The sequence below is a fragment of the Oncorhynchus tshawytscha genome, linkage group LG07 (genome assembly GCF_018296145.1).
Source record: "Oncorhynchus tshawytscha isolate Ot180627B linkage group LG07, Otsh_v2.0, whole genome shotgun sequence".
Lineage (NCBI taxonomy): Eukaryota > Metazoa > Chordata > Actinopteri > Salmoniformes > Salmonidae > Oncorhynchus > Oncorhynchus tshawytscha.
Window position 1 is genome coordinate 23,320,511 of NC_056435.1, and position 276,131 is coordinate 23,596,641.

The 276,131-nt window shown below is 42.0% G+C and overlaps 4 protein-coding genes across 6 annotated transcripts; 2 read left to right on the plus strand and 2 right to left on the minus strand.

Moving 5' to 3' along the window:
* Positions 1–4,233: 4,233 nt before the first annotated feature.
* fam210b (family with sequence similarity 210 member B) lies at positions 4,234–21,853 on the minus strand. Of its 2 annotated transcripts, none has more exons than XM_024426430.2 (3): positions 21,104–21,853; positions 5,881–6,068; positions 4,234–5,324 (listed from the first exon to the last, which is right to left on the minus strand). In XM_024426430.2, the coding sequence occupies exons 1-3, from the start codon at positions 21,815–21,817 to the stop codon at positions 5,105–5,107; spliced, it is 1,122 nt and encodes a 373-aa protein (XP_024282198.1). In that variant the 5' UTR covers positions 21,818–21,853; the 3' UTR covers positions 4,234–5,104. The 2 variants fall into 2 exon arrangements, with proteins under 2 accessions (XP_024282198.1, XP_024282199.1); XM_024426431.2 differs by lacking the exon at positions 21,104–21,853 and adding an exon at positions 6,575–6,624.
* A 14,972-nt stretch (positions 21,854–36,825) lies between these two features.
* LOC112254151 (protein phosphatase 1, regulatory subunit 16B) lies at positions 36,826–157,179 on the minus strand. The gene is made up of 11 exons (XM_024426432.2): positions 156,947–157,179; positions 116,921–117,329; positions 80,817–80,887; positions 57,024–57,169; positions 56,679–56,782; positions 45,045–45,169; positions 40,055–40,180; positions 39,763–39,838; positions 39,386–39,515; positions 38,900–39,071; positions 36,826–38,655 (listed from the first exon to the last, which is right to left on the minus strand). The coding sequence occupies exons 2-11, from the start codon at positions 117,183–117,185 to the stop codon at positions 38,176–38,178; spliced, it is 1,695 nt and encodes a 564-aa protein (XP_024282200.1). The 5' UTR covers positions 117,186–117,329; positions 156,947–157,179; the 3' UTR covers positions 36,826–38,175.
* A 32,154-nt stretch (positions 157,180–189,333) lies between these two features.
* On the plus strand, positions 189,334–230,824 carry LOC112255229 (rho GTPase-activating protein 40). 2 transcript variants are annotated; one of them, XM_042324198.1, is made up of 15 exons: positions 189,334–189,502; positions 206,641–206,882; positions 207,279–207,553; positions 212,913–213,018; positions 213,984–214,141; positions 217,810–217,975; positions 218,125–218,216; positions 218,353–218,430; positions 218,749–218,908; positions 222,730–222,812; positions 224,695–224,910; positions 225,110–225,250; positions 225,499–225,635; positions 225,821–225,876; positions 229,555–230,824. In XM_042324198.1, exons 2-15 carry the CDS (start codon positions 206,660–206,662, stop codon positions 229,668–229,670), a joined length of 2,007 nt encoding a protein of 668 aa, XP_042180132.1. In that variant the 5' UTR covers positions 189,334–189,502; positions 206,641–206,659; the 3' UTR covers positions 229,671–230,824. The 2 variants fall into 2 exon arrangements, with proteins under 2 accessions (XP_042180132.1, XP_042180131.1); XM_042324197.1 differs by lacking the exon at positions 189,334–189,502 and adding an exon at positions 200,371–200,585.
* A 36,942-nt stretch (positions 230,825–267,766) lies between these two features.
* LOC112254152 (vesicular inhibitory amino acid transporter) lies at positions 267,767–272,694 on the plus strand. The gene is made up of 2 exons (XM_024426433.2): positions 267,767–268,732; positions 270,165–272,694. The coding sequence occupies exons 1-2, from the start codon at positions 268,313–268,315 to the stop codon at positions 271,350–271,352; spliced, it is 1,608 nt and encodes a 535-aa protein (XP_024282201.1). The 5' UTR covers positions 267,767–268,312; the 3' UTR covers positions 271,353–272,694.
* The last annotated feature ends 3,437 nt before the right edge of the window (positions 272,695–276,131 follow it).

Consider the following 276,131-nt stretch of genomic DNA (forward strand, 5'->3'; position numbering starts at 1 on the left):
CAATAAAAACCAAACATAGAAAAAAATAGTGCTCCAATCAATTCAAAAAAATATTTCACATATAATTCTATGGAAGGCTACAAATATCCCAGTAAATCCTTACTTCATATAGGACAAGAACTTGCATTGGACACAACAGTACTGCTTAGCTAATTACAAACTGGAACCCAAACTGGTTTGCTCAGTTTAACAGAGCATATGCATTTCCAGGCTAAATGACAAGGGGGAGAGTTAAGAGAAGGTAACCTAAATATTTCTGCTGATTCATTCACCTAGCACTAGGAACAGAAAAGAACATGGCTACTCAGCTAACAGTAAGACCAGTCAGTGGAGGTGAGTGATCAGCTTTTTTACAAACCTTCCCTGTCGAGAACCTTCACAGCACAAAGAGATGCTGACTGACCCGACCAACCTGTATCCACAACTCCTATTCCTAAAAAATATTTAGACCATTCATTAGAGCCTTCAGAACATTCTGAACTTCAAAGGTAGGGTTTAGAATAGATTCTAGTATCATTCAGTCAGTGATAATCAAACTTTATCTGGTGCCACTGGTTCAATATGATTGTAAATAAATATATCTAAGACAGATGACCCTTTTGTTGTCTTTCTTTTTATGGTCATGAGTGGATGAATTTCAACTCAATTTGTATTTATAAAATAAATGATAAACCTGTAACAGTGAATTCATATTTCTTTCTTTCATATTTTGTTCCAATAATTCAGACAGACATGGCGCTTTACTTACTTCTGTTACAAAAAAAGGAAGCAGGAGCTAAGGTGAAAAACAATGGCCTGAAAACACAATGACAACTGCATAGAATCTTAAAACATATATTGAGGACCAACTACTGTACTTTAGTTTGTAAAGGAAAACAAATATGGATATTTACAGCAGTGGAGGCTCCTCGGAGTAAGGGGAGGAGCATCCGCAAAGAATTTAATCAAAATAGAAATAATGAAACAAAGTTAACCGTTTTACATAAAACTATGCTAAATATATTTATGTCACCAAACAATTAATTAATACATAGTTTTGCAATGGTCTACAATACCCTCAGCAGCACTCTGTAGGGTGGCATCATGGTGTAGCCAGAGGACAGCTAGCATCTGTCCTTCTCTGGTTATATTGACTTCAATGCAAACCTAGGAGGCTCATGGTTCTCACCCCCTTCCATAGACTTACACAGTGATTATGACGACTTCCGGAAGGTGTCCTTCAACCTATCAGAGCTCTTGCAGCATGAACTGACATGTCCACCCAATCAAAGGATCAGAGAATAAATCTAGTACTGAAAGCATAAGCTACTGCAGTGCATAAAATGTGGTGAGTAGAGAAAGACAATAGTTGAACAGTTTTGAGCAAATTCAGATCTTAAAAAATGAAGAAGCAAGAGAGAGAAAGAGCTAGCTATATTTGGTTGTATTATTTTAAACATTCACTTAGCTAGATGAATGCAGCTAGCCAGTATAGCCTACTCAAACAGAAATGGATGCTACATTAGCTAGCTGGCTATCCAACACTGGAACTCTTCCAAGTTAAAGTAAGATTTTGGTTTTATTAATTTATTGCCACAGGGTCCCACCGGTGTAACTGCTAAACTGCTTTCTGACTAAACTGCGTGATTGTAGCTAGCGGGTTGAATAACACATTAGTTCTAGTAGGTAGGTTTACTATGACATGACAACAATGTAGGCTGTGTGTAGTGGTTAGCGGTCATGATATGAAGGTTTGGCAAGTTTTATTTTTTTGCCTGGTCACAGGCAGCTGTGTTGTGCACTGAAGTCCACACGCGAATGGAACAGGTGAGAGGAGGAGAGCGCATAGGTAGTTCGAGAAGGAATTATATACACACCGCATTCGGAAAGTATTCAGACCCCTTGACTTTTTACACATTTTGTTACATTACAGCCTTACATGCTCACCATAAATGTACACATACATGTTATACAATCATTGCATCCACACTGTCTACGAGCGTCTGCGTAGCCAGGCGTTGAAGTAGAACTTGGTTCTATTTGTGACGCTCACCACGCTGCAAGACCTGCCTCTCCCATCTCCTCATTGATTTTTAGGTGCATATACCCACGTGGGTGATGTCCAGAATCCAGTTGGTTGAGGTAATGCACCTTAAAGTTGGTTGCCAACTGCCATATAAAGTCCGAAGAAAAAGAAGACTGAAGGAAGGAGAGATGACTAGAAACAAATTTGGTTTACAGTTTAATCTGTGGATTCATTGTCGGAGTAGAGGACCTTGTGCATTTCAGGTAAAATAACAACCCAATGTTTATATCTCAGTACATATTTGCTAGCAACAGCAAAGTAGTTAGCTAAATTGCCATAAAATGTTAAATGCTTTTCGACCTGTCCCAAAATGTATATAATTGGTTCAGAGTTTAATTAGATATTTCAACCTGCGTGACCTGATTGCATCTGGTGTGGGTGGACAAAATCAATTAGTCTAGTCAGCATGTTATTCTAAAATTGATTAAATATATATTAATTTTCATCCATCTTCACACAATACCCCATAATGACAAAGCAAAAACAGTTTTTTAGAATGCATTTACATAAGTATTTAAAACACTTTGCTATGAGACTCAAAATTGAGCTCAAGTGCATCCTGATTCAATTGATCATCGTTGAGATGTTTATACATCTTGATTAGAGTCCACCTGTGGTAGTTTCAATTGATTGGACAAGATTTTGTCCCACATTTGACAGTGCACGTCAGAGCAAAAACCAAGACATTAGGTCAAAAGAAATTGTCCGTATAGCTCCGAGACAGGATTGTATCAAGGCACAGATCTGAGGAAGGGTACCAAACAGTTCTGCAGCATTGAAGGTCCCTAAGAACACAGCGGCCTCAATCATTATTAAATGGAAGAAGTTTGGAACCACCAAGACTCTTCATAGAGCTGGCTGCCCGGCCAAACAGAGCAATCGGGGGAGAAGGGCCTTGGTCAGAGAGGTGACCAAGAACCTCATGTTCACTCTGACAGAGCTCCAGAGGTCCCCTGTGGAGATGGGAGAACCTTCCAGAAGGACAACCATCTCTGCAGCACTCAGGCTTTTATGGTAGAGTGGCCAGACGGAAGCCACTCCTCAGTAAAAGGCACATGACAGCCCACTTGGAGTTAGGCAAAAGGCACCTAAAGGACTCTCAGACCATGAGAAACAAGATTCTCTGGTCTGATGAAACCAAGATTGAACTCTTTGGCATGAATGCTATGCACGTCTGAAGGAATGCACGTCAGAAGGAAATCTGGCACCATCCTTATGGTGAAGCACAGTGGTAGCAGCATCATGCTGTGGGGATGTTTTTCAGCGGCAGGTACTGGGAGACTAGTCAGGATCGAGCGAAAGATGAACAGAGCAAAGTACAGAGAGACCCTTGATGAAAACCTGCTCCAGAGCGCTCAGGACATATCATGGAGAAATGACAAGATTATGTTATAATACTGTTATTGCATCAAATGTTTTTATGCAACAGAATAGGGTTCTTAGAACTCTATCGTGTCTGTGTGAACTGAGAGGAGCTTCTGAAATTTAACTCTAGCAACTGATTTATGATGGTCTTGTCATGTCTCGGACTGAGTTGCTGTTTCTGTGCAGGGAGGTATCAGGGTGGAGAGGGCTCGGGTATGGATAATTATGAGAGGATCCTTGTTTTAGGGGCCAGAACCTGGTTTCCACACAATGAGCACATCTTTACAGCAGATATTTTTTTTATACAAATCCTAACCTTGTGACCCATTCCACACATCTGTTGTTTGTAATGTAGACTAAAGGAGGTATATATTTGTTATAAAAAGGTGTTTGTATTCTTTGTCTCAGGGCTCTCAACCCAACCCCCAAAGATCAGCCATCGTTATTGCTCTATATTTTCCCTATTAATACATTTTGAATAAAGTAATATCCTGATTGGTGATTGACCCGGTCTCTCCTCATTATTGATTAGAATTTCCACGACAGACGTCAGACTGGGGCGAAGGTTCACCTTCCAACAGGACAGTGACCCTAAGCACACAGCCAAGACAACGCAGGAGTGGCGTCAAGACAAGTCTCTGTCTGTCCTTGAGTGGTCCAGCCAGAAACCGGACTTAAACCCGATCGAACATCTCTGGAGACCTGAAAATAGTGGTCATACCCAAGAAGACTCGAGACGGTAATCTCTGCCAAAGGTGCTTCAACAAAGTACTGAGTAAAGAGTCTGAATACTTATGTAAATGTGATCAGTTTTTTTATTTTTAATAAATTTGCAAAAGAAAAATCTAAAAACCTGCTTTTGCTTTGTCATTATGGCGTAGTGTGTGTAGATTGATGAGGCAAAAAATAATTGATCCATTTCAGAAGGCTGTAACGTAACAAAATTAGGAAAAAGTCAAGGGGTGTGAAAACTTTCCGAATGCACAGTATACAATGAGCAAAGTGATCTTGCCGTTTTTATATGGCTGCTATGAAAGTGAATTGTGTTTGCGTGTGATCAGGGGTGTATTCATTCCACCGATTCTGTTGAAAAACATTTCTTAAATGGAATGGGGATAAACATACCTGAATTTGTCCAATAGAAACTCTCGTTTGCAACCGTTTGACTAATGATTACACCCTAGATCAGCTAGATGCAGGCACGAGAGTTCACGGCAGTATTGAATGTATTACAGTCTCACCTTGATTACTAAAAATTATCTTGATGAAAGTTCACAATGTAAACTTCTCATAAGATAGGTTGTAGTAATCTCATGATGGGTACAGGGACATTTTGAGTATATTGTAGTAGCCTAAACCCATCACTGTTACATTGAACTGGGTGAATGAAATATGAATGACAGTCATCCAAAATGCTGCAATAGAAATAAGGCCATGCTCATAAGAAATACATTTTTAAAATCATCCTCCCTCATCTTAAACAGCACAGACCGCCACTGATCTACAGGTGGGTTAAAAGTCAGCCTCGGTTGGTTCTGTTTTTATCTCCTGCATAAATTCTAGGGATGGTTGGAAGAATTTGTCACACTATTCCCTCTTGATTCCAGAAATGGTAATGGTCATTGTTGGAAAGTCTCAGTTATCGAAGCTTTTGGAGGTTGGGGTCTCAGCCACTCAGTGTGTAGGTGAGTTGGGTGTCTTGAAGAGGCCACTCTTTCGGAGGTATCGTACAAGAAGAGGCACTGATATGACAGTGATGCTGATACGGAGCGGAGCAAACAGCTTGTGGATGGCGTACGCCAGGACAAACGTACTGGTACCCGCCGCCAACTTGGACTGAACCAGAGATTCACTGAATCCTATCTTGTACAGGATAGCAGCCATGTCGATCCCACTGTGGAGAGGAACACACATACCAGAGGGAGCCATATAACTTTAGCATTCGACAGGATTTCAACATGGTCTTCAAAGCAATTGTAGGATCTTGCTAACTTGTACCTCAAAGACGCAGATAATTGAAAGGCTTCATGAAGACAAACTATTAAGTAATAAAATGTATCAAACCTGTTTCTAATGGTTCATCCCATTAGAATGCTGCTCTACACTTATCTTCTAACTACGTCTAAAATGGCTCCCTATTCCCTACATGGTGCACTGCAATGTACTAACAGAGCACTATAGGGAACATGGTGCCATTTCAGAATGTCCCCATGTCTCTCCCACAACAATTATGCGGTGTGTTAGTGAACTGTAGCACTGGGCGGGCCAGGAGGGCATTGAATCCAAGGGCCATTACAGCAATAAAGGGAGATCTGTGAGTTGGCTGATAATCTGGACTCAATCCCTCTGGTATTCAGCCTACTGTCAATCAAGCCATGTCAACTAGGAAGACAAATGTAATGTTTTTGTATATGTGACAAATACTACTGAAGTCTTGCAACATACAGTACCTGGACACAGCGAGGTAGAACATGCCCAGAGACATGAGGGACATACATATGTGGAAGGAGACTCCTACAGCTCCGTACTCCTTAAAGATCTTCTTCAGCTGCTGGGTCTTGCTCGGATTGTCCTCCTCAGGCTCCGGTACCTCGGGCTCCTCAAGGCCTTTGGCTGAGGCCTGCTTTGGAGTCTGGTCCTGGTCAGGTCAGAGAGAGATATAATTTTGTATTTATCCTTTAATTAAACTCAGGGAAGTCACATTGAGATTTACATGTTTTCAAGTGAGCCCTGGACAAGGAAGATCAATACTGGTAATACATATAAAAGTTCAATACAAAAAGTATTAATGAAATGTACAGTTGAAGTCAGAAGTTTACAAACACTTAGGTTGGAGTCATTAAAACTTGTTTTTCAACCACTCCACAAATTTCTTGTTAACACACTATAGTTTTGGCAAGTCGGATAGGACATCTACTTCGTGCATGACACAATACATTTTTCCAACAATTGTTTACAGACAGATTATTTCACTGTATCACAATTCCAGTGGGTCGGAAGTTTACATACATTAAGTTGGCTGTTTATTTAAACAGCTTGGAAAATTCCCAAAAATTATGTCATGGCATTAGAAGCTTCTGATAGGCTAATTGATATAATTTGAGTCAATTGGAGGTGTACCTGTGGATGTATTTCAAGGCCTACCTTCAAACTCAGAGCCTCTTTGCTTGACATCATGGGAAATTGTAGACCTCCAGAAGTTTGGTTCATCCTTGGGAGCAATTTCCAAATGCCTGAAGATACCACGTTCATCTGTACAAACAATAGTATGCAAGCATAAACACCATGGGACCACGCAACCGTCATAACACTCAGGAAGGAAACGCGTTCGGTCTCCTAGAGATGAACATACTTTGGTGCGAAAAGTGCAAATCAATCCCAGAACAACAGCAAAGGACCTTGTGAAGATGCTGGAGGAAAACGGTACAAAAGTATCTATATCCACAGTAAAACAAGCCCTATATCGACATTACCTGAAAGGCTGCTCAGCAAGGAAGAAGCCACTGCTCCAAAACCGCCATAAAAAAGCCAGACTACGGTTTGCAACTGGGGACAAAGATCGTACTTTTTGGAGAAATGTCCTCTGGTCTGATGAAACAGAAATAGAACTGTTTGGCCATAGGACGGACTGGTGCACTTCACAAAATAGCATCATGAGGGAGGAAAATTATGTGGATATATTGAAGAAACATCTCAAGACATCAGTCAGAATGTTCAAGCTTGGTCACAAATGGGTCTTCCCATGCTTGGAGTCATGGACAATGGCCCCAAGCATACTTCCAAAGTTGTGGCAAAATGGCTTAAGGACAAGAAAGTCAAGGTATTGGAGTGGCCATCACAAAGCCCCGACCTCAATCCTATATTACATTTGTGGGCAGAACTGAAAAAGCGTGTGCGAGCAAGGAGGCCTACAAACCTGACTCAGTTACACCAGCTGTCAGGAGGAATGGGCCATAATTCCCCCAACTTATTGTGGGAAGCTTGTGGAAGGCTACCAGAAACGTTTGACCCAAGTTAAACTATTTGAAGGCAATGCTACCAAATACGAATTGAGTGTATGTAAACTGCTGACCCATTGGGAATGTGATGAAAGAAAGAAAGGCTGAAATAAATCATTCTGTCAACTATTATTCTGATATTTCACATTCTTAAAATAAAGTGGTGATCCTAACTGACCTAAAACAGGGAATTTTTACTAGGATTAAATGTCAGGAATTATGAAAAGTTTAAATGTATTTGGCTAAGGTAGATGTAAACTTCAGACTACAACTGTATATGCATCATACATAGCCAATATGTTGAACAACAAACCACAACATCCTTCCCAACCATTCATTAAACCTGGGGGTCCTGACCGAGCCTGGATACACTACTCATTCAAGGGTACTGCAAACTATTGAATACTGAATCAGTGTACTACTGAGTCAGCTAATTAGATGGAGTCTGCCTGGAAAAGTGTTGTGTTATTCATGTAATCTACTGGGGGGGAAGAAAGAGAGAACGAGAGTGAGAGAGCGAGAGCTGGTGCTCCACTCAGGAGACATGACGCAGGGCTGTGATTACTCTTTGTCTGTGACCCCGGGCCACAGACACACTCAGATAAACAAGAGGGGAGATTAGACACATTATCTGTAGGATAATTACATGTACAGCGGCATGCAGGGCATGGGGAGAACACACACACACACTTACAAAGATTACATATAGTAGGGACAGTAGAGCGTCAATCTGTATTATTGGCATGGAATACAGAGGTATTATAGGATAGACATAGTGTCTGAAAAGAGCTTCTAAACATGAGAACTGGGATTGCTCACCTCAAACTGAACGAAGAGTTTTTCTTCAATGAGTCGGACGCGATTTACTGTTGACACCCGACCAGGCCACAATGCCCGTGATTCGCTGGAGAAGGAAACTTAAGATTTCGAGGCAAAAGATCATTGTGCCTTGTGAGGACCAGGGCAACCAGTGGCTAATCCCTGTTCAGGATGACTGTGTGATCACGCTCTCCGCAGCCGACATGAGTAAGACCTTTAAACAGGTCAACATTCACAAGGCCGCTGGGCCAGATGGATAACCAGGACATGTACTCCAAGCATGCGCTGACCAACTGGCAAGTGTCTTCACTGACATTTTCAAACTCTCCCTGTCTGAGTCTGTAATACCAACATGTTTCATAGTCCTTGTGCCCAAGAACACTAAGGTAACCTGCCTAAATGACTACCGACCCGTAGCACTCACACTCACATCTGTAGCCATGAAATTCTTTGAAAGGCTGGTCATGGCTCACATCAACACCATTATCCCAGAAACCAAGGCTTTATCGTTGGGTTTTTTACAGAAATGTTTGGCGATCGACTAGGAATTCCTTGGAGATCGACCAGTCGACGGTTGGTGAACTCAATCTCGTGCTTGTGGTGGTTAATTTCTGTATTATCAAATGAGGAGAGACAAACTTATCACACAAGTCAGAGTTATACTTAAACTGAATCTTTATTAGTGCGAGCACGGCAATAGCGATGGCTGGTCGACGAACCAACCTCAGATGGTTCGTTGAGGGCCATGACACAAAGGCTACTAAAATCTTTAATAGCAAAGATCACCACCCCCTAGTCAACATAACAAACAGATGTGTGGAACAGGTCACAAGGTGAGACTTGATAGATGAGAAAGGAATATCCCGCAGCAAGATAGCATTTGCTATAAATTCTGTTCTTATCATTCAGTTTGGCTCCTAATACGAGACTCCGATCTCATTCCTGGTACTTCACAGCACAAAAACAAACTCATTCTATGGCATGAATCCATTGTCAGTACCAGATACTCCCATCTCAAGTAAAACCCCTTCAGAGAGAGCGATGTTCCCTCCTGTCGTCTTCTCTTTCTGATATTCTTCATAGCACCAGGGACATTCTGCATAGCACCAGGGACAAATTAGGTTGGTCCCCGGACCAAATCTGTACCAATCATAGACTTGTTTCACAAGTTTGGACATCACACACAGTACAGCACAGTAAAGTAGAGCATGGCAGAGTTCAGGACAGTAAATTATACTGTACTATACTCTAGTCTGTTTTACTGTAATAAACTGTGTATTGTACTGACATATACTCTACTTTTCCTTTTCCTGTACTGTCCAAACTTGTGAAACAGACATCTATGATTGGACTCACCAAATTTTAACGTCCATGGACAGCGTCTGTGCTCAGTGGGTGAGAGGACTGGTTACAGTAAATGGAAAGAAAAGGGGCTCATTGGTAGATGTTGGTAAGAGCCGGGAGAGGTGACATTAACTGGGGGAAGAGAGAGAGCGCGAGAAGAGAGAGAGAGCGCGAGAGAGCGCGAGAAGAGAGAGAGCGCGAGAAGAGAGAGAGAGAGAGAAGAGAGAGAGAGAGAGCGAGCGAGAAGAGAGAGAGAGAGATATATTTAGCGCGAGATAGAGAGAAGAAGAGAGAGAGAAGCGAGAGCGCGAGAAGAGAGAGAGCATAAGAAGAGAGAGCGAGAAGATAGAGCGAGAAGAGAGAGCGAGCGAGAAGAGATAGAGAGAGCGCGAGAAGAGAGAGAGAGAGAGCAAGATAGAGAGAGAGGGCGAGAAGAGAGATATATAGGGCGAGAAGAGAGATATATATAGGGAGAGAGAATATAGAAGATAGAGATATATATATATAATATATATAGAGAGAGAGAGAGGGCGAGAAGAAGAGAGAAAGGGCGAGAAGAGAGAGAGAGAGAGAGGCGAGAAGAGAGAGAGAGAGAGGGCTATAAAGAGAGAGAGAGAGCGCGAGAAGAGAGAGAGAGAGCGAGAAGAGAGAGAGAGAGCGCGAGAAGAGAGAGAGAGAGCGAGAAGAGAGAGAGAGATATATATATAGAGAGGGACGAGAAGAGAGAGAGAGAAGAGAGAGAGAGAGCGAGAAGAGAGAGAGAGAGAGAGCGAGAAGAGAGAGAGAGCGAGAGAGAGAGAGAGAGCGCGAGAAGAGAGAGAGAGAGAGAAGAAAGGGCGAGAAGAGAGAGAGAGAGAGCGAGAAGAGAGAGAAGAGATATATATATATAAACGAGAAGAGAGAGATTTAGCGCGAGAAGAGAGAGAGAGAGAGCGAGAAGAGAGATATAGAGAGAGCGCGAGAAGAGAGAGAGAGAGAGCGAGAAGAGAGAGAGAGAGAGAGAGCGAGAAGAGAGAGAGAGAGAAGAGCGAGAAGAGAGAGAGAGAGAGAGCGCGAAGAAGAGAGAGAGAGAGCGAGAAGAGAGAGAGAGAGAGCGCGAGAAGAGAGAGAGAGAGAGAGCGAGAAGAGAGAGAGAGAGAGCGAGAAGAGAGAGAGAGAGAGCGAGAAGAGAGAGAGAGAGAGCGCGAGAAGAGAGAGAGAGAGCGAGAGAAGAGAGAGAGAGAGCGCGAGAAGAGAGAGAGAGAGAGAGAGAAGAGAGAGAGAGAGCGCGAGAAGAGAGAGAGAGAGAGAGAGAGAGAGAGAGAAGAGCAGAAGAGAGAGAGCGAGAAGAGAGAGAGAGAGAGCGAGAAGAGAGAGAGAGAGCGCGAGAAGAGAGAGAGAGAGAGCGAGAAGAGACGAGAGAGAGAGCGCGAGAAGAGAGAGAGAGAGAGCGAGAAGAGAAGAGAGAGAGCGAGAGAAGAGAGAGAGCGAGAGAGAGAAGAGAGAGAGAGAGCATACGAGAAGAGAGAGCGCGAGAAGAGAGAGCACGAGAAGAGAGAGCGCGAGAAGAGAGAGCGAGAAGAGAGAGCGCGAGAAGAGAGAGAGAGAGAGCGCGAGAAGAGAGAGAGAGCGCGAGAAGAGAGAGAGAGAAGAGAGAGAGCGAGAGAGCGAGAAGAGAGAGAGAGAGAGCGAGAAGAGAGAGAGAGAGAGAGCGAGAAGAGAGAGAAGAGAGAGCGAGAAGAGAGAGAGAGAGAGAAGAGAGAGCGAGAGAGAGAGAGAGCGAGAGAGAGAGAGAGAGAGCGAGAGAAGAGAGAGAGAGAGAGCGAGAAGAGAGAGAAGAGAGAGCGCGAGAAGAGAGAGAGAGAGAGAAGAGAGAGAGAGAGCGCGAGAAGAGAGAGAGAGAGAGAGAAGAGAGAGAGAGCGCGAGAAGAGAGAGAGAGAGCGCGAGAAGAGAGAGAGAGAGAGCGCGAGAAGAGAGAGAGAGAGAGCGAGAAGAGAGAGAGAGAGAGCGAGAAGAGAGAGAGAGAGAGCGAGAAGAGAGAGAGAGAGCGAGAAGAGAGAGAGAGAGCGCGAGAAGAGATATATATATTTAAAATATATATATATAAGATATATTAACCAGATATATATATATATTCGCATATATAGATATATTATTTTGGCAAGATATATATATATTTAGAAGAGATATATATAATAGCGAAATATAGATATATATTCTAGCATATAGAATATATATATATTCTAGAAATAGAGAGAGAGATAGCGAAAAGATATATATATATATAGCGAGAAGAGAGAGAAGGATAGAGAGAGCGAGAAGAGAAGAGAGAGAGCGCGAGAAGAGAGAGAGAGAGAGAGCGAGAAGAGAAGAGAGAGCGAGAAGAGATATAGAGAGAGAACACGAGAAGAGAGAGAGAGAGAGATAGAGAGATTTTAAGATATAGATATATTTTAGAGAGCGCGAGAAGAGAGAGAGAAGAGAGATATATTTCTAAAAATATAGAAGAGAGAGAGAGAGAGCGCGAGAAGAGAGAGAGAGAGCGCGAGAAGAGAGAGAGAGAGCGCGAGAAGAGAGAGAGAGAGAGAGCGAGAAGAGAGAGAGAGAGCGCGAGAAGAGAGAGAGAGAGCGCGAGAAGAGAGAGAGAGAGAGCGAGAAGAGAGAGAGAGAGAGCGAGAAGAGAGAGAGAGAGCGCGAGAAGAGAGAGAGAGAGCGCGAGAAGAGAGAGAGAGAGAGCGAGAAGAGAGAGAGAGAGAGCGAGAAGAGAGAGAGAGCGCGAGAGAGAGAGAGAGAGAGCGCGAGAAGAGAGAGAGAGAGCGCGAGAAGAGAGAGAGAGAGAGCGAGAAGAGAGAGAGAGAGAGCGCGAGAAGAGAGAGAGAGAGAGCGCGAGAAGAGAGAGAGAGAGAGCGCGAGAAGAGAGAGAGAGCGCGAGAAGAGAGAGAGAGCGAGAAGAGAGAGAGAGAGAGCGAGAAGAGAGAGAGAGAGAGCGCGAGAAGAGAGAGAGAGAGCGAGAAGAGAGAGAGAGAGAGAGCGAGAAGAGAGAGAGAGCGCGAGAAGAGAGAGAGAAGAGAGAAGAGAGAGAGCGCGAGAAGAGAGAGAGAGAGCAGAGAAGAGAGAGAGAGAGCGCGAGAAGAGAGAGAGAGAGAGCGCGAGAAGAGAGAGAGAGAGCGAGAAGAGAGAGAGAGAGAGAGAAGAGAGAGAGAGAGAGAGAGAAGAGAGAGAGAGAGAGCGAGAAGAGAGAGAGAGAAGAAAGAGATTTAGAAGATTTAGATATATATATATTGCGCGAGAAGATATATATTTAGAAGAGATATATATATATTTCAAATATATATATATATTTATAGAATATATATATATATAAGAGAATATATATATAGCGAGAAGAGAGAGAGATTATAGATATATAGAGATTTTATAGAAGAGATATAGTATATTTTATATATATATATATATATATTATAAACTAAGAGAGAGATTTATAAAGACGAGAAGAGAGATATATAAGAGAGAGCGAGAAGAGAAGAGAGAGAGAGAGCGAGAAGAGAGAGAGAGAGCGAAGAGAGAGAGAGAGAGCGCGAGAAGAGAGAGAAGAGAGAGAGAAAGAGAGAGAGCGCGAGAAGAGAGAGAGAGAGTTAAACATATAAGAGAAGAGATACATATAATAGAAGACAGATATATATATAGAGAGAGAGAAGAGAAGAGAGAGAGAGCGAGAAGAGAGAGAGATATATTAGAGCGAGATAAGATATATATTTGCGAGATATATATATTTTTAGAAGCATAAGATATATATTTATTAAAGAGATATATATATATATATAGAAGATATATATATATTCTGCGAGAATATATATATATATAGCAAAATATTATAAATATATAAAATATATATATATATAAATATATATATAGAGATATATATATATAGAAGAGAGAGAGAGATAGAGAGAAGAGAAGAGAGATAGAGAGCGAGAAGAGAGAGAGAGAGCGAGAAGAGAGAGAGAGAGCGAGAAGAGAGAGAGAGAGAGCGCGAGAAGAGAGAGAGAGAGAGCGAGAAGAGAGAGAGAGAGAGCGAGAAGAGAGAGAGAGCGAGAAGAGAGAGAGAGAGCGCGAGAAGAGAGAGAGAGAGAAGAGAGAGCGAGAAGAGAGAGAGAAGAGAGCGCGAGAAGAGAGAGAGAAGAGAGAGCGCGAGAAGAGAGAGAGAGAGAGCGAGAAGAGAGAGCGAGAAGAGAGAGCGCGAGAAAGAAGAGAGCGAGAAGAGAGCGCGAGAAGAGAGAGAGAGAGAGAGAGCGAGAGAGAGAGCGAGCGAGAAAGAGAGAGAGAGAGCGAGAAGAGAGAGAGAGAGCGAGAGAGAGAGCGAGAAGAGAGAGAGAGCGCGAGAAGAAAGAGAGAGCGCGAGAAGAGAGAGAGAGAGCGAGATAGAGAGAGAGAGAGCGCGAGAAGAAAGAGAGAGCGCAGAAGAGAGAGAGAGCGAGAAGAGAGAGAGAGAGAGCGAGAAGAAGAGAGAGAGAGAGAGCGCGAGAAGAGAGAGAGAGAGCGAGAAGAGAAGAGAGAGAGAGAGAAGCGCGAGAAGAGAGAAGAGAGAGGAAAGAGAGAGAGATTAGCAAAAGATTATTATAGAGAGAGAGCATGAGAAGAGAGAGAGATTTAAGCGAGAAGAGAGAGAGAGAGCGCGAGAAGAGAGAGAGAGAGAGAGCGCGAGAAGAGAGAGAGAGAGCGAGAAGAGAGATATATTTTATAGAAGATATATAGATAGAGAGAGCGCGAGAAGAGAGAGAGAGAGCGCGAGAAGAAAGAGAGAGAGAGAAGAGAGATATATATATATAGCGAGAATAGATATTTATAGATAGCGCGAGAAGAAGAGAGAGAGAGAGCGAGAAGATAGAGAGAGAGAGCGAGAAGAGAGAGAGAGCGAGAAGAGACATATAGAAGAGAGATAGAGAGCGCGAAGAGAGAGAGAGAGCATATACTAGAAGAGAGAGATATAGAAGAGAAGCCAGAAGAGCGAGAAGAGAGAGAGCGCGAGAAGAATATATATATAGAGAGATATATATATATATAATAGAAGAGATATTATTATAGCGCGAGATTATTATATATATATATATATAGATTATAATATATATATATATATTATAAAGATATATATATAAATATATTAGAAATATAGATAGCGCGATAAGATAGATAGAGCGCGAGAAGAGAGAGAGAGATATAGAATAGAAGAAGAGATATATAGAGAGAGAGCGCGAGAAGAGAGAGATATATATTTCTATAGAAGAGATATATTTAGAGCGCGAGAAGAGAGATTATAGAGAGCGAGAAGAGAGAGCGAGAAGAGAGAGAGAGAGAGCGCGAGAAGATATTATATAGCGAGAAGAGAGATATAGATATTTAGAAGATAGAGAGAGATATATTATAGAAGAGATATTAGATTTATTAGAAGAGAGAGAGAGCGAGAAGAGAGATAGAGCGAGATTAGATATATATAAGAGAGAAGAGAGAGAGAAGAGAGAGAGAGAGAGCGAGAAGAGAGAGAGAGCGCGAGAAGAGAGAGAGAGAGCGAGAGAGATAGAGAGAGAGAAGAGAAGAGAGAGAGAGAGCGCGAGAAGAGAGAGAGCGAGAAGAGAGAGAGAGAGAGAGCGCGAAGAAGAGAGAGAAGAGAGAGCGAAAGAAGAGAGAGAGAGAGAGCGAGAAGAGATATATATATATATTAAGATATATATAGCGAATAGAGCGAGAAGAGAGAAAGAGAGAAGAGCGCGAGAAGATATATATATTCTAGAAATAGAGATAGAGAGAGCGCGAGAAGAGAGAGAGAGCGCGAGAAGAGAGAGAGATATAGAAGAAGAGAGATAGAGCGAGAAGAGAGAGAGAGCGAGAAGATATAGAGAGAGCAGAAGAGAGAGAGAGAGCGCGAGAAGAGAGAGAGAGAGAGAGAGAGAGAGAGCGCAGAAGAGAGAGAGAGAGAAGAGAGAAGAGAGAGAGAGAGAGAGAGAAAGAGAAGAGAGAGATATATATAGAGAGCAGAAGAGAGAGAGAGAGCGCGCGAGAAGAGATAGATAGAGAGCGCGAGAAGAGAGAGAGAGAGCGCGAGAAGAGAGAGAGAGAGCATATATTTTAGAGAGAGAGAGATAGAGAGCGCGAGAAGAGAGAGAGAGAGAGCGCGAGAAGAGAGAGAGAGAGAAGAGCGAGAAGAGAGAGAGAGAGAGCGAGAAGAGAGAGAGAGAGAAGAGAGAGAGAGAGAGCGCGAGAAGAGAGAGAGAGAGCGCGAGAGAGAGAGAGAGAGAGCGAAGAAGAGAGAGAGAGAGAGCGAGAAGAGAGAGAGAGCGAGAAGAGAGAGAGAGAGAAGCGCGAGAAGAGAGAGAGAGAGAGCAGAAGAGAGAGAGAGAGAAGCGCGAGAAGAGAGAAGAGAGAGAGAGCGAGAAGAGAGAGAGAGAGCGAGAAGAGAGAGAGAGAGAGCGAGAAGAGAGAGAGAGAGAGCGCGAGAAGAGAGAGAGAGAGAGCGAGAAGAGAGAGAGAGAGAGAGAAGAGAGAGAGAGAAGAGAGAGAGAGAAGCGCGAGAAGAGAGAGAGAGAGCGAGAAGAGAGAGAGAGAGCGAGAAGAGAGAGAGAGAGAGAGAGCGCGAGAAGAGAGAGAGAGAGAGAGAATATAGAAGAGATAATAGAGATAGCGAGAAGAGAGAGAGAGCGCGAGAAGAGAGAGAGAGAGCGCAGAAGAGAGAGAGAGAGCGCGAGAAGAGAGAAGAGAGCGAGAAGAGAGAGCGAGAAGAGAGAGAGAGAGAGAGCGAGAAGAGAGATAGAGAAGAGAGAGAGCGAGAAGATAAGAGAGAGAGCAGAAGAGAGAGAGAGAGAGATATATATATATTTGAGAAGAGAGATATAGAGAGAGAGCGAGAAGAGAGATATAGATATAGATTTAGAGAGAGCGAGAAGAGAGAGAGAGAGAGAGAGAGAGATAGAGAGAGCGAGAAGAGAGAGAGAGAGCGCAGAAGAGAGAGAGAGAGAGCGAGAAGAGAGAGAGAGATATAGATAGAGAGAGAAGAGAGAAGAGAGAGCGAGAAGAGAAGAGAGATAGAGAGAGCGAGAAGAGAGATATAAGAGAGAAAAGAATATATAGAGAGAGAGAGCGCGAGAAGAGATATATATATAGATATTAGCGCGAGAAGAGATAGAGATAGAAGAGAGAGAAGCGAGATATATAGAGAAGATAACATAGAGATATAGAGAGAGAGAGAGAGAGAGAGAGAGAGCGAGAAGAGAGAGAGAGAGAGAGCGCGAGAAGAGAGAGAGAGAGCGCGAGAAGAGAGAGAGAGCGCGAGAAGAGAGAGAGAGAGAAGAGCGAGAAGAGAGAGAGAGCGAGAGAAGAGAGAGAGAGAGCGCGAGAAGAGAGAGAGAGAGCGAGAAGAGAGAGAGAGAGAGAGCGAGAAGAGAGAGAGAGAGAGCGCGAGAAGAGAGAAGAGAGAGCGAGAAGAGAGAGAGAGAGAGAGCGCGAGAGAGAGAGAGAGCGAGCGAGAAGAGAGAGAGAGAGAGAGAGCGAGAAGAAGAGAGAGAGCGCGAGAAAGAGAGAGAGCGAGAAGAGAGAGAGAGAGAGAGCGAGAAGAAGAGAGAGAGCACGAGAAGAGAGAGAGAGAGAGAGTGCGATATATATATATAGATATAGCGCGATAAAGATATATATAGAAGAGAGAGAGAGAGCATAATATATATATAGAGCACAGAAGAGATAGAAGAGATATAGAGCGCAGAAGAGAGAGAGAGAGCGAGAAGAGAGAGAGAGAGAAGCGCGAGAAGAGAGAGAGAGAGAAGCGCGAAGAGAGAGAGAGAGCGCGAGAAGAGAGAGAGAGAGCGCGAGAGAGAGAGAGAGAGAGAGAGAGCGAGAAGAAGAGAGAGAGAGAAGCAGAAGAGATATATAGAGAAGCGAGAAGAGATATAGAGCGAGAAGATATATATATATATATAGCGAGAAGATATATAGAGAGAGAGCGCGAGAAGAGAGAGATAGATATTTAGAAGAGAGAGATATAGAGAGCGCGAGAAGAGAGAGAGAGAGCGAGAAGAGAGAGAGAGAGAGCGAGAAGAGAGAGAGAGAGAGAAGAGAGAGAGAGAGAGAGAGCGAGAAGAGAGAGAGAGAGAGCGAGAAGAGAGAGAGAGAGCGAGAAGAGAGAGAGAGAGAGCGAGAAGAGAGAGAGAGAGAGAGAGCGAGAAGAGAGAGAGAGAGAGCGCGAGAAGAGAGAGAGAGAGCGCGAGAAGAGAGAGAGAGAGAGCGCGAGAAGAGAGAGAGAGAGCGCGAGAAGAGAGAGAGAGAGAGAGCGCGAGAAGAGAGAGAGAGAGAGAGAGAGAGAGAAGAGAGAGAGAGAGAAGAGAGAGAGAAGAGAGAGAGAGAGCGCGAGAAGAGAGAGATAGAGAGAGATAGAGATATATATATATAAGAAGAGAGAGAGAGAGAGCGCGAGAAGAGAGAGAGAGAGATTTAAGAAGAGAGATAGAGAGCGAGAAGAGAGAGATATAGAGAGAGAGCGAGAAGAGAGAGAGAGAGAAGAGAAGAGAGAGAGAGAGCGAGATAGAAGAGAGAGAGCGCGAGAGAGAGAGAGAGCGCGAGAAGAGAGAGAGAGAGAGAGAAGAGAGAGAGAGAGAGCGCGAGAAGAGAGAGAGAGAGAGAGAGAGAAGAGAGAGAGCGCGAGAGAGAGAGAGAGAGCGAGAAGAGAGAGAGAGAGCGAGAAGAGAGAGAGAGAGAGAGAGCGAGAAGAGAGAGAGAGAGAGAGAGAGAGAGAGAGAAGAGAAGAGAGAGAGAGAGAGAGCGCGAGAAGAGAGAGAGAGAGAGCGCGAGAAGAGAGAGAGAGAGAGCGCGAGAAGAGAGAGAGAGATATAGAAGAGAGAGAGAGATATAGAAGAGAGAGAGAGATAGATAGAAGAGAGAGAGAGAGCGAGAATATATAGAGAGAGAGAGCGCGAGAAGAGAGAGAGAGAGCGAGAAGAGAGAGAGAGAGAGAAGAGAAGAGAGAGAGAGAGCGAGAAGAGAGAGAGAGAAGCGAGAAGAGAGAGAGAGATAGAAGAGAGAGAGAGCGAGAAGAGAGAGAGAGAGATAAGAAGAGAGAGAGAGAGCGAGAAGAGAGAGAGAGAAGCGCAGAAGAGAGAGAGAGAGAGAGAGAGAGAGCGCGAGAAGAGAGAGAGAGAGCGAGAAGAGAGAGAGAGAGAGAAGCGCGAGATAGAGAGAGAGAGAGAGCGCGAGAAGAGAGAGAGCGCGAGAAGAGAGAGAGAGAGAAGAGAGAAGCGAGAAGAGAGAGAGAGAGAGAGCGAGAAGAGAGAGAGAGAGAGAGAGAGAGAGAGAGAGAGAGAGAAGAGAAGAGAGAGAGAGAGCGAGAGAGAGAGAGCGCGAGAAGAGAGAGAGAGCGATAGAGAGAGAGCGCGAAGAGAGAGAGAGAGAGAGAGCGAGAGAAGAGAGAGAGAGAGCGCGAGAAGAGAGAGCGAGAAGAGAGAGAGATATATAGAAGAGAGAGAGCGCGAGAAGAGAGAGAGAGCGAGAAGAGAGAGAGAGCGCGAGAAGAGAGCGCGAGAAGAGAGCCATACGCGAGAAGAGAGCGCGCAGCACGAGAAGAGAGAGCGCTAGCACGAGAAGAGAGAGCGCGAGCACGAGAAGAGAGAGCGCGAGCACGAGAAGAGAGAGCGCGAGCACGAGAAGAGAGAGCGCGAGCACGAGAAGAGAGAGCGCGAGCACGAGAAGAGAGAGCGCGAGCACGAGAAGAGAGAGCGCGAGCACGAGAAGAGAGAGCGCGAGCACGAGAAGAGAGAGCGCGAGCACGAGAAGAGAGAGCACGAGAAGAGAGAGCGAGAAGAGAGAGAGAGAGAGCGCGAGAAGAGAGAGAGCGCGGGGAAGAAGGGCCTTGGTCAGGGAGGTGACAAAGAATGTGATGGTCACTGATAGAACAATCCAGAAGGACAACCATCTCTGCAGCACTCCACCAAAATCAGGCCTTTATGGTAGAGTGGCTAGACAGAAGCCACTCCTCAGTAAAAGGCACATGACAGCCCACTTGGAGTTTCCAAAAGGCACCTAAAGACTGACCATGTGAAACAAGATTCTCTGGTCTATGGAAATCAAGATTGAACCCGTCTGGATGTCAAGCGTCACAACAAGAGGAAACCTGGCACCATCCCTACGGTGAAGCATGGTGGCAGCATCATGCTGTGGGAATGTTTTTTCAGCGGCAGGGGCTGGGAGACCAGAGAACAGAGCAAATTAGAGAGAGATCCTTGATGAAAACCTGCTCCAGAGCGCTCAAGACCTCAAACTGGGGGAAAGGTTCACCTTCCAACAGGACAACGACCCTTAGCACACAGCCAAGACAATGCTGGAGTGGCTTCGGGACAAGTCTCCGAATGTCCTTGAGTGGCCCAGACAGAGCCCAGACTTAAACCCAAAAATAGCTGTGCAGCAACGCTCCCCATCTAACATCTAACATGACAAGAGCTTGAGAGGATCTGCAGAGAAGAATGGGACAAACTCCCCAATACAGGTGTGCCAAGCTTGTAGTGTCATACCCAAAAGACTTGAGGCTGTAATCGCTGCCAAAGATGCTTCAACAACATACTGAGTAAAGTGTCTGAATACTTATTTAAATGTGATTTCAGTTTTTATTTTATTGTGCACATTTTATAAAAAAACTGTTTTTGCTTTGTCATTATGGCCTAGTGTGTAGATTGATGAGGAAAAAAACATTTAATACATTTTAGAATAAGGCTGTAATGTAACAAATTGAGAAAAAAGTCAAGGGACCTGAATACTTCCCGAAGGCACGGTATACTGTAGCAAGAAAGTAATACTAAGTGTATGTTGTGTAGTAAGCTGTTGGTATTCCAGCCTAATAATTTAGTCCCGTTACCACTCTTAATTTCACCTATTGTTCTGACTTTGCATTTCTGTAAAACAGGTTATAGGCTATCATTTAACATTGTAAGAACTTCCATTGTCTGCCTATATGCCCCCTTTATTTATCCTACGGTTCTGACTTGGTGTACAAGGGGAATACTGTAAGAATGGCCCATGTTCTGAATTCTGTTGCTGTACATTTCAAAAGTGTTTAACAAATAGTTATTGACAAAATGTCTTAACTGAAATTATCTGCTTGTCATCCCCTTATGCCATAGTTTGTACATGTCAATTGTAAGTAGAAATTACATTTGTTTAAGCAAGTCAGCCATATCAGCTATGTTATTTTTAAAGGCAGTAAATGAGGCTGAATGATCTGTTTCGCTGCAGACAAGGCTCCTCTGATAGCCAGGTGTAGTGGTGGTAAGGTGTTGGGACAGCTTTATGTAGGCCCTAACAGGTTGTGGGCACCGTTTTCACCATTGTAGTGCAACTAATGTATTGTTTAGTGTTGTGTAGTAGATTTGCAGGCATGCATCTCGCCCAAAAGAATGTTAGTACTTAGTACTTTACTACACTGGCATGATTGATGGTCAAACATTGTTCATTTAAATTCGATGTCACATGGGTTAAACAAATACCATTCAAAGTTTAATTTACCACTTTGTGATCTGCGGGCGCGTCCTCCACCAGTTTGGGAGCAACAGCAACCGAGGAAAAAGGTCTCATTTGCACAGTCATTGTGGGATATAATCGATGATTGCAGACATTGGCGCCAGACGTAAACACAGATTCAAGTGCATCTACGTATTGTTTCTTCTGCCAGCTTTGGCCTCCATTCGTCCGATAAAGAGTTGAGCTAGTGACGTTATGTGTACGGCTGAATAAGCTTTTACCATTACTTTTGTTGGAGAGATTTAAAGAAAAATAATTTACTCGAGTTAATTGTTGCTGATGCGCGATTATGAAACGAACAGAGTCCCGGTTCTTGACGGAAAACATATCCTTCTCCCTTTTTTCTCGCTTTCCATCAGGCGAAAGTGCCACAAAATATCCACAAAAAGCTCGGGAGCATTCGAATGCATGGATGTTACGTAATGGCAAAGTGCAGGTAACGTCAACTACCGTTAGTCTGTTCGTTTTAAATTGTGCCGCTGCCCCTGTCGTGGAGTTGAAACCCTGCTCCAAAGCCTTCGCCGACAGCCTCGCTCCTCGACACACAAACATGTCTCTCAAACTACAAACAAAGCACGGACTGTAAAACTGATTAATTAAAAATAAAACTAACGTTTGTTGAGGACGCTCATAAAATTCAATCTCAACTGCTGTCCATCTCGCGCTTCTGATCGCGCTCCACCAATAACGAGCCCGCATGTAGGTGAACGATGTAATAATAAGGGAGATATTTTACGCTGGAACGGGTTAAAAAGGCCCGGTCACGTTATCAGTCGAAAGCCGGGAGGGAGGAGTGCCCTTCTCAAACAGTGGCGGTTCTAGACCATTTCAACTGGCGGGGACAGTTACATTAGATGTTATTGTTGTCATATCGTTTTCTTCACTGCATTTCAGGCATTAGCAGGCAAAATACCATGTTCATAATCATCATCGTTGCCACTGTCTAATAACAGATGTAAAAAAGAAAGAAAGATTGAAATAATTTTTACATAGCTAATTTTTGCTTACTCTACATTTAAGGGGGCCACAAGGGGGTCCAAATTTGTTGTCACAGTCCCCCAGACCCGCTATTGTTCTCAAATTTAACAGTAATTTGCGCTGCTCGGTCATTTTGTCAGCAAGTGCATTGTCCATAAACATAGAACATCTCTTTTCCATGAAATATGTCATTGGGGAGGCAGATAAAGCGTTTTTTTTAGATATATCAAAAGCAATCACTTTTCCATGGGGAAATAGAATTCTAACAATTACTACGCATGCTTAATTAGTCTAGGTCACATTTGTTCAGACCTGAGTCAGACAGAGTGAGGCACCTCCTCTCACAAATGCAATCAACTTTCAGCCAGTGCAAAACATGCTACCTTATTGTATTGAATGTGGACACCTGCTCATTGAACGTCTCATTCCAAAATCATGGGGATTAATGTGGAGTTTGGTTTGTCCCCCCTTTGCTGCTATAATAACATCTACTCTTCTGGGAAGGCTTCCCAGTAGATATTGGAACATTGATGCAGGGACTTGCTTCCATTCAGCCACAAGAGCGTTAGCGAAGTCAGCCACTGATGTTGGCCGATTGGGCCTGGTTCGCAGTCGGCATTGCAATTAATCTCAAAGATATTTGATGATGTTGAGGTCAGGGCAATGTGCAGGCCAGTCAAGTTCTTCTACAGCCGATCTCGACAAACCATTTCTGTATGGACCTCACTTTGTGCACAGGGGTATTGTCATGCTGAAACAAGAAAGGGCCTTCCCCAAACTGTTGCCACAAAGTTGAAAGCACAGAATCATCTAGAATGTCATTGTATGCTGTAGCGTTAATATTTCCCTTCACTGGAACTAAGGGGCCTAGTCCAAACCATGAAAAACAGCCAGACCATTATTCCACCTCCACTAAACTTTACAGTTGGCACTAGCATTCGGGCAGGTAGCATCCTCCTGGCCTCCACCAAACCCAGATTTGTCGGTTGGACTGCTAGATGGTAAAGCGTGATTCCCCACTCCAGAGAACGCGTTTCCTCTGCTCCAGAGTCCAATGGCGGCAAGTTTTACACCACTCCAGCTGATGCTTGCGTTGAGTTGCGCATGGTGATCTTAGGCTTGTGTGTGACTGCTCGGCCATGGAAACCCATTTTATGAAGCTCCTGATTAACAGTTCTTGTGCTGACCTTGATTCCAGAGGCAGTGTGGAACTCAAATCAAATGTGCCCCTTAAGAGCCCCTAACCAACAATGCAGTTTTAAAAAATATGGATCTTTTTTTTTTTTAAGTAACAAGTAATTTAACGAGCAGCAGTAAAATAACAATAGAGAGACAATATACAGGGGGGTACCGGTACAGAGTTAATGTGTGGGTGCACCAGTTATTTGAGGTAATATATACATGTAGGTAGAATTAGTAGAATTTTTAATGCAAATAGTCTGGGTAGCCATTTGATTAGAGGTTCAGGAGTCTTATGGCTTGGGGGTGGAAGCTGTTTAGAAGCCTCTTGGACCTAGACTTGGCAGTTCCGGTACCGCTTGCCGTGTGGTAGCAGAGAGAACAGTCTATGACTAGGGTGGCTGGAGTCTTTGACAATTTTTAGGGCCTTCCTCTGATACCGCCTAGTATAGAGGTCCTGGATGGCAGGAAGCTTGGCCCCGGTGATTTACTGGCCCGTTTGCACTACCCTTTTGTAGATTAGGAATTCACCAGAGTGACTTTTAGTTCAGTCAACATCTATATTTGTGTGTAAATGTTTGGCGCCAATGAATGGGTCAAAAGTTCACAATTAGTGACCTCTATTAAAAACAAATGCTATATTTGACCCTGCATCTAATTTAACAACATCACTCTCTCTCTCTACCTATTTAGCAGAGTCTGACAGTATGTGTCTAACATCATTGAAGTATGTTAAGTATTTTCCCATGAGATGTGGCAGTAATATGAAGTTCCAGCCAGTTCGACTAATGATAGCCCTCTCTCCCGCCTTGGCCTAAAGGAAGTTAGATATTCAATAACCTTAAAGAGAGTGATGGGCTAGTCAACATTATAAATAACCACAGTTTATAACTTTCAATTTCTGAGAAAATAATAGTGGGCCTATGCTGTATATAGCTCGCCAGTTTGTAGTCCTAAAAACAGGAAATTAAACCTCCGGTTCGTTCAGCAATTCCAATGGGTGAAATTAATGGGGAAAGAAAGTGGTTTTGGGATAAATGCCAAAAATAAGGTCTCAGGTTAACACAGGCTTAGAAGACCTTATTTTCGGCATTTATCCAAAACCCTACAAAAAAAAACATTAATTTCCACATAGGCTTTGTCAAACGAGCCATGTCGGAGTTAGTCTTTGTTTAGTGCCTAGAAAAAGATCCCATTATTATTGTTCTCTATTCCATGAAAGACTGTCAAGCAATGTTACATATTGCATTCATAAAGTTGGTCTACAATTATCCCACTGGGCAAAAACTGGTTGAATCCACGTTGTTTCCACATCATTTCAACAGAAAAAAATACAATCTGATGACGTTGAATCAATGTGAAAAACAGATTGGATTTGCAAAAAGTCATCAAAGTAAGGGAATTTCCATTTTTTTAAACTCAAATTTTAACTTAAATCCAATGACATTGTTGGTTGATTTCATATTGAATTCACGTTAGTTGACAACTCAACCAAATGTAAATCAAAACTAGATGTTGAAATGATGTCTGTGCCCAGTGGGATGTCATGTTTCACACTATCATCATGTACATGTGGGGCTATATACCCAACTTCTTTTCAGATAATAATTTGCCCCATTGTGTCTGGGTACAGATAAGGTTATCCACATTCCGACTGGTATCGATAACTGAAGGCGTGCCTGATCAACTGTTTTTGCTGCCCATCGGTTTACGGTCTGTGTATTTGCTGTCTGTGGGTGTGTTTGTCCGTGTAGTTGTATTTCTGTGTTACATAGTGGGTTGAAGTTTGTGTACGTGCAATAGAACACTGTCTCTCTCGCTCTCTCTCAGGAAATGGTTAAACCACATGAAACAGGTCTGAAACACAATTTTGCTCCTCGCCTAGTTAGCTTCTGTAGCAGACTATGATTTGAATATGCAATTCTTTCTATAGCTGATTTCAAAACACACAATGTGCCTTTCTCTTCTTCGCTGACCTGTGACCAGTGTAGTAACTTTCTCAGGAATTAACACAGTCAGTGCGAGAGCTGGTAACCAGCAATTCAAAACAACCTACTGCTGGGGCTGAAACAGTACTCTCTACCCTCCTTACTACCTTACCACTACCAACAACATGACAGGTGGTTCATTGGTGTCTGTAAAAGTAGAGCCTTATCTATATCTATGTATTTAATTTCGCCTTATTTAAAATATACACCGAGTATACAAAACAGGTATATCCAGGTGAAAGCTATAACCCCTAGACGTCACTTATTAAATCCACTTCAATCAGTGTAGATGAAGGGGAGGAGACAGGTTAAAGAATGATTTTTAAGCATTGAGACATGAATTGTGTATGTGTGCCATTCAGAGAGTGAATGGGTAAGACAAACAATATACGTGTCTTTGAACGGGGTATGGTACTGTATTAGGTGCCAGGCGCACCGGTTTGTGTCAAGAACTACAATGCCGCTAGGATTTTCACGCTCAACAGTTTCCCATGTTTATAAAGAATGGTCCACCACCCAAAGGACATCCAGCCAACTTGAAATAACTGGAGTCAACATGGGCCAGCATCCCTGTGGAACCCTTTCGACACCTTGTAGAGTCCATGCCTCGACTAATTGAGGGTGTTCTAAGGGCAAAAGTGGTTCCTAATTAGGTGTTCCTAATGTTTGGTATACTCAGTGTATTTTTTTATGTGTTTTCAAATTAACATTTCATGAATGAACTCCGCTTTTATTGTAGACTTAAATTAAGTTCTGATGTTGTTGAATTTCTCATTTTTTAGAGGAAGTGAAATAGGATGCCAATACAGTTTGATGTTGTCGTGGGGAAATAGGATGTTGTTGGCTAATAAGTGAGAGGCCACAGCCAGTCAGTTTCCACAACCGCAACATGCTGACTCTGCACTCATAAACGTACTCAAAGAATGACTGGGCTATTGGGACTGACTGGTAGCTCATCGAGATGCATGTTTGTTCTCCATCATCAAGGCTATTGTTGCTGCACAGCAAGATGTAGTCTGGCTGCCATGTGTAACATAATGTCAATGATTGTAAATGTCTACTCTACATACAGTAGATGATAGAGAGCAAAACACATTGCTGTTTCTTGTTTGATACATGGGGCTCAGGTGAGAAACCAGAAAATCTGGTCATAGATACAGTAGATAGCTACAGTGTGTGAAGAGTCAACAATATTTCCCCATTCCAGTCGCTCCATTGACACCTATCCGTCTGATGTGCTAGTGAAAGTCACCAAATATGTTGTGTCCATGCACGGTGTTATTGACTAATGTCAATCCCTCAGCACAGCGGGTGTCCTGTTGCTGTGTGTTGTTTTGGTAGTGTAAAACCAGCTTCTCCATAGCAGTCCCATGCAGCTCCCCACCTGTGTTTGTGTGGCAGGCAGTCCAGGATTAACTGCTAAACTCTTTGCAGGCAGCTAAGGCAGGGTGTCCATCTAAGCAGAAAATATCCTTACAGCTCAAATCTCACCCTGTCACCCTGCGTTTTATTATACGGTCAATGTCTGGGCCCTGGTCCAAAGTAACGCACTATGTAGGGAATAGGGTGCCATTTCAGACTCAACCCGTGCCTGAACTGCCATGACAGCTCTCATGACCGTAGCTAAAACAAATACACCACCTCTGATCTTCAGAAACGTGTACAGTTGAAGTTGGAAGTTTACATACACATAGGTTGGAGTCATTAAAACACATTTTTCAACCACAAACTATAGATTTGGGAAGTCGGTTAGAACATCTACTTTGTGCATGACAAGTAATTTTTGCAACAAATGTTTGCAGACAGATTATTTCACTTATGATTCACTGTATCACAATTGCAGTGGGTCAGAAGTTTACATACACTAAATTGACTGTTTCTTTAAACAGCTTGGAAAATTCCCCAAAATTACATCATGGCATTAGAAGCTTCTGATATGCTAATTAACATAATTTGAGTCAATTGGAGGTGTACCTGTGGATGTATTTCCAGGCTTACCTTCAAACTCAGTGCCTCTTTGCTTGACATCATGGGAAAATCAAAAGAAATCAGCCAAGATCTCAGAAAATAAATTGTAGACCTCCAAAAGTCTGGTTCATCCTTGGGAGCAATTTCCAAACGCCTGAAGGTACCACGTTCATCTGTACAAACAATAGTATGCAAGTATAAACACCATGGGACCACGCAGCCGTCATAACGCTCAGGAAGGAGACATGTTCTGTCTCCTAGAGATGAACGTACTTTGGTGCAAAATTGCACATCAATCCCAGAAGAGCAGCAAAAGACCTTGTGAAGATGCTTGAGGAAACAGGTACAAAAGTATCTATATCCACAGTAAAACAAGCCCTATATCGACATAACCTGAAAGGCCGCTCAGCAAGGAAGAAGCCACTGCTCCAAAACCGCCATAAAAAAGCCAGACTACGGTTTGCAACTGCACATGGGGACGAAGATCGTACTTTTTGGAGAAATGTCCTCTGGTCTGATGAAACAAAAATAGAACTGTTTGGTTATAATGACCATCGTTATGTTTGGAGGAAAAAGGGGGAGGCTTGCAAGCCGAAGAATACCATCCCAAACATGAAGCACGGGGGTGGCAGCATCATGTGCTTTGCTGCAGGAGGGACTGGTGCACCTCACAGATAGATGTCAGTCAGGAAGTTAAAGCTTCGTCACAAATGGGTCTTCCAAATGGACAATGACCCCAAGCATACTTCCAAGGTTGTGGCAAAATGACTTAAGGACAACAAAGTCAAGGTATTGGAGTGGCCATCACAAAGCCCTGACCTCTAGCCTGTTGAAAATGTGTGTGCAGAACGGAAAAAGCGTGTGCGAGCAAGGAGGCCAACAAACCTGACTCAGTTACACTAGCTCTGTCAGGAGGAATGGGACAAAATTCACCCAACTTGTTGTGGGATGCTTGTGGAAGGCTACCCGAAATGTTTGACCCAAGTAAAACAATTTGAAGGCAATGCTACCAAATACTAATTGAGTGTATGTAAACTTCCGACCCACTGGGAACGTGATGAAATAATTAAAAGCGGAAATTTCACATTCTTAAAATAAAGTGGTGATCCTGACCTAAGACAGGGAATTTTTTACTAGGATTACATGTCAGGAATTGTGATAAACTGAGTTTAAATGTATCTGGCTAAGGTCTTATGTAAACTTCCGACTTCAAGTGTTTATCATGAAATTGGATTCTTCAAACAGTTTATTGATAACACCCCTTTATTGCTATTCTGCAGGCAGGCATAAAAAGTTATTTGTCACCAGAGCACCAGTTTTTTTTTAGCTCACGCACAATTTAAAAAAAATGTATGTAATACACTATATTTGGTTGCTTTCAGTTTGATCCTCTATATAAATATTATTTTATGCCCTGTAGAATATGGCAGACACATGTAAACTATACTGTAAAATAACTGTGACAACTGCTGATGTCAAAAGGGTAGTAGGCCTACGGTAGAATATTCATAATCTCGAAGCGATGTGTTGAGTGGCTAGCAGTGAGAGTTGAATGCACATACCAACACAATATCCATGTTGTCTCAATGAGACTAACCTGGTTAAATAAAAGGTTCAATTTTTAAAAAAGCTAATAGAGCCATGTCAACAGACCTTACACGTGATCTTTCTCACCCATTGTGTCTCATGAATGTAGCCCTTCTTCTTTGACTGAGGGGCACCATGCTGCAGACACAGATTGAAATGGAGACACTCGCTGCCTTATAGACAGAGCAGAGGGACAATGGAGCTAAATCACATGATACCGGCTCTGCCATAACCTCATCTCTTTGGCCTGTTATTCTCATTGTGGCTGTGTTGTCCTTTCGGCTGAGCTGGTTACATTCAGACTGGGCCAGCTGGCATTGACCCCAGTCCTCTCTATTCCTCTCTGGATAAGGAGGAGCTGGAACAGTGCCAGGACTCTGAGTTTCTCTCATATAATTTGAATTAGTTCCACTTTTAAAAACATTCTAATTCAGAGTTCTATTCCATCGAGAGTTCCACCCTGCTAATTCAGGTTACAGTGGCCTACTGGGGTCAGGGCCTCTCGCTGCCCTGTTCCCAGGATTCAGTGTGTATGGAGCACCATTATCCCACATACGTTAACCCATGTTAGCAGGGTAACATGCACTTAAACAGTCCTCCAATTCCCTCTCCTTAACAGATTGCTTTGAGATTGAGAATTAAAATACCGTATTACCAGATACTGTGTTACTTAACTAGAAGTGCAGAAACATTAGGAACACAGGCACAGAGTAACTACATAGCTATACAGAACAAAAATATTAAAACGCAACATGTAGGTATTAACGTAAAGTGTTGGTCCCCATGAGCGGAAATAAAATATCCCGGTTTCGACTGTACGGGGCAGAAGGCAGAGTGTGTATGGCGTTGTGTGGGCGAGCAGTTTACTGATGTCAACGTTGTGAACAGAGTACCATATGGTGGCGGTGGGGTTATGGTATGGGCAGGCATAAGCTTATGTCAACTATGGCAATTTATATGCCCAGAGATACCATGACAAGATCCTGAGGCCCATTGTCATCCGCCGCCATCACCCCATGTTTCAGCATGATAATTCACGGACCCATGTAGCAAGGATCTGTACACAATTCCTGGAAGCTGAAAATGTCCCAGTTCTTCCATGGCCTGCATACCCACTAGACATGTAACCCATTGAGCATGTTTGGGATGCTTTGGATCAACATGTACGACAGCGTGTTCCAGTTCCCGCTAATATCCAGCATCTTCGCACAGCCATTGAAGCGGAGTGGGACAACATTCCACAGGCCACAATCAACAGCCTGATCAACTCAATGCGAAGGAGATGTGTCACACTGTATGAGGCAAATGGCGGTCACATCAGATACTGACTGGTTTTCTGATCCACGCCCCAACCTTTTTTAAAGGTATCTGTGACCAAAAGATGCATATCTGTATTCCCAGTCACACTAAATCCATAGATTAGGGCCTAATTAATGTATTTCAATTGACTGATGTCCTTATATGAACTGTAACTCAGTGAAATCTTTGAAATTGTTGCATTTATATTTTTGTTCAGTGTGTGTAATAATATAATACTTTCTATGACGTGACCACGGAAAATAGGGCACTGTGGATGGATTCGTTCACTCCTCTCTTTCGCCATGCCAAGAGTTATGGCTGTGACTGATACTAGCATGCAGCCTGTAGAAGTGTGACTCCAGTAACCCCACAGTACAGCCAGTGAATGAGTATTTCTTCTGAGAGGAGCGAAGAGCCTCTGCTAACACCAAGCGCCTGACAGCTGCTTAACGGAGGGCAGAGGGCTGTTATCACATTGCCCGTCTCTCTCTCTGCACAGCCACACAAGGCTACCATAGAGGAGAGTAGAGGACAGCTACAATTTTTCTGTGAAAAAAATAGATTTTCACAATGCAACAGGAATGGCTTCTCATATACATTGAAGACAACGAAATGCACAAAATACACAATTTATTCAAAATGTTAATACAACCATCAGTATTTTCCAGTAATTACAAAATCAGTAGTTTTAATAGTTTCTTATTATTATTAACAACACGTCTTTATAAAATACACGCTGATCAACCATTTTCAGTTTGCACATCTGACAGACTTTGATACACAAGCACTGGCTACAACAATAGGAACAAACAGTCGAAAGATGGTTCTGTCACTTTAAATTTGGGTCATAGTAGTGGTCAGATAATACAGATATGAAACATTTGGACCCCTGGGAATTCCTACTTACATGTAGATACAATGGACACTATGAAAACAACCATCTGCCTGGCATGCTGACATAAACTCAGCAAAAAAAGAAACGTCCCTTTTTCAGGACCCTGTCTTTCAAACATAATTCGTAAAAATCCAAATAACTTCACAGATCTTCATTGTAAATGGTTTAAACTCTATTTCCCATGCTTAAACAATTAATGAACATGCACCTGTGGAACGGTCGTTAAGACACTAACAGCTTACAGACGGTAGGCAATTAAGGTCACAGTTATGAAAACTTAGGACACTAAAGAGGCCTTTCTACTGACTCTCAAAAACGCCAAAAGAAAGATGCCCAGAGTCCCTGCTCATCTGTGTGAAAGTGCCTTAGTCATGCTGCAAGGAGGAATGAGGACTGCAGATGTGGCCAGGGCAATAAATTGCAATGTCCGTACTGTGAGACGCCGATCGTCCACACAGTGGCAGACCATGTGTAGCACCTGCACAGGATCGGAACATCCGAACATCACACCTGCGGGACAGGTACAGGATGGCAACAACAACTACCCTAGTTACACAGGAATGCACAATCCCTCCATCAGTGCTCAGACTGTCCGCAATAGGGTGAGAGAGGCTGGACTGAGGGCTTGTAGGCCTGTTGTAAGGCAGGTCCTCATCAGACAATCACCGGCAACGTTGTCACCTATGGGCACAAACCCACCGTCGCTGGACCAGACAGGACAGGCAAAAAGTGCTCTTCACTGACAAGTCGCGGTATCGTCTCACCAGGGGTGATGGTCGGATTTGCGTTTATCGCCGAAGAAATTAGCGTTACACCGAGGCCTGTACTCTGGAGTGGGATCGATTTGGAGGTGGAAGGTCCGTCATGGTCTGGGGCGGTGTGTCACAGCATCATCGGACTGAGCTTGTTGTCATTGCAGGCAATCTCAACGCTGTGCATTACAGGGAAGACATCCTCCTCCATCATGTGGTGCCCTTCCTGCAGGCTCATCCTGACATGACCCTCCAGCATGACAATGCCACCAGCCATACTGCTCGTTCTGTGTGTGATTTCCTGCAAGACAGGAATGTCAGTGTTCTGCCAAGGCCAGCGAAGAGCCCGGATCTCAATCCCATTGAGCACGTCTGGGACCTGTTGGATCAGAGGGTGAGGGCTAGGGCCATTCCTCACAGAAATGTCCAGGAACTTGCAGGTGCCTTGGTGGAAGAGTGGGTTAACATCTCACAGCAAGAACGGGCAAATCTGGTGCAGTCCATGAAGAGATGCACTGCAGTACTTAATGCAGCTGGTGGCCACACCAGATACTGACTGTTACACACCCCCCCACATTATTCAATTTCTGTTAGTCACATGTCTGTGGAAATTGTTCAGTTTATGTCTCAGTTGTTGAATCTTTTTAGGTTCATACAAATATTTACACATGTTAAGTTTGCTGAAAATAAATGTAGTTGACAGTGAGAGGACGTTTATTTGTTTTGCTGAGTTTAGTTCATATTTTTGGTAACACAACCAGGGCTCTAAATTAACATGTTTCATTGGTAGCACTGGTGCTCCCAACTTTAAAGTTCAGAGCACAACAAATTGTAGGAGCACCAATTGAGATATTGCATAGCCTATATGAATTATATTTGACCTTTTTACTTAACTAGGGATGTCAGTTAAGAACAAATTCTTATTTTCAATGATGGCCTAGGAACAGTGGATTAACTGCCTTGTTCAGGGGCAGAACAACATATTTTTACCTTGTCAGCTCAGGGATTTGATCTTGCAACCTTTCAGTTACTTGTCCAACGCTCTAACCACTAGGCTACCTGCTTAGTTCTACTTCTGAAGCCTTGTAAATACATTTGTTAATTATAAAAAGGTGAAATGTGATACAAAGTCATTTGTGGAATATTAGGTTTTTCATTATTTAAAAGCACTATTTTCCTATTGAGATGCATTACATTGAAAATGATACATGGTCTCTTTAAGAGCGTCAAGTTCGTGATGACAACATGCAAGAGATCTGTCATTCATTGTTTGCTATGATCATGAAAGGAGCTATCCCTTTTCCTTTCTGTGCCACCAAATGTTTGGATATACTGGTAAAGTTAACAGGTTGTTAGCTCGGGTCTAGATAGAGGGTCTAAATATGGGTTCAGAAACAAGTAGTTTTAGCTGTAATAATGGTGCATGACACGAATGAATCTGCACTTGGGAAACAACAGGTACAGCGGAGCCTTATCATTACAACAATTATTAAAAAATTATAAAATATATATTCTCTCTCGCACTGGTGCTCCCAAAATAAAACAGCAATATATTTTGTTGCATATGTGACCAAATTGATGGCACTTTAGAGCCCTGAACACTTAAGTTGCCTTATAGAGTACCACAGTAGGTGTCATAATACCCATAAAACCTAACAGTCAAAGAAGGAATTGGTTCCATTAATTTTTCACCATTCATTTTTCCCATAGGGGATTTTAGAAAAATGTAAAATAAGGGCTGTGTTTTGTGTAGGCTTACCTTAGCGTGTAAATCTCTCAAGGACAAGGTGAATGTATCATCAATATATTTGCCTGCATTTTCAATGACTGCCTAGGAACAGTGGGTTAACTGCCTTGTTCAGGGGCAGAACAACAGATTTTTACCTTGTCAGCTAGCTCAGGCATTCGATCTAGCAACCTTTTGGTTACTGGCCCAACCACTAGGCTAGAGACATTTTTAATTAGCTGCTAATGTGGCCATCATAAAGAACTACAAATGCCATGATGATCTGGACGACATTGCTAAATCAAGACAAAGGTAAGAATCTCTGGATAAACTATCTAATCATAATTATCTAATGTTAGCTAAATTTAGTAATGAATAAAGTGGCTATATTTATTTAAACTGAAAGTTTTAAATTGACACAACACCTGTTAGCAAAGGTAGCGGGCAGGGGCAGCAGGTAGCCTAGTGGTTAGAGCGTTGGGCCAGTAACCAAAAGGTTGCTAGATCGAATGCCTGAGCTGACAAGGTACAAATCTGTCGTATTGCCCCTGAACAAGGCAGTTAACCCACTGTTCCTAGGCAGTCATTGAAAATAAGAATTTGTTCTTAACTGACTTGCCTAGTTAAATAAAGGTTAAATAAAAGGTTCAAAAAATAAATACATATTTTAAAAAGATGTCAGCTAGAGATGACATACAGGGATTTGTAGTTTTGTATTATGTCTACTTTGACACTAATTAGCATTTTAGAATCTGAAAGTAAATAGAGCCTAATATATTGACAAAATTCTCCTTGTCCGAGATAGTTATGAAAATGGTAAGCCCTACATGAAACACTGCCCTTATTTTAAATGTTTCTAAAATTCCCTAATGGAATAATGAATGGTGAAAAAATGATTGGAACCATTTCCCTGTTTGACCAATAGGTTTTACGGGTATTATGACACCTCCACTGTGGGGCACTATACCTGTAACTACATAGTTATAAGAGCAACTTAATGTAAAGTGTTACTAACTTGTGTTATCTTTGTCTCTATATGAATGGCTGGAGTACAATGTCACAACAACGACAACTTATTATGCAATTCTGGGAAAAGTTTACAATTTTAAACACTATACACAGGCAGGACAGGGCAGTTGGGATGGTGGTGGGTACAGGAGATAAGAGGACAACACTGATACAGGTGGGCCGCCTTCCCTGGTCCCCGTCCCCAGTCCATGTCCCCTCTCCTTTGGAAGACTACTTGGCACCCATAGGGGCACAATTGAGGGGGGCAGAGCTGAGGGTAGCTGGTACTACTATTGCTACTACACTGTAGTATTACTGTATTACTACAGTACTACTACAAATCTGAGGGTAGCAGACAATTGTCTACTACTACTTTATACTGTATGTATCCACAGGTTAAAGGACAATAACACAGATGAACCAGCCTCATTAACTACCTACAATCCTACTTTTCATTGTTAAGTAGGTAGGTGCTTCCAGTGTTGGAACTTGGAACACAGACACACATTCTAAAAAATAATACACAGTGGGCTACATCATGTCAGATACCATACATTTTCTGAGTTAATAATGCATGTAATGGTAATAAGCAAGTGTTATACTTTGCTTTGCCAAGTCTCTTAGTTTTCAAGCACTTTAACTGAGTCTGGGTGGAATATGACTAGACTCAGACATGTTTGTGCTCTTTCCTGCCAAATCCTATTTTATTGAGTTGGCAATACAGCACACACATAGATCTGGGACCAGGTTATACACAAGCTACATATGACTGGACAATAACCTTGTCTTGTCAACTCCAAAGGAACATTTCCATTCTAGAAGGTGCAGTGCTTCTAGCCTGGTTCCAGATCTGTTTGTACTGTTTTGCCTACTCCATGTCAATGGCAGCAATGAAGCTGGCAAGACATCACAAACAGATCTAGGATCAGTGCTTCACAGGAAAGGAAGATATACTGCATTCACTTTCCATAGCTATAAAAAGAAAATAAATACACTGTAGGAATTTGCAAACCATATCCTTTTCATAAAATTATTCTTCATAAATAAAAAGCTGGAAACGGTACATACGGTGCATTCGGAAAGTATTCAGACCCCTTTACCTTGTCCACATTGTTACGTTACAGACTTATTCTAAAACAAATTAAATAGTGTTTTTCCTTCATCAATCTACACACAATACCCCATAATAACAAAGAAAAAATATATATATATTTTTTTAAATTGCTAAAAAAAAAAAGAAATATCACATTTACATAAGTATTCAGACCCAGTACTTTGTTGAAGTACCTTCAGCAGCAATTACAGCCTCGAGTCTTCTTGGGTATGACGCTACAAGCTTGGCACACCTGTATTTGGAGAGTTTCTCCCATTCTTCTCTACAGATCCTCTCAAGCTCTGTCTTGTTGGATGGGGAGCGTCGCTGCACAGCTATTTTCAGGTCTGTCCAGAGATGTACGATCGGGTTCACGTCTGGGCTCTGGCTGGGCCACTCAAGGACATTTGAGACTTGTCCCGAAGCCACTCCAGCGTTGTCTTGGCTGTGTGTGCAGGATCGTTGTCCTGTTACAAGGTGAACCTTTGTCCCAGTCTGATGTCCGCTCTGGTGCAGGTTTTCATTAAGGATCTCGCTGTACTTTGCTCCGTTCATCTTTCCCTCGATCCTGACTAGTCTCCCAGTCCCTGAAAAACATCCAGGTTTCCTCCAGTCATAACGATTGGCATTCCAGCCAAAGAGTTCAATCTCTTTTGGCAAACTCCAAGCAGGCTGTCATGTGCCTTTTACAGAGCAGTGGCTTCCGTCTAGCCACTCTACCATAAAGGCCTGATTGGTGGAGTGCTGCAGAGATGGTTGTCCTTCTGGAAGGTTCTTCCATCTCCAGGGAAGAACTCTGGCGCTCTGTCAGAGTGACCATTTGGTTCTTGGTCACCTTTCTGACCAAGGCCCTTCTCCCCCGATTGCTCAGTTTGGCTGAGCGGCCAGCTCTAGAAAGAGTCTTGGGTAGTTCCAAACTGCTTCCATTTAAGAGTGATGGACGCCACTGTGTTCTTGGGGACTTTCAATGCTGCAGACATTTTTTTGGTACACTTCTCCAGATCTGTGCCTCGACACAATCCCGTCTCGGACAATTCCTTTGACCTCATGGCTTGGTTTTTGCTCTGACGTGCACTGTGAACTGTGGGACCTTATAGACAGGTGTCTGCCTTTCCAAATCATGTCCAATTGAATTTACCATAGGTGGACTCCAATCAAGTTGTAGAAACATCTCAAGGATGATCAATGGAAACATAAAAAAAAACTGTTTTCACTTTGTCATTATGGGGTATTGATGAGGATTTTTCATTTACTTAATACATTTTATAATAAGTCTGTAACGTAACAAAATGTGGAAAAAGTCAAGGGGTCTGAATACTTTCCTAATGCACTGTATTTTCAAGCAATTATTTTTGCTTAAATTACCTACAAATAAGCAAAAAGACATGGGCATATCAAACACCTTTTTACCACCTTTATCGATGCAAGTTCGGATCTGGACGGATGATGAGTTTAATGCTGCATTGTTTCAAATGTCTATAGTGCAGTGCTCCAATCCTCCTTCACAGGAGCAGATAGATTGTTGACTGTAATACTGTTCTGTTTTGTTATTTACATTTTAGTCATGTAGAAGACGCTTTTATCCAGAGCAACTTACAGGGGCAATTAGGGTTAAGTGCTTTGCCCAAGGGCACATCGAGAGATTTTTTTCACCTTGTTGGCTCGGGGATTCAAACCAGCAGCCTTTCAAGTTACTGGTCCAACGCGCTAGCCGCTAGGCTACCTGCCACCCAGGTATAAACCATTCCTTCCCTTTTCTGAAATAGTCAGCATTTGAACAAGAATACGTCTTAAGAAAGAGTATCCCTCTTTGTTTCAGTAATAACACAGAGAGTGTATTCTGATATGTTGGAGTATTTTTTTCCTCAAACAAGTTTCAGAAACAGTGGATAAAGTAAGAATGTGGTTTGAAAACAGTGATTCAGTCAAAAGTAAGACACCACATACACTTAACATGGGAGAGCACGCTGCCCAGGCATCCATCCCTTTATAGGGCACCAGAGTTCTCTCCTCATAGGGGATAAGGGCCATCTCATTCCACTTCATTGCCCTCTACATCAACCACAATCTACCACAGTGGCATGGGGGTAGGGGAATCCTCCATACTCTTATGGTCTATGGACCATCTCAGCCACCCACTCCATAGGGAGTTCAACAGTGTCCACTACATACATGCCCTGTCAATCAACCACAAGCTATCACCGTTTGGCTCTTCCCCAAGTCACCTTTTACTCGATTTCTCTAAGGTTATCCTATCCTCCATACTGGTGTGGCCAGGAGTTGAAACAGCAGTGGGTAGGAAAACTAGGGAGTAGGGGCAGGTAACCAATCACCTGGCTGAACCAGCTCCACTCCTATTGCATTCTTGGACCTTGGCTCTGCATTTTGGTGTCCCGCTGTGCAATCTCTTCCTGCTTCAGTCACATGACCATCCTGCTCTGGTACACACTATCCGGGAAGAAGTTACCCTTTGACACAGATCTACGATCAGTTTACCCTCCTCGAACCATAACCTTAATGCATTGGAGGAGAACTTAGTAAACCTGACCTTAAATCAGTGTCTTGGGGTGACCTCCACCCCTCCCTAGGAGACACAGCAGCAGCTGTGCCCATTTAGTTCCTCATCATCTATTGGCTGTTTCAGTTTGAGGATGGGTGGGTCCCCGCTGGCCGGGGTGTAGTAAACTGCGCTGCCATTGGAGGAGACCAGCGGCATGCGGGAGTCCACAGGGCTCTGGGGCTCGGCGGTTTCTGTGGAGCCGTTTCCAAGGTGACCGTTGAGGAGAGGGTGGTTGAGCAGCTTGGCTGCCGACCTCTGCTTTTTCAGTTCTGATAGTGTCTGAGCACGCTCCCTGGGCAAGGAGGAAGAGTCCTCGGGCAGCGGAATGGACGTCATACTCTTCGTGTCAGGGGATGGAGCCTCACCATTGGTGGCCGGCGACTGACTGGGAGCGGGCGTAGACGTCGTCGTGGAGATGATGCCGTTTTGTTTGATGATGCCACTAGGATCTTTAAGGATTTTCTGGAGCTTGGGCCTCTCCGCTGCTGGCTTCACCGGAATCACCTGGGAGACAGAGAACATTAAGATTACTGTTACTAACGGTTACTCAACACTGTTACCAACTACTGCTATCAATTACTATAACAAACCTTTACTCTGATTTCCTCCACAAATGAAATAGACGGCTAGTTGACTAACTAGACTAGAGGCTGGTCATTACTTTGTCAAATGATAAGCTGCATGGTCTTGTTTACACACACAAATATGATTTGCATTTGTGATAGGAGAAACATTCCTCCATACTAACCATAGTAACAGTCGTATTGATCAGATGGCTGTTCTCCTGGTCTGCCTCCTTCTCTTTCTCCTGCTCCTCCCTCGCTCCTTCCCTCCCACCTCTCCACACGATGGCCTCTGTCTCGTATTCCTTCACACGAAGGTTGTGTCTGTCAGACAGGCTGGCCCGCCGCACCACTTTCCTATACAGAGAGGAGGAGAAGGGGGTCCAGGAATTAGTTCAGAGGTCATGGTTTCTTTGTCCTAATCCTGGCACACTTTAGTTTTATCCCAGGCTAGTAACTGGGATTTCCAGCACTAATACACCTGATTCGGCTAATAAGAAAATGCAGCTATTAGTTCAATTGTGTGTTAGTGCTAGGCTGTAACAAAAACAGCCCATCCCTTGTGTTGTGGCTCGCCATTGAACAGCACCCACTGCAGAAGAAAATAGTGAGAGAAAAAAAAACAACTAGTGTGCAGTTTTCCTCTCTGTCCAGCAGGGGTCAGTACATACCCACGGCTGCCTGCGCTGGACGTCCTCCTACACAGGGAGGTCTTGTGTTTGAGCTGAGATTTCATGATAATATCGTGTTTGTGTTTCAGGTCCAGCAGGATGGCACGGAACTCCTCGTCCTCGCACAGGTCTACAGGTCACAGAAAGGTCAGCAGTCAGAGGTCACACATAAACGAAAACACAACAATCCACAACTTCTGCTCTGGGGTGGCCATGTGGGGTTCCTATTGGGTTTCAGACCCTAGTACAGTGATCACTTACACAGTATAGCATCATCGTTCTCATGATAAACAGCCGGTCGGGGCAGACCACAGAGATAGAACAACAGAGAGGTCATAAGGTTCTCTAAAGTTTTGATCTCTATAGGGCCGACTTACCAATGGGTGTCTCCTCTAGGTAGGTCTTGGCATTGAGACTGGCACCGTGAGAAACCAACAGCTCTGCTACATGCATCTGGAACAATGGAGAGTATCTATGAGTATTTACATGGCCATCCACAATCACGTTCAGAGAGTGTGTGTGTTTGTGTTCATTTGTATGCATCTGTGTGTGTCGCGTCTGCGTTTGCCCTTGTGTGCCTGAGCCTGTGTGTACGTGTGCCCGTGTACGTTTCTGTGCACTCCTCGTGTGTCCATGCTCCCCTGTGTGTGTGTGTGTTTGTTACCTCACCTGACCCCAGCAGGCTGCGGCGTGGAGCGGCTGCCATCCGTCAGTGTCTCTCAGGTCCATCCTGGCCCCTCCCTCCAGCAGCAGCTCTGCACCCTGGACGTAGCCATTAGCTGCTGCAATGTGGAGCTGCATGGGGTTACAGGAGAGGAGACCGATGGAATGTAGTCAGTTTAGAGTGTTCGCTACTTCAACACTTTTTTTTTTTAAGATTCCCTGCCTACTATTTTGATATACGGTATCTAATGTCCTCTTGGGATCCTTTTGTGTCACTCTTTCTGTCCTTTCTCAGAAATATATTAACCATCGATAGACTGGGACCGAAGTTGGAAGCTAACTCTGATAGGATTGTTACGGTGACCGTATTACCGGTATTACCACCACACCAGCATTCACGAGTCATGACGGCAGTCAAATTCCACGTTATGGTAATTAGGCTTCTCCAAGCTATGATGCTGCTTGATGGTCATTAGTAGCATATCAAACCTGCTGACTGCCTGGTACTCAGCACTCTATTGTCCCTCTAATCACTCTGACATCAACGCAAATGTGATCTAAAATCTAAATCAAACACTTCAGGAGTAACCATGAGCTGATGTTGCATAACATTTCTACTGGCTATGCAATTGCATGAGAAAACAGAGTTTTGATGGCCTCTATTAAAAATACTTTTCTATAGGCTAGGCCTACTATATTTACTTTATGAACTTTCCGAATATTAAGCACATTGCTTCACTTTACAACAGGAGTATAGCCTTACTGGCTGGTATGAAGATGAAACATGGTAAAAGCTTCTTCCATTCGTTATTTACAGTGCATTATAAAAGTATTCAGACCCCTCCACTTTGTTACGTTACAGCCTTATTCTAAAATGGATGAAATATTTTTTCCCCCTTATAATGACAAAGCGAAAACAGGTTTTTTGAAATGTTTGCAAATGTATGAATAATAAAAAACTGAAATACCTCATTTACATAAGTATTCAGACCCTTTGCTATGAGATTTGAAATTGAGCTCAGGTGCATCATGTTTCCATTGATCATCCTTGAGATGTTTCTATAACTTGGAGTCCACCTGTGGTAAATTCAATTGATTGGACATGATTTGGAAAGGTACACACCTGCCTATATCATGTCAGAGCAAGAACCAAGCCATGAGGTCAAAGGAATTGTCAGTAGACAGGATTGTGTCGAGGCACTGTGGGAACTCAAATCATGTCCAATCAATTACATTTACCTCAGGTGGAATCCAACATCTCAAGGATGATCAATTGAAACAGGATGCACCTGAGCTCAATGTCAAGTCTCATAGCAAAGGGTCTGAATACGTATGTAAATAATTTATTTTTGTTATTTTTCATACATTTGCTAAAATAAAATGAAAAACTGTTTTAACTTTGTCATTATGGGGTATTGTGTCCATTGATAAGTAAAAAAAACATTTAATCCATTTTAGGATAAGGCTGTAACGTAACAAAATGTTGAAAAATTCAAGGGGTCTGAATACTTTCCTAATGCACTATATTATTTAGTATATGTAAAGACAACATTAAATTAAGAATAGTCTGATTGGTGACAATATTAACCTATCACTTGTGAATGATGCCCAGCTTGTGCATTAAGGCATGAAACAGCGCATATCTTTATTTTTTGCGACTTTTCAAAATCATAGTCACACACCTCATGTATCCTAGCCCATAGACCTATATGTTTTGATAAGGTTAGTATCACACCTCATGTATCCTAGCCCATAGGCCTATATATTTTAATAAGGTTAGTATCACACCTCATGTATCCTAACCCATAGGCCTATATGTTTTAATAAGGTTAGTATCACACCATGTATCCTAACCCATTGGCCTATATGTTTTAATAAGGTTCGTATCACACCATGTATCCTAGCCCATAGGCCTATATGTTTTGATAAAGTTTGTGTCACAACTAAAGTGTCCAAATAACTTCTTAAAATTAAGCTTTCTAACCGGTGTCGAGTTTAACTGGCACACATAAGCTGCGCGGGATTTTCTACTTTGGGGGAGATCCATTTCCCCCATAAAAATGTACTTTTATAATAAAAGCATTACATGCATAATCGCATTTGCCGTCACTTTCGAGAGCAGTGTTTTCCAGCTCATTGATTACATTTTGGAACATTTGCACGTATAGCCTACTGCCGTGTGCACATTGCTGTGCTTATAATGTGAAGAAATTGCCTCATAGTTTATCAACATTTTAAGCTAAATGGTCAGCCTCATTGCTTTTTAACGTTTTTTTGATGCGAGTGGTTGTATTCATTTGGGATCTATCGCATCTCTCCAACTGTTCTAGCATAGGTTTGGAATATTTATTTATTGCACAGAAGGACAAGTTGACCAATAGAATAGGTCATTTTTTGTGCTATGGGAGATGGTAGATTGACATGGGCTAGTGATTTTGCTGTTGGCCTACTAATCTCGTTGGATGACAAAAAGAGAGGTGCTTCGGAGCACGGCAGCTGGAAAATTGAAATGACTATTAGCTTATTATATTCAGCCCAAGGGCACAACGGCCACAAAAGGTATGGATTTTTTAGGGTGCATTTACGGCCCCACAAGGAGGATGCCGCCGGGAAATTTAAGGCCTGGTGAGAATATTATCAAGTGCTTGTCAAATTGTGAATGAGAGAGTGATGAAGTGTGTGCAGCTTGCCACTTTTTTCAAATCATCATTAGAGTCCCATCACGCAGACTTAGAATGTATTAACCTTCAAAACATATAGCCCAAAGTTTGTATCACAACTAAAGTTGTATAAATAATTCTAAATTAAACATACAGGAGGACCAGTTTCTTTGTTAACCGCTCAACACAGAATAGCCGCATGTGCGCACTTCCTTTGAAATGGTTTGGAAAAAATATGTCCAATTGTGATCTTCATAATATAAAATTAAAATATGCCACAGAATCCGAAGCAAATCTTGTCTGCTAAATGAACTAGCGTGAAGAAATAGCAATCTTTTTTTAAATGGTCTGTTTGAGATACAAGTTTGAGGTGTTTTTTTTTTAAGTGTTCTTTCTCCAATTTATGCTTTATCCACAAATAGAAGTATAGTATGAGTCAATAACATTTGGGCATGAGTTCACAGAATATGAACTTTTAAAAAAGTGAGATTTTCACGAGACAGCTACTTTAAAGATTACCGCTGGTTGACAGTCAGCCAAAAGGATCATCCCTTGTCCTCGCCTGGCCTTTCACGCCTGCCTGTACATCTTTCTCTCTCTCCGACTCTCTCTCCGACTCTCTCTCCGACTCTCTCTCCGACTCTCTCTCCGACTCTCTCTCCGACTCTCTCTCCGACTCTCTCTCCGACTCTCTCTCCGACTCTCTCTCCGACTCTCTCTCCGACTCTCTCTCCGACTCTCTCTCCGACTCTCTCTCTCTCTCTGTGTGTGTCTCCCTCTATGTGTGTGTGTGTGTGTGTGTTTGAAAGGTTGACCTTTCCCAGTAAACTAGATGCATAAATACTAATCCATGTTATGTGGCCATTGACTGGTTACTGTATATGACCTTTGGCTCATTATTTTGGGATAGTATACTTTAATGTCCTCTTCCTGATTTGTTTTATTCAATTGTGTTTACTTTCGATTGAGACAAATCCTTTCATGCAGTGTTTTTATATTATAATCCTTAATCACAGCATGTGATCCTCACAGTAGGCTAGGCACTGGCATGACACATTCCTTTACAACCTAAACTACATTCTCATTGCCACAGCTACTCATTCGGATTCAGTTCCTTCAGTTCTTCAGTTCAAAGCACACAAAAAGTAAAAGCCCCACTGTACATTATCTCTTTATGCATATAGTACCAGTCAAAAGTTTGGACACACCTATTCATTCGAGGGATTCTCTTTATTTTTACTATTTTATACATTGTAGAATAATACGAAGACATCAAAACTATGAAGTAACACATATGGAATCATGTAGTAACTTAAAAAGTGTTCAAAATATCAAAATATCAAAATATATCAAAATATATTTTAGATTTTAGATTCTTCAAAATATAAACTACCATAACAAAGAAAGTCACACACTCCATGTGTAATCTCCCAGCAATTGAATGGGTATTTACCAATGTTTCGGCATCACTGTGCCTTCCTCAGGGTGCTTCCTCAGATTCTTCAAAATAGCCACCCTTTGCCTTGATGACAGCTTTGCACACTCTTGGCATTCTCTCAACCAGCTTCACCTGGAATGCTTTTCCAACAGTCTTGAAGTAGTTCCCACATATGCTGAGCACTTGTTGGCTGCTTCTCCTTTACTCTGCAGTCCAACTCATCCCAAACCATCTCAATTGGGTTGAGGTCGGGTGATCGTGGAGGCCAGGTCATCTGATGCAGCACTCCATAACTCCTTCTTGGTTAAATAGCCCTTACACAGCCTGGAGGTGTGTTGGGTCATTGTCCTGTTGAAAAACAAATTATAGTCCCACTAAGCGCAAACCAGATGGGATGGATTATCGCTGCAGAACGCTGTGGTAGCCATGCTGGTTAAGTGTGAATTGATTTTTTTTTTTAAATCACTGACGTGCCACCAGCAAAGCACCCCCACACATCACACCTCCTCCTCCATGCTTCATGGTGGGAACCACACATACGGAGATTATCTGTTCAGCTACTTTGCATTGTTGAGAGAATGCCAAGAGTGTGCAAAGCTGTCATCAAGGCAAAGGGTGGCTACTTTGAAGAATCTCAAATAGAAAACATGTTTTGATTTGTTACACTTTTTTTTTCATTTGGACCCCTATCTTTTATTTTAATTTGAATTACTTGTTAAACAAAATCTCTTTCTCTAAGCAATTGTACTTGAATGAAATAATATAATTGAAAAAAATAAAAATAAATGGTGCATACAATATAGCTCAGGATTTGTATTATTTATTTTATAGTCTTTTTTGCTCATCTTCATCAAGGGATCCAATACTTCCAGAAGTCTGGTTGTATATATCATCTCACCAGAGTAGCTCCTTGTGAGTCGTGGCGGTTGACGTCCTCTCCCGCAGTCAGCAGCTCCTGGATATCTCCCATCATTCTCCTCTCTACAGACGCCCGGGTCTCGTTGATCATCTCCTGGGTGATGCCTGTCAATCAAATACAGATAAGAAGTGATATAAGTCAGACAGACAGAAAGACAGATGACACCCTGTTCCGAACCACATCCCTTCCAGCATGGTACCAACAACTACAGTATATATGTTGGATGCGTAACCAGGCCAGTAGAGTGCATTCGGAAAGTATTCAGACCACTTGACTTTATCGACATTTTGTTACATTACAGCCTCATTCTAAAATGGATTAAATGCACATTTTTACTCAATCTACACACAATACCCCATAATGACAAAGCGAGAACAGTTTTGTGTGTGCAAATTAAAATAAAATAAAAACTGAAAACCCTTATTTACATAAGTATTCAGACCCTATGCGATGAGAAGTTGAGAAGCTGAAGTGCAGCAACTTACTGCCTTCCTGAAGACAAACAATGTATACGAAATGCTTCAGTCTGGGTTTAGACCCCATCATAGCACTGAGACGGCACTTGTGAAGGTGGTACATGACATTTTAATGGCATCGGACCGAGGCTCTGCATCTGTCCTCGTGCTCCTAGACCTTAGTACTGCTTTTGATACCATTGATCACCACATTCTTTTGGAGAGATTGGAAACCCAAATTGGTCTACACGGACAAGTTCTGGCCTGGTTTAGATCTTATCTGTCGGAAAGATATCTGTTTGTCTCTGTGAATGGTTTGTACTCTGACAAATCAACTGTAAATTTCGGTGTTCCTCAAGGTTCCGTTTTAGGACCACTATTGTTTTCACTATATTATTTTACCTCTTGGGGATGTTATTCGAAAACATAATGTTAACTTTCACTGCTATGCGGATGACAAACAGCTGTACATTTCAATGAAACATGGTGAAGCCCCAAAATTGCCCTTGCTAGAAGCATGTGTTTCAGACATAAGGAAGTGGATGGCTGCAAACTTTCTACTTTTAAACTCGGACAAAACAGAGATGCTTGTTCTAGGTCCCAAGAAACAAAGAGATCTTCTGTTGAATCTGACAATTAATCTTAATGGTTGTACAGTCGTCTCAAATAAAACTGTGAAGGACCTCGGCGTTACTCTGGACCCTGATCTCTCTTTTGAAGAACATATCAAGACCATTTCAAGGACAGCTTTTTTCCATCTACGTAACATTGCAAAAATCAGAAACTTTGTCCAAAAATGATGCAGAAAGTGGGTTGAGTGGGTTGATTCACTGATGTGGTCATTCTGTCTGGGTTGGCGCCCCCCCTTGGGTTGTGCCATAGCGGAGATCTTCGTGGGCTATACTCAGCCTTGTCTCAGGATGGTAAGTTGGTGGTTGAAGATATTCCTCTAGTGGTGTGGGGGCTGTGCTTTGGCAAAGTGGGTGGGGTTATATCCTTCCTGTTTGCCCCTGTCCGGGGGTGTCCTCGGATGGGGCCACAGTGTCTCCTGACCCCTCCTGTCTCAGCCTCCAGTATTTATGCTGCAGTAGTTTGTGTGTCGGGGGGCTAGGGTCAGTTTGTTATATCTGGAGTACTTCTCCTGTCCTATTCGGTGTCCTGTGTGAATCTAAGTGTGCGTTCTCTAATTCTCTCTTTCTTTCTCTCTCTCGGAGGACTGGAGCCCTAGGACTATGCCCCAGGACTACCTGACATGATGACTCCTTGCTGTCCCCAGTCCATCTGACCGTGCTGCTGCTCCAGTTTCAACTGTTCTGCCTTATTATTATACGACCATGCTGGTCATTTATGAACATTTGAACATCTTGGCCATGTTCTGTTATAATCTCCACCCGGCACAGCCAGAAGAGGACTGGCCACCCCACATAGCCTGGTTCCTCTCTAGGTTTCTTCCTAGGTTTTGGCCTTTCTAGGGAGTTTTTCCTAGCCACCATGCTTCTACACCTGCATTGCTTGCTTTTTGGGGTTTTAGGCTGGGTTTTTGCACTTTGAGATATCAGCTGATGTACGAAGGGCTATATAAATACATTTGATTTGATTTTGATTTGATTCATCCTGTTTCCATTGATCATTTTTGAGATGTTTCTACAACTTGATTGGAGTTCACATGTGGTAAATTCAATTGAAAGGACATACTTGGAAAGGCACACATCTGTCTATTTAAGGTCCCACAGTTGACAGCGCATGTCAGATCAAAAACCAAGCCATGAGTTTGAAGGAATTGTCTGTAGAGCTCAGACAGGATTGTGTCAAGGCACAGACCTAGGGAAGGGTACCAAAACATCCCCAAGAACACAGTGGCCTCCATTATTAAATGGAAGAAGTTTGGAACCACCAAGACTATTCCTAAAGTTGGCAGCATCAGACTGTTGGGATGTTTTTCAGTGGCCGGGACTGGGAGACTAGTCAGGATCGAGGGAAAGATGAACGGAGCAATGTACAGAGAGATCTTTGATGAAAACCTGCTCTAGAGTGCTCAGGCCCTCAGACTGAGACGAAGGTTCACCTTCCAACAGGACAACAACCCTAAGCACACAGCCAAGCCAACACAGGAGTGGCTTCGGGACAAGTCTCTGAATGTCCTTACGTGGCCCAGCCAGAGCCTGGATTTGAACGCAACACGTAAAGTGTTGGTCCCATGTTTCATGAGCTGAAATAAATATGCACAACATGCTTATTTCTCTCAATATCTTGTGCACACATTTGTTTCCATCTCTGTTAGTGAGCATTTCTCCTTTGCCCACATAATCCGTCCACCTGACTGGTGTGTCAAATCAAGTCACTGATTAAACAGCATGATCATTACACAGGTACATCTTGTGCTGGAGACAATAAAAGGCCACTGTAAAATGTGCAGTTTTGACACACAACACAATGCCACAGATGTCTCAAGTTGAGGGAGCGCGCAATTGGCATGCTGACTGAAGAAATGTTCACCTTGCGAGAGAATTTACTGTTAATTTTTCTACCATAAATCACCTCCAAAATCATTTTAGAGAATCTGTCAGTATGTCAAACTGGCCTCACAAGCGCAGACCACGTGTAACCACGTCAGCCTAGGACCTCCATGTCGGGCTTCTTTACCTGTGGGATCGTCTGAGACCAGCCACCCAGACAGCTGATGAAACTGTGGGTTTGCACAACCGAATAATTTCTGTGGAACCTGTCAGAAACCGTCTCATGGAAGTTGATCTGTGTGCTCGTCGTCCACACAAGTGTATTGACCCGACTGCAGTTCAGCGTCGTAACTGACTTCAGTGGGCAAATGCTCACCTTCGATGGCCAATGGCTTGCTGGAGAAGTGTGCTCTTCATGGATGAACCCCGGTTTCAACTGTACCGAGCAGATAGCATACACTGTATGGCGTTATGCTGCTGATGTCAACGTTGTGAACAGAGTACCCCAAAGGTGGCGTTGGGGTTATGGTATGGGCAGACATAAGCTATGGACAATGAACACTATTTAATTTTATTGATGGCAATTTGAATGCACAGAGATACCGTGACGAGATCCTGATGCCCATTGTTGTTCCATTTATCTACTGCCATCACCTCATGACACAAAGAGGGCGCCGTACTGGATGGCCACCGTTTTACAAGCTCTGACTCACCTTTGCTATTTTGTCATTTATTTTTACACTATTTTCACAAAATGTAACCTCTATAATTTCTTACAACTGACAAGAACTCTTGAACATCAGATCAGCAGTTAATTTACCCCAATTTCTACTTCGACTCATGGGCTCTCTCTGTAATTCCAACCCAATTTTCGGGCTACCCAAGATGAAACACTGGTGTTACAGAGGCAATATAGGAGAGATCCTGGAGAGAATATGGCAAAGGCAAAACCTGCCACCTCTCCCCTCCTGGCTAATGTACGACAGTTGACCTCCGATCGTGGATTTGCTACCAACGGGACTCTCGGAACTGCAATATTCTTTGCTCTTCAGAAACATTTCTCTTGGACAAGATACCCCCCATGGCTATCCAACTCGATGGATTCCCCAGACACAGCACATTGGAATAGAGGAAAATAAAATGGGGGGGTTGCCACTTGTCGACCACTTTTTACCAATCTTGGAAAACCTGATGGTCAAATGCCGACCCTTCTATCTCGAGGGAGTCTTCAGTTGTTATTGTGACTGCTGCATACATTCTATCTCAGGACAAAAAAAATAAGCTGGAGCTTAACGAACTGTACAAGGTTATTTACACGCAGGAAACCCTACAGCCAAAGGCTGCCTTTCTGGTTGCCAGCTATTTTAATTTGGTTGCCAGCTATTTTAATTTGGCGTCACTAAGACACGAGATACCAAACTTCCATCAACACGTCTCCAATGTCACTAGGGGTGATAAAGTGCTAGACCACTGCTATTCTACCAACAAACAAGCACACAAGGCCCACCCTCGTTCCACCATTTGGCAAATCAGATCATGACTCTGTACTGTTGCTTCCTGTTTACAAACAGAAGCTAAAACAGGAAGTACCTGCAATTTGCTTGGTTGAGAAATGGTCACCTGAAAGAGGTTATGCTACAGAACTGCTTTGCTATCGCTGGAATATGTTTTGAGAATCTGCCGATAACGTCGCCGAGCTAACCACCTCCATCATTTGATTTCACAGAAGTGTGATCGACTTGGAGTTACATTGTGTTGTTTAAGTGTTCCCTTTATTTTTTTGAGCAGTGTATATCCCCTTTATCTGTCAAGTTTCCATCCAATACGTTGTGCATGATCAATTAATATGAATCCCAGACTAGACCAGAACATCGCCAGGCTGCAGCTGCACATGTAAAGTGGTTCAAACTCTGACCATCAACACAAGGTGGAGTGAGGAGAAAACTCTCCTCTCGGACAATCACTGGTACAGCTTATTACCGGTCCTAAGCCAAATATCTAGAAAAGCGAATCTAAGTGGGACCATCCTACTACTCTTCTCAAATCACCATAGTATGCTACTCTCATCAGCAATGGGAACCGTCGACATGGCTGACTAACGACTTCCAAGGAGCATCTTCCAGAGTGAACAACAGTAGAAGACGGGAAAGGGGAGACCCCTTTTGGACAATTAGAGCCATACAAGCGTGCCGCTGAAAGGCCAACTAACTTCCTAATAAGGAGGGCTGGTTCCGACAGAGATAAACGGTGAACGAAGCCATTCACATGTAACGTTAAACACATTCATGATTTCTTATTCCAAACAGGTGGTGGTTCATGTGCAAAGTATATGATTACTGTGAAAATAGTTTCTAAAAAGGTATCAATGACAAGTGTCTCTTTTTCTCTCTCTCTCTCTCTCTCCCCCCCGCTTCTTGTTGTTGTGTAAAAAAAAAATCACCATATTGTGTCAGTCCGCTAGGGACCTTTTCCTCATGTATTAAGTGTGTATGTTTATTCTGTGTCATTTATTTATCTAGTAAATAAATAATTAAACCAATTTGTGTAGTACTGAATCACAAGTAAGGCTGGGGGTTTTGCAGATCCAAGAAAGTTATGACTGTTCAGAATGATGATATGATAAGAGGTATGATTTAATATGTTGACTGTTTTATGGATGTGATAAGTAAAGACCTTTCGAGATTAATTCGGGAGATGGTAACTCTTTAAGCAACGGCTCTCGTGGTGCCCCAAATTCCGAATGACTTAATTGTTACATGATTAGTTTAAATCGGGTAACAATTAAACATAGTTAGTGGATTCGATAAATAACAGTCATCAGATTAATAAAAGTAAAGTCACGACACCAACAATGCCTCTCTACCAGACAAACTTATTGTATTTTGTGCACGCTTTGACAACAGCAACATCGAGCCGGGTGAGGGCCATCACTGACCTAGAGGACTGGGTGATTTCACTCTCCAAAGCCGACGTGAGAAAGGTCTTTAATCAGGTCAACACCCGCAAGGCTGCGGGTCCCATTGGTATTCCAGAGCGCGTTCGTAGAGCATGCCCCGAACAGCTGGCAGGCATAATCACTGTCATTTTCAACCTCTTCTTGTCCCAGTCTGTAATCCCCACTTTTTAAAATGACCACAATCATTCCTGTTCCTAAGAACTCTAAGGCTTCATGCCACAATGATTACCGCCCTGTAGGACTCACTTCTGTAACTATGAAGGCTGGTTATAGCACACATTAACTCCATCATCCTAGCCACCCTAGACCTACTCCAATTTGCATACCACCCCAACAGATCCATAGACGACGCAATAAGAGGAATATCTACGTGAGAATGCTGTTCATTGCCTACAGCTCAGCGTTCAACACCATTATCCCCTCCAAGTTCGTCACCAGGCTTAGGACTCTGGGTCTGAACACCTCCCTCTGCAACTAGATCCTGGACTTCCTGATGGGCTGACCCAAGGTGGTGAGGGTAGGCAACATCACCTCCACCACGCTGACCCTTAACACAGGGATCTCACAGGCGTGTGCTTAGTCCCCTTCTGTACTCCCCTTTTATCCCAGGACTGGGTGGCCACGCACAACTCCAACACCATTATCAATTTGGCTGACGACATGACGGTGGTAGGCCTGATTACCGGCGACGATGAGCCTACAGGGAGTCCGGTGACCTGGCAGTGTGGTACCAGAACAACGTCTCCCTCAATGCCAGCAAGACCAAGGAGCTGATTGTGGACTTCATGAAACTGGGGGGGGTTCACTGTACTTGAGCATGTGACATTAAAACTAAGCATGACAATGCATGGCCCCATGTTGCAGGGATTAGTACACAATTCCTGGAAGCTGGAGATATCCCATTTCTTCCATGGCCTGCATGGATCGACAGCATGTTCCAGTTCCCACCAATATCCAGCAACTTCACACAGCCATTGAAGTGGAGTGGGACAACATTCCACAGGCCACAATCAACAGCCTGGTCAACTCTATGCAAAGGAGATGTGTCGAGCTGCATGAGGCAAATTGTGGTCACACCAGATACTGACTGGTTCTCTGAGCCAAGTCCCTGCCTTTTTTTAAGGTATCTGTGATCAACAGATGCATATCTGTATTCCCAGTCATGTTAAATCCATAGATTAGGGCCTAATGCTTTTATTTCAATTGACTGATTTCCTTATATGAACCATAACTCAGTAAAATCTTTGAAATTGTTGCATGTTGCGTTTATATTTTTGTTCAGTGTATATTCATAGGTCACCAAATACCTGATTAAAACACACTGTTTTGCAATAAAGGTCTACAGTAGTCTCAACAGCACCCTAGAGGGCAGTCTTCCCAACCTTTTTTTGAACCGTGGCACACCTTGATGGGATAAACATTTTTTTGCATCATACCAGAACTGTCCCTATTCATTTATTTTGTGATAATGACCTCCATCTCATCTGATCCATACTGCAAATCTATTTTGTGACAAATGTTTTTTTATAGATTAAAAAGGGTTAATTTTAACCAGTTTCATAGTTCCTTACCTATGATGATTAATTTGTGTTCCCCTATAAGAGCGTCCCACAATCCGCAGCTATAAAATAGGTATTTTGTTTCGAAAGGTTTGAGCTAGAGACTAGCCGTTTTCTGCATTGTAAAGGTGTAACTGCCGACACAAAGCCATGCGGTTTATTTCCATGGCAGAGGCTGTGGTACAGCTAAGCCTAATCAGACTTGCCTGTCCTATTGGTTCTCACAGGTGAAGTAAAATGAAAAATGACTTTGCTCGTGATGTGCGCCCCTCACATGATACAAATGTAAGAACAGCCTGAGCGCACTGGACATAAAACAACGATACAGATGTAACCAGGTCCCATTCAATGTATAATCTGAGCGGCACTGGTGCTCCCAGTGAAAATTACATGTGCATTCCACAGGTCACGTTTATAAGGGAGTGTTACTTTTTAAAATCAAGATTAGGAAAGGTTTCGCTCACACCTGAGAGTTACTCAAGGCACACCGGTTGGAAACCACTGCTCTAGGGCAGGATTTCCCAATCCTCTCTTTGGAGGACGTTTCTCATTTTTGTTTTAACCCTAAACTGGCACACCTGATTCAATTAGTCAACTAATCATCAAGCCTTTGACTAACTGAATCAGGTGTGTCAGTTTAGGGTTACAACAAAATCTGAAATCTCTGGAGGGGCCTCAAGGAGACAGTTGGGACTCTGTGTTCTAGGATAGTACCATTGTGTAGCCGGAGGACAGCTATTTTCCATCCTCCTCTGGCTACATTGACTTCAATACAAAACCTAGGAGGCCTGTACTTCTCACTCCCTTGCATAGACCTACAGTTGAAGCCAGAAGTTAACATACACCTTAGCAAAATACATTGAAACTCAGTTTTCACAATTCCTGATATCTAATCCTAGTAAAAATTCCCTGTCTTAGGTTAGTTAGGATCACAACTTTATTTTAAGAATGTGAAATAATCAGAAACAGAATAATTGTAGAGAATGATTTATTTCAGCTTTTATCACATTCCCAGTGGGTCAGCAGTTTACATACACTCAATTAGTATTTGGTTGCATTGTCTTCAAATTGGTTAACTTGGGTCAAACGTCTGGGGTAGCCTTCATCAAGCTTACCACAATAGGTTGGGTGAATTTTGGCCCATTTCTCCTAACAGAGCTGGTGTAACGGAGTCAGGTTGTAGGCCTCTTTGCGAGCACAGGCTTTTTCAGATCTGCCCACAAATGTTCTATGGGATTGAGGTCAGGGCTTTGTGATGGCCACTCCAATACCTTGACTTTGTTGTCCTTAAGTCATTTTGCCACAACTTTGGAAGTATGCTTGGGGTCATTGTCCATTTGGAAGACCCAAGCTTTAACTTCCTGAATGATGTCTTGAGATATTGCTTCAATATATACACAAAATTTTCCTGTTTCATGACGCCATCTATTTTGTGAAGTGCACCATTCCCTCCTGCAGCAAAGCACCCCCACAACATGATGCTGCACCCCCGTGCTTCACGGTTGGGATGGTGTTCTTCGGCTTGCAAGCGTCCCCCTTTTTTCCTCCAAACATAACGATGGTCATTATGGCCAAACAGTTCTATTTTTCTTTCATCAGACCAGAGGACATTTCTCCAAAAAGTACAATCTTTGTCCCCATGTGCAGTTGCAAACCGTAGTCTAGCTTTTTTTCCTTGCTGAGCGGCAGTTTCAGGTTATTTCGAAATTGGACTCGTTTTACTGTGGCTATAGATACTTTTGTACCGGTTTCCTCCAGCATCTTCACATGGTCCTTTGCTGTTGTTCTGGGATTGATTTGCACCTTTCGCACCAAAGTACGTTCATCTCTAGGAGACAGAAAGCATCTCCTTCCTGAGAGGTATGACGGCTATGTGGTCCCATGGTGTTTGTACTTGCGTACTATTGTTTGTATATATGAACGTGTACCTTCAGGCATTTGGAAATTGCTCCCAAGGATGACCCAGACTTGTGGAGGTCTAAAATTTTGGCTGATTTCTTTTGATTTTCCCATGATGTCCAGCAACGAGGCACTGAGTTTGAAGGTAGGCCTTGAAATACATCCACAGGTACACCTCCAATTGACTCAAATGTCAATTAGCCTATCAGAAGCTTCTAAAGCCATGACATTTTCTGGAATTTTCCAAGCTGTTTAAAGGCATAGTCAATTTAGTGTATGTAAACTTCTGACCCAAAATTGTGGGTCAGACCAAACATATTGTATTTTCAGCTGTTTGAAGCTGGTGTACAAAACTGAAAGAGAACTTAAAGGGAGACACAGAAATAGCACACATAGAACAGATCTACAGCTTCTTAGACATGCTTTCGATGAGAATGACCTATATGATCTATAACACACAATTCTATGTGAATTTGGTCAGGTCGCCCAAAAGGTTAAATATTGCAGCTTTAAGAGGGGATGACCACTCCATCAACAGTGTCAACTCTCTCCTGATATGAACTGAAGCCATGTCTCATGTGCCCTCTCATCCACTGGCACATGGAATATTTCCTCTCCAAGCACTGCTAATAGCTTATCAATTTTCTCTCATTACTGTATGTAGAGTCCATCACATACGCAAACATAATCACATTATTTCAAATCAATGTGACTTTAATCCTTGCTTTGATGAACTTATTAGCTCATTTGTCTAACTGCATTGTTTTATTGTTTTTTGTTTTCCAAGTCAAATCCTGTCCTCAATGGAAGAGTTGAGCACTTCAACACCATCCATCCATGGTGAGCCTGTCCTGCATTGAAGCCTAAGCCCCTGAACATCTCAACCTGTCCTGCACTGAAGTCAAGCCTCCGAAAACCTCAACTCATATTCTCTGCCTCAAACCCTATTACAGTGGCTAAGTCACTGGCTTACTGGTGCTCTTCCATGCCATCCCTAGGAGGGGTGCACCACTTGAGTGGGTTGAGTCGCTGATGTGATTTTCCTGTCCGGGTTGGCACCGCACCTTGGGCTGTTCCGTGGGGGAGATCTTCGTGGGCTATACCCAGCCTCGTCTCAGGATGGTAAGTTGGTGGTTGGAGATATCCCTCTAGTCGTGTGCGGGCTGTACTTTGGCAAAGTGGTTGGGGTTAAATCCTGCCTGTTTGGCCCCGTCCGGGTGTATCGTCGGATGGGGCCAGTGTCTCCCGACCCCTCCTTTCTCTGCCTCCAGTATTTATGCTGCAATAGTTTGTGTCGGGGGGTTAGGGCCAGTCTGTTATATCTGGAGTATTTCTCCCGTCTTATCCGGTGTTCTGTGAATTTTGACCCTGCTGGTCATCTCTCTCTCGGAGGACCTGTGCCCTAGGACCATGCCTCAGGACTACCTGGCCTGATGACTCCTTGCTGTCCCCAGTCCACCTGGTCGTGCTGCTTCTCCAGTTTCAACAGTTCTGCCTGCGGCTATGGAACAATGGCCTGTTCACCGGACATGCTACCTGTCCCAGACCTGCTGTTTTCAATTCTCTAGAGACAGCAGGAGCGGTAGAGATACTCTGAATGATCGGCTATGAGAATCCAACTGACATTTACTCCTGACGTGCTGACCTGTTGCACCTTCTACAACCACTGTGATTATTATTATTTGACCCTGCTGGTCATCTATGAACATTTGAATATCTGGGCCATGTTCTGTTATAATCTCCACCCGGGACAGCCAGAAGAGGACTGGCCACCACTCAGCCTGGTTCCTCTAGGTTTCTTCCTAGGTTCTGGCCTTTCTAGAGAGTTTTTCCTAGCCAATGTGCTTCTACACCTGCATTGCTTGCTGTTTGGGGTTTTAGGCTGGGTTTCTGTACAGCACGTTGTGACATCAGCTGATGTAAGAAGGGCTTTAAAAATACATTTGATTGATTGATAGATACACTCAATCAATCACTGCTGTGATCCCTTGCCAACACTGTGTTAGTAGCCCAATAATATTTTACTATAAATGTCTTTATTAAATGGTTTCAGGTTAAAAAAATAATAATTTAAAAAAAGATCATCTCTGAAACACGCTTTGTCGTCTCCGTGCAGTCCACGCCTATTCCGCGGGTCTCCCATCCTCCGACATTTTTCAAGTCACCAGCCTCCACTGCTCTACCGTTCAGCTATATTATTGATGATATCAGAGAACTGGGACTTCAGGTGCTACAGTGAAAGCCGACTGACATATCAAAACAGTATATATATTTTTTTATTCGCTCACCTCGATTGGCCATTGCGGTCTCGATGATGTCCAGGGTAGGGTCATCTTCACACAGGTCATAGGGCATGTTGCCGTCAGAGTTCACAGCTAACAGGTCTGCTCCACTGGGAAGGTGGAAAACCAATAAGAGATAAGTATGACTTAATTGGTTAGAGCATAGCGATAGCAATGCCAAGGTCATGGGTTTAATCTCCTCAGGGATCAAAAACATAGTAAAAATGTATGCTCTCACTGTACTGTAATAGTCTTGGACCAAATAAAATACAGATCTGACATTAATAAATACAAGACATATAGATGGAAAGCTGCAGTGTTATATGTAGTGTGACTAAGCCACTGTCTTACTGTTGTATGAGGACCTTGACCAGTCCTGCATGTCCACAGGTGGCAGCAGCATGTAGCGGGGTCCAAAGTTCATTGTCCTGGGCGTTTACACTGGCACTACGATTCAACAGGATCTTTACCATCTCCTCATAGTTATCAATACAGCACTGGGGGGAGAGAGAGAGGTAGCGAGAGAGAGAGAGGTAGCGAGAGAGGTAGCAAGAGAGGAAGCAATGGAATATTAGCTTCATTTAATGCAACAAACTAAATGCATTGATGTAACAAGACCCTTTAGAATCTGAGACAGAATCTCTAATGCTGTATAAATGTATTTTATAGAACTTTATAATTCCACTGAGACTTGTTAAGAATACATTAAGCATCACAAAGATGTTACTCTGACATCTCCACTGCTGTGTGGGTTGTGTGTGTTCTTAACAGCAGGAAGTGGGCTAAGACTAAAACAAACAAATTACCAGGGTGTGGAAAACAGCTGTTTTCTCCATCAGACATAATTGGAGCTAACTAATGCTCAGTGGTGGTAAAAGTACTCAATTGTCATACTTGAGTAAAAGTAAAGTCATCCCAGTCAAATACTACTTGAGTAATAGTATCTGGTATTAAATATAATTAAGTACAGTGGTTGAAAAAGTATCAGTTGTCATCTTTGAGTAAAAGTAAAAATAAAATGCTATATGCTCCTTACAAATTCCTTATATTATGCAAAACGGGCAGCATTTCTATTTATTTAAGGACAGCCAGGGGCACACTAACACTCAGCCATAATTTACAAACGCAGTATGTATGTTTAGTGAGTATGCCAGTTCAGAGGCAGTAGGGATGACAACACGTTATATTGATATGTGCGTGCATTGGACCATATTGCTGTCCTGACTGAACATTCAAATATGTAACAAGTACTTCTGGGTGTCAGGGAAAATGTATGGGAGTAAAAAAGTACATATTTTCCTTAGAAATGTAGTATAAAAGTAAAAGTTGCCAAAAATATAAATAGTAAAGTAAGATAGATACCCCCAAAAACAACTTAAGTACTTCAAAGTATTTTTACTTAGTTACTTTATACCACTGCTAATGCCATGGAGGTGTGTCACTGTGATAGGCTGTACAGAGAATGACAGAATGACAGAGACAAATGAAAGAAAACGAACATAGAGATCAGAGATACTGTATGGCAAACCTTGAAAGACAATGAACAAAGTTCTCTTTACAATTATTTGTTTTGATATCTCACAATGGGGATTCGCTAAGATCACCTACTCTTGGAATAACCAATCAAAAGAATCTGTTGGAGACAGACCGGTAGAGTGGCAAATGATGTGAGCCCATCACCTCCTTAAAATGAGGTACTCTCCAGACCTCTGGTTATTCTCGCTTCTCTTCCTCACAAAGAGAAGCTCTCCTCAGATTGACTGGATCCCGGTTTTCCTACTTAACTGCTCACAAGTGAACCTTAAAGGACATCGCTGCCAAGCATAGGTCTTCGGACCCTGTCGAGAAGTTGAGTACTGACCGAAAGAGTTTTGTTTTGTGTAAAAATTCCTTTCTACTTCTCAGTCTCCATTGGTAGCTTGCTTCATGGCCAGCTATTGCAACTCGATTATCCCACGCTGCAAAGCTTAGACTAACTTGGTAAGCTCGCTGAGAGGCACGCTAACCTCACTAGCATACCCTACCTGCAACACATTAGCATTGTTAGCTACCTTCTCTCGCACAATTTAACCTAAGTTCTCCCGTTAATTTTAACCAGAGCGACGGTCTCAGCCTCGTGGCTCATTCGGTCGCAGGAGCACACTATCTCTGCCCCCATACAGTTTTATTCAGACAGCACTGAGCTAGCCACGGCACCTTGACCATGAGGTAGCTGCTAGCTAGCTAATGCCCCACTAGCTTCGTGGCTATAGCGTTCTACTGTGCTCAGTATTGCTATCTGGTAGCCGCAAGGATTCTAACTAGCTAGCTAGCTTATTGCGCTGTTTACATGAGATATGATTTGCTAGCCACCAGCCCCCACGCTTCTAACTAGTTAGCCTAGGCCGTCTACATGTTGTCCTTACAACAAGCATTGCTTTGTCCCCCTAGCAAGCCTTGTTCTTCACAATGTTATTGTGAATGTTGTTTTTGGCCATCACTATATTATTGTCAATGTTAATTTTGGCCATCATTATAAGCCTGCCACACACATTATACGATACATTTAACATAAGAATGAGTGTGAGTTTTTGTCACAACCCGGCTTGTTCATATAGGACTAGGGCACAAATAATAATAATAATAATAATAAATCATCATCATCAATAATTGCTCTTTATTTAACCATCTTACATATAAAACCTTATTTGCTCATCGAAAAATGTGAATAACTCACCACAGGTTAATGAGAAGGGTGTGCTTGAAAGGATGCACAAAACTCTGCAATGTTGGGTTGTATTGGAGAGAGTCTTAGTCTTAAATAATTTTCCACACACAGTCTGTGCCTCGATTTAGTTCCTATGCTAGTGAGGGCCGAGAATCCACGCTCACATAGGTACGCGGTTGCAAAGGGTATCAGTGCCTTAAAACCTCTTAATAAGGAGGCTGCGAATTTTCGCAGCTTTTTGTTAAAAATTGCGCAACATTTCAGCGTCCTGCTACTCATGCCAGGAATATAGTATATGCATATGATAAGTGTGTGTGTATAGAAAACACCCTGAAGTCTCTAAAACTGGTTCAATCGTGTCTGTGGCTAGAACATAACTTGTTTAGGAGTCAAAATCCTTCGAAAAACTGCTCACCAAAAACACAAAAATAATATCCATCCGCCAGTCAATGTATTGTCTAAGGCTGAAGAAAATACATGTCAAGCCCCTGTAAACGCCTACAGCTTCCACACGATGTCGCCAATGCTGTCATTTAGGGGCTGCTTTATCCTTGGTTTGGAAACGTGACGCATTTCCTTTCTTTGGGCTCACCACAGGATGTTTTGAATGTGAAAACATGGACGATGATTTCAAGACTTGCTGCTATCGAATACAGATCGCCCCATGATCAATTTAATAGATTATTAACGTTTATTAATACCTAAAGTTGGTTTAGAAAAGTAATTTGAAGTGATTTGTAAAAGTATATAGGTAACTTTTGTAATTTTAAAAATTGACGTTGCGTCATGTTAAGTGACATTTTTCTGGATCAGACCGGTCTTCAGCAAATCACATTTTGGGTATACAATGACGGATTTAATCGGGAAAAAGACCCAATTGTGATGTTTATGTGACATATAGGAGTGCCAAGAAAGAAGCTCGTCAAAGGTAATGAATGTTTTATATTTTATTTCTGCGTTTTGGGTAGCGCCGGCTACCGCAAAATCTGTTGTTTTGTTGACGGTCTGGTATTCTGGGGGGTGCATGCTATCAGATAATAGCTTCTCATGCTTTTGCCGAAAAGCATTTTACAAATCTGACTTGGTGGCTAGATTCACAACGAGTGTAGCTTTAATTCACTACCTTGCATTTGTGTTTTAATGAAAGTTTGAGTTTTATCGAAAACAATAGGTGGCGCTCTAAAATATCCGCTGATTTGATCCCGCCACAGGAACATCCTCCCTAACAAGCTAACAGCGCGATTTGCCAAGGCAGGACACTCTGAGCGCAGCCCAATCCAGTAATCTGGCAGTGACTTCTGTTTAAATTCAATTTTCACAGAATCGCTTGTTGCAGTTACGATGAGGCTCTCTTGTTATGGACTGGAGAAAGGGCATGAAAGGGATAATGAATCCAGTTGTTTGTGTTATCCGTTTCGGAAAAGTACCTGCGTAATTGCGCACCCAACTCACTCAGGTGCTTCGCTATATCACATTTGACAATGATGGAAAGACCTGTGTGTTGTTCTTGTTAATGTAGACAGAGAAGAGCTCCAACTTCTTAATCATAGCCTCAATTTTGCCTCACACATTGAATATAGGTGCGGTGAGTCCCTGTAATCCTAGACTCAGATCATTCAGATGAGAAAAAACATCACCTATATAGGCCAGTCGTGTGAAAAACTTGTCATCATTCAAGCAGTCAGACAAGTGAAAATTATGGTCATTAAAGAAAACTTTAAGCTTGTTTCTCAATTTCAAAAAACGTGTCAATATCTTGCCTCTTGATAACCAGCGCACTTCTGTATGTTGTAAAAGCGTTACATGGTCGCTGTCCATATCATTGTATAGTGCAGAAGATACGAGAGTTCAGGGTCCTTGCTTTAACGATGTTAACCATTTTCTCTGTAGTGTCCAAAACGTCTTTCAAGCTGTCAGGCATTCCCTTGGCAGCAAGAGCCTCTCGGTGAATGCTGCAGTGTACCCAAGTGGCGTCAGGAGCAACTGCTTGCATGCGCGTTACCACTCCGCTATGTCTCCCTGTCATGGCTTTTGCGCCATCAGTACAGACACCAACACATCTTGACCACCAATGTCCATTTGATGTCACAAAGCTGTCCAGTATTTTAAAAATATTGTCCTGGTTTCCAGTGGTTTGCTGAAGAGGATGTCTTCCTTAATTGACCCCAATAAACATAACGGACACATACCAGGAGCTGTGCCAGGCCCGCCACGTCTGTTGATTCATCCAGCTGTAATGCATAGAATTCACTGGCTTGTATGCGAAACAGTAATTGTTTCAAAACATCTCCCGCCATGTCACTGATGCGTCGTGAAACAGTGTTGTTTGATGAATAGTTTTTTGGGTCTTTTCCCACAGCATTGTCCCAGCCATATCCGTGGCAACAGGAAGAATTAAGTCCTCCACAATAGTATGGGGCTTGCCTGTCCTAGCCACTCGGTAGCTCACCATATGACGCTTCTAGCCCCTTCTTATTAATGGTATCTGTTGCTTTTATACATATTACTATTCGAAAGTCATTCATTGTCACAAAAAACTCATGTGGCTTATTTTTCAAATGGGCATGTATTGTTTCTAAATGTCTGCGCAAGAGTGAAGGTTTCATTGAGTTGTGAGATAGTACTTTTGCACATATAACACACTGTGGCTGAGGAAAGGCACTACTCCCATTATAAATGAACCCCAAATCAATGTATTTCTCATCATATTTGCACCTCTTCGATAGTCCAACGTCCCTGTCTGTTCGGTGGTTCCCGGGTAAGGGGGCAGGTGCTCTTCGGCTGCATCAGATTCACAACTGTCAGTGTGCATGCTAGCAGGGCAAATGTAGAATTACTGATGCTAGCACTGGATGTGCTCATGGAAGCAGAACAACTTGTGTCGTCGACAGGTGCAGGTGTAGTACTGCTGGTAGTAGCAGTACTACCAGTAGAGCTGGTATGTATCTCTATGGACGCAGGCCTTACTTTTTTTCACCATTTATCCATTTTTGAGCAAACAGAATGAGCAGCAGCTACATTTGGCTACATATGGACAGTTAGTGGAATTCCCACAAGAGAGTAACGGTTAATGTGATTTGATGTTAATTATTTGACTATGCTGCCTGTATTTGTCACGAATATTACCGAAGGTGACTCCCCTTCTTGTTCGGGTGGCGCTCGGCGGTCGTCGTCGCCGGTCTACTAGCTGCCACCGATCCTTTGTTCTGTGTTCGTTTGGTTTTGTCTAATTGGGTTCACCTGTTCCTTGTTTGGTTGTTAGGGTGGGGTTATTTAAGTTCGTTCAGCCCGCTTCTGTTTGTGCGGGCTTGTTCATCTGTATGTGTTAGAGTGGTTAGTGTTTTCATTTGGGTTTCTCGCTGTCCTTGTATTTTCACGATAGGGTACTTTTGTTCTGTAGTTATACCTGGTTTGGTATACTATTTTTGTTCCTGTGATTATTTTCGGACATTAAAGCGTGTTTTCCCGCATCCTTTGCTCTCTGCGCCTGACTCTACACCTATTCACTCATTGAGCGTTACAGTATTTGACATTGTGTTGTCATTTGGCTTAACACTAGATGGTTTAATTTTATTTTTGGCAGTGAAACGAGGCTACTCAGTTAAGGAATAAATATATATTTTTTTTATCTTACCTGAGTGGCCTCGTTTCACTGCCAAAAATAAAATGATATATATACACACACACACATTATTATTATATATTTGTGTCTTTGAATCACATTTTTATTTTTCCGTACTCCCGACGGCATTGCACGTACCCCAATTTGGGAATACCTGCTATAGAGCATCTACGGATGGACTATCCAAATAAAGTGTTACCTTACCAGGCTCTAACCACTAGATGGTGTTCCCTCAATGTTAATTCAAAACTTAACCTTCAAATGATAATGATTTATAAAATGTAGAGGGAAGAGTTAAAGTTAGAACAATGGGTTTGTCCAGATGCATTCATATGAAATCAAAAAAACTGCCAAGAGGACTACTAATTCTTCATTTAGTCTTTCACTTTATTTTCTTGCTTCAGTGCATCTTCTATTGGAGTGATGTCGCTACATCCCAAATGATATTGGCGACCAGTTGCAGTGGTTGGTGCCTTAGGGGGGGAGATTGTGCTTGTTTTTGGTACATGACATATCCTCTCTGTTTGGCCAAGAAAATTACCTTGCTGGAAACTTGAATGCTTGAATTTCACCTTCACGGCCAAGTTTGAATCATCCACATCATCTGCAATTCCAATCCAATATTCATCATAGCAGAAAACTCGAAAATCAGAGGCTCGCACATTCACCATTGTATGCTCATCTATGGGTTTCCCAAAGACCAAGTCAAACTTAAAGGCATAATCTGGGCCAGCTTTCCCAAAAGCATGTTGAGGCTAAATCCAACCCTCGTAGGAGCATTGTTGAATCTCCGAGCTATCTCCCAAACCCACTGTTACTAAAGATGCACTTGAAAACACTCATAGAATACCAAAATCCATCATTAGATGTGTTTCCTCCTTACCACGTCACTTTATACACAGAAGATCTCCTTTAAACATAGATAAACATCTTGATTCTATCTCTCTGTGACCGCCGATAACTTCACAACGAAGTTGACTACGAATACAAAGTTGCCAATGTCTTTGCAGATGTTACAAACAAGTGATAGATAAAAAGATGCTTCAAATGAAAACCGAGATGACTGCATTAAAAGTTAATTACCGGTAGCCTACAGTATTAGGCTACATAGGCCTATTGAATTCAATTGTTCATTCATTATTAATTTGCTAATTGTAGGCCGTCTCATTTTTGCCACAACATATTTCACGATGAGTCGGCTAACAACATGTGCGCAATGATGTGCAAAATCTTGATTTAGTGCATAATTATAGGAGTAAGCAATCATTAGAATAAGCCACCTCAATATTTGAGGCCATAGGTGACAGTATCTTTCTAGAAGCTGATCTGTCGTCAGTAATTTGGAATTACTCTAAATGGTCAAATTTGAATGGCGAAAGGCTAATCCAAGGGCAGCGCTGCCTTCATTTAGATCCTATCAGTATCGACACATGCCTCAAAGACACACTTAGTGAACATGTTTTGTGAAACCACATTACATCTTCGGCCGTTGCAGTAAAGCTGGATTGTTAAAACACTCATTCCATCGCTATCGGGAAACCGGGCCCAGGGTAGTACCCAACTTCAGCTGTGGCCAATTAATATCTTGATTGGTCCTTTCTGATAGGGAGTTACTCCTTCCTCATTCTGAATCTAAACCATAATGGTGAATTTGTATTGCATGTGTAACTGGCAACCTCTAACTTGGCTACTCCCAAACTGGGGTTTGCAACGCCGTCGGGGGTACAGCAAAATAAAACATGTGATTCACATTTTCAAACAGTCCATTCAGATTTTCCAATGGGGCAATACATTTGGGTGATGTTTTTTTCTCGCCTGAGTAGCCTTGTTTCACTGCCAAAAATAAAACTAAACTATCCAGTGTTCAGCGAAATAACAACACAATGTCAAATACAGGTAGCCTAGTCAAATAATTAACATCCAATCACATTAACCTTTACTCTCTCGCGTGAAGCCTTCACTCTTGCGCAGACATTTAGAAACGAAACATGCCAATTTGAAAAAAAAGCCACAGGAGTTTTTTGAGTGACAATTAAGATGACTTTCGAGTAGTAAGATATGTAATAAAAGCAACCAATAACATTAATAAGGGGCTAGAAGCGTCTTTATATGGTGAGCTACCTAGTGGCTAGGACAGGCAAGACCCATACTATTGTGGAGGACTTCTTTCTGCTGCCACGGATATGGCTGGGAACAATGCCGTGGGAAATGGCCAAAAAAACTATACAGACAATGCCTTCATCAAACATCACTGTTTCACAACGCATCAGTAACATGGCAGGAGATGTTTTGAAACGATTACTGTTTTGCATACAAGCCAGTGAATTCTACGCATTACAGCTGGATGAGTCAACAGACGGGGCCTGGCACAGCTCCTGGTATGTGTCCGTTATGTTTATGGGGGTTCAATTATGGAAGACATCCTCTTCAGCAAACCACTGGAAACCAGGACAACAGGAGAGGATATTTTAAAGTACTGGACAGCTTTGTGACATCAAATGGACGTTGGTGGTCAAGATGTGTTATCTGTACTGATTGTGCAAAAGCCATGACAGAGAGACATAGTGGAGTGGTAACGCTCGTGCAAGCAGTTGCTCCCGATGCCACTTGGATATACTGCAGCATACACCAAGAGGCTCTTGCTACCAAGGGAATGCCTGACAGCTTGAAAGACATTTTGGACAGTACAGTGAAAATGGTTAACTTTCTTAACTTAAAACCTCAACTTCTTATGGTATAGGGGACGCTTGCGTCCCACTTGGGCAAAAGCCAGGGAAAATGCAGCGCGGAATATTCAAATAAAACGATATAAAAATCAAACTTTCATTAAATCACGCATGTAAGATACTAAATTAAAGCTACACTCGTTGTGAATCCAGCCAACATGTCAGATTTCAAAAAGGCTTTTCGGAGAAAGCATAAGAGGCTATTATCTGATGATAGCACAACAGTAAACAAAGAGGGTAGCATATTTCAACCCGGCAGGTGCTACACAAAACGCAGAAATAAAATATAAAACATGCCTTACCTTTGACAAGCTTATTTTGTTGGCAGTCCAATATGTCCATAAACATCACAATTCATCCTTTTGTTCGATTAATTCCGTCCATATATATCCAAAATGTCAATTTATTTGGAGCGTTTGATCCAGAAAAAAACCAATGAGAACCCATTGCCAATGAGAACCCACTGAACAGACAGAGACCTAAAAAAAAAAATCTGAACGGTTAGTCCTCTGGGTTTTGCCTGCTACATAAGTTCTGTTATACTCACAGACATGATTCAAACAGTTTTAGAAACTTCAGAGTGTTGTCTATCCAAATCTACTAATAATATGAATGAGTAGCAGGAAGTTGAAATTGGACACGCTATTTATCCAAAAGTGAAAATGCTGCCCCCTATACCTTAAGAAGTTAAGGATTGGACCCTTTTTTCAATTTTTCCTAAAATGACATACCCAAATCTAACTGCCTGTAGCTCAGGCATTGAAGCAAGAATATGCCTATTCTTGATACCATTTGAAAAGAAACACTTTGAAGTTTGTGAAAATGTGAAATGAATGTAAGAGAAAATAACATATTAGATCTGGTAAAAAAAATACAGAGGAAAAAAAAAATCTACCGTTTTTTTTGTACCATCATCTTTGAAATGCAAGAGAAAGGCCACAATGTATGATTCCATCCCAGGCAAAATTTAGATTTTAGCCAGTAGATGGCAGCAGTGTATGTGCAATGTTTTTGACTGATCCAATGAACCATTGCATTTATGTTCAAACCTTTGCATCAAGACTGCCCAAATGTGCCTAATTGGTTTATTAATAACTTTTCAAGTTCATAACTGTGCAAACAATAGCATGGTATTATATCACTGTAATGGCTATTGTGAATTGGACAGTGCAGTTAGATTATCAAGAATTTAAGCTTTCTGCCAATATCAGATAGGTCTATGTCCTGGGAAATTTTCTTGCTACTTACAAACTCATGCTAATCACATTAGCCTACGTTAGCTCAACCACGGGGGGGATCCTGTAAAAAGTAAGGCACCTGAACTCTTGGGTATTTTCTGCATTATGCAATTGATATGGGCAGGGGCCATGTAATGCTTTTACTACATACAGAAGTGCGCTTGTTATCAAGGGGGAAAGTATTGACACGTTTGATTTAAAATTGATACAAGCTTAGTTTTCTTTAGCACTTGCATGATGACACAGTCTGTGCCTGATGACAAGTTTCTCACACGACTGGCCTATCTGGATGATGTTTTTAACACCTGAATGATCTGAATCTAGGATTACAGGGACTCTCCGCAACTATATTCAATGTGCGGTACAAAATTGAAGCTATGATTAAGAAGCTGGAGCTCTTCTCTGTCTGCATTAAGAACAACACACAGGTCTTTTCATCATTGTCAAATGTGATACAGCGAAGTACTTGAGTTAGCTGGGTGTGCAATTATGCAGGTGCTTTCCCGAAACGGACAACAAAAACAACTGGATTCGTTATCACTTTCATGCCCTACCTCCAGCCCACTTACCGATATCTGAACAAGATAACCTCATTGAAATTGCAACAAGCAGTTGTGAAAATTTTATTTAAATCAGAAACCACTGCCAGAATTTTGGATACGGTGGCGCTCAGAGTGTCCTGCTGTAAGCTGATGCCTTTTGCTACCACATACCTATGCGAGAGTGGATTCTTGGCCATCACTAGCATGAAAACTAAATACAAATTGTGTGGAAAATGACTTAAGACTGAGACTCTCCAATACAACCCAACATTGCAGAGTTATGTGCATTCTTTCAAGCACACCCTTCTCATTAACCTGTGGTGAGTTATTCACAATTTTTGATGAACAAATATGGTTTTATATGTAAGGCGGCTAAATAAAGATGCAAAATTATTTATTATTATTATTATTTATTTTAAGCAACATGTATTTAGAAATGTAATCAAATAACCTTAAAATATTCCTTTCTACACACCCTGATGACAGTGATATTTGCCAATAATGTCTCTCAACTGTGCATGTCATCTTTAAGGCCTACCTTCATTACAAGAGCAGGGCTTGCACTAATCCATTTCATGATGGCATGTACAGTAGCTGTAGTTGTCAAATCTGGTATCCTTCCACATGGTTAGCCTCATTATGAGTCAAATCTGGTATCCTTCAACATGGTTAGCCTCCCTGCATCCCACTGCTGGCTTGCTTCTGAAGCTAAGCAGGGTTGGTCCTGGTTGGTCCCTGGATGGGAGACCAGATGCTGCTGGAAATGGTGTTGGAGGGCCAGTTGGAGGCACTCGTTCCTCTGGTCTAAAAAAATATCCCAATGCCCCAGGGCAGTGATTGGGGACACTGCTCTGTGTAGGGTGCACTTTTGGATGGGACGTTAAACGGGTGTCCTGACTCTGAGGTCATTAAAGATCCCATGGCACGTATCGTAAGAGTAGGGGTGTTAACCCCAGTGTCCTGGCTAAATTCCCAAGCTGTCCCTCATACCATCATTGTCACCTAATCATCCCCAGCTTACAACTGGCTCATTCATCCCCCGACTGTGTGATCTGAGTATGTAGCAGAAATAAATACCCACAAAATGTTTTATTTGGGTGCTAGTTTGACTCAGTTTAAAGTCTGCTCTGCTGGCTGCTGAGGCGGCGGAGGTCGTCAGTGAGTGTAGCAGAGGGGAGAGTGTGTAGCACATGAGCTAGTTGACAGGTGAGTGCTAGGCTCTTTCTCAATTCATCCTTCCTTGATTCCTCCTTCTAAAAACCCATTGGTGAAGGACCTTGCACCTTCTCCAATACAGGTGAGAAGATAGGATGCAAGTAATCAAGGAGAGACAAAGCACCCGTAGCCATCGTGTGGTGATGTAGACCACCCTGAGACCTAAAGACCATGGTTTTGGTAGGATAATGGACACTGCTTTGTGGGTATGAAGTGCTGTTGTGGACAGGGGTTGCATCCTAGGTCAGCCGTACAGAGATCGTTACACCTAATGATCAAGGACTTCAGCTGCAGCTGCAAATCTGTGCAATATCAGACAAAATGAGAGTGACATTCAAATAAAACAAGACAAAAAAGGAAAAGTTCAATGACCAAAAAACAAAGAGTCAACACAATGTAATATCATACAAAGGATGCCTATGTACATGGTTAGTGGGTTTAGACATTCATCTTACTCCAAAACAAGGGATGATCAGTGGTGTTAAAAGTACCCAAATTGTCATACTTGAGTAAAAGTAAAGATACCTTAACAAAGAAAGTGAGTCACTCAGTAAAATATTACACGAGTAAAAGTCTAAAATAATTTGGTTTTAAATGCATAAATATCAAAATTAAATGTACAGTCGTGGCCAAAAGTTGAGAATGACACAACTATTAATATCCACAAATGTTGCTGCTTCAGTGTCTGGATATTTTTGTCAGATGTTACTATGGAACACAAGCCTTTCATAAGTGTCAAAGGCTTTTATTGACAATTATACATGAAGTTGATGCAAAGAGTCAGAATTTACAGTGTTGACCCTTCTTTTTCAAGACCTCTGCAATCTGCCCTGGAATGCTGTCAATTAACTTATGGGCCAGATCCTGACTGATGGCAGCCTATTCTTGCATAATCAATGCTTGGAGTTTGTCAGAATTTGTGGGTTTCTGTTTGTCCTCCCGCCTCTTGAGGATTGACCACAAGTTCTCAACGGGATTAAGGTCTGGGGAGTGTCCTGGCCATGGACCCAAAATATCAATGTTTTGTTCCCAGAGCCACTTAATTATCACTTTTGCCTTATGGAAAGGTGCTCCATCTTGCTGGAAAAGGCATTGTTCGTCACCAAACTGTTCCTGGATGGTTGGGAGAAGTTTCTCTCGGAGGATGTGTTGGTACCATTCTTTATTCATGGCTGTGTTCTTAGGCAAAATTGTCAGTGAGCCCACTCCCTTGGCTGAGAAGCAACTCCACACATGAATGGTCTCAGGATGCTTTACTGTTGACATGACACAGGACTGATGGTAGCGCTCACCTCATCTTCTCCGGACAAGCTTTTATCCGGTTGCCCCAATCAATCGGAAAGGGGATTCAGAGAAAATGACTTTACCCCAGTCCTCAGCAGTCCAATCCCTGTACCTTTTGCAGAATATCAGTCTGTCCCTGATGTTTTTCCTGGAGAGAAGTGGCTTCTTTGCTGTCCTTCTTGACACCAGGGCATCCTCCAAAAGTCTTTGCCTCACTGTGCATGCAGATGCACTCACAACTGCCTGCTGCCATTCCTGAGCAAGCTCTGTACTGGTGGTGCCCCGATCCCACAGCTGAATCAACTGTAGGAGACGGTCCTGGCGCTTACTGGACTTTCTTGGGCACCCTGAAGCTTTCATCACAACAATTGAAACACTCTCCTTGAAGTTCTTGATGATCCAATAAATGGTTGATTTAGGTGCAATCTTACTGGCAGCAATATCCTTGCCTGTGTAGCCTTTTTTGTGCAAAGCAATGATGACGGCACGTGTTTCCTTGCAGGTAACCATGGTTGACAGAGGAAGAACAATGATTCCAAGCACCACCCTCCTCTTGAAGCTTCCAGTCTGTTATTCAACATCAATCAGCATGACAGAGTGATCTCCAGCCTTGACATGATGTCTGCTGGTCCTTTTGTGGCAGTGCTGAAATGCAGTGGAAATGTTTTTGGGATTCAGTTCATTTGCATGGCAAAGAGGGACTTTGCAATTAACTGCAATTAATCTGATCACTCCACATAACATTCTGGAGTTTTTGCAAATTGCCATCATACAAACTGAGGCAGTAGAATGTGAAAATTAATATTTGTGTCATTCTCAAAACGTTTGGCCACGACTGTAATTGCTAAAATAGATGTAAGTATCAAAAGGAAAAGTATAAATTATTTCAAATTCCTTATATTAAGCAAGCCAGATGGCACCATTATCTGTTTTTTTTTAAATGTATTAACGAATAGCCATGGGCTCGCTACAACACTCGGACATCATTTTCAAACGAAGCATGTGTTTAGTGAGTCCACCAGATAAGAGGCAGAAGGGATTACCAGGGATGTTCTCTTTATAAGTGTGTGAATTAGACTATTGTCCTGTCCTGCTAAGCTTTTAAAATGTAACGAGTAGTTTTGGGTGGCAGGGAAGATGTATGGAATAAAAAGTACATAGTTTTTAAGGAATGTAGTGAAGTAAAAGTAAAAGTTGTCAAAAATATAAATAGTAAAGTACAGATACCCAAAACAACTACTTAATTAGTACTTTCAAGTATTTTTACTTAAGTACCTTACACCACTGGAGATGATTGAATAGTTAAATGTATAGGGGGTTTAAAATAAAATAAGCAGAATGTCAGAGCTGTGACAGAAACCTGCACATCCAGTAGCTAGATCTTGGATGGAGTTTCTTTGTGAACTTCATCCACAGACCGGGAATAGCAGCTTTCACAGGTCTCTGTATCTGAGGTTAGGAAACATAGAAATTAGACCAGTTTAATTATTCTCAAATGATATAACTTTTGATATTTCGTTGCAATTGTGCTTTTGTATTGTCATAGTTCTCTCTTTGGGACTGTACATCTGTTCTTTAGCTAGCTAGCTTAGCTACTAGCTTGGTAGCTAACATTGTTGTTAGCAGATTAAACTTATGTTTGTGTCATAAAAAACAACCAATGGATGGCAGTCTATCATATTTACACGTAGGTAGCTAGCTAGATACCTGACATTACCTAGAATAATAGTTAACTTAATAAACAACTTACCCATGTGCTACACATCATCCACCACCTCCTGCTGCAGCTAACATTACTAGCCATATATGCAGGCAATGCAGCCCACTACGATGCTTCTTTGGGAAATCTATACATTTTAATTTAGAAAAATAGATGTGTCTCGGGACGTAACGACCATCCCACCAGGGAATACATTCTGTTAAACTGCCAATTCTTACCTTGAAAAAACAACTAAATTAGATTAGCTAGCTTAGCCAGCTAGCTGTTTACAGCCGCGATTTAACAGTTGTTTATAAACACAACGAAAGTTCTTTGGGGTTCCAGGGTTCACTTCCACTTCTCCTCAAAAAGCCGTTTGAAAGGGTCAATAGTACAGGTCAGGGAACCATGTCATTCTGTTACCATCATGCTGTTACTGGGTGTTCACCCACTTCACTTACTGTAGGTCAATAACCAAAATAGATATAATTTCATAGCTGACACCACATTATTCAGGCATCTTGAATCTTAATTCAGAGTAGGTATTTAACAGAGCTTTTGGAAAACGTGGTCACATAAATTGGAGGGAGATTTTACAGTCATTCTATTACCAAACTTTACATCTGCACTGTGAGTAAATGTGTTTTTGCAAAACTTTGGAAATTGTTCAAAGTAGTCCTTGTGCATAGAGTTTTTTACTTTTCAAATCAATAGTTTTTATTTGGCATACTTTTAAAGTGAAAAATCAGATTATCAGCATCATTCTGTTACCGTGGAATTGCCAACACACAGTATTTGAAACATAACTCTACAGACTATGAGCTTGACAAGAGATCAGTTTGTTCTCGGGATATTTCCCTTCTTAGACACAGAATGTGTATGTCTGTGAGAGAGACTTGTTTAATAACTTCCTTATTGGCTTCAAGGAGCAGAACAGTATGACACATAATACAGGTGGTGGTGCTTATTTCTGTTCTTCCTGTGCGATCTGTGTGTGTGAGATGTGTTTCTGCGTGCATGTGTGTGTGAATGCGTGCAAACTGTTTGACAGCAGAAGAGACAAAGTTACAAGGTACATGGTACAGTCAGTCTAGGTGAAATAACATGAGCCATAGCACGGTTGGAAAAAAACGTTTCTTTTTAAACTGAAAGTCACCAGGAAGTAACCATTGTTACCACACAATTTCCTATCAAATACAGAGTAAACACTAGTGGAAACAGTAAAGTCAAATACATTTGTAGGCCTACCCTAGAAACTGGCTTTAATGTGCGAAATGTACAGTAGCTAAACATGGTTTACAACTTAAATGTTGCGTTTGTACTCATGATTGGATAAAGTCAAAATCTTCAGCTTGTGTTAGGCAAAGGGTACATTTAGGCAAACCCAACCGTGTCCATGTCAAAATAATTTACCCTCGTCTGGATTACAGCTTGGCTAGCCCACCATTAGCATTACCATAAGAACCCTCTTTAAAACCCACATATTTGAGCCCACATACTAGCTGTTAGGCTAATCCCCCGAGCCTTTCCCTGTAATTCCCCTGTAGCCTGCCTCCCCCGGCCCTCTGCCTGCGCTAAGACAATGAACCGACCGGGGAAGGAAATAATGTGTCTTTCATAACTGCTCATGCAAAGTATTTAGAGACGAAGGCCTGCCTCACAAAGAGGCAGATTGTGCATCTGTGTGTGTGGATAACAACACTGGCTGTGTTACTGGGCTCTGGCTGTGGGTTGTATGGATTGGAGGGGTGGTGGGCAGGGGGAGAGCAGAAAGCAAGGTTGATGCACTGTAAAGGTCCAGGGAAACAAAATAATATTATGGAGTCAGTGTTTGGTTAATAGTACAGAATCTAATACATAAACTGTGGGCTGAAAGACAGGGGGACTGTTTTACTGGGTGGTTAGGAGTTAATGAAGGGCCTGGTGAAGCGTAGTCTCTAGACAGATGGTTTGCTTCCGGCAATGTATCAGTTGGGATGCATTTTAAGCCCCGCCTACCCAAACTCGTGATTTGTTGAGAGAGTTGTCTGTAAAAAAAAAAAAAAAAAAAAAAAAAAGTGTTTTGGCTTACGTTGCTCCAAGGTCAGGGATATCTGAGACTAGATGGTGAGAGGAGAGAACAAGGCTGAAGTACTGTACAGTAAAGGTAAATATGGCCTCAGTGTTTGTTTAGTTGGAAGGATACAGAGTATGCAGAGTATGGAATACTGGGGTGTGGTACTGTCGTTTGGTATTATATCAAAACCTTCTAAAGCACTCCTGGGTTACTCTTTTATAGTGGTGGAAAAAGTCCTCAATTGTCATACTAGAGTAAAGATATCTTAATAGAAAATGACTCAAGTAAAAGTGAAAGTCACCCAGTAAAATACCACTTGAGTAAAAGTCTAAACGGATTTGATTTTAAATATACTTAAGTATCAAAAGTAAATGGAATGGCTAAAATGTACTTAAGCATCAAAAGTAGAAATCATTTCAACTTACTTATATTAAGCAAACCAGACGGCACAAATGTTTATTGTTTTTATTGAAGGATAGCCAGGGGCACAATCCGACACGCAGACATAATTTCCAAACGAAGCATTTGTGTTTAGTGCGTCTTACAGATCAGAGGCAGTAGGGATGACCAGGGATGTTCTCTTGATAAGTGTGTGAATTGGACAATTTTCCAGAATATAGTGAAATAGAAGTAGAAGTTGCCAAAAATACAGATAGTAAAGTACAGATACTTTAAAGTACTACTTAATACATTTTGGGGGGTATTTGTATTTAATTACTTTACATCACTGCTCTTTTATTCTGGGAGCAAGTGAGATTGACAGGCCTTCAGATGTGTTCAGACATTTCTTTACTCGATGTGACACTTTCGTGAAGGCACTCAAACTCACTGATTAACAAGGCATAACTGTGTCCAATTCTCAGATTCTCTGGTGGATCTATCAGTGATAAAACAAAGCCAGCTGGATGACGACACCTGAAATTGGTGTCGTGACATTTCAGATGAGCCCGATAGCATGCGCTTACACACATACACACACGTTATGTTCTTCTATCCTTGTGGGGACCTAAAAGAAATGTCCATTCAAAATCCTATTTTCCCTAGCCCCTAACATCAAATCAAATTTTATGATTTGTCACATGCGCCGAATACAACAGACCTTACAGAGAAATGCGTACTTACAAGCCCTTAACAAACAATGCAGTTGAAAGAAAAATAAGTGTTAAGTATTCTCAAATTAACTGAAAAAAAGAAAAGAAAAATAACAATAAAACAACCCTAACCGCTAACCCGTACCACAATTCTAACGCTAATTGTGACCCTAACACTGAAGTTTAAAATAACCTTTGTCCTCATGGGGATGTGGGAAACGGGGCTGAGTTTTCCTTGTTTTACTGTCCCTGTTGGGACTTGAGGATTTTATGTCCCCACAAGGATAAAAGAACCCCCCCCACAAATACTTTCACAGTATATGCGGCAGGTTTAAAAATAACAAAGCTAGTGTATGTTCTTCATGTATAGTCAATTGGTCATTATTTTCCTTTCCAGAACCATATTGGATGTAAGTTGTTATATGATACTTTTATGTTATCCTCTTGGATCTAATGTATTCTCTTTATCTATATGTGAAGTATTTTCTAACTCCATAAATAAATCATTGTGCTCCAACATAGAGGCCTGTCACTGGACCAAGAGGCCCAGACCCCTCAGTCAAGACATGCTACCCATGGTCCAGAATTATGTGCCAGGGAGAGAATAGAACAAACACAAAAGTGAAAACACACACTTTGAGGTGTGGTGCTGACCATCGAAATGAAATGAGTTACTATATTTACATGACGCTGACAGACTAACGGAACATATAAAATATAAACTCAGAAAATGAAATTAAAGTCGCCTACTCTTCTCTTATGACTAATCGCACAGGAAATTAAATTGAGACATTTATTTATTTTCCATGAGAGAGAAGATGTCTTGCCACCCACCCATCACCCAGTGGTGCCAGACAGACAGAGTACAAGACAGAGCAGAGAGCTACATAAATTATACAGTATGTTCGAGATGATCAGCCTGAGCAATGTCACTGCACTGTGCCGTATCTCTCACCAACAACACTTTCTATCCAAAACAAACAAAAATTACAAGACCAAAGCGGTTTGTTAAAAAAAAAATGGATATATAGGGGTAGTTCTAAATTGAAATGTTTCTTGCGGAAAAAATATGAAATTCATATCCATGGCAGCAATTGAAAGGGAACCGTTTCGAGATTATGGGAGAATGATTAGACCAAAAGGCGAGGACACAACAGTTCACCTGACACAAGACTGAATCCAAACATTACACTGTTGATTTTATTTGAATTTGACATTTACTGTACTTTTGACACATTTGTTGATAACAAAATCTGACAATACTCCGGATACATTCAGTAACATGAGAATATTCGTGGGAAATGTGGGGTAGGTGCAACACAAGACCAAAAAAATGACAAGGGTTTGAGTGAGAGAACTAACTGGTCTGTTCAGAACAACCAAGGGTATTACGCCATGTCATCTTGTAATGGTACATCAAACATAGTGATCGTGAACGTTTTATGATATGGAAATGTGAAGTCCCCAATTGAACTCATGGGCGTTTGCTTGTATGACATCAAAGCGGTATTTATAATAATCCTCACCGTCTCATCTTTCAGAATACCTAGAGTCCCAGGTGCTCAAGTTCAGAACAGAACGTCTGTCAGTCAACACCCATACAGGGCTGTGAAGAGCAGAGCCAGAGCTCTGACGTCATGTACAGCATGTTATTGTACGGCCACCGTGTTCCAATTTAGGCGTTTATCAGTGCCCAAATCTGCAATTTTGTAAAGGTGTGTAAAGGGCCACTATGCCAATCCCTTAGCCATAGTTCTAACAGGGGATATCTGCTCTTCTCCGTTCAGAATCCCTAGATGCAGCAGACATCGTGATCTCTTTTGCTATTTTTATTATCCATGGCCCCGAGCCCAGACAATTCGTGAATCGAAGTAAATAACAGCAATTTCCCTCAAATCTACTGATCATGTCATCTCATTATACATTCTCATTATTTGAGTATAGAAAGACATACGACGTCTCCTATTGCACTGTAAGATGTGGTCTTTACTGATATATCTCTTAAACAATGTCAACTACGCTTTGGTGCTTTTTTTTGCTCACAAAATTTATATTTGGTGCAAAATTGAAAAACAATGTAACTGGGAATCAAAATGGCCCATCTATACTCCAATATTTCACAATAATGCCTTGCGATCTGGAGGGTGGCCTTTTGCATCCCCCCAATGATCCAAATGTAGAATCCGTGTCCTTGCCAATATCATGGACAGTAATGGTTTGACAACCTTCCAAGATTTGAACGACGCATACATACAGTATTAGCAGCCAACTCCTTTTCTATACTTACAATTTAGGTCAGCTATGCTGTCCTAAGGAATCCCTTGGGAAACCCTACTACTAAACCATCCAACGATGGGATTTATAAATAAATGATCTGGGCTCCCGAAAGGACTGATATCTATAATATATAAACTTTTGGGAAAAAAAAAACATTTAAAAACTAGCCATTAAAAACATATGGTTCACAGATCTAAGTGAATTTGAAAAACCCTTTAACTGGAACAGAATATGGGAAAATTGGACCTTGGCATCCTGTAATCTGAACCATGAATTTATACATTTTAAGTTTGTTCAGACTGTATTTAAAGGAAACTTTACGATGAAACTGGCCCCAATTCCCAACTGTTCACTGTGTCCCCTGTATCAGGTAGGGATATTCATTCATATGATGTGGGAGTGCTGTGCATTTAAATGCTTCTAGGACAAAGTTACAACATTTATTTCAAAGTGCATGAATGTAAATATTCACTGCTTTGCATTTCCTATGTTATTTAACGATGATAGCTCACTGAATCTCTCAATCAACCAGACCATTAATGCTGGCAGACAACACTGCTGCAAAAAAAGATGTTGGCTCTTGATAGCAATCACTCCACTCTCTCCCAATTCACCAGTGGATACAGTTACAATTAGAAGTTATAACATTAGAATTATCGACAGCGAGAATGAATGGTGATAGTCAAGGTATAATTGATGCCCAACACACAAGAAATACACACTACCATTCAAAAGTCTGGGGTCACTTAGAAATTTCTTTTTTTGTCCATTAAAATAACATCATACTGATCAGAAATACAGTGTAGACATTGTTAACTTGTTATGGCTGCAATCCCCCTATCGGGATAGGTGTCAACAACTGCTGAATAGCATAGCGCTACATTCAATAAATATTACTACAAATATTTATATTCATGAAATCACAAGTGCAATATAGGAAAACACAGCTTAGCCTTTTGTTAATCCACCTGTCGTGTCAGATTTAGAAATTATGCTTTATAGCGAAAGCAATCCAAGCGTTTGTGTAAGTTTATCGATCGCACAACAAAACATTAAGTACACTTAGCATCAGGAAGCTTGGTCACGAAAATCAGAAAAGCAATCAAATTAATCGTTTACCTTTGATGGACTTCAGATGTTTTCACTCACGAGACTCCCAGTTACACAACAAATGTTCCTTTTGTTCCATAAAGATTATTTTTATATCCACAATACCTCCAGTTGTTTGTCCCGTTATGTTCAGAAATCCACAGGAAAGAGCGGTCACGACAAAACAGACGAAAATTCCAAATAGTTTCCATAATGCCCACAGAAACATGTCAAACGTTTTTTATAATCGATCCTCAGGTTGTTTTTAAAATATATAAATCGATAATATATCAACCGCAAATGTCTTTCACAGTAGGAGGGAAAAGCAGTGGCTGCCCAAACTCTTGCGCGAGCAAACTCATGTGACCACATGACGCAATGTTATCGTTCTGGCTCATTTTTCAAAATAAAAGCCTGAAACTATGTCTGAAAACTGACACCTTGAGGAAGCGATAGGAAAAGGAATCTGGTTCATATCCCTTTAAATCCAGCAAAGGGAGGGTATGGAACATGGAGTTTTCAAAATAGAAGCCACTTCCTGTTTTGATTTTCTGGCTTCTATTTTGATTTTCCTCAGGGTTTCACCTGCAATATCAGTTCTGTTATACTCAGTCGATATTTTGACAGTTTTGGAAACTTTAGAGTGTTTTCTATCCAATACTAATAATAATATGCATATATTAGCAACAGATTGAGGAGCTGGCCGTTTACAATGGGCACCTTTTCATCCAAGCTACTCAATACTGCCCCTGCAGCCATATGAAGTTAATGTTGTAAATGACTATCGTAGCTGGAAACAGCAGATTTTTTATGAAATATCTTCATAGGTGTTACAGAGGCCCATTATCAGCAACCATCACTCCTGTGTTCCAATGGCACGCTGCCTAGAAGGCCAGCATCCCAGAGTCGCCTCTTCACTGTTGACATTGAGACTGGTGTTTTGCGGGTACTATTTTACGAAGTTGCCAGTTGAGGACTCTAATCTGGTAAGAGCCAGTTTGCACTGTTCTGTGAAGGGAGTAGTACACAGCGTTGTATGAGATCTTCAGTTTCTTGGCAATTTGTCGCATGGAATAGCCTTCATTTCTCAGAACAAGAATAGACTGACACGTTTCAGAAGAAATGTCTTTGTTTCTGGCCATTTTGAGCCTGTAATCAAACCCACAAATTATGATGCTCAAGATAATCAACTAATCTAAAGGCGACAAATTGTATTGCTTCTTTAAACAGAACAGCTTTCAGCAGTGCTAACATAATTGAAAAAGGGTTTTCTAATGATCAATTAGCCTATTAAAATGATAAACTTGGATTAGCTAACAGAATGTGCCATTGGAACACTGGAGTGATGGCTGCTGATAATGGGCCTCTGTACGCCTATGTTGATATTCCATAAAAATAAATAAAATATATTTAAAAAATCTGCCATTTCCAGCTACAATAGTCATTTACAACATTAGTAATGTCTACACTGTATTTCTCATCAATTTTATTTTAATGCACAAAAAATTAATTCCATATGTGCTATTGTGATGTCTTCATTACTATTCTACAATGTAGAAAACAGTCAAAATAAAACCCTATAATTAGGTGTCCAAAATTTTGACTGCTACTGTATATAAATAAATAAAACATCATTCATCATAGAGGTGCCTACATGTATACATAAACAAGGGAAATGTGAAACAGAATAAGTGAAATTGATTCCAACAGTCTATTATCAACATGCATGTATGTATAAGGGCGCATGAGGTCCTCTTGTAGGGGGAAATTTGCATCTCCCAGGAAAACATGAGGACTTGGCATTGTGGAACCTGGCAGGACAGCTGGCGGTTGTAAATCGAGGGTCTTCTGCAGTATAGACCCAAAAGAACTCTTGAAACACTCCACCATAGCTCTCTCGGCCGTATGCCCCTACATCCACCCTTGTAAACCTGTAGCGGGTATCTTCTCTGTCTCCGTATCTCGCCTATTATTTGTGTTTCGATACATAAAGTCTAGTAGATCCTGGGTAATTCCCACAAATTATATTTTCTTGCCAGTCAAGTGTCTCTCTGTGTACACAATTTTATTCTCCCGCTCGCCTCTTCCTTGCTTGGGTGTGTTGTCACTTCCTTGTTTGGCCATAGATGGCTATTACCAGCTCATCGCCCTCTACTGTCCCGGGGTTTATTGCAGCATACGCCTTTTATTGTTTGTCATTTTTTTTGAGAAACGGAATTGAGGAATTGAGGAAACATGAATGGAGACGGAGCCAAAGTGTGTGCCGGGCTGCATTGATTAATGCCCCGTGTCATAACGAGAGCACACCACACTGCAGGTACAATAGCATGGCCTGGAACAACTCATTAATAACACTACCTCAGACAAACACAAAGTAAAGACGCACGCACGAACATGCACGCACACGCAGCCCACCACTGCATGGCATGAAACATTTGAATTCTTTATTTATTTAACTAGGCAAATCAGTTAAGAACCAATTCTTATTTACAATGACGGCCTACCCCAGCCAAACCTGGACGATGCTGGGCCAATTGTGGATTGAAGGACTTAGTAATTATATTGTTTATAATTAGTGACAGAGGAACATAAGCTCACCTGGTGTAGGGCAGTGAGTCCATCCTCGTTGCACAAGTCTGGACTGACATTGTTCTTCAGCAGGTAGCGTACTGGAACACAGAGAGGGAGAGAAACAGAAGGGACAACACATTAACAAACCATGGTAGAACAGCGTGGACTTCACACATCCACGCCAGACAACAAGAACAACGACAACACATTTAGCCTCTCTCCACTGGCCAGAGAACCTAGGAAGAGGGGGGACACTCACAGTAAGTTCCCAGCAGGAGTTGTCCTTCCCTCTTTTGCTAATGTCAAACCTCTAGTATATGACAATGCCAGGGGCACTCAGCCATGATTGAACCAAATGGTACTCTAAGCTAGCAGGAGAAAAAGACCCAGCAGAGTCCCGACAAAACAGTGATGACTCAGCCAAAGATATCCACGGGAATCGATGGACTGCACACAAAGTGCCTAAAAACAGCACAAAGGGACAAAAAATAAAGAGGTTAAAGTGTTGAGATGTGTAGCTAATAAAGGCATCAGCATGCTTCAGTTCGGCTGGCGGCTAGCCAAAACGACCGAGTGTGCTCGAATACTCCCTTACGAGACCTTCGCTTGAAAAATGATTTTTAAAAAGCGGCAATAGTACAGTTTGTCCATTTGAGACGCCATAGCCAGTATACACTTCCCCAAAAGTCAGAAGTAATCTAAGATAACTCAAGAAATCTATCATTAATTTGATATCTACCGAAGATGTTTGGTATTTTTCAATTAAAAAAAAAATGTACATCAAAACGAGTATCTAGTTTAATTTCAACGGGGTACCCCCCCTTCTCAATTTCCGCCTAAAGACATACCCTAATCTAACTGCCTGTAGCTCAGGCCCAGAGGCAAGGATATACATATTCTTGGTATCATTTGAAAGGAAACACTCTGCATTTTGTGGAAATGTGAATTGAATGTAGGAGAATATAACACAATAGATCTGGTAGAAGAAAAGAAAAGGAAATAAACATACGTTTCCTGTTTTTTATTGTGGCTGCATCATCTTTCAAATTACCAAGAACAGCCAAACATACAGATAGGATGCTGTGGATGATTTGAATGAAGAACATAAGACGGCAACAATAGCTGAGCAAAGTTTTAAACAGATAACTTCAAAAATGAGCGTGCTACATGCCATTGAGTATGAAGTCACCCAGGTGTCCCACACAAATGTACCCAAGTGGCCGAATTGGTACAGTGATACATTTTGAAGGAAAGAACTATATACATAAATGCTATTCTAACACCCCCCCAAATAAATAAATAAATAAATAAATATATATATATATATATATATATATATAATATATATATATATATATATAAATATATATATAAATATATAAATATATAAATAAACAAGGGTAACTATTTACATATTTACAATATTGTGAAGACCCTCAGTCCTCTACACAATATTGTGCTGCTGGTGCCATGGCCCATTACAGTCTCTTTCTGCTGTAAAGCAGAGGCTTACTGAACAGGTGATGCAGGTGATGCAGGGGCATTTTCTGTGACAAAGGGCACAACGACGTCTCCCTACTGTGTCCTGTTTGCCCTGAGGCACATTCATGCCTGCAGAGATGAATCTGGGCAGGTGAACACCACTGGTTGGAGCAGAAGGGACAGAAGGTGCTGCAGTGGACTTGCTGTAGCTAGCAAGCTCCTGAATGAGCAGCTCCCTGAAGGCTAGCTGTGAGAAGGGGAGCTGTCCACAGCTCTTGGCCATTTCCTTCTGGAGGATGAAGGAATTCACCACAGCAATGTCAATGAAATGCTAGAAAAATGTCTTGCACCATTTCATGGTCTTGTGGAGACAATTGTAATATCCTATCAGCGCATCTGACAGGCCCATACCTCCCATGCTCTTGTTGTAGTCCTTCACAGCAGCTGGAATGGGGACATTTTTTGTGGTCCATGCCCCGGCACCATCCTTCACACACCTGACGATGTGATCTCCACTGAAGGACTTGTGGATACTAGAGAATATGACCACCTCTCTGGTATCCATCCACTTCAAAGAGCAGGCCATCTTCACAGATCCATCGCATGGTACCCCGCTCAGCCCGCTTAGGCATGTCGTTCACCTTCGTCTTTCGAAAGCCGACCCTGTTGGTCCGAATGGTGCCACAAACAGTTTGTAGCCCTTCCCCAGCAGTTGAAAATCCAATAACTCCATAACAGAATCATAACTCAGTCCATTACCGGTAGCAAAACTGTTTTCCCCCTCATAAATAAAATAAATTGCAAGTGTAGGCACACATAGAATCAGCCAAAACAAACCGTTTGTAACCCCATTTGGTTGGTTTGTTACGCATGTATTGTTTGAGGCTGATTCTGGCCTTTGAAGCTACCATCTTCTCATCGATGGAAAAGTTCTGGGCGGGCTGAAAATAGGTCTTGCAGGCCTCAACGATGTTGGGGTTGAGAGGTTTGATTTTGCACAGCCTATCAAACCTTGGTGTGCCTCTTGTCATTCTCCCCATCAACTTCTGGTCACTGATGTGAAACGCCCGTGAAACAGTCAGAAACCTTTTACAAGACATGACAGTCATGGGGAAAGGCAGTTAGTCCCTTAGAGTTTTCAACTTCACCAGGCCCATGTAAATGACCATTGAAAAGTAGCAGAAAAGGTCTGACATGGAAATGGTCTTCCATGCCTCTTTCTTTCCTGCCTGCTTCGTAGCCCTGTACTAATTGGTGTTCGACACCAGTGAATCAACAACTGATGAGGTGAAAAACAGTTGAAAAAGTTGAAGGGGGCTGTACTTTGCAGTCATGTCTACTTGAGGTCCTGGCTGCCTTTTGGGTCTAAAAACTGGTGGATTTGGTTCCACATCATCTTCTAACACAGAGTGCCAACGACCCTCTGGCCCTCTGTCTGCAGGTTTCTCTCTTCCCCACCTCCTCTTCTTTGTCACTGACTTCACATCTCTAGATGGCCGGGTAGGTGTGGAGCCAGAGACAGCGGGGGTCCGGCTGGATGAACCAGCTTCAGAGGGAGATGGACACCTAGACATTGGCGGCTCATAATCAGAATCACTGCCACTGTGAAAGATTTTTTTTTAAATCAGTAACAATACTTTCACGTTTGAGCCCTGTATCAACACATATAATAAACAGACATATATAGAGTACAGGGAACATAATCACTATGGTGAAGGGCTGTTCCATTCCATGTTTATGTAAAATACTTCTTTTTTTTAAACACTCACACAGTATAGCCAATGTGTACATTACACATTTCATTACAGATATTATATTATATATATATATATATATTATATATTGCAAATAAAATAAGAAAAAAATAAATAATAATAATAATAATAATAATAATATTTGAAAACTAGCTTCGATGAAAGATTCATCTTCCTGAAGCATCTCGGTCTCGCTGTCTCGATCTATTTCCTCTATAATTTGGGTTAATTTGGGATTTAGCTTTTCTGGATTTATTCGCCATAATTTAAATATATAAAATTGTTGAAAATGCTATTGAATATGTACTGCTATGCGTAACACCCGTGGCTCCGTCAAGTAGGATTTGCAATGGCGAATGAACCTCTTTTACGCCAGAGTTTACGACAAAGGCTGGTATTAAAAACATACACTGCTCAAAAAATAAAGGGAACACTTAAAACACAATGTAACTCCAAGTCAATCACACTTCTGTGAAATCAAACTGTCCACTTGGGAATCAACACCGATTGACAATAAATTTCACATGCTGTTGTGCAAATGGAATAGACAACAGGTGGAAATTATAGTTATTTAGCACGACATCCCCAATAAAGGAGTGGTTCTGAAAGTGGTGACCAGACCACTTCTCAGTTCCTATGCTTCCTGGCTGATGTTTTGGTCACTTTTGAATGCTGCTGGTGCTTTCACTCTAGTGGTAGCATGAGACAGTCTACAACCCACACAAGTGGCTCAGGTAGTGCAGCTCATCCAGGATGGGCATCAATGCGAGCTGTGGCAAGAAGGTTTGCTGTGTCTGTCAGCGTAGTGTCCAGAGCATGGAGGCGCTACCAGGAGACAGGCCAGTACATCAGGAGACGTGGAGGAGGCCGTAGGAGGGCAACAACCCAGCAGCAGGACCGCTACCTCCACCTTTGTGCAAGGAGGAGCAGGAGGAGCACTGCCAGAGCCCTGCAAAATGACCTCCAGCAGGCCACATGTGCATGTGTCTGCTCAAATGGTCAGAAACAGACTCCATGAGGGTGGTATGAGGGCCCGACGTCCACAGGTGGGGGTTGTGCTTACAGCCCAACACCGTGCAGGACGTTTGGCATTTGCCAGAGAACACCAAGATTGGCAAATTCGCCACTGGCGCCCTGTGCTCTTCACAGATGAAAGCAGGTTCACACTGAGCACGTGACAGACGTGACAGAGTCTGGAGACGCTGTGGAGAACGTTCTGCTGCCTGCAACATCCTCCAGCATGACCGGTTTGGCGGTGGGTCAGTCATGGTGTGGGGTAGCATTTCTTTGGGGGGCCGCACAGCCCTCCATGTGCTCACCAGAGGTAGCCTGACTGCCATTAGGTACCGAGATGAGATCCTCAGACCCCTTGTGAGACCATATGCTGGTGCGGTCTGCCCTGGGTTCCTCCTAATGCAAGACAATGCTAGACCTCATGTGGCTGGAATGTGTCAGCAGTTCCTGCAAGAGGAAGGCATTGATGCTATGGACTGGCCCGTCCGTTCCCCAGACCTGAATCCAATTGAGCACATATGGGACATCATGTCTCACTCCATCCACCAACGCCACGTTGCACCACAGACTGTCCAGGAGTTGGCGGATGCTTTAGTCCAGGTCTGGGAGGATCTCCCTCAGGAGACCATCCACAAACCTCATCAGGAGCATGCCCAGGTGTTGTAGGGAGGTCATACAGGCATGTGGAGGTCACACACACTACTGAGCCTCATTTTGAATTGTTTTAAGGACATTACATCAAAGGTGGAGCAGCCAGTAGTGTGGTTTTTCACTTTAATTTTGAGTGTGACTCCAAATCCAGACCTCCATGGGTTGATAAATTTGATTTCCATTGATCATTTTTGTGTGATTTTGTTGTCAGCACATTCAACTATGTAAAAAAAATTATTTAATAAGAATATTTCATTCATTCAGATCTAGGATGTGTTATTTTAGTGTTCCCTTTATTTTTTTGAGCAGTGTATAACCATTACATATTGGCATTTATCTCAGCTCATTGGCTATCTTCCAAGCTAGATTTCAAGATGATCAGTGGTCATTGGGCCAAAATACAGTCAATCAACGACATACCGGTCCTACCATTGGTGCGCAATGAGGTCATTGATTGGTGTCTTCAAAATCGGTTTGTTTCGGTCAATACGTCCCGGGAAAAGAACCATCAAGTATGGTTGTGTTAGTAACAACCAGAGGATTGCAATGAAAACAACAATGACTGGATAAACATTTGTTTAGTGTGTGTAATTACCACGAACGCTTTGTCCAAAGTTGAATGAGACGGAAATCACGACGCAAGCGGTTTAAATGTTTTTTGTGTTAGGCTATAAAAATGGACTTTATCAAACAAAACGAACATTCACTGTGTAGTTAGGACACTTGGCATTGCCACCAGAGGAAGATCTTCAATGGTAAGCAATTTATTTTATTGTTATTTCTGACTTTTGTGACGCTAATGCTTGGTTGGAAAATGCTAGTAATACTTGTGTGTACGGGGCGCTGTCCTCAGAAAATCGCACATTTGCTTTCGCAGTAAGGCCCTTTTGAAATCGGACACAGCGGCTGGATTAATAAGACGTTCATCTTTTAAATGATGTAAGATACATATGTATTTACAAGAATGTTTACTATAACAAATGGTGTATTTAGAATGTTAGCTCTCGGCAGTTTCACCGGATGTTGGCCTGGTGGGACGCTAGCGTCTCACCTACTGTCTCACCTACCCTCAATCCCTATTGTTGACCAATCACCAACGAAGGGAAGTAGACTTCGGCTTCTGAAATTCAGCTGGCCGTTGAGAAAGACTGTGTGCCCGCACAGCCGACAAAACCCTAACCGAACTCCAAAACGTCAGTCTTTCCACATTCTGAACAAGCCAGCAATACAAATTTGTCCAAATGAACTTGTCGCGAACCCTACCGTACTTTTTTGAACAAGCGGTTGACCCCAGGGTCTCTGCAATCTCCCTCTATGAATTTAAATTTTACATGCTGGTCTTTATATGGACAGATGGATAGAATTGTACTGGTGAAGGTACTTTTGTACCTCATCGGTCAATCGATGATTGAAGTTGTCGTTCGCCATGTTGAATCCAGTTTCGGGCTGAGCCATCAGGAAGCAGAAACTCATCACCCCTCCAGTTGACCAATCACAGACTAAGGGGCGTAGACTTCAAAATGCGGCTTGCCTCCATTAAACATTTTGTGTGACCGAACAGCAGTCCAAAACGAACAAAAACTGTGGTAATATATGCACAAACTGTTTCAGCAGGGAAGAATGCATACACCTTAATAGTTTCGGAATGTGTGATGTTTTTCTGCTATTAACAGGTATTACTACCCTTATTTGTTCACGGAAAAGTGTGCTGTTTGGTGTCTGGAGAGTCAGACCGTCTTGACTCAATTGTTTTCAAGCCACACAGAACAATGCAGGTGATAAATGGGGGCAGACTCAGCCCCCAGAACCCTTCCCTCGCCTGAACCAATCACAGCTTTCCTGAACTGAGGCCTTACATATTCCTGTTCCAGGACTACACAACTGAAAGTGTAGAAATGCATTGCCTTGTCACTTAGAAGTCCTGAACTGCTTTCAGATTATATCATATGATAATTGTAACTATTTTATAGTTTCCTGTTGACGAATAACAAACAAGTGGTGCCCAAAATTAATTAGACGTTATCACAGATTATTTTCAATACGTACTATGCTTTAGGGGCGGCAGGTAGCATAGTGATTAGATCGTTGGGCCAGTAACTGAAAGGTTGCTGGATCGAATCCCTGAGCTGACGAGGTTAAAATCAGTCCTTCTGAGCAAGGCAGTTAACCCAATGTTCCCTAGGCGCCGAAGACGTGGATGTCAATTAAGGCAGCTCCCCGTTGGGTTAAATGCAGAAGACACATTTCAGTTGAAGGCATTCAGTTGAACAACTGACTCGGTATCCCCCTTTCCCTTTCAGATCAAATGAGACTTTTTCAAATAGACTATTCTCGAACACCATACTATGCTTTCAGATCAAATTAGACGTTATCACATGACCAGTCTCAATACCTTACTATGCTTTCAGACCAAATCGTGTGTGCAGAACACGACAGGCTTTCATACAAGGGTACTAAATGTCTATGCTGGTACTGTAGCCCCAGACCCTCTTTCTGCTATCCTGGATTACCTCTTACATTTGCCCCATCCATCAACCCAGAAGCCATTAATTGTGGATTATCATATTTCTAGGATTCATTTGAGCAGAAATTAAAGGTTATTAAAATCATAAATTAAGGTCAGGATGTTATCGCCATAGTGACTTTGGTTGGACAGTACATCAGGTGATGTAAAGGCTTTTGGATTATTATTGTTCCCTTCCTGTGTGTGTGTATGTGCATGTGTGCGTGGGCGTACATGTGTTTATTAAGCCGCTGGATCTGATGCACCGTACAGAATATACTGTATAACCAGCGTGGGGAGAGCTGAACAACACAGTTGACAGACAGGCTGATCTTTCCGGGTTATTTTCACATCATTATCCTCTGTTTTGGCAGATTTGCCTGTACTGCTTTTTTAATAACGGAAACAAAACAGACCCAGGAATGGACACAACTCTGGGGTGGGTGCTGTGATGGGCTGTGAGCTGGGGGGGTGAAGGGGGATGTTCGTAGGAGGGGGATTTGGAGAGAGAGGGAGCAGGGAAATGAGATTGGGGATGATAATTTTTGCACACATTACTAATTCCCCACAGGGTATCCGTCTTTAAAACCACCAAAACTCCCCCGCAGCTCCACACACACACACGATACGTAAACAAACACCCCTCCCTGTTTCTCACCTCAGCTTGACCCTCTCTCAGTATAGTACGCTGTAGGCCTACAGTACACACTACCTAACCTACACTTCCCAGTTTGTCAGCAGATTTTGTCTAAGGCCTCCAGGGCATTGCTGCCCTCCTCAGCATCCCCGTCCTCTATGATTACCGTTACTGACACACTACCTCTGACCTTCCTGTACCCATGCTCAGCTACTGATTAGAAATATACTAGTTCTTCTTCTCACAGCCGCTGTATCGCCAACATAACATGCGGAGCACCCTGTGTCTTGCCACACAGACTAGAAAGTGTCTTTACTGTAATCACTGAGCGGTGAATCCCGAATTTTCACTTCCACTGACATCAATGCATGACCAAGTGAACATTTGACTTCAGTGGAAGTTATGATTCACCCTTGGCTGATTAGAGATACCATTATCATATTAACCATCTGCCCCACTTAATTGCAATCCAATTTTTTTAATTTCCTAAACTGTCAGCTATAGCTTGGTCAGTGTTAGAGGTCTTAACGGATACACCTGTTCCCAAATACTCGAGACCCGATCCGGGAGCCGAGTGGGTCCTGATCCAGAATTCTAAATAATGTCACAGGTCTGGGTCAGACTTGATATGACTGTCACGGGTCTCAGGTATGTGTAATTTGAACTGACTTGACAGAAGGGCCTGTACAGATCCGTAAGTGACTGCTGCAGTAGAGAGAGAGACAGAAATGTAATTATTTATGCTTTTGCTCTTGCTTTTCACAAGAGTGGAGCGTGGTACGTGTAGCTTGTTGTTGGCCAATCATGAGTCATCAACGCGGCAATAGGCTAAAGTCATAGAGCCTCGCTCTGTGTTTGGCAAAAGTTAGGAGATATCAATGGAAGATGGAATTAAAATGACGGAATTAAAAGTAAAGGAGAAGGACTGGCTACTGTGACCACGAGCTACTTCATAGTTATTTGTAACTGTAGGATGAGAATGCGCATGCACTGCAGCCTCAATTATCCTTGCTAGCTAGCTTAAGTAGCTTCGCTTGGTTTGATGCAGTCAAGACAGGTACTAGGTAATACTATTTTATAATAAATAAGCTAGATATGGCAGGTATTAGTATACTATAGCGTGAGTCGACTTGGTTGGTTTCCGTCTCTAGTCCGTCACTCGCTCACAGTACGGTTCCTGCCCCACCTGAGAGCAGCACCTCTCTATCCCTCCTCTCATGTTTTATCAGCTATGGATAATAAAGTAGCTTTAGAAAATAATTTTCTGCTGCTTCCCTCACTCGGAACGGACCCGGTCTAGATCCGACCCAGTCTATGCGAAACGGGTCTAGTTGTCCAGGGGTACGTTCAGAATGGGTCTCCATATTTAAAAAATATATATATATATAATCCTGGTGGGTAAGCCCCAGTTCTATTTTGGAACAGGTCCAACTTATTGGACCTGTGAAGTCTAACACTGTGTTTAAATAAGTATTTTAGCGGAAATTCATGGCTGCAGTAAGCTAAAACCCATCAGTGGATGCCCTCTCTTTTTGACGTGTTCAAATGTTTACATCTAAATCGCAGTTACACCTGCCTAATAGTATCTGCCTGTCTCATTGTCAAGCTGCCTCATTTCACAACCTTACAGCTACATTTTCAAAACACGACAAAAACCAATAATTTCAGCTGGGCAAACAGCTAAAATAGTCCATGAACTGAAGAATAGAAAACATTTCCTTTTTCAAAATGGAAGAACAGAACAGTCTTTGATTTCCCCTCTGGGACCATCTAACTGTCTGTCGTATGTAAACAACGTTTTAGGATACAGTTTATGCTCAATTTTAAACCGGTAATGATTTGAGTCCTGGATAGCTGCATTATTTTGGTCTGGCTTTTGAGAGGTTTCAGAGATGATCCGATTAGCATCCTCTCTCGAGTCAGTGTGCTTGCTTTACTGCGGGAAGACATTGCTCTGTTAGCGGTTACCTTCTGGACAGCAGATCATTAATATAGTAAGCAACAGCGATACAGTTATATATCGCAATATTACATTGATACTTTGACTACAAGTATCAATCTGTAAATACTGTGTGTGTGTGTGTGTGTGTGTATGTATACGTACATACATACAAAAAGCTTATTTCTCTAAAATTGTGAGCACAAATCTGTTTACATCTGTGTTAGTGAGCATTTCTCCTTTGCCAAGATAATTCATCTACCTGACAGGTGTGGCATTTCAAGAAGCTTATTTAACATAATGATCATTACACAGGAGCACCTTGTGCTGGGGACAATAAAAGGCCCTGTAAAATGTGCAGTTGTGTCACACAACACTACAGATGTCTCAAGTTTTGAGGGAGTTTGCAATTGGCATGCTGGCTGCAGGAATGTCAACCAGATAATTTAATGTTGAATTCTTTACCATAAGCCACCTCATTTATTATTATTTTTTTATTTTTTTTTGGCAGTACATCCAACCAGCCTCACAACCGCAGACCACATGTAACCACATCAACCCAGGACATCTCCATCCGGCTTCATCACCTGCGGGATTATCTGAGACCAGCCACCCGGACAGCTGATGAAACTGAGGAGTATTTCTATCTGTAATAAGGCCCTTTTGTGGGGAAAATCTATTTCTGGTTGGCTGGGCATGGCCTGGGCGACCTGTTAATTTAACATGGACCTGTAAAATTGACAAGGGTGTTGATATAGCGACATTTAGGCTTCCTCGTTTCCCCATTCTGCTGGAGTTGACCTAGTATTTTATATTAAACCTACCTTAAGCATCCAGCTTTTCTATTTATAACTCACCCACCAAAATCCCAATATGCTGTTTTACATGTTGTGTTATTTGTGCTGGTCTAATTCCTAGAATGGAGAAGCAGAAGAATCTGTGAGCTCTCTGTTAATAATAATTGTTCATATGGTGCTCTTCAATCTCCCAGGTTTGTGGCATTGATTAATAAACCATTTAAATAGTACTTCAATTCAGATGTTTATATGTTATGTTTAAAAGGCATATGTAGGTATTGTTTACCGTTTTGATTTCTTTAAAAACAATGTAACTGCTGGAGTTCAGGTGTTTGACGTGATTGGTGACTAGGTGCTTTCTTGTCATATAAATATGCGTATTCTTTCATGATTATGGATACATTCTGCAATGTGTTAATCTGGCTTTGAATCTGCAACAGAACATGTCAACAAGTTAGTTATTTAATACAGCAGTGCATTCTGACACCATGAATTGAAATAGCTTTCACCTTGATCATATTGTTACCAGACATTACAAGGGTTTAAATATAGACCTCCACCGGCTGAAAGGGAAGAGGATGTGGTAAAATAATTGTGTTGCTAATGGAGCTAAGCAGCAAAAACAATTTAAAAAATAAACTAGCCTAGTATTCATGGAACATTGTAAATACCTGACTGCTACTAGGATAGTATTCTGTACAAGACCAAATGCATAAATAAGACATATTAGTTCAATGAAATAGTAAATGAAAATGTTAAATATATCTTTTGTTTTGGATTAAGGAAGCTAGCTAGCTGACAGCAAGCTTGCAGGGATTTGTAGTCTTGCATGATGTCTACTTTGATGCTAATTAGCATTTTCGAATCTGACAAAAGTCACCTGATAAAAGTCCCCTTGTCCGAGAGAGATTTACACGGTTATCGAAACATCACGCCAGGGAAAGCCTACAGCCCTTGTTTGAAGTGGTTCTAAAATTCCTATGGGGAAAAATGAATGGTGAAGAAAAAAACACTTGGAACCATTTCTGTGTTTGACTGCTAGGTTTTATGAATATTATGACATCCCCTGAGGGGCCCTATTGGCCAATATTCCACACCCCCTCGGGCCTTATTGCTTAATTACAGCTTCTAATCCCTTCAGTCTGAATCAGACAGAAATTATGTGTTAACGATGAGTGTATAAATCACTGCCTTGCTGTTCCTAGCTTTGACTCAACACATTCAACGTGCAATTACTGTACATCCACACAATACACATGCACACACAAACAAACATGACACAATGTGATACAAGACGACACTACACAATGCAACAACAAAACACAGCATCTCGAGATTGATGATCCTCTCTATGGCTCTAGTTTTTAATTTCTAGAAATTAATGTGCATACTTAAACTAATAAAAGCTCTATAATTGACAGGGAGGGAAAGTTAGAGGGCTGAAAAAAGAACAGAGGACGTGAGAGATAGATTAGAGAGGAGAGTTTGAGGTGATGACGCACACTGAGGGCGATTCCTATCTGTTGGTACAAATGTTCCACACCCGTCAGCCCATGGGAGAGCAGAACAGACCACACCGTCTCTAGCAGTGAAAACAGTGGGAAAACACACAGAGACACACAGACACACAGACACACACTTATGGGGGAGAGAAGGCACAGGGACTTTCTACAATACTCATATAAAGGAATCTCTGATTGGGGTTGCCATGGTGATTATTGTACGGAATCTCCAAAATGTCTTCCTGGGCGTCGCTACATTCCGATAGAGGGATGAGGGGGAGGGGCTAGATGCTTCCAAAGCGATAAAAGATCAATAAACACAGAAAGTCTGACACACCCTTCCTGTTATCTTAACTAACCGCTGTGAGTGTGTGTGTGTGTGTGTGTGTGTAGGGGGAGCACACAGACCCGAGTGGACATTAAAGGCATATCCTCTGAGTTCTGATAAATATTTTTCTTTATAAAGTACACTACATGACCAAAGGTATATGAACACCTGTTTGTCGAACATCTCATTCCAAAATCATGGGCATTAATAAGGAGTTGGTCCCCCATTTGCTGCTCTAACAGTCTCCACTCTTCTGGGAAGGCTTTTCACTAGATCAGTGTTTCCCAACCCTGGTCCTCCAGTACCCCGAACAGTACACATGTTTACTGTAACCCTGGAAAAGCACACCTGATTCAACTTGTCAACTAATCATCAAGCCCTCAGTGAGGTGTGGTTGTCCAGGGCTACAACAAAAATGCGCACTGTTGAGGGGTACTCGAGGACCAGTGTTGAGAAACACTGCTCTAGGTGTTGGAACACGGCTGTTGAGACATGCTTCCATTCAGCCACAAGAGCATTAGTGATGCTGGGCACTGATGTTGGGTGATTATGCCTGGCTCGCAGTCGGTGTTCCAATTCCTCCCAAAAGTGTTCGATGGGGTTGAGGTCAGGGCTCTGTGCAGGCCAGTCAAGTGTTTCCACACTAATCTCGACAAACCATTTCTGTATAATTAGCATAACACTGATATAATTTACCCAATATGAGCAGCTATTAACAGACTTTAACTGTATGTTCACTAATCATCACATTAGGAAAACCAAGCAGAAAATGCAGTAACCTGAGACAAGTGACTAAGGGAATAGGAGGTCATTTGTGACAGAAATCTTCTCCTTCTCCAATAGGGCTTCTTAACCATCAATTTGTGCAATCTCTCAGTCCATACTGCATTAGTCCTATTCTGGACATAGGAGAGGTATAAAATGTCAAGACTGTAGGTGTGTATGGTTATCTTGTTGTTTTTCTTTTTTTAAAGCACACCTCCTGAGGGTGAAGAATACAGTATATAAAGCCTCAGAGACACATAGGATTGTCTACAATTTTTGGGACAAGAGTACTTACCACCTCTGAACAGATGTACCGTTGGGGTACTCGACAACTGGAGTTAGGAACCACTGATGTAGACAATAGGTTCTGCGCCAGCACTAGCAATAAAAATCACCTCAGACCAGTAGGTGGCAGTTGTGTCGCTTTCTTGCCATCTGAATCAGAGAGGTGCGAGGGGTTGCCTTAAATCAATGCCCGGGGAGCAGCTGTTTTTGGGGATTAATTGCTTGGCTCAGGGGCAAAACGGCAGATTTTTACCTTGTCAGCTCGGGGATTCGATCCAGCAACCTTTTTCGGTACATTTTTGCCAATTTATTGAAAATGAAATACAGAAATATCTTATTTATTTAAGTATCCACACCGGAGTCAATACTTTGTAGAAGCACCTTTGGGAGCGATTACAGCTGGTTAAGTCTCTAAGAGCTTTCCACACCTGGATTGTGCAACATTTGCCCATTATTCAAAAAAAAAAGCTAGCTAGCTAGCCAAAGTAGGCATAATATACAACACACTTTGCTAGCTAGCTAGGCAACATCAAATAATGTTTTTTTTTTTATTATAACACATGACAATGTTGAATCTTTAATTGTTTTGTATAGTTCTGTAGCTAATGAGTGTAGTACTGTGTATTCACAGGGGAAAGCTACAGAAGCCTGTCCTACCTGTTCCATGTAGTGGTGTCTACAATTTGCGCAATTGTCTCTGAAACTTGTCACCACCATAGTCATTCATGTGGCATGTAAAAGCTAAGAACCTGATGCTGTAAATTATGTTTTGCTCAGTAAGTAAGTACACACTTTCCACCCCGGCAATATTTTTTTTAAACCATTAAAATACTACTAATAAGGAAAAAGCAGGAGCTTAAGAATCACATTTTAGACCACATCCCTTTCAGAAAAGCTCTAGGCTAGTCTTTCCAATAGAGATTCTTCTAAAGTGATGCAATCTCCAGAAATACCCCAATCCCACCTGTATCAGATCAGGAGTTAAAAGTGGTGGAAAAGTACCCAATTGTCATACTTGAGTATAAGTAAAGGTACCTTAATAGAAAATGAATCAAGAAAAAGTGAAAGTCACCCAGTAAAACACTAAGAGTAAAAGTATTTAGTTTTAAAATATACTTAAGTATCAAAAGTGAAAATATAAATAATTTCACATTCCTTAAAATACACAAGCCGGGCGGCACGATTTCCATGTTATTTGAATTTACGGATAGCCAGGGGCACACTCCAACAGTCAGACATCATTTACAAACAAATAATTTGTGTATAGTAAGTCAGCCAGATCAGAGGAGGTAGACAAGACCAGGGATGTTATCTTAATATGTGCATGAATTTGACCATTTTCCTGTCCTGCTAAGCATTCGAAATGTAACAAGTACTTTTGGGTGTCAGGGAAAATTAGTAAAAAGAACATTATTTTCATGAGGATTATAGTGGAATAAAAGTAGAAGTTGTTTTAAATATAAATAGTAAAGGACAGATTACCCCAAAAACGAATTAAGTATTTTTTACTTATGTCATTTACACAACTGTGCACATTTAATCTTAACCTCCATTGTAGAACGTAGAACCATCTTTCCAACTGTACTGCTGAACTCAAGTCATGAACCAAGTCGAATCCTAGTGAGAAATAGGCCTCTCGGAGTCAAACATATTGAATAGTTTAATAGTTTCCATGAATAATAGTCTGGGTTGTTTTAGGGAACTCAATCCAATTAGCTGCATGATGTTTGGTATAGGCAGAAATTGAAACCATTAAGATAACAGAGAGATTACAGAGTGTGGCAGTATGCTGACAGTGACTGACTTGAGATAGATGCAACCTAGCTACGAAATAAGGCCACAGTGGAGCTCCCACATCAGGCTATGAGAAGCAGGAGAGAGAATAGAGAGCGAGAGCAGAGAGGGAGAAAGAGAGAAGGGGAAATAAGAGCAACACAGAGAGAACGAGAGAGCAATACAGAGAAAGAGGGGGGAGAGGGCGTGTGAGAGAAAGTGTTTTAATGGGTTCAAACACATGCTAATTCTGACTACAGAGTGTCCCTATAGACCAGTGCAGCAGCGGCAGAGCAGAGGAGACAGGAATGAAAGGGAGCTTATGCAGTAGGTTACATCTGTCTGATGTACGTTGAACACTGCTAATAAACCGAGCTTGAGAGAAAATACTATAACAAGCACACCTAACATGTATAGTATTTTCTCTGAAGCTCACACCTAATAAATATATATATATATATATATATATATATAGTTCCAGTCAAAAGTTTGGACACCTACGAATTCCAGTTTTTTATTTTTATTTTACTATTTTCTACATTGTAGAATAATAGTGAATACATCAAAACTATTGTTGCTTTCTTGGCATTCTCTCAACCAGCTTCACCTGGAATGTTTTTCTAACAGTCTTGAAGGAATTCCCACATATGAGCTGAGCACTTGTTGGCTGCTTTTCCTTCACTCTGCGGTCCAACTCATCCCAAACCATCTCAATTGGGTTGAGGTCGGGTGATCGTGGAGGCCAGGTCATCTGATGTAGCACTCCATAACTCTCCGTCTTGGTCAAATGGCCCTTACACTGCCTGGAGGTGCATTGTGTCATTGTCCTGTTGCAAAACAAATGATAGTCCCACTAAGTGCAAACTAGATGGGTTGGCGTATCGCTGCATAATGCTGTTGTAGCCATGCTGGTTAAGCGTGCCTTTAATTCTAAATAAATCACCTACAGTGTCACCAGCAAAGCTGCCCCACACAATCACACCTTTACCTCCATGCTTCACGGTAGGAACCACACATGCGGAGATCATCTGTTCACCTACTCTGCATCTCACAAAGACACAGCGGTTGGAACCAAAAATCTCAAATTTGGACTCATCAGACCGAAGGACAGATTTCCAATGTTCTAATGTCAATTGCTCGTGGTTCTTGGCCCAAGCAACTATTCTTCTTATTGGTGTCTTTAAGTAGTGTAGTTTATTTGCAGCAATGACCATGAAGGTCTGATTTACGCGTGTCCTCTGAACAGTTGATGTTGAGATGTGTCTGTTACTTGAACACTGTGAAGCATTTATGTGGGCTAAAATGCCTTTGCCTGGTAACTCTAATGAACATATCCTCTGCAGCAGAGGTAACTGGGTTTTCCTTTCGATACGGAGCTCCAACAACGCTCTATCAAATGAATTTAACATAAATTAGGCTACTACTCTTTCTACCGTAGACTACATATGTTATTTTTATGTACTCCATAGACTGGAGTCCAAATGTATTACAATGTCAAGACACTTTCTAAATCATTAACTTATTAAAAACAAAAAACAGTTTTAAGTGAGAATAGGCATTAGTCTGAAACTGAAAAAGAAAGGAAATTCACATGAGCACCACAATGCCTATTCCACCCAAGCTTTACCAATGTTTTCCAGAACACAGCTTTGACCTACTACAGTAATTACGGTGGTAATGTACTTCAAACTAGAGGTCGACCGATTATGATTTTTCAAATCCGATACTGATTATTGGAGGACCAAAAAAAGCCGATACCGATTAAATTGGACGATTTTTAAAAATATATTTGTAGTAATGACAATTACAACAATACTGAATGAACACTTATTTTAACTTAATATAATACATCAATAAAAATCAATTTAGCCTCAAATAAATAATGAAACATGTTCAATTTGGTTTAAATAATGCAAAAACAAAGTGTTGGAGAAGTAAAAGTGCAATATGTGCTATGTAAAAAAGCTAACGTTTAAGTTCCTTCCTCAGAACATGAGAACATATGAAAGTTGGTGATTCCTTTTAACATGAGACTTCAATATTCCAAGGTAAGAGGTTTTAGGTTGTTGTTAATATAGTATTTATAGGACTATTTCTCTCTATACCATTTGTATAGGGGAATAACTACTCCAAGTCTCAGAGCGAGTGACGTTTGAAACTCTATTAGCGCACACCCCGCTAACTAGCTAGCCATTTCACATCGGTTACACCAGCCATTAGGCTGATAGGCTTGAAGTCATAAACAGCGCTGTGCTTGCAAAGAGCTGCTGGCAAAACGCACAAAAGTGCTGTTTGAATGAACGGGCCCGATGCTGCCTACCATCGCTCAGTCAGACTGCTCTATCAAATCATAGACTTAATTATAACATAACACACAGAAATACGAGCCTTTGGTCATTAATATGGTCGAATCCGGAAACTATCATTTCGAAAACAAAACGTTTATTTCAGTGAAATACAGAACAGTTCGGTATTTTATCTAACGGGTGGCATCCCTAAGTCATATTTACGTAAAATTCTGGCAAATTAGTTTGCAATGAGCCAGGCTGCTCAAACTGTTGCATTTACCCTGACTGCGTGCATTGAACGCAAGAGAACTGACACAATTTCACCTGGTTAATATTGCCTGCTAACCTTTCTTTTAGCTAAATATGCAGGTTTAAAAATATATTATTCTGTGCCTTGGTTTTAAGAAAGGCCTTGGTGTTTATGGTTAGGTACAGACGTTCAACGATTGTGCTTTTGTCGCAAATGAGCTTTTGTTAAATCATCCCCCAGCGCTGCATCGATCATAGCCTTCTTAGAAGAAGGCTAGAACTAGTCTTAGTGGAAGGCTAGGATGAAGTGAAGACAGGAGAGGCCCCACTGACAATTGTCTATAGACATTTATGACTTTAAAAAAGCACAAGGTGTTATTTTAGGCATCTATGAGAAGTGTATGTGGGATAATCAAAATGGTATACAGATTTGAGGAACAATGGGAAAGTAACTCTGCTTTGAAAGCAACTCAAATTGCCTTTGAATGTTTTTGGTATCTCATGAAGAGCTCTTCAGCATATGGCAGACCAATATGGATAACAAACTCATCTGCTGGCAAAAATTTCATGCTTTTTTGCAGACAGCCTATTCAACGGGTGTTCTATCTCAGCCAATCATGGCTTTAGTGGAAACAACTTTGTCAAAATTGTAAACGTGTAATATCTGGTTTCTGACTTTTTACATGACTTTAAAAAAAATGTTCGCCAGGATAATCAACACAGACTGACGAGCTCAAATAGACTTCTATATGGCAGACCAATCCAAACTCATCTCTCAGCATGTCCAGCCTACTCTATCTCAGCCAATCATGGGTAGTGGGAAGGTTTCTGACTTTTTGTGTGGCTTAACTGACAAGACTCGTAATTTAACAATTTTCTTTGTATTTACACATGGAATACAAGTTTGTTAATAAGGCACATGAAAGTTCACATGTTCGAGAAGGCATTTCTGCCAAAGAAGTCTTGACTTGTGACATATGCCTAGTTTCCTAAATCGGGTCACAATTAACTGAACAGGGGTTTAGCCCCGGTGTGAGAGTTGTGTGGGTGTGGAAAGGACGTGTTAAGCTGATTGAAATTTGGATAATAAGCTGATTGATTGAAATGTGGACGTTAGGAGATTGAAATGTGGATAATAAGAGGATTGAAATTGAGCTATTAAGAACTAAGTGAATGAGAGCTATCAGGGGACTATCTCACGTGTGACAGAGGTGAATTAATGCCCCAACCAGTTCTGTGAGCTGAGTTTTTCAATCTGTAACGTTATCTAGGCATCTGTCCAACACCGCCGTTGGATCTACAGGTGGAGTTTGAAGTATAACGTTATTATGTATGGTGATATGAATGTTACTATAGATAAAGTAACATAATATTTGTATAATGGGTTATTATGATGACCTAAAGAAGTAAGAATAGAAAAATAATAATAATAATAATAATAATAATAATATACAACTAGCACACCCTCCGCGTAGACGAAGGAGTGGCTTCGTAAGAAGCATTTCAAGGTCCTGGAGTGGCCTAGCCAGTCTCCAGATCTCAACCCCATAGAAAATCTTTGGAGGGAGTTGAAAGTCCATGTTGCCCAGCAACAGCCCCAAAACATCACTGCTCTAGAGGAGATCTGCATGGAGGAATGGGCCAAAATACAGCAACAGTGTGTGAAAACTTACAGAAAATGTTTGACCTCTGTCATTGCCAACAAAGGGTATATAACAAAGTATTGAGATAAACTTTTGTTATTGACCAAATACTTATTTTCCACCATAATTGGCAAATAAATTCATTAAAAATCCTACAATGTGATTTTCTGGATTTTTTTTCTCATTTTGTCTGTCATAGTTGAAGTGTACCTAAGATGAAAATTACAGACCTCTCTCATCTTTTTAAGTGGGAGAACTTGCACAATTGGTGGCTGACTAAATACTTTTTTGCCCCACTGTATATAAGTGGAGTAAAAATGATTCTGTTCAGAGTGGTCCCTTTATGGATCATTTGTATGATACGGTTAAAGCATTGTACGGGACTTGACTTACCCCTAACCAACAAAAACTATAAACGCTTAGAAGATTTCCTCCACCCTGGTAATGCATTTTGAAATAAGCCCATACCCTGTTAAATAGAACCAATGAATGTTGAACATGATTTTCTGTTAACTAAACTTAAAAAGGTATTTTATTGTACTCCCAATGAAGTTTCCGTTGATATCCCAAATTATGACGTTCTAAACCAATTTGTGAGTAGGCAAAATGGAGACTGCACCCATTTCCCTGTCGTCTCAGGTACCAGACTTATTATGGATGCTTCGTGACATCTACTGGGGACTAAGACCGTGCCAACCCAGTTAATACATATTGATCCCTCAAAAACAGGACATATAATTCTTAAAATAGACATTTAATAAATATTGAAGCAAAAAGTGAATATCCAACAGAGAATGGTAATAAAAATATAGAGGAACTGTAGATGGAACAATAGATAGCCACCAGTACACACTGAACTCAAACAGGCTGTGAGAGACACAGTATGGAAATTAGGAGTAGTTTGTACAGAATTGCATGTCAATGCAACATGTGAAAAAGATTATGATTACAAGAGAGTTGTTTACTTTATAAGGTGCCCATTTGAGCTTTACAGGACACCGGATCATCTGATGTGTCTGAAGTATAATTATGTATACCCATGGGTTTATTAAGACTTCCTGCCCAAGATGCAGTAAACTCAATTTAAGATTAAGAAATTTAACTGATTTGACTGATTAAAAATGTAGCATAGTGAAAACTAAGTACGTTTATTTTCTTTCTCCCGGGACTGATGGAATGTCCGCTACCAAGTGTATTTTTCATGTTTATCAATGATTCTGTATCTCTCCCTTTGGAAGGCTTCCTGCGGCAGGTGCCTTGGGAGAGCATTTAAAAAGTGCCCAGATCCAGCTGTTAAGGGACCTCCCAAATTAAGCAAGGCCTGGCCATTTTGTTTGTGTTTACCCTACAATTTTTGCCACACACATGCCAGCACCCACACTCAACCCACCTGTTATCAAATCAAATTTTATTTGTCACATACACATGGTTAGCAGATGTTAATGCGAGTGTAGCGAAATGCTTGTGCTTCTAGTTCCGACAATGCAGTAATAACGAACAAGTAATCTAACTAACAATTCCAAAAAACTACTGTCTTATACACAGTGTAAGGGGATAAAGAATATGTACATAAGGATATATGAATGAGTGATGGTACAGAGCAGCTTAGGCAAGATACAGTAGATGATATCGAGTACAGTATATACATATGAGATGAGTATGTAAACCAAGTGGCATAGTTAAAGTGGCTAGTGATACATGTATTACTGTTAATGGTTAATACTATGTTTGATTTAGAAGGATGGGGTCATTTATTTGGTTTTAGAGGGGTTTTCACAGGTTAGAAAGCATGCTGTACACAAATGAAAATTTCTATTGTCAGAGTTTTGGTTGCACACAAATTCTCTTGATTAGAATTGTTTTACTGAAAAACCCTATGTAAACCTGACACACAAAATATTTTGAAATGTTTGAAACATCTTTAAAAAACATATTTAAAAAAACCTCACTTAAACTCACCTGATGAGGTCTGATCACCCTCATGAGGAAGACAGGATTTTTTTATGCGCCATGTAAAAATAAATAATTAAGAAGTGTATAATTTATCAATAGTCCCGTGTGAGATTCGGACCACGAGAAGGGCAGAGAGATAGCTGTCTAGTCTATTTTACCATTACCTTATGGGATACAACTATTTCCTTATGGATAATTTGATTTATTCTAAAAATATATATTTAACAGGCAGTGTTTTATTTATTTTGACATTATTTATCCGTTATTTTACCAGGTAAGTTGACTGAGAACACGTTCTCATTTGCAGCAACGACCTGGGGAATAGTTACAGGGGGAGAGAATGAGGGGAATGAATGGTTTGAGCCAGATTGTACACTTAACACCCCTACTCTTACAATAAGTGCCATGGGATTTTTTACCTCTTCATCCCATGCCTGCCTGTACATCATTTTACAAAAAAACCAACCCTGCTTAGCTAATATGTTGGTAATGGACAACAGTAACATGCTGACCAATGGCCTGTACATCATTTTACAAAAAAAATAAATATGTTGGTAATGGACAACAGTAACATGCTGACCAATGGCACACGTGCGTGCGCCATTGCGTTCAAGTTGATTTTGTTCACCCACACCAGACACGATTAAGGACACGCAGGTTGAAATATCAAAACAAACTCTGAACCAATTATATTAATTTTGGGACAGGTCAAAAAACATTAAACATTTACGGCAATTTAGCTAGCTAGCTTGCTGTTGCTAGTTAATATGTCCTGGGAAATAAAACATTGGGTTGATATTTTACCTGAAATACACAAGGTCCTCTACTCCGACAATTAATCCACAGATAAAACGGTAAGCAGAATGTGTTTCTCGTCATCTCTCCTCCTTCCTGGATTCTTTTCCTTCTTTGGACTTTATATGGCGGTTAGCAACCAACTTTACGGTGCATTACCAAAAAGATGAAGTCAGTGTGGACCTCAGTTCATCTTTCAAATCACCCACGTGGGTATATGCTCCTAAAAACCAATGAGGAGATGGGAGAGGCAGGACTTGCAGCGAGTTGAGTGTCACAAGTAGAACCAAGTTATATTTTAGCACCTGGCCACGCAGGCGCAGTGATTGAATAGCATGTATGTGTACATTTATTTTGTGATGCGAGGGGTGGGGTCAGTATGTTACTTCAAATGGATTGAAGTTTTCCCCACCTTGAGTGATAGATGTGTATTGCTGTTGTTGTTCTTTTCTTTTCTTTGTTTTGGTTTTGCTTCAATAACAAATCTCACCAGATTAGGTCTGCTGGATGGTCAGCATTTCTCCCTAAGGATTAGCCCTCTGACTCCATGACTTGTATCGCCACAGTGAGATAGCCAAGATGATAGGTGAAGGGGGGTTCAACTGTGTTGTCATTCGAAAATAAATAAATCTCCCCCTCCCTCCAAAGGTGACCACCTATGCATGGGAGATATTTCGGTCGAGAACAGAGTGTGAACCTCAACAACCCCTCTAACCGGCTGTAAATGTCAACATTGGCTATAATAGCTGTAAAGGACAGTGGTGGCTCAGGTGAGAGACATCAAGGGCCATCCACTTTGAACATGTGCCATTAAAAGGACCAACTGAAACACTATCTGAAGAACATGAAGAAATGCCAGGGAAGGCAGAATGAGTGCCGTGAAGGGGGGGGGTCAACAGTGCCCGTAACCAACATAAAGCACTAAGGACTATAATTCTACATTTGGGTTAGATCATTTATCAATAGTTGTAATTATGATTTGGAAAGGCAAGGCTTCTAGAGACAGAGCTGTGCCCTAAAAATGTGAGGAGACACACTAGATTGTAGCTTGGGCTAACCTTGCCCCAATCTAATTCTTAGCAAGGTTGGTGTGAAACTGTTAGAACATGTATTCTCTCTCCCTCTTCCCTGTGAAATGTTATTAACATACTGTAAGGTGATGTGCATCTGGCTGATAACATGATAGCTGCTGAAATCTTTTCTACTCCTCCAGAGGATGGTGAAAGGAATAAGCTGCCAACTCTGGATGACCCCGCATTTCCCCCTGTAGATACGGAGAATGAGTAATGATAAAAAAATAAAAAATAAACCTTCAAACAAGCTGGGGGTAAGGTCATCTAAACCCTTAATCCATTTACATTATGTGGAACACTGAGCTGATGAGCAAGCACCAACCTTAGGAAAGGTCTTAACAAAATTGTTAAACAACTGGTTTTATATTTTGGCTAGGTTGATGTCCCATGGACAGAAAAACATAAGTCAATCCAACCCGATTGTGGTAAGAGATATGGAAACAATGATTAACATTGAGATTTAATCACCTCTGAATCTACAGATCCGTTATGTATGGGTGTGCATTTTTGATACTCACTCCCATTAAGTATCCTTTATGATTATAGTATTACCATACTAATTGGATTGTACAACCCAGAATGAAGGGATTGAAATGATGAAATGTCTGTCTTTTTTTCAGTGTTGATTTCCCTCATTTTAATAGGAGTATAGAACGTGTTGATATTGAAACTAAGATCTAAATGTTTACATTAAAATGTAATGATTATTATCACATTAGTGATAAGAGGACAGAATGTGATGGAAATGTTAATATTTGTGCTTTTCTTATAACTAATTTCTGTGTTCTATTCATGTGCTCTTCTATAAAACAATTTCTGTGTTCATGCAAGTGGCTGACTGTACAAATCCTCACTATCAGTAGCAGCAATTTGGCAGTACTCCCAGACCTTGTTTTGAGAACGAAATATGTGTCAGTTAAGGTCTCAGCTTAGAGAGAAGAAGCCTTGTGAGGTATTGGTCTGTCACATGTTATGAACCAGTATTGGTCTGTCACACGAATGAAACAAAAAGGTAATGATTAATGAATTATGCTAAAACATGCAAATATAGCTGTATAGAAGACAACTGCTGGGTCTGCCCAGTCATTCACTATGGAGCATTAAGTTTGTTGGAACCTCTCCAGCACGCTGACAATAAACAATGATTAATTTAAGATTGACTTAGAGTATCTGTGTAAGAATTTCCACAATAGTTTGCTAAATTTATCATTGCCTAGATCCTGACTAGTCCCCCAGTCCCTGGCTCTGAAAAACATCCCCACAGCATTATGCTGCCACCACCATGCTTCACCATAGGGATGGTGCCAGGTTTCCTCCTGACGTGACGCTTGGCATTCAGGCCAAAAAGATCAATCTTGGTTTCATCAGACCAGAAAATCTTGTTTCTCAGGTCCGAGAGTATTTACAGTGAGGCAAAAAAAGTATTTAGTCAGCCACCAATTGTGCAAGTTCTCCCACTTAAAAAGATGAGGACTGTAATTTTCATCATAGGTACACTTCAACTATGACAGACAAAATTAGAAAAAAAATCCAGAAAATCACATTGTAGGATTTTTAATGAATTTATTTGCAAATTATGGTGGAAAACTCCAAGCAGACTGTCATGTGCCTTTTACTGAGTAGTGGTTTGTGTCTGCCCGCTCTACCATAAAGGCCTGATTGGTGGAGTGCTGCAGAAGGGAGAACCTTCTAGAAGGACAACCTATCTCCACAGAGGAACTCCATAGCTCTGTCATAGTGACCATCGTGTTCTTGGACACCTTCCTGACTAAGGCCCTTCTCCACCAATTGCTCAGTTTGGCCTGGTGGCCAGCTCTAGGAAGAGTCTTGGTGGTTCCAAACTTCTTCCATGTAAGAATGATGGAGGCTGATGTGTTCTTTGGGACCTTCAATGCTGTATACATTTTTTGGTACCCTTCCCAGATCTGTGCCTCAACACTATCCTGACTCGGAGCTCTACAGACAATTTATTCGACCCTGTATATGTCGATGACAAAAAATCCAAGTTTATCTAACACTAAACTATATTTTTTGTAAAAACATGCAGAAACATTAGGCAGCTCATCTGCTCACAACCTCTCTCTCCCTCCCCCTCCCCCTCTCAAATTCAAATTGCTTTATTGGCATGAAAAAACATTGTGTCAATTAGAGGAATGGCCGATTAATTAGGGCCGATTTCAAGTTTTCATAACAATCGGAAATCTGTATTTTTGGGCGCCGATTTCCGATAATTTTTTATACCTTTTATTTAACTAGGCAAGTCAGTTAAGAACACATTCTTATTTTCAATGACTGCCTAGGAACTGTGGGTTAGCTGCCTTGTTCAGGGGCAGAACGACAGATTTTCACCTTGTCAGCTCAGGGGTTCCAATCTTGCAACCGCACAGTTAACTAGTCCAACGCTCTAACCATTGCACTACACGTGTAGCCTGCCTGTTACACGAATGCAGTAGAAGCAAAGGTAAATTGCTAGCTAGCATTAAACTTATCTTATAAAAAACAATCAATCATAATCACTAGTTATAACTACTGATCCAGTTTAGCAGGCAATAATAACCAGGTGAAGTTGTGCCACTTCGCTTGCGTTCATTGCACGCAGAGTCATGCAACAGTTTGGGTTGCGTGGCTCATTGCGAACTAATTTGCCAAAATTTTACGTAATTATGACATACAATGAAGGTTGTGCAATGTAACAAGAATATTTAGACTTAGGGATGCCACCGTTCGATAAAATACAGAACGGTTCCGTATTTCACTGAAATAATAAACGTTTTGTTTTCAAAATGATAGTTTCTGGATTCGATCATATTAATGACCAAAAGGCTTGTATTTGTGTGTTATGTTATAATTAAGTCTGATTTGATAGAGCAGTCTGACTGAGCAGCAGCAGGCCCATAATCATTCATTCAAACAGTACTTTCGTGCGTTTTGCCAGCAGCTCTTTGCAAGCACAGCGCTGTTTATGACTTCAAGCCTATAAGGCTAATGGCTGGTGTAACCAATGTGAAATGGCTAGCTAGTTAGCTGGGTGTGCGCTAATACTGTTTCAAATGTCACTCGCTTTTAGATTTGGAGTAGTTATTCCCCTTGCGCTGCAAGGGCCGCGGCTTTTGTGGAACGATGGGTAACGATGCTTCGAGTGTGGCTGTTGATGTGTTCCTGGTTCGAGCCCAGGTAGGGGCGAGGAGGGGGACGGATGCTATACTGTTACACTGGCAATACTATAGTGCCTATAAGAACATCCAATTGTCAAAGGTATATGAAATACAAATGGTATAGAGAGAAATAGTCCTATGAATACTATATTAACTACAACCTAAAACCTCTTACCTTGGAATATTGAAGACTCATGTTAAAAGAAACCACCAGCTTTCATATGTTCTCATGTTCTGAGCAAGGAACTTAAACGTTAGCTTTTTTACAAGGCACATATTGCACTTTTACTTTCTTCTCCAACACTTTGTTTTTGCATTATTTAAACCAAATTTAACATTTCATTATTTATTTGAGGCTAAATTGATTTTATTGATGTTTTATATTAAGTTAAAATAAGTGTTAATTCAGTATTGTTGTAATTGCCATTATTACAAATAAAAAATATAAATCCGCCAATTAAATCGGTATCGGCTCTTTTGGTCCTCCAATAAATCGGTACCGGTATCGGCGTTGAAAAATCATAATCAGTCGACCTCTAATCATGAGGCAGGAGAATTGTGTGGATATATTGAAACAATGTCTCAAGACATCAGACAAGAAGTTAAAGCTTGGTCACAAATTGACAATGACCCCAAGCAAACTTCCAAATTTGTGGCAAAATGCCTTAAGGCGAACAAAGTCAAGGTATTGGAGTGGACATCAAAGCCCTGACCTCAATCCCATAGAAAACTTGTGGGCAGAAGTGAAAGCTTGTGCGAGAAAGGAGGCCTACAAACCTGACTCAGTTACACGAGCTCTGTCAGGAGGAATGGGACAAAAATCAGCCAACTTATTCACCCAACTTATTTGACCCAAGTTAAACAATTTAAAGGCAGTGCTACCAAATACTAACTGAATGTATGTAAACTTCTGACCCACTGGGAATGTGATGAAAGTAATTAAATCTGAAATAAATCATTCTCTCTACTATTATTCTGACATTTCACATTCTTAAAATAAAGTGGTGATCCTAACTGGCCTAAGACAGGGAATTCTTACTTGGATTAAATGTCAGGAATTGTGAAAAACTGAGTTTAAATGTATTTGGCTAAGGTGTATGTAAACTTCCGACTTCAACTGTACCCATTTTGGATAGCCAATTCCTTATGATGTTTGTTTAATTTACTCAAATTCTCCCAGAAGTGGTTTGATTCTATGGATTCCTCAATTACATCCAGCTGATTTTTAATGTGCTGTTCCTTTTTTGTTCTTAGGGTGTGTTTGTATTGCTTCAGTGTTTCCCCCATACTGAAATTGTGTTTTTTTGTTGTCTGGGTCTCTGTTTTTTTGATTAGATATATTTCTCAATGACTTTTAGATTTTTGCCATCATTATCAAAACGATTTATAATTATATATTATTTTTGGTTTGCTCTTATGTTTCTGTAGATTAGCCAAGGAGGCTAATTTGTCAAATATAAAGTTCATATTCCAAAACAGCCAGATTTGCACCTTCATTGCTGTAGGAGAATGTCAAGACTAAAAAGTTGCCTAGGAGAGATTGTATTGTTTGGCTACTAATTGTTTTTTGGTAGATTTCTGTATTGCTTGCATTCCATCTATAGGCCTGTTTAGTACCATGTCATTTATTGGGCCGTGATGCTTCATGGTTGGGTTCCATGAAGGACTTCAATCCTTGTAAATTCCAACATGCAACGTAAAAAGATTTCATAACTGTTTTTTTATTACCTTCAAAATTAGATAAACACTCACAATCCAACCAGAACTATGGGATGGAGATTGCACCGCTGTTCCTGGTTGGAGAGGTCGGGCTGCGGTTTAAAGCGACGTCCTTGAGAGTCTTGGCAAGGATGGGGACTGTCTCCCTGTACAGGTGAACATGGTCATAGAGACAGTCCAGATCAAGGGTGGGACAGGTGTGCAATTGGTCGCAGGGCACAGTCCCAGGAGAGACTCTCCCTCTCTCATATTATTATTTTCTAAATACTTCAAGCTCTGTAAAATTGATTGTTGATCATTGCTAGACAACCAATTTTCAGGTCCTGCCATAGATTTAAGTAGATTTAAGTAAACACATACTTTGCCACTCGAGCATTCACTGTCATCTTGGTAAGCAACTTCCATGTAGATTTAGCATTACATTTTAGGTTATTGTCCTGCGGAATTGTGAATTCATCTCCCACTGTCTGTGGAGAAGCAGACTGAACCTCTAGGATTTTGCCTGTGCTTAGCTCCATTCCGTTTCTTTTTATCCTGAAAAACTACCCAGTCCTTAACGATTACAAGCAAACCTCCTGGTCTTTGTGGTTGAATCTGTGTTTGAAATTCACTGCTCGACTGGGGATACTTACAGATAATGGTATGTGTGGGGTAAAGAGATGAGGTAGTCATTAAAAAAAAGAACAAAAAAAAGAAATTGTGACTTGTACATTTTTACTCGTGAATTAATTTAGGCATGCCATAACCAAGGGGTTGAATAATCATTGACTTAAGACTTTACATTTTTTATAATTAATTTATAAAAAACGTCAAAAAACAATCCCACTGACATTAAATGGGGTATCGTGTGTAGGCCAGTGACGAAAAACCTCAATTGAATACATTTTAAACAACACATGCTCTAACAACAAAATGTAGTAAAAGGCAAGGGGTGTGAATACTTTCTGAAGGCACAGTATATAATGATCTTGAAAATTACAAATTATTGAAGGGACAGGGTTAGGACACAGTAATAAAGACATTTTAATAAAACCCTATCTGTTTTTGGATGCTTGCTGTTGGTAAATAAGAATGTTCTTTCAATTCTTAATTTGATAGGCATTAGCAAGCCAAAAACTCACTCAATTAGTCGCTGGTCCCACTCTCTCTACTGGAGGTTTGTGTTCGTAAGCTATGGTGTTAGTTCGTTACAGCTCCAGTGATCATGTTAGTTCTTAGCGGCTTCTCAGTTCTTCTGCCCTGTTAATCTTGTGATGCCACGGACCATATTGTGATGATGCTTGTTGGTACCATGGGTGCCAGGGAAAGAGGGAATAGTAGTGCCAGTGTAGGCCAGCTCTCGCCCGTTGGTAGCAGTGCCATTCAGGAGCCCTCTCTCCTCACAAGCTCAGCCCTGTCTGACTGAACTAAAATGGCCTCAGGAATGTTAATTTGAATTGGAGAGGAGGAGTTCTCAGGAGACTGAACAGACTGTACTGCTCAAAGATACAGTACCGACAGGCCACAGACAGTACAGAGTGGACTGGAGTGCCCTGCTCAGAGCTGCAGTATTGACAGCCTACAGACACAAATGACTGACAATAGACAGTATAGGGTAGGCTACAGACAGACACAGCTAGTACTGGGGGGTCTGGACTGGACAGAGTGTACTACTCAACCAACAACAAAAACGGTTAGCTACTCTTTCTGATACATAAAACGCAACACATTGATATTTGATCATTCTCCTCTACATACCAACCACAAGAAAACACTGCCCCAGAATACAGTAACCTACACTGTGTAAAAGGTCTTCTGACCATTCCAAAATGTTGTCAATTACGTAACCTGGTTTTCCAATGCCACAGGGCAAGAGAATGTCAGTAAGGAAGTCAGGCCAACATATTATCATCATAATTGATGTTACAAATCTGTAGTAATTTTAGATTGAGATAGCAACAGGAAGTCTATGGCATGGCAAGGCAGGGACACGAATAAAATATTGTTTGTTGATGGTTGTAGATTAGGTCTACCGCAAGTCGTGCTTAGACCAACTTTCAAGTCAAACTAGCGCAACTGTCAAGTCTTGACCCGGTTTAAATAGTGCAACTGTCAAGTCAGCGTGTGTGTACTGTATGTATGAGCGCAGAGAAGGCAGTTATTAGGTCTCAAAGGGCCTGTTGTCTACTCCTACTTCCTTATTAGTGAGAGGAAGAGGTCCACTAAAAGACAGTTTCTACAGGAGGTAATAATAGGGAGAGAAAAAGGGGAAAGCAGACCAATACTACAGTTCCACTTTTATTCTTATGCTCTTAGGGTCTGAATCAGGGTGGAGTTAAGCGCCAGCTACACTGAATTTTGCGTAAATAATTCTTCTGATAAAATTCAGAGTCAAGTATGTAGATCTCAAGTCAAAAATCAGGGATGCAAACTGGTGAAGGCCCAAAAAAAGATTAACTTTTTTTTTTTGCACTGAATCCCAGCTAACTTTAAAATGCACATTGAGTGACTTTTAGGCTGGGTTCCTTCTTGAAATTCAGGTTTCAACTGTGTACTAATTAATAACAAAGAACATGATCAGTCTCTGTGTGTAAAATAAAAAGCGGTTCATGTAAACCTAACTCACAGCTACAAATTTTAAGGAAAGCAATCCAACGTTATTTGTTGCCTAGACTTTAATGCAAATGATAATCAAGTACAAAGAACAAACAATACATTAATATTGCAGTTAGCCATGACAGCCTTTATAATAGAATGGTTGTGACCACACTAAATATTGCACTTAAAGTAGAAATAAAATGAAACAAACAGGCATTGTATTTTTGCTCTATTAGTGGCTAGGATAATAATAGACGTCGATCAAGTGCACAAGGCTACATGTGTACAAAAATAACCTTCACGGAGTACATTTTTTAAAAATAAATCGCCCCTAAAAGCACACAAGTGTTACAGTAGGTCAAGTTCAACACACCAAAAGCAATATCTTTGGGCTACACTGCGCGTTATTACATTGTACACTTTTGCCTGTGTACATCTGTTCTACAATGTGCCAGCAGAGCATGAGACACTGTTGGCATAATTGATTGATCCATTTCAGGCATAGTAAACCTGACATACCCCTTTTTTATCCACTGTATTGAAAACGTGAGAAAGTGTGTGGTGTTCCTTTCACCTCTATAGTGGCATCCAGCTTAAGCCATGCCCAGCGCCAACTACACTTGATCCCTGAATCCACTTGTTTAACAACCAACGCCTCATTTCCCCCTAATTCCCTCATTCTGAAAATTAACCACAGAGGGAAAACATTAGTTCATAGATAGCTAATTAACAAACAAACTAACTATTGAATATTTCACACAGATTGTCAGGTTCCAGAGAGCAACTAATGTTATAGCTTGAGGAACGGGAAGTCGTCGTATACCAGTTAATACTATACAGCTAATTGGTTCCTCGAGCTAATGTTACCTCATCTGACATTGTAAGGTTAGCTAGCTGTCTGACTTTGTCAACCAGCTAATATTCACACGATCACCTCAATTATTTGATCCGCTAAGTTAGCTAATGTTGCTCAACATTTCTCTGGCTAGCTAACAGGCAATTCGATCCAGCTAGCAAGAAACTTAACAATGCTAACAATTCTTGTTCCACCACACGTGCTCCTTCACCTCAAACTCTCCAAATGCCAGTTGTTTTTCGTTTACAGCTCATGTAGTACGCTTCATAACCACCGTCTCTAGGCTTCTCAACTACCTCTTTGTTGTCATACAGGGGGAAGCGCTGCTGTAACATACTGATCACACCGCTTGCGTTGCAAAATAAATGAACTCATACATGTTATTCAATCATTGCACCCACACTGCTCGCACGCGTCTGCGTAGCCAGGCGCTAAAATATAACTTGGTTCTATTTGTGATGCTTGATGCGCTGCAAGTCCCTCTTTTCCTATCTCATGGTTTTTTGGAGCATATACCCACGTGGGTGATTGAAAGATGAACTGAGGTCCACACTCCAGTCCAGTTGGTGGTGGTAATGCACCTTAAAGTTTGTTACCAACTGCCATATAAAGTCCAAAGAAGAAGAAGAAGCCTGAAGGAGAAGAGATTACTAGAAACAAACTCAGTTTACCCTTGTATCTGTGGATTAATTGTCAGAATAGAGGATCTTGACCATTTCAGGTGAAATAACAACCCAATGTTTATATCCCAGGACAAATTAGCTAGCAACAGCAAGCTAGCTAAATTGCCATAAATGTTTAATGTTTTTTGACGTGTCCCTATGTTAATATAGTTGCGTGCCCTGATCGCGTCTGGTCTGGGTGGACAAAAATCAACATGCGCGACCCGGTCTAGTCAGCATGTAACTGGCAAATAGCTTTTCCACTCTTCACCGTCTTTCCAGAGCGCACGCTGATGCTGTAACACCCAAAATGGCTGTCTATTCAGTCACATGCTGCATTCTGTTGTTATGTGAACGATTGGCCGAGCCCAGGCTCGAGCCTTGGATATGGCCAGTATTGCTCCAAATGTGCATGACTTGTTCGCTTTCAGCCAGTAGTGACCAAACGCAAATTTTCCTCATCAGATCTACACGAATCACGTAGGTTCCCTATTTTGGATTCAAAATGGCAAATTTCGGCAAAAGGTGACTAGTTTGCATCCCTGCAAAATGAGCTGTGCCTGTTTTCACATACTTCCCTTTAGCGGTCCTCCTCTGTTGTAATGTAATGATGGTGATACGAGAGACATGGCGAGCAGTGGTGGTGAACCAACGAAGGAAAATCACAGTGTCCAAATGGATCTGGGATCCAGAAGGTCTTTTTAAAACATCACTTAGAGGCTTTTTACACACTGCTAGTTAGATGTAAACAGAGCTGTGCTTAGTGTAGTGGGTGTTGACATCGTCATGTGAGCTTGTGGATGCAGCAGAGGAGACAGGAAGCACAGAGATGAGACAAAAAAAGTTAAAATAGCTGGCTGGAGATTATCCTCCAAAATATCTATCGCAGGATTTTCAGGGCGATGTTAAAAATGTGGCTATACTGCATATTTGATAGCCACGTCTTTTTCATCTCCGGTCTAATTTCCCATCAACATGTAGCCCTGTCACATGATGAGGCTGTAAAGAGACAAAAAAGCTAAATCAGTCCCTCCCAATATCAACACAGAACAGCCATCAGTCCCAGACACAGCAGGTTCAGAGCAATTTCGCAGCCTTCACGTAGTATCACTGGGAGCGAGACAAGGTCTCAGGGCCTCAGCTCTCGTGACGATTGCTTTGAGTGTAAATGGTGAACAGACAGGAAGCACCTCCTCCGCAGCTTCAATAGGGACTGAGTTAGTACAACGTGTAACCTTGACAAGGATGGTCCTGGTCTGAACTGTAATGGACATAGGAAGCGTCATGGCAACCCATGGATAAGCAGTGGAAAAGAGGACAGTCCACACATACGTAAAAAGACATGTGTTTCACTTCATTATATGAGAACACACACACACCACAAACACAGTACTGTTATGTTCACATTAGTGAGTGTGACTGACTGACTGACTACAGGGTAAACGGGATGATGCTGTGGTTGTATCACACACAGAGAGATCATCCCTGCAGTACACTGAAAACCAAACATTAAGCCAAAGTTCAAACCATCATCAAAGCAATCTCATTACTGTAGCTAGGCTATGTAGGCTCTGTGGCTACTGGCCAGGCCCTCTAGCTCTCTGCACTCTATAGCTAGGCTAAGCACTAAGTAGTCACCCTCAAGTCTCATTTCTTTTCTGAGAAAGCAGTGTAAGTGATTACTCATTATGGGGGAATTTCGCTTTCTCTCCTCCTCCCTGCCCCAGTCTGTCGATTCCTTTGCATTTTTCTCCCTCCCCCTCTGTCTCTCCCCCTCCGCCTCTCCCCCTCCGCTCTTTTTACCTACAAACTTCTGCTTGCTCTCGCTCTCCCTCCCTGTCACTGAGTATCAGAGCAGAGGGACAGCCCAGATTAAAAGAACCCGACAATCCTCAATTAGCCAGCTGCCACAGAGACTGATTGACTGGGTCGCACTCTGTCACGTCACACACACACACTGTACGCGGTTTACACTCTCGTCAACCAACACATACACACCATACATCTATAAAAATATAATAATTGTTGTAATAAGGCGTCGCTGTACCATCAGTTCCCGAGTAAAGATTTGTTAACGTCATGCTTGCACCATTAATAAAAAGTGAAAACTTTCTAACCCAAACAGTTCAAAAGATCTGACCCATATCACCTGCCAAAGGTTGTTTGTTTCTTTACCACGGATTGGGGGAGGCACATTTTACATTCATAAACCATGTCGCGGGCCGTTCTAAAACTACTTGCGGGGTGCGTTTGTTTTACACCTTGTAACATTTCGTGGGGGCAGAAACAAATGAAAATGGATCACTTATTCAGGAGCTCAATGATCACAGCAATGAATGAATGAGAAATGTCTTGCATGTTGTCACCACACACTTGACGCTCCTTAGACTGTGTACAATTTTCAATGCAATGCATCTCAATAGGATATATGTTTCTACATCATGTTAAAGCGGTACTAAAATGTAAAAAGGAACTTTCATTTCAATGACGGGTATTGCAATCAACATTTTAGATTTTTATAGTACACCCCACCGCATCACTAGCACTGCAATACAACACACCACACACAACAGCTCAGCCCACAGGCAATCTGGATATGCTCAGAAGAAGTCCAGCTCAACTGTAATCACATTTAAAATGACATCAATGTGTAACTGTTGAGAGTTTGTTTATTGGTGCACAAGACTAGAAGGGACACAATAAGTGGTGGCCTGGCAAGCAGCCCACTCACCTCACAAGTTGTGGATTATAAACAACAACAAATCATAATGCTTTTAGTTCAGTTCTACAAACCACCAGTTCTCTATTCCTGGAACACTGAAAAGTGTACTGTTTTAATCCGGAATAAAATAAGGCAGTAACATAACAAAATGTGAAAAAAGGTAAGGGGTTTGAATACTTTGCAAAGGCACTGTATACAATCTAACAAAACATTCCAGAACAGAAATATCCCATGTGTTCCAATGCCTCTACATTCTAAATGTATCACAGCTAGAACACTAATGTGAATATATATGTGTGACTGAAATCATTCATGCTAATGTGCAGCATACATGAGTAAAAAAAACACAATTTTACTCCTCCACAGTCTGAATATAGAAAGTGCCTCAGGCCGTTTTAATGCCAACCGAAGGTTGACAAAAAAAAAATCTAATTTGAAGATGCAGAAGGCAGTTATCATTTAATATAAAGCCACAGAAGATTGGATGAAACATACAACAGGTATGCTTTCATGTCACCATAGTTTATTGACTGAAAAGACAGAACAGCAGCACCAGCTTGGTAGAATCTGTAGTTACGTCTAAAAAGGCAGACTCTGGTCAAATGTAGTGTACTATACAGGAAAAAGGGTGCCATTTTGGATGAAATCGGTTAGTTACAGAAAGTCATCAACACTTTCTGAACAACTGGGCAGTATTACTCATTAAATAAATAAAAATGTAGCAGCATCATACCGGCTGTGTTTCATCTGTAGTTTAATTAACGGCATCTATTGAAATCTAAATGATAGAGCCTGGTATGATTTGGTTGGAGTGGAATAAGCACTTTTTAGAGTTACTGTAGAGAGAAAAATACATTATAATACTAATACTGCTTTTTACTACATCACCCCATCAGGAAACATTAAATGGTTTCTCCTTGACCCTGTCTTTTTCATGACTGTTTGGGGTGCTCTGATGGTGAAATGATCTGTATGCGTGTGTGTGTGTGTGTGTGTCCTTTCCTCCTACCTTCGTCAGGGTCGTTCCGTGCCGAGGCCTCTAATAGCGCCACATTAGCTGCAAACGATACATGTCGTTTGGCCTCCATGGCTGCGGCATGATTGGTGTTCCTCCTCTTGTCCGCCTTGCGCTTCTTGTTCTGCATCTCCTTCTCATAGACTGCCCATCTCTTCAGCTGCTGCGTGCGGCGCTTCTGGGCGGCCCTTAGTCGCTCCAGGCTAGGCACCTTATCCAGCTGCTGCAGTTCATTCAGAAGCTCCAGGTGGTTGGCCATGGTGGGGACAGGTGGGACCAGGGCTCAAAGGGGGACCAGGGGTTGTAGACTGGTACTAGCGTGGGGGGCTGCACCTTTGGCTGTAGTAGCCAACTCCCATCATCATCATCCTCACCACCAGGACAGTTGTGACTAGACCACCCGCTGGGGAGACAGAGAGAGATAGATGACATTAGTACAAAAGAAAGCTTTCGTGAACTCCGTAACCCATGAACTCGGAACTAAGAGACTAAGAAAATACTTTTAACAGTATACAGTAGTACTCGTAGCTTAGTAAATGCCACAAATACTTCTCGATTCCTTGTTGTTTCAGCAGGCTTAATGCCCGACTTATCTTGTTTCCTTTGATTTGAGCGTCCTTCTCTCAACGGTAGTCTGTTACATCATACTGTAGTGCACACTCACTAGACAGTACCCACTCCCTCCCTACTGGAGTACCCACTCCCTCCCTACTGGAGTACCCACCTCACTAGAGAGAGTACCCACCTCACTAGAGAGAGTACCCACCTCACTAGAGAGAGTACCCACCTCACTAGAGAGAGTACCCACCTCACTAGAGAGAGTACCCACCTCACTAGAGCGAGTACCCACCTCACTAGAGAGAGTACCCACCTCACTAGAGAGAGTACCCACCTCACTAGAGAGAGTACCCACCTGACAGGCAGTCAACAACACTAGTTAATGGGTACAAAAATACAGACACTACCTACATTATTTTTTTTATTTCACATTTATTTAACCAGGTAGGCTAGTTGAGAACAAGTTCTCATTTACAACTGCGACCTGGCCAAGATAAAGCAAAGCAGTGTGAACAGACAGCAACACAGAGCTACACATGGAGTAAACAATAAACAAGTCAATAACACAGTATAATTATTATTATTTTTTAATAAAAAGAGTCTATATACATTGTGTGCAAAAAGGCATGAGGAGGTAGGCGAATAATTACAATTAAGCAGATTAACACTGGAGTGATAAATGATCAGATGGTCATGTGCAGGTAGAGATACTGGTGTGCAAAAGAGCAGAAAAGTAAATAAATACAGTATGGGGATGAGGTAGGTAAATTGGGTGGGCTATTTACCGATGGACTATGTCCAGCTGCAGCGATCGGTTAGCTGCTCAGATAGCAGATGTTTAAAGTTGGTGAGGGAGATAAAAGTCTCCAACTTCAACGATTTTTGCAATTCATTCCAGTCACAGGCAGCAGAGAACTGGAAGGAAAGGCGGCCAAATGAGGTGCTGGCTTTACGGATGATCAATGAGATAGACCTGCTGGAGCGCGTGCTACGGGTGGGTGTTGCCATCGCCCGCAGCAAGAGCAACATCATTGATATATACAGAGAAAAGACTCGGCCTGAGAATTTAACCCTGTGGCACCCCCATAGAGACTGCCAGAGGACCAGACAACATGCCCTCTGATTTGACACACTGAACTCTATCTGCAAAGTAGTTGGAGAAACACTACTAGTGTTCAAACATTCAAAATCAACAATTCCTTCTTACTGTATATAAAACAGTACAAAAACAAAATATCCAGAAAAAATCAAATCTTCGTCAGGTTTTTACGCGACCACGTTTTCCAAAAACTCTTAAATATCTAAAGAAAGAATGGGGTGTCAGCTATGACATGGCATCTTGAGTTTGAAAAGATCTATTTTGGATATTGAATTACAGTATGTATGTAAAGTGAATTTACACCCGGTAACAAAATGACATCATGGGTCCCTGATCTGTACTACAGAGAAATGCATAATTATGGATATGAATGTCATTCTCCTCATGTTTCACAAGTCTGGTAATCACAGCGCAGCACAGTTGAGTACAGTAAAATACAGCAGAGTAGGGTAGAGTATAGTTCAGTACAATATACCACGTTATTAAAACTTGTGAAACATACGTCTATGATAGCTTTGAGATTTGGTCCAGTTCGGTCCGTCTGTAGACGTTAAGGTCAAGTTTCAAATACTTTTCAACATCTATGGACGTCCGGTGCTCAGTGGGTGAGGATGCGGATTAAAGTAAATAGAAAGTGAAGAGGCTCATGGGTAGGTGTCAGTAAGAGCTGGGCGAGGGGACATTAACTGGAGAGAGGGTGAGAGAGGAGGAGGGGGTTATCCGGACTCACTGTTTTAACACTCTTGGTTTGACCACCAGACAACTGAAAAAACTGTTATATGCCAGTGGAAGTGAGGACAGTAGCAGGTGGCCCAACTGTGGTTTGTGACTATTATGATTTCCTATTGCAGCCAATTCAGCTGCAGTAATTCCATCTCAGATTTTTTGTTAATTTAGGTAATGGAATTACAAGTTAATTTCATAAACAAAATTGGTATCAGTAAAAATCCCTATAATTAATTGATGTCTACCTTTTCTTGTTACGTCTGTGAACTTGCATTATCCTTCCTCCTCACATCGGGGAGAAATTTGAAAATATATTGAAGATATGTGGGTTTTTAGTAACGTAATTATAAGGCAATGTTTTTAAACATACAGAAGGCAAATCATTTCTCAAACTAAATATAAGTGTTGGCATTCGTTGGACGGGGTCTTTACGTCGACATTGTGTTTCGATGCATTTCTGATACCTTAAGACTTTCTGGTAGATGTTTTCTAAAATACCTCTTTTCCATCGGTTTCTCTAGAAAGCAAAGCCTTTACTTATGCCTAATTTTTAAGATGGAGAATGGTTGATAAATATAGATCTATGCCTTCAATTCCCAAAAGTATAAACTCTTTCATTTGACACCCAATTTGATATGCTCCTATGAACTTAACATGTTGGTACTCATGGGTCCTTTTTGATGGAAATGCCCAGAAGCCCTTTGGTTTTGTAGTAACCAGCCCTGTGATAAGTAGACTTACTAATAACCAGCCTCAGACTTCCGGCTGCTGCAAGCTCAACAACAAACCAATACATGATGTGTCTAACTATAGCAACTGGCGCATAACAGAGAATAGATGTGCCACGATACATCAAAAGATGGGGAAATTTGTTTACTTATTATTTCCTCTGCTCGATGCAATTTTGTCTGAACTTTCCATTTGTGAGCAAAATCATACCCTGACCGTTGTTAATTTCTCTGGTGTGCCGTTGAAACCAGACGACTGTCAGATGTCAGCCTCAGTACATTCATTCGACTCCAGTAACCACATCCTGGCCTGAACCATACTCATCCACAGTATGTCTCACTCCCTCACGGACTGACTGTTCACCCACAACACACTATCAGTCAGGGGGATGGTTGTGACTGTCAATTCAACTCAGAACCCGATCTTGCATGCACTGGCAGCGAATACTCGATTAACAGTCTGTCATGAGAGACTGGCTGCTATAATATAAAATGGTACACATGGTCAAAATGGCATCATCATCATCGGATAGACTACCGATCCTCAAAATGGCTATACAATATCTGTATGGGAAATCATACCGAGGCACGGACTTGGACATCCTCTAACTAGCCATGGTGTGACAGTGGTCGGGCATAAGCAATGACTCAAAAAGGTAAAAGGCACAAGGGACAGGAGCATGGTGCAAACAAGGAGGCTTTAATTAAGAAAAAAGCCAATTCAATCCTGGCTCTTTCAGACCTCTACAGGGTCAGACTTTAAAATGTTGAAAACAGAAGCATGAAGCCGACAGGACTCGTCAAAAGCTCCAAATCATTTTGGTCGTACTCGTACTATACCTCACGTGACGTGTACTTTCCAAAACACTCTCCCCTTGAAGTCTTTAGGCAATTTGAGTGCTGCCAGACCCTCTTAAGGAACAGTGCTCAGCTGGAGGTCATTCCCCTAGCAACCATTCCTCATGCTGGCTATACTTGACCCTGCTGTACCACACATGGTTTATGATCAATATGAGCATCAGTTTCCCATTGGGGATTCATCTAGTTAGTATCATCTCTCATAGAGGCCAAACACAAATCTGTAAATTAAGAGGCCTATATTTTCCACAGTCCAGGTCACAGATCTATTAGGCAGTTTGTTTCACGGAGTTTCCATCTAGAAAACAACCCCCGTTCAAGCTGCTACTGCACAGAACCCTTCTGCGGCTGAAACCCGTGCAACCAACCTAGCTCTCTCACAACACGGACAGGAAGACGGCTGTAACCCAATTCTTCTCTACTGTCATCTTGAGTGTGCAAGGTCAGCGGCAACAAACTTCAGAAAGAGAAAGAATAGTGTATGCGCGCACTCTCTAAAAGCAGGCAAGTGTAATTCCTCCAACCATCCTTTCTCAAATCCGACGACTGTGCTTTGCCAGATAGAGGTCGGGATAAGGGATACCAACCATTTTGGAAGATAATAAAACACAAAACAGTCGGACATGGTTCCATGTCTTGGCTTGTCAATCACTTTTCAATAACCATCAAATGATAAAGCCTGAAATCAAGTGGTGGTGTTGTCTTTGTGTCAACCTTTAAAACATAGTCACAGTTCTTTAAGTGATGAGGGAGAAACGGAACAGAAGGCGTTCATTTTACAGCACAGTGATTTAACCAAGATGCCAAACTGGGAAATAGAAACGCACTGATGCAGTTTAATCTGTGCTAGATTTCTATATTTTAAGGCACAGAAGAAAGTCCCAATGGATATGGCTCAGGAGACTACTGGGGTGTGTGTGGACACGGTTTCCTATACTTGTGAGTACCAGAAGTCCTCACAAGAATAGTAAACAAACTCAAATTCAGAGACTTGTAAAAAAAAAAGAAGGTTATTTTGGGGTTAGGAGTTAAGGTTAGGGAAAATGGGATTGTTAATGAAAATCAATTATTGGTCCCCAAAAAGTCCTCACAAGTATAGTAAGACACAGCAGTGTGTGTGTGTATATATATATGTTCTCAACTGGGCTGTTCAACCGATTTCCCCTCAAGTGGTTAACTGTTCTACCACAGGGGAAAATCAGGTTGATGCATAATGCAGTAACTAACTAACTAATACACACACAGCTGTGAGTTTCCTCTTAAGGATGTTAGGCCTGAAACATGTCTTGTAAAGTTGGCTAGAGGTATTAGCAGGCGAAGCGGGCAGTAAAGTGAATTAGCGTCTCTCATGCTGTGTGACAAATAAGAAAATGTCCACTGTTTGTGCTGCTCAGTCTGAAAGCTAAATAGCATCAACACAGGGGATGAGGGCCTGCCTCTGATCAAATCACAGGGAGAGTAATCACATTACCTACAGTGATTATCTCACACACACACACACAGTATACACAGACACACAGAAACCAGCTGTACTTTTAACTGCTGCTGCCAGTCATACACCCTTCTGTTTCTCCTTGCCCTATATCAAACTAGACAGTGATAGTGTGTGCACATTCTACAAACATCAGAGAAATGGTTCCGGAGAGAGTTTTACACTTTTAACCCAGAATTCTGATCTCAAACAGAGGACCGTTTGGGCTTACCCGGTCATTGATCAGGACGGTCCAAATCAATCACAGATTTAAAGCCAGAACAGATCGGATAACCATGTGTATGTGACAAATAAAATGTGATTCGATAAGCTCAATAAGGCAGCAGATTTCAGCGTTACCAGAATCGGCTCACAAGAAAAGCAGATTATTTAATGAATCTGTTTCATCTCATGTATGTCAGATATTCAAATGAGAGATGCTTTCAAATGTTGTCAAAATATTACAAACTGAGCTATCTGGACACACTGCCAGTTTTTTTTTGTCCTACAGTGTCATTGTGGTCCACTCTTACTGATCACCACTGCTAGGCTAGTTCAAGTCCACTCCTACTGTACTGAGCAGCACATGTAGTGGTTCAAATACCTGCCGCCTGTCCTCCTCTCTAATATCGCTGTTATGCGGTCGACAGACGTCTATGTCGCTCGCAACAGATTTTTGCGCAGCGCCAAATCCATGACTATGTGGAGAGTTCATTGGGACGCTGTGGGGGCAGTGTTGTGTGGGCAATGAAGCTGCGCTGCTTGGTTCCTTGATCCGATATACATAGGCTATGCATCAAAGTACCATTTCTGCATTCATAACCAAATATAATCTCAGTGACTATTTAAACATTAAACCAAACATTGTAGCCTTAGAATCCCCATTAACTACGTGAAAAGGTAAAGGTGTTTTTCCTCAGTGATATGACGACATTCTATTTTTAGCTGGTATGGGAGCAAATGCATGGAAGTAGCATATAAAATTGAGATAATGCTACAGGCTACATAGGCAAGTATAAGAATATTTGCCAGGGCATATTATACGTAAGTATAAATCTGATTATTGCACACGCAGATGTGGGAACCTAAAAAGGCGTGCTAGCTTGCTAAGTCTTTAACCAGACTAAAGCCAGCTAGCTACTATTCGCAAGGGGAGATGGCGGTGACTCTTCCTTGCTTTCACCACAAGTGAGAAAACAAAAGAAAGCTGCTATCGCCCACCTTGTGAATGGAAGTCTAGGAAACACAGACTGGAGAGGGTATCATGTTACCAAAAGGTGACTGCTGCTCCAAAGCACTAGATCTTTGCCTTCCCACTCACCATGTGCCCTTTTGAGTGATGGTAAACTCAGCAAAAAAAGAAACTTCTTCTCAATGTCAACTGCGTTTATTTTCAGGAAAATTAACATGTGTAAATATATGCATGAACATAAGATTCAACAACGGAGACCTAAATTGAACAAGTTCCACAGAAGTGACTAACAGAAATAGAATAATGTGTCCCTGAACAAAAGTAACAGTCAGCATCTTGTGTAGCCACCAACTGCATTAAGTACTGCAGTGCATCTCCTCCTTATGGACTGCACCAGATTTCCCAGTTCTTGCTGTGAGATGCTACTCCACTCTTCCACCAAGGCACATGCAAGTTCCCGGACATTTCTTGGGGGAATGGCCCTAGCCCTCACCCTGAGATCCAACAGGTTTCAGACGTGCTCAATGGGATTGAGATCTGGGCTCTTCGCTGGCCATGGCAGAACACTGACATAACTGTTTTGTAGGAAATCACAGACTGAATGAGTAGTATGGCTGGTGGCATTGTCTGCTGGAGGGTCATGTCAGGATGAGCCTGCAGGAAGGGTACCACATGGGGGATGAGGATGTCTTCCCTGTAACGCACAGCATTGAGATTGCCTGCAATGACAACAAGCTCAGTCCAATGATGCTGACACACCAGAACATGGACCCCCACCTCCAAATCAATCCTGCTCCAGAGTACAGGCCTCGTTGTAACGCTCATTCATTAGACGATAAACGCGAATCTGACCATCATCCCTGGTGAGACAAAACCGTGACTTGTCAGTGAAGAGCACTTTTAGCCAGTCCTGTCTGGGCCAGCAACGGTGGGTTTGTTCCAATACGCGATGCTGTTGCCGGTGATGTCTGGTGAGGACCTGCCTTACAACAGGCCTACAAGCCCTCAGTCCAGCCTCTCTCACCCTATTGCGGACAGTCGGAGCACTGATGGAGGGATTGCGCGTTCCTCTGTAACTCGGGCAGTTGTTGTTGCCATTCTATACCTGTCCCGCAGGTGCGATGTTTGGATGTACCGATCCTGTGCCGGTGCTACACATGGTCTGCCACTGCGAGGACATCAGCTGTCTGTCCTGTCTCCCTGTAGCGCTGTCTTAGGCATCTCACAGTACGGACATTGCAATTGATTGCTCTGACCACATCTGCACTCTGCATGCCTAAGGCACGTTCACGCAGAGAAGCAGGGACCCTGGGCACCTTTCTTTTGGTGTTTTTCAGAGACAGTAGAAAGGCCTCTTTAGTGTCCTAAGTTTTCATAACTGTGACCTTAATTGCCTACCGTCTGTTAGCTGTTCGTGTCTTAAAACCTCTTTGGGCTAGGGGGCAGTATTTTCGCGTCCGGATGAAAATCGTGCCCAAAGTAAACTGCCTGATACTCAGGCCCAGAAGCTAGGATATGCATATCATTAGTTGATTTGGATAGAAAACACTCTGATGTTTCTAAAACTGTATGAATAATGTCTGTGAGTATAACATAACTTATTTGGCACGCGAAAACCCGAGCACAATCCATCCATGGGAAAAAAAATTGAGGTCAATGTGTTTTCTATTGGTTTTCTATGGTAAGCCCTTTTTAATAGGAATCTGCTTGCAGTTCCTATGGCTTCCACTAGATGTCAACAGTCTTTAGAAATTGGTTGATGATTTTCTTTTGAAAAATGTAGAAGTAGTCCTGTTCTTTCCATGTGTCACTCAGATGGACTCAAGTCTTTTGGTGCGTGCGACCTGGAACGCGCTTCACTTTGTTTTCATCCGGTATTGAACACAGTATATCCAGTCTTAAATTGTATCTATTATTTATGTTTTAGGATACCTAAAGTTGGATTAGGAATGTTGTTTGAAATGTTTGGACCAAGTTTACAGGTAATTTATTAGATACTTTGTAGTCATGTTGGGCGAGTTGGAACCGGTGTATTTCTAAATCAAATGCGCCAAATAAATTGACATTTTGGAGATATAAAGAAGGAATTTATCAAACAAAAGGACCATTTGTCATGTTTCTGGGACATTTTGGAGTGCCAACAGAAGAATATCTTCAAAGGTAAGGCATGAATTATATCGTTAAATCTGACACAGCGGCTGGATTAACAAGAAGTTAAGCATTATTGATGTATTACAAATGTATGTTTTGTGAATTTTTATTATGAGTATCTGTTTTTGAATTTGGCGCACTGCAATTTCACTGGATGTTGTCAAATCAATCCCGTTAATGGGATTCGATCGGGAATTGGATATAAGGGATCCCTAAGAGGTTTTAACGACCGTTCCACAGGTGCATGTTTAATAATTGTTTATGGTTCATTGAACAAGCATTGGAAAAAGAGTTTAAACCCTGTAGTAGTTTGTATTTTTACAAATTATATTTGAAAGACAGGTTCCTGTTTCTTTTTTTGCTGAGTTTATATACCATTGCTCCAAAAAACAAAAAAAAGCTATTTTTTTTTGTATACAGTTTTAGCTGTTGTTCTGAACCCATTGCCCCCAAGTCGGCCTGACAACAAGTTTGCCACCCCCCACCCCTACCTCGTCCGTTGATCTGCCCTGTACAGAACTCTTTTAAGCCTGGTTGGGGCTTTTTTCCCCTGGCTGCCAAGTACGGAGATGGCAAGTGCCTAGTATCCAAACATGCATGGCTTGAGATGTGATCACCGGTCATGTGTATAAAGCAAGCTACCTAGTTTAAATATCAACAATACTGCCACAGCAGCATAACGTCTTATATATATATATATATATAGTATATGGTGCTCAGCTATACATTTTTTTTTCAATAGTTAACAGACTTGCCTATTTAAATTAAGGTTAAGAACAAATTCTTATTTACAATGACGGCCTAACCCTCCCCCTAACCCAGTCTACGCTGGGCCAATTGTGCGCCGCCCTATGGGAATCCTGATCACGGCCGGTTGTGATACCCGTGTTCAAACCCGGGTCTGTAGTGACGTTTCTAGCACTGTGATGCAGTGCCTTAGAGCGCTGCGCCACTGGGTCACTTGAGAACATCATCAGTATTCTGTCTGGTTCGCTAATACGGGCAGCAGAGAGGAGAGGTTGGATCTAAAACGATCTGACCCAACTGCATTAACACATGTAGTCTAGAGGTCGACTGATTAATCGGAATGGCCGATTAATTAGGGGCGATTTCAAGTTTTCATAACAATCAGTAATCGGCATATTTGGACACCGATCATGGCCGATTACATTACATTCCACGAGGAGACTGCGTGGCAGGCTGACTACCTGTTATGCGAGTGCAGCAAGGAGCCACGGTAGTGCTAGCTAGCATTAAACGGATCTTACAAAAAAACAGTCTTAACATAATCAGTAGTTAACTACACATGGTCTCTATATTACTCATTTATCTAGCTTGTCCTGCGTTGCATTTAATCGATACGGTGCCTGTTAATTTATCATCGAATCATAGCCTACTTCACCAGACGATTATTTAACAAGCGCACTAGTGAAAAAAGCACTGTCGTTGCACCAATGTGTACCTAACCATAAACATCAACGCCTTTCTTAAAATCAATACACAAGAATATACACCGCTCAAAAAATGAAAAGGAACACTAAAATAACACATCCTAGATCTGAATGAATGAAATATTCTTATTAAATACTTTTTTCTTTACATAGTTGAATGTGCTGACAACAAAATCACACAAAAATGACCAATGGAAATCAAATTTATCAACCCATGGAGGTCTGGATTTGGAGTCACATTCAACATTAAAGTGGAAAACCACACTACAGGCTGATCCAACTTTGATGTAATGTCCTTAAAACAAGTCAAAATGAGGCTCAGTAGTGTGTGTGGCCTCCACGTGCCTGTATGAACTTCCTACAACGCCTGGGTATGCTCCTGATGAGGTGGCGGATGGTCTCCTGAGGGATCTCCTCCCAGATCTGGACTAAAGCATCCGCCAACTCCTGGACAGTCTGTGGTGCAACGTGACGTTGGTGGATGGAGCGAGACATGATGTCCCAGATGTGCTCAATTGGATTCAGGTCTGGGGAACGCCGGGCCAGTTCATAGCAACAATGCCTTCCTCTTGCAGGAACTGCTGACACACTCCAGCCACATGAGGTCTAGCATTGTCTTGCATTAGGAGGAACGCAGGGCCAACCGCACCAGCATATGGTCTCACAAGGGGTCTGAGGATCTCATCTCGGTACCTAATGGCAGTCAGGCTACCTCTGACGAGCACATAGAGGGCTGCGCGGCCCCCCCAAAGAAATGCCACACCACACCATGACTGACCCACCGCCAAACCGGTCATGCTGGAGGATGTTGCAGGCAGCAGAACGTTCTCTACGGCATCTCTAGACTGTCACATGTGCTCAGTGTGAACCTGCTTTCATCTGTGAAAAGCACAGGGCGCCAGTGGCGAATTTGCCAATCGTGGTATTATCTGGCAAATGCCAAACGTCCTACACGGTGTTGGGCTGCAAGCACAACCCCCACCTGTGGACGTCGGGCCCTCATACCACCCTCATGGAGTCTGTTTCTGACCATTTGAGCAGACACATGCACATGTGGCCTGCTGGAGGTCATTTTGCAGGGCGCTGGCAGTGCTCCTCCTGCTCCTCCTTGCACAAAGGCGGAGGTAGCCATCCTGCTGCTGGGTTGTTGCCCTCCTACGGCCTCCTCCACGTCTCCTGATGTACTGGCCTGTCTCCTGGTAGCGCCTCCATGCTCTCGACACTACGCTGACAGACACAGCAAACCTTCTTGCCACAGCTCGCAAAGATGTTCCATCCTGGATGAGCTGCACTACCTGAGCCACTAGACTCTCAAAAGTGACCAAAACATCACCCAGGAAGCATAGGAACTGAAAAGTTGTCTGTGGTTACCACCTGCAGAACCACTCCTTTATTGGGGGTGTCTTGCTAATTGCCTATCATTTCCACCTGTTGTCTATTCCATTTGCACAACAGCATGTGAAATTTATTGTCAATCAGTGTTGTTTGATTTCAATGTAGCAGTTTGTGCCGCCTGGCTCATTGCCAACAGTATGAAGACCAACTTCGCAAACGGGGGATGACTTAACAAAAGCGCATTTGCTAAAAAAGCACAATCGTTGCACAAATGTACCTAACCATAAACATCAATGCCTTTACTAAAACCGATACACAGGTATATTTTTTTAAACCTGCATATTTAGTTAAAAGAAATCCAGGTTAGCAGGCAATATTAAACTAGGGAAATTGTGACTTTGCGTTAATTGCACGCAGAGTCGCAGGGTATATGCAACAGTTTGGGCCGCCTGGCTCATTGCGAACGAATTTGCCAGAATTTTACGTAATTATGACATAACATTGAAGGTTGTGCAATGTAACAGGGAATATTTAGACTTATGGATGCCACCCATTAGATAAAATAAGGAACGGTTCCGTATTTCACTGAACGTGTTTTTTCGAAATGATAGTTTCCGGATTTGACCATATTAATGACATAAGGCTCGTATTTCTGTGTGTTATTATGTTATAATTAAGTCTATGATTTGATAGAGCAGTCTGACTGAGCGGTGGTAGGCAGCAGCATGCTCGTAACCATTCATTCAAACAGCACTTTCTTGCGTTTGCCAGCAGCTCTTCCCTGTGCTTCAAGCATTGAGCGGTTTATGACTTCAAGCCTATTAACTCCCGAGATTAGGCTGGTGTGAACCGATGTGAAATGGCTAGCTAGTTAGCGGGGTGTGTGCTAATAGCGTTTCAATCGGTGATGTAACTCGCTGAGACCTTGAAGTAGTTGTTCCGCTGCTTTTTTTTCGAGGGTGGCTGTTGTTGATGTGTTCCTGGTTCGAGCTCAGGTAGGGGCGAGGAGAGGGACGGAAGCTATACTATTACACTGGCAATACTAAAGTGCCTATAAGAACATCCAATAGTCAAAGGTATATGAAATACAAATGGTATAGAGAGAAATAGTCCTAATAAAAACTACAACCTAAAACTTCTTACCTGGGAATATTGAAGACTCGTGTTAAAAGAAACCACCAGCTTTCATATGTTCTCATGTTCTGAGCAAGGAACTTAAACGTTAGCTTTTTTACATTGCACATATTGCACTTTTACTTTCTTCTCCAACACTTTGTTTTTGCATTATTTAAACCAAATTGAACATGTTTCATTATTGATTTGAGGCTAAATTGATTTTATTGATGTATTATATTAAAGTTAAAATAAGTGTTCATTCAGTATTGTTGTAATTGTCATTACAAAAATGTATTAATTAATTTTTAAAAAATGAAAAAAATTGGCTGATTAATCAGTATCGACTTTTTTGGGTCCTCCAATAATAAGTATCAGCGTTGAAAAATCATAACTAGTCGACCTCTAGTCTAGACTCTAGCTGAACACCATATACTAAAATATCCACACAAGCTACTAGCCAGCCTTCATATCATCAGTTAGAAGATTAATATTATTATAAGAGCATTGAATATAAATTGGTGAAAAGAAAAATTGATAACTAGCAGATTTACAATCAACATCAATGATCAGCTGACAGCCTGCTCTCTTTTTCTGATGTTAATCATGTCTTTAGGAAGCACTGTGACAAGCTTGCTTACAATTTGTGATGAGCGAGTGTTGTTGAATAGGCTTATGCGTAAACATTTGTATTCTCTACAGAGGCAGTTCGTATGTTATGAATTTCAAGATATGAATTATTATGCCGGCAGGTGGCCTTTTTTCCCCATTTTGAGCACCTGCTCCCTGAAAGGTCTGGGCACGGCCCTGGCTGTATCCCTGTAATCACCTTCTCTCTGCCATATCCAGCAGATCAACAGTGTGGCCATCTTATTGAATCACACAGATCAGTAGCGCATGCCCGGCCCAAGGCCATCCTATTTTCACGCAGCCCATGGGACGGCCATCCGATCATCCTATATCACACAGATTGACCCCTCCCGCTCCAACTCTCACTCTCCATGTTTCCACCTGACAGAAATCAATAAACCTAAATGGATGAGAGGCCATGATTGGAACAAATACGATGTGACTACACAAGAGCTGAGAGAGAGCTGCACCGGGACATGGCTGAGATACGGTTTAAAAACACGTTTCTATCATCACATAGTGAAGTTAGGAAAAAATACAAAACAGACATTTGCACCCCAAATATTAATCCAAGCTATTCATTATTTTGTGCAACTTTCTTTAGTCTAAGTTTATGGGCAGTAAGGTCTACTTTTTGGGTGTATTACTCAGTCAGGTCCTACACTTCACTGAGAGGCAATTGCAAAAATAAAAAAGTGGGAGGGGCTATGGGTCCCGACCCCATCAATCATAGGGTTTTTCCTGGGCGACAGCGGAAGGGAAATTGCAGACTGTAGCAGGGTAGAGCTGGTCCCACTGCCAGCTGTGCAGTGAGGGGGCACAGCATTGTATTATAAATAGTTCCAGTCAAGAGCCGCAATCTCCTCCTCCTCCAGAGTGACAACCACTGTTTTCAGTGGCAGGCACACACGCTAGGGTTGGGCAATAGTACGATAGTATCGTCTAATCGACGATGTTTGTATTTGGATCTACTTCATTCAATTCTGGATACCTAATGGAAACAGCTTCATTTTGCCATTAAATTATAAATACAGATCTACTTAATTGTGTTCTTGAAACACTATTGAAATAATAATTATGTCAGATTGATCAAATGTATTGAGGTAATCATGTTTCAACTCAATTAGGGGCTCCCGAGTGGCACAGCGGTCTAAGGCACTGGATCTCAGTACAAGAGGCATCACTACAGTCCCTGGTTCGAATCCTGAATCACATCCAGCCATGATTGGGAGGTCCCATAGGTCAGCGCACAATTGGCCCAGCGTCGTCCGGGTTTGGCCATCATTATAATTAAGAATGTGTTCTTACTGTAACTGAATCAATTTTGACCCCTTACTAGCTGACTTTGCTGGAAGCTACTTTACTGAGGAAAAATGTACTTGCTATGACTGTGATATGTGGTTGTCTCATAAAGCTATCTTAAGAACTGTAAGTCGCTCTGATAAGTGTTGACTAAAGGACTAAAGTGTAAAAGAAAATTGTGTAAATTCTAGCTCTTTGAGTTGCATTCATCCTAACTACTAATTTAACACTCAAGTTCTATTTCCTAATAAAAAAAATAGATGTGTAGTGAAGATTTCAGTAGGAAGCTTTGTGCTACCATCTGGTTCTTGCTCATCCATGAGCTTCTCTGCCAGTTCTTAAGGTAGCAGTCATTAAAGTACAGTGAGCTAAGCACAGACCAGTTTAACTACAATGACATTCTCAGTAACGGTTACGTAAACTTTTTAGTCTTTGACCAAACAATTAGGTCAGTTCATTTCTACATGAATGAATCTGTTGCACATCAATTTCCACCGAGTTTAGTAAAAGAGATAATAACATTCCGCCATGAAGCATGAATTGATTGGGTAACAAAATGAGATGGGGCAAAACTTAAGTGCTGCCCTTGTTGATGGTGCGGACATTTAGCGTCAGGTAGCCTAGTGGTTAAGAGGGTTGGGCCAGTAACTGGGAGGTTGCTGGATCGAATCCCCGAGCCACAAGGGGGGAGAAAAAAATATTCCATTCTTCCCTTGAGCAAGCCAGTTAACCACCACCAACAACTGCTCCCAGGGCGCCGAGGATGTGGACTTCGATTAAGGCAGCCCCCCCCTGCACCTCTCTGACTCAGAGGGGTTGGGTTAAATGCGGAAGACATTTCAGTTGTGCAACTGACTAGGTATCCCCCTTTCACTTAACGCAAGAGAGGAATGTACAACATACAGAGCAGAGAAGTCCACCAAAAGCACTGAACTATGTCCAGTCAGAACTCTCCCCATCATCGTTTTATGCATGCGTTCTAACAGAGTTCCATCTCAAAAAGTTGTTTGAATAGCCTAAAAAAAGGTAGCCAGAGGCCTAATAACGACAGAGAACAAACAATATCAATGGCCTATAGAGAAGTCGATTTCAGTCTCTCGATGTGCAAAACTGATAGAGACATACCCCAAGCGACTTACAGCTGTAATCGCAGCAAATGGTGGCGCTACAAAGTATTAACTTAAGGGGGCTGAATAATTTTGCACGCCCAATTTTTCAGTTTTTGATTTGTTAAAAAAGTTTGAAATATCCAATAAATGTCGTTCCACTTCATGATTGTGTCCCACTTGTTGTTGAATCTTCACAAAAAAAATACAGTTTTATATCTTTATGTTTGAAGCCTGAAATGTGGCAAAAGGTCGCAAAGCTCAAGGGGGCCGAATACTTTCGCAAGGCACTGCATGTATTGGCCTGTCATAATATAAGAGAGACAATAGATCCCCCACCATGTCATACACATGAGCCCTTGTACATTTAATTTCTCCACTGCAAAAAATAATTTGTTGTTAGGACTTAACAAAATGCCCGCCTAAAGTCGGCAAGACGTCGTCCCATGGATGTCCTCGGGAATATCACCGGGACATCCTGGGAACGAGACAAATGTCCCCAAAAGAACGTTCCCTTTGGACCATTACACAACCCTCTTAGAACGTCAGTGGGATAACTTCACACCGGAACCCTCAAGGGACCTAATGGGAACGTCGCTGAATGTCCTCAGGACGTCCCGTTTGCCAATTGTCATGGTTTGTTTTATTTTTTTGTGTTATTATTATCCATGTATAATGTTTTTATTGATATATACAGTATTATTGCTGCTCAAACATAGTTAATTTATGTAATACTTCCCATACATTGCTCTTTCAACAGTGGCCCTCCCATTCATGCCAATAAGCATTTATTGAATTAAACTGAATTGAGAGAGTGAAAGAGAAAGGGAGAAAGTGAGAGATGCAAGAGACTGTGGACATGACATCTTTGAAAACACACAATGGCCCTCAGTCAATGGCGGTCGGTGCGGTTTAAGGGAAGACCTTTTTTTTTATATGAGAATGGCCTTTATTTCTATTACAGCATATTGATGACTGGAATTCATATTCCATTGACCCAGCTCAATGTAGGCTACTACATGATACAAACATTTTCCCTATACCCATTATGTTGCTATAAACTAGCCTACAAAAATAAACGTTTACAACATAGGTACACAGGTCGAGATATTTTTTGTAATCAAAGTGACAGACAATGACACCTTCAATACTTCCTTGCACACTATTGCCCATCTCTACCTTTCATTTATTTTTATTTCGCCTTTATTTAACCAGGTAGGCTAGTTGAGAACAAGTTCTCATTTACAACTGCGACCTGGCCAATACCTACCTGATCTAGGGTGTAATCATTAGTCCAACAGTTTCAACAAGAGTTTCTGTTGGACAAATGAATGTATGTGTATTCCGTTTCGTTCCATTTGATTCCATTTAAGAAATGTTTTGAATACACTCCTGATCACCCGCACACAAGGTTCACTTTTAAAATTGCAGCCATATACAAAGAGCATCATCACTTTGCTCATTGCATGATTACTATGTGCTCTCCTCCTCTCACCTTTTTCCCTTTGCTTCTGGACTTTGCACAACACAACTTCCCAAGCCAAACCTTCATACCATAACCGCTACACACAACCTACATTGTTGTCGCCATATTGGCTAATGTCATAGTCAACATAGCTACTAGAACTATCACGTTAGTAAACCCACTACAATCACGCAGTACAGTGTACAGCAATCGGTTTAGCAATTACACCGGTGGGCCAGTATGGTGCCAGGACAACAACAACAGCCTCTCCCTCAACATTAGCAAGACCAAGGAGCTGATCGTGGACTTCAGGAAACAAGGGCGGATGCACACCCACAACCATGGGTCAAGAGTTAAGTTCCTCGGTGTCTACATCACTGAGCACTTATCATGATCCTCTCACACCAGCACAGTTGTGAAGAAGGCACAGTAGTGCCTCTTCTCCATCAGGAGGCGGAAATGTTCTTAATTAATTTTTTTACTTCCGATTGTTTTTGTCAATATTTACACTTTTTTAAATTAAAATTGCATTGTTGGTTAAAGGCTTGTAAGTAAGCATTCCACTGTAAAAATTCTACACCTGCTGTATTTGGTGCATCTGACAAGTCAAATGTGATTATTAGGCATGGCCTCTAACTTTCACAGCGGCTCCATCCTTTACTGGTTGTACCACCTACAGAGGGAGGTGCGGATGGCCCAGCGCATCACTGGGGGCAAGCTCCCTGCCTTCCAGGACGTACATGCCAGGCGGTGTCTGATCATTTTTGACTTCAGCCAGAGTCATGGTTTGTTCTCCATGCTCCCGTCTGGCAGACGGATTTCTTTTAAGCGTCCGGATTAGTGTCCCACTCCTTGAAAGCCGCAGCTCTAGCCTTTAGCTGAGTGCGGATGTTGCCTGTAGTCCATGGCTTCTGGTTGTGGGGGTGCTTTGCTGCAGGAGGGACTGGTGCACTTCACAAAATAGATGGCATCATGAGACAGGAAAATTATGTGGATATATTGAAGCAACGTCAAGACATCAGTCAGGAAGTTAAAGCTTGGTCGCAAATGGGTCTTCCAAATGGACAATGACCCCAAGCATACTTCCAAAGATGTGGCAAAACGGCTTAAGGACAACAAAGTCAAGGTATTGGAGTGGCCATCACGAAGCCCTGACCTCAATCCCATAGAAAACTTGTGGGCAAAACTGAAAAAGCGTGTGCGAGCAAAGCGGCCTACAAACCTGACTCAGTTACACCAGCTCTGTCAGGAGGAATGGGCCAAAATTCACCCATCTTATTGTGGGAAGCTTGTGGAAGGCTACACAAAATGTTTGACCCAAGTTAAACAATTTAAAAGGCAAAGCTACCAAATACTGAGTGTATGCAAACGTCTGACCCACTGGGAATGTGATGAAGGAAATAAAAGCTGAAATAAATCACTGCTATTATTCTGACACTTCGTATTCATAAAATAAAGTGGTGATCCTAACTGACCCAAGACAGGGAATTTTTATCAGGATTAAATGTCAGGAATTGTGAAAAACTGAGTTTAAATATATTTGGCTAAACTTCCGACTTCAACTGTGTGTGTATGTATACAAAAAAAAAAATACAAAAATAAACGTTTTTGCTTTGTCATGGGGTATTGCGTGTAGATTGATGAGGGGGAAGAACAATTTAATCTATTTTAAAATAAGGCTATAACAAAACAGAATGTGGAAAAAGTCAAGGGGTCTGAATACTTTCCGAATGCACTGTACCTGTTGTCAACTTGTGCAATACTTTAGGAGACAAAAAAAAGACTGCGTTCTTCATTTCACTTGTCACATACAGTGCAAATTCTCTCCATCCAACCTCACTGAGCTCGAGCTGTTTTGCAAGGAGGAATGGGAAAACATTTCAGTCTCTCGATGTGCAAAACTGATAGAGACATACCCCAAGCGACTTACAGCTGTAATCGCAGCAAAAGGTGGCGCTACAAAGTATTAACTTAAGGGGGCTGAATAATTTTGCACGCCCAATTTTTCAGTTTTTGATTTGTTAAAAAAGTTTGAAATATCCAATAAATGTCGTTCCACTTCATGATTGTGTCCCACTTGTTGTTGATTCTTCACAAAAAAATACAGTTTTATATCTTTATGTTTGAAGCCTGAAATGTGGCAAAAGGTCGCAAAGTTCAAGGGGGCCGAATACTTTCGCAAGGCACTGTAAGCTTCATAATGAAAAATTACCGGTAGTCCCCAGTCACGTGGTGTTTGTTTAAAACGCACAACAATGATACCAGAGCCTTGTGAATCACTCACTGTTGTGTAGCATGTTACAGTATGGCATTCACAACTACGCACACATCCAACCACCACTTGCTGCCATACTGTTAACCCATTATTATTATTATCAATAATCCAGATCACTTTCTCCTAATCCCCACCTATATCTACCTCAGATACTCCAGTATCCCTGCATATTGTACATTTGGTATTGGCACTGACTCTGTATATAGCTTCCCATCTTATTTCTCATGTTTCATACCATTTTGATATTGTTACTGCACTGTTGGGTAGAGCATGCAAGTTAAGCATTTCACTGTACTTGTGCATGTAGCATTAAAACTTGAATTGAACCCTACTTTCCTGTTACAAGACTAGTTAAGCATCCATCTATCGAATTTACCTGAATTCACCTGCTATGTGGAAGATTAGCCATCGTCGATTCAACAAGAACTAGCCTTCGTCAGATCGGGAGCTACTTTGTTCTGGGATGACCTGAAGACTTCTTTCATTGCATGCAGGAACATTTTTTGCCCTGCATTATAAATACGCATCAGCATTGGAATTATTGTTCCAGGGACTTCAGTACCGTGAGTAACATTGAGATTTCCATTCATTTTTTCCTGAATCATTCATAATACTTTTACTCGAGTTACCAATGCATGACAACATTATAGCTTGCAAGCACGGGCAGTGTCAGTAAGTGTGCACTCTAAATACCTGGGGGTTATATTTTTTATTATATATATTGAATTGAGTGAAATAATTTTTATTTAGCTACTACATTGAAGTCAAATTGCATTCCGTGTGTGGCTGCATTTTCATTGAGTCCCAATGCAATTATTGTTATTGCATGGAAGAATATTATGGAAACAGAAATCTAAGCTTAAACTATATATTAGTAATAGCCTCTCGTTTTCCCCATAGCGAGTCATTATCATACAAGTTAATTTACTGAGATGTCTTTTTTACCATTGTTCTCATGCTGATCTAAATGAGTCTGGTTAGAGGGTTACACTCAGAAGGTCTCTAGGTGTCAAGCAGAAGAGACTCTTCAGAGGAGGAAGGGGAGGCCCATTCTACTCAGTGAATTTGAGAAAATATAAATAGTGAAACATTAAAGTTATAATTTTTAGATAAAACCACACTAAATATATTGTCCCCAAAAACAGATTAAAAAAAGACTGTTTGCAATGAAGGTCTACAGTAGCCACAACAGCACTCTCTGGGGTAGAACCATGGTGTAGCCGGAGGACACCTATTTTCTGTCCACCTATGGGTACATTGACATCAATATAAAACCTAGGAGGCGCATGGTTCTCACCCCCTTCCGTAGACTTACACAGTAAGTATGGTAACTTCCGGAGGACATCTGAGGTTTGTAGTTTTTCTACGTTTGGCCTACCGAATCCACAGTGTCTATGGGGTGAAGTTGCACTTCCTAAGGCTTCCACTAGATGTCAACCGTCGCTAAAAACTTGTTTCCGGCTCTGCCATAAAGGATGGGGGAATGGAAGCTGAATGAGTCATGGGTCTGGCAGAGTGTCTCAGACTCGTGACGCACGCTCCCGACAGAGTTAGCTCTCGTTCCAATGCTTTACTTCAGACAATGGAATTATCCGGTTGGAACCTTAATGATTTATGTTAAAAACATCCTAAAGATTGATTCCTTACATCGTTTGACTTGTTTCTACGACCTGTAACGGAACGTTGAGTTTTTGTCTGGACATAGTGGTCGCACCTCATGAAGATGGTTTACTGGGCTGAACACGCTAACAACAAGTGGCTATTTGGACATAAATTATGGACTTCATGGAACAAAATCAGTCATTTATCAGTCATTTATTGTCGAACTGGGATTCCTGGGAGTGCCTTCAGATGAAGATCAAAGGTAAGTGAATTATTATGTTAATGTTATTTCTAACTTCTGTTGACACCAACATGGCGGATATTTCTTTGGCTGGGTTGGGCTCTGAGCACCGTTCTCAGATTATGCTTTTTCCGTAAAGTTTTTAAAAAATCTGACACAGCGGTTGCATTAAGGAGAAGTCTCTTTAATTATGTGAATAACACTAGTATATTTTATCAATGTTTATTATGAGTATTTCTGCAAATTCACTGGATGTTTTTGAATCAAAACATTACTGCACGTAATACGCCAATGTAAATTGAGATTTTTGATATAAATATGCACATTATCGAACAAAACATACATGTATTGTGTAACATGATGTAGAAGGAAAAGCTGTGTACATTTGCAAATACTGTGCCAAAATCATATGTGAAGAATGCAACAAAGGTGCAGAATCATCTGGCCAGCTCACACAAAAAGCAATCTGACAAAAGTCCCTCTACTTCTATTTTTCAGTGAAAATGATGAATCAGGCACCTTATCGATAGCAATAGCTCATGGTCCTCATGGAATCAGATTTTTTTTGTGACTAATTGGAGGAACGTAGTCAGAAAAATGCTGATGAATGTCTTGCTCAAGCTGTGTATGCAACTGGTTCACCTCTGATGCTCACAGGCAATGTGTATTGGAAGAGATTTCTGAATGTGCTTTGCACAGCATACACCCTTCCAACCAGAAATGCTTTATCTACTCATTTGCTGGATGCAGAGTACAAGAGAGTTCAAGTGAAGGCCAAGCAAATCATAGAGAAAGCAGAATGTACTGCAATCTCTGATGTGTGGTCAAACGTTTGTGGGCAAGGAATAATTAACAAACATCTCCACCCCTCAACCAGTATTCTACAAAAGCACAGACACAAGGGCCAACAGACACACCGGTCTCTACATAGCAGATGAGCTGAAGGCAGTCATCAATGAGCTTGGACCACAGAAGGTATTTGCACTGATGACAGACAATGCTACAAACATGAAGGCTGCTTGGTCTAAAGTGGAGTCTTACCCTCACATCAAACCCATTGGCTGTGCTGCTCATGCATTGAATCTGCTCCTCAAGGATATCATGGCACTGAAAACAAAGGATACACTCTACAGGAGAGCCAATGAAATGGTTAGGCATGTGAAGGGTCATCAAGTTATAGCAGCAATCTACCTCACCAAGCAAAGTGAGAAGAATAAGAGCACCACATTGAAGCTGCCCAGCAACACCCATTGGGGTGGTGTTGTCATCATGTTTGACAGTCTCCTGGAGGGGACGGAGTCTCTCCAAGAAATGTCCACATCACAGCCGATATGGACAGACCCATCAAAAGGATCCTCTTGGATGATGTGTTTAGGGAGAGAGTGGTAAACTGCCTGAAACCTATAGCAGTAGACATTGCACGGACTGAGGGTGACAATGCCATCCTGTATGATGTTCAGACTCTGCTTGCAGATGTAAAACAAGAAACTGTTGGAATCATGGAAATAGGATGATTATTCTAATTCTATTGTTAGAATATAATAGTGGGCACTTTGAATACAGTATTGTTTGACATGACAACGAATGAAAATGCCAGGGAGGAGTTATTTTGACAAGGTAGGAACCAAAGTGTTGATAAGTGCTTCCTCGGGGATCCTATAATCTTTGGCTACATTGAATGTTCTCTCTTAGCTTCTTCATGGAGCTAACATGTTCATTCTTTGCATATTCCTCTGATTTAGAAGATTTCGTTGCATAAACATGCTGATTTAGGTCTACATCGTCACTGGTATTATCTGGCTATATAGCTCATTAAGTTTGTTCTGACTCAGTAGATTTATTAGCTAGCTAGCTAGCCAGCCAACTAACTAACGATTAGCATTAATGGTTAACAAAGATTTAGGCCCAACTTGCTAAGAAAAGACAAACTAGCTGTTTGCAGATGTAAGAAGCAAACCAACAGTGTAATTTTAAAACGCTAGTGAATTTATATTAAGAAGCAAATTGAAAACAGCATCGTTGTCATCAACATTGTTGCATGTCCTGCAATGACCATGCAGACTGAATGCAAGCGTCTCATGGTTGAGGAACAACAAATGCGCTCCTTGAGTGACAGGGGCGGGGCTAAGTCTGTATGGAAAGTAGTATGGAGAGAGATGACTCAAGTAGCGAAGTACACTATAAAAATGTACGATACACACAGCGTATCACTTTTAACAAACCAAACATTCAAATACTGTTAGAGGTATACCACCCAGCCCTAGTAAATGTCCTTATCTCCTACTTGCCCTTATCTCCTCTCTCCTCTTACTTGTACCACTCCTCCTCAAATGCCTGCCTGTCTTCCTTACTTCATCCCTCCCTCCATCCATTCTTTACCTTCCTCGAGTTTGTCCACCCCTCCATTACTCCCTACTCCATCCCCAAGGACTTAGGAGGATGTTTTATTCAGTCTGGATTACTTGTCCTACTTGGCGCTGCGGTGGGGGGGGGGCGAGATAATGTATAATGAGAAAGCTTTCCTTGGTTGATTTAAAGCACTCAGGTCAACCAGATTCTGGGTCATTGTCTCCCCAGACGTTGTACCAAATCAGGCCGGTTACACAAAAGACTGTCTTGGCTGCTGAAATACTGGTACCCAGCCAGCACACAAACTTCAGCCTTCAACACACAGGGGAATCTCCACTTCAAATAATGTTTCTCAACCACTTTTGCCAGTAACAGACAATATATGGTTCTCCTCATTGATTCTCCTAGCACTGTAGAGCTGACTTAATCAATGTTAGCTAACTATCTGAGGGACCAATCAGCAACATCCTGTTGAGAAACAATGAAAAATAGACCAGGAATCTCAGTACCTCGCACAGACAGGAATAAATAACTCCGGTAAGCAGAAGGGCAGAGGGGTGCATTTCATGATTAACCACTCATGTGTAATTCTAGGAACATACAGGAATTCAAGTAATTTTGCTCACCCGACCTAGAATACTTCACAATGAAATATCTCCCAAGAGAATTCTCCCCCATCATCGTCACGGCCGTTTACATCCAACCTCAAGCCGAAACCTCGATGGCCCTCAAAGAACTTAACTGGACTTTATGCAAACTGAAAAACATATCCTGACGCTGCATTTATTGTAGCTATGGAGTTTAACAAAGCAAATCTGAGGACTTGGCTGCCGAAGTTCTATCAACATATTGACTGTCCTACTCACGCTACTAAGACTCAACCATTGCTATACAAACTTCCAGAATGCTTACAAGGCCCTCCCCCACCCTCCTTTCGGCAAATCTGACCACGACTCCATCTTGCTCCTCCCGTCCTATAGGCAGAAACTCAAACAGGAAGTTTCCGTGCTTTGTACTATTCACCGCTGGTCTGACCAATCGGAATCCACGCTTCAGGATTTTTTTTGATCACGTGGAATGGGATATGTTCTGGCTTGCGAATATAATCTAGACACATACTTATGAACTCAGTCATCGTATCCGTGTAAGGGATGACCCCCATGAAATTGACAAAAATTGGCATTGGGCGAACCATATACACGATCGCAAATACCACCCAAATGGACGACAGTTCATCAAAACCATATTTCAACCGGAACATTACAAGTGTAATAAACCAAAAAATTCCAGAGGAGAGCACACTCCACCATAGATTTTCATATGGGAAATGGTCACAAAGTCAGGTATAATTGACAAGAATAAATAAATAAATGTCACCCCTGGGACCTATGTAGTAAACTGTATGGACATACATTTTTCTTATTTGATTGAGTTTGTCCATTTGCCATTTATGGTCATATAAAGTCGGCTTCCGAACCCGAAAGTCAGTGAACCATGTTCAAATGGCATATATATATATATATACAGACCAAATGATATATATATCACTATGTTAAGCCCCGAATCAACCTAGAAGGTCCATCTGTCTTGTTTGATCATAGGAAGTAAGAATTTCTTGTTGATGTTGATTCAGCATGTCCATTTCATAATGGGATAATAATAATGCGCTCATTGGTGTTGATTTCAGCCTGTCCAGTTGGTGATGTTAAATCCCTCATTAAATACATTGGAAATGTACACTGTCCACTTGCAATATAAAATGTACAATGCCAATATATTATACTGCCATCAAGTCAGCCATCAGTCAATAAGATATCATACTGACACCAAACTCACTTTGTCCAAATCTTTCAGAAGCCAACTCACATATTTCAGAGCAGCCCACAATTCATAGCGCCTCCTGTTAAAACCATAGTTACAGTCGCGCTGCGGGTCCAGTTCTGACATTATGTGTTGGCCTGGCTGAGGCGACCCTGAAACCCAGAGACTGACCCTACACGCTTCTGGTCGATAGGTCTTTCGGAGCCCAAGCAGCGACCATACCCTTTTGTGACTAGGGGGCAGTATTTTCATTTTTGGAAAAATAACATTCCCGTAGTAAACGGGATATTTTGTCAGGACAAGATGCTAGAATATGCATATAATTGACAGCTTAGGATAGAAACACTAAAGTTTCCAAAACTGTAAAAATATTGTCTGAGTAAAACAGAACTGATATTGCAGGCGAAAGCCTGAGAAAAATCCAATCCGGAAGTGCCTCATGTTTTGAAAGCGCTGCGTTCCAATGCGTCCCTATTGAGCAGTGAATGGGCTATCAACCAGATTACTTTTTCTCCGTATTCCCCAAGGTGTCTACAGCATTTTGACGTAGTTTTACGCATTTATGTTGAAGAATACCCGTAAGCGGCTATATTGCGCAACTGGTCACCTGATGGCTCCCAGAGTGATTCTCGCGTAAAATACAGGAGGTAGCCATTATTCCAATCGGTCCTACTGAAAAACAAATTGTCCCGGTGGATATATTATCGAATAGATATTTGAAAAACACCTTGAGGATTGATTATAAACAACGTTTGCCATGTTTGTCGATATTATTTTTCGCCGTTTTCGTGACTGCAATGCCCGGGCGATTTCTCAGCCAAACGTGAAGAACAAACGGAGCTATTTCGCCTGCAAAAATAATATTTTGGGAAAAAAGGAACATTGGCTATCTAACTGGGAGTCTCGTGAGTGAAAACATCTGAAGCTCAAAGGTAAACGACTTCATTTGATTGCTTTTCTGATTTCCGTGACCAAGTTACCTGCTGCTAGCTGGACAAAATGCTATGCTAGGCTATTGATAAACTTACACAAATGCTTGTCTAGCTTTGGTTGTAAAGCATATTTTGAAAATCTGAGATGACAGGGTGATTAACAAAAGGCTAAGCTGTGTCTCAATATATTTCACTTGTGATTTTCATGAATAGGAATATTTTCTAGGAATATTTATGTCCGTTGCGTTATGCTAATTAGTGTCAGTCGATGCGGGATGGGGAGTCAGAGGTTAAATAGTGCTGAAAATTCACTTTTTCCGGTCGTTGCTATGGGGTCCCTGAAAGAGCTATTGAACAGAAACTTCAGGGTGCGTCTCTATGGGCCGAGGCGGTTTCAATGCACTTAGTCTTGTGATTCTGTGACTTTTCTAAATGTTGTCATTTTTGCGACATTCAAAATTAATTGAAGTTATTGCAAATGGACGAGGCTGTTTCTCGGCCTGAGAACCTTCTAGAGCCATAACTCACCGTGCACTACCGGCATAAGTCCTAGAACAGGTTAATAAAGTTTCAGAAATCTAGGTCAGATGGTTCTTTGATGGTTCGAACGCAGGTAACCATTGCAGGCTCTGTGTGTCTGTAAGCCCCACACTGTCACTCCACATTGACAGAGTGTGTGCGAGTACAGAAAAATCACAGAAATCACCTAGAGCTCCGAAACCCACCTTAACGGATTCACCTTAACACGCCGCAACTGGATATAACTTTTTAGAAGAAAAAAAAACTTTTGTTTAACCATCAAACGGACGGACGTTGTACGATTTCTCATAAAATTACCATAGATAAATGTCTGGTTCTATTTTTCCTTACACCAAAAGTTTATGTACTTTAAAGTGAAGTGGTCAAATTAATGCTGTATTACCATTTTCACCCTTTAATCCAGGAAAGTGAACATTAACTCAGAGCGTTGATGCCTCGACGCCATTGTTTCTGGGCTAAAAGGACATTTGGCCAAACCTGTGCTCACCAAGTCTTTAACATTTCTGAAAAACTGCCATGTATATTTGGTGCCGTTTTGTCCATTTGCCATAAGCAGCCAGTCGGCATCTGGTGGAATTTTCCAGTACAGCAGAATTATTTTTTAAAATATATATAAAAATGTATAACGTGGAAACCAAATGTCCTAGAGACTTTATTTGATGACTTCCCGGAAGACCGGGTCCTGGGGGATGACCGGAGGCCATCGGCCTATTTTAATAAACACTCGCGGATGCCTAGTAAGGGGACATACATTTTCAATATGGAGATCCTCAATCATACCAGAAATGCCACCCTTAATGTATGGAAGGGTATAGGCGATGTAGTACCCACTGACTATTAAAACATACCATAACCAGAAACCATGGAAAGATGCTGGCATTTGCTCAAAACAAAGCACGAACCACCACATTTTTATCCATGGAAGGTGACTGGTAATAATAAACAGTCACCTTCCATGGATAAAAATGTGGTGGTTCGTGCTCAACGTCAGTATAGCGATTAAGTGGAGTCGCAATTCAACAGCTCAGACACGGGACGCATGTGGCAGGGACTACAGAAAATCGCGGACTACAAAGGAAAAACTAGCCACGTCACCGAGACCAACGTCTTGCTTTCGGACAGGCTAAACACATTCTTCGCACATTTTGAGGACACCACAGTGTCACCGACGTGGGCCAGTGCTAAGGACTGTGGGCTCTCCATCTCCATGGCCGACGTGAGAAACATTTAAAACGCGTTAACCTTCGCATGCGCAGACCGCTAGCTGAAGTGTTTACATTCATATCCCTATCCCAGTCTGCTGTCCCCACATACTTCAAGATGGCCACCATTGTTCCTGTATCCAAGAAGGCAAAAGGTAACTGAATGACTATGTTCTGGTCAGGCTCCGGAGACGGGCACATCGCGCACCGCTCCCGAGCATACTACCCGCCAATGTCCAGTCTCTTGATAACAAGGTAGATGAAATCCGAACAAGGGTAGCATTCCAGAGAGACATAAGGGACTAACGTTCTTTGCTTCACGGAAACATGGCTCACTCGAGACACGCTATCGGAGTCGGTCCAAACAGCTGGTTTCTTCACGCCTACAGAAACAAGCATCTTTCTGGTAAGAAGAAGAGTGCCTTATGATTAACGAGACGTGGTGTGATCATAACAACATACAGGAACTCAACGTGTTAACCCTCGCAAGGCTGCATTCCCAGCCACGTCCTCAGAGCATGCGCAGACCAGCTGGCTGGTGTGTTTACGGACATATTCAATCAATCCTTATCCCAGTCTGCTGTTCCCACATGCTTCAAGAGGGCCACCATTGTTCCTGTTCCCAAGAAAGCTAAGGTAACTGAGCTAAACAACTACCACCCCATAGCACTCACTTCCGTCAACCTGAAGTGCTTTGAGAGACTAGTCAAGGACCATATCACCTCCAACCTACCTGACACCCTAGACCCACTCCAATTTGCTTACCGCCCCAACAGGTCCACAGACGACGCAATCGCAACCACACTGCCCTAACCCATCTGGACAAGAGGAATACCCATGAGAATGCTGTTCATCGACTACAGCTCAGCATTTAACACCATAGTACCCTCCAAACTCGTCATCAAGCTCGAGACCCTAGGTCTCGACCCGCCCTGTGCAACTGGGTACTGGACTTCCTGACAGGCCGCCCCCAGGTGGTGAGGGTAGGTAACAAAATCTCCATCCTGCTGATTCTCAACAGTGGGGCCCCACAAGGGTGCGTTCTGAGCCCTCTCCTGTACTCCCTGTTCACCCACGACTGCTTGGCCATGCACGCAGATCGTGGACTTCAGGGAACAGCAGAGGGTGGACCCCCCCAATCTACATCAACGGGACCGCAGTGGAGAAGGTGGAAAGCTTCAAGTTTCTTGGTGTACACATCACTGTCAAACTGAAAATGGAACACCCACAAAGGCCGTGTGGTGAAAGGCGCAACAGAGCCTCTTCAACCTCAGGAGGCTAAAGAAATGTGGCTTGTCACATAAACCCTCACAAATTTTTACAGATGCACAATTGAAAGCATCCTGCCGGACTGTATCACCGTCTGGTAGGGCAACTGCACCGCCCGCAACCGCAAGGCTCTCAAGAGGATGGTGTGGTCTGACAAACGCATTACCGGAGGCAAACTACGCGCATTCCAGGACAATTACAGCACCCAATGTCACAGGAAGGCCAAAAAGATCATAAAGGACAATAACCACCCAAGCCACTGCCTGTTCACCCCGCTATCATCCAGAAGGCGAGGTCAGTACAGGTGCATCAAAGCTGGGACCGAGAGACAGCTTCTATCTTAAGGCCATCAGACTTAAATAGCCATCACTAGCCGGCTTCCACCCGGTTACACAACCCTGCAACTTAGAGGCTGCTGCCCTATATACACATGGACTTGAAATCACTGGCCACTTTAATAAATGTTTACATACTGCTTTACTCATCTCATATGTATACATTATATTCTACTGTATTTTAGTCAATGTAACTCCAACATTGCGCAATCTAATATTTATATATTTCTTAATTCCATTCTTTTAGATGTGTGTATTGTTGCGAATCGTTTTTAGATACTACTGCGCTGTTGGAGCTAGGAACACAAGCAATTCGCTACACCTGCAATAACATCTGATAAATATGTGTATGTGACCAAAAACATTTGATGTAGACTTCACCGTGAAACGCTTACTTACGAGCCCATTCCCAACAATGCAAAGTTAAAGTGCAAGAAAAAGTATTAAAACATTTTTTTTTAACAAATAGTACAAAGATAACGAGGCTATATATAGGGAGTACCGGTACTGAATCAATGAGGCAGTTGAGATAATATGTACATGTAGGTAGGGTAAAAGTGACTAGGCAATCAGGATAGGCAATAAACAGTAGCAGCAGCACATGTGAAAGAGTGTGAAAGTATGCACGCCCACACACAGTTGTTTCTCTTACTGCTAGCTTTTCAATACCACATCTCTTATCCGCAGCCAGGTTTAGGGACAACTCTGTCTGGTCTGCAAGTTCCTGCTTCTAAAGCTGCAATGTGTTATGAATGGGGGGAGGGGTTAGTGTTAGGACATAGACAAACACAACACCATGATCCACAATCCATCCCAAGGTGGCAGCATCTACCAGGTCTAAAACGCTGAGCCAAGCCTTTATTTGCACACAGGTGCTGCCAAATAAGGTGATAGTCAGTGAGTGACCTTTCTGGCAGGGCCATGAGGCTGCTGGTTTTATTTGATGGCGGTAAGGCCTTCAGTTCGTTTTTGAGTTTCTAGATTGGACACGCCTTGCGTATTTTTTCTTTTTGTACATATTTATGTTTCGTCAGCATCTGAACAAAAATACAGAACAAATAATAATAATCCGCCGACCAAGAAGGAGCTAGCCCTGGACCTATGGTAAGGTAGATGTCTCCTGGGTACCCACAGTCAACAAACACCTAGTTGCACACCCTTACTTCTCAAATTCAGTCACACATCCAATCAGGTTACAGACCATGTAGCTAGGCCTAAGACCCCTTAAACATGACAAGTGCGGCAAAATAAGTAGGTTAGTTATTGTTTTCATAACAAATTATTAACACGATTTGTCCAGAAGAGAGAGAGACACACAGAACACCACCTTATTTACCTCATCAATATTTCACAGCGTGCAGATGTCAACACGGCAGAGATGAGCTGGAATCACTTAGTTGTGAACTACAAAAAAGTTTTTTAATATTAGGTTAGGGCTTCCACCAGACACACGCACGCAGCACTGATGCAGGAGGAGACCCATATTTCACTACGTCTTAACTACAACAGTGTGTTAGTCTTACCAAGCAGAGACATCTCCTGCCCGAGTATACATGTTCTCCATAAGCGCTACATTTTCCACATCATAAATTAACTAGGCTTTTTTTTAGTTTAAGTTTCACTTCGCTAGTCAGAAAAGTCCTTTTATAGCATTCTCCCATGAGAATGAACGTTATGCATCTTCTAGTGATCTATTGACAGAACAGGCACCCTTGTCAGTCACAAAGTGAGCGGTGAGGGAAACACTGTCAGTCTACTGTATGTTCCACCTCTCAGTAACTATCCTTGTGCGCTGTGGTTGGCTGCAGTCAATTTCTTTCACGGAGGATTGGGAGAGAATGGTGCGTCTTCATAGTCTTCTGTGAGTGAATCCCTTGTAATGTACAGTACCGTCAGAAAAGTATACAGTACCGTCAGAAAAGTGTAGGGTGCCTTCAGAAAGTACACCTTCACTTTCTCAACATTTCGTTGTGTTACAGCCCAAATTTAAAATGGATTCAATTGAGATCGTGTCACTGGCCTACACACAATAGACTATAATGTAAAAGTATAATTATATATTGAAATTTATACACATTTTATTTTAAAAAATTGAAAAGCCGAAACGTCTTGAATCAATACGTATTTCAACCCCCTTGTCATAACAAGACTAAATACGTTCAGGAGTAAAAATGGGCTAACCAAGTTGCATGGACAGTGTGTGCAATAATAATGTTCAAATCATATTGATTTATATAGCCCTTCTTAGATCAGCTGATATCTCAAAGTGCTGTACAGAAACCCAGCCTAAAACCACAAGCAAGGCAGGTGTAGAAGCACGGTGGCTAGGAAAAACTCCCTAGAAAGGCCCAAACCTAGGAAGAAACCTAGAGAGGAACCAGGCTATGAGGGGTGGGCCAGTCCTCTTCTGGCTGTGCCGGGTGAGATTATAACAGAACATGGCCAAGATGTTCAAATGTTCATAAATGACCAGCATGGTCAAATAATAATCACAGTAGTTGTCGAGGGTGCAGCAAGTCAGCACCACAGGAGTGTTTAACATGATTTTGCAAATATTGTACAATCCAGGTGTGCAAAGCTCTTATACTTATTTATTGTCTCAGGGGTGTGAATACTTATGTTAAGGAGATCTCTGTATTTCATTTTCAATAAATTTGCTAAAAATAAACATGTTTTTACTTTGTAATTATGGGGTATTGTGTGTAGATGGGTGAAAATAAATTATATTTAATCATTTTGAATTCGGGCTGTAAAACAGCAAGGTGGCATAAGTCAAGGGGTACGAATACTTTCTGAAGGCACTGTAAGAGTTGAATTTAGTTTTTTGGCACATTATATATTGGGTTAGGGCTTCCACCACACACACGCCCGCACTCCAGGCACACACTGATGGTGGAGGAGACCCATATGTCACGACATTCCAAACTGCCTCTGGAAGCAACATCAGCACAAGAACTGTTTGTCGGGAGCTTCATGAAATAGGTCTCCGTGGCCGAGCAGCTGCACATAACCCTATGATCAACATGCGCAATGCCAAGCATCAGCTGGAGTGGTGTAAAGCGCACCACTATTGGAATCTGGAGCAGTGGAAAGGCGTTCTTTTGCAGTGAAGAAATCACGCTTCACCATCTGTTAGTCCAACGGACAAATCTGAGTATAGCGGAAGCCAGGAAAAAGCTACCTGTCCCAATGCATAGTGCCAACTGTAAAGTTTGGTGGAGGAGGAATAATGGTCTTGACCTGTTTTTCATGGTTCAGGCTAGGCCCCTTTGTTCAGGTGAAGGGAAACAATGACATTCTACTATTCTGTGCTTCCAACTTTGTGGCAGTTTGGGGAAGGCCCTTTCCTGTTTCAGCATGATAATGCCCCTGTGCACAATGAGGTCCAGACAGAAATTGTTTGTCGAGATTGGTGTGGAAGAACTTGACTGGCCTGCACAGAGCCCTGACCTCAATCCCATCAAGCACCTTTGGGATGAATTGGAACACTGACTGAGAGCCAGGCATAATCGCCCAACATCAGTGCCCGACCGTACTAATGCTTGTGGCTGAAAGGAAGCAAGTCCCCCAGCAATGTCCCAACATCTAGTGGAATGACTTCCCAGAAGAGTGGACAGAAGCTGATTTGATTAAAGTGTCAACAATGGAGTAGTCAAGTGTTGCTTTCTGTGTTTCAAAGCCCCTGTTTAACACCCACTTTATTCTTCAAATCATACCTGTAGGTCTATTCATGGACATCTGACTTTGTATAAAAGCGGAGGTGCAGTCTGGCGGTTCCTACCCCTGAAAACTATTTTTTTTGCCACAAACTAAATTGAAAAGGGTAGGCTACATTTAAAAAAATTGAGAGAGAGCCGTGCGTCCTCCGAAACACGAACCAGCCAAGCCGCACTGCTTCTTGACACATTGCCTGCTTAACCCGGAAGGAAGCTAGCCGCACCAATGTGTTGGAGATCTGACCAACAGCCCTGGTACCACCAGGCACTGAGTCATGCTGTCCATTTACATCGAAATGGGGCCAAAAGCAGAGCAGAGTGATGTGGAGCCCAGAGTACCAGACAAGAGATAAAACATCTATTTTACAAAGGATACCTTTTTCAAGATAAGTGGCATAATAATAACCTCTTAGAAAGCCATGCCAGAGGTTAAGGAAGTAGGTTGATTTGCTCTGGCAGGAGAGCTAGCGTTCTCCAAATATGACCTTGAGCTAGCTCTACCCCCTCCGCCGCCCCACTCTTCTGCGCCGCCCCACTCTTCTGCGCCGCCCCACTCTTCTGCGCCACCGCCGCCCCACTCTTCTGCGCCACCGCCGCCCCACTCTTCTGCGCCACCGCCGCCCCACTCTTCTGCGCCACCGCCGCCCCACTCTTCTGCGCCACCGCCGCCCCACTCTTCTGCGCCACCGCCACTCTATGCCGCCGCTAGTATAAGCCGCCACCTCTCTGCTGTGCTCGGCTCGTCTGTGCTCGGCTTTTCACAACAATACTGTAGGAGGGATAAAATAAACCTCACAATGGCCCCACAGGTCACACGCCTTCCTGACATTTATGCACAGGCCGCAAACACTGAGCTAACTTCCTGTGGACACTGAACCACAGCCATTGATTGGTGCAGCAGGAGTAGACTAGCATGCTTGGGGATACTGTAGGAAATGTGGTGTTACTGGTAGCCAGTTAGTGAGGTAGCCAATGAGAACAGTGTCAAAGGAGAAGTTTTCCCAAAATCCAGAAACTCCCAAGTGATTCCATACATTGAAACCATTTCAGTGGAGTTTGCCCTCTTCCCCACTCTCTCCCTGGAGTGCAGGACAGAGACAGCTGCAAAAACAGTCACGTGAATCCTGATGTTGCTGGATGCAAACCTTGCTCTGCTCCGTTGTCAGTGAATGCTTGATCCCCAAATCAGCGAACAGTGGACAAATTCAATGTTTTCCAAATGTTGAGTTGCACTCCCACTTTTGCACTCAGAACAGCCTCAATTGGCTGGGGGATGGACTCTACAAGGTGCCAAAAGCATTCTACCTGGATGCTGGCCCATGTTGACTTCAATGCTTCCCACAATTGAATCAAGTTGACTGGATGTCCTTTGGGTGGTGGACCATTCTTACACACAGGAAACTGTTGAGCATGAAAAGTCCAGCAACCTTGCAGGTCTTGACACACTCAAACCGCGTTTAAAGGCACTTAAATGTTTTGTCTTGCTCATTCACCCTCTGAATAGTGCACACAATCCACATCTCAATTGTCTCAAGGCTTAAAAATACTTATTTAAACCCGTCTCATCCCCTTCATCTACACTGATTGAATTGGATAATAAGGGATCATAGTTTTCACCTGGTCAGTCTATCATAGAAAGAGAAGGTGTTCCTAATGTTTTGTGCACTCAGTGTTCATATGAAGAGGGTAAAGCAGTATATGAACATTATTAAAAGGGACCAGTGTTCAATGACTATGTACATAGTGAAGCAGTCTAAGGTGCAGGGTAGACTATCGGGTGGTATCCTGCAAGTGACTAAATTCAGGGCAGAGGCCTGCTTTGTCGTGACAATTGAACATTCTGATGGCCTGGAGATAAAAATACAATTCTATTTAACTCGACAAGTCAGTGAAGAACAAATTCTTATTTACAATGACGGCCTACGAAAAGGCAAAAGGCCTCCTGCGGGGACGGGGGCTGGGATTAAAAATAAAAATAGGACAAAACAACGCTACATAAAGACAGAAGCTGTTTTTCAGTCTCTCGTCCCCAGCTTTGATTCAGGAAAACCAGTGTTTGAGTTGTGTGGTTGAAATATCAGCAGTCCCTTATCTCTGGTATAGCTCTTCATGCATCATTCAAGACTTAGGGCTCTACTCAAATCTGTAAAGCTGAAACGTTATAGATTCCGCAATAGAAATGTAAAGGTATTTTCAGATTGAGCCGACAAAATGCTAGAGCGTGAAATGTTCCTTTAAAATTTGAATCATGCAGTACAGCTGAACTTCTTCAATACAGTAGGGTAGCCTAGTGGTTAGAGCATTGGACTAGTAACCGAAAGGTTGCAAGTTCAAATCCCCGAGCTGACAAGGTACAAAATCTGTCGTTCTACCCCTGAACAGGCAGTTAACCTACTGATCCTAGGCTGTCATTGAAAATAAGAATTTGTTCTTAACTGACTTGCCTAGTAAAATATAAAATAAAATATGGATTGAATAGAGCCCATAGTTTAAATTGTGTGCAGCACAATGGATATATAATGCACAATGTCTCAGGAAAGACTGTCTGGGTTGCCAATATTCAGTAAAGAAAACAGTCGGGCCCACAACCTGGATCTACAGGCCATGGTGAAAACATTTGCACACAAAAATACAAGGTGACGCAGTTGCATACTGCTACTGCAGGCCTCTGCATTGAATCTTTTTTTAAATTTACCTTGATTGAAGCCCATTTCTGTAAAATATTATCCAGACAAAACCTGCTAAATTCAACAATAAATAGTGGCTAAATGTATCCTTAAGCTGACTACTTTTTCCTCATTGTTATTTTTAACAATGAGGAATTGTTATTTTTTGTTATTCTCATTGCTATTTGAGGTGTCATTTTTTTTATAGAAAAGGTATAAATACCAGCTAAATACTGTATACAGCTATACTGCATGATGAAGAATTCCATAGTAAGCTAGTGTTGAGGGTGGACTGATTTATTTGGCATTGACAGACTGGTTTTACACACAACAACTTTCTATACAGGCTGGTAGAGAGTGAGGATTACATGTCATGCAGTTTCAGATAGGCTATAAAGGACAGTTGTGTGTGTATATATGTACACACACACACACATATACATACATGTATGTATTTTTTTTTAAATATACGGGTTGCTGATTAGTATGCTGTTTTATCAAAAATGAATTTTAAAATCTGCAACGTTTGAATTCACAACTTTAGTTACTGAAAAAGTAAATCCATTATTCCAGAGAAACTGTTAAACCAGTTGGCTGTTTTTTGTAAGAAAAACTATAACGCAACTGTACCATCTTCAGTAGCCCCCCAGTAAAACAAGAATCTCTGTCATCAAACTCCATATAAGGGAATATTGTGATGTTTCTACATAGCAAGGTTTCCCCCATGAGGGTGCACAGGTGCAGCTGTTACCCATCTCTGCTGCTGTGGCAGTCAGCTACATTAAAACAAAAATATATATATATATTTTTTTTTTTTTGTGAAAAAGTACACATTTCCTGACAAAACATTTCTTGATACTTGACAAAAATAACTTATTTGCCTGTATGCTTTCAATAAAACAATACATTTGTCCACAGTTCGCAAATTTGTGAATCATGCATTCACTAACCCACGGAGCAGTGACACGTGATTTGTCCTATATTTATATATTTTTAATCCCAGCCCCCGTCCCCGCAGGAGGCCTTTTGGTAGGCTGTCATTGTAAATAATAATTTGTTCTTAACTGACTTGCCTAGGGAAATAAAGGTCAAATACAACTTTTTTTTTTTTAAAGAACGAGGCCTGCATCCAGCAAAGTCACAAGTCACATGACCCGTTTTTGCAGCCATCTCAGTTCTGCACCCCAGGAAGAGAGAGACAACTCAACTGGACTAGTAAACTTCTCCTTTAACCAGAGGTAGGGCAGGTGAAGTAGAACTCGTGTAGGGCTATAGGACAACATTCCTCGCGACAAAGTGTCTGCAGGAGATGCCCTTGTAGCCAGTTAGGTAGAACACCGCTAGTATTTGGTGCAAGGCAAGGCTAGTATGCTTGGGGACAGTACAGGAAATGCTGTGTCTTTTAGCCATTGAAGCAGAATGACCGTCACACTACTGTCTTTAATGCAGCACTAGATGGCTCAATGCGGGAAGGCCAAACATGCCGCCAAAACACACAGACATTCACTGTTGCACACATTATCAGTCATTACTATCTCACTGTACCTGTACTAGTAGAAATAGATGACAATACTATACTCCTGCTTTGGGTATGCACTGCCGTGTGCACTCTGAGGAACTAGTAACTGGATGTATAATATATTCTGTCTCTGTAGTTAGTTTTGTACCCCAACTTCTGCATTATTCCAACACCATGATTTAGAGATTTCTCTTCTCATTAAACATTGAAACCTTTGATGCCCGGGAGGTTCAGCTTGTAGACTAGTGGAAGATCAAATCCATGATGATTGCTATCAAAGCAGTTCCACTTCAACATGATATCCAGCCTGCTTATTTTTCAGTAGCAGAAAGCCTATTTCCTTGCTGCTATGTTCAACACACACACACATCCTCTCTCTCACACACCAGCCCGCTGACCAAACCGAGTGCTTTTATGTTCTGGATTTCTATTCAGATTGCAACATGTTGGTTGATAACGACCTGGGCTTTGTCAAATGTCCTCTCCGCTCTAAGCCATGCCTAGGCCTGTTCACTTACCATGCAGTGATTATGCTCTATCAGTTATCTGATTACAACAAGCATGTTGGAATGCTTCCTGAGGCGTGTGTGTGTGTGTGGGGGGGGGGCAATTGTTCCTGTGTGATTATGGCTCTGCCAGCATGTGTGTGTGAGCACTGTGTTTGTGTGGGCAGTGGGCACAGTGTATTATGTCTGATGGCCCATCCTGAAAGGTAGCTGATAGACAGTGCAGATGAGGAGAGAAACAGCAATAGAAACCTCTCAAGACGTCCCCACACATCAAACATTTAAGGGCTACACTACCCAAAGTGCCAGAGAAAAGTGCCAGAGAGCGGAACATATTACCAAAGGCACATTTAGCAACAACAACAAAAAGGACATGGCCAATACTTTACCAGGCTTATGCTGTTATCTTGAGCGAATCACACCCTAAAGAATGTTTGATTCGGAAGAATACCACAAGCAAAATGCGTACAGTGTAAGCAAAACCAACCAAGCCCCAGGCAACAATTTACATTACCAGTAATGCTGTAATTAATCTAGTCTAGTAGGCTACCAATATTGCATAGTGGGCTAATTAGCATAAAGTACTTAAAAATACTTGAAAGTACTACTTAAGTCATTTTTGGGGGGTTTATATTTTTTTTGGACAACTTTTACTTTACTACATTCCTAAAGAAAATAATGTATGTTTTACTCAATACATTTACCCTGGAACCCAAATATAAAATAAATAAAAACATTTTGAATGCTTAGCAGGACAGGAGAATGGTCCAATTCACACACATCAAGAGAACATCCCTGGTCATCCCTACTGCCTCTTATCAGGCAGACTCCCTAAACACAAATGCTTTGTAAATTATGTCTGCGTGTTGGAGTGTGCCCCTGGCAATCCGTAAATTAAAACAAGAAAATGGTGCCATCTGGTTTGCTTGATTATAAGGAATTTGAAATTATTCACACTTTTACTTTTCATACTTAAGTATATTTTAGCAATTACATTTACTTTTGATATTTAAGTATATTTAAATAAATACTTTTAGACTTTTACTCAAGTAGTATTTTACTGGGTGACCTTCACTTTTACTTGAGTCATTTTCTATTAAGGTATCTTTACTTTTACTCAAGTATGTCAATTGGGTACTTTTTCAACAACTGCTAATTAGGCTACTCTGTAATTGCATTCTAGTAGTTGTTTTTGGGCATTAGCCTACACAAGTGGAATAAAGCAGTCTATTGGGACAACACTATTCTTAATTTACCAATGTAAAGCCTATGTTATACTGCCAGACCGCATAGTAGTCTAAATACAAACAGACAGTAGCCTAACCGCTCTCTTGTGAGCTACTTTAAAGAATGAATACAGGAATCTATCTGAACATTATCATAAAATGCCCATGGCAGTCTTTCCCCATCGAACGCGCGGTGCTGTGACTTCTGGAACGAGTAGTAACAAAATCTATCAAATTGAAATGGACAATCATCCTTCTTTTCGGTCCTTCCTCCCTACACCTTACGAACTGGCGTAGCGAACACTGTTGCCTCTTCAAATCCCAAGTGGCCAGCCAGCAACATACAAGTAGGATTGAAACATTGTTGAGATCTAGTGCAGAAATCAGTATGATGTGTTCATTTTCTAGAATATGGGCAACATTTGTGGAGCCAGCAACGGCAAAGAAGAATTGGTTACAGTAATGCACGGTAATGTAACGGTAAAGCTATAGACATGCCTTCTTGGCACCCTCCCAATGCCGCTATCCTCACTGCTCTGAAAATACCTCCTTTCTTTCCGCTGTTTCATTTGAATCAATCGAACAGAAGACCTCCACCGAAAACGGATCGCATTTGTAAAATAATGTTGTACTCACCGACTGTTACTTGGTTTTCATTAGTTCCAATTTCACTCACTGGGATAAGCCTGCAGCAGCGTTTAGCGTCTTGTGGCTAACTAGTAGCGACACAGAAGAAAAGCCACCGTGGCTGGGCAGGCAAGGAAGCTCTCGCAGCTCTGTCGCTAGTTGCCGCCCCCTGCAGATATGAGAACGCCCCTAGCGAGAAGTCACTTCTCGAGTTTGGGTCTGCGGATGAGAAAAAGAGAGAAGGAGGAGACCCGGGTAAAATGCAGACAGACAACACACATGGAGTGCAGTGGTGGAGAAAAAAAGTACCCAATTGTCATACTTGAGAAAAAGTGAAGATTCCTTCATGGAAAATGACTCAAGTAAAACTGAAAGTCACCCAGTAAAATACTATTTGAGTAAAACGTCTAAAAGTATTTAGTTTTAAGGATACTTAAATATCAAAAGTGCATGTAATTGGTCAAATATACTTAAATATCAAAAGTAAAAAATTAAAAAATAGAAATCATTTCAAAGTCCTTATATTAAGATAACCAGATGGCATTGTTTTCTCATTTTTATTTATTTACGGATAGCCAGGGGCGTGCTCCAACACTAAATTACAAACGAAGCATGTGTTTAGTGAGTCCACCAGATATTAGGCAGTAGGGATGACCAGGGATGTTCTCTTTATAAGTGAGTGAATTAGACCATTTTATAGTCCTGCTAAGCATTCAAAATGAGTACTTTTGGTTGTATGGAGTAAAAAGTACGTACTTTTCTTTAGGGATGTAGTGAAGTAGAAGTTGTCAAAAAATATAATAAGGAAAGTACAAATACCCCAAAAATCAACTTAAGTAGTACTTTACACCACTGATACATTAGAAACAATTCAAAGGTACTCTCAGGTAAGCAATTATAAAGCAATATCTCTGTACTGTAGCTCAACTTCTGTGACTTAAATTGAAACAGTTTTAATACCACAGAAGATAATAATTCATTCTAAGCACCCTAACTTTACTGGCTAAAACCCAGAAGAGAAGAAAAAGGCAGTGAGTCGATATCTCAGAGCCCAAGAAAATTAAATGAGATATGCATTCTCTCTCTCTTTTTGTCTTCTACAGAATACTATCCTAGTAGCAGTCAGATATTTATGTGCCATGAATACTTTTTTGCAAAGAACCTATATAGCTAGCTAGCTACCTAGATGATATTAGTAACACTCTTATTTTACCAGATCCTCGTCTCCTTCAGCCAGTGGATGTCTTTATTTAATCCCTTATAGTGTTCTGCCAACACTTTGAACAAGGTGAAATATAATTAAACTCATGGTGTCAGAATGCCCTGCTGTGTTGAAGCAATTCATAATTAACTTGTTGACATATCTCTCTCGTGCTGGAGTCAGAGCAGATCCCCACCAGCTGCAACCTGTTCCATAATCAAGACCTCTACAAATACTCAGTCCTGCCACTTCCACACTGCCAGATCGTACTCTCTGCTCAGTAAGTCTACGGTTCTAGCTGTTTGTTACTATTCAGATCCTGTTATCATGTTGTCTGTTTTCCTTGCATGACGCTGTTTTCCTGTCCGCTACAGTTCTGCCCGCTCTGACTCTGGTCCCTGTCTCCAGTCCCACATCTCGTCATCCTGCTACTCTGTCCTGGATTCCACACTCTACTACTCCCTTGGATTCCCCTCCGGACCTGCTTTCCCTGTCCCAACCCCTCTCGCTCCAGCCTCAGCCTCCGTACCTGGTTTCCTGCAACCCACCTGAACTTCCCCTGGCCTGCACTCCATCTCCTCATGAGTTGCAATAAAATACCTTGGTTACTTCATCCCAGTTTCCTTGTCTGAGTCTGCTCTTGGGTTCCCCTGTTCCACTCCACGTCACACATGCTCTGTTGCAGATTCAACGCTAGATTAACCAATTGCAGAATGTATCCATAATCATGAGTGAATAAGTATATTTACTTGACAAGAATGCACCTAGTAACCCATCAATCACATTAAGAGGACCACAATGGATATAAGTCCCAGACTTTTGTTATCCTCAATGATTTTACTCATGTGCATGTGTCATAACTCTTCAAGTTATGTGTTGTTTTTTAATGGTCAAATTAATACACTAAATTCCAACAATTACATTGTTTTAAAGAAATCAAAATAGTAAACAATGCATACATTACTTTTATACATAACAAACATCTGAATTTAAATAAATATTAAATGATTTATTCCTCAATGCCACAAACCTGGGACATCGAAGAACATCATATGAACTATTATTACTATCCTAGAGCGCACAGATTCTTCAGATTTTCCATTCTAGGAATTAGACCAGCACAAATAACACAACATGTAAAACAGCATATTGGGATTTTGGTGGGTGAGTTAAAGCTGGATGCTTACGGTAGGTTTAATATAAAATACTAGGTCAACTCCAGCAGAATGAGAAACACACTTAATAGACTCAAAACAAAGAAGCCGTGCCTAAACGTAGCTATATCAACACCCTTCTTGTCAAGGTCCATGTTGCTACTGTCAATTGTGAGCAGCACATGTACCACTGCATTCAGTTTGAACCCCAGAATGAGGACAGCATTAAACAGGTGGAGGGAAAAAAAGTGTTAAAAAAAATATATATAATATGTTATACAAGACTTTTACACTTTGTCACTGAGTCTAGATGTTATCAAATCAGAAGAACAAGTGAAGGAAGCAGCATAGTGAAAAGGGTTGAAGGTAGGGCATGTTTATTCGAGATAAGATGGAGAGTTCCAAAGTGTCAAAAATTGGGACCATGGTGCATTAAAGGCATAGTGTGGAATAAGGGGTAGCTAGAGAAAAGGTTTCCCATGGAATAAACTTAAAATGGGGAGCTGGTTTGCTTCTGCACCCCTTTTAGGTCATTGTCACAAAAACCTGGCCCATGTCCAGTCATACTCGAGGTCTCAGCCCGTGTCCCTCGACATTATTCCGTCACAGTTGCAGCATTCAAATCGTGGTCATCGTATATCTGTGAATCACAACATTAAAGGCGATGAGTGATCACAGCATTTCCTCAAATTGAGTCCATAGACAATACAACTTAAGCATTGAGGGCAGCATTTTATTGACAACCCTGGTGGTTTACACTATGTCTACTGTGTGTGAATGATGGAAGAATCTTACCCCAGCTGTAGGTTCATGCGAGTGTGTGTGGTCACTTAGGCCTGCACATCAACCAGTACTGGGATCATTGGAAACTTGGGATGCTTGCATTCAAAGTGTTCCTTGCAAATCTTTGGATCTGCATCTATTAAGGTCAAGAATTTTTTTAGAAAGTTCATCTGTGGCTTAGATTGAATTTAAAGTTGACACATTATAACCTAAGCAATATGATCCAACAAACTACTACCTTTATAAAACACTGACTGTACAACCCAGGCCAGTACAATAGCCTTCACATGGAGAGGAACCTAAAGGTACATACAGTACCAACCAAACTACTCACGACAGATCGGGCAGGTGTGGACCAGTGCTGCCTTGGCTGCAGTCCTCTGGTTCGCAGCTGCTCCCTTCTTACCTTGGCATCAGTCAACAAGTTCAACTTCAACTTAAGAGTGGAGCAGGAGTTAGATATTAATACCCCCCCCATTGTACCCATAGTTCAGAATAATGACTTAAATGGGTGGACAGCTCCAGATCTTAATGGCAGGAGTGTGAATAAGCTTTTGTTCCAGCTCAGCCCCATAACTGATTACAAATCATAGACTATCGCCGTGATTCGGTATGTTGATTATTTAAGTCAGGTAAAGCAGGGCTGGGACAAAACCCTTTACACACTCCTGCAATGACTGAACCAGACCAAAGCAGGAGAATAGTGTTCCAGGTTGAAACAGTTGACCTAGTTGAGAGGTGATAAGTCAGGCACAAACATTGGTTCTGGAAAACCAATGTTCAGTTGTACAACTGAATGCATTCAACTGAAATGTGTCTTTTGCATTTAACAGCAAAAAATATCAATGTTTTCCTGCAGTAAAGTATGCACACTGTTGACTCGAGAAGATGAATCAGTTAATATCTGAAACCTCTCAAAAAGCCAGACTAAAATAATACAGCTAGTTTGTGTAGCTACAGGTCAAGTAGTACTTGAAGTAGGCTACCCACCACTCACAGACACAAACATTATCATGAATGCCTAGCCCTAGGTTCACCATCTAAGTTAGCTAGCTCGTTAACTAGCAAGCTAGACGGTTCATTTATAAAAGTCAATGAAAGGGATTTAGCCAGGCTACTGTTGCTAACTACCTAACAATGAGTTAGCTAGCTAAATAACAGCAATTTTCAATTAAAAACTTAACCAAGGCAGTTCACAGAATTGTACATTTAAACAAATTTAGCCAATTAATTTATAGTTAATCCAGAGATTCTTACCTTTTCCTCGATCCGGCAGTCTCGTCCAGATCATCATGGCCCTGGTGAGTAATGTGAAGGTTGAGATAGACATTTGTATGATAGCCACATTAACAGCTAATTAGCATTTCATTTTGGGGTGCTAAATACATTGGTAAAAGTCCCCTTGTCTGAGAGAGATTTAAACAGTTATTATAACGTCACGCCAGAGCAAGCCTAAACAAAACACAGCCCTTATTTGAAGTGTTTATAAAATCCACAATGGATCAAATTAAATGTGGAAAAATGATTGGAAATATTTCTGTGTTTGGCCGCTAGGTTTTATGGGTATTATGACTGTGGTAGACTATTGACCACAAATATCACAGTCGCCACTAATTATTTAACAATCTGGGCAACTTTTCTTCTAAAACATATTACAATATTGAATAATGCAACCAAACCACGAGCATGTGCAGACAAGTAAATGGTTTATTTTCTCGTCCGTACACATTCAATTTGCTAACAATACATAGTGCAATAACTCAATTCACCCTTGCAGTCTTTAAACAACACCATTTTTAAAAACTTGAAGGTTAAAGTCTACAAAACACAGTTGACTCTGATACAGATTCTACTTTTCGAAACAAAAAACTGTTTGGAGATCAAATGCTTCAATGAGAAAATTTGCAGAATGTCAGCTAAAATCCATTTAGCTCCATCTCCTCCCACTACGCATACTGACCAGCTCAAATAAACAGAAGCATGCTACATGGCAGACCAATCCGAACTCATCTCTCGGCATGTCCAGCCCACTCATTTTCTCAGCCAATCATGCAGGACGTTTGCACGCTTTTTCTGTGGTTATTAAACAAACTAGGCTCGTAATTTAACAATTGTATTGGTATTTACAGATGGCATACATGTTTGTTTTTAAGGCACATGAAAGTTCTCATGTTCCAGAAGGCATTTCTGCCCAAAAAAGTTTACGTTCAAATGGCTCTTTTGTGAAGTAGTGACGCGTGACATACACCTAGTTTCCTGAAACTAGTCACATATTTGGTACTGAGTGGAAATGCCAAAAAGATGCTTTACATTTATACATCCAGGGAAATATATTTCTCAATATGTATAGTGATCAAGTAATGTTAGCATATCAATAATGAATGTTTAGCCCTCTTTTACAAATATAAAAGTACAGTAACATTACCATACTGTAACGGTTTTCTTCCTTTTCTGACGAGGAGTAGGATAGATCGGACCAATATGCAGCGTGGTACATGTCCATGTTAATATTTATTTGAACTGAACACAAAAAAACAAAATAACAAGAGAACGAACGTAAACGAAACAGATCTGTCTGGTGCAGACACAGAGACAGAAAACAACTACCCACAAATCATAGTGGGAAAACAGGCTGCGTATGGTTCTCAGAGACAACGATAAACAGCTGCCTCTGATTGGGAACCATACCAGGCCAAACACAGAAATACAAAAACATAGAATGCCCACCCCAACTCACGCCCTGACCAAACTAAAATAGAGACATAAAAAAGGAACTAAAGTCAGGACGTGACACATACACTGTCATTAATATTATAATGTAGGCTACACAGCTAGGTAACATTAGCTAGCTGGACAAAATAATTGCTGCATCCTCACATAAACACGCTGGCAGTAGCTGAATGCTGACGTTTAGCCGCACCATAGCTAGATAGGAGCTCTTAGGCTTAGCTACCATATTAAAGTTACATTAGAACAAACCAGGCTTCATTTTGTCAATATCATGGAAGTCATTTCATGAGGTTAAAGCAAATTGAGACTGAAAACTTTGACAATTCCCTGGGGAGTTGCTTCTTGCCTGGATCTCGTGGCTCAGTGCAGTCAAGCAAAAAATGAAAAATACTTGAGATTTAAAGCTATGGGGACAATATCAGAATTAAACAGGTTGTTACTACAATTTAGGTAAAGATTCAATAAAACAAGTCAACTTACTGTTGAGTTAGAATAGTACGATACACAAGGTGCAATTTCGAGACTTAGCTTGTGCATCAGCAGTTTTCCTCTTGTTATACATCGAGTACACATAGACTGATCAGGTGAACCCAGGTGAAAGCTATGATCCCTTATTGTTAAATCCACTTCAAATCAGTGTAGATGAAGGGGAGGAGATAAGTTAAATCCTTATTTAAGTCTTTGGACAATTGAGACATGGATTGTGTATGTGTGCCAATGGGCAAGACAATATACTTAAGTGCCTTTGAATGGGGTACACTGCTAGTGGGTTTCTCAATCTCAACAGTTTCCATGTGTATCAAGAATGGTCCACCACCAAGGACATCCAGCCAACTTAACACAACCTTGCTAAGTAATGAAGTCAACATGGGCCTGCATCCCTGCGGAACACTTTTGACGCCCTGCAGAGTCCATGCCGCGACAAATTGAGGCTGTTCTGAGGGCCAAAGGGAATAGGATTGAATCAAACAAGTCAGCCGTGACTTGGGAGGAGGTAAGTGAACTGGCAACAGGAGTTGATTGTTGACTTCAGGAAGCAGAGGCGGGAACATGCCCCGATTCACATCAACGGGACTGCAGTAGAGTCAGCATTTTTAAGTTCCTCTGTGTCCACATTACTAAGGACTTGACATGGACCAACAACATCACCACTCTTGTCAAGAGGGCGCAACAGTGTTTCTATTTGATAAGGTCGGCTGAAGAAATGTGGTATTCCACACTGGGTCTTATCCAAATACTACGTCCTGACCGGTTGCATAATGGCCTGGTATGGAAATTGCTCCGTCCACGACCGCAAGGCCCTCCAGCTGGTGGTGAAGACAGCCCAGTACATCACTGGGACCATTCTCCCACCAATCAGGGACATCTACTCGAAACGGTGCCTGAGGAAGGTCCGCAGCGTCATCAAGGACCCCACACACGCTAGCGATGAGCTGTTCACTCCCTTACCGTTGGGCATACAGTATTGGAGCATGAGGTGACACACATCCACACACGTGCGCGCACACACACACATTCATGCTACACACAATCAACTCCTTTGTTTTGCTGAAGTTGAGGGATAGGTTGTTGTCCTGGCACCACATTGCCAGTTCACTTACTTCGTTCCTATTGGCTGATTCGTCGTTGTTGGTTATCAGGCCTACAACCGTGGTGTCGTCAGCAAACTTGATGATGGAGCTGGCGTCGTGCAAAGCCACACAGTCGTGGGCGAACAGGGAGTATAGCTAAGGACACACCCCTGGGGGGGGCCCTGTGTTAAGAGTCAGTGTGGAGGTGTTATTACCAGTTCTCACAGCAGTGTCTAGACCCAGGGCTCTGAGCTTGGTGTCAAGCTTGGAGGGAACAATATCATTGAATGCTGAACTGTAGTCAATGAACAGCATTCTCACATAGGTGTTCCTCTTGGGCTCTTTTTACATCTTACAGGTTAAGGGAGACATTAGAATAGTTTAGTTGAAAACGCACAGAATGTATACATTTACGCAGGCCTACACACCTTCTATTGTGAAAAATGGATCATGGATAAGAACGTAACATTTTCTGACCTAAAGAAAGCAAACATCTGCATATGAGGACACGCTCTGTTGGCACATCATGTGTGCTTGGCGAGCTAAACACTGAGACCAAAATCCTGACTTGATATCCGTGCTCTTCTTTCAGACTTTTGTATAAATCATGCATTGAGGTCAATTGCAGATTTATACCAAAACTAGCACACAAGCTACGTGTGCAGATCTTAAGTTAGGATTTTTTCCCTGAATTAGGAAAAATGTCTGCCTTGTGGTTAATATCATACTGCGCTACACGGCTAAAATACTGCATTTGATATCTTAGCAGTCTTACTACTGATTTGCTGAATCTAGGTCAATGGCTTGACAGAGCAAAGTCACCCCCAGCCTTCCAACCACTCCTCGTCCCATACTGTTTCGACAGTACACACCCAGCCTCTCCTCCTCCTCCTCTTCCTTTCCTACACTCTTAACCTCCTAACACATCCTCCTCCCATTTCCATCATAGTTGCTAAGGGTTTTTAGCCATTTGTAGACTGTTTAAAACTTTTTTTCAATTTTAGCCTAAAATTACATACCCAAATCTAACTGCCTGTAGCTCAGGCCCTGAAGCAAGGATATGCATATTCTTGGTACCATTTGAAAGGAAACACTTTGAAGTTTGTGGAAATGTAAATTGAATGTAGGAGAATAACAATAGATCTGGTAGAAGAAAATAAAATGAAACAAACCAAGTTTTTTTTTCTCTACCACCATCTTTGAAATGCAACAGAAAGGTCCCAGATCTAGTCATCACTCTGGTTCCAATTACGATGGTGTCCACAAGAGGGCAACAGTGTATGTGAACAGTTTCAGACTGATAACTTGAAGTATGAGCAAGCTACATGACATTTAGTGTGAAGTCACCCGGTACATTTGGGCAAATTGTGAAGGACTCATTTACATTTTTCTGCAATAATATCGTCAAATCTGTATACCTGGACTTTGATTTAGCTTTTCCAATATTATTAGCCATATTGTAAGTTCAACATTTGCAAAACATCCAGTCTTCATAACTCTCCATATTCTTTCCATTTTTGTCCAAAACTAAAAGGCTTGCTGTTGCACAATGTTAGAATACTCCTGTAAAGCCCAGCTCATTGGCTATCTAGCTAGCTTTTTTTGACCCCGATTGGTGCTTATTTGACAATGTTACAGTCAAGCAAGTGAAGACCACCCGCGTCATCGGCGCGCCATGAAGGCTCTAACCATGAAGGCTCTCTAACCATGTTTGGTGTCCTATAGGCTATACTACACTCCTAATGATATAGTGAAGTCTGGTTACATTCTAGGATCTCTGAGCAATAAATACGAACGTAATTTGATGGGTTGAAACAACGTTTAGGTTTAGATTTTTCACAGATTCCTTTCTTCGCAAATTGAAAGAGTGGAAATACAAAATCGAGTGTGCATGCTATATGGACCCTTTTAGGATATGTAAAAAGATGTTATCTAACAAAACGACGCTTCATGTTATCTCTGGGACCCTTTGGATGATAAATCAGAGCAAGATTTCAGAATGTAAGCACACATTTCACCTTCAGAGTTGAATTTATCAAACCTATCTCAGTGAAAAAAGTGTTTTGTTGTTAGGAGCTCTCCTCAAACAATAGCATGGCATTTTTTTTCGCAGTAATAGCTACTGTAAATTGGACAGTGGTGTTATATTAACAGGAATTTAAGCTTTCAGCCAATATAAGACACTTATATGTACCGACATTTGTTGTGTCTCTAAAATCTGCGATAGTGACACACGGCGCCGCATGATTTACAACATCCCTGTTGACGGGACGCCTATCCCTTAATAGTCTGAACATGTTTCATTTTTCATGACATCATACAGTGGCTGGGATGTTTTTACACACACAATAAACAAAACAAACTAGGATATAGAGGGCGAGACGGTAGGGCTAAATCAGGTTCACACACACACACACACACACACACACACACACACACACACACACACACACACACACACACACACACACACACACACACACGTCTGGTAGTTTAACATAATTTAACATTAAAAACACCAGTGGTTGTCGGAGATGGAATGAAGGTCAGCAGAGATGATGACTCCAGCAGCGATGAGCAATGGGGGACACAGCTTGCTTAAAATGCATTTAAACTGATGTTGAGTTAAATTAGTTTTTATACGCATGTACTGCAAACAATCTTTGAAACACTTCACATCAATAAAACTGCATCTGTAATTACGCAGAGATAAAATGCATACAATTAATATAATACATGCAGGCCGACCTGTGATTTTGTGACTGATTTATCCATCAACAAGTGAATACAATTTGCCACATCATCTCTGGGTGTCTTCAGACACACAAAACTGATTGCAATGAGATGAACAAGACTGATTGTAGTGAGATTGCAGGACAGGTGGAATCTGAGAGGAGCTATTTGCATAGCTAGCTCAAGACAGACAGACTGGTTGTCTTCACAGTTGTCCTGGATGATTTTATGTTAATTCAGTGTCAAGCGTAGGACTATCTATAGCTCTCGTTTTACATTACAGCAAGACAAATGAAATTGTTTTTGTCACATGCGCAATTTACAGAAGGTGTAAAAGGTGCAGTGAAATACTTGTGTGCTAGCTTCCTCAACAATGCAGCACTTTCAACAAGAACAATAACACCAATAATAAGAGTCGAGTAAAAAAAATAGCAATTAATAAGAAAACAGTCTCTGTCCCAGTCAGACCCCTAGTGTCATGTCTGTGTGTAAGATGCCATCAACAAGGGTCAGTAGTGTAATGACATGGCAACTGGAGTTTGGTGCAAAATTCCGGTTGGTTGCAAGGATTTCTTCAGCCATTGGTATTGCCTGGATGTGTTTGCTGGTGCTGTGTGGTTGTTAGATGTCCCTAAAACTATAAACAGATTGTGATCAAGCATCCTCTTTTGCTTTCGTTATATGTTCACCGTAGAAAAGGATGTTTATTAACCCTTATTTTACAAGCTAAGTTGAATTGACACATGCTGACCATGGCTCTTTAAGGGTTAGTCTGGTCAAATAGGGTCACTTTGTAACTTTTTAGAGGCTGGAGGACATTTCTATCAGTTGGTATATAAAGTGTGCTTCTTCAATCCAGGGGAGGTCAGCCTCCTGGGGAGACTCACTGTGTTTTCCAATCGCTGGCTGGCAGACTTAAAGGATTTAATAATATATGAACTGGTCTGGAATAGGGGGGATTGACTTCATTATAATGTCATTTCATCAAGTTTGTTTGTAATGACAGTAATTTCAACTATATTCGCTTGCTGAAGTAAATCAAACCTCACTTTGGAATCACAATAGTTTTTTTTAGCTGCGGTTTTATAGAGGATATTTTTCCTCAGACTCAGGGAGACGAGCAAGTGTAAGATAAATCACATAGTTACAAAAGTGCAATGGCACGATCTCTGAACTGATTGTAACAGACTCATTTACCAAATGGTGTTTACTTCGCATAGGACTGGAGAGAGCTGCAATACTAGTGACTCTCCAGCAGAGGGCGAGATGAGATGGTTTCACCATGGCCAAAGAATACATGGATAGATAATTTACATACCGCTTGCTTTGTTGTCCAGGGCTGAAGATATTTGCATATTGCTGTATTTTTTCCTTCTTCACCTTTATTTAACCAGGTACGGCCAGTTGACAACAAGTTCTCATTTACAACCGTGGCCAAGATAAAGCAAAGCAGTGCGACAAAAACAGCAACACAGTTACACATGGGATAAACAAACGTACAGTCAATAACACAATAGAAAAATCTATGTACAGTGTGTGCAAATGAAGTAAGGAGGGAAGGCAATAAATAGGCCATAGTGGCAAAGTAATTACAATAATTACAAGCAATTAACACCTGAGTGATAGATGTGCAGACAAGGATGTGCAAGTAGAAATACTGGGGTGCAAAAGAGCAGAAGAACAAAAACAGATATGGGGATGAGGTAGGTAGTTGGTTGGATGGGCTATTTACAGATGGGCTGTGTACAGCTGCAGTGATCGGTAAGCTGCTCTGACAGCTTATGCTTAAAGTTAGTGAGGGAGATATAAGTCTCCAACTTCAGTGATTTTTGCAATTCGTTCCAGTCATTGGCAGCAGAGAACTGGAAGGAAAGACAGCCAAAGGGGGTGTTGGCTTTGGGGATGACCAGTGAAATATACCTGCTGGAGCGTGTGCTACAGGTGGGTGTTGCTATGGTGACCAGTGAGATGAGATAAGGCAGAGCTTTACCTAGCAAAGACTTATGGATGACCTGGAGCCAGTGGGTTTGGCAACGAATATGTAGCGAGGACCAGCCAACGAGAGCGTGCAGGTCGCAGTGGTGGGTAGTCTATGGGGCTTTAGTGACAAAACAGATGGCACTGTGATAGACTGCATCCAATTTGCTGAGTAGAGTGTTGGAGGCTATTTTGTAAATGATGTCTCAGTCAGGCTGCTCAACTGAACACAAATAATTTGTTTTGACAGTTACTCTAATGAATCTTTAAGAAGTGACTTCCTGTTGGTAACAGCAATGTAAATCATGGTCTTCTATCAGTTACTGCATCTGCAACTTCCTCTGACCTTTTGTAACCTTCTGTAACTTGTCCCAAAGCACTGCTACTGCAAAATTGATCAGTCTCACTACTTTGCCAGAAGTATTTACTTTAATAATCCAAATAAATCACTTAATCTTCATTATGATGAATGTCAGCCCTTGGTTCAATACTATTTTCAATCTTTCAAATACTTTTAGCGTTTGCTTGAGTCTCCCTGCAATACCAGATGGGCAGGGTTTTCCATTTTGGAACTTTTTTTCATTGGTTATTTAAGCCGGGCAAGCTCAATAAAACACATTTAAAGTATTTTACATTTTGATTGTGACTTACATTTCAGCATTGTGTTTCATGTTTATGAATTGTACTATATATATATATATATATATATATATTTGTGAGTTGTAACCCACTCTACACATTTACATAATGTTACCACTTATCTGTCTCTGTATCATTATCTGCTGCCTGTTTGATCTTGTTCATTGTCAGTTTTCCATATTTTAGATTTTGACCTTCAAATCTTCAAATCGTTTTTATTTTGTTGGAAACTGCAGAGTAAAGCCTCGGTTGTCTGATGTCGTCAGTCACAGCCCAAATTTAGCTGTCAGGCTAACAAACATGTCAGCTTTTTGGATTGTCCTGGACCTGTCAGAGCCAGTCATGATTACCCACCAGTGTGTCTCTACAAGAAGACTAGCAAAGTGTCATGCTGTGAGTGACAATAGAAACGGGATGGAAGTGTGTGGCTCCTACAGTGAGGCCTACTGTGATTGTCTCTGCAATCCATTTACATTTTCACAATTTCTCATCTCTGTGTTCAATGATTTACCTAGCTACGGTAAAAAAAAAAATAATAATAATACACTGAACAAAAATACAAACGCAACATGTGAAGTGTTGGACCCATGTTTCATGAGCTGAAATAAAAGATCTTAGAAATGTTCCATATGCACAAAAAGCTTATTTCTCTCAAGTCTTGCACAAATTTGTTTCCATCACTGTTAGTAAGCATTTATCCTTCGGCAGATAATCCATCTGTCTGACGGGTGTGGCATATCAAGAATCTGATTAAACAGCATTATCATTACTGTCACCTTGTGCTGGCGATAATAAAAGGCCACTAAAATGTGCACTTGTCATTGTCATACAACACAATGCCAAATTTGAGGGAGTGTGCCATTGTCATGCTGACTGCAAGAAAGCTGTTGCCAGAGAATTTAAAGTTAATTTCTCTACAATAAACCGCCTCCAAAATTGCTTTAGAGAATTTGGCAGTACGTCCAACCGGCCTAACAACCACAGACCACATGTATGGCGTAGTGTGGGCGAGCGGTTTGCTGATGTCAACATTGTGAATAGAGTTTCCCATGGTGGCGGTGGGGTTATGGGCAAGCATTAGTTATGGATACAATTGCATTTTATCGATGGCAATTTGAATGCCAAAAATACCGTGATGAGTTCCTGAGGTCCATTGTGAGGCCCTTTTTTTTAAAGGTATCTGTGACTAAATTATCAGTATTCCCAGTCATTTAAAATCTGTAGTTTAAAGCCTAATGAATGTATTTAAATTTACTGATGTCCTCATGTGACCTGTAAGTCAATAAAAATCAATGGAATTGTTGCATGGTGCGCTTATATTTTTATTGAGTATAGATCAATGACTTCACTGTCCATGCGTCTCTTCGGCCACTGGCGTTCATTGACCACGTCCACTTTAAGTTAGTGCTTCTGTTAAAGTCAAGAACATCAGTCAAGGTCAGGTCATTTCTCTTTGAGTCATGGTAGTTTTGTTCGGCAGTATTGGTGTTAAGACTCGGTAAACTAAACAAAAACAGTAAGGTTAGTTACATAGTCATGTAAATGACAGTTCTGCTCTGGTGGAAATCATGTCGTTTTGGGCCTGCGTCTGTGACCAGAGCTGAGGGAGAGTAGAAGTCTGCGGGAGATAGTGCAGTGAGAATACCCATAGATGACAGTGTAATATATTTACACCAGTATGCTATACTTAACCCGTGTGTGGTGTTCGGGTCTGTGGGACCCATTTTCAATGTTTACTAAAAGAAAAATGATACAATGAATACTTTTTTCAACCTGAGACTCATTGGCCTTGGCTCATTTTCTGTGAAGAACATGTCAAATAATACATTTTCATTGGGTGCCCACTGCGTCCTAATGTAGGTGAAAACAAGTACAAATGAAACAAAAAGGTTTGCTCTGTGCCTTCACTCTGTCTTCCTCCTCCCTTGGGCCTGCTTTTTCAACATAGACAGGTTCTTGGTGTTGTCTCCTTGTGAGGAGGATTTAGGAGGAGGATGCTGGTGCCCCATCCGCCCGACCCACAGAACCAACAACTCCAATACCGGAGTGTGTGTGTATGTGTGTGTGTGTGTGTGTGTGTGTGTGTGTGTGTGTGTGTGTGTGTGTGTGTGTATGTGTGTGTGCGCCTGACTCACCTACCTTGGCTGTAACTATATGTGAGTGAGAACGTTAGTAAAATTCCCAAACTAAGTGTTTTCATCCTTCTAGATTGCAGCCGGTAGCAACAACAAGAAGCACTGCGATGTGTGTGGACCTAAGAAAAACAAAAAGACACAGTACACAAGCATCAAGTGCAAGAAATACATTTGCAACACACACAGCAAAACTCTGTCCCTCATTTGGTGTGTAGGCCGACCATAATTTGTGTTAAAATGGGGCTTTTATTGATACATGTGATCGAGCAGAGGTAAATAGCAAATATGAACAAGTGTGCTGTCTACATTACTTGGAATTGATTTAAGTCAACATCTAAGTATTAAGTATTTTTACGTAAACTGTTATGGCTGTATTGTTTTAAAAACCCAATAATGTTGTGGGTCCATCAGACCCATTGGGTGAATAACAAAAACATGAACACCACGCAAGGGTTAACACTAAGGGAATCTTGATTCAAACTTTTTTGTCACAGCCAGACCACAAAGCACCAGTATGACATTCAATTCTAGCCAAGACACACATGCACAGCCGTATCAGCATTTGTCTGAGAAACAAGAGGCCTGAACAAGCATTGTGTGTAATTTTAGTAGAAGGGGGCCAAGAGGACTAAGATATTTACATACAACTCTTAAATCAATCGGAAAGAGGTCAAATAAACCTCAACGGATTGGCTATAATATCACACTGCACTACCGTATGTAGAGTGAGATTTTTGTATTGAAAGCATATAGCTCCACCCAGTGGTGGAATTAGGTAAGTAACATTTTTCAATACTGTGTGGATGGAAAAAGTAAATTAATAATTTTAAAGGAATACACAGATAAGCACTGACAGACAGTGAACATGCTAATCCACTATCCACCTGGCCACCAATAAAAAAATGCTGCACATATATTTATAAATCAGATAACATAATGCTTTACGGATTAGTACTGGTACAATATATAATCTAGTTCACAGGGTGGTGCTGGTGGCGCTTTACTAAAGTCGGATGGAGCTGGGCTGCAACAAAAGCCTTCACACACCACGTGCCTAAGGGACCTGAGTTACCCAGAGGAAATACTGTAGTAGGGCTTCCCTTTGCCATCTAAGTTTGTTTGGCACATTTCACTATAGCCTGCAGATTCCATTAGTTCTGATCAGGAACTAAGGTGACAGCATTGCAATGCTGCTTTAGTGGTTACATCCACATGACAAATGGTGCGTGTAACACAAGCAACCCAGCTACATATGCTGTTGTTGAGATGTGTTTACATCATGCTAGGTTACCTATTAAGGAATCCTTATTAGCTCTGAGAGCACAGCCTACACATCACCCTTCTAATGCGTGTTAATGATGTCGTCAGGCAGCTTCATATTACAACATGCTTCTGTTTAGAGCACAGCTTAACGCCTTTACATGTAGGTTGTACTCTGTCTGTACTCAGCTGAGGTGATTATTCTAATATCAATTTCCCAATGTTTTGTTTGATGAGTAAAATCAAGCAAAATCAAAACGAATACTTTCATCACAGGCCGTTTCTGTAACCCAATGGATCTATTTGAATTATTTTGAGAAGGAAATCAATTTTGCAGGAAATGATCAAATATAGGCCTACACGTAGAAATAGAACGTGCGTCCCCATTCAAGTAAATTATGGCATAATGAGTGGATTGGCAGCCAGTTTGAGTGTACCCATAGGAGCAAAGCAGGATGTAAAAGCAGGAAGTGTACCCATCAATCTGTGCTGTGATTTCATGAGTCAACTTTACTGACATGACACAAAATACATTCCATTGCATGAGCCACATCAGTTAACATCATTTGAATGAACAGTCTACATTACCATGGAAATGATTATTATTATCACAATACCAGGCAGCCATTGCGAGTGTCCCCATAGATGCGGTAAAGGAGTCAATGGAACGCCGACCGTTCCAATGACCAGATTGGCGCACATTCAACACATCTGTTCTAACAAAGTGTATCTGTCACATTTGTCATGATTTATGTATTGTAACAGGCCCACAATGTTGTTACTTAAGTCTGATTTGGATATATTTGGCGGTTTTCGCTAGATAACATTTAGAAGTTGTCCCTTTTCAGGTTTAGAAGAAGTGACTGTTAAATTCTAACTCCCGTTCGTATAAGGTGGTTAGCATAGCTAGCACACAGACATGTGGTGGTCAGTCGTTTTTAACTCTAATTCAGTTGATTGGTGATGATGACATGAACATGTGTTGGGGTTGACATCCATAAAAGCATTATACTCAGATTTGTACCTCAACATATACACATAAACAATAGCCTAAATGCAGGCTAATTTTGCTGGCGGGCAATGAGGAGATTCGGGATCTTTACCCCATGGCCTTTCCACCACCCATCTCCATTGTTTGGTCGAGTTTGATTTACCACATCTATGAGTTTACCAGTCAAATTGCCACAGTTAAAGGTTCCATTCCCGTTCTATTCATTATATTTCTATGTGCCTACACCTCTACCACCCATCTCTCCCTCCACCCCCCTGACCCAACATGCCACTCTTAGATCAGGGTTAATCTCTGCTCAGGATATTACTACAATATAAATGAATAGTGGGAGAGGAGAGCTGGCTAAAAATAGCAGGAGATTTGGTCCGGCTTCAACAGCAGCCATTGTTCGTTACTTTACATAATACCCACTGAAGTGAACCCTTATTGTGCTAACTCAAAGTAACACCATAAACCATCTAATCTAACCGAACACATCTGTATGTGTCCATAATGTTCACTTGCATACATCCAGTAAATATAGTTTATGACATGTGTTCAGTAAATATAATTATATGCAATAATAAGTCACATTTTATGTACAGTGCATTTAACATGTCTCAATACACTTTACAAAGACAACAAATACGCATGCTTGATGAGTAGGCACACATGCACCTAAATACACATGTAATAGCTATCCCAGTTCTACAGTATTCTCTTACATTGTAGGCCTGAGGCTATCTAAAGATGTGTCCACAGAAAAAGAAGAAATGTTTCTATGACTGGTCAGTGATTCTATTTCTATGGCTGTGTCGCTTGTTGATGACACTTTAGTAGGCTCGTGTCACAAGACTGACTCCTTCATGTGCATGTAAAATGGGTTAGACACTGTAGATAGGCCAACACAGATGCCCACTGGACCTTTACCAAGTAAAGGCTTACGGTCTTAGTAAGCCATGCAGCATAATGCACACATCAGCAGACAAGCCAAATGAGGCCTGAACCTGAGTTTCCAATGCAAACAAACATTCAGTTTCAGTTGGAGACAAACCCAGTGACGCAGACAAGATCTTTCACAGAGAGTCTACTCTGTAATGAAAATAGAACTACGCAGACTATTAATAATCTTAGTTTGATAAAGAAATTGTAAGTAAGACAGATCTAAAAGACTGTATATAACTGTTTAACTGTGTAAAAAACATTTGGTTAAAGACAACAGGGGCTCTATTTGAGCAAACGTAAGGCAATGGTAAACCTAAGTATTGGCCATAGAGCTATAGGTCTAGGAGTGTGCCAGAAATATTTTTTTCTATTTTCACAACAGGAATTATGAGCGCAATAGCTAGCGGTGGCATGAAAGGGCTGGGTGTCACGCCCTGACCTTAGTTGTCTATGTTTTCTGTATTATTTTGGTCAGGTCAGGGTGTGACGAGGGTGGGTATGTGTGTTTTTTCTTGTCTAGGGGTTTTGTATATCTATGGGTTTTTGTATGTCTAGGTAAATGTAGGTCTATGGTGGCCTGAATTGGTTCCCAATCAGAGGCAGCTGTTTATCGTTGGCTCTGATTGGGGATCCTATTTAGGTTGCCATTTTGGTTTTGTGGGTTATATTGTCTATGTCTAGTTACCTGTGTCAGCACTTGTTGTTATAGCTTCACGGTCGTTTTTGTTATTTTGTTAGTTTGTTTAGTGTTCTTCGTTTCATTGAATAAGAATTTTTTCATATCACGCTGCGCCTTGGTCTCATCAATACGATGAATGTGACACTGGGTTTTGATGAATAAACAAGTTGTAGGTGTGAAAAGGGCTTGGCCACTCACCTATGGAACGCCGTTTGGGTCTTTGCGTGTCAAAAAAGATACCCGTCAAATAACACTATTCGACGCGTCAAATAACATTATTCTATTATAGAATGTTGTGTGTGCTGAATTTGCACATGCAAGCCAAGCGCCACCAACCACTACGTTGGTAATAAGGCATTATTTGTTCGACCGAATGGGAAAACATCTGTGTGAGCATTTGAAATAAGAAATAAGAGTAGGATCAAACGAGCAGGATACATTTTTTCTGCAAATCTTTGAAACAGATGTTATTAGAAACTTCTGTGCTAGGTAGCTAGCTTTAGTGTGGTACCGTCCTAGCTAGCACCAATGCAACCAGCCTGAAAACAATGACCAGAAACTGCAGTAATTTTCAATATTCTTAGTAATGATTTAGTAATCCATGTGAGTATTAGCTGGGTAGCCACATGTTGTTCTCCTATTAAAATCGAACTTCAGTTCATGAAAATAACTGGCTACCAGGGTTGGGGAGTAACGGATTACATATAATCTGTTGCATCTATGGGATTACAAAAACCGGTAACTGTAATCCATTACATCAATGAAAAATATTGTAATCAGATTACAGCTACTTTTGAAAAACTAGATTACTTTTAAATTCAAATTCAAAGTAATCCTTGTTTGAGAAAAAAAATCATTGACACTGTTCTGTTTCCTCAATGACATTCAAATCAACATTGAAAAGAGCAGGAATAGGCTTTTGTAGGCTACAGTCCAAGCTATGTCTTCTAATGGTGCGACTGTAGTCGGCATCCAAGGATTATGCAACTTGAATAAACACTTGGCGGTAAGGATGACAGCAGTGGTGTAGTCTACGGTGACACGGATGTCACTTATTATTGGTATCTACATAACGCATTGATGTGAACCATACTGTTGCTCTCTCATTTAGTTATTTGCACCTTATGGATTGTGGTTGTTGTGAGTGGCTGTTCACAAATCTAAATGTATATTTGAATTCAAGAAGTTTTGTCTGCTTTGTTTTTGAAACCAGTGGACAGCCAGAGAAAATGTGCTCATGTAACAGCTGCATAGTGCGGATCCCAGCCTATGGAATAAAAGTAGGGCTTTTATTACTCAATCTAATTCATGCTGATGGAGAAAAAAAAATAAAAATAAAATACACCCATAGGCCTAATGGACACATGCTCAAAGTTGCACACTTCTGTAGTTACCTCATCCCTTTTTGGACTTAGAAATGATATATATTATTGTAAAGATAATTTCATTGTATTATATGTAGTAGAAAGCGATGGGTTAGAAGAAGCCTACATAACCAACCCATAAAGTCAAATTGAACATCCATGTGTGGCCAGCTATGTAAACTTTAACATTGATTTATCCTGCATGTCTTTCCATTGGTAACATATATTTTTGCCTTCTTCTAATGCCTCTTAAGGGGAAAGTAATCTAGAAGTCACTGAATGTAATCAGATTGTTACTGAGTTTGGGCAATCCAAAAGTTATGTTACTGATTACAGTGTAGGACAGGTAACTATGTATGTAATGGATAACATTTAGAAAGTAACCTACCCAACCCTGCCAGCTACTTAACCCTGTTGCCCAAAGCTAACGTTACGGTGGGGAGAACAAGTATTTGATACACTGACGATTTCGCAGGTTTTTCCACTTACAAAGCATGTAGAGGTCTGTCATTTTTATCATAGGTACACTTCAACTGTGAGAGACGGAATCTAAAACAAAAATCCAGAAAATCACATTGTATGATTTTTAAGTAATTAATTAGCATTTTATTGCATGACATAAGTATTTGATACGTCAGAAAAGCGTAACTTAATATTTGCTACAGAAACCTTTGTTTGCAATTACAGAGATCATACATTTCCTGTAGTTCTTGACCAGGTTTGCACACACTGCAGCAGGGATTTTGGCCCACTACTCCATACAGACCTTCTCCAGATCCTTCAGGTTTCGGGGGTGTCACTGAGCAATACGGACTTTCAGCTCCCTCCAAAGATTTTCTATTGGGTTCAGGTCTGGAGACTGGCTAGGCCACTCCAGGACCTTGAGATGCTTCTTACGGAGCCACTCCTTAGTTGCCCTGGCTGTGTGTTTCGGGTCGTTGTCATGCTGGAGAACCCAGCCACGACCCATCTTCAATGGTCTTACTGAGGGAAGGAGGTTGTTGGCCAAGATCTCGCGATACATGGCCCCATCCATCCTCCCCTCAATACGGTGCAGTTGTCCTGTCCCCTTTGCAGAAAAGCATCCCCAAAGAATGATGTTTCCACCTCCATGCTTCACGGTTGGGATGGTGTTCTTGGGGTTGTACTCATCCTTCTTCTTCCTCCAAACACGGCGAGTGGAGTTTAGACCAAAAAGCTTTATTTTTGTCTCATCAGACCACATAACCTTCTCCCATTCCTCCTCTGGATCATCCAGATGGTCATTGGCAAACTTCAGACGGGCCTGGACATGCGCTGGCTTGAGCAGGGGGACCTTGCGTGCGCTGCAGGATTTTAATCCATGATGGCGTAGTGTGTTACTAATGGTTTTCTTTGAGACTGTGGTCCCAGCTCTCTTCAGGTCATTGACCAGGTCCTGCCATGTAGTTCTGGGCTGATCCCTCACCTTCCTCATGATCATTGATGCTCCACGAGGTGAGATCTTGCATGGAGCCCCAGACAGGTGATTGACCATCATCTTGAACTTCTTCCATTTTCTAATAATTGCGCCAACAGTTGTTGCCTTCTCACCAAGCTGCTTGCCTATTGTCCTGTAGCCCATCCCAGCCTTGTGCAGGTCTACAATTTTATCCCTGATGTCCTTCCACAGCTCTCTGGTCTTGGCCATTGTGGAGAGGTTGGAGTCTGTTTGATTGAGTGTGTGGACAGGTGTCTTTTATACAGGTAACTAGTTCAAACAGGTGCAGTTAATACAGGTAATGAGTGGAGAACAGGAGGGCTTCTTAAAGAAAAACTAACAGGTCTGTGAGAGCCGGAATTCTTACTGGTTGGTAGGTGATCAAATACTTATGTCATGTAATAAAATGCAAATTAATTACTTAAAAATCATAATGTGACTTTCAGGATTTTTGTTTTAGATTCCGTTTCTCACAGTTGAAATGATAAAAATGACAGATCTCTACATGCTTTGTAAGTAGGAAAACCTGCAAAATCGGCAGTGTATCATATACTTGTTCTCCCCACTGTATAAGCAGCCAGCTAGCTTCAGTGAGACTTCACTGTACCAGGTTATGTGAAGGTAGCCACAATAAGGTTGAACAGGCTAGTAATAGGGGTTGCAACAGTTTGAGGATAATTTTAGAAAGAGAGGGTCCAGATTGTATAGCCCAGCTGATTTGTAGGGATGGCGGGGGGGGCTGCTTCTTTGTTCTGTGGAGAGAATCACTGAGGATAGGGGAGAATGAACATCTACCTCTCAGCATATCATCTATGATTTGTCCTCTTTGAATGAACCTATTTTTCTCCCCATGATTTGCTTTGAGGTCTGTGTTATTGTCTTCAACATCAAGTGCTAACACAGCTTAAAACCAAAACGATTTCAATTCAACTTTAAAACAATATTTCTAAATAGGATGGGGTCAGAAGCATGATATCATAAATCGCTTCTCATTCCATGGCACTGTGTGCAAATATAGGGCCAAATAAAATAAAATCTAATTTTATTTGTCACATGTGCCGAATACAATGAATACAATGGAATGCTAACTTACAAGCCCTCAACCAACAATGCAGATCAAGAAATAGAGTTAAGAAAATATTTACTAAATTAACTAAAGTAAAAAGTTAAATAAAAAGTAACAAAATAAAATTACATAATAACGAGGCTATATACAGGGGGTACCAGAACCAAGTCAATGTGCGGGGGTACAGGATAGTCGAGGTAAGGTAGGGGTAACGTGACTATGCATAGATAATAAATAGCAAGTAGCAGCAGTGTAAAAACAAAAAAGTTAGGGTGGCCATTTGATAAATTGTTCAGCAGTCTTATAGCTTGGGGCTAGAAGCTGTTAAGGAGCCTTTTGGGCCTAGACTTGGCACTCCGTTACCACTTGCCGTGCGGTAGCACAGACAACAGTCTATGACTTGGAAAACTGGAGTCTTTGACAATTTTTCGGTCCATCCTAGTGTATAGGTTGTGGATGGCAGGAAGCGTGGGCCCAGTGATGGTAGTGCATGTGGCCCAATACCTCTGTAGTACCTAACTATCGGATGCCAAGTAGTTGCGATACCAGGTGGTGATGGAATCGGTCAGGATCCTCTCAATGGTGCACCTGTAGAACTTTTGGAGTATATTGGGACACATGCCAAATCTTTTCAGTGTGCTGAGGGGGAAAAGGTGTTTGTCGTGCCCTCTTCACGACGGTCTTGGCGTGTTTGAACTATGACAGTTTGTTGGTGATGCGGACACCAAAGAACTTGAAACGTTCGACCCGTTTCACTACAGCCCCGTCGATGTTAATGGGGGCCTGTTCGGCCTTCTTTTTCCTGTAGTCCACAATCATCTCCTTTGTCTTGCTCACATTGAGGGAGAGGTTGTTGTCCTGGCACCACACGGCCAGGTCCCTTACCTCCTCCCTATAGGCTGTCTCATTGTTGCCGTTGATCAGGCCAACCACTTGTGTTGTCAGCAAACTTAATGATGGTGATGGAGTCGTGCTTGACCATGCAGTCATGGATGAATAGGGAGTACAGGAGGGGACACAGCACACACCCCTGAGGGGCCCCGGTGTTGAGGATCAGTGTGGCAGACCCATCAGGAAGTCCAGGATCCAGTTGCAGAGGGAGGTGTTTAGATCGAGGTTCCTTAGCTTAGTGATGAGCTTTGTGGGCACTATGGTGTTGAACGCTGAGCTGTAGTCAATGAACAGCATTCTCACATAGGTGTTCCTTTTGTCCAGGTGGGAAAGGGCAGTGTGGAGTGCAATCGAGATTGCACTCCATTTACGATTGTATCATCTGTGAATCTGTTGAGGCGGTATGCAAATTAGAGTGGGTCTAAGGTTTCCGGGATGATGGTGTTGATGTGAGCCATGACCAGCCTTTCAAAGCACTTCATAACTACCGAAGTGAGTGCTACGGGGCAGTTGTCATTTAGACAGCTTACCTTCACATTCTTGGGCACATGGTGGTCTGCTCGGGGAATTATGGACTCGGTCAGGGAGAGGTTGAAAATGTCAGTGAAGACACTTGCTAGTTGATTCGTGCATGCTCTGAGTACACACCCTGGTAATCCATCTGGCCCTGCGGCCTTGTGAATGTTGACCTGTTAAAAGGTCTAACTCGCGTCGGCTATGGAGAGCGTGATCAGACAGTCGTCCGGAACAGCTGGTGCTCTCATGCATGCTTCAGTGTTGCTTGACTCGAAGCGAGCATAGAAGGCATTTCGCTTGTCTGGTACGCCTCATCACTGGGCAGCTCGTGGTTGGGTTTCCCTTTGTAGTCCGTAATAGTTTGCAAGCCCTGCCACATTCGACGAGCTTCAGAGACGGTGTAGTAGGATTCAATCTTAGTACTGTATTGACGCTTTGCCTGTTTGATGGTTTGTCTGAGGGGATAGTGGGATCTCTCATAAGCATCCGGATTAGTGTCCCACTCCTTGAAAGCCGCAGGTCTAGCCTTTAGCCGGGTGCGGATGTTGCTTGTAATCCATGGCATCTGGTTGGGATATGTACAGTTGAAGTTGGAAGTTTACATCCACTTAGGTTGGAGTCATTAAAACTCGTTTTCAACCACTCCACAAATTTCTTGTTAACAAACTATAGTTTGGCATGTCTGTTATAACATCGACTTTGTGCATGACACAAATCATTTTTCCAACAATTGTTTACAGACAGATTATTTCACTTATAATTCACTGTATCACAACTCCAGTGGGTTAGACGTTTACATACATGAAGTTGACTGTGCCTTTAAACAGCTTGGAAAATTCCAGAAAATGATGTCATGGCTTTAGAAGCTTCTGATAGGCTAATTGACATCATTTGAGTCATTTGGAGGTGTACCTGTTAATATATTTCAAGGTCTACCTTCAAACTCCGTGCCTCTTTGCTTGACATCATGGGAAGATCAAAAGAAGAAAAAAAAAATGAAGAGAATCAGCCAAAACCTATCAAAAAAAATAGACCTCCACAAGTCTGGTTCATCCTTGGGAGCAATTTCCAAACGCCTGAAGGTACCACGTTCATCTGTACAAACAATAGTAGGCAAGTATAAACACCATGGGACCACGCAGCTGTCATATTGCTCAGGAAGGAGACATGTTCTGTGTCCAAGAGATGAACGCACTTTGGTGCCGAAAAGTGAAAATCAATCCCATAACAGCAAAGGACCTTGTGAAGATGCAAAAAAACAAAAATAGAAATGTTTGGTCATAATGACCATCATTATGTTTGGAGGAAAAAGGGGGAGGCTTGCAAATCGAAGAACACCATTCCAACCGTGAAGCATGGGAGTGGCACTATCATGTTGTAGGGGTGCTTTGCTGCAGGAGGTACTGGTGCACTTCACTAAATAGATGTCATAATGAGGCAGGAAAATAATGTGGATATATTGAAGCAACATCTCAAGACGTCAGTAAGAAAGTTAAAGCTTGGTCGCAAATGGGTCTTCTAAATGGACAATGACCCCAAGCACACTCCCGAAGTTGTGGCAAAATGGCTTAAGGACAACAAAGTCATGGTATTGGAGTGGCCATCACAAAGCCCTGACCTCAATCCTATAGACAATTTGTGTGCAGAACTGAAAAAGCGTGTCTGAGCAAGGAGGAACGGGCCAAAATTCTCCCAACTTATTGTGGGAAGCTTGTGGAAGCCTACCCAAAATGTTTGACCCAAGTGAAACAATTTAAAGGCAATGCTACCAAATGCTAATTGAGTGTATGTAAACTTCTGACTCACTGGGAATGTGATGACAGAAATTAAAGCTGAAATAAATCATTCTACTAATATTCTGTCATTTCACATTCTTAAAATGAAGTGGTAATCCTAACTGACCAAGACAGGGAATTTTTACTAGGATTAAATGTCAGGAATTGTGAAAAACTGAGTTTAAATGTATTTGGCTAACTTCTTATGGCTGCGATATGACAACAGCCACTGAAAGTGCAAGAGCGCCAGAAAATCACATTGTAGGATTTTTTATGAATTTATTTGCAAATTATGGTGGAAAATAAGTATTTGGTCACCTACAAACAAGCAAGATTTCTGGCTCTCACAGACCTGTAACTTCTTCTTTAAGAGGCTCCTCTGTCCTCCACTCGTTACCTGTATTAATGGCACCTGTTTGAACTTGTTATCAGTATAAAAGACACCTGTCCACAACCTCAAACAGTCACACTCCAAACTCCACTATGGCCAAGACCAAAGAACTGTCAAAGGACACCAGAAACAAAATTGTAGACCTGCACCAGGCTGGGAAGACTGAATCTGCAATAGGTAAGCAGCTTGGTTTGAAGAAATCAACTGTGGGAGCAATTATTAGGAAATGGAAGACATACAAGACCACTGATAATCTCCCTCGATCTGGGGCTCCACGCAAGATCTCACCCCGTGGGGTCAAAATGATCACAAGAACGGTGAGCAAAAATCCCAGAACCACATAGGACCTAGTGAATGACCTGCAGAGAGCTGGGACCAAAGTAACAAAGCCTACCATCAGTAACACACTACTCCGCCAGGGACTCAAATCCTGCAGTGCCAGACGTGTCCCCCTGCTTAAGCCAGTACATGTCCAGGCCCGTCTGAAGTTCGCTAGAGAGCATTTGGATGATCCAGAAGAAGATTGGGAGAATGTCATATGGTCAGATGAAACCAAAATATAACTTTTTGGTAAAAAGTCAACTCGTCGTGTTTGGAGGACAAAGAATGCTGAGTTGCATCCAAAGAACACCATACCTACTGTGAAGCATGGGGATGGAAACATCATGCTTTGGGGCTGTTTTTCTGCAAAGGGACCAGGACGACTGATCTGTGTAAAGAAAAGAATGAATGGGGCCATGTATCGTGAGATTTTGAGTGAAAACCTCCTTCCATCAGCAAGGGTGTTGAAGATGAAACGTGGCTGGGTCTTTCAGCATGACAATGATCCCAAACACACCGCCCGGGCAACGAAGGAGTGGCTTCGTAAGAAGCATTTCAAGGTCCTGGAGTGGCCTAGCCAGTCATACAGCCGACAAGAACTACTGAATATAAGATCAGCGTCAACTCACCATCAGTACGACCAAGAATATGTTTTTCGCGATGCGGATCCTGAGTTCTGCCTTACAACCAGTGTAACCGAGTGGATCACATGCAGCGACCAAAAAAAAAAAAAAAAAACGACTCAGAAAAAGAGGGAAACGAAGCGGTCTTCTGGTCAGACTCCGGAGACGGGCACATCGTGCACCACTCCCCAGCATTCTTCTTGCCAATGTCCAGTCTCTTGACAACAAGGTTGATGAAATCCGAGCAAGGGTAGCATTCCAGAGGGACATCAGAGACTGTAACGTTCTCTGCTTCACGGAAACATGGCTCACTGGAGAGACGCAATCCGAAGCGGTGCAGCCAGCGGGTTTCTCCACGCATCGCGCCGACAGAAACAAACATCTCTCTGGTAAGAAGACGGGCGGGGGCGTATGCCTTATGGCCAACGTGACATGGTGTGATGAAGGAAACATACAGGAACTCAAATCCTTCTGTTCACCTGATTTAGAATTCCTCACAATCAAATGTAGACCGCATTATCTACCAAGAGAATTCTCTTCGATTATAATCACAGCCGTATATATCCCCCAAGCAGACACATCGATGGCTCTGAACGAACTTTATTTAACTCTCTGCAAACTGGAAACGATTTATCCGGAGGCTGCATTCATTGTAGCTGGGGATTTTAACAAGGCTAATCTGAAAACAAGACTCCCTAAATTTTATCAGCATATTGATTGCGCAACCAGGGGTGGAAAGACCCTGGATCATTGTTACTCTAACTTCCGCGACGCATATAAGGCCCTGCCCCGCCCCCTTTCGGAAAAGCTGACCACGACTCCATTTTGTTGATCCCTGCCTACAGACAGAAACTAAAACAAGAAGCTCCCACGCTGAGGTCTGTCCAACGCTGGTCCGACCAAGCTGACTCCACACTCCAAGACTGCTTCCATCACGTGGACTGGGAGATGTTTCAGATTGCGCCAGACAACAACATTGACGAATACGCTGATACGGTGTGCGAGTTCATTAGAACGTGCGTTGAAGATGTCGTTCCCATAGCAACGATTAAAACATTCCCTAACCAGAAACCGTGGATTGATGGCAGCATTCGTGTGAAACTGAAGGCACGAACCACTGCTTTTAATCAGGGCAAGGTGTCTGGTAACATGACTGAATACAAACAGTGCAGCTATTCCCTCCGCAAGGCTATCAAACAAGCTAAGCGCCAGTACAGAGACAAAGTAGAATCTCAATTCAACGGCTCAGACACAAGAGGTATGTGGCAGGGTCTACAGTCAATCACGGACTACAGGAAGAAACCCAGCCCAGTCACGGACCAGGATGTCTTGCTCCCAGGCAGACTAAATAACTTTTTTGCCCGCTTTGAGGACAATACAGTGCCACTGACACGGCCTGCAACGGAATCATGCGGTCTCTCCTTCACTGCAGCCGAAGTGAGTAAGACATTTAAACGTGTTAACCCTCGCAAGGCTGCAGGCCCAGACGGCATCCCCAGCCGCGCCTCAGAGCATGCGCAGACCAGCTGGCCGGTGTGTTTACGGACATATTCAACCAATCCCTATACCAGTCTGCTGTTCCCACATGCTTCAAGAGGGCCACCATTGTTCCTGTTCCCAAGAAAGCTAAGGTAACTGAGCTAAACGACTACCGCCCGTAGCACTCACATCCGTCATCATGAAGTGCTTTGAGAGACTAGTCAAGGACCATATCACCTCCACCCTACCTGACACCCTTGACCCACTCCAATTTGCTTACCGCCCAAATAGGTCCACAGACGATGCAATCTCAACCACACTGCACACTGCCCTAACCCATCTGGACAAGAGGAATACCTATGTGAGAATGCTGTTCATCGACTACAGCTCGGCATTCAACACCATAGTACCCTCCAAGCTCGTCATCAAGCTCGAGACCCTGGGTCTCGACCCCGCCCTGTGCAACTGGGTACTGGACTTCCTGACGGGCCGCCCCCAGGTGGTGAGGGTAGGCAACAACATCTCCTCCCCGCTGATCCTCAACACTGGGGCCCCACAAGGGTGCGTTCTGAGCCCCCTCCTGTACTCCCTGTTCACCCACGACTGCGTGGCCATGCACGCTCCAACTCAATCATCAAGTTTGCGGACGACACAACAGTGGTAGGCTTGATTACCAACAACGACGAGACGGCCTACAGGGAGGAGGTGAGGGCCCTCGGAGTGTGGTGTCAGGAAAATAACCTCACACTCAACGTCAACAAAACTAAGGAGATGATTGTGGACTTCAGGAAACAGCAGAGGGAACACCCCCATCCACATCGATGGAACAGTAGTGGAGAGGGTAGCAAGTTTTAAGTTCCTCGGCATACACATCACAGACAAACTGAATTGGTCCACTCACACAGACAGCATCGTGAGGAAGGCGCAGCAGCGCCTCTTCAACCTCAGGAGGCTGAAGAAATTCGGCTTGTCACCAAAAGCACTCACAAACTTCTACAGATGCACAATCGAGAGCATCCTGGCGGGCTGTATCACCGCCTGGTATGGCAACTGCACCGCCCTCAACCGTAAGGCTCTCCAGAGGGTAGTGAGGTCTGCACAACGCATCACCGGGGGCAAACTACCTGCCCTCCAGGACACCTACACCACCCGATGCTACAGGAAGGCCATAAAGATCATCAAGGACATCAACCACCCGAGCCACTGCCTGTTCACCCCGCTGTCATCCAGAAGGCGAGGTCAGTACAGGTGCATCAAAGCTGGGACCGAGAGACTGAAAAACAGCTTCTATCTCAAGGCCATCAGACTGTTAAACAGCCACCACTAACATTGAGTGGCTACTGCCAACACACTGTCAATGACACTGACTCTACTCCAGCCACTTTAATCATGGGAATTGATGGGAAATTATGTAAATATATCACTAGCCACTTTAAACAATGCTACCTTATATAATGTTACTTACCCTACATTGTTCATCTCATATGCATACGTTGATACTGTACTCTATATCATCGACTGCATCCTTATGTAATACATGTATCACTAGCCACTTTAACTATGCCACTTGGTTTACATACTTATCTCATATGTATATACTGTACTCGATATCATCTACTGTATCTTGCCTATGCTGCTCTGTACCATCACTCATTCATATATCCTTATGTACATATTCTTTATCCCCTTACACTGTGTATAAGACAGTAGTTTTTTTTTTTTTTTTTTTTGAATTGTTAGTTAGATTACTTGCTCGTTATTACTGCATTGTCGGAACTAGAAGCACAAGCATTTCGCTACACTCGCATTAACATCTGCTAACCATGTGTATGTGACAAATAAAAATTTTGATTTGATTTGATTTGATTTGATTTGATTTGATTTGAGGAGATCTGCATGGAGGAATGGGCCAAAATACCAGCGTGAGTGAAAACCTTGTGAAGACTTACAGAAAACATTTGACCTCTGTCATTGCCAACAAAGGGTATATAACAAAGTATTGAGATAAACTTTTGTTATTGACCAAATACTTATTTTCCACCATCATTTGCAAAGAAATTAATTAAAAATCCTACAATGTGATTTTCTGGATTTTTTTCTCTCATTTCGTTTGTCATAGTTGAAGTGTACCTATGATGAAAATTACAGGCCTCTCTCATCTTTAAGTGGGAGAACTTGCACAATTGATGGCTGACTAAATACTTTTTTGACCCACTGTATGTGAATTGTGAATATTGAAAAAGCATGATGCCAAAAACCAAATACTTCAAAGCACTCTCATTATTAAAACCCCTTGATTCATAGGCTACTTGGCTAATGGCCGAGATAATAAGACAAACCTATGCAATGCTGATAAACCAGCCTTGATTAAGGGAAGGGTAGGCTGTGCTTTGTTTTGCATAAAATAAAAATCGTGGCAAAACTATACATTTTGTAATGTTTCTAAATTTGAGATTCACCGGTACAAAAGGCACATCTCTTCCATGGGCACTGTGCATCATGGCTGGTTAGGCTGCGCTTCCGCTATCCAAATCCATGCCATAATCAACTGCGTTACACAAAAAAACAGCTGGTCTTATAGGGTAACTTCCCATTAGTGCTGCATCAAATTGTTACTTTTGCGCTTGTTTTATCTCAAATATTGCCACCCCTCCCACCTTAGCGCAAGCGAGCTGATTAGACCAATATATTTTCAAACCTGGCGTTAAGGGCTGGAAAATGCCAGTGTGCAGGTTTTTACATGACAAAATTGGCACTTGTGCCTCAGCGTCAGCTGAAAATAGAGCCCTGGGATTGATCAGATCTTCTGGAGTCAGTGATTTTCATTTTATTTTTAAGAATGTGTTATCAGAATACCTCTTTAAATTCCTTCTTATAGGCTACTCTAGCATCCATTTTAGGTAGGCCTACCCCATCTGCAGAATTCCTGCAATACTCACTGTATCCATGGAAACTATGATCAGTGCGTGGGAGGAGAGACTTACCCAGAGTGTGTGGCCTAGCCTTCATCTGGTGTGTGTGTGTGTGTGGGGGTGTGTGTGATGGAACAATGGCAGGAAGACAGTTGGTTTGTTTTACTGGCCTCAGTGCTCACATACAACACGAGGTCTGACTGACTGAAGTGTCTGCAGAGAAATCAAGAGGGAAATGAAAACAAAAACAGGATGCTGGAAAGAATTCTATCTGTCCAGTTGAAAAAGATAGATTATTCTATAGGCCAACTGTACAGTGTTCAGAGTTACTGTAGGCCCATATAGCACAATCTGTTTGTTGTATATGACCTTCAGATAATGGTACTTTTGAATTAATAAAAGTGTGTTTATGATATATAAAAAATGACATTGTATTATATGGTACAGTAGTATGCTACCCTCACAACAACAATGACATAGTATTGTAATCAATATTTCAAAATCAAATAGTTATTCTATAGCCTATTAATATATGAATATGTTTCAAACGAATCGATGTCATATTTCTTTACTTTGAGTTGAGATTTGAAATTATCTTAGACCTGATAGGCTGCACCACTCTTGAGTATTTCATGATTCTGATTTTTTTTAAAGTCATTTCCATGGAATGCACAACCATAGCTGAAGAAATGCACAGAGAGGCAATCCTCCAGCAATCCTCAACGCTACAACACATTGGAAGGGGGGGGTTGTTTTACACCCATACTGTAACTGTAGTGATGACATCGCAAGCAAGGTTGAGTAGGATAACGTGCATGGCAGCAGCCCCATACCATCTGTTACGTTCTACAGCATCATTTCATTGCTGTCAGATCCTGTCACTTCGCCATTACCGACATACACTACCCATATTAACCAAGAGACCGAGTCGGAGCTTCACACAGGAGGTTTGAATGTTTCTTTAAAAAAGGTAAGAATGATACAGACTAGCCTATTTATTAGCCTGTCTTAATTCCACTTCATTCTAATAGTTTATCACTTCATAATTTCACAGCATGTTTTTAAGCGACGTGCATTCATTTTAGAGTTCAAATGTGCATTTTGCAGTTGTGTTTCTGTAATCCTGAGTCTTGTCGTGCAAAGGGTTGCAGGTTGCTAGGGTGTTGAGACCTGTTGCTATGGGCGCATCATGCTCAAGTGCCTGTAGTATAGGCTGCTACACACTGCAGCAAACGTGTTTGACTGTTACACTGCCATTCCATAAGCACTGCTGTGTCTACTGCTAGCTAGCATGAGGACAAAAAGGCAGTTTTCCGGGAAAACTGGCACTATTTCAATCTTCTCGATGTATCAGTGTGGATAAGGGTCAAATGTGGAGTACAGTGGCAGATCGCATCCCTGCATTGAGGTATGTTTCCGGACCCATATCCCGCACCAGCCCCACGGTATCTTGATGTAACCGTGACTATGTTCAGACCCCAGTGCAGCTCAGTGTAAACAAGTGTAGCGGTAGGGTCGGTATCTTCTGGTGAATCAGTTGAATCAGCCTTTGTTATATCCTATATGCCTATTGTAAGGGTAGCCGGAGGGCTCGGTTTTTAATCCTATTTAACAGGAAACAAGCAATTCATGAAAGAAAATAAAGAGTTCTAAATATATTGGTCACCAGCATCATCTCATCTCTCGTTTCATGATGGGCACATGGACACATGTAGTCTACATGGAGTTTTTTTATTTATTTTTTACACACGTTCAAAACGGGAGCTGGCTCAAATAATGTATGCATACGTAACACATAGATTAAAAGGGATGCCCACTCACTGTTTTGCCGCACCCAAACTTGATATTTTAATGAAGCTATCTCAAAAGGAGATAGAGATATCCCAATTCCTGTGATAGTTTTTCATGTTTCTAGTGTTGTTGATCCGGTCATCTGCTCAGTGGATAGAAGATTCCCTGGTGACACTTTCTCACTCCTCTCTCGCTCTCTCTGATTGGATTGAAGAGGTCAGCTACCTCAAACCCTGATCGGATCAACCTCAGGCCCTTCAGGATCTCTTGCACACCTGGGGATCATGATCTGAATTATAGTAGGCTACAATCCCATAGGCTACATTATGTTGTCACTCTCACAATTCAAGTTACACACTTGGGGGTGCCCAACATCTACTGGGGATGGTCAAACTTTTTTAATCAACCTACATTGATATTTCAATTATTATACGGGAGACCTGATTTGTTATGGGGGTGCCTATGATGTAAGGCTTCCTCTATGATCCCTGAAGAAAATATCACATGCTCCACCTGCACTGCACAAATTCCACATTGTGTGTGAGTGATGATGACCATTGTAATGCAGGGCAGTGGGTCTACTATACCTCTAATTACAGGTAGGCTATGGGTAGTGACAGTGGTGCGGTGTAATCCACTTCGCTCCATATGGCGTGAAGGGAGGGATAGTTTACAATAAGGGCTTTCATTGCTCGTTGTCGTAAACTCTAGTCAGATTATCTGACCAACAGGGAGGGAGAGTGGTTGGGTTGGGAGGAACGGCATGGCATAGACAGCAGGTGTTTACAATGGGACAGTGTTACTGTGTGTGATGCTTTGCTGCAGAATGTGTACGTCAGACATGTGTGGTTGGTTATATATTGTATTAATATCAGGACAGGGATTGGGAGAGGATCTGATCATCTCAAGTGAACACACTAATACACTACACCCAGGAAACGAAAGATGTGGGGTTGAAGCTACAGGTCTAGGACGCAAGGAAACTGATCACCATAGGTGAACCAGTTAAAGCATTTACAACCAGGAAATTGGTAGAGCACGACAGGTATGTTTTTTTTTTTTTTTTTTGGGGTCCGATACCAATTCCGATTTTTGAGGGGGACAACATTTACAGATACAGATATACAGCTGGGAAATGGAAAAAGTGGCATTTTCCCAGACGGACTACTGATCAGTCAGGTGAACTGGATAATACACTACACACAGGATATGACACGTAGTTGGTTGACACTATGGATCTGTCCGATGCTGAGCAATTATCTGATAGGCATGTTAGGCATCTTCTGGCATTGTGTCACATGTGAGTAAGGGCCAAAAGGACAGTTTGAAACCAAAATAAACTCATAAAGGCCATTCCTTTTCACCTGTGGGAAATGAATGTTACGTTTGGCATATTCTGGAATTTAGTTTACTGTACCAGTTATGATGTAATATTATGGCCCTAAATGTGTTGGATATGTTTTAAAGAATACACAGGAATCTCTCTGTCTTGTGCAGGCAGGCAGGCAGCTCAATGTCACCAGGGAACATTGGTGCCGAACCAAAGTGTTCGATGTCAGCCCAGATATTTTATTTTCAGATTGTCAACTTTCCAGCACGGTTCCAGCCACCTGGCGTGGCTTGGTTCAACTCGGTTCAGTTTGGCTCAATTCAGTAGTGTGAAAAGGTCAAGTGTTTACCTCTGAGCCAGAGTGTGCCATGTGGTGCCTCCTCGGCTGAGTGTCATGGCTTCTACAGATTAGCATCATCTACTCATCACCATCAGGGCCTGGACGAATACACTGCTGCTTTTAAATCCTTTCAGAGAGAGACAAACACATCTCTCTCCTCACTAGCCCTGGCCTGTCACTGACCCTTAGAGGTGAGGTGGGGTGTGAGGTCTTACCAAGCCAGGGGGCCAAGAGAAGATCAGATGGGCAGGGTGCAAAGCTCAACCAGATCTGTCTCCCTCGCTCAGATCACTGTCACATGCCAGAATCACCGGGGTCAGGTCACCAAGCAACACAAGGCACTCATCATGTTCTGCTCTTCCATGGCTTAGCCTAGCTGTTACGGGCTTCTTCCTGGGAAGGAGAAGCGGACCAAAACGCAGCGTGGTTATTTATAAACATCTTTAATAAAGATGATAACTTGAACAATGTATAATACAAAATAAGAAAACCGAAACAGCCCTATCTGGTGCAACAAACACAAAGACAGGAACAATCACCCCCCCCCCCAAGGTGCGGACTCCGGCCACAAAACCTGAACCTATTGGGGGTCTGGGTGGGCATCTGTCCACGGTGGCGGCTCTGGTGCTGGACGTGGCCCCCACTTCACCATAGTCTTAGTCCGCCCCATTGTCCGCTTCCGTGGCCTCCTAACCACGGCGACCCTTCTAAATGAACCCAGTGGACTGGGGGGCAGCTCGGGACAGAGGGGCAGCTCGGGACAGAGGGGTAGCTCCGTACTGGCTGACGACTCTGGCGGATCCTGGCTGAATGGCGGCTCTGGCGGATCCTGGCAGACTGGCGGCTCTGGCGGATCCTGGCAGACTGGCAGCACTGGCGGATGCTGGCAGACTGGCGGATGCTGGCAGACTGGCGGATCCTGGCAGACTGGCGGCACTGGCGGATCCTGGCAGACTGGCGGCACTGGCGGATCTGGCAGCTCCTTGCAGACTGGTGGCACTGGCGGCTCCTTGAAGACTGGCGGCACTGGCGGCTCCTTGCAGACTGGCGGCACTGGCGGCTCCTTGCAGACTGGCGGCTCCTTGCAGACTGGCGGCACTGGCGGCTCCTTGCAGACCGGCGGCACTGGCGGCTCCTTGCAGACTGGCGGCACTGGCGGCCTTGCAGACTGGCGGCACTGGCGGCTCCTTGCAGACTGGCGGCTCCTTGCAGACTGGCGGCACTGGCGGCTCCTTGCAGACTGGCAGCACTGGCGGCTCCTTGCAGACTGGCGGCACTGGCGGCTCCTTGCAGACTGGCGGCACTGGCGGCTCCTTGCAGACTGGCGGCACTGGCGGCTCCTTGCAGACTGGCGGCACTGGCGGCTCCTTGCAGACTGGCGGCTCTGGCGGCTCCTTGCAGACTGGCGGCTCTGGCGGCTCCTTGCAGACTCTCGGGCTTCCATCCACGCCTTCGTGCTGCCTCCTCATACCAGTGCCTCTCCGCCTTCGCCGCCTCCAGCTCTTCTTTGGGGCGGCGATATTCTCCTGGCTGTGCCCAGGGTCCTTTACCTTTAACTAACACCTGCCTCTGATTGAGAACCATATCAGGCCAAACACAGAAACAGACAAACTAGACACACAACATAGAATGCCCACTCAGAATGCCCACACCCTGACCAACCAAACATACATACAAAGCAAACTATGGTCAGGGTGTGACACTATCTACCTGTCTGTTGCTTTAAACAAGTTGGGACAAAAGCACCACACCTGACATCTTAGAATTTTCCCCACATCACCTGACTAGCAATTTAGACCAATAAGATAAACAATTGTGAATGCACACATGAGGTGTGATACCAGGTAGGGGCGGTGATATATTCAGATTTGCCTAGGGAAGACTGCTCAGAACTATGTAATCAGTCCCGAGTCGGTTGTATAGTGTAAATCTACTTTAAGGCTAAGGAGGATTCCCAGGAGAGAAAGGGCTTGGTGTAGGCCTTGCAGGGAGAGAATAGGAGGGAAAGGAGGGAGATGGTGGGATGGAGGAGAAAGAAGAGAAATATGGAGTGAAAGGAGGGAGGTATGGAGGCATTGGCCAGGAGGTGAAAGCCTCAGGGTGTCCTCATAATCGGTGGTGATCTGAGCTGGTTATACAATACATTCGGAAATTATTCAGGCCCCTTGACTTTTTCCACATTTTGTTACATTACAGCCTTATTCTAAAATGTATTGAATCGTCCCCCCCCGCCCTCATCAATCTACACACAATACCCCCTAATGACAAAGCAAAAACAGGTTTTTATACATTTTTGCAAATATATTTAAAAAAATATAACTGAAATATCACATTTCTATAAATATTCAGACACTTTACTCAGTACTTTGTTGAAGCACTTTTGGCAGCGATTATATCTTTGAGTCTTCTTGGGTATGACGCAACAAGCTTGGAACACATGTATTAGGGTAGTTTATCCCATTCTTCTCTGCAGTTCCTCTCAAGTTCTGTCCGTTTGGATAGGGAGTGTCGCTGCAGAGCTATTTTCAGGTCTCTCCAGAGATGTTCGATCAGGATCATGTCTGGGCTCTGGCTGGGCCCCTCAAGGGCATTCAGAGATTTGTCTTGAAGCCACTCCTGTGTTGTCTTGGCTGTTTGCTTAGGGTCGTTGTCCAGTTGGAAAGTGAACCTTTGCCCCAGTCTGAGGTTCTGAGCACTCAGAAGGATCTTTCTGTACTTTGCTCTGTTAATCGTTCCCTCGATCCTGACTAGTCTCCCAGTCACTGGCGCTGAAAAACATCCCCACAGTATGATGCTGCCACCACCATTCTTCACCGTAGGGATGGTGCCAGGTTTCCTTCAGACGTGACGCTTGGCATACAGGACAGAGTTCAATCTCTGTTTTATTTTTTAAAATGTAACTTTTTATTTAACTAGGCAAGTCAGTTAAGAACAAAATCTTATTTACAATGATGGCCTACCCCGGCCAAACCTAGATGATGCTGGGCCAATTGTGCGCCACCCTATGGGACTCCCAACCATGGCCGGATGTGATACAGCCTGGAATCGAACCCGGGACTGTAGTGACGCCTCTTGCACTGAGATGCAGTGCCTTAGACCGCTGTGCCACTCAGGAGCCCAGGTTTCATCGGGCCAGAGAATCTTGTTTCTCATGGTCCTTTAGGTGCCTTTTGGCAAACTTCAAGTGGGCTGTCATGTGCCTTTTACTGAGGAGTGGCTTCCATCTGGCCACTCTACCATAAAGGCCTGATTGGTGGAGTGCTGCAGAGATGGCTGTCCTTCTGGAAGATACTTTCATCTCAACAGAGGAACTCTGGAGCTCTGTCAGAGGGACTATTGGGTTCTTGGTCACCTCCCTGACCAAGGCCCTTCTACCCCGATTGCGCAGTTTGGCTGGGCGGCCAGCTCTAGGAAGAGTCTTGGTGGATCCTAACTTAAGAATGATGGAGGCCACTGTGTTCTTGGGGACCTTCAATGCTGGAGACATTTATGTTACCCTTCCTCAGATCTGTGCCTCAACACAATCCTGTCTCGGACCTCAACGGACAATTCCTTCGACCTCATGACTTGGTTTTGGTCTGACATGCACTGTTAACTGTGGGATCTTATATAGACAGGTGTGTGCCTTTCCAAATCATGTCCAGTCAATTGAATTTACCACAGGTGGACTCCAATCAAGTTGTAGAAACATTTCAATGATGATCAATGGAAACAGGATGCACCTGAGCTCAATTTCGAGTCTCATAGCAAAGGGTCTGAATAATTATGTAAATAAGGTATTTCTGTTTTAGATTTTTTTATACATTTACAAACATTTATAAAAACCTGTTTTTGCTTTATCATTATGGGGTATTGTGTGTGTGTACATTGATGAGGGAAAAAAACCAATTGAATCAATTTTAGAAAAAAGCTGTAACGTAACACAATGTGGAAAATGTGAAGAGGTCTGAATCCTTTATGAAAGCACTGTAGATGGACAAGTGACTGTTTAGGATCCAGGAGGCATGAGGTTGCTGGGCCAGTTGCCCATGGGCGTTTACCTACACTCTTAGAAAAAAGCATTCCAAAAGAGAATGCTGCACGGGGCGGCAGGGTGGTGGTTAAAGCGTTGGACTAGTAACCGGAAGGTTGCAAGTTCAAACCCCTGAGCTGACAAGGTACAAATCTAGCGTTCTGCCCCTGAACAGGCAGTTAACCCACTGTCCCTAGGCCTTCATTGAAAATAAGAATTTGTTCTTAACTGACTTGCCTGGTTTAATAAAAACGTTTCTTTTTTTTCAAAAGAGAACCACTGGCATGATGTCAGCTGGTCCTTTTGTGGCAGGGCTGAAATGCAGTGGAAATGTTTTTTTTGGGGGGGGGGGAGTCAGTTCATTTGCATGGCAAAGAGGGACTTTTCAATTAATTGCAATTCATCTGATCACTCTTCATAACATTCTGGAGTATATGCAAATTGCCATAATACAAACTGAGGCAGCAGACTTTGTGAAAATTAACATTTGTGTCATTCTCAAAACTTTTGGCCACAACTGTAATTGCTCAAATATACTTAGGTATCAAAAGGAAATTATTTCAAATTCCTTATATTGAGCAAACCAGACGGCACCATTTTCTTTTTTTAAATTTATTTACGGATAGCCAGGGGCTCGCTGCAACACTCGGACATCATTTGCAAACGAAGCATGTGTTTAGAATATTGGCCTGTTGGAAACTACAACTCCCTATTAAACTCAGCAAAAAAAGAAATGTCCTCTCACTGTCAACTGCGTTTATTTTCAGCAAACTTAACATGTGTAAATATTTGTATCGGCATCAGATTCAACAACTGAGACACAAACTGAACAAGTTCCACAGACATGTGACTAACAGAAATGGAATGTGTCCCTGAACAAAAGGGGAGGGTCAAAATAACAGTCAGTATCTGGTGTGGCCACCAGCTGCATGAAGTACTGCAGTGCATCTCCTCATGGACTGCACCAGATTTGCTAGTTCTTGCTGTGAGATGTTACCCCACTCTTCCACCAAGGCACCTGCAAGTTCCCGGACATTTCTGGGGGGAATGGCCCTAGCCCTCACGCTCCGATCCAACAGGTCCCAGACGTGCCCAATGGGATTGAGATCTGGACTCTTCGCTGGCCATGGCAGAACACTGACATTCCTGTCTTGCAGGAAATCACGCACAGAACGAAATCACGCACAGGAAATCATGCCTCCTCATGCCAGGATGAGCCTGCAGGAGGGTACCACATGAGGGAGGAGGAAGTCTTCCCTGGTTATGCACAGTGTTGTGATTGCCTGCAATGACAACAAGCTCAGTCCGATGATGCTGTGGCACACCGCCCCAGACCATGACCACCCTCCACCTCTGAATCGATCCCTCTCCAAGAGTACAGGCCTTGGTGTAACGCTCATTCCTTCAACGATAAACGCGAATCTGACCATCACCACTGGTGAGACAAAACCGCGTCTCGTCAATGAAGAGCACTTTTTGTCAGTCCTGTCTGGTCCAGTGACGGTGGGTTTGTGCCCATAGGCGACACTGTTGCCGGTGATGTCTGGTGAAGACCTGCCTTACAACAGGCATACAAGCCCTCAGTCCAGCCTCTCTCAGCCTATTGCAGACAGTCTGAGCACTGGTGGAGGGATTGTGCGTTCCTGGTGTAACTCGGGCAGTAGTTGTTGCCATCCTGTACCTGTCCCGCAGGTGAGATGTTCGGATGTACCGATCCTGTGCAGGTGTTGTTACACGTGGTCTGCCACTGCGAGGACAATCAGCTGTCCGTCCTGTCTCCCTGTAGTGCTGTCTTAGGCATCTCACAATACAGATCTGCAGTCCTCATGCCTCCTTGCAGCATGCCTAAGGCACGTTCACGCAGATGAGCAGAGACCCTGGGCATCTTTCTTTTTGTGTTTTTCAGATTCAGTAGAAAGTGTCCTAAGTTTTCATAACCGTGACCTTAACCTTAATTGCCTACCGTCTGTAAGCTGTTAGTGTCTTAATGACCGTTCCACATGTTCATTAATTGTTTATGGTTCATTGAACAAGCATGGGAAACAGTGATTTTTTTTTTGTTGCTGAGTTTACATCGCACAGCTTGATCTGATTTATCTCTAGAGAAACAGAAAAAAACAGAATGAAATGGAATTCAAATAGTTGAACCGACATAGGTCAATTAGTTATTTAAATAACTACGTTAGGATACATTACATTGGCCTACCAATGTAATAGCAGCCGTGGTACATATAGATCGCATTTGACCCATTTTGTATGATATATTATGTTTGACTGCTTTAGTATGATATGCTATGTTAGGGTAGGGGTTAGGGTTAGGAGTTAGGTTACAAGGTTAAGGGAAGGGTTAGCTAGCATGCTAAGTATTTGCAAAGTAGCTAAAAAAGTTGCTAATTATCTTAAATGCTAAAGTTATACGCCCACCCATACACCCCAACTAACCATCCTCCTTTCCTCCAAAGAGCCCTCTCATGGCCTCAGAGCTGTCCTTCGAGCTATGAGACAGGATTGTGTCAAGGCACAGATCTGAGGAAGGGTACCAAAAAATGTCTACGGCTTTGAAGGTCGCCAAGAACACAGTGGCCATCCATCATTCCTTTTCACACATACCAACAAATGGCTATGATCATTCTACAGTGGTCCCTGCAGCGTACGCTCAAACCGGTGTGATTAGACTGCTTATTTAGAACTTCCAGTTTCGATTGACGCAACAATCAGCATTTGAGCTGGCCACACTGTTTTTTCACAGAAACATTTAGCAAAAAACACAGTCCTTACAAAGTTATGTCCAGAATGTGATCAGTTTATTTTTGGATGCAATATTCAGACATTCACAGAAGTAGCTACAGCATAAAACAATCCTCCAAACCGGAACATGTAGGCTACATTTGTCCTAGCTCTAACTGAGGAAAGATTGTCAAAACGCAAGTAGTCATATTTTTACAACTCTCGGCTGACAGAAACTACAATATGTATTAGCTAATAGCAATTACTATTTACAATTAATCACATCGTGGGTGATCTAAATAATTGAGTAAAACACTTTCTAGAAATCGAAAGTAATACGACGATTGGTAGTTTGTGTGTGCCGCCATGTTTGTTTTTTCGCATCAACCAAAGATAATAGATAGCATGCATGTTGAAGGGGGTGTGTCATCTACGATCATTCACTTCCCTTCATTCACTTCCGTAAATTTACCCGAAAGATAAGTGAACCATAATTCCTTCACCTCATTATAACATATTTGGTCTGACAGACGTTTACGTGACACCCAGAATGCGTATAATGCCACACATAGCAGGCAAATAATTTAGCATTAGCTCATTATAATCAGTACAAACTAAAAAAGCATTTTACACACATCATAGGTGTCCAATACAATCTATGCAATAATCGGAGTGCATTATTTGTCACCAGTTCTTGAAAACGTGAATAAAACTGTAAATATGCTATGCTACATACATACATACATACACAACCGTTCAAAAGTTTGGGGTCACTTAGAAATTTCCTTGTTTTTTGTCCATTAAAATAACATGAAATTGTTCAGAAATATAGTGTAGACATTGTTAATGTTGTAAATGAATATTGTAGCTGGAAACGGCTGATATTTAATGGAATATCTACATAGGCGTACAGAGGCCCGTTATCAGCAACCCCCACTCCTGTGTTCCAATGGCACGTTGTGTTAGCTAATCCAAGTTTATAATTTTAAAAGGCCGTAACATAACAACATGTGGAAAAAGTCCAGGGGTCTGAATACTTTCCGAATGCGCTGTATATCCCGTGTTTTTATGTCAAACGGTTTTGTTATATTTCAGTGTTCTGTGATGTATACAAAGTGTAATATTTGGATGCAAAAACATTGAATACATTTCTACTCTATATCTGACATGGTACAGGTGTCTTTTTTTTAAAGCCCATAATCATGTGTGTGGGGTGTACTTTTGTTTCAAAGTATATTTGTTTAAGACCCAAGAAACACTCTGCGTGACCCTGATTTAACCCCCTGCCATAAAAGTAACCTACTGTCCATACCAAACACAATTTATCATACTAATTTGAGTGTCTCGGGATTTACATTTACTATGTTACATCTATCATACTAAATGGATTGGCATGGATTTTTGTAAAATACAATATGTTTTGCTCTGAGACCAGGCTGCGTTGGTTAGACTCAGCTAGGCATGCTGCCCACAACCCGCAGCCCCCTATCCCAGTAACCATCAGCCCGGCCTTCTCCTTTCCTGTCTCAGGATGCGACGGACAGCGTGACGTCCCACTAACACAGTGAGACCAATGAAACGGTCCCTGTCCTAACTTCCTTGCTGACTGTAATGTGTTTACGGCCTGAGGCGATTACAAGGAAGCAGCTTGCAGAGTGGAGCGAGTGGGGAAGGCCGGGGTGCAGCTGCTGTTTCCTATACTACTACGCTGCAGCAGGCAGCGTTAGCAGCAACAATCACAGCCTGCCTGGGGTAGAAAGGGAGATAGGCAGGATGCCATTGTGGAGAAGTGGCTCCCGGGCCAGGCAGCAAGGCTCAGAAAAAGCTAATGGACCACCCAGACCCAAGGCCAGGTAGGCTTATACTTGGCCCTTATAGGCCCTAACCTCAACTCAACTCTGGGTTTATGGGACTGTGCAGCTGGATTATGTAAATTAACTCTCTTCACTCCTTACTGGACATGTAATTGACTGAGATACAGTGTTGTCATATAGAACGTAATTCTGAATTAATGGATTACTTCTACCAATGCTCGTATTTTTACTCAGAAGCACAATACATTGTGTGCTGGGTATAGACAAACAGTTCTGAGTACTAATTGATTGATAATGAGCTATGTTGTCAATTTACAACCGATCAGAGTACTAACCAGATCACTTTCTTCACTGAGCCTTTCTTTCCTTTCTTCTTCCCTCCCATGTACTGTGGTGATCACCCGTTGAAAGAAAGTCTCTATCCCAGGTCTCTGGTACCGTGTTTTTTTGTTGTTGTTTTTTTACATTTGGGAGATGACAGGAGTGGAATGTTATAGCTGAACAGAGACTCCAACCAGGCTAGGTTTGCATGACTTAACTGTTGAATTCTCTAGTACATAAGAGGATTCCAAAGGAATTCAGCTGTTAGGATTAAGAATGTGGCCTAGTAGTCTCTAGTCTGTCAGTGATGAGACGACAGAGTAGATTACTTCATTACTTGACTTGGTAGCCATTGGGTTACTCTGGGTTGTGACAGTATTAACTAGGCTTAAAGTCCATGTTGCAGATCATGGACCTTATCAGATATTTATGTAGTTGGTGCTATACATTAACAAATTCACATGGGTTCTAACTTGAACAATTATTTGTTAGTTTACAATGGAGAAATTAATTTTCTGCACATATAAAAACCATGAAGACTGCCGGAAAGCCCCGAACGCAGGATCGTCATTTTCTATGACTCACACAGTATAGGAATATATTGCCTGTAGCCTTATGTACATAGTAAACTGTAAATGACACTTCACTTTTTTATATAGATTTGTTTGTGTTTTTGTATGGATTGTTCTACAATATTCACAACATATTGCTACAATTACAGCCTTTATAGAAAGTTAATTCTCTCCACTCTCTACCCGGTTTTAGCTTGCGGCTATCCCTGTCCTAACTGGCTAGGTTAAGGATAGTTACTAGTCCATACCGGTGACAAACTTAGCGATGCTATCGACATGTGGCAGTACACAAACAAAATCTATCTCACTTACAGTGTATTGCAAGAAATAGCCACAAATTCATTCAGAAATGGAGGAAGAGGATAGCTAGCTCTAGCAAGCTAACGTTATCTGCTGCCTCTTCAACAAGAAGATCCAAAAATAAACAAAATCAAAATCCACAATCAAACCCCTCCAAAGAAAGCGGATCAGGGATTGGCGATCAGATCCATAGCCAAAGCATCGCATTTCAGTTTAGCCTCCACTCGGCAGGCCATACAGCAAACTCCCCCAGAGCCACAGAGCAACCGAATTACCGCCACACGCAGTCCCCACAAACACCTTGAAAATGACTCTTTCCCATGGCTTGTGTTATCTATGACAACATCAGCAGTTAGCTACCAACAGCTGGCATACATGTTTACATTTGGTTAGTTTTATCTGTGTTATTTAGATGGAAGACATGAGCTAAATGCGGTAGCTCTATACCTAACTAACATTAGCATAGAGGTAGCAAGCTCGCTACCGATCTCTTTCACTTACCAGGTTCACTGAAATCTCATGGGAATATTCCTGTGGTTGTAAACATTGTGTGGGACTTCCTACGGACAGTTCTGCTCTGAGCTGATTGTATTTATTTTCAAATGCTTCAAGACTGGTTTTCTGACAACAACAAAAAACAAAGCCTTATAATAGCCTTTTTCATACCTTTCAAGAAACTACTCTAATAGGGTGACCTGAATATGAAAGCATATGTAATATGAATACTTGTGTCACCACTTTCCCGCTTCCATACAATAGGCTGTAAGTTTCATTATATGTTGAATCAAAATGTAAGCATATCAGCCTGAACTGCTTATGTAAGCATTTATCTGATATCAATATTGAAGATAATGTCAAGCTTACATTTGACATACAATGAGGAGAATTTTGATATCAAGCTAGTCTGTTGTTGATAGTCTCAAAATAACACGACCCCCCCCCCTTTCACCTGATGTAGCCTGTCTGTTCTGTTGACATCATCTCCTGAAAAAATGGTGTTGTCGGGAGGGGAGAAAGTGAAAGAGGGAGAGAGAGTGAAAGAGAGTAGATGAGATAGGGAGGATGAGGTTCATTAGCAGATAATGTTCACCTGGCTTTCTCAACCATGTCACCTTACACAGGTATGGAGACTATTAATAACCAGGCATTTACCTTCAGGGAATGACGATGTCACTACAGCTATCTTCCTCAAGTTGATTTATTGGATTGAGTGTTGTGAATACGCAATTACATGACATTTACATGACATTTACATTTTAGTGTTAGCAGTTTGCTATATCTGCTACAGCAAACCAATTTATGGTCTGTGTGAATGTGGATGGTCAATTCGAATGATTCGATTTTTATGTATCAATTTAGTGGCAGTTAAAGGGCTACTAGTGTCTGATCTTGGGAGGTCTAATCAGGGTGGGGAATTCACTTTTTGGTCCAACAGTTGCAGCCAAATGTTTTTCAGAAAATAAATAAAGAATGAAGATAAATCACAGAAAACAAGGTACCCCATCCTGCTTTCACCACTCTAGCATTGAGGTTCTCTCTTCCAGAGCTGACACTCTCTCTCTCACACACACACACACACGTATGCTTTTTAATGCTCTCAAATGCTCTGGGGAACCACCCACCAATGTGGCTGGTAAGAATATATATTATACAAGCCAATGCCAAAATCTACCAGCATTTCCCACCTTGGGCCAATTATCTTGTGAAATGTCAACTTTTCTGTTATCAATAACCTATCAGCTTTGGTGCACTGACATTGTCTGAGTTAGAGTTGATTTGTGATGAGGGTTTGTTTTGGACTTCGACTGGCGGGAGCTGCAATGTGTGTTTCTGTGAAAGTTGTGTGTGTGCTTTGTGGGCGGGGGTGTTGCTAATCCCCTTTGGCTCTGGATGTGTGGCAGTATAGGAGCCAGGACTACAGGGTTAGGGTGTGTCCCCAGAGGGAGGGGACAGCTAGCTAGGTGTTGATGACTGATGTGGCGTGGAGGCGTAGCCACCATCGCTCACACATTCCTCCTTCAGTCACCCCACATACCTCTAACTCTACATGCACTTGGCCAGCAAAAGCCCTGGAGCACTGACCAATTTTTGATTTGAGCGGAAACTGAAGATGGATTGCTATCCTATTCGAAGACTGGTAAAAGCCAGTTGATTCTGCTGTTGGAGACATTTGTTGAGTGGGAGGACATGGGAGGCAGAAAGGAAGTAGTGAGCAGGCTCGCTCCTATGTCCAACTCTTCCAGGCAGTTTCTACCTCACACGCCGCTAGACAGACTCAGGCTCCGACTGACCCGCAGCCCCCTCAGTAGTTTGCGATCCAAATCAAGCTCCCAAGTTACCAACAGGTATGTATGCTTCTGGAGCTGCTGCCTGCTCAGTTAGGGTAGAATCTTAGCTTGAGATCACATGCTTTACTCAGACTTTGAGTAAATCATGATGTCAATTCTTGAGTAATGGGGCACTTTTCCATACTATATGCCCACTCCATGGCACAGTACTGTCTCACTATCAACACGGGTTTCAATTAATTAACAGTAGTTTCCTTATGGTTGGCTGACTGACTGTGGAAGCAGAATGTGTTTGTTGCTGATGATGTTTGTTAGCCTATTTTGTCTGTAGGACTTAGTTCTGTGGGGCATCATGTGCTGTGCGCGTTCCACAGGTTGTGGCAGGTTCAGCCTATTTTAGGAGGGCACAGATGGAGAGGGAATGGGCTGTGTGTGTACTGCAGATGTTCTGTGGTAAGAGCAGGTCTGATTCTGTTCATATGATTTTGTGTGGAAGGTTATCTGAGCATTAATAGTCAGGCTTACAAAGTTGTGAGGGAAAATACCAGATACACTTTTTAAATTAAAATAATTTGTTCTCTGTTGTGATTTGAGGAACTTAACCTTTCTATTGTATGCCAGAGAAATAGTGTAGGATGCAAAAAAAGAAGAAGAAGAATGATGGAATCAGAAATTGTCCACAAAATGAAAATTTGTATTTTTTATCCATTCGTTTTGGGACGATTTTGGGTCTTTCTTTGGGACAACTTGCGAAATATCCTGTTGTAAGAACGGTGAGCCTGTTCTTGGATATCAAGGGATTATCTGTTTATTTCAAAATGATTCTAAGAAGCTTTTTAAAGGGTCACAGAAACTGGCAACACCAGTCAATCCTCCCCTGTACCCTCCCCTGTATACAGGGCCGGGTTAATGCAGGGGCTTACCGGGGCTGAAACGCCTTGGAACAGGCCCGTGGAGGGACCCAAGAGGCAGCAAGAAAATAATAAAATAATAATAATAATCATTAAAAATGGGTGATTGTCATCAATGCAAAGGGTGGCTACCTTGAAGAATTTTAAATAAACAAATCAAAATGTTTTTTTTAATCACACTTTTTTTGGTTATTGCACGATTCCATGTGTTATTTCATAGTTTTGACATCTTCACTATTATTCTAAAAGGTAAAAAAATAGTATAAATAAATAAAAACAATGGAATGAGTAGGTATGTCCAATTTTTTACTGCAACCGCCAATCACAGGAATATTCAGGAGCGCTCTCTCAATGAATGTAGACAGCCTGCTCCTGATGCTGTAGAGAGGAGGTAGGGGGCACACGTGGGTAACTGATTTAAATTTAATAAATAAGATAAAAACAGCATAATAATTTGACTGGTCAATTGTGTGAGTCAAAAAGTCTCCAAAAATATTTACATAATTTTTATAGTTTTTATATATTTATCTCAATGTTCAAAATACACCAAAGACCCAAAATTTAGCCGCAGAGGATCAATAGTTGCAACAAAAAAAAAAAAGATTGTGGATTAAGTGTTATCAATAGCGCATACAGGTAACTGAATATAACTGAAAATAAAGGAAACCAACTTCAAATCAAATTATATTTGTCACGTGTGCCGAATACAACAGGTGTAGTAGACTTTACTATGTCTTTAAAGGGTTCAGCCTAGGCTACACTGCCAGTACTGTCTGTAAATTACTTGCACACTCCTCAAAATGACTCAAGTGAAAGTCCTAATCCCTTTAAGAATGTACACACACAGTATGTTATCAGTAAGCCATCAAACAGACACGATATCATGCGTAGGAATCTCCGAGATACTTCTTTGCTGACTGGGAAAGGGAGTTTTGACAGAACTGAAATTACACTTCAGTTCTGTGAGTCAACAACTTACTTACAGTGGAGACACAGGTAGACATTCAATGCAGTCATTATGAAGTCGCCTTAGGCCTTGTCCCTGTTTCTCAGTTGACTAGTAATAAGCAATAATAACTACCTGTCAGCTACATTACACTGTACACTTCAACAGCAACCTGGAACTACTATCACTATTTATTAGTCAAGGGATTTCCCTCTGAATCCTATCTAAAGAAAGCTAGTTGAGACCACATATCACCATCGTAGCAAGTACATTTTTCCTGAATAAGTCGGTGCTGGTAGGAAAAGCAAATGTTGTTTTTAAGGGGGGTATAAGACTGATATATTTTATTGTCTAGGCTTTAATTATGTCAACCATGCTTAGAACACTACGCAACTCTTGTATCTGTATCTGGAATTCATATCGATACACATTATGCCATCACAATCAGTGGATGAATTGATCTAAATGAGAGAAAAGCTTGGTTGGAAAGAGGGCCACAGCGACATCTAGGGGTCTCACACAGTATCACGCCTGCGGGACTATTCTTGAGAACAATGAAAATCTGAGTCTTTGTGTCCAGTCCACGCTCTCTCTTCTACTTCCTTCCTTCCCTCCATGCATCCCTCCTCCAGTTTTTTATCTCTCCATCTCTCTGGAATCTGGATCCTCCCTGTCTCTCTCTCACATTTTATTCTCCTCTCTCTGTTTATCTTCTGATATGTTATTATTGTTTCTTCCCGTCTATCTGGTTGTCAGGAGCCCCTGTCCCTCCGAGATGAACGGTAAGCCTTGGGCCAGGCCAAGCTACCAGGACCAAGCTGCAGCTGAACACACACAGGACAAATGTACAGCGTACCACCAGGAACCACAACAACAGCACCCTGACAAACTGTGCCTGGACTCCTTCTGGAGTGAGGTGGAGACCATACGCAGCCAAGATAGCGGTTACATTGACCTTGACACTGACAGCGCCAGTCGAGACTCCAGACACTCTGAAGGTAAGCACAGAGACACAGGACTAGTGTCAGTCAGTCAATTAATTACCTCCATAGGCCTATTGTTATGATGTAAACAATGAAAATCGGTTGTTATTTGGTTGCCTGTTGTTTTTTTAGCGAGTTGTGCTGTGTTGAACCATGTGTGTCTGCTATACATGGAGCGACAATATTATGTGCAATACTGCAATGTACTCTCCCTCTAAAAAATACAGTTTATTCATTCCTCAGACGGTACATGTGTTATGCATGGAGCTGCAAGTTGTAGTATAATATGGACAGTCACATAAGCATGCATGCAAGCACGTATGCACACACAGATGCAGACAGGTAAGCACACACGCGTACAGAAGCATGCCGTATGTATAGTCTCTGTCATGAAGCTGTTATGTGTTTCAGAGGGAGAGCAAGAGGAGCAGTGGCTCCAGGATGCAGGTCTGTCCACTCTGATAAGACAGCAGCAGCAGAGACCAGACAGAGACAGAGACCGGGAACAGGACAGGGAAGACCAGGATGTTGACCAGGCCATCCTACTGTCCACTCTGACCCGTACGCAGGCCGCAGCCGTCCAGAGGAGGCTCGATTCCTACACCCTGTCCCTGAGGAAGAGGAGCAAACCCCCGCCGCGCGACGTCAGGGACGTCTTTAGCTCATCACCCTCCTCCATCGCTCAGGTCAGACTGACAACTTACTTTCACACTGATATGGTACAGCCTGGAGGCTGTGTGACACATTGTTTGGGTGGGGGGGGGGTACTGGCTCTGTTCAATCAAGGTGCAATCAAACCGCAGCTTTTCTGTTTCCTGGGACAACATGTTTCTGTTTCCTGTGATAACATGTTTCTGTTTCCTGTGATAACATGTTTCTGTTTCCTGGGATAACATGTTTCTGTTTCCTGTGATAACATGATGGATTTACTGTACAAGCAGCTGAAACAAAACAAATACACACACATAAAATTCGATGTATTCTTTCAAATCAAAATCGTATTTGTCGAATACAGCAGGTGAATTGCTTACTTACAAGCCCGTAACCAATGATTCAGTTTAAAGAATAATAAGTGTTAAGCATGAAAATAAAATAAAAATGTAAACAACAAATAGTTAAAGAACAGCAGTAAAATAACAGTAGCGAGGCTATCTACAGGGGATACTGGTACAGAGTCAATGTGCGGGGGCACCGGTTAGTTGAGGTAATTGAGGTAATATGTACATGTAGGTAGAGTTAAAGTGAATATGCATAGATAATAATCAGAGAGTAGCAGCAGCGTAAAAGAAGGGGTTGGGGGGGGATGCAAATAGTCTGGGTAGCCATTTGATTAGCTGTTCAGGAGTCTTATGGCTTGTGGGTAGAAGCTGTTAAATTAAGAAGCCTTTTGGATCTAGACTTGGCGCTTCGGTACCACCGTGCGGAAGCAGAGAGAACAGTCTATGACTTGGATGGCTGGAGCCTTTGAACATTTTTAGGGCCTTCCTCTGACACCACCTGGTGTAAAGGTCCTGGATGGCAGGAAGCTTGGCCCCAGTGATGTACAGGGCCGTACGCATTACCCTCTGTAATTGCCTTGCAGTCGGAAGCCGAGCAGTTGCCATAGCAGGCAGTGATGCAACCCATGCTCTCGATGGTGCAGCTGTAGAACAGTCTCCTGAGGGGGAATAGGTTTTGTCGTGCCCTCTTCATGACTGTCCTGGTGTGCTTGGACCAGAGGTGGGACCAAGTCATTGTTTTACAAGTCACAAGTAAGTCTCAAGGCTTAGCACTCAAGTCCCAAGTCAAGTCCCAAGTCAAGACAGGCAAGTCCGAGTCAAGCCTCAAGTCAAAACCATCAAGTCAAGTCTCAAGTCCTAAACTTTGAGTTTCGAGTCCTAAACAAGTCATAATGTGCTCTTCACCAAATGTATTACCATTTCATATGTTTAACAAGAGTAATAGTTAGTATATTACATTTACGCAAATCATGTATGCTTTTAAAAATATCTATATATTTATTACTTTCCAAATAAAACATTATACTTCCATGGAAATACATGGGTAGCCATCAGAAAGATCCCCCCTGTGACATCGGGGGAGGCGTGGTAGGCTGGGTCGGGTCGTATGGGGTGGTTGCATCACCTACAACAGCCTTTGCCGTGTAGAATAGAGAATCGAGTACAGATCTATATATTGCATTTCTATCTGGAAAACTGTATCTGCATGCGGTGCCTCAGATGAAATAAGCCAACGTTCTTCATTCATTATCAATGGAGAAAACTGCGGAGGACAGCAGAGAGGGGAATGGTGGGATTTGTGTGAAGCATAAACACAATCAGAGGTTCAAGCACTCACCGTAATCAGCAGGTTAGGAAGAGTACACAACCATTCTAGGAGGCACTCTGCCACAAATGTGCTCATTTGATCTTTTCCAGCTCCAAACAGCGTGGTGGCGAGTCAATCTGCAAGTCTAATCTAGGCAAGCAATGAGGAGCACACATAACAATACAGGCTCCAGACATCACAAGCCAGCAAAAAGAAACTCATGAAACAAGTTACACACACACAACCTCGTGTGATGGATAGCTGTCGGCTATATTAGCCACGACTTATCGTTCTTTGTGCAACTTCAAATGTCAAACAAAGTTGGAAATTGTTGCGCCTCCATTTGTCATTTTCTTCCTGCATGTTTTGCAAGTTGCAATCCGTTTGATGTTGATACAGCGTCGTCTTTATATCCGAAAATAATAATTTTGGGTATCATTCCAAGGGCTCCATCTGAGTTCACCCACCCATTGTGCACTGCCACGCACAATTTGATTGGCTGCTGTCCGATTCAAACTGTAATCAGTTAAATGAAGAGTTGATGCACTGCACACTTTTTTTAATAGCATCATTTTTAATATTTTGGCTTGGGGAGGGTATCAAGTCAGGTCTAGTCATAAGGCTCAAGTCCATGTCAAGTCACGAGTCAATGGTGTTAAAGTCAAAGTCGAGTTGCAAGACATTATATTTGTGACTCGAATCCAAGTCATGTGACTCGAGTCCACACCTCTGGCTTGGACCATGTTAGTTTGATGGTGATGTGGACGCCAAGGACCTTGAAGCTCTCAACCTGCTCCACTACAGCTCCGTCGATGAGAATGGGGGCGTGCTCGGTCCTCCTTTTCCTGCGGTCCACAATAATCTCCTTTGTCTTGGTCACATTGAGGGAGAGGTTGTTGTCCTTGCACCACATGGTCAGGACTCTGACCTCCTCCCTATAGGTTGTCTCGTCGTTGTCGGTGATCAGGCCTACCACTGTTGTGTCGTCTGAAAACTTAATGATGGTGTTGGCGTCATGCCTGGCCATGCAGTCATGGCTGAACAGGGAGTACAGGAGGGGGCTGAGCACGCACCCCTGAGAGGCCCCCTTGTTGAGGATCAGCGTGGCAGATGTGTTGTTGCCTACCCTTACCACCTGGGGGTGGCCCGTCAGGAAATCCATGATCCAGTTGCAGAGGGCAGGTGTTTAGTCCCAGGATGCTTAGTTTATTGATGAGCTTTGAGGACACTATTGTGTTGAACGCTGAGCTGTAGTCAATGAATAGCATTCTCACATAGGTGTTGCTTTTGTCCAGGTGGGAAAGGGCAGTGTGGAGTGCAATAGAGATTGCATCTGTAGATCTGTTGGGGCGGTATTCAAATTGGAGTGGGTCTAGAGTTTATGGGATAATGGGATGATGGTGTTGATGTGAGCCATGAACAGCCTTTTAAAGCACTTAATGGCTCCAGACGTGCTACGGGTTGGTAGTCATTTAGGCAGGTTACCTTGGTGTTCTTGGGCACAGGGACTATGGTGGTCTGCTTGAAACATGTTGGTATTACAGACTCAGTCAGGCACAGTTTGAAAATGTTAGTGAAGACACTTGTCAATTGGTCAGCGTATGCTCGGAGTAATCCATCTGGCCCTGCGGCCTTGTGAATGTTGACATGTTTAAAGGTCTTTCTCACATTGGCTACAGAGAGCGTAATCACACAGTTGTCCGCATGCTTCAGTGGTGCTTGCCTCGAAGTGAGCAAAGAAGTAATTTAGCTCATCTGCCAAGCTTGTGTCACTGGGCAGCTCGCGGCTCTGCTTCCCTTTGTAGTCTGTAATAGTTTGCAAGTCCTGCCACACCTGATGAGCATCGTAGCCAGTGTAGCACGGTTCAATCTTAGTCCTGTATTGACGCTTTGCCTGCTTGATGGTTTGTCTGAGGGCATAGTGGAATTTCTTATAAGCCTCCGGGTTAGAGTCCCGCTCCTTGAAAGCGGCAGCTCTACCCTTTAGCTCGGTGTGGATGTTGCTTGTAATCCATGGTATCTGGTTGGGGGATGTACGTACAGTCACTGTGGGGACGATATCATCGATTCACTTATTGATGAAGCCAGTGACTGATGTGATGTACTCCTCAATGCCATCGGAAGGATGCCAGAACATATTCCACTCTGTGCTAGCAAAACATTCTTGTAGCTTAGCATCTTTGTCATCTGACCACTTCTTTATTGACCGAGTCACTGGTGCTTCCTGATTTGGTTTTTACTTGTAAGCAGGAATCAGGAGAATATAATTATGGTCAGATCTGCCAGATGGAGGGTGAGGGAGAGCTTTGTACGTGTCTCTAGAGTTTTTTTTTCCCTCTGGTTGCACGTTTTACATGCTGGTGGAAATGAGGTAAAACGGATTAAGTTTCCCTGCAGTAAAGTCCCCGGCCACTAGGAGCGCCACCTCTAGGTGAGCATTTTCCTGTTTGCTTATGGCCTTATACAGCTCAGTGAGTGGGGACTTAGTGCCAGCATCGGTTTGGGGTGGTAAATAGACAGCTACGAAAAATATAGTGGAAAACTTTCTTGGTAAATAGTGTGGTCTACAGCTTATCATGAGATACTCTACCTCAGGCGAGCATAACCTCGAGACTTCCTTAATATTAGATTTAGTTTACCAGCTGTTGTTTACAAATATACACAGACCGCCACCCCTTGTCTTACCGGAGGCAGCTGTTCTATCTTGTCAATACAGCGTAAAACCGGCCAGCTGTATTTTATCCATGTCATCGTTCATCCACGACTCGGTGAAAAATAAGATATTACAGTTTTTAATGTCCCGTTGGTAGGATATTCGTGATCGTAGCTCGTCTATTTTATTTTCCAATGATTGTACGTTGGCTAATAGGACTGATGGTAGATTACCCACTAGCCGTTGGATCCTTACAAGGCACCCCGACCTACGTCCCTGATATCTCCGTCTCTTTCTCCTGCGAATGATGGGGATGTTGGCCTTGTCGGTTGTCTGAAGTCAATCCTTTGCATCTGACTCGTTAAAGAAAATATCTTTGTCCAGTACAAGGTGAGTAGTCGCTGTCCTGATATCCAGAAGCTATTTTCGGTCATAAGAGACGGTGGCAGAAACATTATGTGCAAAATAAGTTACAAATAACGTGAAAACATACACACAATAGCACAATTGGTTAAGAGCCCTTAAAACGGCAGCCACATCCACCTGCGCCATTCAATCAGTCTTTTATTCTTTGATTTTGCACCAGCAGCCACTGCTGAGTCAAGTAGACATCAGCAAAGATGAAAAAAATGCAAAACACCTTAGAGAATCTCTTTTGTTAAATAGTCTAATTAATTCATTCCACTGGTGTCCATTCTCAAAGGAGCAGAACAGTTGTAACTGACTCTATTAAGAAAGACAGTTGACCTATCAGAATAAAAGGAAATCACGTCTCTGAGCGGCCCCGAGATGGGAGTGGAACTGCTGTTCCTCTGATCATATCAGTTATTTAACACTAGAAAACACCTCTTCTCTCGCCCTACGTCTATTCATCTGACAGTGAAATTATGCAAAAGGACAACTAGGACCACAATGGAAATAAGTGTTGTTTAATGCTTTCATGTGTTATCCTCTCTGAGATTGGTATTTTCTTAATTGTAGGCCACAATCGTATATAAAAATAACAACATCAAATCAGATCAACTGTTACAGTAGCTTTTCAACCACATTGTTTCTGATTGATGCCTTCTATCCTCCCCATGCAGACGCCTCTACCAGAGTCTCAAGACCCTGAGCCTATAGAACCTAGCGCATCTATATCATCTATACCAGAGGACAGCATGGAGACTATCACCAAGACCCTACGACAAGGTATCAGCTAGCTCCACATTTCTACTCCACATCCTCTGTTCTGATTGGCTCAGATGAATCCTGAACTCTCTCTCCCTAGACCAGCTGGCCTTGCTAGCAATAATAAACTCAACTTAATTTAAGATCACCTTCGGGATCAGCATGCACTGAGCGAACATTTACTTGTGTTGTATTACCTGAGGTAGGTCCAGTATGCTAACCATTATGACTACTATGAGGCACACTATTAGGGCGACAGGTAGTCCAGTGGTTAGAGCGTTAGAGCGTTAGAGCGTTAGGTCTAAAACTGAAAGGTTGCTGGTTCGAATACCCGAGCTGACAAGGTGAAACATTTGTCGATGTACCCCTGATCGTGGCACTTAACCCTAATTTGCTCCAGAGACGCCGTACTGTTATGGCTGACCCTGTGAAACAACACATTTCACTGTCATATTGAATCCAGTTTTATTGGTCACATGCACCGAATACAGCAGGTGCAGTAGACCTTTGCCTGAAATGCTTACTTACAAGCCCTTAACCAACAATGCAGTTTTTAAGAAAAATAAGAGTTAAGAAAATATTTACTAAATATACTAAAGTAAAAAATAAATAAGTAACACAATACAATAACGAGGCTTTATACAGCGGGTACCGGTACCGAGTCAATGTGGGGTTACAGGTTAGTTGAGGTAAAATGTACATGTAGGTAGGAGTAAAGTGACTATGCAGAGATAATAAACAGCGAGTAGCAGCAGCTTAAAAAAAGGGGGGGGGGGTCAATGCAGATAGTCTGGGTAGTCATGTGATTAACTGTTCAGCAGTCTTATGGGTAGGGGATAGCTGCTAAGGAGCCTTTTGGACCTAGACTTGGCGCTCTGGTACCGCTTGCCGTGCGGTAGCAGAGAGAACAGTCTGTGACAATAAACATCATTTTTTAATATTTTTGTACACATTCATTAACACATCAACATGTGTATGTTTGCCAGAGGTCAGCTTGGCACAGCAGCATGGAGGAGATCCTAAAGAGGATGTCTTCATCACAGACGTGGCGTACTGTGAACAGGCGGCCATCTTGTTGAAACAGGCCATGCTGCCACAGATACAGAACAACGGCCGGATGAGGAAGGAGGACGGCACACTGCCTGTAAGAGTGTCTCTCTCTCTCTCTCTCTCTCTCCCCCGTACAGTATGTTAGATAACAGTGTTAGGAAATGATAGAATGAATTATTTAGTATAAGACAAAGAAAGTACATCTTCACTTCTAGTACATGCTTGTCTTTCTCACATAGAGCATGAAGAAAATCGCAGTGAGACGCCTCACTCATAATATTATATAACCAGGGTTACAGTAAGTAACCTTAAGTTATATTTAAATTACTTGTTCGTTGCCTCACTATGGGGATATAAACAACTCCCTTAGTGTTCATATACTCTCCGAAGCCAAGTCTACCCTCAGAAGTTCCGACACTAAGCTCCATGTGCGTTAATGAGTGACGCAGTGACGCAGTGAGTTGTCAGTAGAACCTCATGAAGTTCCCCAACATGCCTCATTACAGACCTTTTGAACAGAGACACCTTTGAGCAATGCCCATGATGCAGCCATACCTCTGGTGGAGTGAGCCCTCGGGATCTCCGGAGGTGGTAAACCCTTGCTATTCTATGCCACTATAATAACCTCCACTATCCAATTGGATAAACGCCGGAGAGAAATGGGTCTCCCTGCGTGGGGAGCTGCCCAAGAGACAGTGCTGATCGCTCTTTTGTAGGGCTCTCGTCCTGTCCATCTACAGTTGAAGTCGGAAGTTTACATACACCTTAGCCAACTACATTTAAACTCAGTTTTTCACAATTCCTGACATTTCATAATTTTAATCCTAGTAAAAATTCCCTGTCTTAGGTCAGTAAGGATCACCACTTTATTTTAAGAATGTGAAATGTCAGAATAATGGTAGAGAATGATTTCTTTCATCACATTCCCAGTGGGTCAGGAGTTTACATACACTCAATTAATATTTGGAAGCATTGCCTTTAAATCATTAAATCACTTTTCACATCAAAGTACGTTCATCTCTAAGAGACAGAACACGTCTCCTTCCTGAGCGGTATGACAGCTGCATGGTCCCATGGTGTTTATACTTGGGAACTATTGTTTGTAAAGATGAATGTGGTACCTTCAGGTGTTTGGACATTGCTCCCAAGGATGAACCAGACTTGTGGAGGACTACAATTTTTTTTCTGAGGTCTTGGATGATTCTTTAGATTTATTTTTCTTCCTTTGATTTTCCCATGATGTCAAGCAAAGAGGCACTGAGTTTGAAGGTAGACCTTGAAATATATCAACAGGTACATCTCCAAATTACTCAAATGATGTCAATTGGCCTATCAGAAGCTGTTCCAAGCTGTTTAAAGGCACAGTCAACTTAGTGTATGCAAACTTCTGACCCATTGGAATTGTGATACTGTGAATTATAAGTGAAATATTCTGTCTGTAAACAATTGTTGGAAATATTACTTGTGGCATGCACAAAGTAGATGTCCTAACCGACATGCCAAAACTATAGTTTGTTAACAAGAAATTTGTGGAGTGTTTTAAAAACGAGTTTTAATGACACCGACCTAAGTGTATGTAAACTTCCGACTTCAACTGTAGAGGTGGAGGTGGAAATGGTGAAAGAGGTGGAAATGTTCTTCCTCCATGGAGGAGAAGAGTGGTGGATGAAAGGTCAACAGCTCTAAAGTGAGTCGATTATAAGCACAACTGACTTCAGGCACAAAAGCTGGGTTAGGTTGTAATGTAACCTTGTATGAGCCTGGGGCAAAGCACAGACACGAGTGGTGGGCTGACAATGCGTGCAGCTCTCCTACCCACTTGTAATGGCTAATAGTAATGTGGATTTAAAGGAGAGAAATCAAATTTCCAAGGAATTCCAGCGGCTTGAACGGCGGCTGTGAAATGGCCTCAAGCATAACAAAAAGATACCAGGATGGATACCAGCTGTTGTGTATTAGACGTAGGCGACACCCGACCTTCATAAAACATCAGATCAGGGAGAGATGGCAGCCAAATACACCTTTACAATGAAAAAAATGCTTTTTCATCGTCCAAAAGGTCCTGTAAAAAGCAGAGTACGTCTGGAATGGAGCAAAATAAATGGAATTCTTTGTTTTTTCCCCATGGGGCCTGGGTCTGCGGGGTATACAGAAGTTCAAAGGCTTCACCCTCCGTCTTACAGATGTCACATTTCTGAAGCATGTAAGTGACAGATGGAACAAACAGTAAACAGCGGGCACAAACGATTGGTCACTGCCTGGGGGATAGGGCTCTAGAAAATCAGCAGCAGCCTCTTCTGATAGTGGGCGAGGGAAACATCTGTCTCCTTCATGAGAGGGGGCAGGGCCAGGCACCATGTGAGCTGTGCCCTAATCCTCTCTGCCGCTATGGACAGGCCCCTAAGACGGTCTGGTTGCACCCTCTGGCGGCTTTTATGGAGAGGTGCTCCCTATAGAAATCACACGTCTCTGTACCCCTTGGCAAGGGGGAAAAATAGCATTATATTTCTGGAGCTGAAGTGTTGTAAGCATGGTGTGGGAACAGTGCTTGGTGGCGACTGAATTTTACCTGTCCAGCTTTGGCTTGAACACAAAGTGCATGGACTCAGTCGTGTCCTAGGACATTCTAGTGCTGAACTGCCTGGACGACTGGCTGGTGTGTGCTCAATCAAGAGAGCAAGCTACAGCAGACACAAAGATAATCTTGATGCTCATTCAAGACCTGTGCCTCACCCTAAACAGGGAGAAGTCCTGTTGATCGACTCAACTCTTATGAGAGCAGGTCTACCTCAGGTGAGATTGGAGAAGATACAGGCCTACATAGACCGTTTCCGGCTTGGACAAGCCGTGTCCGTATTAGAGTGCCAGAAGATACTTGGCCTACTCATGTCAGCTTCTCTGTTGATTCCGCTGGGCCTTCTTCACATCAGGCCACTCCAGCGATGGTTCCAATATCACCATCTATACCAGAGACGACACAGACATTGTCAGTGACAAATGCATGTGTGAGGACTCTGTTGAAATGGCACTCTCACTCCTCCTACCTGTTGGAGGGAGTAACACTGAACAGAGTTCACCACAGGGAGCTTGTGTGCACCGATGACTTGCTAGCAGGTTGGGGGGCAGTCTTCAGAGGTATGGCAGCAAGCGGACTCTGGAGCTCCACATGGAGTGGCAGTGTGCTGGAGCTCAGGACAGTTCGCCTGTCACCCCTGCCCTTCTTGGAGGGGAATTTTTATTTTTTTATTTAACCTTTATTAACTAGGCAAGTCAGTTAAGAACACGTTTTTATTTACAATGACGGCCTACACCGGCCAAACCCGTACGACGCAGGGCCAATTATGCGCCGCCCTATGGGACTCCCAATCACCGCCGGTTGTGATACAGCCTGGATTCGAACCAGGGTGTCTGTAGTGACGCCTCAAGCACGGAGATGCAGTGCCTTAGACCGCTGCACCACTCGGGAGCCCATGTCCTGATCAGATCAGACAACACCACGGTAATGGCGTATATCAATCACCGGGGGGATCTTCCTGAGACTCCTCCCCTACGAGGCATTACCCGTAGTGAGACACAGAAGGAGCAATTGAAATGGAACACGTTAAGTAAACACACAAGGCCAACAATATCTTTGTTTTCATTATTTGAGTTATAGGCATTGTATACACAGAGAGAGAGAGAAAAAAATGTAAAGATGTTTAAGAAAAACAAACTGTTGTTTCTGATCCCTTGCTTATATTCTCTTCCCCCCCTCACATACAGAGGATGACCTGCCCTCAGTGTCGTCTGGGTGTGACTCGTATCCATGACCTGTCCAATCAGGACATGAAGAAAGTTCGTCAGCTGGCCCTCATCGAAATGACAGCGCTCTGCGACCTGCTGGAGCTCGACGTGAAGAGACACAAAACCTGCAAGAGGAAGATACTAGGTATGTGAACTCCCTGTAACATGACATGAACGCATGCAAACCACATGCCTCTTCTGTCTCTGCTGCTAAACGCATGTGTCAAGCCCTAGGAGAATGCAAAGTTGTATAGGATTGCTATGCTAACCTTTCTCTCGCTCTCTCATTCAAAGAGAGCGCCTTGTATGGGGTCCCCTTGGCCATGCTGTTGGAGAATGATCAGAAAATCAATCCCACTGCCACCACTCCTCTCATCCTGCAGGCGGTAAGCTAAACAGCTCTAGTTAACATCATCCCATTTCTAATATCTACTTTATATTGAAAACCTGTGCAAGAGCATGATGACCTACATGATTACTGCTCTTCTTAGGTTTAGTTCTATTTCTCTCTCTCCTCTACAGCTGCTCTCTTTCCTGGAGAAGAGCGGAGTAGACTCAGAAGGCATCCTGCGGGTTCCAGGCTCTCAGTCCAGAATCAAGGTGAGATCATTTCAGAATGAACAGACACTTTTTTCCCCCACAATCATTCATATCCTCCCTGTCCCTTTCTTGGCCAGGGCATATTCTGAGTATATGGAAGGGAGTATGTATTCTGAGTATATGGAAGGGAGTATATATTCTGAGTATATGGAAGGGAGTATATATTCTGAGTATATGGAAGGGAGTATATATTCTGAGTATATGGAAGGGAGTATATATTCTGAGTATATGGAAAGGAGGAATATGACTGAGAAAATAGCACACAGAACTTTACCTATTGTTTACTGAATCTTGTCTGTCCCATGTTTTTTTTATTAGAAGTTGCAGCAGGATCTGGAGCAGAACTTCTACAGTGGAGGATTCAGTTGGGAAGAGGTCAGCCCCAACGATGCTGCAGCGCTAGTGAAGAAGTTTATTAGAGAGCTGCCTTCTCCACTGCTCACCACAGAGCACCTCAACGCATTCAGCGCTGTCAGAGGTGAGCCAGAGCAACCACAAACCATACACCAGCTTGTTCCTCTCATGCAAGGAATATCATACACGGCATCAACTCCATGTGCACCAAGACATGTGCTGATTCAGCGGTCACCCGTTAGTCAGAGTAACACGCTCATTATGATGTAGCCTGTGATTACTTGGGCCTTCACAGACCTGCATACTGTGCAAATAGCATGACAACGTGTCTGAGTGTCATTACTGTATCAATAGCAGAATATAACCCTGCATGCTCAGTCACGCAACCCGTAGTGTGCATGGTCATAACTATCTAAGCCCGAAGCATAATTACCTAAGTCTTTGCTACTGTATCGATAGCGGAATATAAAAACGCTTATCTCTTTTGTACTTGGTACTTAAAGGTCTAAGAGAAGATAAACAACTTAATAGCCTTTAAGCTGTTCTAATGGAATGTGCTAATAATGCAATCGCTTCCTGTACCATTTAATGTCAACAAAGAAATTATGTAATGATAGACTACCATAATAAATAACGATCTGATTGATGATGACTAGCTCGGCCTTTAGCTTGTGAGGTGAATCTTTATCATTTTTAAACACCTCTTTGTCTGCAGATCAGATCCTTGTTGAGCTAAATGAGATTAAATTATAGTTCAGATCTATTTATTTAAAAAAGAAAAAAAAAATATATATATATACAGTACCGGTCAAAAATGTGGACACACCTGCTCATTCCAGGGTTTTTCTTAATTTTTTACTATTTTCTACATTGTATGTAATAACACATATGGAATCATGTAGTAACCCTGCTGCTGTGTTCCGTTCGAATTGGACCGATCTACACATTTTCTCTCTGAGAAATTGAGTTAATTTAATCTGATTGTCATAAGGTTCCATGACTTTGTCCACACAGGGCATCTCAACACACAAAATACATTTTCATTACATTTTGGGTGTTTTATTTCACTTTATTTATTTAACACCTTAGGTGTTCCAGGTCCAAAATGACTGGTCATTAGAAATGAATGGGTGAGACTACAATTAGTGTATAAAATTGAGTTCAGGCAGATGCCCATTCATCAGATGGACACACTTCCTCTCCCAGACACCCACATGCATGTGTGTTTGAGCATACACAAACACACACACACACACACACACACACACACACACACACACACACACACACACACACACACCTCATTCCACTTCTTGGCTTCCATTGGCAACCCCCACAGGAACCTTTCCCCAATAGAATCTTTCCCCCACGGGAACCACACCTGCTGGCATTGTCACAAACAATCTCAACATTGTTTCAATAATATATAGAACTTTTCTCACAGCTCTGGTATATAAAGCTTTTTTGAGGCCTTGCTCACAATTCATTCTGTGGCAGCACAATGACCAAACAATATATTGTATGTGAGGCTCTTGATCATATCTTTTGATCATGACAATGGTGAGGAGGAGATTGTCCTTGTTAAACTTTGACACAAAATAGTCTGCGATAAATAGCACTGTGTTTCATCTGAGTACTTGTTATAGTCAAAATAATCCATACATTATGCTGTTTTTTTACTCAAAAACGAGTTGTATGAGCTCAGGTCAATAAGGCCTACAGGCCATAAATAGCAAATAGAAGTTCAAAACTTGTAATGTTCACAAGAACTTACGTTGATAAAAAGATCTAACACAATATTAGGTGATAATATATGTATTATTATGGATTTATAATCAGCTATAATGGGGCAGTGACTTAGGGTTTAACAAATCAAAGAATATTTGAGATTTGAGATTCTTCAAAGTAGCCACCCTTTGCTTTGATGACAGCTTTGCACACTCTTGGCATTCTCTCAACCAGCTTCATGAGGTAGTCACCTGGAATGCATTTCAATTAACAGGTGTGCCTTTTTGTGGAATTTCTTTCCTTCTTAATGCGTTTGAGCCAATCAGTTGTGTTGTGACAAGGCAAGGGTGGTATATAGAAGACAGCCCTATTTGATTAAAGGCCAAGTCCATATTATGGCAAAGAGAATAAGCAAAGACAAACGACAGCCCATCATTAGTTTAAGGCATGAAGGTCAGTCAATTTGGAACATTTCAAGAACTTGGAAAGTTTCTTCAAGTGCTGTCGCAAAAATCATCAAGCGCTATGATCAAACTAGCTCTCATGAGGACCGTCACAGGAAGGAAAGACCGAGAGTTACCTCTGCTGCAGAGGATATGTTCATTACAGTTAACTGCACCTCAGATTGCAGCCCAAATAAATGTTTCACAGAGTTCAAGTAACAGACACGTCTCAACATCAACTGTTCAGAGGAGACTGCGTGAATCAGGCCTTCATGGTCGAATTGCTGCAAAGCCAAGAAACACAAGCAATGGACATTAGACCAGTGCAAATCTGTCCTCTGGTCTGATAAGTCCAAATTTGAGATTTTTGGTTCCAACCGCCATGTCTTTGTGAGACGCAGAGTAGGTTAATGGATTATTTCTGCATGTGTGGTTTCCACTGTGAAGCACGGAGGAGGAGGTGTGATGGTGCTTTGCTGGTGACATTGTCTGTGATTTTTCTAGAATTGAAGGCACACTTAACCAGCATGGCTACCACAGCATTCTGCAGTGATACGCCATCCCATCTGGTTTGGGCTTAGTGGGAGTGTCATTTGTTTTTCAACAGGACAATGACCCTAAACACACCTCCAGGTTGTGTAAGGACTATTTGACCAAGAAGGAGAGTGATGGAGTGCTGTATCAGATGACCTGGCCTCCACAATCACCTGACCTCAACCGAATTGAGACGGTTTGGGATAAGTTGGACCGCACAGTGAAGGATAAGCAGTCAACAAGTGCTCAGCATATGTGGGAACTACTTCAATACTGTTGGAAGAGCATTCCAGGTGAAGATGGTTGAGAGAATTCCAAGAGTGTGCAAAGCTGTCATCAAGGCAAAGGGTGGCTACCTTGAAGAATCTCAAATATATTTTGATTTGTTTTACACTTTTTTGGTTACTACATGATTCCATGTGTGTTATTTCATAGTTGTCACGTTCGTCGTATGGAGGAGACCAAGGCGCAGCGTGATATGAATACATCTTCTTTAATAAGACGAAGAACACTTAAACTATACAAAATAACACAACGAACGTGACGCTATACTATAAATGTGCATACACAGGCAACTAGACATAGACAATAACCCACGAAATACCCAAAGAAGATGGCTGCCTAAATATGGTTCCCAATCAGAGACAACGATAAACACCTGCCTCTAATTGAGAACTAATCTAGGCAACATAGACATATATAAACACCTAGATGATAAACAACCCCATAAACCTACAAAACCCCTAGACAGTACAAAAACACATACATCACCCATGTCACACCCTGACCTAACCAAAACAATAAAGAAAACAAAGAATACTCAGGTCAGGGCATGACAATAGTTTTGATGTCTTCACTATAAATATTAAAATTAAAGAAAAACCCTTGAATGAGTAAGTGTGTCCAAACCTTTGACTGGTCCTGTATATTGAGTTATATTCTGAGTTCATTGAACAGATAGAGAGAGAGATTGTGTCAAAGGGCAGTAAGTCAAATTCAAACCTATGCTGACACTGCATGTGTGCCGGAAGCTGCGTCATTACCCATAGACCAGCCAGGCCATAGTTCAGATGTACAGTATTTTGGTTCATTCACACACTGCCTTTCTGTTGATTGTTTTCTGTATTATTTTATACATACATACATACATTTCTGTCTGTTCAGTTCATTCACACCTCATCCTCTGTTTGCTGTACAAAAATAGCATACTGATAGTAATTCTCTGTCCTCTCCTATCCAGACATCCCTGAGCTGAAACAGAAGCTACATGTTCTGAACCTTCTCATTCTTCTTCTGCCTGAACCCAACAGAAACACACTAAAGGTATGTTGATGGATTTTCAAACTGAGGAAGTGCAATAGAGATTTGTTCATACAGTCAACTCCTAATAAATACAATTGCTCGGGACTGTGATTGCATGCACTCAACCAGAGAATGTATTTGAATTGGAAGTGGCTACTAAAGGATTTAGTAGGTAGTAGAGTTATTCCGTGAGGGACCCAAATGTCTATTAGCGATGCACTTTAAATCTTATGCACATCTTGAACTTTCACACTTTTACAGTGCCTTCAGAAAGTATTCACACTTTTACAGTGCCTTCAGAAAGTATTCACACTTTTACAGTGCCTTCAGAAAGTATTCACACTTGTTGACTTCAAAAAATAAAATTGTGTTACAGCCTGAATTTAAAATTGATTAATTAAATGTTTTCTGTCACTGGACTACACACAATACCCCATAATGTCAAAGTGGAATTATGTTTTTAGAAATGACAAAAAAATGTAAAATCCTAAATGTCCTGAGTCAATAAGTATTCATACCATTTGTTATGGCAAGCCTAAATAAGTTCAGGAGTAAACATTTGCTTAATTAGTCAGATATATTATTTTTTTCATGACTACATCAGCTCTGTAACCCACACATACAATTATCTGTAAGGTCCCTCACTCGAGCTTTGAATTTCCAACACAGATTCAACCACAAAGACCAGGGACGTTTTCCAATGCCTTGCAAAGAATGGCACCTATTGGTAGATGGGTAAAAACAACAACAACAAAAAACACATTGAATATCCCTTTGAGCATGGTGAAGTTCTTAGTTACACTTTGGATAGTGAATCAATACACCCAGTCACTACAAAGATACAGGCGTCCTTCCTAACTCAGTTGCCGGAGAGGAAGGAAACCGCTCAGGGATTTCAACATGAGGCCAATGGTGACTTTAAAACAGTTACAGAGTTCAATGGCTGTGATAGGAGAAAACTGAGGATGGATCAACAACATTGTAGTTACTGCACAATACTAAACTAATTGACAGAGTGAAAAGCAGGAAGCCTGTATAGAATAAAACATAATCCAAAACATGCATCCTGTTTGCAATAAGGCACTAAAGTAATTCTGCAAAAAAATGTGGCAAAGCAATTCACTTTTTGGCTTGAATACCAAGTGTTATGTTTGGGGCAAATCCAATACAACACTTTACTGAGTACAACTCTCAGTAAAGTAATCACTGCCAAAGGTGCTTCTACAAACTATTGACTCAGGGGTGTGAATACTTATGTAAATTAGATATTTCTGTATTTCATTTAACACATTTGCATAAATTACTAAAACCATGTTTTCACTCTGTCATTATGGGGTATTGTGTGTAGATGGGTGAGAAAACACAATATTTAATCCATTTGGAATTCAGGCTGAAACGCAACAAAATGTGGAATAAGTCAATGGGTATGAATCTTTTCTGATGGCACTGTACATAACATAATGTAGGAGGGGCATTAATGATATGTTATGTCTCGCTGACATAATATATTCTGTAAGTGTGCGTTAACTCCTCCATGTATGGCATGAGATGGCACTCTGTTTCTAGCTTATATATATATATATATATATATATATATATATATATATATATATATATATATATATATATATATACCTTCACATAACTAGGCCACTTTTATCTAACAGTTTTTAATGGATGACTCAAAGTATCTGTTCCAATTTAAAGTATAAACGTCTGTTATGCTCCTGCCTTGATGGTTTAAAAAATGTGTGAACATTGTTTTTTTAATTAGAATTATATTTCTCCCCAGAAGGGAAAATCCACAGTGTATATCAGACAAAACAATATCTCCCCCCTATGGTTATCACCATTCAAATCAACCATATCAATCTCAATAACAACAAAATGTCAACGTTGACAGGCTCTGTTGGAGTTTCTGAGTAAGGTGGTGTCCAGAGAGAGGAGGAACCGTATGAACCTGTGGGCCGTGTCCACCATCATGGCCCCTAACCTGTTCCTCCACAAAGCCGTGCCCTCCCGCCTCACTGACGGGGGGCCAGGGGTGGAGAAGGGACAGGCCGAGAAGGCTGCTGACATCATGAGGCTCCTCATACGCTACCAGGACTTGCTCTGGACCGTAAGTTAAAGACCTCCAGGCTTTACCACCAACATCAAACAAAACACAAACACAACATTCAATTATCTTTTTAATCTTCTTCCTACTTAGCATCTAGGATGAGTGGTAGATTCACGTTACGCAACTCACACTCACTGTAAACAGAATGCCGTCAAACAGCTGAACCGGGTGAATTCATGAAATTGCTTCTCCCTTATAGATCCCCAACTTCCTGATGAGCCAGGTGCGAAAACTGAATGAGAACCGTAACCGGAGGTACCAGTTCTACGACCGACGCATCAAGAACCTGCTGAGGAAAATACACCAAGACAGCAAGGACAAACCTGACAAGAACTCAGAGGTAGGCTCTCAAACTGGCCAGGATGTTAGTTGTGGAGTTGGTTGGGAGAAGAAGACCCTGGGCCATTGTCACTTGTAAATGAGATTTTTAATCTCAACTAAGGTCACCCATATAAAGGATGTGAATAAAATAAGCAGAAGACTGTATGTCGCTCTGGATGACTGCCAAATGATGCAAATATAAAATGTCAGAAAGATTTCCGTCGTCACAAATGGATTATTATCCCCTCCCTCATCTCCCCCCACCAGCCGTGTCGTACAGTGAAGATCCAGGTGGGAGATCTGATGAGCAGCACCATGGAGGTGCAGGTTAACATCAGCTCTAGGGCTTCAGACCTGCTGGCTCAGTTCCACAGGCACCTCTGCAGCTCCGACAACACCAAGAGGTACAGTACACTACAATCAATCAATCAAATGTATTTAGTATAAATCCCTATAGACCAACACACAATTTTAGAAAACTAATGCTTCAGAAATACTGCATTGCCTACTCACTGGGTAGAAATTGAGAATGTGGAAGTTTTGAAGGTGTTTCACAAAATCAATTGCATCCGTTTGTTCTTTATCATAGGAACGGTTCGGTATCCCACCCAGACTGTGCCATCTATGAAGTGGGAGGAAATATCGGTAGGTACCACAACACAAACCTTTGCTCTGTAATAAGACTATTTACCAGACCCTGCTTCAAATACTATTTGAATTCTTTCAAATACTTTCAGTGTTTGCTTTCTTTCTATTGGTTCAATTTCAACAGGCGAGCTCAATCAAGCACAGCTAAATACACGATTTAAACTAGCATTGAATCCAGGTTTGCTATCTTCTCAGGCTGAGAGCCACATTAGAAAATTACATGAGTGACTCTGACATTTGCATGTCTTTCTGCTCATTGAACTGATTACACTGGCCAGGTCTTACGCAATGAACTGGATACAGGGAAGGGGTATAGAGAGGGAGAGAGGCCGAGAGAGGGGGAGCAGGTGGGGGGGGGGAGCGAGCCATCTGTGTACATCTGCAGTTATCGGAGCAGACAAATCCTTACACATGTATCTACTGTATAATACTGTGCTCTCACAGACCCAACCACTCAAACACACTATTTCCTTTGTACGTGCATTCACGGAACTTAACCATTCCCATTCACATGATTGCGCCAGGGGCAAAGTTGGCACCTGTTTGTCAGTAAAGCAGAAAACACTGTTTCAAACTGTTTTCAACATCTCTCTCGCAGAAGACATTTTATCTCAATGACAGTAACCTGTATAAATCAAATCAAATTTGTATTTGTCACATGCGCCGAATACAACACGTGTAGACCTTACAGTGAAATGCCAACTTACAAGCCCTTAACCAACAATGCAGTTTTAAGAAAATACCTTAAAAAAAGTAAGAGATAAGAATAACATATGATTAAAGAGCAGCGGTAAATAACAATATACAGGGGGTACCGGTACAGAGTCAATGTGGAGGCTATATACAGGGGGTACCGGTACAGAGTCAATGTGGAGGCTATATACAGGGGGAACCGGTACAGAGTCAATGTGGAGGTTATATACAGGGGGTACCGGTACAGAGTCAATGTGGAGGCTATATACAGGGGGTACCGGTACAGAGTCAATGTGGAGGCTATATACAGGGGGTACCGGTACAGAGTCAATGTGGAGGCTATATGCAGGGGGTACCGGTACAGAGTCAATGTGGAGGCTATATACAGGGGTACCAGTACAGAGTCAATGTGGAGGCTATATGCAGGGGGTACCGGTACAGAGTCAATGTGGAGGCTATATACTGGGTGTAGGAGTCAATGTGGAGGCTATATACAGGGGGTACCAGTACAGAGTCAATGTGGAGGCTATATACAGGGGGTACCGGTACAGAGTCAATGTGGAGGCTATATACAGGGGGTACCGGTACAGAGTCAATGTGGAGGCTATATACAGGGGGTACCGGTACAGAGTCAATGTGGAGGCTATATACAGGGGGTACCGGTACAGAGTCAATGTGGAGGCTATATACAGGGGGTACCGGTACAGAGTCAATGTGGAGGCTATATACAGGGGGTACCGGTACAGAGTCAATGTGGAGGCTATATACAGGGGGTACAGGTACAGAGTCAATGTGGAGGCTATATACAGGGGGTACCAGTACAGAGTCAATGTGGAGGCTATATACAGGGGGTACCGGTACAGAGTCAATGTGGAGGCTATATACAGGGGGTACCAGTACAGAGTCAATGTGGAGGCTATATGCAGGGGTACCGGTACAGAGTCAATGTGGAGGCTATATACAGGGGGTACCGGTACAGAGTCAATGTGGAGGCTATATACAGGGGGTACCGGTACAGAGTCAATGTGGAGGCTATATACAGGGGGTACCGGTACAGAGTCAATGTGGAGGCTATATACAGGGGGTACCGGTACAGAGTCAATGTGGAGGCTATATACAGGGGTACCAGTACAGAGTCAATGTGGAGGCTATATACAGGGGGTACCGGTACAGAGTCAATGTGGAGGCTATATACAGGGGTACCAGTACAGAGTCAATGTGGAGGCTATATACAGGGGGTACCAGTACAGAGTCAATGTGGAGGCTATATGCAGGGGGTACCGGTACAGAGTCAATGTGGAGGCTATATACAGGGGGTACCGGTACAGAGTCAATGTGGAGGCTATATACAGGGGGTACCGGTACAGAGTCAATGTGGAGGCTATATACAGGGGGTACCAGTACAGAGTCAATGTGGAGGCTATATACAGGGGTACCAGTACAGAGTCAATGTGGAGGCTATATGCAGGGGGTACCGGTACAGAGTCAATGTGGAGGCTATATACAGGGGGTACCAGTACAGAGTCAATGTGGAGGCTATATACAGGGGGTACCGGTACAGAGTCAATGTGGAGTCTATATACAGAGGGTACCGGTACAGAGTCAATGTGGAGGCTATATACAGGGGTACCAGTACAGAGTCAATGTGGAGGCTATATACAGGGGGTACCGGTACAGAGTCAATGTGGAGGCTATATACAGGGGTACCAGTACAGAGTCAATGTGGAGGCTATATACAGGGGGTACCAGTACAGAGTCAATGTGGAGGCTATATGCAGGGGGTACCGGTACAGAGTCAATGTGGAGGCTATATACAGGGGGTACCGGTACAGAGTCAATGTGGAGGCTATATACAGGGGGTACCGGTACAGAGTCAATGTGGAGGCTATATACAGGGGTACCAGTACAGAGTCAATGTGGAGGCTATATACAGGGGTACCAGTACAGAGTCAATGTGGAGGCTATATGCAGGGGGTACCGGTACAGAGTCAATGTGGAGGCTATATACAGGGGGTACCAGTACAGAGTCAATGTGGAGGCTATATACAGGGGGTACCGGTACAGAGTCAATGTGGAGTCTATATACAGAGGGTACCGGTACAGAGTCAATGTGGAGGCTATATACAGGGGGTACTGGTACAGAGTCAATGTGGAGGCTATATGCAGGGGGTACTGGTACAGATTCAATGTGCGGAGGCTATATACAGGGGGTACCGGTACAGATTCAATGTGCGGAGGCACCAGTGTCGAGGTAATTGACATAATATGTACATGTAGGTAGAGCTAATAAAGTGACTATGCATAGATAATAACAGAGTAGCAGCAGCGGTTGGTGCAAATTGGTGCGGTATGCAAATTGGAGTGGGTCTAGGGTTTCTGGGATAATGGTGTTGATGTGAGCCATGACCAGCCTTTCATGGCTACAGATGTGAGTGCTACAGGTCTGTAGTCATTTAGGCAGGTTACCTTAGTGTTCTTGGGCACAGGGACTATGGTGGTCTGCTTGAAACATGTTGGTATTACAGACTCAGACTGGGAGAGCTTGAAAATGCCAGTGAAGACACTTGCCAGTTGGTCAGCGCATGCTCGGACTAAACGTCCTGGTAATAAGTCTGGCCCTGCGGCCTTGTGAATGTTGACCTGTTTAAAGGTCTTTCTCACATTGGCTGCGGAGGGCGTGATCACACAGTTGTCCGGAACAGCTGATGCTCTCATGCATGTTTCAGTGTTACTTGCCTCGAAGCGATCATAGACATTATTTAGCTCGTCTGGTAGGCTCGTGTTACTGGGCAGCTCTCGGCTGTTCATCCCTTTGTAGTCTGTAATAGTTTGCAGGCCCTGCCACATCCGACGAGCGTCGGAGCCAGTGTAGTACGATTTGATCTTAGTCCTGTATTGATGCTTTGCCTGTTTGATGGTTAAATTACAAAATCTGTCCTTCAGTATTGAATCAACCTTGTGTTGTTCTGTTCTGTCCCATAGGTGAACACTGCCTAGACCCAGAGACCCATCTCCTGGACCTGTACAACACCAACCCCAGTGGGGAATGGGTCATCAAACTGAAACCACTGGTCACCACCAGGGGGCTGCACCAATAAGAGACAGCCGCAGGCAAAGGGAGAGACCAGTAGGGATCTTCAAGAGGCAGCCAGAGGAGGAGAGAGACCAGGAGGAGGAAGTTGCTGCTGCTGTTAAAAAACAAACCACCTCAAGATTGAGCCCTCTCTCCCCCTTTCCTCTGCTCAATGCAGGGGAGACCAGACTAGGAGGTGCAAGGCAAAGAGAGACAGAGAGGGGGAGCTACTGCTCAAAAACACTCCACCTCCACACCTTCAGATGGAAGAGAGGCTGAGGCTGCTTCTTGGCTTGTCAGCTCTCAGCCAATCACCTCCCAGCATCCGCAGGAACCCAGATGGGGATCTGATGCACCGCTGCTTACAACAGCAGCCACAGAGTCTCTCTCACTCCCTCTCTCTCACTCTCTCTTTATTTTTGCTAGCTCTCCATTCCTTCTTCTCAGACATTTGATCACAAAAGGAATGGGAGTGGAACATGTACAGTATATCTGTTTTCCTTTTTTGTCTCTTTCACAGGGGGACAGTCAGAGACTCTAATGAGCTGATAGACCCATGTCCTGTCCCTTCTGTATGACTTTGGCTCTGTTCTTTCTGGGGCCTTTGGGCCCTGTCCCTGTAGACTCTCAATAAGAGCCCTAATCAGAGCAGAGGACAGAGATCCTTCTTCTCTTTAAGGGGTCAAAGGTCAGCCTTTAAGACATTACTACTGGACCTCTAAAGGGAACTGTTGTTTAATAACAGAGAGTGAAGCTGGACTTCGTTTCTGTTTTCTCATTTTTGTTTTTGATGAATGAAGGATTTTAAGTATTGAATCTGGCGATGGATTGATTGACTATTTATAATTGATTGGATGTGTCTATCTGTATGTACGTGTATGTAGTCATGAATGTTGTCCTTTGAAATGAATAGGTATGTTTGTTGCTGAAATAGTTAGTAACATAAGTCATGTGAGCTCATCCAGTCTTTTTGGGGGCTTTTTACAGTGTTATTGCATTATACAGTACCTTGGTTGATGAGTTGTATTTTGATGCACTTCTGCATCCCTCTTTTTCTATTTCTATTACCCATTTGTCATCCGTTCCTCTTTAAAATACATGTCATACAGTTCCAGTCAAAAGTTTGGACACGCCTACTCAAGTGTTAAACAAATCAAAATATGTTTTATATTTGAGATTCTTCAGACTGTTGGAAAACATTCCAGGTGAAGCTGGTTGAGTGAATGCCAAAAGTGTGCAAAGCTGTCATCAAGGCAAAGGGTGGCTACTTTGAAGAATCTCAAATATGAAATATATTTGTATTTGTTTAATACTTTTTCTGGTTACCACATGATTCCATGTGTTATTTCATAGTTCTGATGTCTTTGCTATTATTCTACAATGTAGAAAATAGTAAAAAATAAAGAAAAACCTTTGAATGAGTAGGTGTCCAAACTTTTGACTGGTACTGTATATGAAATCTATTAATAGTGTTTACATGTTTTTGATTATGCTCAGATGTTAGAGACCGTATGCAACACCATCATTGGAGGCTGTTGTGAGAAGGATGACTCATACTATTAGCAGGAATGGAGCTAATGCAATGCTATCAAACAAATGGAACCCATGTGTTTTGATGTATTTGATACCATTCCATTTATTCCTATCCAGCCATTACCACGAGCCTGTCCTAAGGTGCCACCAACCTCCTGTGACCACCATGTACATTATTTTCCACAACATGACAACCTACCATGAATTTACAGTGGGGTCTGAAATGACTGACACCCTTGATAAAGATGAGCATAAATGACTGTATAAAATAAATCATTCAAATACTGAGCTATATTGTATACTAAAAAAATAGGAAATTATATTATTTTATTCGAATTGAATTGTTCAGAGAACGAGATTTTGTGTAACAAATAATATTATAACCATTTATTTGTGGATTTTGATGTGTGCTTGAGGTTATTCTCTTGCTGGACGATCCACTTCCTGCCAAGTTTCAGCCTCCTAGCAGAGGCAACCAAGTTTGGGCTAAAATGTCCTGGTATTGGGTAAAGTCCATGATTACGTTGACCTTAACAAGGGCCTCCGGACCAGTGGAAGCAAATAACCCCATAACATCAAAGATCCACCACCATATTTTACAGTAGGTACAGTGCCTTCGGAAAGTATTCAACTCCCTTGACTGTTTCCACATTTTGTTGAGTTACAAAGTGGAATTAAAATGTATTTCATTGAATTTTAAAAATAATCTACACAATATACTCTGTAATGTCAAAGTGGAAGAAAAATTCTAACATTATTTTTTTTAAATATGAAAAATAAAACTAATATGTCTTTATTAGATAATTATTCAACCCCCTGAGTTAGAAACACCTTTAGCAGCAATTACAGATGTGAGTATTTCTGGGTAATTACACATGTGTAAGAGCTTTGCACACCTGGATTGTACAACATTTGCCAATCATTCTTTAAAAAAGTATTCAACCTCTGTCAAGTTGGTTGTTGATCATTGCCAGATAACCATTTTCATGTCTAGCCATAGATTTTCAAGCAAATATAAATCGAAACTGAAGCATGGCCACTCAGGAACATTTCATCTTAGTAAGCAACCAAACTGTAGATTTGGCCTTGTCATTTGTCTCCCAGTGTCTATTGGAAAGCAGACTGAACCAAGTTTTCCTTTGGGATTTTACCTTTACCTATTCCATTTATTTTTATCCCAAAAATAATGATCTTGTCCATGCCGATGACAAGCATACCCATAACATGATGCAGCCACCACTAATGCTTGAAAATATGAGTGGTACTCAGTGATGTGTTGTCTTGGATTTGACCCAAACATAATGCTCAGTATTCAGGACAAAATGTTCATTTCTTTACCACATTTTGTGCAGTATGACTTTAGTGCCTTTTTGCAAGCAGGATGCATGTTTTGGAATATTTTCATTCGGTACAGGCTTCCTTCTTTTCACTTTGTAATTTAGGTTAGTATTGTGGAGTAACTACAAAGTTGTCAAACCATCCAAATTTTTAAATTACTATTGGCCTCATTATGACAGCAGTTTACTTCCTCTCTGGCAACTGAGTTAGGAAGGACGCCTGTATCTTTGTAGTGAATGGGTGTATTCATACATCATTCAAAGCCTAATTAATAACGCCATACTCAAAGGAATATTCAGTGTTTTTTTACCCATTAATCAATCGGTGCCCTTCTTTGCGAGGCATTGGACAACCTCCCAGGTATTTTGGTCGGCCCCAAGCAAAATTTTTACCAATCTAAAAATTGTTAGCTAACTGATAAAACAAGAAAAAAACTGCTGATGCACAACCAAATTTCGAACTTACACCTTGTGCATTCTACTATTCTAACTCTCAACAGTAAGTTTAGACTCCGACTGAGTTCCTAAAATATATTTATTATTTTTTTGGTTGAGGCCCCCTCAGCGGTCGGGGCCCTAAGCGCCCGTTTATGTCACTTATGCCTGGAGCCGGCCCTGCTCCCTGGTCTTTCTGGGGAGATTCTCTACTCACTGAGGGATCTTACAGATATTTGTATGTGTGGGGTACAGAGATGAGGTAGTCATTCATAAATCATGCACACAGATTGGAGTCCATGCAATTTATGTGATTTCTTTTTAAAAGCAAGTTTGTCCTCCTGAACTTATTTAGGCTCGCCATAACAAAGGGGTTGACTACTTACTGACTCAAGACATTTCAGCTTTTAATTTTTCTATTAATTTGTGAAGATGATATTCTTAAAACCCAATTCCACTGACATTATAGGTTACTGTGTGTTGAGTGACAAATTGTGAATCTCAATTGAATCCAATTTTAAGTTCAGGCTGTAACACAATAAAATGGTGAAAAAGACGAGGGGGCTGAGTACTTTCTGAAGGCACTGTATGGGATGATGTTCTGTTTATGCATTCTCATTGGAACGCCAAACTCACCGCTGGCGTGCGCGGCCAAAGAGCTTCATTTTCATGTCATCTAACAAATGTAAACGTCTGGAGTTCTCTAAGCGGCATTCGCACTTGGATTGTAACCGCTGCTTTGGTCAGATGACATGAAAATAAGAGCTCTTTTTTGGCCATGCACGCAAGTGGTGGGTTTGGCGTCGAAATGAGAATGCGTGAACAGAAAATAAGTTGGGCGGAAGTGGACCTTCCAGGGGCACAATGACATTTACACATCAACAACCACAAAGAAATGGTTGCAACATTTTGCAATGGCCGTCTCAGTCTCCACACTTGAAGCCCTTTGAAAACCTGTGGTTTGAATTGAAGAGGGCTGTCTATAAGTGCAGGTTAAGGATATAAAGGATCTGGAAAGATTCTGTATGGAGGAATGGTCTAAGATCCCTCCCAACGTGTGCTCCAATCTCATAAAACATTTTAGAAAAAGGCTCAGTGCCGTGATCCTCGCAAGGTGAGGTATTGAAAGGTATTGAAAACAGGGGTGGCAATATTTTTACCCTTACCTTTTTCTCTGAGCAATTGTATTAGTATAAAATAATATAATTCCCTTTTTCTTTTGCATACAAAATAGCTCAGTATTTGAATTATTCATTTTTACTCATCTTTATCAATGGTGTTAATAATTTCGGACCCCATTGTGTATGCTACTCTTCGCAGACATTATGCACCGCTACACACAGTTTAAAATGTTTACACATGCTCAAACACACACACGCTCAAACAAACTGTATATATCTCATCTCAGTCACAGAAAGTCCTTGTTCTATACAGAGCCAGAGCCACAGAGGAGTCACTACTTCTGTTTGATAAAGAGAAGGCTAGTGTGTGTGTGTGTTTTGAGCTTCATTACACAAGCCCAACTGGGCTGTGGCTGAGTCCGTGGCACAGTTCATTGCCCCAGTACAAAGCACTGATGGAACACACACACACATAAAGCAAAGCACTGATGGAGCAGACCTTCTGCTGACATTAATCAGTGGAACTAGGTCACCTTTAAAGCTCTGTTATTCTCAGGGGAACTAGTGACACTTTACACCCTAGATACAGCCCAGCCCAGGCCAGAACACGTGTGGATGTAATGTGTGGGTACATAATGTACACGCTTGCATACTCCATGCACACACACACAAACACAAAATCAACTGAAAAATCAACTGGGTCACATGTACTGTATGTGGAGTACTGATGCATGTTCTCCCTATATTGTACTGTTCAATGGCCAATTCTGTGTCCTTTCGTTAGGGCGTAATGTAATTCAAGCCCTTAAAACAGTGTAATGCAAATTATATGAGGAACACTTGTGTGACAAGCACCTAAGAGATCGACATGAGAGGTAGCACAAGAAAATAACAGAAACTGTTATTTTACGGTAAAAACCTGAGTCGATGTGTCTTGAGAATGTCTTCAATGAATGGACATTGCTTTGTAATAATCTACATACTATCAAATGCTCCCGCAATGCTCTCAGTTGTACAGCTGACAAAATAATTTAACCTACTGTAGGTTACAGTGGTAGTTGTGTACACTGGGCTCCGAAAGTATTGACACTCTTGGTAGAAATGACTGTTTAAAATAAATCATTCAAATACTGAGCTATATTGTATCATTTTATACTAATACAATTTCTCAGAGAAAGAGGTTTTGTCTAACAAGTTATCTTTTTTTTCATAAAAAGGTAAGGGTAAAAATGATTGACACCCCTGTTTTTAATACCTTTGAATAGCTCACCTTGAGAGGATAACGGCACTGAGCCTTTTTCTAAAATGTTTTATGAGTTGGAGAACACATTGGGAGGGATCTTAGACCATTCCTCCATACAGAATATTTCCAGATCCTTCATATCCTTCATCTGCGCTGATGGACAGCCCTCTTCCATTCAAACCATTAGGTTTCAAGTGCGGAGTCTGAGATGGCCATTGCAAAATGTTGATTGTTGTGGCCAATTAACCATTTCTTTGTGGATTTTGATGTGTGCTTGGGGTTATAGTCTTTGACACTCCAGGTTTTTGGGCTAAAATGTCCACCACCATATTATATTTTACGGTACTGTAAGTAAGGGGTTCTTATCTGCTCATGCATTCTCATTTCGAAGCCAAACCCACCACTGGTTTGCGTGGCCTAGAAGCTCTATTTTCATGTAATCTGACCAAAGCACTGGTTCCAGTCCAAGTGTCAATGCTGTTAGTAGGATTAGACCCTTTTTTCCAAATTTTTCACCTAAAATGACATACCCAAATCTAACTGCCTGTTAGGCCCTGAAGCAAGGATATGCATATTCTTGGTACCATTTGAAAGGAAACACTTTGAAGTTTATGGAAATGTGAAAGGAATGTAGTATAATATAACACAATATATCTGGTTAAAGATAATACAAAATTATTTTTTTTGTTTAACAACCATGCAAGAGGAAGGCCATAATGCATTATTCCAGCCCATGTGCAATTTAGATTTTGGCCACTAGATGGCCACTAGCTGCGCAAAGTTTTAGACTGATACAATGAACTATTGTCTTTCTGTTAAACATTTTGTATCAAGACTGCCCAAATGTGCCTAATTTCTTATTAATAACTTTTCATGTTCAAAATTGTGCACTCTCAAACAATAACATAGTATTATTTCACTGTAATAGCTACTGTAAATTGGACAGTGCAGTTAGATTAACAAGGATTTAAGCTTTCTGCCAATATCAGATATGTCTATGTCCAGGGAAATGTTCTTGTTACTTACAACCTCATGCTAATCGCATCAGCCTACATTAGCTCAACCATCCCGTGGAAGGGACACCATTCCTGAATAAGCATTTGTTGAATGACATGAAAATATAGCTGTTTGGCCGCTCACATTTGTGGTGGGTTTGGCATCGAAATTAGTATGCATGAGCAGATAATAACCCCATACCTACTGTAAAATATGGTGGTGGATCTTTGATGTTATGGGGCTATTTTGCTTACACTGGTCCAGGGGCCTTTGTTAAGGTCAACGTCATCATGAACTTTACCCAGTACCAGGATAATTTAGCACATTCAGAGGTTGATTAAAAGCCATTAACTTAATGGACCAGATTAATATGAGATGAAAGGCGAGTTCCTAGCAAGTTCAGGAAGTCAAGCTAAAGCTCTATGTGACGTTCACACCGGTGGGTAGATGTTTTGATCAAGAGAGACCTTGAGGAAATATGCCCAAAAAATTCTAACACTAAACAGACAAAGATATATTTTACAGTTATAAGGAAGTTGCAATATTATAGTTATTGGTTTTATAATTTAGAAACGAATATAAGCCATTTCAAGCCTTAATCATACAGTTTTGTATGATAGGAAATATTTCAATCATATTTGTACTGTGTACTTGAGCTTGTGTACTCAAAAGTGACTATACCTCAGCAATTTTTTTTTTAATCTGAGAAAAGTGAGATTTGAACCTTTCTTGGAGTATGTAGCATTGCTAGTTATTATTTATGGTCCTCTTGTGATAAATAATACCTGGGGGGGAATACTTGGATTACATTTTATATTACATGTAGTTATATTTAAGAGGTTTTAAATATCTGCTACGAAATTAAGATTCAAAGAAATCTGCAAAAATAATGGGGTTTTAGCTATGACATTTTTTAAAATTTTGGTTATTGAACTACAGTTGGTGAAGTGGATTTACAGCCGGTAATGGCATTACAGTAACAGAATTATTTTTTTTAACCTTTATTTAACTAGGCAAGTCAGTTAAGAACTAATTCTTATTTTCAATGATGTCCTAGGAACAGTGGGTTAACTGCCTGTTCAGGGGCAGAACAACAGATTTGTACCTCGTAAGCTCAGGGATTTGAACTTGCAACCTTTCGGTTATTAGTCCAACACTCTAACCACTAGGCTACCCTGCCGCCCCATTACATCATGGATCCCTGATCTGTACTTTACAGAAATGCCGAATTATGTATCCTGAATAGGTACACAAAGGGAAGAAATATGCAATATTTTTTTTTACATATTTGGGTACTATTCCACACACTGGCTATCATTGAAATGATCTCCCCCCCAAACAAGACCACATGGTTGGTCCAGACCAAATCTGAAATAATCATAGACATCTATGTTCCACAAGTTTGGACAACACAGTCGAGCACAGTAGAGTACAGCACAGCACAGTAGAGTAGAGTTTAGTACAGTACAGTAAAGTAAAGTAAATATGTTCAGTACAGTACAGTATAATACAGTACATTATACTGTACTGTACAGTACTGTACTTAACTTTTCTTTGCTGTACTATTATGTACTGTACTCTACTGTGCTCTACTGTAATGTACTATGCTGTCCAATCTTGTGAAACATAGACGTCTATGATTGGTTCAGATTCGGTCTGGCCAGGGCAGACGGATCAAATTTCATCTACTTCCCAGCGTCCATGAATGTCCAGTTTCGGTCGGTGCTCAGTGGTTGTGGATGCTTGTTACAGTAAATGGAAAGAGGATAGGTGTTAGGTGTCATTGTAGGTGTCAGTAAGAGCCGGGAGAGGTGATATTAACTGAAGAGAGAGAGAAGAGACAGAAGGAGAGCGAGAGGTGAGAAGGAGAGGGAGAAGAGAGAGGGAGAAGGAGAGGGAGAAGAAGGAGAGGGAGTAGGAGAGGGAGAGGAACGGCCTGTCCAGACTGTTTTCACAGTCTTGCTTTGACCACCAGACAACAGAAAAAAAACTGTTATATGCCAGTGGAAGTGAGGACAGTAGCAGTTGACCCAACTGTGGTTTGTGACTAGGATTTCCCATTGTAGCCAATTCAATTGCAGTAATTTCATTACAGATTTTTCTGCAATTCTGTTACCAATTTGGTAATAGAATTATGAGTATTAATCATTTAATAATTCATAAACCATCTTGATATCAGTAAAAACACAAACTAGGTCTAACGTTACTTATTACTTCTGTGAATGTCATTATCCTCCCTTATCATGATGGAGAGAAATTTGAAATGAGGTATTTGGTCAATGGAATTACAAGGCACAAGTCTTAAACTTACAGCAGGCAAATCATTTCCCAACGCTAAAATCTAAGTGTTGATATTACTTGGCAGGGGTCTTTACTTCAACATTATTGTGTTTTGATGTATACCTTTAAAGATTTTCTGTTAGATGTTGTCTAAGACCCCTTTTCCATCTGTTTGGCTAGAAATCAAAGCCTTTGCTTATTCCTTATTTATAGAATGGAAAATGGTTGAAAAATTGATATATGACTTAATTTCTCAAAGTTAGAGACTCTTCTAAACTTCACATGTTGGTGCTCATGGGTCCTTTTAGATGGAAATTACCTTTGTTTTTTTGTCAATAAAATGTATGTGATAACAATATAATAAACTGTACTGTATTCATTCATTCAACACTGAATTTGCAGGTCCATCAGTTCCTACTAACACACACACACACACACACACACACCAGTAACAGCAACAACAACAACAACCTATGTGTGATTGGACTGGCCTAATCAATTGATAGTTGGACCTTGTAATGGTGGAGGGAACAGGGAAGGGAGAAGGCTGATCTGTGTGTTCTCCGATTAATCGCCGCATTAGCCCCTGGAAAACCCATTTCAACTAACAAGCTCATCAACTGGGATTATTCCAGTAAATGATTATACAGGATTACCTGTACAATACCCTTCGAAGCCCTGGCTTCTCACGTACCATTGAAAATAGTAGAGTCAAGGAGATGCAACGATACTGTGTTAGGAAGGATGGCCACACGAGACTACCAGTAGAAAAAATATTTCTGACCTAACTGCAGTATGTATACGGGGTAAAATTAAGTTACCATAGCATTACAATACAAAGCAGTGTCAAATTTGCATCAGAGACGGGCCTTTTCTTGGTACGAGATGATTTACTATCCATTTCAGCAAAGTCAAATGTCCTGTCTGGTATACCCAGGCAAATGCAGCCTGCTCCTACTACAATAGGCCGACTAAACCTCAGGCACAAAAACTATATTTCTAACCTCCTGCTGCTAGATCTAAATGACTGTAATCAGTGGGTGAATGGAAATCAGCTGCTTTGTTTCGAGAGGTGATGGAAGAAACCCCCCTAACTCTTATACCCCCTAGTCTCTTCCCTTCTACCATCTACTCAATACCCCCATCCTGCCCTCTCTCTCCACCAATCACAGTTCTGCGTCTACCTCATTCAATCATGACATCTGCTTTGTCTATCTTTCTCTGTCTGTATTCCACCGCCAAACTGTACCACACTTCCTTTGTAGCTTTATTAAGGACAACAACATTTGCTAACAATTTATAGATGTTATTCAAATACAAAATTCAAATGCAAAAATTACAGAATGAATTGTGGAGAAAATTCTCATCTTGGAAAATGCATTTAACTCACAACGCTACATGGCAACTACACTGTGTTCCTCTTTTTCTGCAGTTTATATGTCTGGGTTTCACTGTATCAGATATTCCTTAAGCTGAAAGGATAGACTGACATCAGGGCATCTTACAACTATCTTCTTCTCTAAAGGAAATGTGTCGAAAATAAATAAGATGTTGTCCAGATTTAAAGGATGAGAGAATGAAAGAATGCAGTGAGGTGGAAGACAGACAAAAGTGTGAGACAGAGAGAGGGCCGGGGAGAAATGAGGAGGGGTGAGTACTGTAGATCTGCCATGAATGAGAATGTCTCCCCCTCAGTCACATGGCCTCTCCCCCCTCCTACTCCCCCTCTAGCTCCTGTCCCCCTCTCCACCCCCTCTCTCTGTCTCCCAATCTCTGCTCCCAGCCCACTCTCCCCTCAAACCCTCCTTTCCCCCTCCCCCTCCTCCCACTTTCTCTCTGCTCCCGGCCAGGGGTGGGATTCTAGCATTTATCTGTAGCATCCAGCCCTCGAGTCTCCTAGCAACATGGCATGGATCATTTAGCTGTCCATGCTCTATTTTCCCAAATCACCATGTAATGATGGTGTGTGTGTGTGTGTGTGTGTGTGTGTGTGTGTGTCAATAGTATCAATGGTATGTTTAACGAAAAAAATGCAAGTACCCACGTACCCACACACACACACACAAGGTTATTCAGTCAATATGTGTCACCCTCAGCTTCAGCAGGTGCATAAATCCTCTACAATCAACGGAGAACAGGCCAGGAGGGCTAGGTCCTCTGTTCTCAAAGCCTTGTGCCTCAGAATCAATTAGCATTTAAATGAATGACGAGCGTAATGAACACACAGAATGCTATCTGCTGAGAGAGAGGCAGGCAGGCTGCTGCCAGCGCCATGGTTCCAAATCTGCATCAGGAAATACATTGATACAGTCAAAGGAACATCAAAGACATTCAAATATCCAGTTTTCCAGTTAAGAAAAAAGGAAATCGGTTTAATTAAAAATAGGTCTGAATAGACCTAGCTATGTCATGTCATTTCTGTATAAAAAGTCCCATCATTAAAGTGACTTATAATTAAAGATTAAATTATGAGATCACAAAACATCTGTTATTTTGAATAATATGCTTGAGAGGAAATATACTAAACAGAAAACCTAATCTTGTTCAAATGACCAGAGTGATTTTATTAAAAGAATTAACATACAATTTATATTCATATCTGAGTCATTCAAATCAGATGGATTGTGTCTGCTGGTATACACAACTACGCACACACATTACTCAGTGGGGTTCCCTCCTGACAGAAAGTGTCCGTGTATTTCTGTCAGGCTGCAGACAGCAGACACTCTGAGATGTTGGTGACACACACACACACACCTCTGGCTGTTCTTTCCAGCATGTCACATCACACCAACAGACACTCAGTCCCCTGGGGCAGCACGAACACTGAGACACTCACTCACACCAGGAGAGAGAGCGAGAGCGAGCGAGAGAATATAACTCCCTAAAGCAATGTAGAGTGCTCTTCATTACAAAATGGATGGAGGAAGAAGAAAGGAGGAGAGGAAAAAGTGCCTCCCTAATATTACTCACTACTTACAACTCCCCCCCCTCGGAAAGGATGGCGGGATAGATTAGGAGAAAGGGGAAGGGATGAGAAGACGGATGAGGAGAGGGGGGATGAGGAAGAAAGTGCTTCCCTACTTCCTGAACATGACTCACAAATCCACCCACACCCTACCTGTCCCGCTGCATTCTACAAGGAGAAGGGAGGGACAATGAGTGGAAGGGAGGGATGACACGAACAATGAGAGGAAAGGATGAAAGGAGGGATGACAGGGATGCTTTCATCCCTCCCTCCCTCTCCACACGTGATTCCCATCACCCACACAGCTCTCCCACCACCCACGTCCCAGATACGTCACTGCAGGTCAGGGCCACCATACAGTCACAATCACACGTAGACAGAGGGAACACCCAACCCAATATGCATCATTACTTTTTCTTAGGTTTTCCTTCTTTTTGGACACTCCCACCTCTTGGGAAAAGGAGGCTGAGTGTGCGGGGTCACATGGCTGAAAGATGTGAGTGGATGGGATTAAGGGGGAGGAGGGTGGGGGGTGGGGGGAGAAAAAAAAGAAGGAAACAGGATGACAAAGGAATGCTGGGGGTCATCTTTACCTACAACACTGACAGGACATCTCACTGAAGCATCATAGAGAATACCCCCCTCACTATGATGTCATGATGTCAGAGAACACCCGAGTGACTGACTCCCTCTGTACAGCTTTTACTTGATCTGACAGCACTAATACAACCAGACAGTCAGAGAGTGAGACAGAGAGTGAGACAGAGAGTGAGAAAGACAGAAAAAGAGGAGAGAGAGATAATGACACTGAAAATGTGCTCATCCAAAGAAAATGATGCAGTATTAGCTTATTGGCTTAACAGCAAGCTGTAATTTCAATTACATTGATGTTTTACCAAATACTTTGTATTATAATTTGTTATCCTAAAATGTTGTAAATGTGAAATTGGCACAATAAAACTCTTGCCTCTCTGAGGATTAAATAAATACAAACCACACACCCGTCAATTTGAAGTGCTGACTCGAAACCTTGAAAATAGAAATGGAAGTCAGGACACACTTCTCTCTATTGCAGCAAAAGTGATTTATTCTCACCAGTGTTTCTCAGCAGTAAGCAGCTATACTGGACAAAAATACAAATGCAACATGAAAAGTGTTGGTCCCATTTTTCAAGAACTGAAATCAAAGATCCCAGAAATGTTCCATATGCACAAAAAGCTTATTTCTCTCAAATTGTGTGCACACATTTGTTAACATCCCTGTTAGTGAGCATTTCTCCTTTACCAAGATAATCCATCCACCTGACTGACAGGTGTGGTACATCAAGAAACTGATTAAACAGCATGATCATTCCACAGATGCACCTTGTGCTGGGACAATAAAAGGCCACTCTAAAATGTGCAGTTTTGTCACACAAGTTTTGAGCAAGCATGAAATTGGCATGCTGACTGCAGAAAATCTCGAACAGAGCTGTTGCAGGAGAACTGAACGTTCATTTCTCTACCATAAGCCGCTTCCAACACCGTTTTAGAGAGTTTGGAAGTACATCCACCCGGCCTCAAATCCGCAGACCACGTGTAACCACGTCAGTCTAGGACCTCCACATCCAGCTTCTTCACCTGCGGGATCGTCTGAGGAGGAGGAGGCGGGGTGCTCAGGAGTATTACTGTCTGTAATAAAGCCCTTTTGTGAGGAAAAACAAATTCTGATTGGCTGGCCCTGGCTCCCCAGTGGGTGGACCTGGCTCCCTAGTGAGTGGGCCTATGCCCTCCCAGGCCCACCCATGGCTGTGCCCCTGCCCAGTAATGTGAAATCCATAGATTAGGGCCAAATGACTTTATTTCAATTGACTGATTTCCCCCTATGAACTATAGCTCAGGAAAAATCTTTGAAAATTCAAAAAAGGTGCATTACCACTCTCCACTGATAGACCGCACTGTTGCCTCAAACTGCTTGTAGGCTCCTGCTTCCTTCCAGACTCCTGCCATGTCTGCCTCCAAATGAATATGACCGCAGCAACGATCTGGGAATATGGCCTGTAGACAGATTTACTATTACTGTACCAAGTCCACTGGTTTAAATGTATGTAAATGCAGCATAATGTTCATTCTAGACGTTCAGCTTCAAGGTAAAAATTCAACATAAGCGGGCGGGTGGAGCAAGCAGAGCAAGGCGGGTGGAAAGGACAGCCAGGCAGAGCAGTGACTGTATGCTAGCAGGATAGTCTCCATATCTCTGATAATCTGCGTATCTTTCCAGCCTGATCTCATAGACTAGACTAGATTTAACATTGTAAACGTAAATCCATAGTAAACGTCAATCGGGAACACTGTAATTAGTTTGATATGTTACCTTAACCCTAACCCATAGCCTACATTAGCCACCTAGCTAGCATTAGTGTTAGCCACCTAGCTAACGTTTGTAATTTGTCCCGTATCATACGTTTCGCAAAGTCGTAACATATTGTACAAATTGCAATTCTTAACCTAGTGTACGAATTGCAATACGTAACATATCACACAAAATGAATGATGGACATCCACAAATGAATACATACCATACAAAATGTAACATATTGTCACGTTCTTACCTTAGTTCCTTTGTTTTGTCTTTGTTTTAGTATGGTCAGGGCGTGAGTTTCGGTGGGCAGTCTATGTTTGTTTTTCTATGTTGTATTTTGCGTTTGGCCTGGTATGGTTCTCAATCAGAGGCAGGTGTCGTTAGTTGTCTCTGATTGAGAATCATACTTAGGTAGTCTTTTCCCACCAGTGTTTGGTGGGTGATTGTTTTCTGTGTCTGTGTCTTTCAAATTTGTTATTTTGTATTTTCGTCTTCAGTGATTTTGTTCATTAAAACATGACGAACATGTACCACGCTGCATATTGGTCCGATCTCTCATACTCCTCGTCAGAGGAGGACGAATCCCGTTACACATATCATACTAGTTGGAAGGTCCCGGATTTACATGTACTACTTTACGTCTTCCCCTAAGTCCATGTTGATCTTTCTGAGAAAGACAAAACTGTATTGGAGGTGACTGAACATATAGTACAGTTCAAACTAAATACAAAAATACCAGAAATCTACAGTAACAAAAATAAGAAAGAAAAAATCCTTTATTTAATTAATCTTGAAAGAAAGGAACATTAATAGATTTTAACTATGTATCCTGTTCGCAATTATTTCTGCCTTTTGATGCTGATGTGCATAATGTTGATGTTTACTGTTCTCAGTCATTTTTAACTATTTTCGAACAGAATCCTATATTAATTCAGTATTTGTTCAGCCTGCCTGCCATTTATACAGAGAGCTCTCAGGACCAGTTGTCCATGATGCCATTAAGACCCAATATAAAGACTACAGGATAAGTAGGATTAACCATTGTGGGATTTGAGTAAATAATGAACAATTTGGTAACATGAACATATTTTGAATAATACTTTTGCTAGTATATAACCTAAGATGATTTACATGTGGACTACAGAATTGACAATTTAGATTTTTGGAATCAAAATCTCAATACCATTTCAATAGTGTTGCTTAACTTAAGACCAAGAGAAGGCTTAGTCTGGGTCTGGTTAATTGGTCTGAAAATCTTGTTTTACTAAGTGCATCTAGACCTGGATGACTCTAAGGAAGTCCAGAGAGGACAAATGAATAAATAAATCAAAATCATATTTTTATTTATTTTTTATGATCAAGACATGAAAGTTGTTTCGTCAAGATCACAAGATAATTTTCTGGTGCTCACAGTATAACAAAAGTTTTTTTGACGAGATAATGAGATAAACTATCAATAGGAGTAGACATATTGATGATAGATTGACAATATGGCTGTGGCAGCAGAGCCCAAAGTCATTTTATTAGGGAGGAACCCAGGCAGCAATTGCATTATATCTGTCAGTTATACAGTTGAAGTCGGAAGATTACATACACTTAGGTTGGAGTCATTAGAACAACTCCACAAACTTCTAGTTAAGAAACTATAGTTTTGGCAAGTCGGTTACGACGTCTACTTTATGTATGACACAAGTCATTATTCCAACAATTGTTCACTGACAGATTATTTCACTTATAATTCACAGTATCACAATTCCAGTGGGTCAGAAGTTTACATACACTAAATTGACTGTGCCTTTAAACAGCTTGGAAAATTCCAGAAAATGATGTCATGTCTTTAGAAGCTTCTGATAGGCTAATTGACATAATTTGAGTCAATTGGAGGTGTACCTGTGGATGTATTTCAAGGCCTACCTTCAAACTCAGTGCCTCTTTGCTTGACATCATGGGGAAATTTTTTTAAATCAGCCAAAGCCTCAGAAAAAAAATTGTAGATCTCCACAAGTCTGGTTCATCCTTAGGAGCAATTTCCAAACGCCTGAAGGTTCCACATTCATCTGTACAAACAATAGTATGCAAGTATAAACGCCATGGGACCATGTACCCGTCATACAGCTCAGGAAGGAGACATGTTAGAGATGAATGTACTTCGGTGCGAAAAGTGCAAATCAATCCCAGAACAACAGCAAAGGATCTTGAAGATGAAGATGCTGGAGGGGCCTCCCGGGTGGCTGTACTGCAGCGCCATCTGTGCCACCAGAGACCCTGGGTTCAAGCCCAGGCTCTGTCGTAACCGGCCCCGACCGGGAGGTCCGTGGGGCGACGCACAATTGGCCTGGCATTGTCCAGGTAAGGGAGGGCTTGGCCGGTAGGGATATCCTTGTCTCATCGTGCACCAGCGACTTCTGTGGCGGGCCGGGCGCAGTGCACGCTAACCAGTCCTCCGACACATTGGTGTGGCTGGCTTCCGGGTTGAATGCGCGCTGTGTTAAGAAGCAGTGCGACTTGGTTGGGCTGTGTATCGGAGGACGCATGACTTTCAACCTTCGTCTCTCCCGAGCCCGTACGGGACTTGTAGCGATGAGCCGCTAAACAATTGGATACCACGAAATTGGGGAGAAAAAGGGGTAAAAAAAAAAAAAAAAAAAAAAAAAAAAAAAAGATGCTGGAGGAAACAGGTACAAAAGTATCTATATCCACAGTAAAACACGTCCTGTATCAACATAACCTGAAAAGCCGATCAGCAAGGAAGAAGCCACTGCTCCAAAACCGCCATAAAAAAGCAGTTTGCAACTGCACATGGGGACAAAGATCATAATTTTTGGAGAAATGTCCTCTGGTCTCATGAAACAAAAATAGAACTGTTTGGCCATAATGTGCGCCCACTCCCTTGGCTGAGAAGCAACCCCACACATGAATGGTCTCAGGATGATTTACTGTTGGCATGACACAGGACTGATGGTAGCGCTCACCTCGTCTTCTCCGGACAAGCTTTTTTCCGGATGCCCCAAACAATCGGAAAGGGGATTCATCAGAGAAAATGACTTTACCCCAGTTCTGTACCTTTTGCAGACTATCAGTCTGTGTCTGATATTTTTCCTGGAGAGAAGTGGCTTCTTTGCTGCCCTTCTTGACACCAGGTCATTCTCAAAAGTCTTCACCTCACTGTGCGTGCAGATGCACTCACACCTGCCTGCTGCCATTCCTGAACAAGCTCTAAACTGCTGGTGCCCCGATCCCGCAGCTGAATCAACTGTAGGAGACGGTCCTGGCGCTTGCTGGACTTTCTTGAGCACCCTGAAGCCTTCTTCACAACAATTGAACTGCTCTCCTAGAAGTTCTTGATGATCTGATAAATGGTTGATTTAGGTGCAATCTTACTGGCAGCAATATCCTTGCCTATGAAGCCCTTTTTGTGCAAAGCAATGATGATGGAACGTGTTTCCTTGCAGGTAACCATGGTTGACAGAGGAAAAACAATGATTCCAAGCACCACCCTCCTTTTGAAGCTGCCAGTCTGTTATTCAAACTCAATCCGCATGACATAGTGATCTCCAGCCTTGTCCTCGTCAACACTCACACCTGTGTTAACGAGAGAATCACTGACGTGTCAGCTGGTCTTTTTGTGGCAGGGCTGAAATGCAGTGGAAATGTTTTTTGGAGGGATTCAGTTCATTTGCATGGCAAAGAGGGACTTTGCAATGAATTGCAATTCATTTGATCACTCTTCATAACATTGTGGAGTATATGCAAATTGCCATCATACAAACTGAGGCAGCAGACTTGGTGAAAATGTATATTTGTGTCATTCTCAAAACTTTTGGCCAAGACTGTATTTGACTAAGGTGTATGTAAACTTCCGACTTCAAATGTAGATGGCTTCCAGTTCTGGCTCCAATAAATCCAATCATATTTTAGAAAGTATTCATACACCTGGACTTAATTCTACATTTTGTTGAGTACACAGCCTGAATTCAAAATGGGTGAAAAAAAAGAAATCTCACCCATCGACACAAAATATCCCATAATGACAAAAGTGAAAACATGTTTTAGAAATGTTTGCAAATGTATTGAAAATTAAATACAGAAACATTTAATCTACGTAAGTATTCATGCCCCTTAGTCATTACTTTGTAGAAGCACCTTTGGAAGCGATTACAGCTGTGTGTCTTTCTAGACATGTCTCTAAGAGCTTTCCACAGCTGGATTGTGCAACATTTGCCTATTATTCTTTTCAAAATTCTTCAAGCTCTGTCAAATTGGTTGTTGATCAGACAACTATTTTCAAGTCTTGCCATAGATTTTCCAGCAGATTTAAGTCAAAACTGTAACTTGGCAACATTCACTGTCACATGTGTAGAAATGGCCTTGTGTTTTAGGTTATTGTCCTGCTGAAAGGTGAATTCATCTCCCAGTTTCTGGTGGAAAGCAGACTGAACCAGGTTTTCCTCTAGGATTTTGCCTGTGCTTAGCTCCATTCAGTTTATTTTTTATCCTGAAAAAACCCTGAGTTCTTAATGATTACAAGCATACCCATAACATGATGCAGCCACCATTATAGTTGAAAATTGTGTTGTGTTGGATTTTCCCAAAACATAACACTTTGTATTCAGGACAAAAAGTGAATTGCTTTACCACATTTTTTGTAGTTTTACTTTAGTGCCTTGTTGCAAACAGGATGCATGTTTTGGAATATGTTTTATTGTATACAAGCTTCCTTCTTTTCACTCTGCAAATTAGGTTAGTATTGCGAAGTAACTACAATGTGGTTGATCCCTCCTCAGTTTTCTGCTATCAAGGCCATTACACTCTGTAACGGTTTTAAAATCACCACTGGCCTCATGGTGAAATCCCTGAGTGGTTTCCTTCCTTCCCATCTACCAATAGGTGCCCTTCTTTGCGAGGCATTGGAAACCCTCCCAGGCCTTTGTGGTTGAATCTGTGTTTGAAATGTACTGCTTGACTGAGGGATCTTACATACAATTGTATGTGTGGGTTACAGAGATGATGCAGTCATTCAAAAATCATGTTAAACACTATTATTGAGTGCATACAACTTATGTAACTTGTTAAGCACATTTTTACTCCTTATTTAGCTTTGCCATAACAAAGGGGTTGAATATTTATTGACTCAAGACATTTAATATTTTAATGATTTATTAATTTGTCCCCAAAAACTTTGGACATAATTCCACATTGACATTATGTGGTATTGTGTGCAGGCCAGTGACAAAATACATACATTTAATCAATTTTGAACTTTGTGAAGCATTTATTTGGCCTCCAAATTCGGAGACTGGTAACTGTAATGAACTTATCCTCTGCAGCAAGAGGTAACTCTGGGTCTTCCTTTCCAGTTTCATCATAGCGCTTGATGGTTTTCTTGACTGCACTTGAAGAAACATTTAAAGTTCTTGAATTTTCTGCATTGACTGACCTTCATGTCTTAAAGTAATGTTGTTCTTGCCATAATATGGACTTGGTCTTTTACCAAATAGGGCTATCTTCTGTATACCACCCGTACCTTGTCACAACACAACTGATTGGCTCAAATGCATTAAGAAGGAAAGAAATTCCACAAATTAACTTTTAACAAGGCACACCTGTTAATTGAAATGCATTCCAGATGACTACCTCGTGAAGCTGGTTGAGAGAATGCTAAGAGTGTGCAAAGCTGTCATCAAAGCAAAGGGTGGCTACTTTGAAGAATCTCAAATATAAAATATATTATGGTTACTACATGATTTCATATGTGTTACTTCATAATTTTGATGCCTTCACTATTATTCTACAATGTAGAAAATAGTAAAAATAAAGAAAAACCCTTGAATAAGTAGGTGTCCAAGCTTGTAGCTTCATACCCAAGAACACTTGAGGCTGTAATCACTGCCAAAAGTGCTTCAACAAAGTTCTAAGTAAAGGGTCTGAATGCTTATGTAAATGTGATAATTCCGTTTTTTTACTTTTAATAAATTTGCAAAAATTTCTACAAACCTGTTTTTGCTTTGTGATTGTGGAGTATTGTGTGTAGATGTTTGAGGACAATAAAACAATTTAATCAATTTTAGAATAAGGCTGTAACGTAACAAAATGTGGAAAAATGTAAAGGGGTCTGAGTACTTTCCTAATGCACTGTACAACAGATGTGCTCTAATCAAAGGTCTTGGGCCCTTTTCCCACTAAGAGATATGAAAGAGAGTCTGAGGAGCAGAGTGCCAAAAGAGATTTCTACTTTTAAATTCAAATTACATCCTTGCCTTACCTTTCCTTGTGGCTGGCAACACTCTTGATCCGCAGCTCAATTGACCAATAATATCACAGTAGCCACTAGCCAATAAGCCCAAACTACTCAACAATGACAGAAACGTTTCATCTAAACCATATTACACTCTTCAATAATGCAACAATTCACAAGCATGCGCAGACAATTATTTATTTTGTCATCTGTAGGCGACACTCATTACATTTTGGCTTGAAGAAAAAAAGCTCAGAGTTGCTACCAGCATGTCTTCATCAAGTAATGTTAGCCTATCAAAAATGAACGATTCTCACACTCAAATAAAAGTACCTTAAAACATGACATTAAACCCGGCTTCATTTCGATCATTATCATGCAAATGTGGTGAAAACAAATTGCGACTGAGAAGGTATAAGTGAATTCACTGGGACAAGCTGTTTTATATGTAGAAGCCTGAACCCGTCACCAAAAATTTATATTTTTTAAAAAGGCCTCAGGAACTGTCAACTTACACAATTAGTCCATGCTTCAGTCAGACACGACGCAATCCTGCATACAAATCATCACGCAATGTTACAAATGAGAAAACATGTCCCATTTGGCATGGGTTTGGTGGTGGGGATCGGCTTCCATAGTTTTACCTGGCTAACTGCAGCCGGCAACTACTGTGACAATTTCAGAATGTAACAGGCTGTTACTGCAATTTCAGGTCAAAAAAACAAAAACAAGTCTAAAATATTAGGAAAATGTCTATGCATTTCAGCTGTTTAAAACAAACATTACTCTGCTATTACCATTTATACTGTAGGAGTGTTGGCTCAACGAGACAATTCTATTTACAATGCCCTGCTTCAACGGGGGCAACTGTCAGCGAGTGTCGTGCGCTACCTCCGAAGGTAGCGGTTGAGACGAAGGAAGCCCACAAGATTACATTTGAGGAATAAATGTAGCTGACGGTAAGTGTGAAGAAACTCTTAGATCTTCGTGGTCTTACTACCTCTGGTGCACTATGACACTACTGTCAATCAATACGTCCATTCCTATTTAAAGAGTTTGTCTCGTGATCTCGACAAAACAACTTTTGTTATTTCGTGTTCACAAGAAAATTATCTTTGGATCTCGGCAAAAAAAAACAACAACGTTTGTTTATGTCATGATCATGAGATATATAAGCAGTGATCGCGACATAACTAGGGAATCATTTTTTTATTCATATGTCCTCTCTGGTCAACTCTTGACTTTTTCAAATATCTCTTCACATTCCGCGTTGTTCCATAAGGTATAGTTGTATCTCAGATTTTACTGCTTGCATGAATTACTTGATGTGGTATATAGTTCCATGTAGTCATGGCTCTTGTGTAGTACTGTGCGTTTCCTGGAGTCTGTTCTAGACTGTGTGGCAGGTCTTGTGGGGTATGTATGGGTGTCAGAGCTGTGTGCTAGTCATTTGAACAGACAGCTCTGTGTTTTCAACATGTCAATACCTTTCAGAAAGACAAGTAGTGCTGAAGTCAATCTCTCCTCTACTTTGAGCCAGGAGAGATTAACATGCATGTTACCAATCATGGCCACTCTTACTGACAGTTGTGGTTGCTTTGTGTGATGTATGGTTGTCTCTACCTTCTTGCCCTTTGTGCTGTTGTCTGTGCCCAATAATGTTTGTACCATGTTTTGTGCTACTACCACATTGTGATGCTACCATGTTGTTGTTATGTTGTGTTGCTACCAAGCTGTGTTGTCATGTGATGCTGCCTTGCTATGTTGTTGTCTTAGGTCTCTCTTTATGTAGTGTTGTGTAGTCTCTCTTATCGTGATGTGTGTTTTGTCCTATAGTTATATGTTATTTATTTATTATTTTTAATCCCAGCCCAGCAGGTCTTTTGGTAGGCCGTCATTGTAAATAATAATTTGTTCTTAACTGACTTGCCTAGTTAGACAAAGGTTAAATAAAATAAAAATGTACAACAATGTATGTTAGATCTCTGTGTACATTTAAAGGCCAGCCGTGCTGCTCTGTTCCGGGCCAACTGTAATTTGCCTATGTCCATCTTTGTGGCACTTGACCATATGACTGGGCAGTAGTCCAGGTGCGACAAAACTAGGGCCTGGTTAGGGTAAAACCTACCCTAACCAGAAACTGTGGATAGATGGCGGCATTCGCGCAAAACTGAAAGCACGAACCACCGCATTTAACCATGGAAAGACAAGTGGGAATATGGCCGAATATAAACAAGGCAATCAAACAAGCGAAAAGTCGGTATAGGGACAAAGTGGAATCGCAATTCAACAGCTCAGACACGAGACCTATGTGGCAGGGTCTACAGGCAATCACAGACTACAAAGGGAAAACCAGCAATGTCACGGACACCGACGTCTTGCTTCCAGACAAACTAAAAACCTTCTTTGCCCGCTTTGAGGATAACACAGTGCCCCCTCTCTGTGGCCGATGTGAGTAAGACATTTAAACGGGTTAACCCTCGCAAGGCTGCCGGCCCAGACGGCATCCATAGCCGCGTCCTCAGAGAATGCTCAGACCAGCTGGCTGGTGTGTTTACGGACATATTCAATCTCTCCCTACCCCAGTCTGCTGTCCCCACATGCTTCAAGATGGCCACCATTGTCCCTGTACCCAAGAAGGCAAAAATAACTGAACCAAATTACAATAGCCCCGTAGCACTCCCTTCTGTCATCATGAAGTGCTTTGAGAGGCTAGTCAAGGATCATATCACCTCCACCTTACCTGCCACCCTAGACCAACATCAATTTGCATAGCGCACCAATAGGTCGACAGACGATGCAATCGCCATCACAGTGCCCTATCCCATCTGGACAAGAGGAATACCTATGTAAGAATGCTGTTCATTGACTACAGCTCAGCATTCAACACCATAGTACCCTCCAAACTCATCATTAAGCTTGAGGTCCTGGGTCCCAACCTTGCCCTGTGCAATTGGGTCCTGGACTTTCTCACGGGCCACCCCCAGTTAGTGAAGGTTAGAAACAACATCTCCACTTCGCTGATCCTCAACACTGGGGCCCCACAACGGTGTATGCTCAGCCCCCTCAAGTACTCCCTATTCACCCATGACTGCGTGGCCATGCACGCCTCCAACTCAATCATCAAGTTTGCAGACGACACAACAGTAGTGAACTTGATTACCAATAACGACGAGACAGCCTACAGGGAGGAGGTGAGGGCACTCGGAGTGTGGTTTCAGGAAAACAACCTCTCACTCAACGTCAACAAAACAAAGTAGATGATCGTGGACTTCAGGAAACAGCAGAGGGAGCACCACCCACCACCCCCTTATCTACATTGACGGGACAGCAGTGGAGAAGGTGGAAAGTTTTTAGTTCCTCGGCGTACACATCACGGACAAACTGAAATAGTCCCCCCACACAGACAGTGTGGTGAAGAAGACGCAACAGCGCCTCTTCAACCTCAGGAGGCTGAAGAAATTTGGCTTATCACCTAAAACCCTCACAAACTTTACAGATGCACAATTAAGAGCATCCTGTCGGGCTGTATCACCCCCTGGTACGGCAACTCGCCAGAAGGCGAGGTCAGTACAGGTGAATAAAATTTGGGCCCGAGAGACTCAAAAACAGCTTCTATCTCAAGGCCATCAGACTGTTAAACAGCCATCACTAAACACAAAGAAGCTGCTGCCTATACAGACTCGAAATCATTGGCCACTTTAATAAATGGATCACTAGTCACTTTGATAATGCCACTTTAATAATGTTTACATATCTTACATACTCATCTCATATGTATATATTGCATTTTATACCATCTATTGCATCTTAGCTATGCCACCTGATCATCACTCATCCATATATTTGTATGTACATATTCTTACTCTATCCCTTTAGATTTGTTTGTATTAGGTCGTTTTTGTGGATTTGATAGATTACTTGTTAGATATTACTGCACTGTCGGAACTACAAGCACAAGCATTTTGCTACACTTGCATTAACATCTGTATGTGACCAATAAAATGTGGTTTGATTTGATTTGACTTGTGTTGATAGCAATGTCAAGAAAGCAGAGCAGCGCCTTATTATGGACAGACCTCTCCCTATCTTAGTAATCATTGCATCAATATATTTTGACCATAATTGTTTAAAATTCAGGGTTACACCAAGAAGTTTAGTCTCCTCAACTTGCACAATTTCCACGATTTAGTTGAGGTTTAGGGTTTAGTGAATGGTTGGTTCCAAGTGGAAAACTGCTGACGCACGACCAAATTAGATATTTTATCTTTCCAACTCTTAACAGTTAGTTGTGAGACCCCGAGTGAATTCCTCTGCCTATATGCAGCGAAGTCTGCGTATAGGCAGCCAGTACTCCACCAAATCATAACCTTCACTGGTGTGCAGCCACTCACTTCAAAATGGGGCATTTAAATTGATATAGGTCTTTTCATCCTTCAAAAAGCACCAGCTGTAAGAAATAAAATCACTGGGACTAGGGAAAGAGAGGGGTGAGAGAGAGACAGTCAGAGACGAGAGAGAGAGAGAGAGCGATATGAGAGAGGGAGAGGGGGGGCAGAGAGAGAGAGAGATGGTTGAGAGGGAGGAGGGAGGGAGAAAGAGCCAGACAGGGAGAGACAAAGAGAGAGATGGAAAGAAGTGAGAGAGATGAGAGTCAGTCTGTCTGTCTATCACAGACAGACTGACACACAGAGAGAGAGAGAGAGAGAGAGAGAGAGAGAGAGAGAGGATTGGATGGTTGAGAGACAGATGGGGAGATGAGAGAGAGAGGCAGACGAGAGAGAGAGAGAGAGAGAGAGAGAGAGAGAGAGAGAGAGAGAGAGAGAGAGAGAGAGAGAGAGAGAGTACTATTCACCTCCTGCCCTGTAGCTGCTGATAACAACACAGCTTTAGGAGGATGATTACTCCAGTCAGGTGGCTGGGTGGAGGTATGATCACTACAGAACAAGAGAAACGAGGGAGGAGAGGAGAGGGATGTAAAGGAGAGAAGAGAGGAGCAGAGGAAGATGTGTGGACATGAGGGATATAATGGTTAATGGTGGATAATGTCGGCAAGGCAACATGAAAGAATGAGCAAAGGGGGGGCTAGGTGTGGAGGAGGTGCACCTAAAGCCACAGAGGGTGAAAATTATAGCAATTCCCCCAGCCTGGCTGCCTGGTGCAGTTCTGGATGGAAACAAAGAACTGAAAACTGGCAGTGATTATGTGGAGGAGGCGAGTCAGACAGGGGTAGTGGCACAACCATCCAGCCCAAAATGACAACAATGTTGGAGGCTACCACGGAGGTAGGGGGGGGACAAGAATTGTGGAGGAAACCATCTAGCTAAAGATGTAGTCCTTTCCACTCACTGCCCCCATCATCCTGTATATGGATTGAACACATGGCAGATTTTGTCATTGATAAGCACCTAAATTGGAATGCAGTGGCTGTTCAGTAACATGCTATATGTGACATCAGAGCTCATGCTCTTCACTTGTCAGCTCTGTATGGGTTTTGACTGATAGACATTCTGAACTTGAGCATCGCGTGTGACAAGACGAATCCCCCATCCCTCCCGCTAATAGGGCTACTTTAGCACATTTGCTGTCTGAGTGAGGGAAACGCTGTAAATCGAGGGATGTGCTCTGAAAGATAAGATGTTGAGGATTGTAATAAATACCGCTTTGATGTCATACAGGCAAACCACACACCCGTGAGTCCAAATGTGCACTTCACATTTCCATATTTGAAAACGACTGTAATTTACATTATTAACATTTATTATTGTCTTGTTTGACTCACGATCCGTCCGGATCGCGCTGCACCTCGCCTCCGGTCGTCCCTGAGGCCGGTGTTGGCCTCAGGTCAAGGGGGGGGTGTACTGTCACAAAGTCGTTTCCTCTCCTTATTCGGGCGATGTTCGGCGGTCGGCGTCAACAGGCTTCTAGCCATCGTCGATCCACTTTTCATTTTCCATTTGTTTTGTCTTGTTTTCCTACACACCTGGTTTCCATTTCCCTCATTAAGTGCTGTGTATTTAACCCTCTGTTCCCCCCATGTCTTTGTGTGGAATTGTTTGTTTGTAAGTGCACTGTTACTGGTGCGCGTCGGGTTTTGTACCTATGTAGGTTAATTTTTTATTGCCGTTGGTTTTGAAATTAAACTGCTCCAGCTATTACCTAATTCTGCTCTCCTGCGTCTGACTTCACTGCCACCAGTTCCGCAACCATTACAATATGGAATCACGTAGTAACCAAAAAAAGAGTTAAACAAATCAAAATATATTTTAGATTTTAGATTATTCAAAGTAGTCACCCTTTGCCAAACGTTTTGAAGGAGTTCCCACATACGCTGAGCACTTGTTAGCTGCTTTTCCTTCACTGCGGTCCAAACCATCTCAATTGAGTTGAGGTCGGGTGATTGTGGAGCTCATCTGATGCAACACCATCACTCTCTATCTTGGCCAAATAGCCCTTTCACAGCCTGGAGGTGTGTTTTGGGTCATTGTCCTGTTGAAAAACAAATGACAGTCCCACTAAGCGCATACCAGATAAGATGCCATATTGTTGCAGAATGCTCTGGTAGCCATGCTGGTCATTGTGCCTTGAATTCTAAATAAATCACAGACAGTGTCACCTGCAAAGCACCCCACACCATCACACCTCCTCCTCCATGCTTCATGCTGGGAACCGTACTTCACCCACCTACTCTGCGTCTCACAAAGACACGGCGGTTGGAACCAAAAATCATATATTTGGGCTCATCAGACCAAAGGGCAGATTTCCACTGGTCTAATGTCCATCGCTCGTGTTTCCTGGCCCACGCAACTCTTCTTCATATAGGTGTCCTTTAATAGTGGTTTCTTTGCAGCAATTTGACCATGAAGGCCTGACTCAAGCAGTCTCCTCTGAACAGTTGATGTTGAGATGTGTCTATTACTTGAACTCTGTGAAGCAATTATTTTGGCTGCAATCTGAGGTGCATTTAACTCTAATGAAGCAGAGGTAACTCTGGGTTTTCCTTTGCTGTGGCGGTCCTCATGAGAGCTAGTTTCATCATAGCGCTTGATGGTTTTTGCGACTGCACATGAAGACATTTTCAAAGTTCTTGAAATGTTCCGTATTGACTGAACTCAATCCCTTCAAACACCTTTAGGGTGACTGGCCTGCACAGGCCCAATCGCCCAACATCAGTGCCCGGCCTCACTAATGCTCTTGTGGCTGAATGGAAGCAAGTCCCCGCAGCAATGTTCCAACAACTGGCGGAATAGCCTTCCCAAAAGAGTGGAGGCTGTTATAGCAGCAAAGGGGGACAAACTCCTTATTAATGCCTAGGATTTTGGAATCAGATGATCGACGAGCAGGTGTTTACATACTTTATAACCTAGCTATGCATGTTAACAATAGAATAAGCTTTCAAATAATGCCCACCTGACTCAGATTGCGGCTTATAATGGAATGTTTTTGGATTGCGTAAACAACAACAGTAATTGTGTGATGGTGGGGACACAGGGCTGTGTTCCAAACAAAATAATACAAGTGTAGTGGAAGTCGTAAAAGTGCATTGAAATTATTTAGGAACTGTGCACAGTTTGGAGAGGTGTGTGGCCACTTGGAGACAACAGTTAGACCTCTCACTCAAACCCTTGTAATTGTTTTTTTTAATCTTGCACCTACTGCAAAATGTAAATGAATATTCTTATTCTTATCCAGAGTATTTTCAGGTTTCGTTATTGACAAATGCTGTGAAAAGTACAGTACATATAAAATGCACATAAAATCAACAGTGTAGTGTTTGGATTCAGTCTTGTGTCCGGGGAACTGTTGTGTCTTCACCTTTTAGTTAGATCATTTCCAAAGTGCTCTCTTTTAATTGCTACCATGGTCATGCATATGCTTTTTAGAATTATTCTGTTAGAAACATTTCAATTTGGCCCTATCCATATAGGCCAATTTCCACAAGTATAAGGGGTTAAATGGTAGAAAAGTATATATCTAGTATATATGGTAAAATGATACTTAGGCAAGGGAAATTCCTTTTCTCCATATCATAATGTAAATGTAAAACTTGAGGGTGACAGAGACAGACTACCATGATAATCCTTCTATTTACTCATGTTATAGATTATCTCTGGAGCCTCAGAAGAAATCATTGCACACAAATCAAACACCGTACATCTTTTTTAACTTCTGTTTCTTATGAACAGAATTGATCAGTTTTTCCCCAAAAATACAATTCATCCTCCTAATATTCCTAAATGGAATTTCTCTAGATTGATCAGAACTGCCGCTGATCAGGTTGCAAAATCTGCCCAGAAACAAACCAATCAGACACACAGAGGTAGCTAGTGTGTGTTCACATGGTCAGCCAGAGCTAGGGTGTGTGACAGGGATTGATGGAAGCTCCTGACCAGAATCAAAGATAGAAGAAAAAGACAAATGAGAGTGGAAATGGGCGCATTCTGCTTTGAATGTTTTATTTATTTTGAGCTCCCAATATCAAGATAAGCCTAAAGCACCAACCTTAGCTTTTTTATTGCCTCATTGGTATATGGGTTATACGTGTCATGAAATACAAAGACTGTTGCCTGTTAGTCTCTCTAGACGGGTTGGCTATCACATTGTACCAATGCTCCAGCAAGGTCTAGGTTTCCCAGGACGAGTTGCCTATTTTAATAATGGATCTGCAGTCAATAAAATGATCACTAGAAAATATAACCTACTATCTGCGTATCATAGCTCAATGGAAAAACAGAAGACAATGCAACACGCCCAGCGTTCTCCTCCTCTCCCTCACATCAGCAGCTAAACTGTGTCAGGTGCACCTTGTACCTCTGGCGTCTCTGCGATTTCATTAGCCAGTCTAAATTAACATTACTCGTGTTAAAAGGGCTCACTTGACCTTTGGATGGGGCCTACTCTCAGTACGCCGGGGAGTGGGAGAGGGAGTCTGAGAAGGCCACAGTATCAGTAGGTCAGTTCCCTGTCTGTCTACCCTCCTAGACGGCAGCGGACACACAGGCAGCTGCTTCTAGCCAGACCACACCTGGGTTCAAACACTATTTGAAATCCTTTGAAAATGCTTTTGCTGGGCTTTATTGAGCTTGCCTGGTACAATGGAACCAAAGGAATAGTCGCAAAACTCCACAGCCGCCATCCATCTGGCACTTTAGGGAGGCTAGAGCAAAAACTAACAGTATTTAAAGGATTTTCAAACCGTATTTGAACCAAGGTCCGGCTGCTGCTGCAATGCACCCTGGGGCAGTGCTTGTGTTCCATTGCTCCCCCAAATGAGAGGGCCAATGCTGTTTAAACAGAACACGAGTGAGATCAGAAACCAATCAGTGGTGAGCGACGGTGACACAGGGAGCCCCCAGGGCGAGCAGGGAGAGATGGAGGAGGGGATCTGATATTTCTCAAGAAACTGTAGTAGTACTGTATTGAGGGTTGTTGTTTACAGTAAACCACATAGGTATACACCAACCTAATTCAGTGTTTTGTTGTACATAACATATCAGTAGGAAATGGCCAAAGACAAGCAGGACAAGTGCAAATATTGTTCCTGGCACATGACATCATACATTTTTATTGTTCCTGGAGAGACAAACCAATCCTTGGGTGTAGAGAGCCTGTTCTCCTGTAGTGTGATTGTGAAGTGTCTGGCACATCAGTACAGGAATCAATAGCTGTGTCTATTCTACTGGGCATGTGTGACTGTGGCTATTATATTGTGACTGGTGGGTGATTTTAAGTGCTTGAGTTTAGTAAGTGTGAGTGTGCAGCCCACAATAGACATTAATGACATCCAGGAGTGGCTGTGGCTAGCTGGATGGTTGGACAACACACGCACACACCGACAGAGAGAGAGAGAGAGAGACAGAAATATGCTAGCAAACACACACACATGCACGCACACAATCAGACGTTTATGAAGGCAAACAGCTTTTTAAAAATTTATTCAACCTGACTGAAGCTATACTAAGGTTGGCTAAAACATTCCAGTTCAGAGCTCTGCTAGCTTCAATTAAACCAAAGGGTTCCCTGGCTGTATCCATCCAGAGATCATCACAGTGAGTGCTGAAAAAATACCTTTCAGGAGTTCTGAATGTACTCAATTCGCAGACAATGTGGTGCATTTCAATGGAATCCTTCAGAGTGAGTGTGTCCCAAATGGCACCTTATGTTCCCTACATAGGTCACTACTTTTGACCAGAGCTATAGGCCCTGGTCAAAGGTAGTGCACTATGTAGTTGACAGGGTGCCATGTTAGACTCACACAGTGATGAGAGGGTGGTGAGTGTTATGCTAATAAAAACGGGGCTTCTGCTAATTGAAACAAGGTGGATACCGCCGATTTTAACGGCCCATGCAAGATGCTAGAGTAAGGTGGGACAAAAAACGACACAATTACAAGGTTTGAGTGCCTTGTGCCTTGAAAGTGGGAGATCGAATCACACCCTGTATGAGTATAATTGACTTGCTAAATGTTTACAGACAGCAATGGCCTGAGGTGGGAAAGAATATACAGTATGCAACATGGACTCATTTAAATGTTAGTCATTTAGCAGACGCTCTCATCTAGAGCGACTTACAGCTAGTGGGTTCATCTTCAGATAGCTAGGTGGGACAACCCCATATCACAGGCATAGAAAGTACATTTTTTCCTCAGTAAAGTAGATATCAGTTGAGTCAGAGCTAAAAAGGGGGGAAGGGGGTCAAGTGCTGACCAACTCACTGCATTGTTTAACGTACTAACCTAGGACTTCAGATTTTTGACTTGAACAGAATTGACGAACTTGGAATTACTCATTAAAAAATACTTCTCAAAAGAAATTAGGGGTATGCTGGCAGCTTCAGCTTACTTAGTCATATACTGTACAGACACCAGGGTGGTGGTGTTCAGTAGGGCACACCATAGCAGGAATCTGTGTTCTTATTGGTCAAACTTCATGTAGTACACTACCTCCCCGTTTCAAAACGCTTTCTCTCTATTGAACATGGCCCAGGGCTGGGAGTGGGAGCCCAGGGAAGGCTGATGATATAGCAGCGTTTCTCACACACATTCAATATTAATGAGAACAACATGCTTCTACATGATCTACTGTGTCTGTCTGTGACTCACTTCTGTACTCACTACAAGGAGACAAGAGCCATGAGCTGCCACATACACACACACACACACACACACACACCCCAGGCTATAGAGCGCCCATGCTGGATTAAGTGTGCTATCCATTGATTATTCCTATTGCCACTAGCATGACAGTCAATTATTGTATACAAATTAAACTATGTTGTGTTACGATCTCCATGTCTATTTCAATCATTTACAGATTCACTACATACTATTTATCATTCTAACGGCAAACGTTTGCAATCAGATATGTTTGAACAGTGTGTCAAACCGTTCATGTGGGAGTCTTCCATGCAGGCTTGTCGCGGCTGCTAGGCTTTTTATCCTCAGGGATTCCCTCAGTGTTTGCAGTGGCACCTGAGTAACGGTCGGGTCGCTGTCCACTGCTGTGGTGCTGAAACATCCGAACTGCGCCATCCCTGCTGTCCGTGGTGTTGAATCCACTATCGCCACTATTTGCTGCTTTGTTTAAAATACATTGTCTAGAAGAGGGTAAACACTAGGCAAGTGGCCAACCATGTATGGCCTGAGTCCTAGTTGAAAGTGGTTACGTTCTGGGTTATGTTGGTGGTCCTTTCTCGGCAGTTAGTGTGATAAATCAATGGCGTAGTTCATTGTGCCAGCCCCGGGCCATAGCCGCTAGTCCCAACGGACCAGCTGAGTTTATTGTGTTCAAAACGAGGGGTAAAAGGCAATTACAGTGTTAATGTGTCGCAGCAGGAAGGTGAAAACCGGGCTAGGGCGAAAAGACGAACGTCAAAGGTGATGGAGTGAGCGGAGTCACCCCGGTTTAACAGCAAACGGCGTCTGGGGAGCACGCGGAACCGCAGGAAAAACAAAGCCACTTAACCAGGAGAGAAAACCACCGGCACCGAGAGTAGAGACACCACCGACCACACATGCGCTTTTGATGAGGAAATAGCTAGACCTACTTTATGAAAAATGAACAAATTAAATAGGCCTAAACTAATTTTTATGATGACAATTACAATGCTTTTTAAAGGAATCACATTGGTTGCTCTTTTTGAAAATATTATTTGGTTAAAACCACAGTAGCCTAAATGATCTACAGAATATATATTTTTATAAAAACGTGTATATGTGGGGGTTTTTTCAACCAGAAATGCTATTCCTCGCCTGGCAAAGAGCATACAAGCCCAGCGGGCTAATATAAACCACTTCGCCGGTAGCCCTCTCGGGGCCTCATAATAAGCCATTAAACAAACGCATTAGGACCATAATGAAAAAGCTCTTAGCGTTTACCACCGCGCCACCTGGATGCATCTCTGGGGTTGGTTTTCCTGACGGAGGCAGAAGCATGTGAAAAGGTAAAATCTATATATATTGCCTATTTTTCTGAGATTGTAGGCCAAGGCTCCTACTCACTTTTCAATAAGTAGCCTTGTTTTTTTTTCCCAGGCTGGTATTCATTTAGTCAAGATGATAGACCTATATAGGTCGTTATATTATTTCATAGAAATAACACAATGCTTGTTATTTTTCTGTTTGGTTGTAGTAGGGGGTCTATGCATTTAATTGAAGTTAGCAATGTAATTTGCCTCAATATTGGCTAATCAATGAGATAATGCAGCCCCTGCCTACCTGTGATTGTGATGCTAATGTTATTGGATTCAGGAGAGAGAAAAGATCTCTGGATAGGCTAATTCCCTGCGCCGCGCGCGGTCCCCAGAGAGACCGAGTGTCTTTTCAGCTTCCCTTATTAATTGAAGTGTGTTATGTGTTTGTTTCTGCCTCGCTGAGCAGTCTATGATGGGACCACGTCAGTCAGCCAAGGGTTCTTAGGATATAAAATAGGTCAAAGGTGCTACACTCTTGGTGCTATGTAGAAACTAAAAGGGTTATTCGGCTGTCCCCATAAGAGAACCTTTTGAAGAACCGTTTTTCGTTCCAGGTATGACCCTTTTGGTTCCAATTAGAACACTTTACTGATAGGATTCTAAATGGAACCTAAGAGTTCCGTTTAGAAGACCAAAAAGTGTTCTACCGGGAACCAAAACATTTGTATCTTTTGGGAACAGTTCAAGAACCCTTTTGGAACCTTTTTTTCGAAGAGTGTAGCCTTGAATGAAATCATTGGATCATATTACTACACACGTCATGATGTTAGACCTCAATGTTGTTATTGTTATATCATACAAACTTGATGTGACTTGATGTGACCTACTTCTGTAAAATGGACACAGCTGACATCAAAACACAGGCATACAGAAGCCTAGACTATGTTTAGCTCGTGAGAATTCATACATCTGTCGCCAGTACCAAGTCCCTATTCCCTTATATCCCAAATGTTTTAGGCAAAGCATGAGCAAGATGCTCGGGCTCTCTCTGAGGCGCACACTGCAGTCAGTGCTCTGAATGCAGTCAGTGCTCCGGCTTCAGTGACAGTGAGCGATTTCATTTCTCTCCGCTGAGTATATTGTAGGAGACGTCTCCCAACACCATACATACTGATCCACGTGCCCGCAGCGCGTTCACAGAATAGTCACGGGTGGTTCACACACTTTGTTATAGAATATCTCGATCTGTCTCTCTCTCACACACACACTTGAGAGAAATATCGTATTTATGGAAACTATACGATTGTTATTTTATAAATTATTTCTGGCATGGCTTGCTATCATTGCCTACATGTGTTGGTTGGGTTGTGTTATAGTTCAACCACAAATAAGAATATTTTACAAACATAATCTTTTCAGTGGCTCCTATTGTGCCAATTAGTCATTTTGTGGTTCGTGGAGGAGGAGGGGGCATGAAGCCAAAGAACCAATTGTGCCAGTTCAGCCATGTGTGTAATGGGGAAAAGGACCGAGCAGACTGCTGCAGAGCCGAGGGTGAAACTGGGGTGGGAGGGGGACTAGAGACCCACCGGTGAATGGATGTGAGGAAAGAGGCAGCAAAATCACAATGAGCTTTCGATTGACTCCACCATCATGCAAAAAATATGGCTTGTGAATATTTTTTCCCCATCCCTGGTTAGGCCTATACAACACACAAGGGTGCTTAAAAAAACAATAGAGCATCAAACCGGATTGGCTACGTGCGATATGAGACAAGCATTTATTGGCTATCTTCACTTAATCTGTATTCTCAACGTGACAACAAATAGTTGAGAATCCTCCTGGGACCTGACATCTTCACCCGTCATTGCCTTCAATGATAGGTGATAAACTGAGCAATGACTGGATAAAATCACTTTCACCTACATGCAATTGAACAGAAAACCAAGAATACTTTCGAATAAATATTTTCGACAAAACACACAAACACGTTAATTTAGGAACATTTAATTGCTGATTCTATTTATCAGAATTAAAATAGAATATTCTGTACATGTTGGTATAGCTGCAAAATAACTGCAGGGCCATATCTAAAGACTGAATGATGGTGGGGGAAATCTGACAGTGAGACAACTCTCAGATTCCCTCGATTTCCATCAACGTTAACTGATGAGTTTTGGGGGTTTTGCACCTGCATAGTCCTGCCATCACACAAAACGGCAATACCACGATATTAAAGGTCCAATTCAGACGTTTTTTTTCTCTATATCAAATCATTTCTGGGTAACATTTAATTACCTTACTGTAATTGTTTTCAATTGAAAATGGTCAAAAATTAACAAAAATAGCTTCTTAGCAAAGAGCAATTTTTTCAGACAAGATTTTTGCTAAGACTAGTGGTCTGAGTGGGGAGGGGAAAACTGAAAAAGAACTGCTATTAGCAGAGGTGTGGAACTCTCGTTCTTATTGGTCTATTAACTTGTTTACTGCCTGTTGAGGTCACCAGGTAGGCCAAAACTCCATCTCACCTATACTGGCTGAAATTTCACTTTTCAAACAGCTCTTACACTAAAAGAGCATGATCATAATTTTCACAATTTCACAGTATTATTCCAACCTCATAGTTTTGATATATATAAAACATAGGAAAATCACGTTTTTGACTGCACTGGGCTTTTAATGTGGTCATGGAACATGAGCGCGCTTGACATAATAATCATGATTTATGACATCATTGAGCTTTTCCTTTTGTGCAGGTATATAACGTGTATACACATTTTTGTTTTGACAGTTTCACTTATATTCTTCATAATAAAAATATAATTAAAAAATATGATCTGCTAATTTCCTGAATGTAAAGAAAAAATATATATCGTTAATAAATAATAGGCTACTAAACAGTCGTTATTTGTAAGCAATTCTTGCTGTAGGAATCGACCTTAAATTCAGCCCTGAAACCCCCCTTTCTTTTCGTGTCACGGTTGTTCTTTTCATTTTACAGGACATTCAATCAGACAGTCGTAAGTACAGATCAGAGGATGTCTGGACGGGCTGATAACGCTGCCTGTGATTAACCCTTTCACTCACTCTGGGGACCGCGTGTATATCTCTGCCTTCTCTCTCAGCAAAGCAGAAAATACCGTTTACGTTTGGCATTGCCATGTATAAACCCCCTTTTCTCATATATTTTATGGAAAAAACTGTAGGCTACACTTTAAACCATAATTGTTGCAATTGAGATGGCATAATAAGATTTAAATATGCATAAAATTGCCAATCACTGGTGGGATTTTTAACAATTGTTTTTCATAAGATGTATTAAAGGTATTTTCCTGAAAATTCCTGGTGATGTTTGATGTTTTAGTGTAGCCTATTTTTTTTTTTTTTTTTGGGGGGTTCAAGATGCACGTGGCTACTGGGCTGTAGGCTAAAATGCAATGTGAACATACTATGGTAAGCTGCTACATGGACCCTTCAGTCGATTTGTATTCCACTGAATATAGTCCAGCAGACAGACAACAAAAATAGGCTAAACCCATCCATGCTTTCCTTCCGCACTCAAACAACCAAATCGGCGACGTCAGTCAGTCGCTGTTTATCTGCGCATGGTGCTGAACCTCAATCAGAAAATAAAGAAAGCACCAATTAAGTGGATAAAGACTAAAGCGCTCCAATCTCGTCGCCATAATTAGTCCTCTAACTGATGAATGGATTCCCCCATGCCCAGAACAACATGAGGTTTAAAATCTCAGAATATCAACAGTCCCTCTGTTGAAAATAAGAAATTTCTGAGGATTTTAAAAACAAACACATGCCTATAGCATGGAGCTAAGAGAGGAGCATCGTCCTATGTTCCCGCGGCCGAACGCCAAAAAGAGCTGTCAAATAATTTAAAATTGAAGATACCTAAATTACAAAGCATTTTCCAAATCAAATTGTACTTTTCATTCAGCACCAAATAGGTTGAACGTAAACTAGGACTAGGGCTAGAAAACTAAACTCATCCTAGACATTAGAGTCTGTGTCACGCTCTAACGTGAACTATTTTGGCCCAGGGAAACACTGGAAGGCGGCACACGCAAACGTTCAGTGACGTGAACTTGGAATGACTATTTCTGGCAAGTTATTTGTTTATTATAATTAACACTATTACAAACTAGGCCTACATGTTTTTTATTTATTTATTAAATAGATGTGGTATATTATCTGAAAATGTGTGTTTTTAACAACAACAAAAAGTTTACACTGTTTGGACTCCGCATGCAGGAGTCAATACTTTTAACTTAATATTTATAGCCTAGTTAAAGGAAAATCCATGTCCAGGTGTATAGCAATAGACCCGGAGATTATCCCATTGTTAAGCCTGCAATCCCCTTACACTGTTTGAACTTCCAACTCTTATCAATCTCAAAAAAATAGTTTGCTCTGAAAAGCTATAGTTAAATATTAAAAACACATTAAGGAGATAGCTTCATATAAAATATTATCTTGATAACGTACGTTACGGACACAGTAAAACGTGGTATAGCCAATGCATTGATCCTGAAAATGCAGCGGTTTTAAACCCAATTTTGAAATGAATTATTGGCTCCGTTTTAGAAACAAAACCAATTATATTATTTTTCGACTTAGATACAGCCCTAAGGTAGGCCTATCAAGAAAAACGGTGTTCTAACGAATGGAGAAGTGTTGGTGCGTAAAATGAAAGCCTAAGAAATAACGCAGAATTAAAATTTATATCAATAGCAAAACACATATTTTTCTCTCTCGAGTGGCTATGTGGAATTAACTTCCACCTTACCACCGATAGCCTATTTTAAACAACGAAACAAGAAAATAAGCATTTTCTTCATGAATAAACGAACGATAATTTGACATTCGATCCACATTAATTCCAGTAGGCTAGGCACATCAACTATCGTTGCCACTGAAGACACGCTCGTCCACTTGTCGTAAAAAAACAACAACTAATGGTCAAGCAACAAATATTTGGTCAAATTCTAGTCTGAATGTTACATAACCCGGTCCAAAGAGTTGATGTTTGTCTCCTCTCAGTTTCCACCTAGCTCCTTTTATACACGTAACGTAATGCAAGACTCAAAGCCCCCAGAATGTAATTGGATGTTAGAATGAAGTTTTGTAGAATACGGGGGTGGGGAGGGGACAAGGTACCGCAAGCACCTCCCCTAGTAATGCAGCAAATCTCTCCCGTTTTCTTCCGTGGGGTGTCTACGCGCTCTGGGGGCTGGAGACTTGCTTCACGAAGCCGAGTCCTTGTATTGGCAGGCTGATGATGACACGTGCCTCCTCCGTGCCACCCCCAGGCTCCGGCGTACGGCACTGACCTCAGTAACCGCCAAGGAAAACCATCTGTGGAAGCGTTGCTGCAACCGTTATTATCAATAAACGAACTGAATAAAACAAATTGCAACAATTTTGCGTAATCCTCTGCGCAATACATTTCCACCCCGTAAAAAAAATCGTGCATCAAGTTCGGACGTTTTCGTCGAGTGCGGTCACTGACTGGAGTGCGGTCACAAGATGCGAAGACGGAGCGCCGACGTCTGAAGGTGAAAGGAACCTGGGGATGATCAAGAACAGGAGTATTTTGATCAAGAAGTGGAGATAGCAACTTAAAAACCATCAGGGCTTTATAAAACCACCGTCCGTACTATAGCTTAGTTTTATTCACGCAATCTAGTTATTGACTAATTATTTTATTTGAACAACAAAAAATTGTCCCAGACGGGTAGACAGAGAACGCGACAATGGCACATTTAATCCGAAGCAAATTTCAAAATAAACTGTCAAATGCGGCCACCTCAGTGTCGAATAAATCCACGGCGAAGGTGAGCGGCATGATGGCCAGGATGGGCTTCCAGGCCGCCACAGACGAGGAGGGACTGGGCTTCGCCGCATGCGATGATTTGGATTACGACCACCGGCAAGGACTGCAGATGGACATCATGAAATCGGATGAAATGGGTGGTGGTGACACTGGAGAGGGGAGCGGAGAGGGTGGGATGGGTGGAGGAGAAGATGGAATGGCGGCTGGGGACAGCCACTACCAGAGAGATGGCACCGGCCCTCCGCTCTCCGCCTCTAAAGCGTCAGGTCTGGGAGAAGAAGAAAAATCACCGAAAATCACCGCGTGGGAAGCTGGCTGGAATGTCACGAATGCAATCCAGGTAAAGACGCATAATTTAAACAGCATGGCGCTTGCAGGTGTCCTATCCCACTCATTCATTCAATGATTACTTCGTGTTACCTGCCATATAAAGGGATAGCCAAATGTTAATAAATGTAAGCCTACATAGCTTTTCTTTCAGTTATCACCACATTAATTGCGAACACAAATCACCGGTGAAAAGGCCAATAGAGGCTAAGGCATTCGATATTCCAACAGTCTCGTGAACCCGACCCTAGGCAATAGCAGTGACTGTGTTAAGCTAGAACATAAAATAAATTGTGTGAGGCATCCCGGATATATAGAGACACTAATATTCCAAAGGTTCCTTATATAAATAAATAACAAAAACTGCCCGAGCCCAATTCACACAAAAACAACCTTTTGATTTTGGATAAGGAGATGAATTGGGGGTATTTGGAGATAATTGACGTGGTTTGGGAAGGTTCATAACCTATGAAAAAAATAGGATAAACTACACACTGTTACCGTAAGAGGTTAACCAATGGGGGAAAAAAGGTAATGCTTTGTTGCATTTCATTATCTGAAGCCATACACATAACCTACAGAATAATTATAAAATATCTAGCATATAAACACAAATATTCTAATTCCATGTACTCTCATAGACTTCCAGTTGACGAAAGAACGTGACGCGTACTGATCTGTTGATGCGGCTTTACGCACGAACTTGGCTCTGTTGCTCTGGAGCGCATTCATGCAGCAGCAGTTATACTATTCGAAAGGACTGAATCTCTCCTTCAGATCGACAGGTGACCTTCTAGATAGTAATTTCGTCAAGGTCATTTGGATATATAGCCTAAACTATGCTGCGCTGTGCTTTCCTCGATAGCCTATCATATACGTTATAGCTAGTCTATAGCTCATTTCATCGTTGCATTACGCGCAGGCTATGCGTGTCTATCACCTACAAATGAGTAATAGCGGGTCTGGGGCGACCTTTGAAGTGTTAAAATGTACTTGACAGTGTATCTGTATGTGGCAAAAAGTCCCAAGACAAGCGCCGTCCCATCATGCGTTGTTAACGCTATGATCATCATCATGACATTCACCATTTAACCAGGACGTGTCTCCACCCTATTGATGACTACAAAATTAGCTGGAAAGGGCACGCTCGCAGCTAAATGGAATGTCCACCATAACACACACCAACAAGCAAGCATGTCACCCATTGAATCATGTACACACTATCTCATAATGCGTAATCCATGTAAGCCTACGTAAAGTGCAATAGTCATTCAACAAATACTCCATTTTGTAAAATAATTATTTAATTGGCAATCCTATATTTACGCCCACCCATCTCCAACCTGTTTAGTTATTATCAACAAATACCAGGCTACATTTTGTAAACGTTTATCTTGAATTGATCTGGTTATTATGCCCATAAATAACTTCCTGTGTGTTTTCAGGGGATGTTCGTTCTGGGTTTACCATACGCCATTCTCCACGGGGGATACCTCGGACTGTTTCTCATTATTTTCGCCGCCGTGGTGTGTTGCTACACGGGGAAAATCCTCATCGCCTGCCTGTACGAGGAGGACGAAGACGGTCAGCTGGTGCGTGTAAGGGACTCATACGTGGACATTGCAAACGCCTGTTGTCAACCGAGGTTTCCATCTTTAGGTGGCCATATCGTGAATGTAGCCCAGATCATCGAGCTGGTGATGACGTGCATCCTGTACGTGGTTGTGAGCGGAAATCTGATGTACAACAGCTTTCCCACCCTCCCCATCTCACAGAAGTCCTGGGCCATCATGGCCACCGCCGCCTTGCTGCCCTGCGCCTTCCTGAAGAACCTCAAGTCCGTGTCAAAGTTCAGTTTGCTGTGCACTATCGCGCACTTCGTCATCAACATCCTGGTAATTGCCTACTGCCTCTCTAGAGCGCGCGACTGGGCCTGGGACAAAGTCAAATTCTACATCGATGTGAAGAAGTTCCCCATTTCTATTGGAATCATCGTGTTCAGTTACACGTCTCAGATTTTCCTTCCGTCACTCGAGGGGAACATGGTGAAACCCAGCGAGTTCCACTGTATGATGAACTGGACCCACATCGCTGCATGCGTCCTCAAAGGCCTGTTCGCCCTTCTGGCTTACCTGACCTGGGCGGATGCCACCAAGGAGGTCATCACCGACAACCTGCCGTCAACCATCAGGGCTGTTGTGAACCTTTTCTTAGTGGCCAAAGCTTTACTGTCATACCCATTGCCATTCTTCGCTGCGGTTGAAGTATTGGAGAAATCATTTTTCTGTGAACGAGAACGCACATGGTTCCCAGATTGCTATGGAGGCGATGGAAGGCTGAAAGCCTGGGGCCTCACTCTCAGATGCACCCTTGTGGTGTTCACGTTGCTCATGGCCATTTATGTACCGCATTTTGCTCTTCTCATGGGTCTGACCGGCAGCCTGACGGGCGCGGGGCTTTGCTTTCTGCTCCCCAGCCTCTTCCACCTCAAGCTACTATGGAGAAAGCTGCTATGGCACCACGTGTTCTTTGATGTCGCTATATTTGTAATAGGGGGCATATGCGCCATCTCTGGTTTCATCCACTCAATGGAGGGACTAGTAGAAGCTTACAAGTATGGCATAGAAGATTAGCCAAGCCACTGTCTGCTGGATATCGATGTTTTTGCACATACCCTTATAGTGTATAACTGAAATCCCCACTGAGCGCAGTCAGTGCATCCCTGCTTACAGAATTCATGCGAAATAAATGCGTGCACCGAAATGCAGTGCAAGCACTCATTACACACACACACACACACACACACACACACACACACAGTGGGACAGTCTAAATATGATATGGACAATTCAACTTGTAATGTATAAATATGAGAACAACATGCATATCCATATTTTTCAGTGGAGTGAAGGTTTACAATAGTTCAATCGACCTAAACAAAATTGCAAAATGGGACACGTTTCTTCATCTCTCTGTGGTGTTTTCCCATCTTGAGAGACATTTCATTTGAAATGCAAGTATGTGGTTTTGGACGACAATTTGACGGCATCGTGACTAAATGGTATAAACAAAGTTGTGTGTTTGATATGATGGCACTTTCTTCTACATGATTTTCAATGTTTCAGTCGGCAGTGAATGTGATTATTAATTAACACATTGACATACTATAATGTGGACCTATTATGATGGGAACTACTAAAATGGCAATACATTATAGGCTATCAGCAAGACAACATAAATATAATACATATCGTGAATGATGAAACAGTGTGTTAATGAATACTAGGAATATCCCAAATATCTTGGATATTTATTTAAAGTCATTTGTATTCTCTCCAAGCGCTATTTCGAAACAGCATTAGCTACATTGAATGTATAATATTCAGACAAAAGAAAAGTGTTCAGGAATTAGGACGCGGAAAAGAAAACGTTCACAACCTGAGTAAGGAAAGACGTGTTTTGGAAATTTGAATAAACATTTAGATACATGGTTAGGCCTAAACACATATCGCACAGGTTATGAAATTGGGAAGAAAAAAAGACGGCAAATGCCTGTGAAGTAATAGGCTGTGTCATTATCGTTTGAAGAAGGCCCCACAAGTCCGTCACTTGACCGAAATTCGCCATGATTAAGATCACCATGGAATTCGGTCACTGTAAATTCGAATTGATCCCCTAATGTGTCATATTATAATGCATTTTACTTGTAAACTATACCTGCGAGATTAATTGAAATGATTCGATGTCCGGAATTAAGTGTCTGAATCATACAAATATGAAGAGATCATGAAAATAAGAAAATGTGCATAAAGACATTTTTCATTCTGCACAATCCAACGGTCCTGTGGAAATGTTATACAACCGTATGTGTAGTGTATTGTGGTTTCAAAAAGATGGAATGTAAATCTCAAATCGTGATCATATATCGTGAAAATGAACATTAAAGAATAAAGAAACAAGTTAAATTATATCATATACATTTGTGTGGTGGGTTTTATGTGATAAAAACGAAAAACCGTGAGAACATGTACACTGAACAAAAATATAAATGCAACATGTCAAGTGTTGGTCCCATGTTTCACGAACTGAAATAAAAGATCCCAGAAATTTGACATACAAAGAAAAAGCTTATTTGCACAAATGTGTTTACATCCCAGTTAGTGAGCATTTCTCCTTTGCCAAGATAATCTATTAACCTGGCAGGTGTGGCATTTCAAGATTAAAGCTGATTAAACAAAATTATCATCGTACCTTGTGCTGGGACCATAAATGGCCACTCTAAAATTAGCAGTTTTGTCACACAATGCAATAGCTATGGGGAGCATGCAATTGGTATGCTGACTGCAGGAATGTCCACCAGCACTGTTGCCAGAGAATTGAATGTTCATTTCTCTACCATAAACCACCTCCAACGTTGTTTTAGGGAATTTGGCAGTACAGCCAACAGGCCTCAGAACCGCAGAACCTGCGGGATCATCTGAGACCACCTGGACAGCTGATGAAACTGAGGATTATTTGTCTCTAATGAAGCTTTTTTATTTTTTAACTAGGCAAGTCAGTTAAGAACAAAATCTTATTTTCAATGACGGCCTAGTGGGTTAACTGCCTGTTCAGGGGCAGAATGACAGATTTGTACCTTGTCAGCTCAGGGATTTGAACTTGCAACCTTCCGGGTACTAGTCCAATGCTCTAACCACTAGGCTACCCTGCCACCCTGTAGTTTTGTGGGGAAAAGTAATTGGCTAGGCCTAGCTCCCCAGTGAGTGGACCTATGCCCTGTGGGTATGCACAACCAAAGAATTTCTGCACAAAGAATCAGAAACCGTATCAGGGAAGCTCATCTGCGTGCTTGTCGTCCTCATCGGGGTCTTGACCTGACTGCAGTTTAGCATCTTAACCGACTTCAGTGGGCAAATGCTCACCTTCGATGGCCATTGGCACGCTGGAGAAGTCTGCTCTACACGGATCAATCCCGGCTTCAACTGTACTGGGCAGATGGCAAACAGGGTGTATGGCTTTGTGTGGGAGAGCAGTTTCCTGATGTCAATGTTGTGAACAGTGTGCCCCATGGTGCCAGTTGGGTTATGCTATGGGCAGGCATAAGCTACAGACAACGAACACAATTGCATTTTATCAATTTGATTGCACAGAGATACCGTGATGAGATCCTGCGGCCCATTGTCGTGCCATTCATCCTCCGGCGTTCACCTCACCTTTCAGCATGATAATGCACGGCCCCATGTCACAAGGATCTGTACACAATTCCTGGAAGCTGAAAATGTCCCAGTTCTTCCATGGTCGGCATACTCACCAGACATGTCACCCATTGAGCATGTGTGGGATGCTCTGGATCGACGTGTACAACCACGTGTTCCATTTCCCACCAATATCCAGCAACTTTGTACAGCCATTGAAGAGGAGTGGGACAACATTCCACAATCAACTGCCTGATCAACTCTATGCAAAGGAGATGTGTCACGCTGCATGAGGCAAATGGTGGCCACACCAGATACTGACTGGTTTTCTGATCCATGCCCCTACTTTTACATACATATCTGTTTTCCCGCATGTTGCGGTTATATTTTTTGTTCAGTGTATTTTTTTCTGGATAAATATAATAAAATATGGAAATTTGTTTTGTAGAATTATTGCAGATATAAAATAATGATTCATGAAAATACATAGCATTTCTTTGTTTGATGCGATTGATTAGGGTTATTCCTGTGTCATAAGAAATCTAAATTACAGGAATTCTATGCAATTTACATTCCAGACCAAAAAGGTCATGTCTGTCTCTCTCTCTCTGTGTGTGTGTGTGTGTGTGTTTGTGAGAGTGAGAGAGAGAGATCTAACAAGCTGCACTGCTAACCACAGTGAGAGTAGGTGCACAAGTCACATGCCATAATTGTTACCATTTGCTTCTATGATGGTCAATTTTAACCAGTAGTTGTCTCTGAATGATTGTAGCCTATGTCATTTTTGCTAATGCTTGTAATATCCAAGCCTTACAGATCTAAAATATTGTTTAGTATATAAAGGTACAAAAGGGTATAGGACAGGCGTATTCCAGGCAGGTCACCCGCGATACAAGTCAGTATTTGATGCCCATCCCTGTCTGAGAACGTCGGGGAGATTACCTGGAAACCGGTCAATAGCAGCGTTGTTACCTTCAACTCGGTTTTGGATTCATTAAGGCGTTGTGGACTGGTATGGCGGATGTGCATAATCACATGCGCTGATTCAAAGGTTGTGTGTTCAAATCCAGTGATAGAAAGTTATTTTTGGTATTTTTTGTTTTAAGCCTATACCAAACCTTAACCCATACCTTAAGAATTCAGAGTTAATACCGAAACTTAACCTCAACGTGTGGAACAAGTTCGAAATTTGACATATGGGAAACATGGATGAACATCTAATCCTGACGCGAGACAGAGCTTGTAGGGTATTCAACCTGGGGACCACACAAATATGTTTGTCCCAAAAAAATGTCCCATTGTTTTTATGAATGTCGCTAGCGACTGAACTCATTTTGATTTACACAACATTAGAAAAGAGGATAATATATTTCTATTGATGTCAACTTTATTTCTCAACTCCTAATAGTGAGCTAATTACACTCACTGGAGTATCAGACATAGGCTTTGAAAAGCACCCATGAGTAGGCCGACCAGTTGCTGCAAGTGATGCTGGCTACTGGTAAGCTTTCTTGACATGGACAATTGTTTTGCCAACACATGGCTAACCTTTGTTTAACCATAGCTAAACAGCTGCTATTAGCGAAAATGTGTTTGGAGTTATCTTTCTAGTTAATATGCCATGTTAGAGTTTACACTTCTTCCTGTTATACACTGAACATAAATATAAACACAACATGCAACAATTTCAAAGATTTTACTGAATTACAGTTCATATAAGGAAATCAGTCAATTAAAATAAATTCATTAGGCCCTAATCTATGGATTTCACACGACTGGGAATACAGATATGCATCTGTTGGTCACAGATACCGTTTAAAAAAAAGGTAGGGGCGTGGATCAGAAGCTGGGGGCGTGGACTTGAAGCTGTCTACCTGCTCCACTGCTGCTCCGACCTCATCCCTGTAGGCTGACTCATTGTAGCCTGTGATCAGGCCTACCACCATTATGTTGTCAGCGAACTTGATAATGGTTTTGGAGTCGTGCATGGCCACACACTCGTGGGTGAACAGTGAATACAGGAGGGGACTAACCACACACCCCTGTGGAACCCCTGTGTTCAGGGTCAGCGTGACGGAGGTAATGTTGCCTACCTTCAACGCGTGGGGTCGGCCCATCAGGAATACCAGTATCCAATTAGAGAGGGAGGTGTTCAGACCCAGAGTCCTAAGCTTGGTGACGAGCTAGGAAGGGACAATGTTGTTGAACGCAGAGCTG

Excerpts from the sequence above, each read along its gene's own strand:
- fam210b (XM_024426430.2), bottom strand. The coding sequence starts at position 21,817 with ATGCGGGCTCGTTATTGGTGGAGCGCGATCAGAAGCGCGAGATGGACA. Across the intron at positions 6,069-21,103 it reads CGCCCGCAGATCACAAAGTG|GACCAGACTCCAAAGCAGGC; the intron begins GTAAATTAAACT and ends TGACCTGACCAG. Across the intron at positions 5,325-5,880 it reads TTCTACCTCGCTGTGTCCAG|TGGGATCGACATGGCTGCTA; the intron begins GTACTGTATGTT and ends TCCTCTCCACAG.
- LOC112254151 (XM_024426432.2), bottom strand. The coding sequence starts at position 117,185 with ATGGCCAACCACCTGGAGCTTCTGAATGAACTGCAGCAGCTGGATAAG. Across the intron at positions 80,888-116,920 it reads ACGGAACGACCCTGACGAAG|TACGCTACCTGCTGAAGAAC; the intron begins GTAGGAGGAAAG and ends TCTGTGTTCCAG. Across the intron at positions 38,656-38,899 it reads TCAATACGACTGTTACTATG|GTGATTCCGGTGAAGCCAGC; the intron begins GTTAGTATGGAG and ends TCTGTCTCCCAG.
- LOC112255229 (XM_042324197.1), top strand. The coding sequence starts at position 200,506 with ATGCCATTGTGGAGAAGTGGCTCCCGGGCCAGGCAGCAAGGCTCAGAA. Across the intron at positions 213,019-213,983 it reads CACCAAGACCCTACGACAAG|AGGTCAGCTTGGCACAGCAG; the intron begins GTATCAGCTAGC and ends TATGTTTGCCAG. Across the intron at positions 222,813-224,694 it reads CCAACAGAAACACACTAAAG|GCTCTGTTGGAGTTTCTGAG; the intron begins GTATGTTGATGG and ends CAACGTTGACAG.
- LOC112254152 (XM_024426433.2), top strand. The coding sequence starts at position 268,313 with ATGGCACATTTAATCCGAAGCAAATTTCAAAATAAACTGTCAAATGCG. Across the intron at positions 268,733-270,164 it reads ATGTCACGAATGCAATCCAG|GGGATGTTCGTTCTGGGTTT; the intron begins GTAAAGACGCAT and ends GTGTGTTTTCAG.